Source organism: Mastigoproctus giganteus, chromosome 8, assembly GCF_048544385.1.
Source record: "Mastigoproctus giganteus isolate SK-2022 chromosome 8, ASM4854438v1, whole genome shotgun sequence".
Classification (NCBI taxonomy): domain Eukaryota; kingdom Metazoa; phylum Arthropoda; class Arachnida; order Uropygi; family Thelyphonidae; genus Mastigoproctus; species Mastigoproctus giganteus.
Genome location: NC_143582.1, coordinates 37,804,954 through 38,029,571, shown reverse-complemented (window position 1 = coordinate 38,029,571; position 224,618 = coordinate 37,804,954). Strand labels below are relative to the sequence as shown.

At 39.6% G+C, this 224,618-nt stretch overlaps 1 protein-coding gene across 1 annotated transcript; it reads left to right on the top strand.

Annotated features, from left to right (window-relative positions):
- The first annotated feature begins 17,555 nt into the window (after positions 1 to 17,555).
- Positions 17,556 to 170,930, top strand: LOC150081457 (rhodopsin, GQ-coupled). The gene is made up of 4 exons (XM_090380207.1): positions 17,556 to 18,077; positions 133,705 to 134,118; positions 167,587 to 167,806; positions 170,770 to 170,930. The coding sequence occupies exons 1-4, from the start codon at positions 17,556 to 17,558 to the stop codon at positions 170,928 to 170,930; spliced, it is 1,317 nt and encodes a 438-aa protein (XP_090236333.1).
- Positions 170,931 to 224,618: the final 53,688 nt, after the last annotated feature.

Sequence of the window (224,618 nt, the reverse complement as noted above, 5' to 3'; positions counted from 1 at the left end):
TCTTCAGTACGAGCCTTAGAACTCGCTCCAGAGCCCTCTACATAGTGATAGTTTAATTTTAACAACCCTGTATGGTCTGGAATTTCGAGGGGTGCGGTTGGTGTGGCAGATGTTAGCTTCTGTCAAAATACCAGTAAACCTCTGTTCGCTATACCCTTGACCTTTTTGTTTTTATTACTATTTTTTAAGCTTTCTTGTGCCTATCGTTTACTTGTGCCCTTCATCGTCCTCGACATTAGTATTAACCTCTTCTAATGAAACTAAGGCCCCACCTCTTTACCATGTATTTGTGTACAATAATGTCCTTGCTACTAAATCTAGCGCTGTAACTTGATACATCTAGAAATAATTATAATTATAGGCATAACCAGGAACTTATGCCATATTTTAATGCCTCTAGTCCTATATGGCCGTCACGGAATATTAAAAAAATAATAATAAATAAAACAAAAAGTAAAGTAGGAAAATTATATATACTGCGCAGTGAAAGGATATTACTGTACATTGGAATAAAATCACCTCTAATGTTGGCAAATGGATTGCACAGTGCTTGGCTGGGTGAATACGAATATCATTCATATTATGATCATCTCGGTATTTATATATTGCTTTCCCCATAAAACATGAGAGAGCAATATAGAAAAATAGAATATTAACAACGGATATTTTCAAAAGTTGATGTGAAACCAATTTTGTACACGCTAGTTTCAAACCCAAGGGGCGCATAACACTTAAAGGCTGCTTATATGGCCACTGGCCGTACAATGTGAGAGAGTGGGCCGCGTATTAGACACCCCTGTTCTAGGTCCTCTGATACATCTGCAAGGATATTTGCTGGCGAGACTTATTTCTCTATTATTTTCGACCACATAAACATGTCGATGTTCCTTGGCGTCATCAGAAAGATAATGCGCCGTGTCACCTAGCTCCACGTGTGTAGGAATGGTTTGCTGAGCACTCTGAAGACCCACCTCCTCCACTAGCAGCTCTCATTTTCCCGAACTCCAACTTCATCGAACATATGTGAGGTCGGACGGGCTGTTGGATCTGCTACACTCTTGGGACTCTATGCAAATAGCATGGGCGAACCATATCTCCAGGTGGGTTATACAGGGTCAGTGGAAGCGCGACTCCATGTTTGGTAGATAATTTTATTCCACTATCTTGAGTGTGTGTGTGTGTGTGTGTGTGTGTGTATGTGTGTAAACGCTGAGAAATCCGGCACATTTTATGCCCTCGTGGGTAGCATATTTGTTAGGATCACCGTCCTCCCCACATCTGGTGGAATAGAGCTGTCGATGAAGTGAGGAATTTTTACGGGTCTTTTTCACAACGTGGCTGAATTATTCGGTCTCAGGCATGGTCTTTTTCTCCCTGAAACGCGGGTTTTTCGTCCAGCAAACAGAAAATCGATCTCAGAACACACGCAATTTGCAGATAATATACACGGAGCAATATGGCTTTAGTTGCCGATGCTTCTAAAACCCTGCTACAGCAGCAACAACAACAAATCTGGCACATTATATTAATAAAAAATAATAATAATAAATAAATAAAAATAAATAAATAAACATTTTTCTGCCCGGAAATAATAAGAAAGTAATTTGGAAATATTAAGAACATAATTCGGTACGCTTATCAACGGTTGCATAAGATGCTTCCAGGGATGCTTTGTCCTTTGATCTGTTTCTGCAACCAACACCATTTAAACTACATACATAATGCGATGAATCTAATTCTCACTGTAGAGCGAGCTTGCCTTTACAACGAATTGCCCCGATATTGCATTAGTTTCAAACAAATAGCCTACAAACATCTGTTTGTAGGCCCTAGGTACTCTCCATTCCAAGGTCTCATTACATTATATCAAACATATTAAACTGCCCTTGCGTTAAATATAATGATTTTGCTTTTAAAGAAATTCGTAAGCTTTTCTGTAAATTTGGTTTTGAAATTATTTCCGCAAAATTTATTTCAGTACTAATTTACCCTCAGCGCGAACTTTGATTGTTAATAATTTTGCTAACAGAAAAAATCGAAGAAAGAATTTATCTTAGAAATCTGTGCTTAAAAATAGTTTGTAGAATTTTATTGTTGGAATAAAGCTTTTAAGTATTTTTGAATTATTTATTTTTCGGAGGCTCTAGACAGTGGAAAAGACGGCCCCTGCTATTATGATAGCTTGTTTGTAGGACTAACCGTTCTTCATCAGATAGCCGGTGGTTTCTAGTGATAACAGGCAGGCAAAACAGATGTAAAGAAGTTCTTTTCTGTGAACTGTCGTGCGGTATACGAAATCAGTTTTCAGATTTTTAATATCGAAGGACAGTGTATAATTCCATATTTTCCTGTAGCGTTCTAAGTACTGTAATTGTTTTCTTTTTTTACGAAACCCCAAACACGAAAGGTAGAAGAACCTATAGTATATTTGCGTGGGTTAACGGTTGAGAAAACAGAAGATATTCGTTGACATTGGACTTGAATTTCTGTATCTTTTCAGGAAACTTTCGGAAATATATGTGAAGGAAGGTTTTTCCAGAGAACAGAAGTAGAAGAGATAAGAAATTTATTATAGTTACACACAGAGCGTACAAATAAAGAAGAAATATATGAGCTTTCGGCTATGTGTGTAACTATAATAAATTTCTTAATGAATCCAGAGCGCGTAGGCCTGTTTCGTTAAGTAGAAGAGATAGATGAGAACGAGGAAAAGTTGGTTCTGTGAGTTTGGAGTTGGACAGTGAATGGATGCTGGCTGGTTTGAAAGAGACTGGGGGAATTACAGATGCCAGTTCAGAAGAGGAGTACCTGCGCAAGTATTTATCGAAGAGGCTTTCAGCAGAAACTGAACCTCTGAGTTAGAGATTGTCGACTTTGTAAGAGATGAGTCATTAATTAACTCTCTTCTCTTGAATGGGTCCAAGAAACTGGGGAGAGGTTTTAGGGTACACTGCAGATGTGGGAACAATATTCCATGATCTGGAAAATTTCGTATTAGTACATAATCAGTAGTTGTTTAGAGGGAAAGTAAAGCCGAGAGCGAAAAAGAAAGTCCAATTTTTTTTTTTTTTTTTAATGTTGAGGAAGCCACCAAGAAAAAATATTTAGCGTCGAATATCGGATGTAAACTGACTAGGAGAGATGCTGTCCGCTATATCCCGAACGCTATTGCACACTAACATCAATCTTGGAAGCTCCTCGTCCCAGAAAAAATATCGCTAACTCTGTCAGAATTACTCACCAAAAGAGTAGATTTTTCCTAACATAAATGATATTGTCCTTAAGGACGAAATTAACTTTCGTCCTTAAGGACGAAAGTTAACAAACTTGCCTGCCTGAATGTATGTTTCCAGCAAATACCATAAAGTATTTCAGTGAACTTTGACTTGACCCTTACAAACTAACGGAAAATAAGGTATACAAGAAAAAAAAAAAAAAAAAAGTCCAAGAGACTGTATCACAGGCTTGTTTGAGTCATGTCTAAACCCTTGAGAGAATGCCTAGCAATAAAGAACCAACTTCACAGTTGGTTCTTTATTACAGTACTGAACTTAGTAACCAATTTTAAATTTACGAAATTTCTAGAAAACTCCTTTTCATTGGATAGAGTCTCAGCTATCCAATTTTCTTTACATTTTAACTTCATTACACTTATGTATATATCAAATAATAATTGTAAATCAGTACGTACTGTAAATCGTATATGTTATTGTAACTATACAAACAATCTATGTAACTCCTTTTTGCATCTAGTTTGCATACTGTACAAGGGTTGATTGTAAAAAGCAATAAACTGAATAACTACTAATTTGTGATGAGCTTACGTCGACAGAGAGTTAAGGTGATTCCTGATAGAGATGTGATACGCAGAAATCTGCATTTAAGAAATTGGTGGTAGATCGAGAAGTTATGGTTGTTGGCTCAAAAGCTCGGGAATACACATGCTTTGAGAAGAAGTGGGAAAATGCCATAAGGACCTTCAACTTTCTTGGCATCAAGATTGTTTAGAATTCTAATAACCTTCCGGATTTCTAAAAAGGGTAGGTGTGCCCGAAAAGTGGCCACAGAGTGAATATCTGTGATTATACTCAGTATTTGATTATACGTTCAGTAATAAAGAAATGCTTAACCTTAAATTGTGGAATGAAACAAACTGTCGAATAAACTACGAGTATTACCAACACCGGAGGAAAGCATATTCGGTATCTTTTAACTCTTGAATTGTGAGCCCCTCTGGCTGACCGAGCAATGGCTATGCTACTGTTTTTACCGCTCCTCTGCTGCTCTACACATTTTAAAGGCATTTCAGGTTTTGTTTGGATTGGCTTACAAGCCTTACTTAATTGCCTTACAAGCAGGCACCCATTCTGTGGTCTGTTCCCCTTCCTCTCTGTTTCGTCGACAGAGAAAGCTTACTTTCTCTGTCGACGTTACTCTTCTTTTGAAAAGTTGCTTAGTCCATATTTCTAATTAAATTCGTAATTTGAACGCTATACCGAAATATTTTGCTATCTATATCCTATCTCACTTCCTCTATGCATCACTAATCAAAAATCCGTGGGCAGAATATTTTTTCATTAGATGGTTAAATGCCAAGCTTGGACATCCTATTGTGTCATCTCAACATCAACTGTACCAACAAATTGAAATATTTCGTAGTAAATTACCGAAGTAGGTGAAATGGCATCGTTTTTGCTACATCTCATATTGTGAACGCCTTCACAACGAGTTGCCTGTTATTGCTCTACCTCGAATAAGAACTCTTCCCCAGTAGACAAGACTAATGTTACTTAACCTCGGCGGATACCACTATCTAGACTGTACCGTTTCTAAGCTTGTTGGCCCCTCCTCGGTGGGCGAGCAGATACCCCAGTGATACAATGAGGGACAACCCAGCTTTGCACTAACTTGTTCATCTATTAAATTTCCGCAGTCTAAGGCTTTCAGTCCTCCTTAGTACTCTTTTTAGTATTTTACTATCGCACACTGTCTGGCATCTCTCATATTGTGAAAGTTCAACTTCATAACTGGGTTGTCACTCATTGTATCACTGAGGTACCTGCATCGATGAGAAACTTAACTCTTTGAAATGGTGTCGTCTGGGGAAGCTTGATGGTATCCTTCGTTACCGAGAATAAGTAACAACAGGTTTCCCTACTGGGAAAGCTTTATCTATTCGAAGGATTTATGAATGAACTACTTGAACGAATGTGGGTTTCAGGAGTAACTGCGTCTTTCCTTTTTCGACAGCATTTCTTCTTCCTCTCCTGCTATCATTTTTCTCCACCCTTTCGCTTTTCTATATCTAATAATAACAGAGATATGGATAGGTGTTTATTATCCCATATTTACAAACGGCGTCGTCTAGGTGGTGGTATTCGCAAAGAAAGAGTAACATTAGTTTTCTCTACTGGGAAAGCGTTGTATATTCGAGGTAGTGCAATAACAGGCATCTCGTGAAGGCGTTCACAATATGAGATGTAACATAAACGATGCATTTTACCTACTGCGATGATTTACTACGAACTAAAATGATGCTGTGTCCTATAAAGTTTATAATCTTGGTAATTAATTGATAAGGAGATAACTATATTTACTTTTTACTTCTCGTAATTACAGAAAAAAAGAAAAAATAATAATTTAAGAAAAAAAATCGAAGGTGCCTAAATTGCAATGCACTGCCTACTTAAGTAACTTTTTTTTTTTTTTTTGGTCTTTTCTGTCTATATACCGTATATGTACTATCTGAAGCTAATAATACTAAATTCCCATCCGAATTATATGGAAAAACGAAATAATAATTGCTGAACTTCTATTTGTCCGATTTTAAGAAATTTGGAATGACTCGACAAATATTTTTAAAAGGCCAAAATATTTCATGAAAATCCATCCCCTGTGAGCGAATTGTTACTTGCGGGAGGGCTGGCGGACGGACAGACATGAAGAAAACAATGGGGGCACACACACACATGGTGTCTAAAAAATACACGGCATAACTTCAGGAATGTGTTCCTCATATGTAGACAATAAAAATATTTTATATCAACGTAGTTTCCGGAAATCCTTGGTTTGCGAGTTTTGAAGGTCCTTCTGTGACACTTAACTGTTCACATCACCTTATAGTAATTGTTCAAATGTCCACCTTCTGCCTGAATACAGGCCTCACATCGATGTCTCATGGACTCGCGAAGATGATGCCAAATTCCTGGCATGTTTCGTATTGTCTCACAACCTGCCACAATTCGATTGCGGAGAGTTTCCACATCAGTTACTGGAGTCGAAGACACCAATGACTTTAAATGGCCCCACAAGAAGAAATCTAGTGGGTTTAAATCAGATGATCGTGGAGGCCAGGCAGTTGGTCCACCTCTACCTATCCACCGACCAGGAAACCTTCGCTTCGGCCCGAAACCTCAGCCCATACATGCTGATTGTGAAAGTTTTGGATTCCGTCTGTGCTTCATCTGTGAATATCACTAAGGCAGGAAAGTGAGGAGTTGTACCACACTGCTGCAAGAACCACTGGCAGAACATTACTGCCGCAGGTTAATCTGCTGGTGACAAGGCCTGTACCCGTTGCATATGGTAAGGATACAGTTAGTGTTCTCGCAACACTCTCCAAATAGTCGAACGTTGAACAGCCAGTTGCATTGCTATTCTGCGTGTGCTGATTCCAGGAGTGGCATGCACAACATCCAAAATCTCCTCCTCTACTTCAGGAGTCGTACATCTTGGTCGTCCTCTGTCGGCAGCACGAGGTGTATAGGTCCCATGTTCACAAAGGTGGCGATGGATACCTTCAAACGTTTTCCTGTCTGGACATCTTCGTTCTGGGAACAAACGTGGCGTTTCGTGGTACAAACGACGAGCCTCCAGGGCATTGCCGTCCGCCAAACCGTACATAAAGTGCATATCCGCTTGCTCCTGATTTGAGTACCTGGTCGGAATGGAAACCACCAGATTCTGTTAGTACCTTGTGATGAAGGAAATCACCTGCGGGAGAACTCGGGAACCAAGCATTTCCGGAACTATGTTGATATAACATATTTTTATTGTCTTCATATGAGGAACTCATTCCTGAAGTTATGCCGTGTGTTTTTGAGACACCCTGTATGTACACTGTGCTGCTGCTTTATTAGGTATACCTACCTAGTAGCGTGTTGAGTCTCCTTTAGCCTTAAAAACAGCCCGAATTCGACTAGGCATGGATTGAACAAGATGCTGAAAATGTTGTGCAGGAATGGAGTACCAGGCAGACATGAGTGTGTCACGCAGTTCCTTGAGATTCGACGGAGGTGTAGGCCTGCAGCGAACAGCCCTTTCCAGCTCATCCCAAAGATGTTGCATAGGATTGAGATCCTGGGGGCTGAGCGGGCCACTGCAGCAAAGAAAAGTCATTGTAATGTTCCTGGAACCATTCCATAGTGATTCGGGATTTGTGCACCGGCGTATTATCCCGCGGAAGTAACCATATGACTGAGGATAAACTGTCAACATGAACGGATGCACTTGGTCAGCAACGATGTTTAGGTACGATGTGGCATTCAGACGTGAATCTGTGGGTATCAATGGACCCAAAGTGTGCCAAGAAAACATTCCCCACACCATAACACTGCCCCCACCACCTTGCACAGTAGTCGTCAGACATGACGGGTTCATGGATTTATGTTGTTTTCGTCAAATTCTGAGCCTTCCATAAACATGATGTACCATGAACTTCGACTCGTCAGACCAAGCAACCGTTTTTCAATCCTCGATAGTCCAGTGCTGGTGTTGCTGTGCCCACAAGAGGCGTGCTCTCTTGTTCTTCATTGATAACAAAAGTACGCGATGTGGCTGTCGGCTGTTGTAGCCCATTCGCGACAAAGTGCGACTAGTGGTGCGTTGCGATATTTTGTTCTGCGCACCAAGGTATTCTGACGTGATGTGCGACATTGTGGCCCGTCTGTTTGCTTGCACAATTCTAGCCATCCTCCTCTGACCTCTCTCATCAACAAGCGATTTTATTCCACAGGAGTGCCATTGAGAGGATGTTTTCTGTTCGTTGCACCATTCTCGATACACCCTTGAAACTGTGGTGCGTGAAAAGTTCAGGAGAACTGCCGTTTCAGAGATGCTTTGTCCAGCATGTCTTGCACCTACTACCATGCCACGTTCGAAGTCCGTTAGATCACTCTTGTTATGTTGTTGTTATTTGATTTTTAGGAGCATTAGCAACTAAGGCCATATTGCTCCAAGGATATGCGGTGGTCATTCCCTGACCTTTCCGCATCCTCCGTATTTGGTGGTCACGGGCTCGAACCCCGGTCTAATCAAGAAGCGTGTGCTATGCACTGCTGCTCCTGCCCACCTGGCTACGGAGGCGCCGTTAGATCACTCCTTTTCCCCATTCTTGCAACGGTTTGTACGCTTAACTGATACTAGAAAGGTTGTTCTGCTGCATTTATATCCACAACTATGGTCATGTGACTTGCAACGTTTTGGGACAAACCATTTGTGTGCACAGCAGGGATGTACCTAATAAAGTGGCAGTACAGTGTATATATATGTGTATGTGTGTCCATTGTGTATATATATATATATTATATTATTACATTATATATGTATAGAACGCGCCTAAAAACAGTTTAATATAAACATAAGCTTTTTACATAGATAAATTTCCTCTACCATGGAATATTTTATTTATTTTTTATCATATTTAATGCTTATCCAGTGGCCAATTCCGCCCATCCTGATAGTTGGCCTTGCCTTTTTGGGATGACAGATCAAATGTTTCACGCTGCCGCAGTTGATATAGAACCTCTGTTAAAACTTCTCGACTCTATATCTTCAAACAGGCCTATGGGGCTGGGAAATTCCATATTGCAATAATTAAAGACAAACACCACTTTGTCTTTAATTATTGCAGTATGGAATTTCCCAGCCCCATAGGCCTGTTTGAAGATATAGTGAATAATTATGGCCATTTGATGCTTCGACACATCCGCGAGTATTCATTATATTTTATTTCTGTATATTTTATTTTTATAGTAAGTTTTAATTCCTTGGCTGGTGTTTGTCTTTAATTATTGCAGTTCTCGACTCGATCCAAAAGATCGCAGTCAGGTTAATACCTTTCTCTTACAAACTGACTCCACTCCTTATCACACAGTCGTTTAGTCTCTGCTACATGCATTTTTTGTAGATATTTCCGTGGACACCGTTCATCTGAATTAGCAAATATGGTTCCATTCCTGTTTTCCAAATCAATCCAAACACGTGCACCAACTAGTCAGTCATACACAATTGAACTCCAAGCTCACCGAACTAACATTTCTTTTCTTCATTTGGCCTTTCAGCTTCGGTTATTTGGAATAACTTTCATTCTTTCGATTGTAAATTCTGTTTCCTAGAACACACACACACACACACACACACACACACACACACACACACACACACACACACACACACACACACACACACCTCCGTGGGCAGAAGCAGCAGTGCGTAGCACGCTTCTTGATTAGACCGGGGTTCGAGCCCGTGACCACCGAATGCGGAAAGGTCAGGGAATTACCACCGCATATCCCCGGAGCAATATGGCCTTAGTTTTTAATGCTCCTAACAAACAAACACACACACAGAGTTCTAGAGTACTATAGTTTACATTAACCTTTTATGTTCGAACTTATCAAATAAGAAAAAGAATTTTTTTTTCTCTTATTTGGTTCTCATTCGGTTGTATATCAGTAACCTTAAATTGACTGAAAAAATATCTTCTTAAAAAATTATCTTCTAACACACTTTCTTAGCGTAAATACGAGTAGATCACAAATATCTCCTACAGCGTATCAAAAAACAATTTATTTTCTCTTCTCTACCAGCGTTATATTTCTTCCCAGCATCTATTAACTCTTTACAAATCACAAAACCGTCTTATTATCCAGGTATCAGACCTTTCTCTGAGGAAAAAAGGCCATCCTTCCAGCAGTCACTACTAACTCGTCCTCTACAATAGCAATCCCCTATTCCAAAAAAAAAAAAAAAAAAAACCTCTATCCATGCCCCACATTCAGGTTCTTCTCGCAAAATGTGCGCAGTATTGTCAAAAAATTAGCTCCTCTGCAATCCCTCCTCCTGCTCGATGAATATGATTTCATCTGTATCCAAGAAACTTGGCTTAACCATGGAAGACAACTTATCCACATGGCCACTCCCCACCGATATGGAAATATCTGCAACGGCAGAGACCTCAGACGTGGAGGTGGCGTCTCTATCATATGCAAAGTCATCCACCACCTTGTGCTTGCACAACTCAGCGGTTCCCCTTCATTTGAAGCCATTTCTGTAATTTTTTAAAGTCCAAGAAGTGATGATTCAGGTTGTAGCTGTATATTTACCTCCTGACCATAATCCCGACACAAGGGATGAGCTAACTACCTGGATTATAACCCACATCAAGCCTCACACGCTCGCCTTTGTTTTAGGAGACTTCAACATGTCCTCCCCAAGACATGAAGCTGCTATGAAGAACGTCGTACGCTCCTTCTCATCTCTTGGCCTTAGACTAACCCATACGCAACCTACAAGACGACATCAAAACCTCGACCTCTTATTCCATAACCTCGACCATCTCGCTCTCACAACCCCGATTTTTAGGTTTTCATCAGATCACATCCCAATTGCCTTTGATTGTGAAAGCCTATGCCCTCCCCGACAACTTTACCAATATGACCATAATGAATCTCAACTCAACATATTCTCATTAAAATATATGCAACCTAAAATCATCCTACAAAGACTAAGAGCTACAGACTGGAATAAAATTGCTGCTAGCCATCCTGATCAAACGCTTACCAATTTAGCTAACTTTTTAGAAGGCATCGTCCGTGAAGGGGCTTCCAAATCCGTCCGCCTGTCTTCCAGGACCAAGAACTGGTTTACCAGCGACGCGGAACTCCCTTCATCATGAAACAGCAACTATACAGGAAATGGCAAAGGAAACAGGATCTAGCTGACTACCAGCTCTATAAAAAACATCGGGCACGCTTACCGCATACGGAGGATAGCACAGAACGACTGGATTGCACATAGAATGAAACTTGGGAAAAGAATCTACACCAACAAGAACCAACAGTCCCCCATGACTACTGACGTCTTCCTCGCGTGGGCTAACTCGCTCGAAACTAAGCCCCTGCCTGCCCCAAACCCCTTTATTCGGGTTAATCCACCAGCTAACCAAAGATCACTGGATAAAATATCCATTACAAAGGAACGCCTTACCGAAGTCATCAACAGTGTTCCCAGCAAGTCCACCACTGGCCCGGATGGATTCCCTGTTTTTTATGATTAAACTATGCTGTGTATATATCATCGACCTCCTGCTTGACGCATACAACTCCATTCTCGAAGCAGGAGCTTACCCTACCATCTGGAACACATATTATGTTTCCCCCCGTCCCAAAATCGCATAACGATTACAGACCAATTGCCATAGGATGCACCTTCCTCAAAATCACGGAAAAAGCCATACTCCCTGCTCTCACCCATCACATATTCGACCAGAAACAACTATACCTCCATAGTGTACTACTTGGACGATTCACGATCACCAACCTCATGGACACACTGTTCAGAATTGAAGGTAACTTAAGCAACAAAGAGCAACTGGATATCGTTCCTCGACATTAAGGCTGCCTTCGACAATCTTTCCATCCATGCATTACGTGCCATACTGTGCAATTACTTCGAAATCTCTGGGCACATTCTAGTTCTCCTTAAGAAACTTCTACGGTCCAGGATCCTATGCATCAGAAATCAGAACCATAATCACCGCATTCTCTGCTCCAGAGGGCTCCCCAAAGGGGGCGTTCCCTCTGCCACTCTCTTCGCTGCATCTTTAGAATCCTTCGCAAATCATGCCAACTTTACCACGTACGCAGATGATATAAAGTTCTTCATCGTCACAAAATTCCCCCAGTCTATCACTGTGAGCTCCAACCGACAGCTACATGAACTGGAAAATTACCTTCATGCGATTGGACTCTCCATTAACAAAGAGAAAATATCACAACTCTCTATCACCAAGAAGAGAAATACCAACGATGTGAACATCATTACAGCAAACTCCCCAGTTAAAAAAAAGTCACCCAATATAAGGATTTGGGTGTCACCTAGGACAAATACCTCACCTTCTTGCCTCACTTTAATGCCACTCGACTGAAAACATATGCGTTTTTATGGGCAGTAAAACAGGAGATCTCCAACTTCCATAACCCGCACCTTATCATCAAATACATTCTTCGATACATAATCCCAATTCCTTTATATGACTCGACTGTGTGGTCCTCTGCACCCTCATCATACCAAGCCAGATTCCTATCCCTGGAATGCTGGATTTTGAAATGGCTGAATAGGGTTGCCGGTCTAACACCTACAATTTCAAAATCTATTCTGATCACCAATCTGAATATGCTTCCCTGGAGGTATCACATAATCTACAGGAACCTTCTTACCCTCTCTCAGCTTCTATCCGGAAAACTGAGCTCGCCTGGTATCTGGGATATCATCGATCGTCAGATAGGAAAAGATGCCAGACCAACGCATCCCTATACAGATCGAAGCTGCGTAGCATGTCCTCTCTGGACAACATGTTTCCACATAACTCCTTCCAAATATTGAATACGTTAGCCATAGACATTGAGAAGCTCTGCAAGGACAAAACCTACAGATAATCCACTCTTGCAGACATGTATGCCCTAGTCATGCGCTAGGTGGCTCTCGGAGATGCCGCTCTATCCACACTTTGTTGTATCTGTATGTACTTTTGTATGTTGTATCTTTATGTTTATGTACTTCACCAGAGGCTGTTTAAGGCCGTGTATTGTATCTGGGCTCTGTACACAATGCATTTGTCTGTCATTATTTATTTAATTTCTGTATGTAACTCGTGTCCTCTAGCTGCATAGCTGTAAAGGGACATTTCTTCGGAAATAAATTGATAACAATAATAATAATAACATTGTTCCTACATAGGCGTTAGATAGTAAACCTCTCTGACGCTTCCCTCACTTCATCCTAGAGAGTAGTCAGTCAAGGTTAATCAATGATTCATCTCTCAAAGATTCGCTCCCTATCAAATGGGGAAAGTTTCTCTTTCTTCATAACCAGTCGGAACTCGTGCGCAGCGATCTGTCATCCATTTACTTTCAGATTCGCGGATCTATCTTCATTTAATCTCTCTACTTCAATGTTCTGAAACAGTATTTCTCGAAAATTGTAGCATAGAGAAATTAAACTCCAGCAAGTTTCAGATCACGTATTTGTATCGTAGTGAAGACGAACTCGCATGCGGAATTAGATTTCTGCACCATTAAATGATAGGTGCACAGCATTTTGTCTCCGAGGCTCGAACATTTCTACTGATAATTATTAGGCTGGTATTACACATTCGTTACATTAAGACTCCAACCTATGGAAAAATCTGCCAGAACATCGTCCACAATTGATAAATGATAAGAGTCGTGCTTTACTTATAACTGGGTCAGCCCTAGAGTTTTGTTTGTACTACTACACGACCAGTAGGTCCGAGGAACTTACGATTAAATATTTTGACAATGTTGACTGTATTTAGCAGTCATGCCGGCTTGAACCACGGTCCATTCAAACGCGTGTGTCGCTGTTTGGCGTTTGATCATTCAGTTACGTCAGAGGGTTCGGATGGAAGAATTGTTGGGCTGTTGAGTCCTCGCCGAGACGGGGGTCCCTCTGGATTTGGGCCCAGTTTAATCAGTGGAATGGGTGCGTTGCACTCCTATACCTTCCCTACTCCCACACACAAGAATCGGCTCTAACTTGGAATGCTCCTTGACGTGAGATTTTGATGGAGAGTGAAACCTAATTCCTTCCTTGCCGAATTGGCATCCTTGCTGGTGAGATCTACACGACGTCACGAAATAAGCCTTCCATCATTAAACAACACAGTATCTCTACAGTTGTGAATTTCTGTGATCATCGGCACGACCAAAAGGAATAGTACTGGTTTAAAACTAAAATAGTAGGTCTCCTTAAGCTAATCTATGGGATAGGGATTGTTACTTGGGGTTGTGTTTGGGCCCGCTGCCTCTTGCCTTATATGGCTATCCAAAGAATAGATACAAAAAAAATAAAAATAAAAATCCTTCTACACAATTCCCATTTCCATGACCCTTCAAGTAGGGATTTCTGAACGTTTCCAATGATAAATGATTTGCTGCGGCGTCGACGTTTTAAGAACTGATCCGCGCAAAGAAGTGTTCTTTTAAGTGGTCTAAACAGACTCTTACAGAAACCTTCAGAGACCGTAACGGTGGTTGAATGTGGCGTGGGGAATGAGGATAACAATGCAAAACCGAGACGTATTTAATTAAAAATGATCTGAGTACTCTGGAGCACGCGTTTCCTAGCTCTAAAACTATTATCCGCGCATTAAGTGGCTGACAAATTATTTCTGAACAAACGTATTAGATGCCTATTTATTGTATTTTCTGTTTTGATTTCTTTCATATTACCTATCGTTTGTACGTGTTCTTAATATTTTCACCTTATTGCAATTTTTTCCGTGGGCCACGTAAGACTGGTCTAATCCCACTAGTAACAGCAGCTGTCTACCAGGGCTGAACTTTAAGTCAGCGAAATAAATGAAAATTTTTTATGTTTACATCAATTATTTTGCCTCGTAGGCAGAAATAGATTAACAGACATTAATTTGGTTTATACAGAATATTTTTGTATAAATAACTAGATTAAATTTAGTCGGGATAAATCAAAATCAGAAACTTCATTCAAAACATGAGTTCTTGTAAGCTGTATATTTATTTCTCGTCATTTGGATCCTCAAAGCTGATAAACAGCTTTTACTTTGAGCTATTGCTTTCTCAAGACACCAGCGGGATGAGGTGAGCAAGGGTGGGGAGGGGGATGAGCTGTAGAGACACACTCTGGTGCCAGACGGATGGCAACGTGGAGCATGTCGGTGACCTGTTGTTGAAGTAGCACCAGTGATTTATGCCTCATTAATGTAGATTAAAACGTTCTTGTAACCTCGAACCAGTTTTCCTTAACTAAACACACTTCCCCACAAAAAAAAACATGGCGCAAACGACAACAGTTTGTCAATAAGTAACCTTTTGACCTCTCATCCTACAAGGTCGGGTCAGGACTCTTCCTCGATATTCATTCTTGTAAAGCCAGCCATACCAGTAATGGGAATGATTATCAGTCCCCTCTATGAGAGAGAGAGAGAGAGAGAGAGAGCGCGAGAGAGAGAGAGAGAGAGAGAGAGAGAGAGAGAGAGAGAGAGAGAGAGAGAGACTTGACTTGTCTGACTGACTGCAAAATCTCAGGATCGAGTTTAAATATGTAATACCAGAGTGTGCGCACTTTAACTAGCAACATTCGGGCACCCAAACAACATAAGCAAATACAATTTCAATTAAAATTTGGAAAAGGTCATGCGCAGACATTTTCTGATGAGACTACCTTATTTGAAGAAGGTGAACGTTAAGGAGTTGGAAGATGTGGGTTAGTCTTTGAAAATAAATATGTATTAATAAATTAATCTGTTTTTAATATCATTAAATAGTATTTGTAATTTTATAATATATCATAACTATGCTCAACAGAATTATTGCTATTCGCAGGTTTGTCAAACTGTGCGTTTGCTACTCTTTATTACATATTAATATAGTTATACTATCTGTCCTATTCGCACGTTGATGTCCCTTTTCCCATCACAGTGATTAATATTCAAAAATTTAATTATCAATCTTTAATTCCAACATTTAAGATTTGTCATCCGTGTGTTTTTGATTATACGTATTATGAACGAAGTTCGATGGTGCGATTAGTGTGTTCATAAATAACTTGTATATGAGGATACCGCATGTTTTCTGATAAAGGTAAAAGAAAAATTGTGGTTTTCTAAAAAAAAACCCTCATCCCCCCCCGCCTCGGTAAGGCAGATTGAGATTCAACGTTAACCGGAACTTGGGATAGATAACATCGTCATATAGACCGACGCATTGACCTTTGCAGCCGGTTCTCCAAAAAAAATCAATCAACCAACCAACCCGGTAACTTGACCTCCGTCAGCTATGTTTACGGGATGCACTGGTTTTCGGACGCTTGTCAGTTCTGAAAAAAATTCGAGACCAAATTTCCAGGTTTCCTAAAAAATATATATATATATATATATATATATATACACATACACACACTGGAAAGTAAATATGTTCATCAGTGACCCGTTCCTTTTGAATTAGATGACTATAGTCATCTGATTAAAAAGTAATATGTCATTGATGTCAATCCTCACTAAACTGATAAATAAATAAATATTATCGGTAAAATAGTCTTGGAAAAGTGGGAATTTGCATTTTCAGAAATGAGAAACAGAATTTTTAGAACAATACGAGGATACTTTTATATGTGAATATCTTTATTTCCTTTTCCTGACTCCAATGGAAATATAGTGGTCCGATGAAAAAAATCGCCTTTACCGCAGATGCCGTATAAGGTAACCTCGAGTGTGTTGCAAAGAACTGCCACAAAGCGTTGGGTTACTTAAAGAAAGACAAAAGATTAATGAAGGAATTGGGTACAAATCCTTCATTAATCTCCACACAATTCCACATGCAGTAGAAAGTGCGAGTAAACACGTTTCTTATTTATTTTTAGTTATTTGTTTTAAAAAATATTTTATTTTCTTCGAAAGAAAATGTTTTTATTTTATTCTGATATATTCATTTTGTTTTAATAAAATTATTTACAAATTTTATGAGTATTTTACGCGTTAATATCGAAATAAATCAATGTTTGCCGTCAAAAAATTGACAATCCTATCGTCAGACAACTTTTCAGTAGAAAGTAAAACGTTTAATACTTATTAGGCCCCGGACTTGAGTTCCCAAATAAGTAAAGAAAAGATGAAAACTAATTGTGTCCATATTCCCGTGTGTTTACTCCGACATCCACCGCCCCTTAACTGTCTACTTTTATCGGCGATTCAGGCGGAAGCATGACCATCATTTGCTCTCAACTCACTCATTCTGCTCTCGCTCTCCACATTGGCGCGCCCCCTGACGGCATCAGAGAAGAGCAACACGTGGTAGGTACATAGTTACGAGTGGACTGTCGTTGCGGTCGGACAACCACGGTAGTCTGCGAGTGTCACTAGTTGCTTCGTTCCATTAGATGAAGGAGAAAGTGGAAAGATTTCATGCATGGTGGACTTCTTAGTTTAAAATAAGGTCTGGAAATTTATTTTTTTAAATAAGAACGAGGATAACAAATCTTGATTTCGCATTGTGAGTAGCGCAATGGGATAGTTGTATAGTGGATGATGGACAATTAGATATTGGTAAATGGATAATCTTTGAGCAGGATTGCGCCTTGAAGTGGCTTCTGGATGATCAGTTATTGGAGTAACTTAAGTAAAGTTAAACTGCTTATCAATATTCGAAGGAAGTGCACTTACATGCTCATTCAATGGTTTGTCCCGTCCATCTTGGCGGTACCGTTGTCTTTTTGGGATGACAGATCAAATGTTTCGCATTGCTGCAATGATATCCAACAAATCTTTTGAAGAATGGGATGGTGTATGGAATATTTCGTCGACCATTTACAACCTGACTGATGGCAAATTTCCGGGATCAGATATGCTATCGACATCTGTATCCAATATAACTTCTAGTGGAACAGAATCAGTTAGGCATCTGTCTAAAATAAACCAAGCGTTCATCACTTTCTCCTACGCTTTTGGTATTAGCGCGAACGTGTGTGCCCTCACACTGTTGGCACGTCGAGAGACACCTAGGAATCGTAAACAGACGTTGATGGTCAGGTGTCTTGCCTGTAATGATCTATTGGCCCTTGTGGGTTCCTTCTTACTCATGTACATGCAGCTCTATATGAAGTCTGTTTGGGTCACAAGTCGGTGGTTCTGTGCCCTAAGAGTTTTGCTTCGCGTCTTTGGCCTCTCTTCTGGTTGCGTTACTATAGTGATGGCAGTGGAGAGGTGGTTAGCACTGACCAGGCCATTCCTTTATCAGAAGGTAAGTTGATTTTTCGACACCTTATGTTGCGATTTTTGTGAAAACTCTCAATGTGGCTGAAAAAATACTTAAATGAGTTGCAACCAAAAGCACCTACGCCTATGGCGTACGTAATGAACGAAAGTAGTGAAACACTTGTGTCTAAATAGACGTTGTTGCTAAGCAACATATGTTGCTCAGGTCATAACAATGCATAATGAGATTTTAAAATAAAATGTGACTTAAATTTTACCTTTTAAATAGGATTTTCCTGTAAAGTTATTCCCCCTTGTGCTATAGGTTAGGCGTACCCTTTCTTTTATTTCACTTATTTGCTGTTATATACATTTGAATAGGATTTTTCTCCCGAGTTTTTTTTGTACAAAACTTCGAAAAACGAGAAGACTTTAAAAAAAAAAACAGCGAGAAAGAATGTGTGCTAGTTTATTGTGATGAACGAAAGTGACTTCATAAATCTGTTACGTTTCCATGTCAGGACTAACACATCGACTGTGACAAGTACGAATGTGAGGTTGTCTAATTTCATACGTCTTCTAGTAGTTCAATTACTTTTCGTATTCTTGGAATGTCTGAACACCAGAGACTTGCATTTTTTGACATCTGTGCTTTCTGAATTGCATGACTATTTTCACTCCTTCGTGTAAATACCTAAATTCTAATACATTTTAGGAATTTAAAAGAAAGTTCAGTTGAAAAACCACGTTTACTTCTTTTTGGTTGAAGAAACTGATTCGATAAGCGATACCTCCAGTTGCTCCGTCTGGGGAATTGAATTGCTGTTCTTTTTTTTTTTCTTTTTTTTTAAGTCTTCTCATTTTTCGAAGTTTTGTAACAATTTTAAACAATTTTAATGTTTAAGAAGCAATTACCGGTTGAGAAAAAAGTTGATTTTTGTCATTTAAAAAGTAAAAGTTATACATTATTAATGAGGCCAACGGAACATTGTGTGTAGTATGACTTGAATTATGCTCTAATAATCTATAATTAAGGCAATTGAATGATTCAAATTGATATCGTAGGGGTATAGCGAAATAGCATTTAATACGATAGCATTATTCCGCATGCATGAATTCTAAGAGAAGATGCTTTGATATACCATGATACCGAGTAATAGTAGCCGTTAATAATGTTCATTAGCTATGATTTCCATCTCAATGTAATTAGGAGACAACTACTTTGACGTCAGTGGTGTCCGGTCTATCAGCCTGTTCCTATTACATTCAAGTTCAAAATTTGTGGAAGCCTGGTTTTTGAATACTCTCAGATTTGGCTAAGGTTTTTGTGTGAATAGTTTTATGTTAAAAGGACTACATCATTTTGATCTTCATCTGCGGGCCGCAGAACGAAATGGGCTTCCCAGAAGCCACAAATTCTGTACATTAATAGAAATTTTATTTGTGATAAACAATCTATATAATATTGTCTTATTTGAGGAAATAATTCATTAAGTGAGATAAATATTATTCTTTAATAACGATCTTGATATAAGTTAAAAAAAAAAAAAAATACCTAACTCTTGTGACCGCCGAGCTTGTATAGCAGAAACTAAACGTTTAATATCTTTTGTGAAACTTGTGCTTATCAACTACGTGAATGAACTTGAATTCAGATTTTCATCCGTAAAATCGATTTCGCTACGCTGATTTATTTATCAATGACAAATCCCGTTCGCAAATATACATAACTTGGAACAAACTTTCACAAAACTTTTGCTGTCTTCTGGTGTAGATTAGGATATTTATCCTGAGAGGCATGACTTTAGCAAATCTCTTTTTGTGAATTTTGCTTTAAGTCAAAATTTCTCAAACTTTGAATATACCGCGACCTCCCCTAAAATGTGAAATGAATTTGTACGATCCCTAATTTCATTTTCATTTTGGTTATTTCAGATTGACAAAAAAAAAAAAAAGTGTACCACTTACTTTTAATTAATAATTAAAATTTAATCTATACATATGTAAAATGATAGAAGAAACCAGACATCCAAAGGCTATCCTGGAATGGATACCTCCTTGAAGAAGGAGAAGATGAAGATCTAGGAGGACATGGATGGATGGAGTACGGGAGTGCATGGCAGCCCGAAGGTTAACTGACCAAGACACCTTGAACCGCACTTTATGGCGGGAAAAAATTCCTACCAAAAAATAACTTGTAAGCTGAGGAAACCCATTGTAAATGGAAATACTCCTCTTGAAGAAGAAAAATGATAGAGCTTTACAACTTTTTAAAATAAAATTGTTACATTGGAAATAATAATAACACCTCGCATATAAAATAAAACCTGAGGCAAAATTTAAAAGTTTTACCACCCAAAGTTTGAGACCCTCTGCTAAAAAGCTCATCATTATAATGAATGTTGATTAGTTCGAGTTGCTGACTGGGTTTGGTGGAACAGCTTTCTCCATATAGATTGTTCATGTTTATTAGACGACGTATATTATATAATATTTTATTCTTTATGATAATCAAGATCTTGATATTATATAAAATTAAAATTAATATGATTTTTATGATGATAAAATATTTTATTTTTTATAATAATTAAGTGAAATATATTGAGGGTGGTTGCGGAGTCTACAAAAAAAGTTTCGGGCTGCGGTTTATTCATCACTAATGTAAAATCATTAAAACATGACTGCCTTTTAGTGGACTGATTTTATCACTTCTGGTGAAGTGCTTGTAAATGCATGCTTAAAAACAGATCGTCAATTACAACTGAAAGAAAAGTTTCTTCAACGTGAAATGCATTTTATAGTACACAATTTACTTAATGCTACTCGAAACAAAATTCTGCCACACACGGAGTTGTCTATCGGTAAAATAAAAAAAAAAAAAACAGAACAAACGATATGATGACGTTTCCAATCGGATCTACCCAAGGAAGTGATACAAGAAGCTAAATCAACACAACAACACGTTTGAATCATCTACTGGAACTATGTCTCCAGTAGGAATTGTTGCACCACATGGATTACCATGGAGGCACTGCAGCTAACTGAACACGCTAACCGGCAAAACTCCAAACTAATGACAAGGCACACCGAGCATGTGTAGATATGCGATAAAATTAGTAATGTGGAACGATGGATCACAGTTGGTGTTTTGCAGATAGATGATAAATACACTATGTACGGTAGATAGTAGTCGCGACAAATTGGGTGTTGCGACTAAACAATTACTGCTGTGAAATGGTTGACTTCAACGATGATGAAACTTGGCGTTCTTTATGGTATGGAGGCGTTTCCACCGTTAGAACTGGTTTAATCAATAGCACTTTTCCAAAGTAGGTTATCTTATTCTTAAACATCCTCCAGAATTGGAAGTTATCAGATGACACCATCTATATCTACGAAAGATTTTGTTTTTCCGTCACCTGTAAACCTACCACAGACAGAATTACTTTATTCCCACTAGGCCACTCTTGGATGGACTAGCAGAAGTGTCAGTTTTAAACCTTGGACCACAGATCCCTGAACTCGTACGAGCTTTATACTCCCAAGGATGGGTGTCATGCTAAAGCACAAGCAACGGGTGGCCGTCCGTGGCCTCGCGATTTCTGAGATTTCACTGCATGTAATAAATGTAAAACGAACATTCTTTCTAATTATCTCATTGTGGTCTCACCGAAGCGAAAGCCGCTAATTATATAATGTAAATGAGATATACATACATACATATATGCACCTACTTGTTTCCCTCTGGCCCTTTAAAAAAGTTGATTTTTTTTTTTAGTTTCGGAAAATGCTTGTTCGTTCCGGCCTTTTAAAAAAAGTTAAATCTTTTAAAAAGGCCAAGAATTTTTAAAAAATGTATATTACACGCGCGTATCCAAGTACACAGAATTTATGCCCACAACTTTCGTTTAGCAATTTTTCACATCTGTGTGTAAAAAAACTAAAGTTAAAACACATCAGAAATTATTAGTCAATCTGATAATGAGGATGTCAAGTAGCATAGTTTCAGCAAAATAGTCTTTCCAGTGGCACGTTAGAGAGAGATGAATTTAAGGTCCGGAAAATATTTCGCGCTCCAATTTTCTAGCAGTCCATCTCTTTTCATTAGTTGAACAAGAGTAGTTTCCGCTCGGAGTTATATAACACCTATGGGCCTAGTTCGTGTCTCGTAAATCTTCTCTTTATGATGGGATGTCAGTAGTAAGTGTAGTAATTCTTATCTGAAAAGATGTTAACTGAAATACGTGACAAGGTACGAGGAAGAAATATGTTAACGATTATTTCCATATGCTGAGCTTACAAGTTTAAGCATCGTTTAGAAGAATTCGCACTCTCATCAGAGACACGGTAGAGATCCAGTTCATGGACTTTACTTCGTATGAAATTCCACCAAGCTGGAATTTATATTTGCTGAATTCTTAAAACCTTCTAGCTAAGGAATTCTTATACTGATATCTTTCTTCTCTCCCTCCAACCCTGAAACGTTTTTTCCATATACAACGCTACTAAAGATTATAAAACGAAAACGTCTAGGTTGAAAAAATTTCTTCCAGAACAAATGATGGCTAAGCAACCACTGAGTTTTATTTAAAGAAGCACATAATTTCTCTTTACAAAAAAAAAAAAAAAAAAAAACCGTTTACAAAAAAGTTTGCTTCATATGCCACCACAAAGACAAATGACACCACAACAAATAACTCTAGTCTAGGGAAGGAGGAGGGAGTTGTCTGTGACCCCAGTGTACCAATGCCCTTCTTGCTTCTGTACCATGAAAATTGGCTAGGGAAGCAAGTGTCTTCTCTAGAGCTTTTGATTTCCCATAAATGATTATACAAATTACCTAGAAATGTAGAAGTTTCTTCCTAGAAGACGAGAGAGAGAGAGAGAGAGAGAGAGAAGCAGCAGCAGCAGTACTACTCACTGCACTGCCAGCAAGGACAATAGTTAAGTGATTGCACCACTTTTCAAGCATGTTGCTAAGGTTTGGATTTGAATCCTGGCACTTCACCAAGTAGGGTACTTCTCATCGGAAGTTTAGAAATCTGCACCCAGATCTACTGTATTTAAACGGCATAAGAGGATCAAGGATGTAAGAACCAACACAGAATATAACCCCGTTCTTCAATATTTATAACTGATATGCCTATTGGATTCCGAAGTTGATGGAATGTACCCAATAATTTTGAGGGAGGCCGCCAGAGAGTGTATTGAGCCACTGAGGTTAATTATGAGGGCATTTTTGGACCCGGGAAAGATTCCCTTGGATTGGAAAAGTGCCAACGTATCACCAATAAAGCCGGTTCTAAGAGTGAATTCGGTACCTACAGACCGATTAGTCTGACTTCAGTGGTATGGAAAATCATAGAAGTAATAATTAAGAGTGAAATCCAGGGATTGCACTATTAATTATTGCCTCTAAGATTTAGATAGAAATGGAATTCCGAAGAAGAACATCATGGTTTTGATAAGGGAAAGTCACGTTGAACTAAGCTGCTAAGCTATTTTGACAGTTATTTATGAGCTGGATATAGGAAACAATTTCGACATAGTTTATTTGGATTTTAGCAAAGCATTTGATTCGTGTTCCAGCTTATACGCGGTATCCTCGTGAGAGGTTACTATATAAACTCGAACAGGTTGGGATCGCTAGTCAGATTCTAAGATGGATTGCTGGGTGATTGCAGGGCGGAAGGTTGTGATTAATGGATATTCTTATATTCTTCAGATTGGTGTAACGTCAGGAGCGGGGTCCCTCAAGGACTGGTTCTTAGACCACTGTTGTTTCTCATTTTCATAAATGATATCGACGAAGGGATAGCCAGGCGTTATGTCAAAATTTGCAGATGATGTAAAGATTGGCAGAGTTGTTAATGATTAGTACCACGCAGAGCTCCTTCAGGATGACTTAATGAACAGGCTTCAAGATAGTCAGAAAAGTGGCAGCCAAGTTTTAATGAAGCGAAATGAAGGGTCTTGAGCAACAGCAATCCCAAAATAAATTATACACTTGGTGGGGTTGAATTGAAAACAGTAGAGGAAGAAAGGGATCTGGGAGTTACGATATGGGTAGACATGAAGTTTTTTGAGCAGGGTAAACAGGCGCCCAGGAAAGCTCATGGTGTCCTATCAGTCATTTATCTAACATTATCCTGTACGGATAGCAAGGTCATAATCTCACTGTATAAGGCAATTTTAAGACTGCATACTGTGCCCAAGTATGGAAACTTCATCTGAAAAAAAGACTGAGTTTTTTGAAAGGGTCCAAAGACGGGCAACCCGCGTGGTAAAGTCGGCAAAAAGGCGATTATATGAGAAAGGTTGCCAAAGGTTGCCCACATATTTGGGGGCTGTAAAGGTTGGCAACCAGGTACCTCAAAGATGACCTGATTAAGGTTTATAAGGCTCTGAGAGGGATTAGTAAAATGAATTATTTACAATATTCAGTCCATCATTTGAATTTACTCGCAGAAATATTACTAAGAATAACCAAAGTAATGGCTTTCCAAGGAAAAAGCCCATAAGGAGCAAAACCTGCATAAAAGACCAAATCCTAGAACAATAATTGGTTTTAAATATCTTTGATGCCACTTAAAGTATATGTAAAGAAAAGGAACAGGACTCCAAGATAAATTAAAACAGAACACTAGAGATCATAAATCAAGTTTTTAGACCTTAACTTATACATGAACATACAAGAATAATAATTTTCAGAACACTAGCCAGACCTTTATTTATATATGGAAGTGTGGTTTGGACCATGCGCGAGAAGAATAACGGCTGAAGAAATGTAATATAAAAAATAAATTTTTTGTTTATACTCCAGACGACCACACGACCATTTAGGAAAAGAACTGTTGGCTATCCTATACTTGGAAAAAAAAAAGATATAATAGACGAACTAAAAGAAAAACCAATAATTGAACATATAAAGCTAGAGGAAAAGATGGAGAGGTACAATGAATGGATAATCCAAAACAGATACTGCATTAGAAAGCAACTGGGCAGAGATCTGTCAGAAGACCTCCTCCGCGAGAAAGGCATGAAACTGTAACAGGCCCCGAGGGTTAATGCTTATAAGTAAGATTTAAATTAATGAAACGCATCTTTGCTCCTCTTATAAAACTATCATCAGTGTTAACAGTATGGCATAATGTGATTCCAGCTGGATCTATTATAATCAGATTTTCAAAAAAGTTAGTTGTGGCAGTGGTCACATCACCATATTTCGTATATATTGTTTAATGACGTGGATATAAAGAAAAACCTGAAAATAAAAATAATTGTTATATTAAAATTGAAAATATTTGTGGGTAGAGAAGATCCCCCAATAACCTTGTTTCATAATCGGAAAATCGAATGAACCGTTAATGTGGATCACTTTTTGAGAGTACTATATTATTATTCATCTTGTTTTTATATCCGCGTCACTAAACATGTACTGTATAGGAAATTATATTGTACAAAAATTTGCTGCTTGTATGCAGTCCCCACAATCGTGGCAATAGTGCTGCTACAATCTACTGTTATAATTTTTAAACATTAAGCTTTTGTAACGTTCGCATTTTATTTTTCCTTTGCTGATTAGTTCGCTTTGAAACTAGTTATGAGGGGAAAAATGTTTGAAAAGGCTTCCCTTTCAAAGCTGTATAAAATTTCTATCTATGTTGGAATTTTTGCTATAAGGTGATCGAATGTAAATGAACTACAATCGCTGTTTTTCTACACTATGTGGAAAAAGAATGAGTTCGAATCTTGCCGAAAGAAAAGAAATTTAGCTTTTTGCTCATCTATGGTCGAGGTAGTTTGTCTCGGATAAGGATTGCTTAATTTTTTTCCCGAGAATATAGGTGTTTCGTCCAGCAAACAGGAAAACCGATCATAGAATACACTCAGTTTACAGGAAAAACCACTGATGCCTCATGGAATTAGTTGCCTTGGCGTTTGCTGGAAAACAGGCCGATCCAAGTGGAATTAGACTAATGTACATCTTATATCTTTTCGTCCGGTTATATTGAACAGCCCAATTTTTAAATAAAGTTAATAAATTACCCTCATGCAATTTACATATCTTTTAACATACTTAAATGGCTTTAAATACTTAAAATCATGATTATTTAGTTTACTTTTAGTAAATTAATAAGAGGAGTTTACCTCAATATAGTACGTGGAACACTTCCGTATGATACCCTCCAGAAATTAAAACGGAAAAAACGAAAAAATCGACAACTTACCGGTACATTAAAGTAAAATATAAATAATTAAAGTAAAATATAAATAATTAAATAATCAATTTAACACAATTCAAAATCAATTCAAAACAATTAAAATTCAAATTAACGCAATTAAAAGAATCTAACGAAAATATTCAAAACGATTTTCCTTCCTGAAGCTGACAATGCTTTTCGACCGACTGTCGTGATCACAGGAATGAAAATTACCGAATCAGGCTAAACCTGCAACTTAAATAGTGATTATGTGACTTCGCGCATGCGCGTAAAGGTCCACGCATCGGAGATCAAATATGGCCGCCGAACATTAACAGAATTCTCGTGTAATTTAATTTCAACGGTTTCTGCAATTAATAGTCGCGTATAATTACGTTGAACGTTAAGTATTTTGGCCTCGTTAAATAAAAAAGTATGTTTTTCGTTAATGGCATGAAAGGCTAATTCTGACGCTGCTGAACGAGAAGCACGAACTGAGGCTTCGTGTTGATTTACACGGATATTAAGAGAAAACCGTGTCGAACCCTGATAAGACGAGTCGCAATCACCGCAAGAAATGTTGTATACTAGATCATTAATTTGTGTTGCGAACGCCGAAAGAACCGAGCGATTGTTCAGTATAGTGTGTAACTTCCGTATAGGCCTAGCTATAATTTTAAATTCGGTATCTTTAAAGAATCTGTTAAGCTGTTTGTGCCACTGTTCAACATATGGGACAGAAATAAAGTATTTTTTGATATTACTATTGTTGATTGGTGCAGTATTTTGTATCCTATCCCTAGCTTGTACCCTAATTCGATTTATTGTGTTAATGGGATAACCCCTGTTCAAGAATCTGCTAGTTAATATTTGTATTTCTGAGTCTAAAGCAGAATCCGTCGTTGAATATTTATAGGCATTTAGAAATTGATTAAAGATAATCGATCTTTTGTAGGTGAACGGGTGGTAGCTATTATAATGTAGAAGCATACCGGTGTTTGTGGGTTTTCGATAGATGCTAAATTGTATTTTGTTCGAGTCCCGGGTAAGCGTGAAATTTAGAAAGTTTAATGACTTAGTATCCGTATCTTCCCTTTCCAATGTAAATTTGAGTCTAGAATGAATATTATTAAACGAATGTAAAATATCTTGGATAGTACTATTATCGGTAATAACTAGAACATCGTCTAAATACCTCCCATAGTATGTGATACGGGGACGAAAAGGTGTCAAATGTATCTGCTCAATCGTTGAGAGATAGATCTCTGACATTAAGCCACTCAGGCTCAAACCCATTGGTAATCCAAAAATTTGTTTGTACACCTTGTCTCGAAAGGTGATGTAGTTAGCCTCAACTAATAGTTTAATTAAGTGAAAAATCTCCTTTATAGGCAGCTTCGTATAATTAATCGGTGTCGAGTTTTTATTTAACATATCCCAAATAATATCTAATGTGTATTCAACGTTTACATTCGTATATAATGATGTAACATCTAATGAGAATAAATTGTCATTGTCGCCGAGTCTACAGTCTTTAAGATTATTAAATAATGTATCGTAATTCTTAATCCCAAATTGTATAACCTGTCTAAAAGGTTTTATAATGTTATATACATGTGTGGCTAAGGCTGAAAATGCCGAGTTCCTGTAGGAAACAATAGGTCGAATCGGAAATCCAGGCTTGTGTAATTTTACCTGACCAAAAAGTGTAGGGATATTGTATGTTCTGGACTTCAATTCCTTCAACTGAACCATAGTAATGTAGTCGTTTTTACGATATGTGGTTAACGTTTTATTGTATTGATTTACCAAATTGGTAAATCAATTACGATACATTATTTAATAATCTTAAAGACTGTAGACTCGGCGACAATGACAATTTATTCTCATTAGATGTTACATCATTATATACGAATGTAAACGTTGAATACACATTAGATATTATTTGGGATATGTTAAATAAAAACTCGACACCGATTAATTATACGAAGCTGCCTATAAAGGAGATTTTTCACTTAATTAAACTATTAGTTGAGGCTAACTACATCACCTTTCGAGACAAGGTGTACAAACAAATTTTTGGATTACCAATGGGTTTGAGCCTGAGTGGCTTAATGTCAGAGATCTATCTCTCAACGATTGAGCAGATACATTTGACACCTTTTCGTCCCCGTATCACATACTATGGGAGGTATTTAGACGATGTTCTAGTTATTACCGATAATAGTACTATCCAAGATATTTTACATTCGTTTAATAATATTCATTCTAGACTCAAATTTACATTGGAAAGGGAAGATACGGATACTAAGTCATTAAACTTTCTAAATTTCACGCTTACCCGGGACTCGAACAAAATACAATTTAGCATCTATCGAAAACCCACAAACACCGGTATGCTTCTACATTATAATAGCTACCACCCGTTCACCTACAAAAGATCGATTATCTTTAATCAATTTCTAAATGCCTATAAATATTCAACGACGGATTCTGCTTTAGACTCAGAAATACAAAATATTAACTAGCAGATTCTTGAACAGGGGTTATTCCATTACCACAATAAATCGAATTAGGGTACAAGCTAGGGATAGGATACAAAATACTGCACCAATCAACAATAGTAATATCAAAAAATACTTTATTTCTGTCCCATATGTTGAACAGTGGCACAAACAGCTTAACAGATTCTTTAAAGATACCGAATTTAAAATTATAGCTAGGCCTATACGGAAGTTACACACTATACTGAACAATCGCTCGGTTCTTTCGGCGTTCGCAACACAAATTAATGATCTAGTATACAACATTTCTTGCGGTGATTGCGACTCGTCTTATCAGGGTTCGACGCGGTTTTTCTCTTAATATCCGTGTAAATCAACACGAAGCCTCAGTTCGTGCTTCTCGTTCAGCAGCGTCAGAATTAGCCTTTCATGCCATTAACGAAAAACATACTTTTTTATTTAACGAGGCCAAAATACTTAACGTTCAACGTAATTATACGCGACTATTAATTGCAGAAACCGTTGAAATTAAATTACACGAGAATTCTGTTAATGTTCGGCGGCCATATTTGATCTCCGATGCGTGGACCTTTACGCGCATGCGCGAAGTCACATAATCACTATTTAAGTTGCAGGTTTAGCCTGATTCGGTAATTTTCATTCCTGTGATCACGACAGTCGGTCGAAAAGCATTGTCAGCTTCAGGAAGGAAAATCGTTTTGAATATTTTCGTTAGATTCATTTAATTGCGTTAATTTGAATTTTAATTGTTTTGAATTGATTTTGAATTGTGTTAAATTGATTATTTAATTATTTATATTTTACTTTAATTATTTATATTTTACTTTAATGTACCGGTAAGTTGTCGATTTTTTCGTTTTTTCCGTTTTAATTTCTGGAGGGTATCATACGGAAGTGTTCCACGTACTATATTGAGGTAAACTCCTCTTATTAATTTACTAATATTATTATCAACGTAGAACATATTGAGTATTACAGCTCTGATTCATACTATCCAATTAGTTTACTTTTAAACAGAACTGTTTATATTCGCTCGTTATTATTTAGATTTAAACTACTTTTAAAATTATTTTTATTTTTTCTCAATTATACCTCGTGCATAATACACAAGGTATAATAGAGAAAAAGTAATATGATATTTATATATTTCATCTTGACTACTATGCTACTCAGTGGATGGAATGTATGATTACATTAATAAATATGAGTTAATAAAAAATCGACGGCCTCCGTAGACGAGTTTTTTTTTTAATAAAAAATCGTAAACTTTAACGAAAACTCGTCAATAACTTATAAAAAATCACAGTAAAATGGTTTTTAAAATAGGTTAATGTTCTTAAGTTATATTGTAGAAGTGCATAGGCTAAAGTTATACAGTATCAACTTTAAAGTTTTCAAAAGTGAATAGATATAATGTGAATTACAATCTGTTATGAGTATACAGTACTTGTATCCCTGAGGTTCAGAATCCGATTTATCATGGAAGTCACGTGTGAAGTCATTTAGAATTGTTATTTTTAGTTGTGGACTCGCGAAGTCAATTATTTTGACAATACAGCGTATCCAGAGATCAGCTGGAGAGCGTATATACTTCAACGGCAGCAGCTTCTGCGAACTAGGGATGGGGATATCGTAATGAGGTCATGCAACAGATGCCTCCCTTTTCCTTGCTTTCTCTGAAAAGCAAAGATAAGAGAGAATTAACATCAGAATTGTTTACGCTTTCTCTTCCAAAAATCATTGCCCTAATCATAAATAGATCGTAAAATAAGTTAGAACTCGATAGTTTCTCAGAACTTTGCCTCCACTTTTTTTGAAATTTAAAGATTGTATGGAGGTGTCTGTCATCTTTTCAGTCGCTACTTCTGTAAGGTCTTTAATAGGCGGACATTCCAGTCGGCTGGGTTTTTATCAAAATGGATCCCCGTGTATTTCAAGGAGCCTTAAAGATGACATTTAGCGATTACTTTATCCACTGGTGATCCAAAGCTCAGTTTCGCTCTTCTCTGAAGTGGAATATGGGACATCAACAATAAGTCTCCCATCTGTGTTTCTCTCCAGAAGTTAAAAATAACTTTTTAATAAGGAAAGATTGCGTAGTAGACTTGCTTTCATTACAACCTTTTTCATTTCCATAAAACCAGAACTACAGAGAAAAAGAGTTAGCGATAGAATAATTGTCAATAGTCAGGAGTTTCTACATGTTTCCAACCTGAGAACAGGCCGATTTTTTAGCTGGAGGGGGGAAAGTCGTTAATGGCAAGAGGCATATTTGTATAAAAGTTTTAGATATTTATTGATAAATATAAGTGCCAAGGGCGGTTATAATAATTGTTCGCCTACATCCTATGGAAAAGAGCTGGGTTCGAATCACGTCAATGAAGCGAGGAACTGACGAGATTTTTTTTCACACAGTGGCCGAGTTAATCGGTCTCAGAAGGATAGCATGCTTTTTTTTTTTATTAATTTTTCTCTCGAAAACTCTTAAGGTTTCGTCCAAAAAAAAAAAAAAAAAAAAAAAAACCCAAACAGGAAAACCAACATCGAATGCACAGCCAAAATACCATGCAGGTAACACATGAGCTTCGGCCTGACGAATCCCCTAACATGGAAATGCTCGTTATGCTAATACATATCGCTTTCAGTCTCTCCTTCTTTCACTCTGGCCTTCGCAGTAGAGTTGATATAATCGTTGTCCTCCTCAAACCCAGTGGAAAAGGCTCGAGTTCGAATCCCATCAATAACGTGAGGAACTTTTATGGTAATTTTTCAAAACAAAGCTGAGTTGTCAGTCTCAGGTGAGAATAGCATGGTTTTTCCACCCGGTAACTTGGATATTTCGTCCAACAAATAGGCATATTACCACAAGAACACCCACGGTTTACAGACGTGTGGCACCATGTGGTCAAAGTTGCTGATACACCTAAAACACAACCACTTTCAAATGGTGCTATGTGCATTGTTGACAATATGTTAAACGTTACTTTACGTTTTGTTTATTGTTTGAAGAGCGTAGCATTCTTACGCTTGTGCTCAGATAACTGTCATCAAAATTATGAAAAGTTGTTCATCAAAAGCTATATTCACAGATGTAAATATAACTTTTGATGAACCGTTCATTGAGTATCTTGTTGTCCACAACAATGAACGTTTCTTTTTTTTTTTTTTATGTCTCTTCCATTGTTATTGTTTGCGGATACTAGTAGCTAGTTATTACTTAAGTGGGAGTTGATTTTATGATAACTGAAAAGGGGCTGGAAGAGAAAGTACCACGGTTAAGAGTAAACAAAGCACCAGGAGCTAATGGAATCTACCCAGTTATATTAAAGGAAGCTTCAGCGAAAGAAGTCGTCAAACTTTTTGGCTATAATAATAAGAGAATCTTTGGATTCAGGTGAATTCCCTGAAACGCGTAATTCGCAAATATTTCAAAAGGTGGAATAAGTAACTAGAGACCTGTGATGTTTTAGTTTTTCCCCTCTCCCCTTCATTATTTTCCTTCTGTGTTAGAAATATTGTAGAATTCATAATGATGATATAACACAAAATCAATTAGACGGATGGAATTAGAAGGGAATTACAGTATGGAGATCATATATGAGCAATCTGATTAAATAATCTTTATTATCATCACGGCAAGTTGCCAAGGTTTAATTAGTTATTATAAGATTGTTAGAAAGAAACTACAGTAGATGCAAAAAATAATTTTGTCATTGTTCACTAAGGCCAGAGATTCCTAACTTTTTTTTTTTTTTTTGATTGTCATTTCTCTACTTAATTTTTCCTGCCACATCATTTCCCTTATTCCAGTTTCTAAAATTATAAAAGAAATACCGGGTGGTTATGAAATAAGTTTCCCTATTCAGGAGACCCTAGTTTCAAAACGGTTAGAGTTAGCTGTGAAAATCGGTGGGTTTCTAATTTAGGGTATGGGAAAGCGATTTGTAGAAGGAAAAAAAAAATTGTTCAAATTTCCGCCACCAGGAGAAAAACAGCGCTTCCCTTATGTAAAAGTTGTCATTTACTTCAAGACACGCTGCTTACGCAAATGACATCCTATTAGATAAAAGCAGAGAGTCCAACTCTACCGTCAATGACCATTATGGCTCTAACAAAAAAAGGAAGGTGCTCTTTTAGTAAAACTTTTTTACTAGAATAATAGTAACTCTAATGCAGCACTACGTGAATATCGGAAACTTAAAGGTTTGCATAAAGGGCCTTTGAAGTCTGTGGGGCTTCGAAAACTAATAAAGAAATTTGAAGCGACCGACCGGGAAGTTCGGTGTAATTCCAGGCAGGGGACCAGACTACCACGTATCGGAACGGAGGTAGTGGATGAAGTAGCGGTTGCAATGGTCAGAATGCAAAACACTACCAGTCAGTAGTGCCTGCCAGAGGTATGTCAAGAGCCTTGAAACTTCCTTGGTCTACTGTACGTAAAGTGCTTCGAATAATTTTATGCTGGTTCCCGTACAAGATTCACGTAGTGCAAGAACTAAAGTCTTGTGATCAGCAACAACGAATAGACTTTGCCCTACGATTTCTGGCTCATATGGAACTTGACGATACATGATGATCGAATGATCCTTGCGGTCTGATGAAGCACATTTCACTCTTCATGGGGCTGTAAATGCGCAAAACTGCCGCATATTCTCGCCCATCTGCTGTGCATGAAAGACCACTACAAAATCCATACGTTACAGTATGGTGTGGATTCATAGCAGTTTATAATCGGAACATTTTTCTTTGAAGAGTTTACACCTCATGCCCCCCCCCCCCCCATAAGGTGTACGGTAACTAGTGCACGGTACTGTGCTCTTCTAAGAACACAGTACCGTGCTCTTATCACATTATTCCCGCTCTGCAAAAAAGGCAATACTTGGAGACTGTAGTGTTCATACAAGATGGTATCCCCCCCCACATGTTGGTCGACAAGTGAAGGAACTGCCCCGTTCAACATTCGGAAATGATCGCATCATTTCTAGAGACTTTATGCAGTTCTGGCCAGCCCGATCACAGATCTCAATCCCTGTGATTTCTGGCTATGGGGAAACCTGAAAGACAGAGTTTACCGTGGCGGCATACAGACGCTTGTCGATTTGAAAGTAAGCATTAAACAGCATGTAGCCAACATTCCCAATGAGATGCTACGCGAAACTGTTTCGCACGCAGTCCTCTGTTTTCAGAACGTTATCTCAAGTGAAGGAAAGCACATAGAACATCTGTAGATTTCTAAGTTCTGATATTAAAATCTAATCGTAAGTTAAGTATTCCATCTCATGTATAGTGCCAATTTGAACAAATTTTTTTTTCTTCTACAAATGGTTTCCCCGTACCTTAAATGACATACTCGCCGATTTTCACAGCGCTAACTCTAACCGTTTTGACACTAGAGTCTCCTGAAGAGGGAAACTTGTTTTATAACTACCAGGTATATGGCCAGAGAATTAAATTTTGAAAAGACTTGGTTGTCTAAGAACGCTCTTTGCATTACAAGCACTTAAATGAAAAGGTGAAGCAAAAAAGAAAAACGAAAAAATTCTGAAGAAAAAAAAATTGTATTTTGGATGGCTTTCTCACCGCTTGCTTCTGGTGGCGTGCCTCCCTGTTTAAGAACTAAGGCTTTAGCATTGTTTTTGTTACATTTCCTGTATAAATGAATTTATAAACTTAATCATGTAATTAATGGCAAGCTACTACTGTGGGTAATGGGATGCTCTCTGTGGCAGCGTAGTTGACACGATACATCGTCGTCTCATTGGTGTCAGGCGAATGTTACGTGTTTCCCCCTCTCTCTCTTCCTCCCCCCCCCCGGAAATTTGGATTTTCGTCCAGCAAACTGATCGAAGAACACACGGAATTACGGACAATATACTGACTCCTCTTAGCCTTAGCTGCTTTGGCTCTTAGCACACTCTTTATCGTTGTCGCCACTCATTTCGAGAGGTTTGGATCTATTCCCGTCGTGGAATTTCTAAAGTATTTTTCTGTTGAGTGTAATTAGCGATCTCTGGAAGAATAAGTAGAGTTCCCATGAGTTATTCCCGATTTATCAGCCCACGGACACATTTCTGCATACGTAATAATGGGGGGAAGTGGGAGGGGAACGAGAGCTTTTGTGGAAATATACTGTAAGGCTACTTGGAAGATAAGCATAATACAGGAGGAAGAAAGTGACAAGGTACGGTGCCATTAATTTTGAACTGTGGGCAATGGGATGCTTAAGTGGTTATAAATGATCACTGCTGTTCAGATTAATGTCATGAGTGAGTACTCGATACCAAAGCTTGTAGGTTTTCAGCCAAGTCCTTTACTCTTACCGATATTTATTAATGACACTGATTTAGGTATGTCAAGTTTAATGTCTAAGTTTGTTGATCATACAAAGGTGAGCAGGATGGTAATGACATAATCAGGGTGCACTACTGCAAGATCTTGATAGTTTTTTGGATGGACTGAAAAGTGGCTGCTCAGGTATTTGCATTTAGATACCAGTAATCGTAGGTTAAAGTACGACTTGGTGTCAACAGACCCAATTTAGTTTATAATGACTTGGGATTAATTATAGTCTGATATGAAGTTCTCCGAGCATTGCAGAAAGGCTACTATGACAGCTCGTTGGAACTTTGTTCAGTAGAGACGGAGTTGATTATTCAGTTGTATGAAGCAACGGTTAGATAACATCTTGAATGTTGCATACAGGCTTGGTAAGCTCATTTAGGGTGAATGCAAAGGAAGTATTATTACTAAGAAAGACTTAGGTTTCGTAATATTTGGTAACCAGATACCTGTGCGATGACCTGATTGAGGTATTTTATGCTTTTAAAACGTTGAGCAGACTAAATCTGTGAGCACTTTTGCTCTTTCTCAAATGACATACACGAGGGGACATTTAAATTGAGAAAGGATAATTTCAGAACGCATGCGCAAAAAATTTTGCCTTAGGCATAGAGTAATTTACTTGAATAAACTTTCATTTAGGTTTCTGGTGGCGAGAAGTTAACTAAATTTAAATAGGAATTGGACAGATACTTAGAAGAAATAGGTACACATAAGCGAAGATGACATAAGTTACATTTTCTGTGGCTGATGCTATATATATATAATTTATTTATTCATTCAGTTGATTGCAAGTTACAATCGCCCCTTGTACGGCGTGCAAGCCAGAGGGGTATATTTACAATGCAGATTGTAAAGCCAATGCTAAAAATTTTAGTAGAACAGCATGGATTTTTTTCAAATTCTGCTGGAAGACCCCGTTTTATTAATTAATAATGATTATTATTAATAGTTTATTTTTTGAATAATAAAGAACTAAGACTTCGTTAATGTTTGGAAAGGGCTATGTAGAAAGAAATGAGCTCTTTCTTACTTCTACTAGCTTCTTAGTGGGAGAAGTAACAGCCTTCTACTTAGACTTCGTTGAAGGAAGTAAATTTTAAAAGTAGAACATGAGTGCAAAGAAGTGACTAATTGCGCATAAGCTCAGTAACATTTAAACCTGTTCACTTAGTTGAAAATTTTACAATTCACTCTGAATATAGGTTTCAGCAAGAATTATGATTAATTCAGTAATTAATCACAATTAACAATTACAAGAAAATATTTATTGATTTTTTTTCCTACTTCTACATACATAATTTTGCAGTATGCGGAATATGTAGGTAGAAGTTAGGGGGAAAAATCAGTTTTGATTGCCATCAGAGGTGTAATTACAAATCTTCCCCCTCCCTCCACCCTTTAGCAACTATACCAAGTCATGCCGCCGTGTTTCCTCGCTGTGGCCGATCTGACTCTGTAATAGTTTCTCTATGATTACTGTCCTACATTTTGAAGTTTCGTCATAACATTACAAATTTGATAGTATAAACCCGAGCTATGATGCTCAATACGTTCTACGTTAATTTAAATATTTGTAGAAGAATAAGAGAAATTTACCTCAATATGATACGTAGATCTCTTCCATATGCTACTCTCCAGAAATTAAAACGAATATAACATTAACGCAACGTGATTATAGTAAAAAATAAATTGAAAATAATTAAAAAATCAATTGAACACAATAAAAAAAACAATTAAAAATTAAAAAAAGTTTTTAACGCAAATTTGAAAAAACAATTTTTTTTCCTGAAGCTGACAGAGCTTTTTGACCGTATGTCGTGATCACAGGAATGGAAATTACTGAGTATGTATGAGCATGAATCTTAAATAGAGATTATTTGTCCTTGCTCATGCGCGTAAAAGACCACGAATTGGAGATTAGATGTGGACGGCGAAGGTTAATAGAATTCTCATGTAATTTTATTTCGACGGTGTCTGCAATTAACAGTCTCGTATTTTGGCCTCGTTGAATAAAAATATATGTTTTTCATTAACGGCATGAAAGACTGCTTCTGAACGAGAAGCACGAACTGAGGATGCTTTCTGTTTATCTCTAAAATTCAGCGGAAACCGCGTCGATCCTTGGTAAGAGGAGTTGCAGTCGCCACAAGAAATGTATACCAGGTCATTTATTTGTGTCCCGAAAGAAGAAATGACTGAGCGATTGTTCTGTATAGCGTGTAATTTCCGTATTGGTCTGGCCACAATCTTAAATTCGGTATCTTTAATGCATATGTTAAACTGTTTGTGCCACTGTTCAACGTATGGGACAGAAATAAAGTATTTTTTGATGTTACTATTGTTGGTTGGTGTAGTTTTTTGTATCGTATCCCTAGCTTGTACCCTAATTCGGTTTATTGTAGCAGGAGGGTAACCCCTGTTTAAGGGGTTACCCTCCTGCTACAATAATCTGCTGGTTAATATCTGTATTTCTGAGTGTAAAGCAGATTCCGTCGTTGAATATTTATAGGCATTGAGAAATTGATTAAAGATAATAGACGTTTTGTAGGTGAACCGGTGATAGCTGTTATAACGCAGAACCATATCGGTATTTGTTGGTTTTCGATAGATGTTAAATTGGATTTTATTCGCTTCCCGGTTAAGCGCGAATTTTAGAAAATTTAATGACTTGAGCATCTGTATTTTCCCTTTCGAGTGTAAAATTGAGGCTAGGATAAATATTATTAAACGAGTGTAAAATTGAGGCTAGGATAAATATTATTGAACGAGTGTAAAATGTCTTGAATAGTGCTACCATTAGTAATAACAAGAACCTCGTCTAAGTATCTCCCATAGTATATGATACAGGGTAAAAAAGGCGTCAAATGAATACGCTCAATCGTTGAGAGATAGACCTCCGATATTAAGCTGCTTAGACTCAATCCCATTGGCAAACCAAAAATTTGTTTGTATACTTTGTCTGGAAAGGTGATATAGTTGGCTTCAACTAAGTTTAATTAAGTGAAACATTTATTTAATAGGAAGCTTCGTATGAATAATCGTTTTTCATGCGTTAAACTTCTTTTAATTTTTTAATTGTGTTCAGTTGATTTTTTAATTATTTTAAGTTTATTATTTTTTTACTGTAATCATTTTGCGTTAATGTTATATTCGTTTTAATTTTTGGAGAGTAGCATACGGAAGTATTCTACGTATCTCATATTGAGGTAAATTTCCCTTATTCTTCTACAAATAATATTACAAAATATCTGAAGCAAAAAATTTCACATTTTCTTCGGTTGGCTGGATTGTTAAACCAGTATAAGATACAAATTGAACATTATCTCACTTGGAAATAATGTTTTCAAAAGAAAGGTAACAAAGCAACAGACTGAATATCATTCTTTCGAAGCAGAAACAGTTTGCTAACTCGTTTACTTCAGATCCACGTTGGAAAAGTCTGTAGCACGAGAACGGAAATGTTTTATTCTTTGCTCTCTGGTTTAAGTTTTACGCACAAGTGGTTATTAACACTGTCACAACCAGTTATGTAACAGAAAATTTTCGGATTTTCTATTTAATAAAAGTAAAACCCAATTAACATTAAAAAAATATAATTAAAAGAAAGCAGGTCCTCTTGTATCACCTTTTTGGCTTGGAAGCGATTAGTCAAGAGCATCCACAACATCTAAAGTTTATTTACTGACTCATTGCACTGCTCCGAGTCGGAGGCCAATGCACTATGCGGGTATAAATTCTCGCACATCATACAAGCCGAAAGAGAACAGTATTTTTAACATGGCGATTATTCCGTGCCCCTACCTCTTCCCCTTCCTCATGGGGAATCTTGATGCTAGCCAGTAATGACAGAATTTCCCTGTTATAACGGGAGAAAAAATTCCACGGACATGATGAATATTGCATGCTCGCGACCACCCAGTCGCTATTGGAATGCAAGAACATCCTCTGGGAGTCTCTGTATTTAGATAAAATATTTAAACCAAAATCTTGTTTTATTCGAGATAAAAATAAGACACGGCAGAGTTTTATGATCGTAAATATGTTTCAATTCAAAAGAATACCAACAAATTGGTTTTCTGCAGACCTCTTTTTACTTTGTCAAGCTTTTATACACAAACAACCATCTTCTCCCTAACTCCCCCATCACCAGAAACATCATTTCCAGTGCCATCGGAAATGTCAGCTTAATTTCCTGTCTCTCTCTCTGACACACAGCTAATAGAAAGGCCTTGTTATGTTTTCGATTTATGTTTTGGCATCCTAACAACTGACGCCTGACACTTCCTGATGTCTAAAAATTGCAAGTTTATCAAGTAGAACACGCTATATTCTTTATCGAATGTCAAGGTTAAGAGCGAAGATGATTTTGGCAAACAATGTTCAGCAAGTTCCACAGTCATGTTATTTTTTTTATTTTTTTTCCATGCCTGTTCACCTCTTCCCCCTGTTTTTTTGAATTATAACATTCTTCAGAAATTTCAGTTCAGTTTATTTCAGCTTATTTCTGTTTATCTGTATATCAATAATTATAAATGATAAAACCCCATTTCCCCTGTGAATTGCCATTTTTATGCATGAATGTGTTCGTCATATTTTTCAGTCCTCATGTAAAGCTAGACTGGCAGTGGACCGATTTTCATGACATTTTATAGTTGGGTCTTTTAGGTTTGTTGAACCATCTCAAAATATTAAACCTAGACAAATTCCGACGCAGACTTTCTTAAATTTCTAATTTTTCTATATATATACACGGAAATATGTTTCAGGTGTTTGGACATACTCGTTAAGGAAAAGCCAAATCGGCGTCAGATTTTCAGTGTTCTAATAGTGGTTGGGAAGGTTTTAGATTAATTTCGGTTTCCCTGAATCCTCTTCCTCCCCACAAAAATCAATTTATTGTTTCGGATGTTCGGAACATTACTCTAGAATAAATAAATCTTTATTGTGAAGTACAGAATTACAACACAATATCCCATCACGGCGACGAGCGCCAGGAGTTTTCATGTGGCAGCTTGAAAAAACAGAATAACATAAAAAAAAAAAAAGGCATGCAAGTACAAAATCAGGTTACAAAATATAGCATATAAATACAAAAAACAGAAAGCAGCCTAACAGTGAATCAGCAGGTCTCCAGTGACGACAGATTTGACTGTGGATGGGAACGGGAGAATCGTGATTCTCTTTCAGTAGATCAGGGATCAAGGGCTTCGAAGGCTTTGATAAAATTGTGTCTGTGCTTCTTGTTACTTGTTATGCTGTCAAAGTCGACGTCCACACAGTTCAGGGCGGCAAGCATCTGCTTGGGAAGGAATCTATCGGTGAGTTCACACCTATTGTGGTGAGCCTCAAGTGCGTGTGACGATCTTAGGCTTGGCTGTGGGATCTTCCAAGAGAAGGAGTTCCAAATATTAGGAGATGATACCTGACCTGTGAGGAGTGCGGCCATGATCAGGGACTTCACTCTCGAGATTTCCAGTGCTTGTGCCATCTTGGCAGTTGTGGTGGCGGGAGGCAGACGAAGCTTGGTATTGGCCCATTTCAATAGCCAGTATTCAGCAGTGTACACTCGCTTAATGTTTGTGGGCGCGGCTGAGGCCCATATTTCTGCAACATAGAGAATGGCGGGGTAGATTGTAGAGGGCGCCTCCGTAGCCAGGTGGGCAGGAGCAGGCAGTGCGTAGCACACGCTTCTTGATTAGACCTGGATTCGAGCCCGTGCCCACCAAATACGGAGGATGCGGAAAGGTCAGGGATTGACCGCTGCATATCCCCGGAGCAATATGGCCTTAGTTGCTAATGCTCCTAAAAACCAAATAACAAACAAACAATAACAAACAGAGTGTAGAGATGATGAATAAAAAAAAAAAAAAAAAAAAAATTATGTTTATACTCTGACGACCAAACGGTAAGAGGAATTATCTTTTAACAATAAGGGGATGCCGAACGTGTAACAGCTGCTGCTTAGAAATCCACCTAGGACGAGAAAATTTGTTATTGATTTCGTCGATCTGATTGACAAAGGACATCTTTTGGTCAAATAGAACGCTAAGGTCTGTGTGCGAGAGCACGTTTGGTACTGGTAACCCTCCTAGTGGTGGCACGGATTTAAGGGAAAATATAACCTGAGCAGACTTCTGTGGGTTGATTTGAAGGTTGAAGCTTGCAAGGTACAATTCAAAATCCTTAAATTGCGAGTTGATTCTGTTGCTGAGCTGAGCAGGGTTGTCGCCAGAGTTAACTTGCGTCAGCAGTTTTAGGTCATCAGCATAGCATAAGAGGCCATTCATGAAGGCAGTGATGGGCACGATAATAGCCGTGAACAAAACACAAGATAGGACACCCCCCCTGCAGTACTCGGGCAGTTATGTCACAGGATAGGGGATGTTGTTCCCGATGGAGAATAAGTGTTCTGTGATAGAGCAGAGATTCAAGAAAGCATAGCATATCACCTCGAATGTGAAAATTTTCTCTAATAATGAAAAGTCATCGAAAATTTCCGTGTGTTTCGTTGAACCTTGAGAATGCTTTAGTTCTTCTCTATAGAAATATTACTATAAATTTGGAACAACACTCCGGCCCTTTCCAAAATCTCATATCGTTAGGTTAACCAATTTCCCCTGTTCCTCCCCTTAAAGAACTACTACACGAAATTATACTTAGTTATTGTTATTATTTTGGTTTTTAGGAGCATTATCAACTAAGGCCATATTGCTCCTGGGATATGCGGTGGTCATTTCTTGACCTTTCCGCATCCTCCGTATTTGTTGGGCACGGGCTCGAACCCCGGTCTAATCAAGAAGCGAGTGCTGCTCCTGCCCATCTGGCTACGGAGGCGCCTTATACTTAGTACAGTTTTGTTAAACACTTGGAGAGGGTGCTCTGTGGCGACTGGAATCGGTCGTAATTCACTTCCGCTCCGGTGAAACTAGTGATTTTTTTTAATTTATTTGTGATCTGACTTCATTTCATCTTATAGTTTTATACCTCTTAGATCAATCACTTAGCTGGATTTATTTCTTAACTCAAATTACTTATTTCAGAAGATATACTTGTTTAAATTAGCAGTGTCGCTACCGGTGATTTTGGTTCCGAAACTCGGCATAGTAGGTAATCATTTATTTATGTAATTATAAATAATACATTTAACTGATTACAAATAGTACTGTAAATAACATTACAGTCTCACATAGGCTAGCTTAATTTTGTATTTAGTTAAGTATTTAAACATTTACAGATTAATATTTAAGTGTTTCCGGTAATCTTGGCCCGAAATATGTATCGCGAGTAGGAACTCTCTTGTAGACCTTAGTGCAGTAAACTGTATAATTCATACTTACAAATACAGTATAAAGGTAATTAAACAATGCTCCTCTGGATTTAGATACATTACTTCACAATTGGATAGACGTTAGACACTTTGCAATTTTAAATTTTATTTAAAAGATATTGAGGATTCACCTAGAAAAGTTAGTCATAACATGGAAAACAACATCGTGACTGATGGCGGAATTGTCAGCTGCGGTTTTCTCTGAGTTCGGCCTTTTTGCATGCAGTTGTTGCATGTGTCGATCTTCACATACTGTTAGCGTGACTGAGTCTTTGAGGATGCGAGTTGATGCCATGGAGCAAATTTAGTCTGTGGGCCCACAGAGATTCAAATGTCTGATGCTGTGTCCGACAACATCTTCCGAATCCTTCCAGAAATGGATCAGCCGATACAAAATGTTTTGATTCTGCATGAGGTAGTGTTAACTGAGGACCCAATTTCCCTACTGGGGGAAACAGGAAGAAAGGCAATTAGCATAGAACTAGAGTATGTCTGCCGGAGTTTGCAAAAATTAATGATGTAACAAACAATTTATCAGCTCGTAATGGTACTAATCAGTGCATGGTATTACATGTGAGGAATAATAATTTAAAAATTAAATGAGCTGATGAATTCATTGTGAAATATAAGGTCATGTTTTAAAAGTGTCACGAGAAAAGACAAAGTTCTTGTGGCTGCAGTTCTGCTGAGATATGACAGGAGGGATTTTATAATGAAAGGGATTTTATAATGGATTAATTAAATAAATACAAGTAAAATTTCTATTTATATTACGGGACGATTATATAAGGTAAGTGCAGTTCATAAGATACATAGAGTAAATTAATATCACCGTATTTAGTAGTCACGCGAGCTTGAACCACCGACTCTCAAATGCGTATACTTGTGTATTCTCGCGCTTCACCACTCGACTAATGCGGCCTATTAGGTCTGAACGACTCTGCAAGTTTATCGGAGGAAACTTATCTCAGCATGGCTGGCCTTAGTAATACTTATAATTTATTTTGTAAAGTCTATTCGCTTAAACAGTGGAGGTGCAAAGGTTTTTGGCAGTTCCATTAAGGATGCATTTAAGGGTTTAGGAAACTTCTAGTTTGGGGAGGGTTATGGAAGTTAGCACAGGATCGACTCAATTCAGTGGCATGGGACAAAATTATACTTGCACTCTCGCTGAGAGTGTTTTTGCGCAACCATTAATTACCATAAACACTGAAAGGGAAACTACAATAGAAGCAAAATCCACCAACACTAAGAGAGACCAAATGGAAAGACACTTTTAGGTAACTATAAAGGTGCATCAGGGTTATTAAAAACAGTAAATCAGGGTTGTAAAAAGCTATAAGGGAGTATCAGGGTTGTTAATATGAATAAAGTACAAAACTTAATTTGGCTATGCAATAATACCAGGAGTATTGTAAACAAATGAAATGAATTTGAGCTTTTGATCACAGTCGATTAGCTGATGTAGTAGGGTTTACAGAGATATGGTGTGACTTCGAGATACGAGATGAATAATTGCATTTGGGTGAATATTTTGTACTCAGGAGAGAAAGCAAGGGACAGAGAGGTAAGAGAATGATACTACTGATAATGAAAGTGCCTAAAGGTGACAAGGCCGTTCCCCGAATCAGATCAAGGTAACGCTGATGTTGATTGATTGCGGTGTGGAATGACTTGCAGTAAAGGGAAGATAGTTGGAGTGTGTTACATGTCAATTGACTCTGTGGAATGTGACAAAAACCTCTTCAAGCAGATTGAATGGGCTAATTATGATTGTCATTTTGGGCCACTTTAACCTACCTTCTATAGACTGGAGTACATTCATGTTTTTTTTTTTTTTTTTTTTAACAGATTGGTTGATTGTTATTTATCTAAGCAATCTCGTACCATTGGGTGGGGACAGGTGTTATGGGATTGCTGGTACCCATAGGACTTGCACTACTACCTATGGATGCGGGATTTAGTTCACTAAGGAGAATACATGAACCGTTTGGCCTGCCTCTACGCGATGAGTACTGGGAAGCAGCCTTTATGGTAACAAAGTTTACCAGATACAACTGAACAACACACATGCATGCATGCATCACAATCCTCATTTCTGGCCATTTCACACGACGGAGTTGAACAAACTTTCAGGAGCTGCTCTACATAAAGCACAATTCGGTATGTCTAGCACATGTCCATGTCCTAATGCTGTTCACTGGTGAGTGATTTAACCATATGAGACATGTTTTGGCTTCAGTAATAAAGTGTATTTTGAAAAGTGCAATACAAACATATTTTATACATCTTTTATTTCTTAAATTTATTCCGGTACGATTTTTATTTTTTAATGATTCTACGCTACAATTATATTTTGTTATGGTGGCAGCTTTAACGAAAATATTTTGTACAATTAATGCGATATAAAAATACATTGTATTAATTGTAAGGAGTATTTTTATTTATTTTTTCCTTCTGAAGAAATAGTGACTTCCACTGCTCGATGAATTATAAATACAGAGTATGTCTAATTGCTCAATTAAAAATCTATAGTAAATCCAAAAGGCTCTGAAAAGATTTTCCCACTTGAAAGTTGCGTAGCGTCACCACTGCCTTATTTTAAAACCAATACTGTAGATTGTTTTGAAAGAAGTTTGTGACGCTTCGCCGATGTGCTATTTTAAGTGATTCTGCTCTTTATTTTTTTATATTTGTGTTTAGAGATTATTTAGATTACTCACCGAAAAACAACTTTGCTCGATGAACGTAACAAATGTTTAATGCATGATTATTTATTATTCATTTCATAAGTTTTGTTCGTTTGCAGGATTAACTATTTTCAGTGTAGCCGAATCTAGTTGTTTTTTTGTAGGATGCATTAGATAAATTTCGTAGCGCCATCCAAGTTCTTATTTTTATTTATGCTTGCTTTTATTATGATTGTTAGTGTTGTATATTGAATTTGTCTAGTTGACAAAAGTAGGTAGTCGTTTCTTACCCTGTAGAATTTTTGTTTCTGAACGGAACATTATATCACAGTTTACGTCAGGCACAGCTTTACTGGAACAGTCACGTCATTCGATCATCGTGTATTGATCACAGATTAGATATCCATTAACTGCGCATTACACGTTTGTCGAATTGCTGATGGAAAGGGATTCAGTGTAGTGCAATATATCCAAACGAAAGTGTTAATTCTTAAATTTTGGCCGTATCGAGTGGTACACGTTCAACAGACAAACTCAAATCTCTTCTCAGGCCCCAATCATTTTGCATACTTTAACATAATGCGGTTTTAGTGAATTAAAAAGTAGTTTTTGATGTTACATCAGGAAAGGCAGGATTACCAAAATAAGAATAAATTTAAAAAATTTTTTCTAGCTAATATTGTATTTTCAGAGATTAAATCAATTTTAAATTGGTTTAATCTGTCAAAATTTTCTGAGTTACACTTTGAATATCCCTCCCAACAGGTATATCAAATAGATCCCCATTGTATTCATAGAGCTACACCAGTTTCACATATGGAGGATATACTCCATGCCCTTAAAGAATATCTTGTAATTTCCAGGTTGAGTTCTTTTCTATAAAAATATTTGTTTCTCTTTTGAAGATCGTAACAAAGACCAAAGCATGCATAGGAAAACTCGTCATCATATCTTGTAATAATAGGCCAGTGCTTTCAAAACTTTGACACCGATACCCTACGTACGTGCCAAAAATAATTCACTTCTCATCCAGAATTTTGTAATTATTCAGCGCCCACTTTTTTTTATTCGTTATCTTCAAGTTGATGGCAAATGCATAGGTACGCTACTTTCTTTGTTTCGGACCAAACCATATAAGCAAGAGTAAGAGAATGTGTACGGTACTAAGCACAATCTTATATCAAGGCTACATTACATTAGTACATTACATTACATTGTTGGCTACATTACATTAGTTTTTAGCTTTCAAAAAAAAAAAATTGTTCAGAGCTCTGGCCGCCGAGCATGAAGTATGTGAAGAAATAAATGTAAATTTTTACTTGTGGTAATCAATTACATCAGTATATGCTGTGAAAGGAAATCAGAGTGAAAACAATTTTCTGCTATACCCTTGGAATACGATCCTATACCCACTTTGGAAAGCTCTGTCCTAGGTCATCTACAGTATTTGGATACGTATTTAAAAAAAAAAACAAAACGCAAACAAAAATATATTTTTGGAGTATATAATTGTAAATTAAAATCACTTTCTGTTACTACTATAATAATTTTGAATTTAAAATTTTTAAGCTATGGTGTGTGTGCACCCCTTGTGATTAAGAAAAACCGAGTTAGTTAAATGTACACAGTGCATTATATTTCCAGCGAGTTAGCAGATAGTAAATAATTCATGATTTATAACAAAATAAGTCAGCCCATCGACATGAAAATTTGTTACAAAGATTCCTAAAATATTCTAAGTAAGCGGAGTTGAAATTTATATTAAAATTTTGAAGTGGATCAGCGCTCCTGTACCAAATTTTCAGTAATATTTCTGTATGGAAAATTGGGGAGAAAGTGCTATGAAATAAGAGTTCAACTAATCAGAACCACCCCGGCGATTAATAGCTTTTATTGTCGATTAATACGAAAACATTATTTATTTATGCCGATTTTTGTAGTGGGCGGGACAAGGGCCCTGAAGTCGTAACTGGGGCTGAAATTTCCCAAGTATCAACAGAAGAGCATATTGAAAATTTTGCCGCAATCCAACTTTTCGTGCCAGAGTAAAACGCGAAATATACTTTCATTTATATGAATATATTTCTGTGGTCGGGGAGTGGGGAGAATGGGAGGCTATGATTGATCTTAAAAGCTTTCCATGGACCAACGAAACATACGTTGATGCTATCGTTTGAACTTTTCTTATTAAGTAGTCTAATCATCTGATAACATACTTCCATTACAAATTAAGCAGTGTACGCAGCGTGTTACATTTCCCACGCGTTCCATTTTTTTTTCCCATTAAAATAATTGATTTTTTTCTTTTTCTGTGATTAACTGAAGTGAAAAGTAAATATAGCTATCTTCTTATCAATTAAATACTGAGATTATAACTTTATATAACACTTAATAAAACTCTAGTTTTATTCTCGAAACTTAGTCGTTCCATTTAATTACAATTGTATAATATTTATTATTTTTCTCCCATATACTTTTTAAGTCGATTTAGATCTTAGAGAATTACCAATAAGTTCTTTCCGGTGAACTATCTAGCGGCTAGTTTTCGAACACTGTTTCAGAGCTGTGCCCTTGTAATGCGCAGGAATATTGTATATTGCCACTATGCCCATCATAACATCAAAAGATATCGCTCACGCTACATGATGGAAGAGGTGTTGTTGCCGGAGCTTTGATCTGAAGATTTAATGGGTTTGTGACGACTCCAAGCCTCTAATAAGTAAAGTGGTGTTGGGCCGGATGATATGAGTCATCTATTTCAATGTTTGCTAACCTGTGCTCTGCTCCGTGGGACTTGACAGTAAAACACCTTTTTTTTGCTTTAAGCAACAGTCCAATTAGTAGTGATGGGAAATTACACATTACATGGTTATTACATATGTTAATTCTGCACGAGTAGCATATTTAAAAAAATAGTTATTAATATATTTACGCATGTATAGTTTAATATTTTTAGTCAACCGTGGTTGCTGCCTCAAATATAAAAGTATTCTATATCTGAAAAAAAGGACGGGAAACACTGATCTATTTGACTTACTCGTTGCTTAGTTGAAACTTCGCCTGTATGATAAAATACCTGCTGGAGTTCTGCACCATTAACACTCAGTCATTATTTGCATAGTTATTATTGGAATATTCGTAGAATGGACATATATCTATATATATAGGAAAAAATCACGGAAGATAGCATTACCCATCTCTACTTAATGCTTTTCTCTCACCCCCTCATTCTTTGAATGAGTTACAAGTATTTTTGTTTTTGTTACTAGAATATTTGTTTGCTTGCTGTGAAAAGTAACAAGGTGGAATAAAGACTATTCTTGGCGCTATAAACTTATTGCCATCATTGGAATTCTGCTCGATTTATCAGTATCCTCATTTCGATCGGCGCAGATGCGGAACACATCACCTAGTTGCCATTAGACAGTAGTGCTTCAGTGGATAAGTTAACACTGTCATCATGTTTAATGGAGAACGTCGGCAAACATCTGTGGAAAGCATTTCAGAAATACCATCCCAGGCTTTTATTATGGAGGGGATGCTTCGAGAACGATCGATTTAGCAAACAACTTGAAACAAACCCATTTCCTTATCACATATCGTGTATTTAAGAATGGCTCCGGTCATGGATTGGCATTTCTTCGCTTCGTGTTATGAGGATATTCACACTCTCCGCAAGGGGTTATTTTTAGCATATAGTATGCCCGTGAAGAGAAACAAATTTTTTTACATTGGATCATATGTTAGCTCAGAAACTATGCTTGTTTTCCATGGAATATTTATGTATGTATGTACAAGAAATGGAAGGGGAAGTTATGGTTAATAAACGGTCTTGTGTTGCTAGTAAAACTATTATTTGACATACTGTATTGAAATTATGCTTATATTGAACAAGCAACATTATCCAAATTACAAAACAGAATGAAAAATCAGCTCGATTGACATGAACTTCATATGTTTTATGTGGTGCGGTCTATGCCAATGCCAAAGATATTTTAAATGATAATGTATGTATGTAAACGTGTACAGGTAGTCTCCGATTTACGTCAGGGGTGTATTCCTATTAACGGTGACGTATATCGACACGACGTAAATCGGACATGATTTATATGTTATAAAGAGGAGATTAGTTCCCGTGGTCAAATTTTTGGATTCTCCAACTTAATTTAAGCTCACTTAAAATACTCGTTAAAAACAAAAATTAAACAAATCAATATCACACACATACGAGCGAGCGGGCGTATTTTTTAATTTAGAATTTTGAAATTAAGATAACGTAAATCGGAGATGGGCACTTTTCAGATTTAAAGAAAAATACAATTTGTACATTCCAGCCGTTTGAAAAAGGTCGAGGATCAAATCCGATCGATGAAGTGAGGCGATTCATCGCTTAAGGCTTCCTCCAGAGAAGCTCCCTTCCTCTTACCTCGAATTTCTTCGTCTCACATACAGAATACCAGTCTTAAAATATACACACAAATACAGAATATACAGAAAAATGCTGATTCTAGTAGTCTGACTTGCTTTAGCGCACACTGATAATTCCATTCTAAAGTCTTTATTCGGTTTAATTAATTCCTTTATAAAGCGGGTAGAAATGGAAGTCGGAGATTTTATTATATACACTTGGGTGTTTCTAGAGGAATTTCGAAATTCCAGAAAGTTTCTTTCAGTGACATCATGGCACTCACACTCCATAGTGACAGGTTTAAAGAGTTGCAGGTCAGTAGACTCCGTCTAATCTCTTGTGACTGTTTCCACGACAACTAGCATTGTTTATATCGCTAAGACAGAAATTAAGCATTTAACGAGAGTACATCACTTCCTTACAGCTTATTGGATTTCATCTCCTCCTCTTCCCAGCGCATTAAGAGTCACTGGCACCAATAAAAGCCTAAAAACAATATCATATAATGAATTAAATACAGAAAAAAAATCCAAACTCTGAAACAAATAACACTTGCCGTACCAGATTATCATTATAACTAAATTATAATGATAATTAATGGTAAAAAGTGCATAATTGTAAAATAAAGCCGAAGAAGATTGATAAGGCCTGTTGTACATTTACTTCTTACCATCACGTGCAACGTATCTTTAATACAATTTTACACAAAGAAAATGGTTGCACTAACATTAATTTGTTAGCCTTAATTTGCTAGCTCAGCTCAGAATTGATTAAATTATAGCGTATACGTGTTTAAATTGACCTTGGTTCGAATCCACAAAGCACGGTCTCTTTGGTCGTATAATAAGAATTGAGGAATCCATTTATCTGAATGGAGAAATCAAATTCTTTAATATACAATTGCTTTCGAAAAGGAAGAAGAGCTAGTTACCATCTGGCCTTACGCAGAATTAATGCAAGCTCTGGAGGTAATCAACAAAGTTTTGTAACATCAAGGATGTTTAGACACTGCTGTACATGGTCAGGATAGAAGCAATCCTAGACTTGCTGAACCCTAGGCCAGGGGTGACAAACCTATGGCACGCGTGCCCAAAGTGGCATGCGTACAAATTTTTTGGGCACGGAATTCAGAGCGTCCCAAAAAAAAAATTCAAATTTCAAAATAACATCACTCCAGGAATCCACTTTGAGTCGTGATCAGCGCACGCCCATTCTCTCTGCCAGGCATGTAGTGACGTCACCACCATTGAGTAAATATTCATGCAGTGATTTGTTTGAAGTCGGAGTAGTGAAACGTACTGCCGTAGCCTAGTGGTCAGGCGCGCGGGTGCATAAGTACACGTGCCTTGAGTGACCGGGGTTCAAGCCCATGACTGCTGAATTCGGTGTTCTTTCTTGTATTCTATCTATCTTGTTAACTCCTCTGACTGTTTGGTCGTCCCGGAGTATAAACAGAAAATTTATTTATTTATTACTGAAAAAAATGTGTGATTATTCAAGAAATGCTTTGAATAATGCGTGCGAGGATAGTTTTTTTTAAAAGCTTTAGGCAATTTTGGCACGCACCTTTAAAAAGATTCGCCACCTGCCCTGGGCAAAACACTTAGGATTGCGTTCTATTTAATATTATCAAGTTGACAGTACATTAAATAATGCGTATTATTGCGGATTTCTCGTTACCGATTATATTCATACTAATGAACTCCTTCTGTAATGTATTTTGTTATATTTTCAATAATTTCCATTGTCCTTAACATGACTGCAAAGTTGGAGTGAAGGGAAGTAAGCCGTTGTTTCCCTAAGTAACATATTCAAAGCATTTTTTCTTTTTGAAAGTTTTTTTTTTTTTTTTTTTTTTTTAAATCTTTCTTAACTAAATCAATGTTTTCGAAAAAGCACCCTTTCGTTCTTCTATGCTGACTTTTGTTGTAAAAAAAAAAACCTTTATTTTTTTTAAATTTACCTTCTCTGTAAATGCGATGCCAACTTTTAATGTGCTCCGTGTGTATGTCGATCGTATTTTTGTTAGATGGAAATCGGCAAGACGCAATGCATCAAACTTTGTAGATCATCTAATGAAAAGCAAACGAAGCATGTAACCAGAAGCCGTATTCAAGGTTACCTACCATAAAAGAAATCTTGATGCATCTGCGACACGGATAATGAGACAGCTGTCAACTGGATGTCTTCTATTAACGTAACAGAAGCAAACAAAGCACTCTACAGGCACCCAATTGATTATGAATTTGCAATAAAACAGTTTTTGACAAGTTCATAATCAAACGCGCAGACATTAAAAACAACCAGCTAGCGACAAACAAAAGCGCACTCTTCAGCCATCTACAATGGCGCCATCTAGATTTTTATGCAAAATGTAATTAGTGCAATTGATGACAGGCTGTTTTAGCATTTATCAGTCAATAAATTGATGTAGTGGTCTCTGGAGGGAATATCATTTTCATCACAATGGGAATTATATAGCCATTTAAGAAAAAGGCTGAATTCTTTACCTGGATTATTAAAACTGCATAGAATAAGGAAGACAAGTGAAACGTTTAATAAAACCTTACGTTTAATCGTTTAGTTCGTGATAATGCCAACATGAAAAGAAGACCAATAGTGATTTACGAGGAATATCTCTAAATCTATACAGCTATTGCACCTCCGAAAACTGTCCTTTCCGAAATAGTGATTACAAAAAACTGTAGGGGTCGTAGTAAGTTTGAGAAGTTCCACTTTCTGACCCTTTAAGTGTGAAAATTTTTGTACTTTTCAAATGGAGCTGTGTTAAATAATCTCATTTGAGACGCATGATTTTTCTGTCTGAGAGCTGAAAACATCCTTGCGAGTGTTCGCACTCAAATAGACAATACGCCCTTAGAGCGTATACAGTTTGCTTATGGATTTGTGCATAGCATAAACCCTTGGTGCTGCCGATTGTGGGCTATGGTGTTATTATATGGACGCCATAGCACAAATTCCGAATCTTTCAAGCTAGAAATAAGTATTTTTTAAAAGAATGTCTTAAACCAGTTAAGTTTGTTGTGAGTGATTCCTAGAGCAGAGCAGGCTATACTAGATGGCATTACAATTCATAACTTTACAACAAACAATGAAACACTAACGTTCAGAGATTCTCTGACTAAATAGCTTAAAAGTAACGGATGATCATAAATCTCAATATTTGTAGTTATCTATTTGACAAGTTTCTGAATATCTCTGAATCATTGGGGTTCGAATCTGGACCGCGTAGTGGCCACTTTTTTGTGGAAGAAACATTGGTTTCTTCCATCAAAATGTTCTCTTAATGATGCAAACCACTCCAGAGAATAAATGGGGACGCCCCATCCTTTTGAAAGAACTCCCGACCCAATCCTGTAATTAAGTCCGAAATGACATTTTCCAGCAAATCTGCATAGCTCTGTCCATTCACGGATAAGACAAACCATTACATAATGTTATCTTTTCATTATGTAATGGTTTGCCAGTTATTGCGTCTGACTCTTCTTAAGACCATACAACACAGTTATGCGTATTAAGAGCACCATGAAGACAAAAGTAGCCTTCGTCGAGCCATCAAATGCAATCTACCGTAATCATTGTTGCTCATATTAAGTTGAGTGATACACAGGTGTTCAAAATTCAGCTCGACTCGGTTTAAAGACAACAACTCGAACTGTTTTGAAATAAGGGCCCAATTTCAGGATCTTGGTTATTCTTTTGCATATGGATGTCATGGGTAATTTTAATCATCTGAACACCACCCTTGCACTGCGTTCTCCTTAGGGTGATGGTAAGAATAATTCATTTAGAGTTTAACTAATACTGGCAATGGTTTCTACACTGCTCGACAAAATTAACAGAACGTGGTGTAACTCGTGCAGCTTGCAGGACAAAATTTGGTATGGTAGTGTACCATAGAATAACGATGAAATGAGGAGACAGCGAAAAATTTCGGCCAGGTATAAGGCACATTTATGGGGGTTGTATAAGAATTACGAAAAAGGTCACATTATAGAAGTCGATACAAGATGTTCGAAAATGTGGTCACGCTACGTATGATCCCCTCCAATGGATAAACAGGCCTGGCAGCAGTGAACCATGCTCGATATAAGGGAGTCTATAAGATTCTGCAAAAACAAATCCCATTCTTCCACCAGCGCAGAACTTAGTGCACCAAGTGACCGAGGAGTTCGCTGTCGCCGTGCAGTGCGACGCCCAAGGGCGTCCCACACATGATCGATCGGATTTAAGTCTGCTGATCGTGCTGACCACGGCAGTCGTTGAATATCTTCAGTTTCAAGATAATCCTCCAGCACTTGAGCTTTATGTGTAGTGGCCTTATCGTGCACGAAAAGAAAATCTGGGCCAACCGCACCCCTAAAAAGTCGCACATAAGGTTCGAGAATCTGCTCACGGTACTACTTCCCCGCAGTTACAGTAATCCTATCAAAAACATGGTGAGGTGCAGCCATTAATTATCAATCCACCCCACACGAGAACACCACCTCCACTATATGTGCCCCTTTCTCTGATGTTGGAGCGATAGTACCGCATTCCTCGTTGTTGTTATTTGGTTTTTAGGAGCATTAGCAACTAAGGCCATATTGCTCCCGGGATATGCGGTGGTCATTCCCTGACCTTTCCGTATTTGGTGGTTACGGGCTCGAACCCCGGTCTAATCAAGAAGCGTGTGCACGCACTGCTGCTCCTGCCCACTTGGCTACGGAGGCGCCCGCATTCCTCGTCTCGATGAAATAGCGTCTAGAATCCGTAGGCTAAAACGGGACTCATCAGAGAACAGAACTGTACCCCATTTGTCAGACTTCTAAGTCATACGTTCGTGGCACCAGTTTCGACGAGATCTACGGTGGTTTGGGGTTGATGGGATGTGGACATGTGTATACACGGGTGTTAAAAGACAGTGCAACACCTAGGAATTTCATATTTCTAACCCTTTTTCGCGATGGTATGTTACATTAATGACTAGCATCACAAATAGAAATATAAACAAAAGATATTTATTAATAGTTAAGGCAAAGCTAAGTAATATTTGACAGGATCTCTCAAAATATTCCAAAATGAGCGTTTGCAACCTTTATACAACAGTTTTTTTAAACACGACAATTATGACTGAAATGTTATTAGAAGCCCTCGATTTTCTTCAGTTTATCATTTTAAATGGAAAACAAAATGAAAAGTTCACCAGGTGCAAACTAATATTTAGTTGAATCGTCTCTGGTCCTGATGACAGCAGCACACCGTCAAGGCAGTGACAAGATCAATTTCTGAAGATAATCAACTGATAGTTCGTGGTTCCAAACACGAATTATGAAGTTCACGAAGGGTCTTTAGTTTCTTTCTGGCAACTGCAGATTCCACACGATGCCAACAGTTCTCTATATGATTCAGGTCCGAGCTGTTTCCTGTCCATCTAAGAGTTGTAATGGACCGTTCTTCCAACCATTTTTTTCACCTGTAACAAATGTAAACACATTACTGTCGAACCTCTAATGCAGAAATGAAGCTAAATTAACTACAGAAGTGCCTACTTACACTTTTCGCCCGATGACAAGGAGCAGAGTCGTCCTGAAAGATGCAGTTACTTGGCAGGTTGAAATGGTCTGATGATTGGCAGAAATTTTCCTTCCAGTATAGCCAAGTATCCATTGGCATTTATAGAACCTTTTATAAACTGCAGGTGACCTACTCCGCGATACGAAATGCACCCCCATATCATTTGGCTGGTAGGGAATGTCAAAGTAGACACCATACAGTCTGGATGGTATTCTTCACCACATCTACGGCGAATCGTTTGTCTCCCATCAGAGCCATGCAGGTTGAATTTCTTCTTATCCGAGAAAATAACTGACTTCCACTGCTCGGGGTCAATTTGACATGCTTCTTACACCAAATTAATCGGGTCTTTTTCATTCTTTGTGTGAGGATGGGCTACAAATCCATTTTTGAAGAGGCGTCTTCTGACTGTTACTGCACTTGCTGCCACTCCTGTATGTTCTTCCCATTCTCTTTTCAGCTCAGACGAAGAAGCTGTACGGTTTGTAAGGCATAAACGCTTCAAAACGGGTCCTGTTTTGACGTAGAGATTCGTTTGCGCCCGGTTCCTTTTTCCCTATCAGCAGAACCAGTATTCTTGAGTTTGGAAAGAAATCTACTCAACTGTCGGCTGATTACAAGACACTCTATAAGCAATATGACGGGAAGAACATCTTTCCTCACGTAAAGCAACAATAGCACTCTTTCTTCGTGGCGTCAACTGCACGTAATTCGCCATCCTGACAAGCAAGGAATGACTGAATTGCAGAGCGTGCTTATATAGCTGAAAGTAACAGCTGATGTAATATTACATCATCACCTATTCGTGTCAATCTTATCTAATGCAATCTGTAAGAAATACTGCCATATACTTACGTTATTCGGACGACAATTACAATTTTAAGGAATGATGCACTTTCTTTGAACACCAGTTCAAAGAAACTCCTCCTCGTATCTCTGTGAAGAATAGTACCACTATGGAAGGGCCGGAACTGTGTCTAGTGTAGGTGTGTATTATGTTTGTGTTCTGGCCTCTTGGCTACCCAAAAGCATCAGTCACCTGGATAGATGATTCTGGGTACTCGTCCACACCACAGGAAGGTGGGCCAGTCCTAAAAAAACACGTACCGTCTCAAAAGAGGCTCTGACCCACTTGGTGTTGGGCGTCTCCGTAGCCAGGTGGGAAGGAGCAGCAGTGCGTAGTACACGCTTCTTGATTAGACCGGAGTTCGAGCCCATCACCACCAAATACGGAGGATGCGGAAAGGTCAGGGAATGACCACCGCATATCCCGGAGCAATATGGCCTTAGTTGCTAATGCTCCTAAAAACCAAATAACAAACAAACAAACTTGGTGTTGCCAGCAGGTGGGCCAGAATCCTCTGGGGGCCCCATTCTAGAGGGAAGAGAGAAAAAAGGGGAAAATAAATAAAAAATAATTAATTAATTAATTTTAAAAAATAATAAATAAATAATAATAATTAAGTAATTTAAAAAATAATAATAATAAAGCTAGTGGTGCAGGTAAAAATAAAATAAAATAAACAATAAGAAGAAGTATGGAAAATTTAGCAAAAAATAAATAAAATAAATAAATATTAAAAAACTTTTTTAAAAAATGTATCCTTTATTTTCACCATTGAATTCTAAGAATCACTTATCTTGTTTTGGTTGGCATTGGCATAGAAGGCCTTCCACCGGGTAAAAATGCCAGATGCAAAGGCCTGCATGCAGGGCAGAAAGAATTGTCTGGAGTCTGGATTAGTTGATTCACCTGGTTTAGGGAGAAGTTGGGAATTCCTCTCCGAAGTTGATCTCTGAGATCCTCGTATAAGTCGCAATCAAAAAGATGGTACCAGCTTTCTTTGGCTCCACAAAAGCTTAGGTCAGTAGCTAGAAGCCCCAGTTGGTATAACTTTTCATTCAGGGAGCCGTGGCCAGTCGCCAAGAAGGACGTCTCAAGGCTGAGAGAGAGAACCAGGATCTTGTGGTTTTGGTCATTGCAAACGTTACCTGGGGAGGAATCTCTTCATTACTGTGCCTTGTGGCGACGTATTCCACCTGGTTTGCCAAATGTTGACAAGTTCGTTGTAACATCGTGTTTTTTCACGTTTAACATCTGCAGTGAGATTAAGCTCAATATCCAGAATACAGGTTGGTATTTTATTTTTGATTCTGAAACAGAACCCGCGAAAAACTGTAAACATATCAAGCGAGAGAGTTCCCGCAATTACCTGAATACCTGCCTTGGAGACAGTCCTGCAGATTCGGTGGGTGGCCAGGATCAATCCTCTTTGAATGGAATTGAGTTTGTTTCTCATTTTTATAATAACTGCACGGTGGAACCACACACCGGAAGCATAAGTTACAATGGGTAGGAATATTGCTTTGTAGTATAGCGATAACGTTCTCTTGGACAAATCACAATCACTTCGGGAGTCTGAGAATGGAGGTAGAAAAACCTTTTTCTGGGGTTAATGGGATTTTTGTAGTTTGTTGTAGTAAAGTACAAAAACTATTGGCTTCCTTGCGTAGAGTCCACTTGAATCGAGCCTTCTTAACACAGTCCTCTTCGAAATGTTTTCACCTCTGGCTGCAACAACCTCAAGAGAGTTGATGACAGGACATCGCAGGATCCCGTCTTGCTATTAAGAGAGAGACAGCAGGCTGTTCTGGTTGACGTAGCTCTCGGGCGACCTTGGCCAACTCTTCTTGTAATGGTTCCTGTCTCCTGTAACTGCTTCTATAATGACTAGACGACACTGCGTGATACATTAAGCCAACGTAGCACCTCCGTCTGCGACTGCCCGGCTTTAAGTCGTCCAACCGCCCGCTATCTCAAAGAATATTCTAAATGACGATGACTTGCCATCCTGAGTACTGGAGATGTGGCTATTCCACTGAGCAAGCAAAAAAAAAAAAAAAAAAAAATCGGGAATGAAGTGATATGGTCGCAACCCGTGTTTTTATAGTTATGCATAATTTGCATAATGTGTGGCTCTGTAAGGTGGAAGATCGATTTCTATTGGATACTCGGAATTTGCATGCCAGGATGCCTATTATATCAGATATTCACCTTCGGCGACACTCTTCACAATAAAATATTCATAAAAAAACATTTTGTTCCGTTAATTTTGTCAAGCAGTATACTTAAGGAACGCCATTTCATTTTTTATAAGCAAAGCATTCGGTCTGTTCCAATTTCAGTATCAGTACTTTCAAGAATGAAATTTAGCAGCGAGCTTTGAGGGCAGTTGTAGCTTTATTACTCTTTTGGTTATACTGTAATAGCGAATTGTTCCAAAAAGTATCATCACTTTGCTAACTTATTTAGTGCTACTATTACAGTATTGCCATTTTAGTAGCACCAAAACATCAGCGACATTCTGGCGGAGTGAATTAGGTATTAAAAGTTTTTAATTAAAATCCATCGACGAAATTCATTTTTGATTCATTCTGGAGAGTGTAGACTGACTTTGGCGAAGCTGTTCCTGCCATTCTATGATTTTCAATGTCTTGGGAGAATTCAAGTGACGTAAAAGCTTCCTTTTTGGAGGTAAATTGAGGTAAATGATCACAGATTGCTGTTACTTAAAGCATAGTCTATGAGATAGCCTGTGTATTCTAATTCTGGGCCTATAAACATATACAGCAATGCAAATAAGCCTCTTCTGATATAGAAAAGTAAATTTAAAAAAATGATCAATAGGATTTTGCTATGTGATTTGTGATTATTTTTAAAATAAAGTTTAAAATAATCTATTTTCTAAAACCCTTCACGTAATGCTCTGGAGGGTTTCTGTAACCATCATTGTATTATTTATTAATTTTTTGATACGTTAAATAAATAAAGATAATTTATTTATTTATACGCGAACCTATTCAGTTGATTTAGTATCACTTGAAAGAATATTGGCACATTACGAATGACAGGATATTATTTTTATTTCATAAAATAAATCAATGTTGAGTCAATGCTCGGTGTCACTTTGTTTGCTTGAATGCTCTCGTGAAAGGCGCAAAGAATAACGTCGCTGTCCGCTGGATACTGTGTAGAAAGGACTTGAATTCGATTCTCGATGAAGACTGGATTCTAAATAAAAATACTTGCGGTTAGAACAGAAGGAACGCACGTGTTTGTTTTTTTTTTTTTTTTTTATCTTGTGGTCGAGTTAGTCTGTCTTGGGCGAGGGGGTTCCTGGAAAGTCGAGTTTTTCATCAAAAAAACGGGTAAACAGACTGTAGAATATACCCCAGTTACTGATATGATATACTAACGCCTCATGTGCTTTGGTAGCCTCGGCAAAAATATCTGATAAGCGACCTCTTCGCTTGATGAAACATCAAGCGAAGACGCCGCTGCACGGCTATTTTTGCATTTGATAATTAGTCGGAGGTAGTCAAGTTACTTATTGTGTAGTAATGAAGTGGCGTTGTTAAGTTCTACGTATGCTGTAGAATTTTACGATTTTTACGATATAATAAAGCGTTCTACGTATGCTTTACGATTCTCCATAACTGAGGACTGATTGTGAAGGTTGGTTGGATTTTTTTTTTTTTTTTTTTTTGCGCATTGGCAGCTTAGGCCGATTGTAAAGGAAGCTTGATTTCACCATAGTGGATGACTGATTTTGAACTTAATCGACAGGTAGTTACATGATAGAGGTTTAGCGCTAAAATTAGTTGGCTAAGATGAGCTTAGATTCGTCTACTAAGAATCAAATTATCTAACATACTTCTGAAATTAAGCCGGCCCTCTCAGGTAAGTGACAACTACGCAGTTTTATAACATGGTCCATGTGTGTTACATTCATTATTGCAGTTGCTACAGCGTTTAATTTTTGGAGTTCTTCAATTTAATTATTCCTAAAATAATTCTTAACAATTTCTTTAGATGCAGTAATACTTTTTATTACTGCCCCCCCCCCCCCAAAAAAAAAACCCAGCTAATAAAAGTAACTAAAGTTAAACAAACAACAACTTTCTCTAATGCAATCAACTTAAAGTATATCATACATCGGCTTCCTATTTACCTGTTCATTATTGCAATCGGCGGTATTTCTTTGTACATCAGAGCTAGAAGTAATTAGTAGATAAAAAAAAAAAAAATTAATTCAGTGAGATACGTACTGTGTGAAATGTAAAGAAATGAGTATTTGATCCGCATTATCTGTAATGCCCAAATATGTGTAAGATATAGGCGAGTAAAATTTTTCTGCATGATGTCCTACGGGCATCTTGCAGAAAAAATTTCGGGCAGCTTACAAAGTTCTCTTCGTACTTCCGACCCTAACAATAGACAAGGCTGACAACCGGCAATAGTTAGACCTTTTACTAGTAAGGATCCAGTATCATATAAAAAAACGAATATCGTTGACAATCTCTTTGAAAGTACTGGGTGGTTCCTTATTCAGGAGACCCTATTGTCAAAACGGTTAGAGTTAGCGCTGTGAAAATCGGTGGGTATGTTATTTAAGGTATGGGGAAGCGATTTGTAGAAGGAAAAAAAAAAGTTCCAAATTTCTGCCACTTGGGAAAAAACGGCGCTGCACATATGTAAAAGTTGTCATTTACTTCACGACACGCTGCTTACGCAAATGATACCTGTTATATAAAAGCAGAAAGGCCAACGCCACCGTCAATAACCATTATGGCTCTTACAAAAAAGGAATGTGCTCTTTTAGTAAAACTGTTCTACCAGAATAATAGTAAGGCTAATACAGCACTACTGAATATCGGAACGGAAGAAGTGGCGGTTGCAATGGTCAGAATGCGAAACACTACCAGTGAGTAATGCCAGAGGTGTGTGAACCTTCCTTGGTCTACTGTATGTAAAGTGCTTCGAATAATTTTATGTTAGTTCCCGCAAGATTCACGTAGTGCAAGAACTAAAGTCTTGTGATCAGTAACAACGAATAGACTTTGCCCTACGATTTCTGGCTCATATGGAACTTGACGATACATGGGGATCGAATGATCATGTGGTCTGATGAGGCACATTTCACTCTTCATGGGGCTCTAAATGCACAAAACTGCCGAATATTCTCGTCCATCTGCTGCGCATGAAAGACTACTACAAAGTCCATACTTTTCACAGCACCCCGTGCCCCCCCTCCCCCGTAAGGTGTACGGTAACTAGTGCACGGTACTGCGTTCTTCTGAGAGATTACATTATTCCTGCTCTGCAAGAAAGGCAATACTTAGAGACTGTAGTGTTCATACAAGATGGTATCCTCCCCCACACGTTGGTCGACAAGTGAAGGAACTCTCCCGTTCAACATTCGGAAATGATCGCATAATTTCTAGAGACTTTCCGCAGCCCGATCAGCAAATCTCAATCCCTGTGATTTCTGGCTATGGGGATACCTGAAAGACAGAGTTTGCCGTGGCGGCATACAGACGCTTCTCGATTTGAAAGCAAGCATTAAACAGCATGTAGCCAACATTCCCAATGAGATGCTACGCGAAACTGTGTCGCACGTAGTCTGTTTTTAGAATGTCATCTCAAGTGAAGGAAAGCGCATAGAACAACATCTGTAGATTTCTAAGTTCTGATATTAAAATCTAATCCTCAAGTTAAGTATTTCATCTCATGTTTACAGTGCCAATTTCTCCCCTGGTGGCGGAAATTTGAGATCATTTTTTTCTTCTGCAAATCGTTTCCCCATACCCTAAATGACATACCCACCGATTTTCACAGTGCTATCTCTAACCGTTTTGACACTTGGGTCTCCTGAATAGGGAAACCTATTTTATAACCACTCGGTATGTGGCAAAATATTTTTTCTGCGACCCCCCCCCCCCACAATCAACAATTGATAACAAATTAGGGGACCTGAAGAGTTTTCAAAATTCTAAAATAAAGTTGAATTGCAAGGCGACAGACAAAATAGCTACACTAAATAAACAACTAGATCAGCCGAAAGCTCAAACCGCCAAGACAAATCGGCTTACAAACCAGCCTTATTACAAGCAGAAAACAATAGACAGAAGACAGAGGTTATAAGCAACAAAACTGATGAATTTGGAGCACAAGAGCTCCCAATTAATAATGAGAAGATATTGGGAGACATCTGGCCTGATCTACAGAACATGGGTACACCTGAGTCATCCCGTTGCGAGATTTGCTGAATTCGGGACGGATTCAAGCAAAAGAAGTGTGGTTTTTTTTAAAACAGACTTTCATTTTTGGCTAGTGAAAAAAAGGTTTAGATTAGTTTAGTTTATGCCACTAATTCGGGACGGATTCAAGCCAAAGAATCCATGTCTGCAAGTGGTACTCATGTTCTGGAGCATAACCCAACTATGTCAACAATGTAGTTAAATGTACTGTTCTACAGAAATAACCTCTGTATTGTTCCTAAAGAAAGACTAAATACTATACTGCCCAAACAACGGTAAATGAAGCTGAAGAAACAAACTATGGAGATTATATTGAACTATAATCTCCATTTGTTAAAAACTACAGGCTGAAACTGTTGATTTGAATTGAATCCTCAATATGTAAAAACACCGCCTAGTCAAAGATTGTAGCCGAGTGTCTATTAAGAGAATAAGCAGACAATAATAATAAATATGAATAGAAAGACAGCTGATTACATGCCTTCATTCTGCTAACACCTTTAGATTTAATAATTTATTTAACCCTATTTTATGTTACACTTTTTGGGAGATAACAGCAAAAAAGGGTGGGAGAACACAGAAGCCACTGGCTTTTTAGGGGGTATTCCCTTAGAAAACGATATGAACAACAGTAAAAATATACAGTTCTGAAATTATACAGGTAATGTTCAACAGATACGACAAATAAATTGTAATTTTTTGTACCTTTCCTTACAAAAGACTTCGTAAACTATAGCTACTTATAATTGCATTGTGAACATTTTTACAATTAAATGATGAGAGAAAAGAAAAAATGAGATGTCTGCAAAGAAATTTAAAAACTATTTGCCAACTGCTTCCTTTAACATTTGTACATTATTTCTACGTTGGTAATGATTTCCTCTGTTTTCAAAATCCAGGAGTTGAGGTAATTTGAATCAGACATCCCGGGCAATGTGTTCAATTAGTAGTTTCTTGAATCGGTTTAGTGAAATGGCATTTTTGATTTTCACAGGAAGATTGTTCCAGGTTTTAGCACCTCTGTATTTTATATTTTTCTGATCTATGGCTTTTTTGAAAAACGGAACCTTATACAATCGACTTTAAATCACTGAACAATAGTACGAGGTACGATACATGAATATAAACTGTGCGTTTGTTTTATGCCTTTGTGTTATTTGCAGCGCGCCTTAATAGGATTTTAATTAAGCTTCTTTCCCATAGTAGTTAGTTTACGTTGTTGAATTGTAATTACACGTACTTACAAAGGCATAGTTACGTTATTTACTACCTTTTTGGGGGGGGGGGGTATACTTGGCCAGTTGGTTTTTAATTAACGTTTCGCTAGGAGATATATAATTGAACTTTCCTAGAAATTGGGAGTATCTAACAGCATTGCTGAAACAAAACTGGCAAATTGCTCGGAGTAGGCACATTGTAGAGAATGGCGTAGGATGGGTTGTTTAAAATAAGTACCTAGGCTGGACATGCGCTAGGAATCCATACCACTTCTGTAATTTTTGCGCAGCTGATAAAGATGTTATCATAACAACTCAGATTAATTCGTCCACTGCATGGAGAAAAAAAAAACCAAAAAAAAAAAAAAAAAAAACGGTAACCGTTCATCCCATGTCTTTTCCACATGATGTGGAAAGTGGCAGTGTAGTGGCTTATTTTAGAGTTTTGTTAACATTTATTGACAATAACGACTGTTTTTATTCTGTGACTTTTCATGTGGTCTTTTATTCGTTATTAGTTTATTAATAAATTATAAATAATGTATAAATTATATAATTTATTACCTTTTATTAATTTTCAAAAGAAAAGTTATGAATTAATAAATATAAAATTAATTTCAAAAAATAAATTTGTTTTCTTTCACAATACTAATTCTGTGATTTGTTTTTATTTCGTTCACTTTGGTTGGAGTACGAATATTTTATATAGCTAGAGTTCCCCGCTCTAGAAGCTCCCCCCCCCCCCCGATTATTCAGAATGTCTTTTTGACGTTGAGATTATTTGTCCTACGTGGCATTTAAGTAGATATAGTATTGCGTCACTTTCCACTGGTTTGGAGAGAGTCCGGGTTCGGTTCCCATCAACAACCGGAACAATTTCTAAACGCTTCTCCTGTCGGAGCTAGGTCAGCCGATCTTTGATGGAGGAGTATCATTACCCCATGAGGTATTCTCGCTTCTTTTTTTTTTTTTTTTTTAATTTAATCGCAAATCGGTTTGAGAACGCACATGCTTTATGAACAGTTCTGGAACGTTATGAACGCCTGGAAAGCCAATAGTGGTTTTAGCACGAACTCTAAATTGCTATCAAGCTAAGTAACACAGCTGATCAGACCATAAATAACTTTTCTGTTTATACTCTGGCACAGCCCCGTAGGGCCAAAGGAGTTCGCATCGCAAGATAGAGAATACAAGAACGTCACGCTGGTTTTAACTACGGGTACCTCAAACGCGTGTACAAATGTACCCTCACGTTCGAATACGGCGCCATTTATACAGTACAACGGCTGTTGGTAAATATCAGGAGAGAGAGAGAGAGAGAGAGCACATTAAGATTATTTATATAGAATTAGATTTATTATCAAATCAAATATATATAATATATATATTTTTATATATGGTGTTCAATTTTTATATTATATTCTGAGCATAGGCTTATTGATGTAGTTATTAAATAACTTTGTTGCTTCTTAAACAAGCGACAGTTATGCAAGATGATATACCTTGGGTTGCCTTATTTTCAAATGTCGAAATCAGAACACAGCGGAACTGTGGGATACTTGCCGGCAGGAAATGACCTTACAGGCAAGGTCAATGCACTGTAAAAAATTAAACCAACCAACCTACAGTCAAGGTCAATGCACTATAAAAAATTAAACCAACCAACCTACAGGCAAGGTGTTTTGATGTCATTGAGAAATAATCGGACTACCATTTCAATCAAAGATAAAACAATAACACTAATTTCGCTTTTCGATATATGCCATATGTAAGTTTACCGAAAAATAATTTGTCCGGTTTAAATATTTAAATCAATTTCATGCCCATGTTTGTTTTTAGTCTATTATTATATTTACATTATGTTATTGATGATATTTAAGTGAATTGTTTAAACTGTTAATAAAATCAAAATTTAAATTAACTTCTCGGTAAATTTCATCTTTTCTCGCAAAACTGATATATGGCCCGCCGCATATCATACATATTAAAAATGTTCGAGTAAAAACAAAGGAATCGTTGCAAAAAAAAAAAACAAAAAAAAATACTGACGCGTTTTCTATTTAATTCTTATTGCTTATTTTACTGTATGTATATTTGTCCTTTTAATTTGATTTTTAAGCAGTTCTTTTCCTATCATGCGAGTCGAGATATTTCCTGAACTGTGTGTATACAAGTTTAAATCAAAATTGTTTCACTGTTAATTCCCCTTTCAACATATTCAGAGTCAGGCTTTCCTTTCGCTTCACCATGCGTTCATCTAACTAATGATCCCCTCAGTCGTAGCGTTAGTGTGTGTAATTGAGAGTATGAATTATGCAACTTAATCAAATTAAGTATCAGTGAATAAAGTTGAAAGCTGGATTTTCGCTGTCTCGTCAAATGCGGACATTTGGTACCGATAGATCTGCACTACGATACAACTTGCTGATTTTTATTTAATAATTAACGAATACTACGTGATTTCGCCCAGAAGTATTAACTTTCTTGCACAATATAATCCCCAGACTTTAAGTGTTGCGATCGTCGATAATATCTGGAGAATGGTATGTTTTGATTTGAATATCTTTTCTGACTACAGGTGAGCTTTGGGAATGCCCCAACCTAATGAATGGCGTGTCACTGTTCAGTATTGCATGTATGCCGTGCTTGATTTTTTTTTTGTGGCAGGGGCGGGTATTTCCATAGGATAACCTCATTATCACTGTCTTGAGACTAAACTGAGAAACTGCTTTAATTAAGGTTCATAGACAGTTAAGGTATCTTTAAATACTAAAATAAATAAATAAAAACTAAATAAATGGCGTACATTACGCTGAACTCTCATTTAACCATCGTCAGCATTCTATGTGATAGTACTGTGGTTTTCAGGCCGGCGGCGATGCGGGTATATAGTGTCTTGATAGCCCTGGTGTCCCACTCCCGAGCGCATTTATTACTTGCCGGGTAGTGGGCTTCCCTTTTGGACTCCGTGGTGGGTGGAGAGCCCGGGCGCCAAAGAACAACAAAAAACCTCATGAATTCTGATAAAACTATTTCTTCTGGGGCCCCCAACCCGGTCCCTATCTGAAAACTTGACTGTTGATCCAGAAAATATCAGTTCTGCAAAAAAAGCCAGAAAAAAAGAGGTTATGTCAGGCCCGACGCCTCGGTTCCTGATAATTCACTCAACTGGTGAGAAGCCCATAGGAAAAATGTCACGCTTCTTTATCCGGAAGGGTTGGCAGGTTCTAAGTCTGTCAAACGGCTTCGCTCGGACGATATACTTGTAGAAACCAGAAGTGGTAGACATTCATCATAGCTCCTCCGAGCTACATCTGTGGGGGAAATGCCCATCACTGTTATCTCCAACAAGATATTGAACTCAACCCATGGTGTCATCGCCCAATGAGATCTTATGAATGTGACTGAAGAGGAAATCTGTTCTGAATTAAAACCCCAAGGAGAGAGCTGCGAAACGTATATTTATACTTAGGAATGGGAAAGTTGTTCCCACCAGAAATACCATTTTAACATTTAACTCGCCAACGTCTCCCAATGAGATCAAAGCTGGCTATATTAACTGTCCAGTGCGTCCGTATGTGCCAAATCCTTTACGGTGCTTCAAGCGCCAGAAATACGGAAACTCGCAAATGGCTTGTTATGGATTCCTTGCATGCAAGAGGTAACTTTTTTAAAAGTTACCAGAATCTCAATCTTCGTTGATATTTTTATCTTTTCTTGGCGAAGTATAACCGCAGTCGTTTTTGCGCCAGTAAAATGAAAAACGGACGAACTTCTGCATCCTCCTATGATTTGAGCATCACATCTTAATTGCACCTTTCCCCGTTGTAGGAATTATCTTGAAATAGTTAAAATGCGCTTTGATTTCCATTTACTACCTGCAAAGCTAATTTTAGATGGTCTCACTCTACATATGTTGATTCCACCAGGAGTCATTTTAGATGGACCAATAAAGTGTTTAAGTAAAAACGTACCAGTGTATAATTTTCTGACTCTTACTTCAGTAAAGTGTTACGGGGAAGCGAAAACTTTACTTATTTCTCTTTCTTCGAAGTGTTCATTTCTACTGTATCCAAAATAAAGAGAATTCTCTATGTATGGGAAACTGAACTTCAAAAATATCCTTCTAGCATTTCTATTTCTCCGAAAATTTGTTAATAATACCCTTTGCAGCAGTAACTGAACTCTCATCATGTAACAGAGGCGGGTCCATAATTATCCATCTTCTTCCTACGCATAGAGATATCTGGGGACAAGACAGATATCTGATAGAGGTCTGAATCTCATTATGGTATTGTACGGCGTTATTAATAGCAAAAGCTGCTCTTGCGAAGTCTGTTTCTGTACATATCCTGAAAAGGTAAACCCAATATGACTGCCACTAAATTCTGATCAAACATGTTGGCCACTTCCCTTGTGTAAATCAGCCATAGCAGGCACTCAAGTCTGAACGCTATTTAATCATCTACAATGCTTAGTTTATCCAAAATTTCGGGTCCTTTCTTACTTCCTAGTACTAACATTTATTTATGACTTCTACCAAACAACTTCTCATCAGGAGGACAACAACCCTTCTAGTAGTTCCAGGATTCTCCCACAATTTATAACGATTCTTGTATTCAGAACGAAAACTCCACCCTTTCTAAATGATTAAGTGGGCGACATTTGACAGTCCTGCTGACTTGTGCACTGCGGAGCTCATGGTTTATATATCTTCATTATATTTACTTAGTACGCCCCCTCACTCTGAACATAATAAATTGTGTTTCGATTAATGTCTCTGTTATCATTCTGTGAAATGAATTTTTACTCACAATGCCTATTACGGTGAAATAAGGTAGAAGCTAATCACTGCGTGAGAAATTGAAAGTTCTTGAACTGTGTGAACTAAAACTTACGACACTGCTAGACAAAGCAGTCGAAAAGTACGTTGAGAAACTCATAGTGACCCCATAAAAAAGATGTTTCTAAATGACGGTATAACTAATTCAAGTACTGTATTTCATAACAAAATTATTTTTGTAAATTTATAAAAACAAAAAATAATTTTGCGGTCGCAATACAGAGTTCCCCAGAAAAGTACCTTGTTTTGATATTGTTCCCATGAAGAGAAATTTAAGGTCTCAGTGTCAGGGCTCGTTGTGTTTGAAAGTCCTAGATGCCTTTACGGACGTGAATAACGGTCGATTCATTGTGCAGATATATTTTTTATTTATTGTACTTGCTGGTTCCAGCCAAATTCTTGCAACCCTGCCATATATTTAAAATATCATACATACAGTATTACAGACACAGATTTACAATATCGTACAGAGAATGAAGTATATTTATTCAAAAATAGGCAACAATTTCCAAAGTCCATCTGGCCGATTCAAAATTGCCACTGAGGTTAGGGTCCTACCCATATTCGGTGGTACTGTTCTCGATGCAAGTGGAAGAATAAACTCACTACTGTGAGCTCCAGAATATCAATCCTAAGGTTTCTCAGTCACTCTCAACTCAGGGAAGACAAATCAACGGTGATTAAGCCAAGTTCGGTCTTAATCGACAGATTAAGACTGAACGCTGCAGCGAAAACTAGTTCTGATTGATAGTACGTCAGTTCAGAAGATCACTTCAGAAGAGAGAACTGAGTGCAGAAATAGTCACCACATCCAGTTCACTTCCACCAACGGAGAATGAAATTTCTGTTTCCTGTCTGCTGCTGCAATTCTCAGATCCCTACTTCTTACGAGGAGGTGCTTTCATTTTCATGAACCCCCAATTCCATTTCACCTCATGAGACATCCTAAGGTAAGGTGTTCACCACACTGTCTGTCCTAGTTTAACTGGGCTGAGAACTTGCATAAAATCATTTCAATAACCAAGAAACATGTTCGTATACATAATGGCTATGCTACATTATCTTCTTAATATGCTCTTTAGCTTTAAGATTAAAAGGGCAGGACCTGCTATGGACAGAATTAGATGAAGGACACCTGTTTCAACTATTTGCACGTAACGGGTTTTCATTCTTTAATTTACATTCAAGGTAGGAGTGATCTTTGCCTGCACGGTGCGAGCAAGTGATTTCTTCGGAATCACATCATTCCGCAATGTGTCCAAATCCCAAACACCAATAACACCTGGTTACTAAATAACATCTTGTAAATTTATATGAACTTCAACTTATAAAAATGCGGTCAGATCGTTCCATCAATCAAACTTCTGATCTTAACTGATATTTATAAAATCCAATTACGTGCTCATCCATAGCTATATACTTTTGAAAAGTGAATCAAGGAGTGGGATAAAACTCATCTTTATTGAGCCCATTGTACCGGATAAAGAGCTCCTCCATTAATTTTTCTACATCTGTTCTGGACCAACATTAAAAATGATTATGCGTGAATTTAATCGTAGGTCTTTTTGTTGTAAGCCCAGATTCGTGTAGAGCACGATTTGCTTGATTGACTCAATGTCTCGCGTACTATTTTTCCTTATCCTTAGCATTTCGAATATGTCTAACCTTAATATCCGTTAAGGCTGATTTCATTGCAGATAGGAAAACCTTTTTAACTTTTCGGCTGGAAGAAAAAGGGGAATCTTACCTAGCTTTAATTACAGTTGTAGGGGAGGAGGCTCCTGAGTCATTTAGGTACCACATCATCCTTCACCACCTAATTAAAAATTCGTTTTGGCCTGATAGTCTTACATACCTCTTCCCTCCCTGGAGTTTTGGAATATCGACAACCGCCATTCGGAATGTATACTCGTTGCAAGGAATTCTACTCAAGTTCAGCAACTGACCGTGCATATATATCGTTAAAACGAACTTTGTTCTGAGTCCTTAAGAGAAATCAGAATTTATTTCCGTTTGTACGGAGCAATCAGTAACTCGAGTTTTTCCAATCTTCTTCAATCTCAGCCTCATTAGTTCATCTGACATCCTAAAGGGATGTCAGATGAACTAATGAGGCTCGTGGCAGAGAAGAAATATGAATGGGGTGCATATAACTTATCAGGTGACACAGAAGCCTATGGCAGATATAAGCTAGTCTGTAATCAAGTTACAAAGGAGGTTAGGTAAGCAAAGGCTGATTACGAGAAATCCTTTACAAAGGATGCAACGAAAAACAAAGACTCCTTTACTTATGTAAACTCTAGAAGGAAGGGATGAATCAGATTGGTCCACTTCATGTTGGTGGTTCGACCGTTGATGATCCTGCTCAGATAGCTGACAAACGGAATGAGTATTTTGCTTCTACGAGTCACACATGAGAAATTCTGTAAGGAAGGGGAGGACAGAAGTTTACTAAACTCCAACAGAGAGCTACACGATTTTGTAATAACGGAGGGGAAGGTGGAGAAGAAATTTTTGAAGTTAAACGTAAAAAAGGCACCTGGGGTGGATGGAATCAATCTAGTTATATTGAAGGAGGCAGCGAGGGAAGTAAGCAAACCTTTAGCTATATTATGAGAACATCCCTAGATTTAGGGGAGGTCCGCATGGACTGCAGATGTGCAAATGTATCCCCAATTCACAAAGTGAGTTCAAAGGATAACACAAATAATTATAGACCTGTTAGTTTAACTTCTGTTCCTGGGAAAATAATGCAGTCACTGGTTAAAGAAGTGATGCAGGATCACCTAGACACGACTGCAGTAATAGATCAGACACAGCATGGGGTTTGTTAAGGAGAAGTCTTGTCTGACCAATTTGATTGGATACTACGATGTGGTCACAAAGCAACTGGATGCAAAAAGTATTTTTGATATCATATACTTGGATTTCAAGGCGCCTCGGTAGTCAGGTGGGAAGGAGCAGCAGTGCGACACACGCTTCTTGGTTAGACCGTGGTTCGAGCCCATCACCACCAAATACCGAGGATGCGGAAAGGTCAGGGAATGACCACCGCATATTCTCGGAGCAATATGGCCTTAGTTGCTAATGCTCCTAAAAACCAAATAACAAACAAACAAACTTAGATTTCAGGAAAGTTTTTGATACTGTTGCACATGGGAAACTGCTGTACAAAATGGAGCGGTATGGCATTAAGGGCAAGTTGCTGTAATGGATAAAGGGATGGTGAGTAGGAGACGGCAGAGAGTAGTAATAAATGGACACAGCTCTACATGGAATAATGTTATTAGTGGATAACTCATGGTTCGATGCTAGACCCATTGTTGTTTTGTGTATTTATCAATGATAGCGGTGAAGGTATATCAGGCATAATGTCCAAGTTTTCAGATGATACAAAGGTTGGCAGGGTTGTTAATGACAGTAAAGACAGTATGCTACTGCAACAGGATCTAGAAAATTTAGGCAGATGGGCTGAAAAGTGGCAACTGAAGTTTAACATTGATAATTGCAGAGTACTGCATATAGGTAGCAGTAACCCAAGAGAAACGTTGTAACTGTGTGGTACTACACCCAGGGAGGTGGGAAATGAAAAAGACCTGGGAGTAATTGTGCAATCAGATATGAAGTTCTCTGTGCAGTGCAGATGGGCTGCCAGAGCAGGTCATGCAGTTTTGTCAATGATATATAGGAATTTTGCTAGCAGAGACAAGGAGGTGATTATCCTTTTGTATAAGGCAAAAAAAAAAAAATGGTCAGGCTACACCTTGAGTACTGCGTACAGGTCTGGAGGCCTCATTTTGGGAAGGATCTAGAGTTGCTATAACGAGTTCAGAGAAGGGCAACAAGATTGGTGAGAGGAACAAAGGGGTGCTCTTACCAAGAGAGGCTTAAGTCCGCAAGTTGCAGCATCTGGAGACTAGGCACCTGCAAGGAGATCTGATTGAGGTGTATAAGGCCTTGAATGGTTTGAGCAGGCTCAAATCTGATGCGATACTTCCGCTTGCTCAGATTAAGAACCTGAGGGAGCATAGATTCAAATTGAGGAAAGACAGTTGTAGAATAGATGTGTGGAAATTTGCCTTTAGCCAGCTTGTTTTTGATTGCTGGAACAGACTTCCATCTGTTGTTGTGGAAGTTGATAGCATAAATAAATTTAAGGCTGAAGTAAACAAACATTTGGAGTGACCGGATGGTGAAATGGTTTTTTTTTTTTTTTTTTTGGCTGATGCTGTATAAGCTTGCTCTCTTGCATCGTATGCCTCAACTAATGCTAATCTCTTTCCGGATCCAATCTGTACTCCAACGCTCTAACACCTCTCAAGCTCACATGTTTGACTTTAAAAGTTGCCATTCCTCCAATCCTCCGTCGGATATCAGCCCTTCTTTTGTCCAAAATCGTTTTCCTGAATTCCTGAAGGAGTCGCACAGCCAAGATCCGGTATTCGAACGTACAAGTGGATGTCATACTGTCAAGTTCAGGTAGTGCATCCTCAAAGTAAAACCCCATCTGAGTTTCCAAGTGCTCAATCATCTCCTGAAACAAATATTCTTGCAAATCCTGCAATGTAACAATATGTACTGGAATTCATGGATATTGTATTTTCCCTGTCCCACTCATAGCAGAGCATTAAGTTGTCACAGTGACACCTCCTCTGATTATCAAGAACTTTACTATATTCACCTCCTAAAAAATTAGTGAATCTCTCATACATATAATTTACCGGAATATTTCTTAAAATTTCCCAGGAGCATGCTTGCTAGTCACAGACCAGCTATCCACTTCCATCAGTAATAACACCTTATTGTTGTTTCTGGCATGTGACTTTTCATAAGGTTCATTGTTCAGAGTCTGCATTCAGTGTTCTGTAGTATTCGATTTAATTATCAGTACACATTTAATAGCTACAACCTGATCTTTAAAACGGCTCGCACCAGGGGTACCTATCAGTTTATTTCACACCTACTATAAGACTAATTAAGGATATTAATACTAAATTAACCATATCGCAACACTGTCACTCTAATTGGAAAATATTATCAGTTTCTTCCTCGGTACGTAAATCCTAAATGGAACTAATCCCATCTTCTTTGTGCAACTTGATTTGTTCAAACCCAATATGGCCACCGTAATGCTTTTTAGTGGAATATATTGCAGGTTTATTCACTTTTCAATAAATATGGTTATCTCCAATCTGAACACACCCTCTTGTAGATCGTCTACAGATTTACTTAATCAACTTCACTTATCCGTCTTATTAACATATCAAAGGATGCGTTGTGACTTCAGATTTCATCTGGCCTTCAGCTGTAGATAAAGACATTGATTTCAGCCCTGCCTGTGTAATATAGCTGAATGACATTTAAATAATAATACAATAAAATTCTTCATTCACAAAAAAAGTGCATGACACGATTCCCATTACAAACAACCAGAAGAATCAACGATCTTACTGTGGCTATGAAATAAAATTAAAAAGACATCCTATTACAACTGAAAATAATAGTTAACATATAACAGTATTGAATTTGGATCTCTCGCTAAGGAGTCAGGATTAATTTTGTCGATTATAAACATGTCGCAAACACTTGAAGAGGCATTTGCGCTTACTGACTTTGTAAGTCGAGTCCTTGGACAACAAATCAAAGTCAATATCAGATTTATTCAGTGAATAGATGATACTGTTATGAAGTGCCGCTTGCAAGATGAGAGCTTCTGCAGGTTTGAACAGAGCATTGGATGACTTCTGAGGGCTCTTCCAGCCCACGATCTCCCGGATGTTGAAAAAGTCGAGAGCTTCGGATCAGAGATGAAGTCCCATTGTGATTTTCCGCTCATATGCTCAAGTACTGGACAGGAGGGTAGAGGAGGTTTATGCAGAGCTGTGATTTGGAGGTGATATAAGGCAGGTGAGCCCAATTGTTGGCCCACTTAGGACCCAGAATTCTAGATCCAAAAGACTTCATGCTAGACTTGGGAGCGGCAGACCAGATTTCAACGGAATATGCCAGGATGGAGTTGAAATAATAGAGATGAACTTTCTGACGGTCGCTTTATTGTGAGTTCTACAGAGGTAAAGTTTCATGCTCCAGAATGCTTGCAGCACTTTTGAGCGTAGTTGATGGATCTGTTCTGTATAGGTCAGATTTTCGTCCATTACCACACCTAAGAATTTGACTGAATGAGCGGAGGCAAGAATGTCCCCTGAAAGAGAGGGCCGTAGAGAGGATGCCGTGTTGAGGTTTGCTTGTGCTTTAGGAGAGAAAGTGACATTTTGATTTTTCAGGATTCAGTTGGAGCCCAAAGAAGTTGGCGTATTTACAGAAAGAGGACAGATGCTTATTTAGGAGAGCAGAGTGCGATAGGACATCTGCAGCGATTGAGGAGGTGTTTTTTTTTTTTTTTTTTTTTTTTTTTGTTAGTTGTTGGCGGGATTCGGACCCGCGACCTTTGGGTTGCCAGGCGCAGGCACTTTACCCACCCGGCTAGCCCGGTCGGCTGAGGAGGTGGTAGCGGGGCTCGGGAAATAACAGACAATATCGTCGGCATATTCTAGAATAAATATATGTATTTATTTACAAAATACTATTATTCAATCACTAAGATGAGATGGTGCCAATTAATTTCTGAACTTCCCCTCTGGCCATGCGTTCAACTGAAATGGTGCTTGTAGCCACAATTTGAATGGAAGGAAGAAAGAAATAATGGCCGATTCATAGAACTATCATTGAGCTTAGAAATGCTGAAAATTTTCTATCTCTACAAAGTTTTCTACCAAATCAAGAAATAATTATACCGTCAGCTGCCCCTTGGGCTTTAAGTACCTTACAGTTTTACTATATTATCCTCGTGTCGGTCACACAAGAGAGCTAATAGTTTCACCCTTGAATTTTTCTGTGCCTCCCTTACATAGGCAGCTATTTACAAACTGAGAAGAATTACTTCGATATAGGCATGCAGAACGCTTCGTTTCTAACACTAGACTTGGGTTAAATCAATTTTCTACACTCGGAGAGAAAACATCAGTAATCAAACATACCCGGAATCTATAGTTCAAGAGCTCCAAACCCGACACCAAAATACATCAGACCACCAACAAATATCAACGAGCGATAGAAAACATCGTGTCATTGATGTTCTAAAAATTTATAAATTTTTAGAACAATACAAATATGTTCTAAATTTTTTTTTTTTTACTTTCCTTAAGTGGACGAGACTTTTCGACTTTGGTCGTGATCACAGGATAGTAAAACAAAATGAACGCGGAATTTATAGGTAAGAGATCAGCTGTTATCCTCTGTTAACAACTGATCAGTTGTTATCCTGGGGCCATGCCCAGGATAGATCTAACAACTGGTTTAGAGCTCTTGTACCATAGATTCCGGGTACGTTTGATCACTGATGTTTTCTCTCCGAGTGTAGAGAATTAATTTAGTTATTTTAAATTCATTTAACCCAAGGAGCGAGAATGTTAGAATCGAAGCGTTCTGCATGCCTATATCGAGGTGATTTCTCTCATTAATTTGTAAATTGATTAATAACGTAGAACATACGGGGTCTTGGTGCTCTTCCATTTACTAATTATAGGCAGCTGTTATAAGCAATATAGGAAACACAACCTTAATTATCAACTTTACAAATGTACGAATGTCGGCGGGGCCTATTTTGAACACCTACAATCGAGACACCCTGTGTTTAATATATTAATGCTTAATTATATAAATATAACTACAGTTATATATATATATATATATATTTGATATTCTCCTGGATCTGGTGCATGAAAGTTTTTAAAACTTTTTTATAGAGGATATTTAAGGATCTTTAACAAATTATGATGATTTTATTTTGTTGCTGTTACTTTATGTATGCAGTGCGTTGTTTTTCAGACGCTTTTTAAGTTTTTTTTTTGAATTAATTTTTCTGTGATTAATAGAAGCGAAAAGTAACTAATTATCTTGTTAACAAGCAATTAATAGTTCGTGAACTAATAATATGTGAAAGTAATTGTTTTCGCTTCAATGCACATACCTCCCAACGTTTTGTAATACTTTGTAATCAACAGCGTATAAAATGCAACACATTTCGTGCTCTGTGATTTAATAAATTAAACAATCGTAATATACTTTCCACGTTTTCGTTTTGCACTTCACTTATTTCTTCCGGAATTTTAATAATAATTGAAATATAACACATTTAACATTTCTGATGTGATTAATAATAATGAGCACATAGTAAAATTGATGATTTATGTATTTAGTCAAATTATAACAAAAATGAACAAAAAGCACAGACTTTTATGCGCAAACTAAGAACATTTCGTTTCGGGGCATCGTTCGATTTCCCCCCCTTAAATTAATAATTCCCCTCCCCCCTATTTCTGTAAGGAATAGAAGTAAAGAGGTGATATAGTTATTGCTTTATCAATTAATTACTAAGGTTATAATTTTATAGAACACTTAATAATAAATTTTTATAGAATACTATAGTTTTACCTTTTATAAACCTAGCCGTTCAGTTTAATTAGAAGGGTACAATATTTATTTCTCTACTCCCTTATACTATTTTAGGTTTCTCTTCTCTCCCTATATCTGTGTCTCTCTAAAAACGACACAACGTTTACGAGTCTCACATAACAGTACGTATACGCGAAGCGTGCACGGACTGTACAAAGTTAATGATTTCGTTTTTCTATAGAAAAAGAAATAACTACTACATATCTCGTATATGTCCAGTTTTAATGAAATATGGAATGGCTCGACAAATCTTCCTAAAAGAACTAAATATAAAATTTCATAAAAATCTGTCCATTGGGGGTCGATTTGTTACATCCGTACGGACAGCCATGGTGAAGACAATAGGCCCTTAGCATATATATATATATATATATATATATGTGTGTGTGTGTGTGTGTGTGTGTGTGTGTGTGTGAACGCGCCTAGAAACTGCATCAGTACTGATGAAAGTACAATTTAAAAATAAACAGAAGGGAGACATTGCAATTAGCAGAAGTCTCTTGTTCATTTTCCTGCGGTTCATCTTGATTGTCAGACTTGCTGCTTGAGACTTGACTTTTCTCCTTTAGGCAAATAGTACTTCCTCTTGCGTCTTGCAGTGTCAGAAATGGATTATGGAGAAGGTTTTTGCCAAGATTTGGGTTCTAAATTTTTTTTTAAATACGTAACTTATTCAGACCTCTTTCTAGGACCAAGTATTTACATGTTGAATTTTGACCTATGCTCCTATAAATAGTCATGTGTAATTGTGGCCTTCTCTTCCTGCTGTGTACAGTGGTGTTAGCATCCAGAGCATTCCGCCTCTGTGTAAAAAGCTGGCTTACGTTATTCTGCTTAACAATGAAGTGTCTCCATCGGATGTGACGAGCATGCAAAAAAAAAATAAAATAATAATAATAAAAATAAATAAATAAAACATGGACCTTTTTCATACGGTCTTTGGGTGCAGTAGTACACGCATTTCAATTGACCAAAATTCATGCTTACATGACTGCTTAAATACGATGAATGATTGCATTCCTTGTCATAATGATTAGTTGCAAACTCCTCTGACTTAGTAGTCGTACGGAAGTAGAAACAGAACATTTTTAAATGCATATCAAAAAAGTTGAACATTTTGACTCAGTCAGTTAATCGTCTTTTTTTTTTTTTTTTTTTTTTTTGATAGTTGTTGGCACATCGGCTTCTGTGGTCCTCCCAAGGTTTTTGCATTTTTGTACTCTGATCCAAGCCCGAGGCGGGATTCGAACCCGCGACCTTTGGGTTGCCAGGCAGGCACTTTACCCACCCGGCTAGCCCGTTCGGCAGTTAATCGTCTTAGTAACCATATTGTTAACTCTACTAAGAACGTAACATCAAATAATTGTATTTGATCATTGAAAGTCATAGATGAACTGAAAAATAAATAAATAATAAATAAAGTTAATGTTAGTAGTGCGTTAGCAAATAGTAATAATTCATGATTTATGACAAAAAAAAAAAAAAAAAACACCAAAAAGCAACGACTTTTTGCTAGTTTTTTTATTTCTTTTATTTTGGATTTTCGTTTGTGCACATCTGCCGTATTGCCCATTCAGTCTTCCAATCAGCGCACGGCGACGAACGATATTCAGTGCTGCTTTATCTACAGTGTACCATGGATAACCTGTTGTATATACAGGGTATTTCAAAAGTGATGGTCAATAATTTAAAGGTGAACGGACTACAATATGCAAAAAAAAAAAAAAAAGCCTACTAAACATGGGTCCTTAAGTGAATCGTTTTCGAGATATTGCACATTTCTAGTTGGGATCCACCACTGACTTGTTTGTTTAGGTTAAGTTATGCTCATTCTCTACCTTTCCTCCTCTCTCAATGCTCTGAGACGTAGCAGGCATACTAGTACTTGTCAAAGGACAGTCAACATGGAAAGAGGTTACAGTAACAAAGAGTATGCGGACATACACTTCATGTATAGTAAAGTCAACGGCAGTGCACTCGAGACTGCACGTTTGTACCAAGAAGCATTTTTCAGCCGAACAGGCGCACACTCATCAGGGTACATCAACGCCTTAGAGAACATGGGCGCTTCGCACATGGAGTATGAGCAGGTAGGCCCAGAAGCATAATACCTGATGTTGAGGAAAGGGTATTAGAAAGAATATATTATTATTATTATTATTATGTCTAAGGTGGCATCTAGACTTCCGTCTATCTCCACTATTAGAAAGAATAGAATAAAATCCAGGAATTTCGACAAGGGGGGGGGTTGCTCTGCAAGAGCGTGTACTGGGTCATGCAGTCTGTGGCGAAATTTACATCGCCAATTACTGTACCCCTACCATATCCAGCATGTACAAGGTCTCAGCAATACAGACTACCCTCCCATAGTGAACTTCTGCTAGTGGATGCAACAACAGTGTGTCCTGAACTCCCAATTTTTAAACAACATTTTGTTCAATGACGAAGCTGGGTTTACTCGTGATGGTATTTTTAATTGTCATAACTGTCACGTTTGGTCCGACGAAAATCCTAATGCAATTTACGAGTCACGACATCAGCAACGTTTCTCGTTGAATGTCTGGGCAGGACAGTAGGAGACCGTCTAATTGGACCATACTTTTTGCCAAACAGGCTAACAGGAGAGCTGTACCTTCAGTCCCTGCAGAATGTTCTTCCCGTCTTCCTTGATGATGATAACGTTCCACTTCAGCAACGCCAGAACATGTGGTTTATGCATGATGGTGCACCGGCACATTTTTCTCGAGTTGTGACTCGGTATATAACTAGAAGGTATACCTATCAACGGTGGATAGGTAGAGGTGAGCCTGTAATGTGGCCTCCCAGATCACCACACTTAAATCTTATGGATTTTTGTATTGGGGATCATATAAAAAGCTTGGTGTATACTTCTGACATTAACACAGTTGAGGAATTGCAGCGTCGGGTTGAAAGAGTCTTTCAGCAAATCAGAAATGACCCAGGAATGCCTGAGAAGATTCGCAACGCAATGCAGAGAAGACTATAAAGCTGCGTGCGGATGCAAAGACAGCATTTTGAACACCTTTTGTAACATTTTACATCTGTAAAATCCTGTAGTGTTGAAACCAAAAATTAAAAATGTATTATTTTATGTTTAATAAAATCACCCTTAGCAAAGGATTCACAGCTTTTTGATAAACTAGTGCTCCCATAGTCTATGGCGGATCTCAACAGAAAATGTGCATTATCTAGAAAACGGTTCATTTGCAGCCCCATGTTCACTGGAACTTTTTTGCTTATTTTAGTTTGTACTTTTCACCTTTAAATTAGTGACCATCATTTTCGAAACACCCTGTATAAAAAAGAAAAAATTATCAGAATTGTGTTGGTCCGATTTTAACGAAATTTGAGAAGGCTCGACAAATCGTTCTAAAAGAATGAAATATAAACTTTAATGAAAATCCATCCATTGGAGTCGAGTTATTACATATGGACGGACAAGGAAATTATAATTGCCGGATTTCTATTGGTCGTTTTAAAGAAATTTCGGATGGATCGACGAACTTTTTTAAAAGACCCAAATATAAAATTTCGTGAAAATCCATTCAATAGGACATAGTGAAGAAAATAGGCGCATTAGGCATATATGCTAACGCGCCTGAAAAAAACAAATTTTTGCAGCATTTCTTTCTTCATGAACAAGAGAAGAGCCGAGTTTTACTTATTTATTTAACCCTTTATGGACTCACTAAAAATGTATCTTTTCTTTCCGTGTTCTGAGGAAAGAAAGGGAATTATAGCTGTATCAGCTTCTGTTTATTAATTATCTCTTTCACAAGGAGAATCCAGAAAAAAAAAAGAAAAACCTGTATCAATGTGTTTCATGCTAAAGGCCTATTTGCTTGAAGCATGCCAGCATCTTTTGTGACGAGTCTGCAGTGGCCTTAAAAAGAGTGATAATTTTAACTTTTGCAACTTAGTCTTTCTTTACATTTTTATAAATATATCTCTCTCTACATTAAAAAAGTTTTTCCTCCTAGTGATATTTATTCGAGCCAATGGGAGAAGAAGGCGAAGCAATTACGTCACTAAAAATGCAATTAATTATTGAAAACTGCCTCCATAACGTTCACCAACCTCGTGCTCGTGATTCACTGACTAACATTTGATGTTCCATTGTAACTTTCATTGTATATTAATAAATATTGTATATTTGTAAATATTTCAAGTATTTGTATAGTTTGTAAATATTTTAATACTGCTCTTTCGAATGCAACAGTATTCCTCATGCATTATGGAACCCGAAGCAAGAGGCCTTTTCCTTAGTGTCCTATGTGAACGCAGACAAATAATTACATAGTGATATTTATTCGACCTTGAGAATGCCGAGCACTACAAATGCACAAGTAAATAATTATATAGGTCATTTCCTGATTAGATATCGATTACAGTGATATAGTGTTTTTTTGTCTGGCGGCACCGGGGTTTCCCCCAACTCCGCGCATTTACTCTGTGTAGAATGTAATGCTTTGCATAAGGCCAGAGCGTGTTAGTGTGTGTTTTGTGAAGTATTAGTGTGAGTTGTGTTGTTTCTCTGGACACTTAGCCTCGGGGACCTCTGGAGAGCCACTAACACCCCCAGTTTCCATCACCACCCCAGGGAGGTGGACCAGGACACATTAGGAGAGAAGAAAGCTCTGGCAGGGCAAACCCTGGGGTAACCTAGGCATCTAAGGAGAGCCAAAAAAAAAAAAAAAATTTTTTTTAATTATAATGGAGATAGGAGGAGGTTGAGAAAAAAGGGGTAGAGAACAGTGGGGGCAGTAGTTGAGGCACTCGCCTAATTTAAAAGGGGAGACAGTAAGGGAACTCCTGGTACAGGACGCCCATCCAGGTCCAGTGGGGCCCCTCCGTAGCCAGGTGGGCAAGAGCAGCAGTGCGTAGCACACGCTTCTTGATTAGACCTGGGTTCAAGCCCGTGACCACCAAATACGGAGGATGCGGAAAGGTCAGGGAATGACCACCGCATATCCACGGAGCAATATGGCCTTAGTTGCTAATGCTCCTAAAAACCAAATAACAACAACCACAGGTCCAGTGGATGGTGGGGTGAGCCACCAGGCAAAATAGGGTAGGGGCCACACAGATTGGGTGAAGGAGATTCAACCACCCCAGGTGGTAGGAATAAAAGAACATAGGGGAAGAGATTCCTATGGTGGAGTGTGCCGGGGTATAAACAAGGACATTTTTTTTTTAATGGCTAGTGTCAGCATTCCACACCATGCTACAGCACGGTGTCAGCATGGATAACCATGAGGCCCCTGAGGGCCTGCATAGCCATCAGTCTGTCTGGTGAAGAGGCTAAGATAGAACATACAATTAATAATAAACTTTTATTCACTCAACATTCAATTTTACTTTTTATAGATTTTTTCTTATACTTTCTATTTTCTTTTATATATTAGATTAGATATCGATCAGTAGTATAGTGTGTTCGTGTCTATCGGCACCAGGGTTCCCCCCCCCATCTCCGCGTTGCTTTCATTATAGGTGTAACAGTTCACTATAAAGGCCAGAGATTTAAGTGTATGGATTGTGTAAGTGTAGTGTTATGTATCGTTGTTCTTCTGGCCATTTAGCCGCTAGACCCCTGCTGGGGCCCAACGTTGTCCACACTATGCCTCGTGGAGGCAGGAGGTAGGTGGCCAGTTACCCAGTAATTTTAAAATTTCACTCTGGCAGGTCCTGCCACCTAATTTTCTGAGATTTTAGTGGCTAGGACCTTGAAAAAATGTCGATTAGTGCGTTTCGACAGCTGTGACGAAACGTCTTTTACGTAGAAAAGATTTGACTTACTCCGTCATACCTCTACATATTACCTAGAAAAGCGTGCGCGGGGGTTGGCGAGCAAAGCGCCGTAGTATTATATTAAATAAAGATGTATTATTAGGTGTTTTATTTTGTAATATACTGACGTCTTTTTAGGCGCGTTAGCATATGCATAAACGCAACCTATCTTCACCATCTCCGTCCGCATGTAAAAAGTAGACTCCTAGTGGATTAATTTTCATGAAATTTTATTTAGCTCTCATATAAAGAATTATAGAATCATTCCAAATGTCATTAAAATCAGACCAATAGGAGTCCTGAAATTATAATTTCTTTGCTCATCCTTCTGCATGATTCAACTGCTTCTCTTGTTTGTGAAGTAAGAATTCTGTAAAAATAACTGGACTGCCATGTAGTTGGATTCTCTTGATGACATTTTATATTTGAGTCTTTTAGAAAAAATTGGTAGAGCCTTCCCCAATTTCCTTAAAATCAAACCAATAGAAATTCGGCATTATTAGTTTCCTTCTTTTTTCCCCCCCTCCATACACTGGTTATCCGTTTACTGTATAAATAAATAAATTTTCTGTTTATACTCCAGGACGACTAAACGGTCAGAGGAGTTCACAAGATAGACAGAATACAAGGAACAGCACCGTATTTAGCAGTGAGGGGCTTGAACCCCGGTCACTCAAGGCACGTGTACTTATGCAACCCTTCAGTTGACCACTCGGCTACGGCGGTTGAAGCTCTGGATATTGTTTGTTGCCCTGCGCTGATTGGAGGAATGAATAGGTAGCACTGCAGATACTGAAAAGCGAAATGTTTTGGATTTGCACGTGAAAGTTGTTTGCCTTTCGCTCGATTTTAGCCGGGTTAGCGCCTAAAATTTAGCGAAAAGCAAACAACTTTCACGTGAAAATCGAAAACATAATGCGCGTATTCTCTTCACTGTCCGTCCAAATGCATGTATGAACTCTACTCCCAGTGAACAGATTTTCATAAAATTTATATTTGGGCCTTTTAGAAAGATCTGTGGATCCATCCTATCATTAAAATTGGACCAATAGAAATCCAACAATTATTATTTATTTGTCCTTCCAAAGTATGTACTAACTCGACTTTCAGCGGATGAATTTTCGTGAAAAAATTTTAAACTTGTCTCTTTTAATATCAAATGTCATTTAAAATTGGACCAATAGAAATCTGGAACTTATTCCCCCCCCCCCCGTCCGCATGTAATAACTCTAATCTTGGTGAATGTATTTTCATGTAAATTTGTATTTGGCTCATTTGGAACGATTTATTGAGTCTTCCTAAATTTCATTAAAATCAGACTAATAGAAATTTGACGATTTTTGTTTATTTTTCTTCTTCATACATATCACAGAGATTATCCATATACTGTATATTGTAGGTGAAGCACTGGATATTATGTTTTTTGCCAATCGCTGATATTCGAGGGATGAATGAATAGTGTGGCCTGGCCGGCGCAAAGAAACGACATCTTCACGATTCGTACATAAAAGTCGTTGCTTTTTTCTTGATTTATTTTTATATATGATGAATTATTAGGCGAATAGCATATACGCATAATATGCCTATTGTAGTAATAGCAAATGATGCAAGAAAGCAAGTTTATATAGCATCCGCCAGAAAAAAAAAAAAAAAACCACACACTTCACCCATTCTTACCCTCCAAGAATTTGCCTAATTCTTCCTTGAATTTATTCAAACTATCCACTTCCACAACAACAGATGGAAGCCTATTCCAACAATCAACCACTCGCTGGCTGATGGAAAACTTCGGAAATATATCTTGCAACCATTTTTCCTCAACTTAAATTTATGCCCCCTCATGTGTGTAGTCTCAGCAAGAAGAAGAATACCATTCATATTTAGCTTACTCAGTCCATTCAAGGCTTTAAACACCTCAAGCAGATCACCCCGCAGGTGCCTAGTCTCCAGAAGCCGCAATTTGCAGCACTGAAGCCTATCTAGGTAAGAGCAGCCTTTTGTTCTCTTCACGCGTTCCAGCAGATCTACATCCTTCCTAAAGCGAGGCCTCCAGACCTGTATACAATACTCTTGATGCAGCTTAATCATGGCCTTGTAGAAAGGGATAATCACCTCCTTGTCCCTACTGGCAAAATTCGTTTATAGCATTGACAAAACACCATGAGCTGTCCTGGCAGCATGTCTGCACTGTCCAGAGAATTTCATATCTGACTACACAGTTATCCACAGGTCTTTTTCATTTTCTACTACCCTGAGTGTAGTTCCACACAATTGATAAGTTACTCTGAGATCACTGCTAACCATATGTAGTACCTTGCATTTGTCAGTATTAAACTTCAACTGCTATTTTTCAGCCCATCGACCTAATTTTTCTACATCTTGTTGCGGTAGCACACCGTTATTACTGTCGTTAACCACCCTGCCAAACTTTGTATCACCTGCAAACTTAGACATTAAGCCCTAATATACCTTCATCAGTATCAATAATAAATATTGAAAACAATGGGCCCAACACTGAATCATTGGGAACTCCATAACATTAGTCCACGAAGTGCAGTGCCCAGTGATAACCACTCTCTGTATTGTTCCACTTAACCATCCCTTTATCCATAGCAGTAACTTGCCCTTAATGCTACATTGCTCCAGTTTATACAGCAGTCTTATGTGCAACAGTATCAAAAGCCTTCCTGAAATCCAAGTATACGACGTCAAAATTTATTTTTTGCATCCAGTTCCTTGGTCACTGCATCATAGTCGCCTATCAGATTGGTTAGACAAGACCGCCCTTTAACAAAATATATTTATAAGAATATTTACCCTTTATATACAGTTTACATCATATGAACAAATTTTTATTTTTTTATAAAGTTAACTTGACTTTTTTTTTTTTTTTTAGCCGTATGTAAAAATTGGCAACTTGTAGTACACACCGGTGGTTGTCTTTCCTGTACATCCCTATTCAATGTTACGAGGGATTGCAGAACACCATACACACGCACAGACTTTCTAGGAAAAAACACGCTCATCAATTAATACACGAATGGTGTGTGGCCATTATGCTGTGAACAATGGGAGAGCTTGTAACGGTAATGAAAGGAAAGGGACAGCATGACTTAGTACAGTAAGTGGTGAAAGAAGCAGGTAGCTCTCATCCTAACTTTTAATCCTCATATAAACAAAAACACGTCATCGAGCTTAGCTCTCATTGGTCAGTTGCTAAACAATACAGTGTACTGCAGCAACTGACCAATGAGAGCTTTGTTCGATGACGTACTGTATTTTGTTTATGTCAGGATTAAAGTTATAGCTGCCTATTTTGATTGTTAGGCGGGGGATAGATCCAGGATGCATGTTGTTTACAGTATTTACGATTGCCATCTTGGATAAGTTTCAATATTATAATAAAAGTACTCGTAACGGTCATAACTGAGGCAGGAAGGATGTGGGAGGAGAAAGTGGAGGCAGTCGGTCTCGAAATATTTTACAAGCTGGTTTTAATTATTGTGCTTATTTCCCTCAGTTGAATATTATTAACACCCAGTTAAAAAAAAAAAGTATACTTCTGTAATGTATTAGCATTCAGTACCTAATGAGTCATAGTATACATGATCGTAACACCAAATATTACTAATAGTAATCGTAATATATAATGATTGATTCAGTTTTTCATTTAATGAAATGAATTCGTTATTTACCATATTTTCGGACTATAATACACATAGTCCGGAACTAGAGTTTTTATCGCCCGAAGGTATACTAGGCTTTCTAAAAAAATTAAGCTCTTTTATTGTCCATGAATGAATATTGGACAAAGCCTACAAATCGAGACCTACTAACAAATATGAAATCAGGAAACAATCAGGATATGAATGCTGAATATTGCCTTCAAACACGGAAATCTACTGCTGCTCCTTATATGGCCGTTTCTGATCTTATTAGATCCTCATCAGTGAAAGGATAGACAAGACGGAAAGACCAAAGGAACTGAAATTCCTACACGTCTTTATGAATAAATTTCCAACTCTTGGTGAACTGTAAATCACAAACTAGATAGAAACGTAGAGAATGGGGAAACCAAATGAATCATTTGGTTTATGTGGTTCTCCCTTTGTTTAGTTGTATTATAAATAATGGCTTCCTGTTATGCTTTCTAGATGTGCATAAAAAGACGTTTTGTTTTTTATAATTAATTTTGAGCAGAAGTATCCTCTCATAAACATATTGTATAAATAGGTATCGTATTAGGGTGCGTTAGAGTAGGCTGTTGTTTGGTTGCTGGCAACTTAGAAGAAGAAATCGGACTGGGAATCATTAAAACCCTACTCACTGTTTCGATATGGTCAGCTATCGAAAGAGACAAGACTTAGTGCTCGTGAAATCAAGTCAAAGTTAACAAGACTTGAGCGATCTCGGTCAGCTTTTGCAGAAATGTAAGTACCGTGCAATGCATTAAAATCGCCCCCCCCCACCTCAAAGAAAAATCTTTGTATAACAACTTCGGAAGCGCTTTGGTTTGCACATTATATTCTGACAGTTGCGTATACATCTGCAGGAGATTCATTATTACTATCACCGTCCGAACTATGAGGTTTGGGACAAGCAGAGCTTCGTTTTCGTGGATCTCACTCACTTTATGACTTAAATCGCATAGCTTGTCTGCCCTTTGCCTTTCTGTATCTCCATTAGACTTTTGCGTGGAACATCTGCTGTAAAGCGACAGGTCCAAAATTTTTTTTCCTCCCCGATTGCTAGCATACATAGATATAGAAGCGGATCTTTATCATAATCATTATTACTGTTATGATAATGTCTCTGGCGGCTCTCCATACATCTAGCGCAGTGCTTCTCAAATCTTACTGTGGCTGCATTCAGTTTTTGCCACGGCTACATTAATTTAAATAACATTTTTCATAAAAATAGCTGGTGACCGCACTTGAATTTCTGATCGCATTGGCATTGTAAATATAGCTATCTCTTTTTATTCCATTCCCTTATATTTACCGTATTCTGTGCCTTTGATATGCTTGTATATCTTTTGCTAGACTCCAGAAAATTCTGTTATGGATGAACTTGCTTACCTTCAGATAGGAAACCTTCCAATAGCAGTTTTATTTCTTTTATAGAGACTGACGGGTTACCAGAAAATGTCGAAAACCGGAATCATATCATCAGTCATTATAAATTTTACCATTGCGTATATCTAAATCTTTGTAGTTTTTACAGTGTATATTGTTCGTATATTTCTATCCAACATTAAATTTGAATAAAACAATTAAAAAATAAATATGTGCAGTAGGGATAGTAGAGATTATTACGAGGCCGTTGTTTAAAAGCTTAATTGCTTGGGGGTGAATTTGATCGGATGATTTAGTTTATCTTCCTAAAATGCATGCAGGTATTTAATGAGGGTACAGTCCACGAGTCTTCTCACTATTTAAAGAGGGGAGAGGGATAACTGCTTCCCCAAAGAGACAACGTTGGGGGGGGGATTGACAGACCACGTAAACTTTGGAACTGCTGTCCTAGATGTACAAATTATCTTCAGTGGGGTGTGCTTACTCGGAACACTACATAGAGGTAGAGATTGTTGCTGGTTCTGATATAAGGCTTCTTACTGAAATACCATATAGAAGCGTTCTGCTTAAAAAGTTTAGCTAACTTTTAAAAGATGATGGGAAGGGATAGAGGGATATGCTGACGTTTTTAAGAATGTTTGTGGTATTATGGAAATTTGGTGGTTTCATCAAAAATATTAAGAATAATTCAAAATATTCTCTATAATTAATTTGTTGAATATAGAGAATAATTAAAAATATTGTCTATAATTGATTTGGTGAAAATTAACAGAAATGCTTATGTAGCAAAATAGATTTCTGACTGGATGAGGAGGGAAAAAAAAAAAAAAAATGGAAATAACTCTTAAATGTTATGTCAGAATTGTGTTCTCTTTTATTATTATTATTATTATTAATCTTTCTTACTGCGTTTTGGTTGCTGGGTAAGCCCTCTGGCTTTAAATTTCCAACTTAATTAACAGATTATTTTTTTTAAATTAATTAATCCATTGTTAGAATACGTGTAACAAGCGGATCAATGTTCCTGAATAATTTTATTGGAACACATGCGCCTTTCAAGGTAAAAACAAATCCACTTAGCCTTAGCTGAGTAGTCAGTGAAAGCCTACAGAAGTACACGCGCGCGTGTACTTGAGTAGTCAGGGAAAGACTACAGAAGTACACGCGCGCGTGTGAGCACGGTTCAAGCCCGCGTGGATACTAAATACGGTAATATTATTGTATCTCTTTCTATCTTGTGACCTCTGACGTTATGTGGTTTTCCCGGAGTCTAAACGTAAATTTTAATTTAAATTTAAAGAAATGTAGCGCAAGTGTCACATTATACCCCGTTTAATCACGCCCTGAGCTACTTCCAGAAATGTGCAAAAAAAGCAGTGATAAGCACTTATTACATGAAATGTTTTGAATATTTTAAACATTAATAGTTTTAATATTTATGGACTTATCACTCATTATCACAATTTTTTTCCAGTTATTATCGGTCTCTGACCGTTCAGTATCTCTGACTGACATCCACCCACCTCGTTAATCTTTGTCATCATCGTCTCAGTTTATATGATGATGCACTTCTGGTGACGTCATATATACACACACACACACACCTAAATGACAGCTATTTAGCCAAACAATCGAGTCGTTTCCGAAAAGAAGTAATTTGTCCATACACACAGGTGTTAATACACATCTCTAGAGAAAGTAGCTACCAGACCTTAACGGAGTGGAGGTCATTCACCTTCCATTATTATTTCCGGAATTAACTACGCCAATAAAACGAAATGTTAAAAAAACAAAAAAAAAAAAAAGAAAGGCGTGAACGAAACTTGATACTAGTTCCCGAAATACTTCTCCTCTGATTCGTAACGAATAGGAAAGTCGATATTTGTTATCCATATACTTAAGCGGGTTTGCATCTGACACCATTTTTTGGCACGCAGATCGGGTCTAGCAATGAAGCACCACAATTCACAGCAGCGATTTCCATATTCAACTCAGAATGCAACATTTCACTTACAACATATGGGTTGTACTGATGCACGATGTCGCATACCACGCTCAAGTGATTAATGTAATGTCAACAGAAAAAGTACCCAAGGAATCTCGCTGATGACAAGTGAAATTAGGGACCCACAAATCACATTTAGGAAGTACGAGGAATGTATGGTATCGGGTTGCAGTCGCAAAGTAGGGAACAAATTCAGTATTAGACATTTCGATATTCATCAGCATTTTTACAATGGGCTTTTCTGGTATTGAATGAATAATAGGTCTCAATTCAAAATTCACAAATCGATGATTTGATCTTGCACAACGACAGAACTTTAATAACATTGTTATGAAACAAATATGACATCATAATTTGTTGAAAAGTTCGATAATGAGGCTTGCATGTGTAGCATAAAAATTATTGAGTCGTTTTTATGAGATGATTGTTTGTTTCTTTCTAAATAAAACAAGTCCATTTTTGGAAGTATTTTAAATGAATAATTTCTAGAAACATTCACAAATGTGAAAAGCGTCTATTGTTTTCATGTCCTTCCACATTTAACAACTCGACCGCCAGTGAATAGATTATCATATTTTACATTTGGGTCTTCTAGAGGGATTTAAGGAACTACACCCGTTATCATTAAAACCGGGCCAATAAAAATACGGAATTCCCACCCCTCCTTAAAATTTTATTTATCTATCTATATAAATAAAATGATAAGGGGAGAGGAGAAGGAATAAAGAACAGTAAAAAAAAAAAATAATAATAAATTAATTAAAAAAAAAAAAAAAATATATATATATATATATATATATATATATATATTTTTTTTTTTTTTTACCCAGATGACCCAGTATATATATATATATATATATATATATATATATATATATATATATATATACACACATACAGTATATATATATATATATATATATATACTGGGTCATCGAAAAAGGTGTTTGTGATTTTCCCTTTTAATTATCTTCGGAAATATTTGATAGATTGCTGCGATCGTAGCAGCAAACAGTGTGGTAACTCACTAAGTTTTATTTGACACCTCAACAATGACCTTGGCTGCGCCGTGAGTGTGAGCAGAATGACTTCTGCGCGCACCGCTTCAGTCAGTGTCAATAAGATGGCCACTGCCAGTTTCCTTAAACTGATTAAACCAATGTATTATAGTCTTCTCTGTAAGTACGTCGGTTTTGACGTTGCACTGTTATGACAGATTTAAATTCAGTGTACCACAACACACATTGCGCTTTCTGTTGCACGGTGGCCATCTTACTGACATGACTAAGGCGGTGCGCGTAGAAGTCATTCTGTGCACACTCACGGCGCAGCCAAGGTCATTGTTGAGGTGTCAAATAAAACTTAGTGAGTTACCGCACTGTTTGCTGCTACGATCACTGCAGTCGATCAAATATTTCCGAAGATAATTGAAAGGGAAATCACGGACACCTTTTCCAATGACCCCCCGTATATAAATGGTATGTTTCGGGATTACTGAATAAGGAAAAATGGTATTGGCAAATGTTCTGTTGGATCTTAGGAAAATTTTAGATTGAATTAGGATTCTACTCCCCATCCCCCCCCACTAGTTCTTCCTTACAAAAAAAAGTTGCTATAAATCTGGAACAGCAGTACCGATGCTTTTCAGAGTTTATTTGTACAAAATTTTATTTTAATAGGTTAAAGGCCCTATGCACTAAACCTTAATGAGAACATCTATACAAATCGAGCCTCAAGACCAGAACATGTGAAGTTTTGGTAAACATTTGAGTATAGTATAGTATAGAAGTTTTTATTTGATTACATTATGTAATAAATTTTCGAAAAAGTTTTTTTTTGATATCTGCATTTCTTCATGTTTATTGGTTATGCTGATTTTGAATATGATTATAAGTTTTGTATAACTTCATTGGTTTGCTCAGAAATTGTTCATCTTTGACCATTGTCGATCCAGTGCAGGATTGAAAGCCTCCTCAACAAGTTTCCCACAACTACAGTCCTGTGCTTTCTGTTGCCATTGTACACCAGCGAATTTCATCGACCCATCTCATCTTTGGCCTTTTTCTTGGGCATTTAGAGTCAATTATTATCCATTCCGAAATTCCTTTGGTCTATCTATTGTCAGTTCTTCTTGATATGTGACCTGCCCATTTCCATTTTAAGCGCTTTGTTCTTTCAGTGATGTCACAGACCTTGGTTTGTTGGCGAATCCATGCACATATTTTTCATCTCTTTTGGTTATGTTCAAAATTCGGCGCTCCATACTTCTCTGTGTGACCCTCAGTCTCTGTAAAGCTTTGGCATTCAATGTCCATGTTTCACAACCATACGTTAGCACAGGGAGGATACATTGATTAAAAACGTTTGAGATAGAGTGGAAAGTTTGTCTTGAAGACTATAAGCTTTCCAAATGCTTTCCAGCCCAATTTTATGCGCCGTTCAATTTTCATCTGTTGAGATTTTTCTCCCAACCTAAATATACCTCTTAACTTCTTCCACTTCTTGTCCATCGGCCAAGATTTTCTTTGGTTTGGTAAATTTGTTCAATATAACCTGTGTTTTCATTTGGGAAATATTGACATAAGATCTGTCTATACCTTGGTTGATTAGGGCGTTGATTATTGCTTGTTTTGTGACTAAGTGGAATGCTTTTTCATAGTCGATGGAGGCTATACATAATGTAAGGTTGTATTCATTGTCGCTCTATAACCTCTCTGCAGGATGTTTGCACTGTTTGGATGTGATCTATTGTATTGAAGCCAATTTTGAAATCTGCTTGTTCTTTGGGTCATACCGCATCAAGTATTGTGCCCTATTCTTCTTGGAAGTATCTTTGTGCGAAAACCTTGTAGACCCCTGGCAATAGGCTTACTGGCCGGTAGTTTTTTAAATCTGCCTTGTCACCTTTTTTGTGCAGTAGGATGGCTTCTGCATTTTTTCATGCTACAGGTACTTTTTTTAAGTAGAAGTCATTTTAAAAATAGTTTTGGGTAGAGCTTTACACACCGGTTGACCTCCAGCTTTCAACATTTCAACAGTGACTTTATCGGGTCCTGCTGCTTTGTTATCTTTCATTGATTTTATAGCATCTTCTACTTCTTCCACCAAAATTTCTGGTACAGCTTCTGCATCTGGTATTGGATTCCGTTGTTATCTTTTATCCTTAAAACTATTTAAATAAATTTTTTCCACTCATTTTAGTATTTGTTGTTGCACCAACCCCACGTTTTAAAGCAAACATTTGGCTCTTGTGTGTAACCATTTTTGGTTTTGTTTTCTTTAGTCCTTGATTTTTTCCCCCCTAGTGTTCTTCTGACGAGATAAACGCTGAACGCATTTCTTCTTTTATGCCCTTTCTTATGGTCTTGTGCATTTCTACATGTTCTACCTTGTTCCTATGTTACCACTTTGTTTCATTTCTCTTCCCTTTTTTCGTCAGGGCAATTGCTTCTTTTGATATTCTGATTTTTCTTGTTTAACAGTAGGTGGAAGGGTATTAGGCAGTATGTACAGAGTCTCAAAGACTTTGTCGTTATCGGTTGAAATATATGTGCCAGTAAGATTTTGCAGTACAGTACACGAAAACGATTGGACAATTCCTAGTTCAAAGTTTTGATGATTTTTCAATAGTTGGTTAGTGTCGATCTTTTTCACTTTAGTTGACTTTACCAATTTCTCTCGTTCTTTCTTGCAATCCGTTTTGATTTTTGTTCTTAGTAACCGATGGTCGCTTCCAATATTAAAATGGTTAAAGACTTAGCAGTCAGTGCTCAGAAATTAAAGGAATGTAAATATGCATACCACTACGAGGGGCGTTTGAAAAGTATGATGGGTTTTTTGAGGAGACTGGAGCAATGTTGCTTTTCAGCAGAGCTACTTTTAGAGACAATGCACTTTTGCCACCAATGCTGCAATGCGTTGATTATAGCTGCGAAGAAAGATTTCTCTTGGACCTCCAGGAATGAATTTACTACAGAAATGATGTCATTGTCAATGGGAAAATAGATGCCTAATTATTTTCATATTAAAAAATAGGTAAAAGTCCCATAGTGCTAGATCTGATGAATATAGGGATGGTCCAAGATTTCAAAGTCGCACTCATGCAGTGCAGCCATGGTAATGAGAGACTTGTGAACAGGCGCATTGTCCTGGCGGAACAAGACTCCTCTGAATTTTTTGGCGTTTGCATTTGATGTTTTCGCGCACACTCCTCACAAGGTTTGCATAATATTGCCCCTGTGACTGTCTGACGTTTCTGAAGCTAGTCCACTAGCAATACGCCATCAGCATCAAAAAAAAAAAAAAAAAAAAAAAAAAAACACGTTTCACCTTCACCTTGTCTCTGCAGAACGAATTGACTTGGCTTTCTTTTAAGAAGAGGTGTGTTTCCGCTGTTCCTTTGTCTCTGGCTGAAAGTGATGGACCCACGTCTCACTCATAGTCACAGACCTTGCAAGAAAATTTGCTGGATCTATTTGAAAACAATGCAAATGTTCACTTGACAACTTTGGTGCGTTTATCTGCTGTTAACAACTTTGGGGTCCATCGTGTTGACACCTTTTTTTTTTTCCATAGCGAGAACCTCTGCTATTATATGGTACACATATCAGATCAGATGGCCAAGACGCTGACAATATACCGAACTGTCACTTTTGATTACTCATCACCAGATCATACACACTGTCAACAACTTCTGAAGTATGGACGTTATTGGTCTTTCATAGTGTGCGTCATCCCTCCTGGCTCTTCCTTCGTCGTTTAAATTCTGCTGCCTACTCCATAACCATTGAATAGGAAGGGGCTTCCGTCCCCAATGTTGTAACCACATCCACATGACTTGCCTTCGTCATTAGTATATTTTTTTCCCAAATATTGGATCACTGTACGATGACTGATTTTGTCCATCTTTCCTGATTCACACAGTTTTGTTGACTTCAAGGCTTGAAATTAAAAAAAAAGAAAAAAAAAAAAAAGACATTATTGAAACTGCATGAAACTTGAGGAGTTAATATTCGAAGTGCTATACATTAGTACAGAAATTTTTAACCCTGTGCTATTACCCTTTCATACCCAGGCCACGAAATTTTCAAACGCCCCTCCTAAATCAGATTTATTGATACTGCTTAACTTTGGTACAGAATTGAGTATTAATCTTCCCTACGAGTAAATAATAAGCTAAAAATGACAAATTAAAAAGAAAACCCTCCTCGGGTTAATAAAAAAAAAATTCCTTAAAAATGTACATTTGGCCTTTGTCTTTTGTGGACATTACGATCATACCGAACCGAGAGCCCACATAGTCACCCATCATAGCTTAATTTCCCCCCCCCCCACACTTCCTTGGTCTCTCTTCGCCGTTGATTCTTATCAAAAGCAGCTCGAGCCCGACTAAAACTTTCCCAGCTTCAAAACTTTATGCATGCCACTGTACAATGTATGTAGTATGAAGGAATTGGATGCAAAGAAAAATGACAGTGCGGTACGCCACCGACCGGAATATTGAAGATTCAGTAGAGCCTATACATGCAAATGGAATGGGCGAGCACATGATTCTTGTAACGGGTGATTTCAGTTAGCTTCTTATTGATTGGAACCAGTCGGAAGGGAGCACGTTTTTTTTTTTTAATAAACTAGACAATTATTATTTGCATATGCGTGTTGGAGAAAATATTAGGGCTAAGAATATTCCAGAGTTATTCATTACCAGCGAACTAGATGATATCATAGGGATCAATGTACTATTAGTTGGAAGTGAACACACAGCTCTTAGTTGGAAGTGAACACACAGCTCTTAGTTGGAAGACGGAGAAAGAGGTTGCAGTTGTTAAAGGTGTAGAGGTTTAATTTCAAGAAAGGGTTACTACTGTCAGTTAAAGATGCTACGTATCCTCTATCAACTGGGCAGTTAGCGGAAGGTTAGTTAATCTGTCAGAATTGTGGAATATCTTTAAAACAATAGTCACAGAAGTCCTGAATGCATAATATACCATCAAGAAAATATGGCAAGAGGAAGATACCGAAATGAATGAATACAGAGCTGGCCAGTCTAATAGAACAGAAAAAGACGTGGTGGAACAGTTACATAGCGATGAAAGTTATTGAAGCTTATGACAGCTACAAGTTGATCTGTAACAGTACCACAGAAAAAGTGAGATTGACAAAGGCTGAGTATAAGAAATCGTTGTCTAAGAAAGGAAAGAATGGAGAAAAGAGTTCATGTCTATGAAAAAAGGAAGAAAACGAATCAGATCGGACACTTGCGTAATAGGTTTGGAAATGTTTTAGATAACCCAACTGATGAATTGAACAGATAACTGGTATTGATCTTCACCTGACGAAAGACCCTTCGTAGTGAGGAGAGATTAAGCAGTGTGAAATTAGCGATATTGAATATACAGATGGCTTGCAAATTAGGCTTTTTATGCCCTGCATAAATTGGTGCTACCAACGATGTTATGCTTCACTTGCTTCGTATATATATATAATATCCATAAACAGAGCAGAACGAGTCTGGAGAACTTTTTCCTTCGTTTGGTAGCTGTATTTATTACACAAGTTACGAATACTACGGGCTATATTATATATATCACATTTTCGGTACACTTTTGTAATTTATATGAATGCTGCCAAAATATTGACACTAGAGAAACCATTAAAACAGTTGAATTCGGCGCACAAAATACATAGAAGAAACATTTTTTGTTACATGGTGTAATGGAACTCGAAAAGGTAACAGAATGCGCACGTTACCTAAAATCTTTGTCTTCGCAGTTAATACGACTTTCGGATTAACTGTTATTTAATAGTGGTGTGCACCTTTTTTTTCGAAGATGCATTTCGTGCTGCACTTAATAGCAATAATAAACAATAAAGCTGTTTCGTAAGTCACATTCTACGTTTGTAGAGATTAGCTGAACTGCTTTGCCTTTTGTGGTTCTTTGTTCTTATCAAGTATTTTATCAGCTGGAGAAACAGTAAGGTGTAGGCTACACTTAACTGTGTCCACGAACATAATATACGACACAAAAGTAGTATGCGGGCACCTTATTCGTTCTAGCAAGTGGGACAACGTGGTCGCCTCGTGCTCTAGTCATTTGCTTGTGGTGGCTAAACTGATACTGTCGTTTAGTTGAGTCAGGTCCCAGTCGCGTATCAGAAATAGCCTATTTTAAGTATTCGGTAAGTGAATTCCAGCAATTCCTTGATAACGGTGGGTCGACGGGAAAAGAACTCGTCCTTCTGTTGGTAAGGAGATTCTGTCTCCTAATTCTCCCCTTCCTCTCTCTCATCAGAACCTACTTCACCTTTTTCAAGTATCTGGTGATGCATGTAGTAGCATAGCTTTCTTTTCTTTTTTTCTCAGATTTTAATTGAATGCCATAACGCAAAGAATTTGATGGACACATTTACTGGTACTCGCGTAAATCCGCCATTTCAAAAATTACGACAGTTTATTTTATTACGATTATACTAAAACGTTAAAGTGCAAGTTTTTATTTAGATAAGTTTCATAAGAAATTCATTTACCATTCCTATAAAGTACAGATGTCTACAAATATTCAGCATATTAGAGAAATGTATAACCTTCTTTATAAATAATGAGTAAAACGTTTTTTTCCCCCTCTCATTGTAAATTCTTTCTGTTTTGTGCTTTTAACGGACATTTAACCAATTTTAATTTTCCCTTCCTGCAGCCACATTAAGAAGCGAATATTACTTTTATTCATTAACTAAAAATAAATTTACTCAAATTTGATTTGAAGAGAAGACGATAAAACTGTGCATTAATTAAAATTAAATTTGAGAACACGAGATGCTAATTTAAGATAGAGTGAGATAGTCCATATTTGGAGTATGTAACAGTACGAACTTTTAGATTCAGTGATTGAAACTCTAATCAACCAAACAAACAAAAATTATAGGTTGATCCTTCTGTTGTTCACCACATAATTCTGTTCAGTTATAAAATGGAATGAAATAAATGCAATAAATTGAGGGTTCTCAAATGAATCCTGGAAGACATTTAAAGTAATCGTAATCATTAAGATTATTAATACTAACTTTATTATATTTATTATATTCTGTAATTTTACTGGATGATGGAACGAGTATAGTTTTGACTTAATTCGCAATTTCTTCTCGTTCCTGACTGGACAGATATATCCCGCTTCAGTCCCATGAACGCTGCGTTGTGTAGGGAGCCTTGTTTCCTTCCTCCATACTGTCCTCTCATTTTCCTACTGAACATGAGTTTAGTATCACTCGCAACAAACGGCCCTGTTTTTAGAGCGTGCCAGTTTTGCATGAAGTTCCTACAATCGATCATATTTCCGGCGCCAGTCATGCATGAGGTCAGGCAGCCCACCATAGTTGAACTTTCAACACCTCCTTTGTCTAAAACAACTCTCTCATAGACTCTAGTTGATAATGATTCCCACAAAAACATGCCGGAAGTACATTTGTTAATAAGACGGAAAGATTATTAAGTAGCATATTCGGTCAGTACTCTGTTTAGTGAAGGACTGATCCGTCGGAGTCACAACAACCATTTCATTCACCAGGTACCATCCCCATGGGTGCCATAATATTTATATGAGAGGAGGAATTAGTGGCCATTATTTAACTTTATGGATCTTGCGGTCTGCTTCTGGTGAATTAGCGTTCTTGAGTGATCGTGTTACCAACTCAAGTTACAAAATGCATGCATGAGCTCACATTTGTCAGATGGTTACATCGCTCTTTGCTTAGACTGGAAAGTGGAACACATTTGCAAAATGTGAATAATTTACTATATTGTAGTGTTACTGATCACTGTAATCCGACTCCTCATTTTATTTAAATATTTCTATTAACTGCATGTTGCGAGTTTTTACAAAAGTGGTGCTAATAATATCCTAATGTTTTGCTACGAGGGTTGTTTAATTAAACACGACCGACGGGGGGCGATGGGAAACCGACGCGTGCAGGCTTTAACAAGGTGTCGATATGATAGTTCATAATAATACTTGATTCGTTTCGTTTGATCTTTACTGTTGTGTGTGCATAAACTTGCGACAAGAAGCACGAGAAATTCATAAGAGAATACTGAATGTGATATGAAGGTTGCTTCTTGAAAACCGCTATCATAGAGTGTTATAGCTGTATGTTCAGACAACGCAATCGTCATGCACCAGTAAATGTTATGCAAACAGGTAAAGTGTAAAGTGTGTTTGGGGTCAAACGGCACCAGGGGTTTCCCCCATCTCCGCGTAGTTTACATTGTCGTGTGATACAGTATGCTGTAAAGGCTAGAGATTTAAAAGTGTATGGATATTGTACATGATTAGTGTTGTGTACCGTTGTTCTTCTGGCCTCTGCTGAGGCCAGACGTTGCCCACGTTGCCCACACAGAAGGGAAAGTGTGGGTGGCAAGGAGGGAAGGAGACAGAGGGACCATCACCTCCCCCCCGGCCAGGGAAAGGGAAGAAAAGTGGACCAGGCAACGGCGCCAGGTCAGATCGCCAATAAGGCTAGTGTGCAGAGAGGCTCTGCAGTTTCTTCAGTCGGTGGAATGTCATTTTTGGGACATTGTCCCATCCGAGGTTTACAAAGTCCAGTTTATTTTGTAGCCATTCATTGGTTAAGATCCCATCCGAGGTTATTTAGTCCAGTCAGCTTGGATGTGCATTTGCGATTTCATTTTGTTCCTTCTGTTATGAAGTCGGATCCCTGCGGGTTTGATTTGTTCTGGTGGTCCTTAGTGGTGTCGAATTGTTTTTCAGATTATGGGCAGCTTTGATGGGTACTTGCATTCTCTTCATTGCAGTGGTTGCGGCTGGGGGAAGGTCCGTCTTCTGCTGAAGAGGCCCTGAGCGAATTTTGTTAGCGCTTTGTAGCTGTCTTCTTCTTCAAGGATGAGGCGTTCCTGGTTTTGCAGTGTGAATCGAATTTCAGTGATGAGCCGGCAGCGTAGATCTTGATACAGGTGACAGTGATACATGAGGTGTTCCCATGTTTCTGTTTGGCCACAGTGGCAGAGAGCAGTGTCACTGAGTCGGAAGCCTGACAACTTGTGTCTGAATGCACCGTGTCCGGTGAGTAGGTATGTGACCAGGAGTCCTGGAGACAGCCAGTGGGGATATTTTGGATATACCGTCTGAATTGTCGGCACAAATTTCCGGGTGATTTCACCTTTGATTGAATTTTCCCAGCGGGTTTGCCAGGTCTGTTGGAGATGCAGTGTGAGTTGCTTCTTTTCCATTTTAGCGTCATTGGCTAAGTCAATCGTGTAGTTCAGGCAGGTGGACGTTTTTCCTCTGCTGAGGTGGTGTAGGATTCCGCGACGAACAATCTCCAGGTCCAGGGGGAGGACACCCATAAGGACCTGCAGCGCGTGAGTACTCACCGTCCTGCAGGCTCTTGAGATCGTTAGCAGGGTATATCTTTGTATCATCTCGAGTTTTCTCCTGTTGACCGCGGTGGTCGCTTTGTGGTACCAGACTCCGGAGGAATATGAAATGGCTGGCAGGAATACTGTCGTATAGAAGAGGGCGAGGGTCCTTTTCCTCAAGCCCCAGTCCTTACGGGTGACTCTTGCAAAGAGTGCAGAATAGTTTCTGATTTTATTCCTGATGTATGTCAGATGTGGTGTGAAGGATAGATTCCTATCGAGCATGACTCCCAAATGTTTTAATTCCGTTGCGAGTTTGACGGTTTTCCCCTGGACTTTGATTTGGGGAGGCCTCCTAATATCTAGGTTCCCCCTGAGTAGGACTGAACATGTCTTGGTTGGAGAAATTGTGAGTTTGTTGTTGTCAGCCCAGTCTTGCAGGATAGTGACTGCTCTATTTGCGGAGTTCTCTAATTGTGCTCTGGAGTCCTCAGCAAGCATCAGAATAAGATCGTCTGCATAAGCCTGGGATGTGACGTTTCCAAGGTTGAGATTTAGGAAGCCGTCTAGGACGACATTCCAAAGAAGAGGGCCCAGAACGGAACCCTGTGGGCATCCTCTGTGTATCAACCGTGATACGGAACAATACGGAGTAGTGACTGTGACTGATCTGTCTGAGAGGTATGTACTGATGCATTTGTATAGATTTGCTGGCAGGTTAGCCTCCCGGAGCCTGCCGAGGACACTTGGCCACCAGAGAGTGTCAAACGCCCCAGCAAAATCTATTTTGCGATGACGAGGAAGTACTTTCGGTTGGTTGTGGTTGCGGCGTTAACAATATTTTCCAATGCATCTACGGTGGAGTGTCCTTTTCTGAACCCGAACTGATTTCGGGATTGAAGGCCTACGTTTGAGTAGTGAGTTTCTATCCGATTTCGTAGAAGGTGTTCCATCAGTTTGCTCAGTACAGACAGTAAGGCTATGGGTCTGTAGGACCCTGGGAGATCCTGCTGCTTTGTTCGATTTTTGAGGATGAGCCGAAGCGTTGCCGTTTTCCAGGTGTGTGGGAAATAGCCTTCTTTTAGGCACTGGTTAAATAAATTTAGTATTTTTTCTGGGATAGTCTCAACTGCCTTTTTTACGATTTCTGGCTCTAATAAGTCTGCACCTGGTGATTTCCTGTTTCTTAGTTTGGCGGCTGCAATGTCCAGTTCGATCCTAGTAAAGGGCTCCTCCTCTTCGATTGTTGTGTAGGTACTATTTCTTAGCCACAGCGATGTTTGTTCTGGGGTGGTTGGATCCGGGTGTTTCTGGAACATGGCATCTAGGATATTATTGATGGATTCCTGCCACGTTTTGGTGTACTCCCCTTGTGGCTTCTTGGTTGTGGGGATGACTTCGCCTCTGGGGAGTTTATTTGTGGTCACTCTGTAGACCACTCCCCAGAGGTTGTCGTTTCCAACTGTGGATACTAGGTGCTACTAGGAGCGTTGTTTTCATTCACGGATCTTTGCTGTATATTGATTCCTGGCCGTTCAGTACTGTTGTCTTAGTGCTTCCACCTCTACTGTAGGCCAGCTACGCCTGGCACGTTGAAAATTTTTTCGGCAGGTGTTTACCACACGTCTGAGTTGTAATTCTGGGGACCACCAGGGAACAGCTCCCGGAGTAGGTTTTTTCCGCTTTATGGAATTGTTTGCTGCATCTGTGATAAGCTTGACAATTTTAGCTTGGTGTCTATCTGGGTCTAGTCCTTCTGTGTCAAGTGCTTGAGCAGCTGTACGTAATGACTCCTGGAAGAGAGGCCAGTCTGCCTTCTCAACAGCATATCTGTGTTGCATTTGTCTATGTACCATTTGTCTATTTAGTTTCCGGTTTAGTTGAAAGGTAATTGTTCGGTGATCAGATGAGGTCCAGTCTTCTCTGACAGTCCAGAATGCAATGTGGTCCGCTAGAGATCTGGTAGCCAAAGTAACATCAATCGTGGCCTCCCACATCGTGTTTGAAAATGTTGGTAGGTTGTTTGGTTTGTTAAGGATCATATAGCAACTGTTTGCCAGATACTCCTCCAGGTGTTGTCCATTTCCCGCGCCACGTTGCTCCTGGGTTTCACTAAACCACGCCGGCGAACGGCAGTTTGCATCAGCGCCCACTACGATTTTAGCGTTCTGGAATTCCTCCAGAACATTTTGCAGGTAAGTTATAGCTGGGAGGATATCTTCTCCTGGCCGACAGTAAAGCGATACTGCATAAAATTCGCCTTCCTCAGGCAGACCTAATTTGCTATTGGAGATATACAAGAGACGAGCAGTAAGTTTACTGTGAAAAGATCAAGCTCGCTTTCGGTATGATGCAAAGGTGGGCTACGGTACATACACAGTTGTGTCCCACCTCCTCGTGGTGCAGACGGAAGCTGGGCAGGCTTTCCGAGTGATCGCCTTCCTGGTGACAAAGTGGCCATAAACAACTAAACAACACTTACACTGCACGAACACAACATTACACACACTTCTGGCCGTTTACAGAGTTCTGTATGATCACAGTATGGCACGGTGGAGTTGAATACCAAGTTTCTGAGAGCCTTTTAAAAGTATTGAGGATGTCTTGTCGGGTGATATTCTTAAGTGATTATTTTTTTACCATTCTTGGAGGGTGTCAGTGGCCCAGTTTGCAATAGCCTCAAGTTGTGCACGATTCTCCTCCTCCAGCATCAGGACCAGGTCATCTGCGAAGGCTTGAGCATCTGCTCCGTTTAGATCCTGGTTGAGGAAGCTGTCCAACACCTGGTTCCAGTGACCAACGACAAGTTCCAGTGAATAACTGGAAAGTTAAAATCCCCCATTATAAGACATTCTGATTTACTGTCCCACTCTATTTCTCTGAACAATTGCGCATTATACTCATCAGATTCATTAGGCCTAAAACACACCTACACTTCATTTTTCCTTTCCCAGTGCTTATGTCACACCAAACAGACTCAACACTGCATTGTCCACCAACATCAATTGGATGCATTTCCTTAGATTTTATGTGTTTCTTAACTGACAGCATAACCCCTCCTCCCTTCCTGTACACATTGTATTCCCAAAATTCCAATTCTGCACTGCTTATATCTTCTCTGATACCATCTCTGATATCCCAAAAAAATCTGCCTTCAAGCTCATCAAATTTATTATCTACACTCCCAGCATTGGTGTACATGCAACTATACATACATGCACCTGTTCCTACACTTACTTACCCTAACACAGCCCAATTATTTACTTGTTCCATTATGACTCCGATCAGGCCTGGATATCTCCATTACCTTGCTTAGTTGAGTTATTTCTGGGTTTTGTCTGATGTCTGGGTGTTATCAGATTCGATGGGTCCGTATCCGGGAATGCTTGCTGCATGTTTCTGCGATAGACTTCATCTTGCAATTGTGTTGGGGAGAGGTCATTTCCTGTTAAAGATTACACCGCTTGGTCCTTTGTTCTTGGGAGTTTCTGCTTGTAGGCCCAGGGACGGCACTTTCGGGTTTGCTATAATTTTGTTGGCCTCCCCTCTGTGTTTCTGTCTTGATGGTGACGCCGACGTTGCTGGTCTTCCTTATCGATTTTATTCTGTTGTGTTTGAATTCATGGGTAAGGTTAGTAATTACAGTCTTCTTTACTTCTTCACTTGTGTGAAGAGTCTCAATGTTTGTTGGCTTCAGTATGACCAGGTTGGGTCTTGGGAGTAGGGTCCTTTCTTTCTTTTTGCCCGGGGGCAGCGAGGGTTAATGGTCGCTCCTTTGTCTTTGTGGTCCTCAGCGCTTGGACATATGTGGGTGCGCACTGTGGCATTTGGTTTGCTCCACATTCCCTATATGCCTGGAGCTTTCCATTGGCTCTCTCACTGTCGAGGTAAGTTTCCGTCAAGAGTGTCCAGCTTGTTTTACAAAGGTTCACGATTTGTGCCCTTAGCCTTGTGGTTACCGTATTAGATTGCTCCTTAAATAAGGTTTCCAAGGCAGTTTTAAGGAACAGAGACTTCTCGTGAACTGTACCCCCTGGTAGGGTGGGATCCAGGGGGAGCTCCGGTGGCTTGTCCTTGCTGGAGTCCTTTTGGTTTGTTTGGTTTTCTATATCTTTTGATTCAGTTCGGGAGCGCATCTCCCGCTCCAGATTAGGTGTTGGCTTTCTATACTTGCGTTTTCTTGTTAGGGAGGGCCCCCCGAACGGGTTTCTGACGTATCTTGTTGTTGCTCTATGACGATGGGGTCGTCATTTTGGTTCTGCTGCGCGGCATCTGTGGGTTTTTTTTTTTTTTTTTTTTTTTTTTCAATTTCCCATCCATCTTTACGAATTTCGGATTATCAAACGTTTATTGATAATCGTGGTTTATGAGGTCCCGCGTGAAAGGGCTGGTGGAGGTGAGCAAGAGGCCACCTTCGTCAAGTCTCTTGGGAATTTGGAGCTTAATAGACCTTCAGCGAAGATTTTGGGCTATCCCCTCTGTCACGTGGGGTGGGGGAACAGCCAGATGTGGAAATGCCCCTAGAAGAACGAGGTTAATTTCTTGTGGGGTATCTTATATCGGCGAAGATTTTGGTAGTATTATTTTGTTGAAAAGATTATCGGAACGAAGTAGCTTCTCTCCATGGTCAGTTTATGGCAGAGGAGGGGCGGACAAAAATCATTGTTTCCGGTCGGAATTTCATTCGGTTTGATAGAAATTAGTTGGGACACGATCACTCTCCAAAGTTACATTCACTGAACCCTTTCCCAAACATGAACCAGATAGGTACGTGGCGTCCGCGTTATATCAGTGCCTCTCTATTTGCTTGTTGTGTGCCACATGGTGACCAGTGCAATCTCACAACAAAGGAAATAGCTACTAACGTAAATATCTGGCGATAAACCCAGTAAAGCACCAAAAGTATTTCACTAGAGGTATCCACTGACGTTACTTTTCAATTAAAGACACTTTTCTGGAGTCTTAAACTACATATTAAAAAGCAAAACTCACGGAGCGATGAATAACACGGCCGAAAGTAAGGCGGCCATCGGATTTGGAGATAAGTGTAAAGTGTGTTATTGTCATACGGCACCAGGGGTTTCCCCCATCTCCGCGTTGCTTTCATTGTGGGTGAACCAGTTCCTGGAAAATGCCAGAGATTTAAAAGTGTGAGGGACTTGTTCATGTGTAGTGTCGTGTACCGTTCATCTGGTTATTTAGCCGCTAGACCCCTGCTGAGGCTCAACGTTTCCCCACTTACGCCCCGTGGAGGCAGACCAGGAACCCAGTAGACTCAGTTTTACTCTGGCAGGTCCTGCCGCTTACTTTCCTGAGATTTCGGCGGCTAGGACCAAAAAAAAAAAAAAAAAAAAAATCCATTAGGTTAGGTTAGTGACGATGCACACACACACACATATATAAACATGTACAATTGCATACACATACGCGTTGGCGTGGGGATATGATTGCTAAGGTTGTTATGCCGAATTATATGCCCAAAGGATTTTTGGCACGTTAATTTTTGTTGTGTGGGGCTTTCGTTAGCGTAAAGATAGAGGTGGGGGAGATAGAAGACGGGGGGTCAGAGACAGAAATATGGGACCAATAGGGTCGGTAGCCCCAGTTTTCAGTGAGGCATGCCCCACCAGAGTAGAAGATGTAGGGTGGCGAGGAGGGAAGGGAACGAAGGTCGTCCCCTCCCCAAGGATGTGGGAATAAAAGGTGAAGGGGTCTAGGGTGCCCTCTTCAGGTCGCCGTCAGTCTGTTGGCAGTTATGCTGCTTTTTGTCTCTTCTCTGTTTTCAGTGTCACTCATGGAGTAATCCCCGTCCTAACGTCTCTCCCAGTTGTCAGCGTTCCATTTGGTCGAGTCTGGTGTCCCGCGAATTTCGATTTTCTGTTTCATCTGGTAGCGTTTCTTGTCACTCTCTGTGTTGATTGCTATAGATTGCAATTAGCATTTTCTTCCTGGCGAATAGATCCTGCGCGAAGAGGGAGAGCGCCCTGTATTCTTTTTCTGAGTCCAGAAAGTGGGACTCCAATCCCTTCGGAAGGTATAAGGTATAAGATATGTTAGTGTCTAAGGGCTCCTGTGATTTCTCCCATCTTCACGGGTGTACATTGTATCGGGGCCAGAGATTTGAAGTGTGTGGGGGCCATGTGCTGTATATTGTGTTGTGCCCTTTGTACCTCCAGTCTATTAGCCGCCGAGCCCCTAGTGGGACCCGACGTTACCACACCATGCCACGGGGAGGCTGACCGGGTATACCACTGTAGCTAGAGTACTCTGGCGGGTCCTGCCACCTACTTTCCTGGGATTTCAGTGGCTAGGACCAGATTTGAGAATGAGATGATCGCTGTTTCTTGAGCAACGGTTGTAATTTTAACAGGACACGGCAGGGTACTTATACCCGGACCTGGCAGGAAACAATTATTAACATCATGGATACCATGTTTCAAGACCATCTTGCCCCCTCTACCCCAGAGCAGATAACCCTCTGTGTAGACAATGAAACCTACTACACGACTGCAACAGAAGAACCTTTCACCAAACTTGAACTGGAAACAGCTGCCATGAGGATTAGAAACAAGAAGTCTCCTGGTTCTGATCTTTTGGAGCCAGAGATTGTCAAGAAAGCCGTCGAAACCATTCCAGAGGTGCTTCTTAATCTATACAACCACTGCCTCAAAGAAGGCCTGTTCCCCCAGGCCTGGAAAACTGCAAACTTGTGCCTCATTCCCAAAAGTCCCAACAAACAACTGGACCTTCCGGGGTCATACAGACCCATAGCACTGTTATCAGTCCTGAGCAAGCTCTTTGAGCACTTATTAAGAAACAGAATAGGGATCCACTACACTGCAGCCGGCTTGCAGTCACCCCAACAATATGGATTTAGGAAGGGATGCTCAACCTTGGATGTCCTGGAAAATATTACAAATGCTGCAACTACCTCAGATCAGAAATACTTTCTGGTCATAGCAATAGACTTTGCTGGGGCGTTTGACACTTTATGGTGGCCAAGCGTCCTGGCCCGACTCCGGAAAGCCAACCTACCATCAAATCTGTATCAAGTCATCAAATCCTACCTGTCGAATAGGTTCGTGACAGTCAGAGCACCATATTGTTCAGTAACAAGAGAAGTATTCAGAGGATGCCCACAGGGCTCAATCCTGGGCCCACTCCTATGGAACTTGGTTCTAGATGGCTTTTTGAACCTGGAACTCGGCGACGTCGTTCCCCTAGCCTATGCGGATGATGTGGTTCTGATGCTGCCTGGGGGATCTAGGGCGCAACTGGAGAACACCGCCAACAGAGCAATAGAAACTCTAGAGGACTGGGCTAACAACAATAACTTGAAGATCTCATCCTCGAAGACAAGATCTATATTATTAAAAGGAGCCCTAGACACCAGACGACCCCCTCAAATCAAGATACAAGGTAACACAATCAAGCTTACCACCGAATTAAAGCACCTTGGAGTCGTACTAGACAAAAACCTGAGCTTTACACCACATATAGTGCACTTACGGAAGAAAATTAGAGGATACTCCGCACTTTTTGCGCGAATCACACGCAAGGAATGGGGTTTGAGGCGGAAAACCCTCAGCCTCTACTATAAAGCTATTTTCCTGCCAGCGATTACATATGCTTCTGGAATATGGTATCGCAAGGCTACCACTGCAGTGAACCGGAAAAAATTGGAGACTACACAGCGACACATACTCTTAACCATCTCGAGAGCATGTAACACTGTAAGTACCCACGCACTCCAGGCTCTAACGGGATCCCTCCCTCTGGACCTGGAGATTGTTAAGCATGGGCTACTCTATCAACTGACCAAAGGCAGAACGGCAACATGCCTCGACTACACCATAGATCTGTCAAATGATCCCAAAGTAGAAAGGAGCCGTCTCTCCGCTTACCTCCAACAAACTTGGCAGGCCCGCTGGGAGACCTCCAGCAAAGGTGCAATAACTAGAAAATTTCTACCCAACATACGGCTGGTATACCCGAATTATCCACCGTGGCTCTCACCAGGACTCTACACCACCTACCTGCTGACGGGACACGGGGCCATTAGAGACAAACTACAAGGATTTGGACTGAGTGATACACCGTTCTGCCTCTGTGGTGAACGTGAAACGTGGGAGCACCTAATGTACAGTTGCCCACTATATGAGGACCTCTAAAAAGTGTAAAGTGTAAAGTGTATTCGTGTCTAGCGGCACCGGAGGTTTCCCCCAACTCCGCGTTGCTTTCATTGTAGGTGTAACAGTTCACTGTAAAGGCCAGAGATTTAAAAGTGTATGGATTTTGTAAGTGTAGTGTTGTGTTTCGTTGTTCTTCTGGCCATTTAGCCGCTAGACCCCTGCTGGAGCCCAACGTTGTCCACACTTAGCCTCGTGGAGGCAGACCAGGTACCCAGTAATTGATATTTTACTCTGGCAGGCCCTGCCACCTAGTTTCCTGAGATTTCAGTGGCTAGGGCCTAAAAAAAAAAAAAAAATTAAATTAAAAAAAAAAAAAAAAAAAAAATAAATAAATAAATAAAATAAAATAAAATAATCGCTGAAAAAGGTTTAAGCCGAAAGAGTTTTGCGTGCGCGGTTTGAATTTGGACATATTTTAATTTTTAACATTGTGTGGGACGTTCGCTGGTGTATAGACAGAGTAGGGGAGGGAGACTAAAGACTGGGGGGAAAAGCCAGAAGTATGGGGACAATAGAGTAGGTGTCCCCAAAAGCAGTGGGGCAGGCCCATGCCCCACCAGAGGTAGAGAAGCGGGGAGTGGCAGGGGGGAAACAGGAAACCGTCTCCCCCCTGCCTGGAGATTGGGAATTAAAGGTGAATAGGACTAGGGAGTCCTATTCAGACCGCCATATGGCGTAATGCAAGTAGTTCCTGCATTTATGTCCAGTCCGGGCTTTTTGTCACTTGGTTTGTTTGCATGTAATCATCTTCGTCGGTTAGTTCCTATGGCTTTGTCTGACCAGGTTCCTTGTCACTTTGCTATTTTCTTGATCTTTGTAGGGTCCTGTTGGGTCCTTTGATCCGTTTATGGCCTCACTTTGGTCGGGGTTGTCTTCTTCCACGCTCATTTTGATTTCCTCTTACTCTTTGCAGTCTTGTGGGGTGGTCGATTTTCTTTGAGTATGTAATTTACTTTCATTCATTGTGGATGGCAATTTCCGTTCTTCTTCGGTCGAAGACTTCTCGTGCAAATTGGCTGAAAGCCGCGTAGTCGTCTTCTGTGTCCAAGAGATGGTGTTCTTTATTTTTTGGTATGTACTGTATTTTAGTTATTAGCAGGCTTCTGTGTTGCTCATAGCACTCACAGTCGTGCATTATATGATGCCATGTTTCAGGCTCACCACAGGTGCAAGTTAGCTCCTCCGTTATACCCAGCATGTTCAATTTTGCCTTGAAAATGAGGACCTCTATTGCAGGTTCATTACTAGAACACAGCTTAACCTCCGTAATCAAGAAGACCTCGCCATAACTGAAGTTGACACATACAAGGCATTCGCGCAGCTGGCCCAGGACCTCTTCACAAGGAGAAGGACGCTCCCACAGCCTCAACCACTGCAGTAAACAACCATGCCGTGCAGGCCAGCAGAATGTCTACACAACCACGGAAACCTTCCCAGATACTACCATGCAAGGGCTCAGAGAAATGATTGCAGCACATTGCTGCCACCTAGCCATATGGCGATCTGGGCTGGCAACCTTGACCAGCCTGCTTTCACTCCTATTCCTTGGCAGGGGGGGGAGATGGCTCGCTGTCTTCTCCTCCTCCTGCCATCCCCCTTTCCCTCTGGTGGGGCATGGGCATGCCCCACTGACTGCAGGGGCCATCTACCCTATCGGCCCCTTACTTCTCTTTCTTCCCCCCAGCCTTCAGTCTCCCTACCCTTCTCTTTGACTATTCACCGCGAAAGTCCCACGCATCCAAATTTAAATTAGCACCAAAATTATTGCCCGCCCCATTAGGCCTCTAGAACTTGTCATTTTAGCGTACAATCCCATGGTAATTTCGGGGAACAAACCCCACATACTAACTTAATAGCGAATTTGCAATTATACCACCGCGATTATCTATCTTTTTTTTTTTTTTTTTTTTTTTCTATAGGACCCAGCCGCTGAAATCCCAGGAAATTAGGCGGCGGGACCTGCCAGAGTATAATAAATTTCAAGGTACACCTGGCCAGCCTCCTCGTTGGCATAGTACGGACAACGTCGGGTCTCATCAGGGGCTCGACGGCCAATAGGCCAGAAGAACAATGGGCACAACATACTACACAACACATGATCCACACACTTTTAAATCTCTGGTCTTGACAGAGTACTGTCCCTCGATACAGCGAACACTCGCGGAGATGGGAGAAATTCCTGGTGCCGTTTGACCCTCAACATACTTTGTACTTTGTACTTTGTAATTTTAACAGAGCGTAGGGTTGTTCGCTGATAACTTGTTCCAGGGCCAAATAGGTCGGGCAGTAATTTTGATGTTTTTAGATTTAGACCTGTGGGGCATGTGTGTGTGTGTGTATATACAGGGTGTTTCAGTTAAACGTTTCAGAACTTCTAAGAGGGGTAGGGTACATCCTGACAACTCGAAATCATATAGCAATGTGGGGTCGGAAATGCTTTCCTGAAGCGGTGTTGTACACAGAAGCACCATAAAGAAAAGAGACCGTAAGTGAGAAATCGTTTTAATAATACATGAAAAGAAGCAAAAGGTACATGGATTAAAGTAAGTGTTCGAAGTTTCTTCCACGGGCTACAATGCACGCCTCACATCTCCGACGCATGGACATCCGAACATTCTGGAATACTCCAGGCGAATTTCGAATTTCTTCGGCAGCTACTGCGATTCCTGCTGAAGTGTTGTTTTCCGATGAGGCATCCTTCACAAGGGAAGGAATTTTCAACACGCATAACGACCATATCTGGGCGGTCGAGAACCCGCATGCAATACGACGTCGTGCAGCACAGATTCGATTTTCGGTCAATGTATGGGCCGGTATTATGGGAGATCACCTCATCGGACCTTACCTGTTACCGTGTCGTCTAACCGGACCTATCTACTTGATCTTTCTGCAGCAAGTATTGCCACAACTTTTGAGAGATGAACAGATTTCTGCATCGACGCAACAGACAATGTGGTTCCAACACGATGGAGCCCCTGCCCATTATAGCGGAGATGTTCGTAACTACCTGGATGTCACATTTGGTCAACAGTGGATCGGACGTGGTGGTCCCGTGCGTTGGCCTGCTCGGTCACCCGACCTATCATGTCTTGATTTTTATTTCTGGGGTCATATGAAATCGCTAGTTTATGACACCCCTGTTGACAATGCTGAGGAGCTGGTTGCAAGAATCGCAGTAGCTGCCGAAGAAATTCGAAATTCGCCTGGAGTATTCCAGAATGTTCGGATGTCCATGCGTCGGAGATGTGAGGCGTACATTGTAGCCCGTGGAAGAAACTTCGAACACTTACTTTAATCCATGTACCTTTTGCTTCTTTTCATTAAAACGATTTCTCACTTACCGTCTCTTTTCTTTATGGTGCTTCTGTGTACAACACCGCTTCAGGAAAGCATTTCCGACCCCACATTGCTATATGATTTCGAGTTGTCAGGATGTACCCTACCCCTCTTAGAAGTTCTGAAACGTTTAACTGAAACACCCTGTATAAATATATATATATATGCGCACACACACACACATACATATATATATATATATATATATATATATATATATATAAACTAAATAAAAAAAAAAAAAAAAAAAAACGTTGTGCAAGAGACAAGTAAGGGAGGAAGGCAGAAGACTGGAGGGTAGGAAACAAGAAAGGGCCCAATAGGAAAGATGGCCCCTGATGACAGTGTGGCATGCCCAGTGCCTCACCAGAGAGAGGAGTGGGGTGGCGGGTGGACGAAAACCACCACCCCACAAAAAAAAAAAAAAAAAATCATTCTGTAAGAGAAAAATAGGGGGGGGGGAGAGAAAAAGAACGGATGGCAGGAAACAGAAGAAAGAAGCCGAGAGAAAAAAAAAATGAGAGAGAGATATACCCCGCAAGTTCAGGGTAGGTACAGCTGGCACGGCCAGTCAGTTGGAGCCGACAACTTGCTGGAAATCCAGCAGTGTGAGTGCTGCTATGGTGGATGGGTCATGTTCAGTAAGGTCTAGTTCAGGTGCCATCATTGGGACTCCATTTGGTGAGTCTGTGTTGCATCCAGACTAAAGGCTGGTCCAGTAGTCCATCAGAACGAACAGTGGGGGTGGTCAAAACCGGGAGTCCAAGATTGATGGTCAAGTCCAGGGATCGATGCTAGGCCTCTTCTTGATGAGATGTGTCACATCTGGTCGAGAGAAGTTTGTCCAGAAATCAATGATGAGGAATTTGTCAAGGTATGTGCGGACCCTGTCTTTTATTGCACTGCTGGTCAAGTCTTGTGCAAGTTGGTCCAAGGCGTTAGCATCCATGGCTCAATGATGCGTAGCAACAATTGGCAGTCATGGTTGTTATGACCTATTGATTCGGATACTAAGGTGGTGGTAGCGCTTTCTGCCTGGTAAATAAGTCCATTGCAAATTGAGTCAGAGCTCGGTAAGTTTCTTCATTCTGTAGGGTGAGGTGTTCTTGATTTTGGTAGTTGAAGCGTAGTTTTGTTATTAGGATCCTCCTGAAGTCCTCGTAGATTTCACAGTTGTGGGCAAGGTGCTCCCACGTCTGATCCTCTCCACAATGGCAGAGGGGTGAGTGAAATTCTGAAGTCATGTAGTTTTTTCTGGAAGGAGCCATGTCCAGTGAGGAGGTAGGTAGCATAGAGTCCTGGTGAAAACCAGACAGGTGTGAGGGGGTAGGAGGCCCTGATATCAGGGAGGAATCTTTTGGTGACAGCACCTTTAGTTGATGTCTGCCATCTTTCTTGCCAGGTGTCTGTTAGATGTTCATTAAGTCTCTTCTTTTCAGCGTTTCTATTATTTGCTGGGTAAGTGGTGAAACCTGCACAAGTAACTGCTCTTCCTTTGGCTATTTGGTAGAGCAACCCATGACGAACAATCTCCAGGTTCAGTGGAAGAGATCCAGTGAGGACCTGGAGCGCATGGGTGGTGAGAGTGCGACAGGCACGCGAGGACAGAAGGAGAAGGAGAAGAGAGCGCTGGATAGTTCCTAGGCGCGATCTGTTTACTACGGTATTGGCCTTCTTGTACCAGACTCCAGAAGCATAGGTGATAACCGGGATGAAAACTGCCTTATAGAAGAGTGACAGCGTTCTCTTCTTTAAGCCCCAGTCCTTCCGGGAAACTCTTGAGACTTGGGCAGCATACTTCCTGATCTTAATCCTGAGTTGGTCTAGATGAGGAGTGAAGGAAAGGTTTTTGTCTAAGATCAAACCTAGATATTTAAGCTCTGTTTTTAGTTTTACTGTAACACCATTGACCTTGATTTGGGGTGGTCTTCTGAAATCAAGGGTGCCTTTTAGTAGGATCGAATTGGTTTTCTCTGGGGAGATCTTAGGTTGTTATGCTCTGCCCAAGCTTGAAGGGTGAAGATGGCCTGGTTGGCAGTTGCTTCTAGTTGGGTTCTGTTATTGGCAGAAAAGAGCATGACCAGGTCATCTGCATAGGCCTGGGTTTGTACATTGTTGAGTTTGGTGTTCAGGAAATCATCCAGCACAGATCCCTGAGGGCATCTCCTGAAGACTGGTCTGGAGACACTGCAGTGGGGAGCAGACACGACAACTCGCCGGTCCTGGAGATAGGTCTTGATGCATCTATATAAGTTTTCTGGGACATGCACTCTTCGGAGCCTGCCCAGGACGCTGGGCCACCAGAGGGAATCGAAGGCACCAGCAAAGTCAAAGGAGATTAGTAGAAAGTATTTGGAGTTGCATTTGGTAGCAGCATCAATGATTGTTTCCGGTGCATCAATCGTTGAGCGTCCTTTCCGGAAACCGTACTGCTTAGGTGAGGAGAGACCAGCGTCATTGTAGTGGGCTTCTATTCTATGGGAGATCATCCGTTCGAGAAGTTTGCTGAAGACTGGCAGCAGTGCAATGGGCCGGTAAGATTGTGGCAGATCATGTGGTTTGGTTGCATTCTTCAATATAAGTCTAAGGATTGCAGTCCTCCATTGTGTGGGGAAGAATCCTTGGTGGAGACAGTGGTTTAACAGGTTGAGTATTGTAGTGGGAATAAGTTCAATGGCCTTCTGGACGATTTCTGGATCGAGCATGTCTCTGCCCGGAGCCTTCTTGTTTCTGATTCTAGATGCAGCTAAGTTGAGCTCGGTTGTGGTGAAGGGTTCTTCAATTGCAGTTGTGTGATATGTTTCATTTTCCGTGCAGAGCTGTAGCTGTTCCGTTGTGTGTAGGTCAGCAGGCTGCTGGAATGTAGCGTCTAGAATATTATTGATAGTATCTTGCCACGATCTGGTATACAGTCCGTTCGGTAATTTTGTGGTTGATACGACCTCGCCTCTGGGGAGCTTGTTAGTGGTCACTTTGTACACAATCCCCCAGGGATCGGCGTTCCCTTCAGTGCTTACCAGGGCTTCCCATGAGCGCCTTTTGCGCTGTTTTATTGTTGTGGTATACTGGTTCCTGGTCACTCGATATTGCTGCAGTAAAGCCCCTGTTTCTTCTGGAGGCCATGTTCTTCTTGCACGTTGATAGCGTTTTCGTCGGTAAATGACTTCGCGTCTAAGAGTCTGGAGTTCAGGTGACCACCAGGGGACAGCACCAGGTGTGAATCTCTTCTTTTTGATAGCCTTGTTTGCAGCATTACTGACGAGCTGTGTAACTGCGCATTGATGCTGGTCTGGGCTGAGGCCGCTAGGATTGAAGCGGCTGGCTGCACTGGTCAATTCCTCCTTAAAAAGGTTCCAGTCAGCCTTATTCAGGGCATATCTTCTTTGTCGAGTTCGGTTGGTTGGTTGAGTGACTAGTGAACGGTGTAGTTGGAAGGTTAGTACCCTGTGGTCAGAGATGGTCCAGTCCTCACGGACTGTCCAGGAAGCAAGGTGCTGAGAAATGGAGCTTGAGGCTAAGGTGATATCTATTGTAGCTTCCCACAGGGTACTGGAGAAAGTTGGCAGGCAGTTAGGTTTGTGTAGAATGACCAGGTTGCTGTTAAACAAATAGTCCTCAAGACGTTGGCCTTTCTATCCTCTGTGATTTTGAGTTCGGCTGTGCCAGGCTGGGGGACCTGCAGTTAACATCAGCCCCTATAATGAGTTTTGCATTTGGCATTTGTAGCTGGATGGTCTGTAGATATCGGGTGGCAGGAAGAATATCTTCCCCCGGTCGACAGTATATCGAAACTAAGTAGAATTGCCCCAGTGGTGAAATTACATGGGTGCACACAGTCCAGCTAGTACACAGATCAGTGATTTTGGTGACAGTCAGTTCGGGATTGCGAACGACGATCGCGGCCCAGGGTGTGTCATCATCAACCTGGACCACTTTAAATCTCAAGGGGTTGCCTTTTACCTCCTTGTTATGAGTGTATGGCTCCTGAAGCAGCAGCACATCTAAGTTCTCTTCATCTGCCTTTTTGACCAGTTGTGCCGCAACAGCCTTGGCCCTCTGAGCGTTATGTTGTGCTATTTTCACGGTGTGGGTATTTAGGTTTGGTCTGTTACTCCCCATATTCTATTCTTGATTGTTGAGCACTTCTGGCTTTGAGATAAACTGGGCAACTGCTGTCACGGAGCGAATGGTTGGCTGGCACCTTTAGGGCCTTGCAATTGGCACATGTGGAGGTTGAGACTTTTTGGGACATGTAGCGTATTCATGCCCCATTTCGGCACAGTGGCCACAGGTGGGCAGATTTTGCCTGCACGTGTGCGTGGTGTGGCCGAAACGGCAGCACCTGAAACATTTGGGGACGGCTACATGCTCCCTAAAGCGGTGGCTGCCCCAGTTGATGTAAATTCTTGTTTGTTGGGAGAGGATCTTCCAGGCCTTGGGTGATAGCTCAAAGACCCAGTTAATGGTGTGCCCAGCTCTGGGTTTTGTTTGGAATTTAGGGATTATGTGAGAAGTTGGTTCTTCATCTGGGAGTTCCTGTTTCAAGTTTCCCTTCGGAAGGTATCTGATTCTTGTTATAAGAATCCCTCTGAGGTCCTCATATTGTGGACATTCATAAGCTGTGTAGATCCAGCTTTCGCTCTCTCCGCATGTACAGATGGAATCGTTGTGAGGCCCAGCCCGAAAAGCTTTTCATTGTAGGGGCCATGTCCTGTTAACAGCGTTGTCATGTGGTACCCTGGGAAATACCACACCGGTTGTTTTGGATATATCTTGCGGATGTCCGGTAGGAATTTTTTTGTCACTTCTCCCTTGGTGGTCTCAGACACCTTCTCTCCCAAAGGTTTAGGAGGTGAGTCTGTAACCTGACTTTTTCATTCTTTAGGCTCTTCGCCGAATCAGTCGTGTAGCCCTAGTGGGTGGCAGCCACTCCCCTGGACAGCAGGAACAGCAACCCTGCCTGGATAACCTCCAGATCCATGGGGAGCACTCCCGCAAGCACCCGTAGTGCTGGGGTGCTTACTGTGCTGCAAGCTCGCTTTGTTGTGAGTAATATGGTCCTTTGGATCGTTTGAAGTGTTCTTCTGTTCACAACCAGTGCCGCTTTGGGAAACCATACCGCTGCTGCATAGGTGTGATTGCTGGTAGGAAAGTTGTTTTGTAGTATATTGACAGGGTTCTCTTTTTGAGACCCCAGTCCTTTGTGATCCTGGCTACCATCCCAAATCCCCTGATTTTTCTCCGGATGTATTTCAGGTGCTTGCGGAAAGACAAGTTATTATCCAGGATTACGCCCTAAGTACTTTAGCTCGCTCGCGAATTTTATGGTGACATTTTAAATTTTTATTTTCGGGGGCCGCCGCAATCGTAGTTTCCCTTTGAGGAGGATTGATGAGGTTTTTTCTGGTGAAATTCTTAATTGGTTTTTAGAATCCCATTGTTGTAGCCGCTGTAGTGACCGGTTTGCCAACGCCTCCAGTTGGGTCCTGGAGTCCGCCTCCACTGTCAAGGTAAGGGCATCTGCGAACGCATGCGCTCTTCCTGGAAATGGTCCCAGGTCCATTTCCAGGAACTCATCGAGGAACATGTTCCACAAGAGTGGTCCCAGAACCGACCCCTGCGGACATCCTCTGTGCACCTCTCGTAAGTTTCTGGTACTGCACGTTTATCTCCACTCTTCTTTGGGTTAGATAACTTTCGATGACTTTATACAAGTTTATCGGCACTCAGGCCTCACTCAGCCTCCCCAGGACGCTTGGCCACCAGGTGGTTTGCCAGGTTTCTAGTTGCCAGGGTGATATCTATAGTGGCCTCCCAGAGGGTGTTGCAGTAGGTTGGTAACTGGTGTGGCTGGTTCAATACTTTGAACCCAGTATGAAATCCTCGAGCTGTTGCCCATTTGCAGTTCCCCTTCGGTCAGCAGTGGCGCTATGCCATAGCGGGGAGCGACAGTTGACGTCCGCTCCTATAATTGTTTTTTCGTTTCGTAGGGTGTTCTGGAGGTGATGTAAGTAGCTAATAGTGGTCTCCAATTCCTGTCCCGGCTTGCTGTAGAGGGCCACAACATAAAGGGAGCCCAGTGCTGTGATAATCTGGGCACAAGCAACCCAGGCCGTACAGAGTTGGGTTATTTTGGTTGCAGTTATGTTTACATTTCTGATTAGAACTGCTGCCCATGGGGTGTCCTCTTCAGTATGGATTATCTTATATCGGAGTGGGTACCTCGCTACCCGCCCTACATGGACGTATGGCTCTTGCAGAATAATTACGTCTGTATTTTCCTCATCAGCCTTGACCCTGATTTGGTCTGCCACTGTTTTGGCTCGCTGTGCATTTATTTGTATTATTTTGATCATTGTTTTATTATATTCTTTACTTCTTGTCCCCATAGTTGATTCTATTTTGGTAGTTGCTCTTGCCTTTGAGATAGGTCGGGCAATTGGGGGTCCCTGATTGAGTGGGCATGTTCCAGCTTCATGGACTTGCAGTTTGCGCAGGCAGCTTCTTTGTCTTTGTGCGGACAATCCTTTAATCCATGTCCCTTCTCGGTGCAATGTCCGCACGTTGGGATCGTTTGGGAGCATACGTGGGAGGAGTGGCCGAACTTGCAGCATCTAAAACATTTGGGAACTGCCACTCGTTCCCGAAAGCGACAGCTGCCCATTCTATGTATACTCTTGTCCTATCTTTTAAGACTTGCCATGCCTCTGGGCTGAGTTCAACGCTCCAACTGTTATTGATTCCGCCTCTTGCCTTTATGTGGAATTTTGGAGTTATTACATCATGCGGTTCCTTATCTGGTATTTCCTTTTGTATGCTTTTGTAGTATAGTTCTTCCATGAGCTGTGCGGCCGTAACTTCCGGGTTTACATCAAAGGTTAATATTGATGGTCCTTTCCTTTTGGGTGGCTGGGCCCTAAGACCAAGGGAGTCTTATTTTAGGGTTTTCTATCATGCTCTGTGCTTCTTGTCTGGTTTCTGTTTCTATCACCAGCCCTACGTCTCTCATTTTTCGCATTCCTTTAATTCTTGTGTGCCTGAGGTCCTCCCGCACGTTGTTGATTATCTTTGTTTTAAGCTCCTCGCTTGTGTAGATTTTACCTGCATCCTTAGGTTTAAGGAACACTAGGTTTGGTGTGGGTAATAGGGCCCTCTTCCTCTGGTGCCCCTCTGCGGTCGATTGAGCTTCATTTGTTAATGGGGTCCTCAGCGCTTCCGAGTATGTCGGGGCGTGCTGTGGCATTTGTTTGGGCCCGCATTCTATATAGGTTGTAGCCTTGTAGTATCTTTTTGGCTTTCTATGTATGTGTCATGGAGGATTGTCTCCATTTTGTAAAATATGGTCACTATTTGGGACCTCAGACCCGTAGATATCCTATTTGGGTTTTCTTTAAAAATATTCTCTATGGCCGTTTTCAGTCTGAGGGATTGTTCATAGACTGAGCCCTCCACTAGTGCATGGTGCAGGTGTGGCTCCTGCTGTCTTTTATTGTTTGCATCTCTTTGTGATGCTGTTGGTTCAGGTTGTTCCCTTGTTTCGGCCTGCGAGCGGGGTCTCCCTTTCGAATTTAGGGTCCCCTTCCTTTCGGTTTTTCCTCTTGCTTAAGGTGGCCCCGGAATGGGCCTCCTCCATCTCGTCTGGTTGATCTATTATGGTCAGTTCGTCGCTTTGTTTCTGCATCCGGGAGTCCTTAATTTTTTTGTCTCCCTTCCATTGTTACGTATTCCGAATAATCGGGAGAGTTCGGATAATCGGGAATGCTTCAGTATATTCTGGTAGCTCTTTTAAAAAGATGGCAGTTGTTACCCACCACAAGTTCGTAGGTTTATCTGTTGCTGCATAAACAGTTTTCAAAGATATGGTGTATCCCCCACTTTGAAGGGGGGGTGGGTACAACAGCCGAAGGCAAAAATACCTCTAGAAGAGTGTATAACTACTTCTCTAGGGGATTTCTAGGGGACGGCGAGCACAATGGTGGCATTCAAAATACAGTAGTGTGGTCGAGAAGATAGTTCGCACCTTACCATGGAAAGTTTATGGCAGGGAGGGGATACACGATATCCCATAGCTTTCTTCATAAAATCACTCAGTTGGTTGAACAGTTGGGACCCAGTCACTGTCCAAAGTTACAGTCGCTATAGCACATCCCTAGTCAAGTTGAGACTTGGCCGCCCCTCCAAATCACTGAATGAAGTACTGGTCTATGCCCGAAGCAGTAATGGTTGATGGTATTTAAAATGGATTTCTCAAATATTTTTTGAAACGAACATCCAATTGCAATAGGCCTGTAGTCTTTGGCGGATTTAGGATTGTTATTTTTGGGAACAGGTGTAATACGTATTCCATATCTTCGGAAAGTGGTTTTCACTAAACTTTTGTGGAAAATGTGAAGGCGCAGATCTATGATGTATATACTGCTGATCTTAATCATGAAGAGTGGGAATTTATCAGGCCCAATTGTGGCTTTATTCTTGAGGCTATTCACAGCGGCTTTAATGTCATCTCTAGCGATATTGATTTGAGACAGTTCAGGATAGGCCTCTGTCTTCAGTTTGCTGATTGCTTCACGGATTTTCTGTGTTGGCTTCACTGTCAACTTGATTTTCAGCCAGAGGAGTTCCAGAGGTGGCTTGTGTCCATTCTGAGAAGATGTGCTCGGGCATTATTATATCCGTACGCCTTTTCTTATTAGATATTCTGCTTCCTTTCTTTAAATGTGATAGCACCATGTCATAGTGAGCTTGACGTTTCAATCGAATGAACCGTGCTCTAGCTTCTTTATATCGAATATAATCAGGTGGGTATTCAGTTTTTTTCCATTTTCTGAAGAGTTTTTGCTTGTTCTTGAAAGCATATTTTACTTGTGGACTAAACCACGAATTCGCCCGATCGGAAATTTTAATGCGTTTTGATGCCCCCTCAAGAGCAATAAAGTGAAGGGTATCCGAAAGTGCTTCTAAGGTATCGTCTACGTGGAGTTGGAAGAGATTTTGCCAGTTGAAATTCACAAGCCGTTTCAAAATTACGTCTGGTTTTATATACTTGGTTGAGAAGATAACATCCGCGTTGTTTTCCCCACCTCCCCGTTCTCTTTTTGACTACAAGCTGGACTTCTCAGGTTAGCTTGGATTGAGAGAGGGATGTGATCAGAAGTGAAGCGAGTCGTACTATCAGTTAATGTGATTTCTACAGTATTGTAGTATACCAAGTCAAGGCGCTGTGTGCCTCTTGTGAGTGGCGTTTCCAGTTGTTTCATCGACAGGGTTTCCATAGTACCATCCAATATGCTCTGCGTCTTTGTGCTTAGGAAGAGGCATGTTCAAATCTCCCATCACGATAGATTCTACATTTGGGTTCAAGTTTGCGACGAGCCAAGTAAGGAGTTCATTTCTGGCTTCGCTGTCATGATTGGTGGAAGGTATAGAGTACAAATTTGTACATTCTTTGTACCTTCTCTGAAGGTTGCTGAGACGGCTTCAAAATTTTCCGAGTGTGACTCTTGGTTTTCAATTACAGAGAAATTATTCTTATAGACTATCATTGCTCTTCCTCCTCTTTTGCTTTCTCTTCCTCTTGTAACGCATTTAAAACCAAAATTGTCAGCCAGAGCATCTAGCTTTCTATTATTTTGAAGCCAGGTTTCTGTCAGGCAGATGAATTCGTATTCCGAGCTTAATAGGAGATTCTGCAAGGTGTGAAGTTTATTGGCTATGCTGCGCACATTTTGAAGGAAAAGAGAGACCTGCATATTTTCTTTCGAGTTGGATAAGGAATTCCTAAATTGCTACTGCGCTACCCTGGTTGAGTGCCTCAAAGCACGTTCCCTGAAGCGCTTAACCAGGGTGCCATTGGGCCAAATGTTTTTGTCTAGTAATCGTGCTTCGCAATTGATAGGGCATGAGATAGTGAAGGAGGAATATGCTTGGATGCCTTGTTCGTACTTCTACGTCGATACCCATTTCTTCTACACACATTTCTTTGATGACGCTCCGTGTGATACTGGGTTCAATCCGCGAGACAAATAGCTTTCCTCTTGTTTGAACTGAGGTGATGCAAGACAAGGGTGATAATCAGATGGCTGGGATGTTGGAGGATGATCAGTAGGATCACCATTTGTCCGTATGGCATGTTGTTGCTCATGGGCATTTAGGTGAGGGGGGTCCTTTTTACTGGTATTTTGAGGGGCCGATTTTATCGACAGAGAAACAACCTGAGGAAAAGTAGGTTTCTGATTCATGTTTGCCTCTGTTTATCAGTAAAATCTGCTTATCATAAATATTGAATATTAATTAAATTTAATTAATGTTTAAGCAATTGCAATCATTAATACAAGGAAATGCATTTTCAAGGGTCTTTTATGGCTGTTGTTCACTAAAATGGAATGAGCAGTTATTCTTATTACCACAGCGACACATTTTAGACTGTTTTCAGGAAAATACCACTTCTCTAACTTCTGCATTACACTCAACTTTTTCCATTACCTGAAGGTGATCCTTTGCATCCTAGTGGGTGTAATTTGTTTAATATCCAAGGGAAGGTAACATGTTCTACCATTGTATTTTCCGTGCAAGCCAAAGTTTTAAAGAATCACGTGAGTAGTCCAATTACTCACTGTCAGTTGATTCCGGCACTCGAGGACGCCGCTGTCGAATATAACTACAGCCTCCCGTCGACATGTTTACTATCAACCTGCTCGTCGTGAACCCTCTTCTACCAGTTCGCTAAAGACTATTTTTAACTGTTTCTGAACAGTCGAAGGCTGGGCGCGGCTCGACCATCTCCCATGATAAAATTATCCTTAAAAAAAAGGGGGGGGGGGAAGAAGTTCAGACCATGGTAATGTGTAGATGTCTACAAATTGTTGATGGTAACGATATCTGAGGACTCCGAACAAGGCTAATCGCATACGAATATCATTTTACCTTATCTGTAGGCAGTAATACTGTAGATGATTAAAATGTCTAAATGGCAGGACAGTGGTAATCTCTATAGTCCACGACAATATTAATTTGTAGATGTGAATTCCGCCGACCTTATGTGGTCGTTCTGGAGTTTAATCGGAAAATTTATTATTTATTTATGACATGCCTGTGGATAAACCATTAATGATAATGATGTGGTAGACAGTAGATTACTGTAATCCTTATGTTAACGCCCACAGATTATAGCAATGGTAACACAGTTCAACCTTGATATAACGCGGGTGTCAGGCAACTAATTCCCGCGTTATAAGCGAAGCACGTTATAGCCGAAAATTTTTTTACTATCTCCCCCAGTTTTTAACATTACAGTATTATCATTAGTAAATACACTGAACGGACAGAATTCATGGATACCTGGTTCCAGGGCAACGCGACGCTGTCGCCCCTCTCGACAGTGGACGAACCCACCGCTTGGCAGGTATATAGTTACACTGCATCACTGAAATCGCGTAGACGGTAATTCGATGTCAGTATGGATAAACGTCGTGAGTTAACAGACTTTGAAAGAGGGATGATAGTGAGTGCCAGACGCATGGAGGTGTACAGGAATTGCACTATCCCTGTTCGACAGTACCAAGAGTGTATTGGAAATACACCATTTCCGGAATAACATCTCGTCGTGGACAGCGCTATGGACGGAGAAAGGTGGTGGATGAATGTGGCTCGACGTCTGTCTCGCATTGTTTCAGCCAATCGGAGAGCGACAGTGGCACAAATCACCGCCGACTTCAACGAGGGAGGTGTCAGAAACGTCTCCACCAAGACCATCAGGTGATCATTAGACGCAACAGGTTATGGGAGTCGCCGCCCCACCGAAGTCCCATTGCTAACACCACGACACAGGACTCTACGCCTCAACTGGGCGAAAGAACATCGGCACTGGACCTTGGATGATTGGAGACCGGTCTCCTGGTCTATTTCAGGCGGAGAGGGTGCGTATCTGGTGGAAACCGCACGAAGCTATGCATCCGTCATGTCAACAAGGAACTGTTCAGGCCGGTGGACGGTCGGTAATGGTCTGGGGCGTGTTCAACTGCCGCCTCCGTAGCCAGGTGGGAAGGAGCAGCAGTGCGTAGCACACGCTTCTTGATTAGACCGGGGTTCGAGCCTGTCACCACCAAATACGGAGGATGCGGAAAGGTCAGGAAATGACCACCGCATATCCCGAAGCAATATGGCCTTAGTTGCTAATGCTCCTAAAAACCAAATAACAAATAACAGCGTGTTCAACTGGCACATGATGGGACCTCTGGTACGTCTAGACGCATCTCTGAACGGTCCAGGTTACGTGTCCATCCTCGCAGACCACCTGCATCCCTTCATGGCCACCTTGCACCCACAGGGTAATAGACTCTTCCAGCAGGACGATGCGCCTCCCCACAGAGCCGTGGTGACTAGAACATGGTTCGAAGAGCATTCTGCAGATTTTACCACCATGAAATGGCCTCCCCGTTCACCGGACATTAATCCTGTGGAGCATCTGTGGGATGCTGTGAAAAGTTTCGTTCGAGCTTTGGATCCTCCACCCAGGAATACGACAGAATTATGATTATGGACAGCGGTGCAGCAAGCATGGATGGATGGAAATACCTGTGGAACGCTTACGTGAACTAGTGGACTCAATGCCTCGCTGTGTGCTGTCCTTATCCGTGCGAAAGTTGGTTGTTGTTGTTGTTTTGGTTTTAAGGAACATTAACAACTAAGGCCATATTGCTCCGGGATATGCGGTGATCATTCCCTGACCTTTCCGCATCCTCCGTATTTGGTGGTGACGGGCTCAAACCCCGGTCTAATCAAGAAGCGTGTGCAACGCACTGCTGCTCCTTTCCACCTGGCTACGGACGCGCCACGAAATTTGGTCTTACCCGTTACTAGGTGTATAGTGTGTTTAGGGTCTAACAGCACCAGGGCCCATCTCCGCGTAGTATACATTGTGGTGTGATACAGAACACTGTAGAGGCCAGAGGTTTAAAAGTGTATGGATATTGTGGTGTGTAATGTTTTGTACCCTTGTTCATCTGGTCTTTTAGCCGTTGGGTCCCAAATGGGATCCATCATTGCCCACACTATACCTGGTGGAGGCAGACCAGGTACATTAGTATTTTAGAGATTTTCTATTTATTCTGGCAGGTCCTGTCATCTAATTTCCTGAGATTTCAGTGGCTAGGACCTATTAAAAAAGGGGGGGGGGGAAGAAAGGCTAGAAATTGGGTCAGGCCGAAAGAAATATAAGTGATTGATTTCTGTTCACTCAGTGTAAAGTGTTTGTTTGGTGCATTTGTTAGGCACATCGGCATCTGTGGCCATAGTGCGCCAAGTGTAAAGTGTACTTATTTAATACACTTTACTTAGTAAATAAATACTTTATTTACTAATGTTTTACGAAACTAAAAGACATTAAAAAAAAGTATTAAAGGTTGTATCGTTTCCTTTACATTCTATGAATACACAGTGCTGTTATGGCTTACATTTTAAGTATCCTTGCTGAAATAGTCATATAATTTAGTTTTCCGAAAGAGATGACAACGTTTTTTTCAGTACGTAATTCTTAATAGACGTCAGATGTAATAAAAGATGATGCTCACTGTCACTCTGACGTTCTAACAACGCCATCACCTCATTAATGTTTTCACATTATCTTCTGGTTTCTGTTTGTCAATTGCCTTCCCACCCTTCACAGAGGCTGCGATTTCTTTCTCACTCAGGGAGTACGCAACTGGAGTTTCCGCATCCACCGCAATACAAGTAGCGAGGTAATTTGCTCCAAGACTGCCACCAAGCACATTACAAGCAGCCTTTGCTTCTTGTTCTGAAAATGCTGAGGGGAAGGGAGAAACTGGGTGTCTAGAGTAATGTGTCTGACGAGTCTTGATTACAAAAATTACTCTGTAACTGAATACTGAACATCGAAGCGAATACAGTAGTTAATTTCCTCTCTTGGAAATACGGTAGTGGGATGTAAAGTGCATATAGTATTCACTTTTTCCGGTTTCCATTATGAAATTATAGACTTTGAACGCACTTTTTCCATCCCCCCCTTTAATTCGTTTTTGGTGGACGTGATCATACCCACTATATATCCGAAAACGTGGTATGAAGAGGCGCGGTGTATGGAGGTTGCACTGTATTAGCAGATTGCATTTGTTGCTGGTGATAGTATTCTGTTCATCAGGTATCTGGAATCTTATGCATGCGTTTCACCTGGTGGTAATTGTGCAGTCATATCTGACTACACATTTACTCCAGGTCTTTCTCATTCTGAAACATGCCGATGGGTTTTTTATTTTTTATTATTTTTTTTATGAAAACCTCAAACACGAGAGGTATTAGAACCTATAGTACTTAGTACCGTGCTTGTGTTGGAGGTTGAGAAGACGAAAGAAGATATTTGTTGACATTGGACTTGAACTTCTGTAGACTGTAATTTTCAGGAAATACGTATGAAGGAAGGTTGTTCCAGAAAACGGCAGTTGAATGAATAAACGAGGGAGATGAAAAGTTGGTTCTGTGGGTTTGAAGTTGGACAGTAAATGGATGTTGGCGGCACGTATTCGGACCGTTTTGAAAGAGAGAATGTGAATTACAGAAGCCAATTCAGAAGAACAGTGCCCATAGAAGTATCTGTAGACAAGGCATGCAGCAGAAACAGTACATCTATGAGACAGCGAGTGGAGAGACTCTGTTAGAGATGGATCATTAATTAATCTAACTGCCCTCTTCTGAATGGAATCAAGAAGCCTGAGAGAGGTTTTGGGGGCACCACCCCAGATGTGGGAACAATATTCCATGGCAGGGCGGATTTGCGATTTATACAGAGTGAGCAGCTGTTTGGAAGAAAAGTAACGCCGAGAGCGAAAGAGAAAACCAAGTTTTTTAGATGCAGAGGAAGCAATATTTGTGATGTGCTTCTGCCAAGAGAGATTAGAAGTCAGGGTAATCCCCAAAAGAGATATATCATTTTGCCTAAAAATCGGAGTGTCACCAAAGATAAGCATAGGAGCAGAAGAATCCTTTTTGCGAGATATAAGACAAGACTGAGTTTTGGAAGGATTGAAATCAACTAAGTTGGCTTTGCTCCACTGGAGAATTACCTGGAGATCGGCATTTAAGGATTGGTAGCGGATATTCGAGAAGTTGAAGTTGATTGAGCAGGGCAAGGTTTCTCAAAATGGAAAGTGGAATACAATGTGCTATCATCGGCAAAACTATGGATAGGATTTCCGGTCAATGGAAGAAGGTCATTAATATACAAGAGGAAAATACCGGTTTTTCCGAAAAGTACCTTGCTCGCTGTGGTGTTGGGATAGCATATGTCATTCAATAACAGTACGCATATTGTCAAATGTATTCCGCAAAAAAAAAAACAAAAAAAACGGGCCCTTTGTTAACTGAGCACTGTTTGGTTGCCATAATAACGATGTAACGTCTCTTGCTGCTACTGGGTAGTTGTTCCCAAATACGAAAGGAAACCTGTTTAAACAGCATTAACTTTTGATTAATATAAATTTCGATTATTAATATGCGTAAAATAACTAACTTTAAGCAGATGTTTTATTATTATTATAATACATGAAATCTTGATTTGAAAAGGACTTTCATAATGATTTACACTGCATGTTTCAGCTTCTTACACATCTCCAAAACGTCTTATTTGCTAGCAGATCTGCTTTAGATACAATAAAAATGTTTAGATCACTATGATGAGCTCGTAGACCCTGCAGAAATGACGGCAGTTGTGATATCATATCAAATTATACTACAGTATATCATTGTGATATACGAGTAATTTGATAATTATATTACAGTGACATTAAGAATAAATTATTTCTATCTTAATCTCTTCTTCAAAAAATTCAACCGCGCAAATCATGTATGTACAGTATTTTTGTTCCATGAAAAATAATCTAACTTTTTAATGCTTAAAGCAGAGCAGTCGTTAAGTGTGGGTGAACTCGGTAATCGCCCGGGAGACACGTGTCAATGTCGCCAACTCGTAATCTACGTCGCTAAAGATACTTTTTTCCTAGGGACTGCACTGACTATGACGATAAAGTATTATTTGCATCTATGTGGTTCGCAGTGGATTCAACTACTATTTCTGCATTCCGATAAACATCTTTTCTGTTGAAAAAGAAATACTTGGTATTGATGATGAGGAAAATCTTAGTAATGCTATCGTGATCAGCGTCGATGATTTCATTAAGAATTCTAGTTTCATCGATAAGTAGCAGCCTAGACTTTGTTATAATCCTTATTGCATCAGTGTGGATCGTTAGCTGGGGGACATCAGTCTCGTCTTGGGAACATTCATTTCTTTCGCAAACATGGCTGCTGCACTAGATAATCAACTTTCAGTTTTCATCAAGGGTGTCGTAGTCTCTTATGTAGCCGTATTAACTGCAGGTCTTTTCAAGGTCAGGTTATTTCTTTGGCTCTCGAGTCTGACATTATGGTCAGCCTTGATAGCCGTCTCGTACCCTTGGTACATTAAATAAACTCAATACGTGTACATCTCGTACCTTTAGTGTACTAAGGATACGAGTGTACCCGTTATTGAGTTTATTTCAGTGTGACGCATCAACTTAGAACAGTGCTTCTCAAACTCTGAGCATATAAGTTGCAGGTGTTGAAAGGGGAAAAATCATCTTTTTTCTTCCCTATGTTTTCACATTAAAATTATTTCCAGCCTTTACAGAATCAGTTCAAAAATTGTAAAAATTCGCTTTTCAGGCGCTTTAGCATATATGCATAATACACCTATTGTCTTCACTATGTCCATCCGTCCGCATGTGTTGCCTAGAGGATGGACTTTCATGAAATTTTATATTTGGAGCCTTTTGAAAATATTTGTTGAACCGTCTCAAATGTCATTGAACCAATAGAAATTCGACAATTATTGTTTCTTTTTCCGTCCATGCGTGTATAATAACTCGATTCCCAGTGGATGGATTTTCACGAAATTTTGTTTCGATTTGTTAGAACGATTTTTTGAGGGTTTCCAAATTTAATTAAAACCAAACCACTAGAAATTCGATTATTTGTTTATTTTATTTTATTATTTTTTTCTTACATACATATAGGCTATCCACATGTCACATATTTTAGCTGAATCAGTGGTATTATGTGTTTCGCTGTGCACTGTATGGAGGAATGACTGTTAGATGCACAGAAACGAAATGTTTTCAGTTCGCGCATGATAGTCGTTTTTTTTCTCGACGTAGCCGAGTGGTCAGGAGCGTGAGTGCAGTAGCACGCGCTCTTTGAGTGGACCGGGGTTCAAGCCCTTGACTGATAAATACGATTAACGTTTGTATTAATTAATTTATTGTAAACTCCACTGACCTGGTGGTCGTGCCGGAGTATAAACAAGAATTTTTATTTTATTTTATTATTACTATAAGTGAATTATTATTATTTACTAACGCGCCTGAAATATAGCACCCTACGTACATTAACTAATTTGTTTCATATTTATACACTGTAGAGTGAATGAAATAATATATTTTTTACAATAGCGATATGGATCGAGACCATATCGCATTTGTGTAAAAATAATGGTGGTTGGTTACAATTTCAAAGCGAGACTACCGTGGAAAACGTTGAATAAACACAGACTTTGGAAGGCTTAGGGGAAGGGGATGATGAGAATATCGCGAGCTTATTATTTCCCACTTCTTCTACTAATCACCATAATTACTTCGGCACCAACACAAGCAAAACACCATTCTACAAAGAGGACCCTACAAAAGTGCTAAAAAAAGAAAAACTTGACATTGTGCACGTGCCTTCTGGAGATAGTGGGGGGGGGGGGGAACCTTGAGATAGATAACGCCAAGGCGTCGGTATGCTCTCGAGACGTTTTCCATCAGTTAGTTTTCCAGAAAGAGCTGGCGGCCAAATAGACAGCCAAAAGCAACGAGCTACACTGCATAGCGACTGGTGGCAGGTGTATCTTAATTTACCCTAACACAAGACCTCATCCCGCCCCCGTATGATTACCTAGTTCGTCAATCTCCGCCACCTGTCACTGTAGTATCTTATTACCTTGTTAGAGAGTGAGAGAGATTTTATCTCGTAAACTTCAGGTCTGGACACTAAAAGCTAACAGATCATGTTTTAAAGTTTTTTTTTTTTTTTTTTTTTGTGTGTAGGGGGGGATATCTTCAGATTACTGGCAACTTTATTATCTCTATTCCAACTTGTGAAAAGTGGTCTATTTTGAATTGAATAGTTGTACCCTGGAAAAACAGGAGAGGAAGGAATTTTCCACTTGTAACCGACATAATTCGTGCTTTCAAGCACATGTCCTGGTGTCCCATATTCGCCATCCCCCCCCCTCCATTAGTACATAGTTAATTTCTGGCTATGCACATCTGGAAAATTAAATATTGAATCGGGCGCATGATTTTCTGCTCATATCACTGTTATTTTTGATTATATGCATAGTTTTTGGCGTATAAGATGTGCTAACGTACGACACGAACCGAGGAAACACCACTGTATGTCATTTTGTTTTCGGATTATTTATTTTATTCAACGTAGAGCTACAGAATTGTTCCACGAATGCCTTAGAGGCCAGAAAGGCGATTATTATTAAAACTTAAGTTTTTACAGTAGTTACTTAATTAATCCCACTTATTTATTTTGACACCGTCCTTTCTTTTAGACATCTATACAGTATATCCTTTCTTTTAGACATCTATACAGTATATCCTTTTAGACACACACATATGCGTAAGCGCCTCTTATTTGTCCGTCCGCATGTAACAACTCGACTCCCAGTAGACAGATTTTCATTAAATTTTATACAGTATTTAGTTCTTTTAGAAAGATTTATCGAGCCATAGCAATTTCATTACAATCGAACAGATCCTGGACAATTATTATTATTTTCCTCTCCCATACAATTTGTACGTAAAAAAGAAATTAATAGACTAAATATAATTTTAATGCAGTGTTGTTAGTTGAGTCTGTGCATGTTTCGAGTGTATTGTTATGTAAGACTTCTGAACGTGGTGTGCCTTGTGAAGAGAATACACATATGTAGCGAGAAAAGAGACTTTAAAAAAAGAATATACTGTATATGAAAAGAATAATAAATATTATGCAGCTGTAATTAAACTGAACGGTTTTTAGAGAACGTAAAACTGTAGTTTTATTAAGTGTTCTATAAAATTATAATCTTTATAATTAATTGATAAGATAATTAGTTAAGTACTTTTCACATCTATTAATCACAAAAAGAGAAAATAATTCTATTGATTTAAGAAAAAAAAAATCGAAAGTTGAACGCGCCTTAAATGTAACGCATTGCGTACATTACCTAACTTTTTTGTTGTGGATTTGAAGGAATTTTATATTTGACCTCTTTTAAAAAAATGTGTAAAGCCACTCTCGATTTCATTCAAATCAGACCAACTTCTGTTTTTTTTTTTTTTTTTTTTTTGTTTTTTTTTTCTCGTAAAGTTTCGAGTTATAAATTGGAAGTATGTTTTTGACGGTTGCTCGACAAGAAGATTGACACCGAATTTTCAGTATATGTTCCGTTTCCATTGGAAAGTTTTAGGATTAATTACGATTCAAAAGCCTCCCAGTCCGCACACAGAAGCCTCTGTTAGTTTCGAATATTACTCGAGAAGAAAAAGGAGGATTGACACCAAATTTTCAGCATGTTTTAAGACCAATTACAGTTCCATATTCCTTTCGGGCATTACTCTTGAAGGAAATGGCGAATGGGTGCTAAATTTTCATTTTGTGCTTTGATGGCTCCTGTTGAAGGTTTTAGGTTTAATGTCTAATTCCATAGTCTTCCCCCACACACACACAGATATGTTCGATAAATCAGGAACAGCACCTCTAATCCCTTCCAAAATTTCAGCATGTGTCTCAAACGTTCCTCTAGACTCTTGTACTAAATATCATATTAGTAAGTAAACCCATGTTCCCTTACCCCCTTAAAAAAAAAGAGCTACTACACAAAACTCACCTCAACTTCTCTCTACTAGTATCAGATTTAGGCTGTCTAAAGCGTGGCACATATTTTTAGAGGCCCTAAAAATAAGATCAGGCCCCCTGGAGCAAATACGCCTCGGTAATGCCGGACTTACACATCACGTGGTAAGATTTGGTGAGCACTTCGTGAATTGAGGCACGTTATTTAATAATCGAATTGTGCCTGAAACGTAACGCATTGTCTACATTAACTGATTTGCTATTATTAAATTACAGTTGCTCAGAGCGAAACGCATACAAAAATAGATTGTGACAAGTTTAATAATAGGAAATTATACATATGTACTGTATTAGATTAGATACATACAAATAAAAGCTTTCGATTGTTTAGTCAACCTTCCAGGAAGGTTGATAATAAAAGCTTTCGATTGTTTAGTCAACCTTCCAGGAAGGTTGATAATAAAAGCTTTCGATTGTTTAGTCAACCTTCCAGGAAGGTTGATAATAAAAGCTTTCGATTGTTTAGTCAACCTTCGAGGAAGGTTGATAATAAAAGCTTTCGGTTGTTTAGTCAACCTTCGAGGAAGGTTGATAATAAAAGCTTTCGATTGTTTAGTCAACCTTCCAGGAAGGTTGACTTAACAACCTAAAGCTTTTATTTGTATGTATCTAATCTAATATATGTATATATTCCTATTATTAAACTTGTCACAATCTATTTTTGTATCCGTTTCGCTCTGAGCAACTGTAATTTAATAATAATGATGAATCCAGAGCGCACAGGCCTCTTTAATCATAACTGATTTGTGCTTTTAGGCAAGTTCGCACATGCGTAAAACTTTTGTCTTCGTATCCGTCCGCATGCAGACAAACAAGAAACCATTACTTCAGAGGCTTTACACCTTTTTTTTTTTTTTTACAAATTCCATGTTTTTATGTTAAATCTATTACCCTGATAGGATTGCATTCTTTTTTAAAAAAAAAAAAAAAAAAAAAACGTACTCTTTGATTACTCTTATATTTATATTAACTAGAAATGTACAATAGGATGAATATCATTGTTGTTTTTATATACACCGTTGCCAAAAGTATTGAGACACTAACAGATACGTAGTTTTATGTAAATCGCAAATTATGCAAATATTGTTGAGGATCTATAAATGAAGTTGCAGAAGGTAGAAGTATCATTTACAGTCGACATGCCACGTGGAAACGAACCTACTTAATCTGAATATCGAGCTCTATCGGATGCCATAGGGGAGAATATAGTACCATAGTTTGCAAGTTTGCTGTATACTACAGAGACCTCTGTCTTGAACATCGTATATAAGTGGAAGGGACTACTAAATATGAACATCGATCTGGGAGATCGCATATTTTGACAACAAATCTCCGAACGGTTGTATTATTCCAAAAAACCTTTCTACAGAGTTGTCAAAGAATCATCCAAGAGGTCTGAGATTGTATAGGAATAAGTTGTCAGTGAACATAAGCAGGTTGCGACCTTTCATAAGTTAATCTTCAGCGATGGGTGCAGTGGTATGCTCGGAGGAACGACCTTTGGAACTGCGAATCTCAACAGATATTTTTATTAGTTTTTTTTTTTTTTTTTCCCTGCTGAAACACGGAGTATGCTGATCTGATGGTTTGGGTCTGCTTTCCGTTAGTGTTGGAGCTAATGCTTGTGGATATTCCTTGCAGAAGGAGCGATATTGTGACAATCTCGAAACTGATGCACATTTATGGCGCAGGGCCTCATGGTTACAACATGAGGTTGAGGTGTTACAGCTTGGTTTGGAGAAAATAATGAGACACTGCTGGGCCGGTCCGCTCAGAGTCCGATGGAATCGCTATGGGACGAATTGGAAAGACGTGTGCGGGCTTGTCCGTAGAGGCCAACATCAGTTGCCCAATTCTCCTTTTCTACAGGAAGAATAGAGAAATATTTCCGTTGACACATGTCATAAGTTGGTGAAAATTGTCCTACGAAGACTGCTAGCTATATTACAGGCCAAATAGGATCTCATACCATATTACAATCTGATCTCGAGACCATTTTTATCTTCTCTTGGTCTCAATACTTTTGATAACATAGTACATACCACAGTGTGTTTTAAATTAAAAAAAAAATGGATAATAGCAGTGAACTGCCTTACTGTCTGTAATAATTTTAATTTCACTTTATTATTCTTCCTTTCTTTATAGCACATTACTCACAAGCTCATCAAACGCGCCATCTTCACTCTGTGGTTTGTAGTCCTGATCATTGTTTGCCTTCCGTTCCTTGGATTTGGCGTATATTACAATAGCGACAGTCCAAATCCACTTCATTATTGCCATCGTTACCGCTTTGCCACTACGGCCAGAGATATCGCATACGCATACCTTGTATTCACCTTTGGAATGGTGCTATGTCTTGTTATCGTCTGCTGCAATCTAGCTGTGGTTCGAGCCCTTTGTAGAATGGGCAACAACTCTGTAGCCAGACTCGGCAGAACAACTATGTCCAGAGACAGCCGAGAACTGTCATTTAATCACACTACGCCAGAGGAGGTATCATTTGCTAAACTGATGGTGGTGCTTTGTGTTTTCTTTGTGGCGTGCTGGGTACCTCAAATGGTAAGTGAGTACTCCTACTAAAGAATTTATTAGAGAAATTTTAATAATAAGGATGTCCACAACGTCACGAAACAGGTTTCGAAATTAATAAAAAAAGAAAAGAAATACTAATGCAATATTCTTTTACTCAATGAAATTATCGGATTTATGTATGTAAAATTTTATTTTTTCGCACTTCACCTATGCATACAATCGAACTGTTATTTGGAAAGTCTGGAAAAACAGCTACTTTACATATATTTACAAATTCGTTCCTAGGTGAAATAGAGTGGTATACGATTTCATGGAATTGGCTATCAGACTGCAATGTTCCGCGTAAAAAGCCATTCTTGAAACAGTCATTCGATGAAATAAGTCAAACATAGAGGGAAATTTGCCAAATGTCATGAGCCGGTTTGGATCAAAAATGGTCGGCCGTTTGGAAATAAGTGGTGCTGACCATACAATGAAGAGCTCTTTGTTAAGTAATGACAAGCTAGACACGTGCAGTTGAACTTGATCGTGTTTGAGGATTGAGAAGGAAATTTGGTTTTAAGATTTAGTTAATACTAAGTAGACGGAGATTTAATTAACAATAAGACTGTAACACAGCAACACTCATTTATAATTTAACTTTGGTGCAAACTGTTTGGTTAATTTTCTCCCCCTTTTGTTCTGTAAACAGTGTAGGCGTTCCACAAAAAGATTCGGAGCGATAGATGGCCGCTGGCAGAACGATGGAGTAAATTGCAAGCTGAGGTAGCCAGAGGAGACAGTGTTTAACGGAAAGATGAAGATCGACCAAGAATATAAATATCCCAGATGACCTCTATTTAATCCTGACAGCGAGAAACCATAAAGAGATAGGCACTCTCGAGAGCTGTCATGGCAAGTTGTATATAGCATATTGAAATGACAAGTCTGTACGGGACGACACATGGTTTGTGTTTTCCTTGTCCTCTCCCCCAGGAGAGTTCGTATGACTTTGGTCAGACAACGTCGTCTCTTGAACCTGGTTCTTTTCTTTACAGATGAGTAGAGATAAGTAATCGAGAGGTTCTCGTCGATCAAGATGGACACTTATTGGGGCACAGGCAACAATTTCAGCTGTCCAGGACTTAGCAAAAAGAGCACAGTGCAGCCAAGTATTTATAGTTTTATATTTATAGTTACGTTAAAGGGGGAAATCAAGACGAATATAATTCAAGGGCTGAACGTTGGAATGCAATTCTCCTTGATTTTATATATACACTCAGTGACCACTCTGAATTATGACCACCTACCTAATACCGTGTTGGACCACTTTCGCACGAATAACAGCTGCTATTCACCTAGGCATTGACTCTACTAGATGTCTGAAGACGTCCGTAGTGTTCTGCAGCCATGTTGCTTGCAAGCCTTTCCTTGAACCACTCGTGCATAGTGCGGGCCCGATGGTACTGCCCATTATCGTCTTGGAGGATCCCGTTTCTATCCAAGAAAAAAATGCAACATGGTAGGCTGCATATGGTCTACTAAGAGCTGTAGGCGCCTGCGTAGCCAGGTGGGAAGGAGCAGCAGTGCATAGTACACGCTTCTTGATTAGACCGGGGTTCGAGCCCGTTACCACCAAATACGGAGGATGCGAAAGGTCAGGAAATGACCACCGCACATCCCGGAGCAATATGGCCTTAGTTGCTAATGCTCCTAAAAAAAAAAAAACCAAAAAAAAAAAAAAAAAAAAACTAAGAGCTGCCGGTAGACTTCATCAGTGAAAAGTTGGTCCATACGCACAAGGGGTCCTAGTTCTTATCAGCAAAACATGCTTCGTATCAAGCAACCATTGCCACCTGCCTGGATAGTGGACACGATGCATCTATGGATTCTTTTTGCTTGCGCCGCACTAAGGTGAACGTCAGCATGTTGCACCAGGTATATGGACTCATCCGACCAGCGTACTCGTGTGTAGGCCTCCAGTGTCCAACTAGCGTGTTGTTGGCACCACAGCATTCGCTGTCGACGACGATTAGCGGTGAGGACAGGGTATTTATTGGGTTATCTGCTGTGGAATCCCCATACAGAAGAGTGTGCGGCGCATCGTCATTTGGGATATTGTTCTTGCATTCCCCGGCGCCTCCGTAGCCAGGTGGGAAGGAGCAGCAGTGCTTAGCACACGCTTCTTGATTAGACTGGGGTTCGAGCCCGTCACCACCAAATACGGAGGATGCGGAAAGGTCAGGGAATGACCGCCGTATATCCCGGAGCAATATGGCCTTAGTTGCTAATGCTCCTAAAAACGAAATAACAAACAAACAATCTTGCATTCCCCATATTGGATTGCCATGTCAACTGTTGCACAGTGACCTGCCGTTCAACCTGTACAAAGTGCTGTACCCTTCGCTTACCACAAACATCACCTTGTTTAATCCTTTATAGTTCTGTCGGCGGAACGTGGTTTGACCCGTTCGACACCTTAACTACAGTGGGCCGTGAGCAACCGACCAGACATGTCGTTTCCGATATGGAATCACCCGAGCTCCCACAATCATTCCCTTTTGAAACTCTGTGATATCTTTACTGCGTTCTACAACTGCTACATTATCACTTTGACTTGCATGACCAGATGCAAATTACCACTGCTCTGTCGTACGAAGCTGTTTGGCTTTTTATTCTGCGAGGTATGTGACATAGTCCATTACGGAAGGGATGGTCATATTCAATGATCACTGAGTGTATATAAAATATATCACTCACAGGGGCGTATGCGAGGAAAGGATGGCATTAACCTTGATTTGAGATTATTGTACAATAAAATTAATTAATATATGAAAAGTTTTATTATAAAACTAATTTCATACTTTTTAGCATTCTTTTCTTATAGCAAATCAAATTTGTCAAAATATTGTTTGGTTTTTATGCATGTTCTACTAAGTTTTATTTCCTCTGTCGTGGCATGCCGAAATTTGCCTGACATGAGTAAGTAATAGTCTTATCTGTCTAAAAAAAATTGGTAGTGCGAACGTAGCATTAGAACTATACTGTTTTCCAGAATTTAAGTAAAAATTTCAACAATTTATTGAAAAACACATGGTGGTCGGTCAGTAAACACATGTTTACGGACATGATCTCGCCTGATAGCTAAAATTTCTGTCTGTATTTTTCCCTTGTTACCACATTTCAACCCGCAGAGAAGAAGAATAACATGTTTACAGATGGGAGTTTTCCTTGTGGCTAACATTTTTCAGTCTGTATTTTGCCCTTTTTACTACATTCCGACTCGTGAAGAAGAAAAAACAGTTCTCGGTAGGAAACGCTTATCGATTTCCGTAATGACAGAAGACCTTGTTACTTTGTAAGATAGTCATTACAGTAAAAACCACTTACTACATTCGTCTCGGTTGTTTCGCTTTATTTTATACTGCGGTTTGTAAATCTATACCCATAAATGGAATTATATCTTCAAGGTTAATAACTGTTCACAAATATATCAATATTGTATGTCTGTCTCTCTAAAGAGGTTGGCCCTCAAAGTTGTCAGCCAATTTCCACAACCATTTACAAAGTCGTCACTCACGGAAAAATGCACTTTTGTTCTTCAGACCATTTTTTTTTTGTCCATAGTCCAGATTATGGAGAAATCGTCTGTCACTGTTTCTAAGCACACCGCCAGCGGGTGAGTTCTTTCTATTTTTTTTTTCTTTTATTTTTTTTCCCTTTCAGTATTATATGATGCCCACTGAGCTCATATTTCCACTGCCCATCTCAAATTATGTAGCCCTTCCCAAAGGGAGGGGTATGTACAGGAGGTCACAAAAACATGCGCACATTTTATGAAATAAACAAAATTAATTACGAGTATCTTATTATATGAACAGAAGAAATAGGTACATGGTGAACTAGTACGGATGCTCAAATTTTCTACCATTTCCTTCTGGGCAGTGGTCACAGCGGCCAACTGGATGAGATATGTTCTCCAGTGTAACAGCTGCGATAGCTTCACACACTTGTTTAATTCCGCCCTTTAGTTGTTGAATTTCTATCGTACATTGTATCCTTCAGGTAGCCCCTAAAATAGAAGTCGATGGGGTCAAATCAGGTAAACGTGGGAGATACTTGATATCTTCTCGTCTACCTATCGGCAGGTTTGTGAAATGATTATCAAGATAGGCCCAGGCAGACATCACGATGATAATGCGCTGATGCCCCGTCCTGTTGGCAGTAAGCACTTATCCCTCATAAAGCCTGCGCACAATGGATGCATTAAGTATGTGGAGGTATGTATCACCAGTAATTGTCCAATAATTCCTCGGTTGAGACACCACACCGCATCAAACTGTGACTCCTACTAAATCAGTGCCTTCTCTACATGAATGTTTGGATTATCAGGGGACAAGTATACACAATCACGATGGTTAACTGTACCATTAATCTACAACGTAGTCTCATCCGACCGATCTTGTCACGGAAAATCTTGCATCGTTATCCACATTCGCTTTAAACCATTCACAGACCCCAACTCGACGATCGGGATCATTCGCATCGTGTGGCAATCTTAGTACGTAACATTTCCACTAAGAGCCCCTAACTTATAGTTACGCATTCATCGAGGTTTGTAGTTAGAATTCGCGTAAAAATTATCCATTTTACAGTTGAGTAAGTTAAATACATCACGAAATACTTATAGAAGGAAAAGTTAAAACAATATGTAAGACCATTTTTGCCACTATCTTAGTAAAGGAGCAATCTTTTTTCTTTTATTTTGTTCCCTTCGCCCGGAAACAACTAAAGCAAAAGATCTTACTAGTTAGAGCCGCGATTTTTATTTCACTTTCGAACTTCTAATCACTGTGGTCGTGCCGGATATAAACAGAATATTATTATTATGATATCCTACCTTGTTGAACGTGTTAACCACTAAATAAAATAATTTCGATTTAAATGACATTGATTAAGCGCCTACTACATCACGCTGAACGTCATGTCATGTTGTTTATTACGCTGTACAGACTCTAATTATGAACTCAATTTATGAGCACTGTCTTGAAATTCCAGGTTGTGGATCGCTAATGGTGGAAAGGATCCCAGAGTAAGCCGGATTTCTCCATAATTGATCTCGTTTAAAGAATGTTAACTGCAGCTTTGTGGGAGAAAAGTCACATAAACAAGTCACAGTCGTAACAGATTTTATGGTTAGCCGCGAATTTAAATAGCTATGTAAGCTAACAGCTTTAACTATATGTATCATTGTAAGTGACCAGTGGAACGTAGTTAAAATTTAGTTACAAATCATACGAAGTTACGTTCCTTACGTAAGGCCATCAGAATGAATTTCCATGGAGGGAAAGTGGGAGAAAACCTCTGCTCCATAGAAGGATATTATACTATAGCTGCATCTGGTGCTGCTGAAAAGAAAACCTGTTTTTCGCTATTGCATGAAGGAAGTCCCATGAAAATGACACTAGTAATGAAGAAAATGCTCTGTTCGGCCAGACGATGAATCAAGGTTTCATCCTCAGCTTCCCATTTCCCATGTGACACTTTCAGCAGTGGAAGAAATTGCCAAGCCTCGTAAAAGGATAAAAACAGCAGAACGGAAGACATCAAAGATAGGTGGGGAAAAAGGAATTTGACGGCTGTAAATCCAAATACTGTACTACAGATTAATTTCTTTGCAATGTGGTTCAGTGTGCACACATTCCAGTTTTTGATCTAGTAGAGAAAAGACGAAATACTCCTCGAGCAATCCTCGTCACTCAGTGATTGCCTACCAAACATCAGAACAAGAACGTGATAGCAAGAAAAGCCTCGTGTCGATTCTTGAACAGTTGGAAACATTTAAGAAACTCCAAAAACACGCACACCTTTTGTTGGATCTTTTGCGCACAAGTTTTTAAAAAAAAAGAAAAAAGGTTTCTTTTGCATATACAGTGTTTCGATTAAAAGGCACCGGGATGTACATGATTTATTTTTAGATTTAGATTGTTTGTCATGTTTGTTTGAATTTTGTGAATTTGTACAAAGTATTATCGTTTAAATTTTACGATTTCTAAATTCAAAATTTAGCTTTATTTAACATTCTCGACAGTTCTTTAATAAATTGTTTTATACTGCAGTTAAATAATAAAAATGGAGCGGGTGGAGCAATGAAAACTTTCATTTCGTTGAACTGTATAAAAGCTGCAAGACGCCATGTTCTGACCACAACTTATGGATCACAAGAGCGCATTCCGTTCCTTCGAATGGTCGCGGTGTTCATAAACCTATCCTCATAATGTAACATGAACGCTGTGTTCGTTACGACAGAATGCTCGTGTGCGTACATAGCTTACACGCGGTGGTTCGTGTAGAATGACCCTTACAGAGAAACCAGTTAGCACTAACAGGCAACGTGCAATGGATCACATTTTCAAAACTTAGAATGCACCCAATAGCATCAATAAAATCAATGTCAAGCCATTGCCTATGCCTGTAGTTTACTTTTCTTGACTGCCACATAAGGGTGTACTGTGTACGCTTACCGCTTTCTTTACAGTTTATTGTGCAGTGTAATAAAATGTCACAATGTAAACACGAGATGCGAAAGGTGACTAAAAAAGTAGTAACTGTACACCGCAGTACACTTATGCGGCGCGGCGAATATATGACTAAGCACGAATTTTCAAGATCAACTTATACACCGGAATATAGCACATAACTGAAAACAAAATGACATGCTAAGATCTTTACAAATTATTCAAACAGCACAAAATAAATAAATATTGGCATATTAAAAGGTATTGTTTATTTATTTTTCTCTTCTACCTTGATTGTTCAGGAAGCCATAGTTCTGGAATGGCGAATCAATGGCACGCCTCTCGCAAGAGACACGTATAGGAAAATATACAGGTACTCCGCTAAAATAGTTTATATTTTAAAAACGTATTTTTTTTTTTTTTATTTAGGAGCAACCTTGTTTTATGGTCTGCCACCCATATCTAGCGCTGAAAACTGTAAGTGTAATTGTGCACAAAAATTATGCAGCAACAAAGTTCTCGTTATAAACTTTCAAATATGGTTATTTGTTTTATGATAAACAAAAAGCTATATACTAATTAAGGTTATTATTATATTAAAACCATTCTTATACCACGTGAAAATTAATTCTATAGTTTATTAGGCTGTTCGCCCACACCCAGCCTCTGGGAGCATCGGCAAAAGGAGTCTGTCAGCAGCTCTGTCTGATGATGGATTTGGGTGAGATACCCGAAACGTCAAGTTAATATATAGTAATGTAGGCGAACAGCCTAAAAACTATAGCATTCATTTTCACCTGGTATAAGAGTGGTTTTAATATAATAATAACCTTAATGGAAAACAACCACGTAGCTTCCTTCCCTAACTATATTATAAACTAATTGTAATTAGTTTTTTTTCTGTGGCACATAAAAATTGTTATTTTGGCACGCAGAGCGGAAAAGATTCGCCGTCGCTACCATATTTTATTCATTATTAGCTTTTCGCTTTCCTATAACTGATTCGGCAAGTTACGAGGATTATACGATAAATATTTATATGAGGATTATACCAGTATGCGTAATTATTCTCCGTGATTATCTGCTGATGAAAAATGGGATATTATAATGTTCGATCGTAGCTGAATGGTCACGCGCTTCGAGTGGCCGTGGTTCAAGTCCGCGTGACTATTAAATACGTATTTCATAGTCACGTCTTGTATTCTCTAGCTTGTGAGCTCGTCCAACCCTGTGTAGTTGCGCCGGAGTATAAATTGAAAATATGTTTATAATACATACACTAACAAAATGTATTCGGCATTCTTCCGCCAATATGAAGATAATACATGAAACTAGTGAAAACAACTAGTTTCATGTATTACTTCTTAATCAATAGTTATTTACATTTCGCTTCTGTTAAGCGCAGAAAAGCAAAAAGTTCAATTAATTTAAGAAATAAAAATCTAATGCGCCTGAAATACAGGGTGTCCGAGCTAGAGTTATCCAAAAATAACGGCTTATAATGCGAGAACCACTCATTATATTTTCTCAAACGATAGCACAGTCGATAGGAAATCTCTCCAAGATTTGTTTCGTCACATTTTGGATACGGAAAATCCTCACCAAGTGATCGAAAATGAGAGGGACACACCAAAAGTCAATGTCTGGCTAGGAGTTCACAAAGTTGGCTTCATCGGGCCATTTTTTTTCATAGATATGACTATGAAAAAAAAAAAAAAAAAAAGCATGGGGCTTTATTGAAGACTGGGTGTACCAGAGAAAAGTTCGGGATTTGGACGATTTGAAACAGCGTATCGTTGAAGCAGTTGCTGTAATAACGCCTCAGATGGTGGAAAACACTTGGCAAGAGCTCGAGTATCGTTTTGACATATGTCGAGCTACAAAAGGTGCCCATATTGAACTTTACTAACCTTCATAAAAACTTGGTGAGTTACTCTGTATAATAAAAAAAAATAATAATTATTTTAATTAATTAATTTTAGATGCACCTTATAGATGCTCAGATACATGTGTGTATTTTTGGACACCTCTAGCCCAGACACCCTGTATAATGCACTGCGTACATAACTGCTATGTCAATCGCTTTGTTTTCCAGTAATACGTAAAAAGTGCATTGCGACAATGTGCCCCTTGCTTTTATTGTTGCACTTCATTCTTGACACAGGCGCCTCCGTAGCCAGGTGGGAAGGAGCAGCAGTGCGTAGCACACGCTTCTTGATTAGACCGGGGTTCGAGCCCGTCACCACCGAATACGGAGGATGCGGAAAGGTCAGAGAATGACCACCGCATATCCCGGAGCAATATGGCCTTAGTTGCTAATGCTCCTAAAAACCAAAAACAACAACAACATTCTTGACACAAGATGACATAGTATCTTGACAGAAAAATACAACTGTATTAGATATAATTTGCATCTAGATACAATCTGCGTTAAATTGATTCGATTGAATCAATTTAATGCAGATTCAATCGAAACAATGAAATTTTCCATTCAGTGTAAACGGGAGGATAGGAAGGCACATGGTGTCCTGTCTATGATTCATAGGGCCTTTGCTAGTGGGGAAAAAGACGTCATTGGCCCTCTTTACAAGACGATGGTTAGACCGCATCTAAAAAAAAAAAAAAAAAAAGACAACCTCTGTAGAAAAGATTCCGAGATGGCCGACTAGATTGATGAGTGAAAAACGATGCTGTTGTTGTTTGGTTTTCAGGAGCATTAGCAACGAAGGCCATATTGTTCCGGGGATTTGCGGTGGTCAATCCCTGACCTTTCCGCATCCTCCGTATTTGATGGTCGCGGGCTCGAACCCCGGTCTAATCAAGAAGCGTGTGCTACGCACTGCTGCTCCTGCCCACCTGGCTACGGAGGCGCCAAAAAAAAAAATAAATAAATAAATAAATAAAAAAAAAATGATGCACTCATGAAGAATGACTTAAAGTATGGACTGCAAGGTTCATAACTAAACACAAAGGTAAGGTCTAATTGAGGCGTATAAGCACTGAAGGGATTGAGTTAAACGAATAAGGAACGTCTGCTCAACCACGTAGGTAAGACACGAATGAGAGGACAAAAATAAAGTCGCAGGGAATTCGGAAGTCTGGATCTCATGAAATTCACTCAAAGGCAGCCCGTTGTCGAAAATTCGAACAAATTGCCTCCCAAATTGAGGCAGTGAATCTGGCTAAGTTTAAAGAATTGGATGATTACCTGTGGGAATGGGAATAGTATGAATATTTTGTTTTATTTTTATTATTTTATTTATATTTTGGCTTATGCAGGAAAAGTTCGTTTCATTGCATTTTGGCCTTACTAATATAATATTTTTATCAAAAAAAAAAGGTGAATGCCGCACGCACGCAACTAAAAATACTAAGTACAAATGCTTTATGAACCTTTCGCTTATGAACTTCTCACGTAATCCACCCACTTACCTTACTAATTAACTCTAACAGAGTTATAAACATTCACTCGAAGTGTATTACGTCATTGTTTGTAGATCTCTCACAGTAAGGTATCCTCTGACCTTTACACGAGTTAGTGATTGCGACGCACAGTGACTTTTATTAGTTGCCAGATATTGTGGAAGACGTGGAAAAGGGCTGTCTAGAATTTCCCAAGAATTGGGTCAACACACTCCGCTGTCCTTGACATCTCTGTGGCGCGAGCTGACTTACGACAGATGACATCAAGCGAATTCCGGGAAGATGTTCACTTGATGTCTTCCGGCATTTGGAAATGGCAAGTGGGTACGGAGTTTCCAGAAAAAGTAGCATTTCTTTGGGAATGATACCAGACTGTTAAATTTTCAGTAATGAAAAGGATGAAGATTATATATTTCAAGATATATAATAATATTATTATTATTTCTCCCTGATGGGGGACATTCCCACCCTGTGACGAGTATTGGTACCAAGTGCACAGGGTGGTTGTTATGTCCGGCTATTAGTATTAGCAGTGTCAAATGACTCAAGAAAACAAGCTTATACAGCATTAACCAAAAAAAAAAAAAAAAAAATCCGACACTTCCCATTTCACCTATTCATTCCCTCCAATAGTTTGAATAGTTTGTCTAGTTCTTCGTTGAATTTATTTAAGCTATCAACTTCCACAACAACAGATGGAAGTTTGTTCCAGCAATCAACCACCCACTAAAGACAAACTTCCACACATCTATTCTGCAACCTTATGATTACTATTGGTCAAGAAACTCTGATTGTCGTACGTGTATTCAGGGTTGCGACTTTCTGGGGTCCCTTGTAGGTATTCTCTGGCAGGCCTATTGTTGCTAGGCTCTTGTGTATGATCTTTGGCACCATGGTTGACACGGAGATCGGGATGGCTGTTACTTGTTCCATATGCCATCCTGTCTGGTTAAGTCTGTGTACTTCCTGATCTTTTCCTTGTAACTTTTCTGGAGGGCACCGCTGTGTCGATCAGTTAGACAGTGTGGACTAAAAAGGAAAAGAAAGAATAATAATAACGTTATTATTTTATTTAAATGTAAGGTTTTATCCCTACAAACAAGAAGGGCATAACAAGTTACGATGCATCCATCTCTGTGAGATTCACTTATGCTTTCGTGATAGAATTGAATAGAATAGGATAGGAGGTTTGAATTAATATAACGTGTTTAAATATATATTCAGGTAAATAGTAGTTATGGTTCATGAAAATGTGTAAAAGCTTTACAGATTAATCTGTGACTATAACATGTATACTTATTTACAATTATAAATTCAGGTTAGGATGTGTATATGGCATTTTTACTAACACCTCTTCTGAAAACGCAATGAATGTGTTATCATGCCTTTTTAATACTCGTAGTTTGTCAGGAGTATTCTAAATTTTTATGAAAAGCTGGCCATCACAAGTAGGTAGAACCTCTGCTATATATCAATGAACTTATAGGTATTCTCGAGTACGTGATTCCTGTAACTGTTGTCATTGCAAAATTTGTAGGATCTACAAATTTTGTTCTCTTTATTCCTTACAAAGAGACCAATTCTGTTAGATCCCTCCCTACAATAGAGACCAATTGCGTTAGATCCCTACTATAGAGAATAGAGACAAATTATGCTAAATGGGAACATGTTCTTGAGACACATACACTGATTTGTTGACAGACAGCCCGCATTGAAAATCCCACACCATTGCTTTCCCAGTTCGCCAAGTTTAAACAACTAATGACATTTGAAATCGAAAGGGCCCTTCCTTTCTTGAAAAATTTTACCACCTTACAGAGCCTGCCCGGCAACCCAAAGGTCACGGGTTCGAATCCCGCCTCGGGCTTGGATCAAAGTACTGCAAAAACCTTGGGAGGTGCATTATGGCCACAGAAGCCGATGCGCCAACAACTACCAAAAAAAAAAAAAAAAAAAAACCCCACCTTACAGAGCCGCAAATTATTCATGCTTATAGAAAAACGGGTTGCGACCACATCACTTCATTCCCGTTTTTTGGCTTGCTCAGTGGGATAGCCACATCTCCAGTACTTAGGATAGCAAGTTATTGTCGTTTAGATGATGATGATTCTTTGAGATGGTGCGACGTTGGACGACTTGAGGCGGGCAGGCGAATGTGGCGCGTTGGCTTATTGTGTCACGCAGTATCGTCTCGGCACCATGGAAGCACTTTCAGGAGACAGGAACCATTACAAGAAGAGATGGCCAAGGTCGCCCAAAGGTTACGTCAACCAAAACAGACTACTGTCTGGCTCTAAGAGCAAGACGGAATCCTACGATGTTCTGTCATAAACTGTCTTTTGAGGTTGCCGCGGCCACAGGTGAAAACGTTTTCCAACTGTACTGTGTTAAGAAGGCTTAATTCAAGTGGACTCTACGCAAGGAAGCCAATCGTTTGTATCCCATTAACCCCAAACCACCACAGATCTCGTCGAAACTGGTGTCACAAACATGTGACTTAGAGCTCTCAAAATTGGGGTACAGTTCTGTTCACTGATGAGTCCCGTTTCAGCCTACAAACTGATTCTAGACATTATTTCATCTGGAGACAACGAGGAATGTGGTACCAATCTTCATCAGAGAAAGGGAAACTTTCGGTGGAGGCGGTATTCTCGTGTAGGGCTGAATAATGATCAACGGCTGCACCTCTCCATGTTTTGATAGGGGTACCGTCGTAACTGCGCAGAGGTACCGAGAACAGATCGTCGAACCCTACACTGGAACCGTGCCATAATAACGGACAAGATGATCCCGCACAATAAACAAGAAGGAAATGGCTACCTACTTGATCGACTTAGCGGTGCTCAACACAAGCAACCTTCAGAAAACATAAGAGGAAAGGATCAGGACGTACTCAAACTCGACAAACATGACAAGAAGTCAAAGGTAAGTGTCATATGGAACAAGTAATGACCATTCCGATCGTCGTGACAACTACCGACATGGCGCCAAATAGCCTCCATAAGAACCTAGCAGCAATAGGCCTCCCAGAGAACATTTACATGGAACTCCAGAAAGCGCGATCCTGAACACCTGTAGGATAGTAAGAGTATAATAATAATCGGACACAACCAACCACCCCATGCACTTGGTACCAGTACCCGTCAAGGGGCGGGAAAACTTTTTATAAAGGAGAAAAGGTTTGACAAGAAGGAAAATGCTACCTATCTGATCGATATTATAGCCTAGTCGTCAGGCGCGCGGGTGCATAAGTACACGTGCCTTGAGTGACCGGGGTTCAAGCCCGTGACTACTGAATACGGTGCTGTTTCTTGTATTCTGTCTATCTTGTGAACTCCTCTGACGTGCCTTGAGTGACCGGGGTTCAAGCCCGTGACTACTGAATACGGTGCTGTTTCTTGTATTCTGTCTATCTTGTGAACTCCTCTGACGTGCCTTGAGTGACCGGGGTTCAAGCCCGTGACTACTGAATACGGTGCTGTTTCTTGTATTCTGTCTATCTTGTGAACTCCTCTGACCGTTTGGTCGTCCCGGAGCATAAACTGAAAATTTTTTATTTTATATATCCATGCCAAACACTGGCAACCTCAAGAAAACGCACGACTAAAATATCAGAAAGTACACAGACCTAAGACAGGAGATGAAAGAGATGTGGCATATGCAAGTAACCGTCCAAATGATCGTGTTAACCACAGGTAGGATGCTAAAGACCCTACACAAGAGCCTAGCAACAATAGATCTCCCAGGGAACACCTACAAGGAACTACAGAACTACAGTTCTACAGAACTACGGAACTACAGAAAGTCGCCATTCTGAACGTCTGTAGGATGGTCAGAGTTCCTCGACGAACAGTAACACCGAGCGTAACAACCACCCTGTGCACTTTGTACCAGTACCCGTCACGGGGTAGACCCCCCCATCAGGGAGAAATAATAATAATTTACCGGGCCCAATTTTTAGAAAAGAATTTTTTTTAACAAAACAAAGCTTTATTTGGCGTTCTTAGTAAATATATTGTAGCGCTCAAGTCCCAATGGGTTGGATTGCAAATATCACCTACTAAAAGAATAAAATATAAAACAAAATGACAAATCTTCAAAACAGTTTTGCGAAAGCAGTTGCTATGGCATGATTGGCATGTTATTGTTATTGAGTTTTTCGAATTCAGTAATTTAAAGCTAGTTTGCATTTACTTTGTGATCCTACCAAAGGCAAGGTCATTTCCAGTGACAGGTCGAGTTGGACTGTAAAAGAAGCGATGCGCTACTCAGAAACTGTGTAAATAAGATGAGGTGAGATAATTATGTGAGGAGTGACACAAGATAAACTGATCTCTTCGTCTCTGCAGTGATGCTGCTTCATCCATAGTTTGATCATAGCATGTAATTAGAAACACTCGAGGATTGAAACAAGTGACAGTGTTCGTATATAACTGCAGTCAGGCGCTCCAAGCAGGGCTTGGTAAATATAACAGTGAAAGGGCCACGGGACTTGTAACCATGGTTACAGAATCCTTTTCTGTACATCTTATTTTTCCTACTTGTGTTATGCATTGCACAATATCCTTATTCTTTAGTACGTTAGTCAAATTTCAAATAGAAAATACTTATTGTGAGCCGACTACATTTTTGAAAAGGGGGTGGAGAGAGAGAGAGAGAGAAATTATAAATTTTAGGAAATGATAATTCTCTTCCAAGAAGAAACAATCTTTTATTAAAATACGTTAATAAGCTTCATTTTTAAATTTTGCAGCAGTACCTTTAAACGTGCCCAGTTGGCTAAATATAGTAACAACAATCGTTGTTGCCCATGCTAATCACTGGTTACAATTGCGCTGTTCTTCTACACCGCGTAGAAAAAAGCCTCGGTACGAATGCCATCAAGACGGGAAACATTTCATACATTCTCACACAGTAGCCGAGTTAGTTGGTCTCTTGCGAGTGTTGCATGTTTTCATCCCATAAAATGAGCATACTGTCCACAGAATACGGGAGGTAATAAACATTTAAAGACAGGATATACTGATCCTTCATGACCTTAGTTGCCTCGGCGCTAAATCAAAATAGCCCAAACCAACTTTTAAAATTAATGCAATTCAGAAAGTATATGAAAGTAACTTGCTTGGCGATAAAAAAAACAAAGGAATAACTTTAATAAATTTTCTGTTTTATACTCCGGGACGACCACACGGTCAGAGGAGTTCACACCAAAACGGAGGCTATACCTGTGATTTGCAACTCAATATGAGTTTGTGCCGACCAAGGTTTTGGTCAGGACAATTGAATTGTCACGAGTATTTTGTAAATATGTATATGACATTCTTTGATCCAAAATGGATCTTTTGACTTGATTTTAATGTCTTTTGGGCTGAGTTAAACCACTAGTACAAGTGTTTTTTTTTTTTTTTTTTTTTTTTTGAAGGCACCCGCCGGCATTGCACTACTTCTGGTGGGTGCGGGATTACTGCATAATTGTACATGCAGTGAAATAGTAGACCCGGGCCCGGATCTCGTGCCTAGGGACGAGCAGCAGCTGCCTAGTTGTTGGCCGGATCTCGTGCCTAGGGACGAGCAGCAGCTGCCTAGTTGTTGGGCAGGTGAACGAAGTGGAGATGGGAGCCTAGGAGCTACCCCGAAACAAGGACGGGCGCGCACACACATACAAGATATAGAAAATACAAGAAACAGCACCGTATTTAGTAGTCACGGGCACAAACCCCGGTCACCAGTGAAATTATAGTTTATCGGAGTGATCAGATCACAAGAAGGAAGCCAAAATCGCGAATTGACTTAAGGTCTGGATGTCGTCGATTCATGTTGAATATCACATACATCTTTGCTAACTACGCATACATAACATCATACTCGCATCTGGATTTTACAGAGTTCTGTATTCATCACAGAGGACCATGACGGAATTAAACTAATGTTTAGGTGTCGCCCTACATAAGACACAACACATGTCCACATATATGTTGTTACCGGATTGGATAGTACCACTGCACATACCCCTGTACGTTACAGTGTGGGCAACGTTGGACCTCAGCAAGGGTCCAGCAGCTAAACGGCCAGATGAACAACGATAGACAACACAACACTACACATATACAAAATCCACACACTTTTAAATCTCTGCCCTTCCCAGCGAACTGGTACACCAACAATGAAAGAAACGCGGAGATGGGGGAAAACCCCTGGTGCCGCTAGACATCAATACACTTTACAGTACTGTACTTTGCAGTAACTCTCGATAAAATGTCGTTATTAGTAAACTCTACGCTAGATGGTACTGAAAATCAAGGTATCGGACATTTGTAATTTTGAAATATGAAGTAACATGTTTTCATGTTTCTCGACATGAAGCAGCTAACAGTAAAAAAAATTTTAGGATGACTTTGTACGTTTATTTTATCTAATTTCACGCGCTGAAGTGCATAGCTTTGCGATGGCTGTTGCAGAGCTGGTTTAAAGGGATTTATAAGATTTGATCTAAGACTCGGAGAATTTCATTTCTGTACTGTTTTCCCTCGATAAACTGTTCCATGCTTGGAACAGTTCATTTGCAGTTTAATACCGGTATTAATAAAGGCTAATTTGGCTTTTTTAATATCCTTTCAGCTTAAAACAATTTCATGTAATTTGATCTACAACCATCCTCTCTTAATTTGCACCCCATGTAAAAGAAACTTCAATAAAATTGAACGCTTTTTGATGAAAACATGTTTTCCAGCAATTTTATTTCATTGAGCTTGTCGGCAAGAGAAATAGGTTTTATGTTTTCTGTTCTTTTATTCCATTTATTCCTACAATGAAAAGTTTGTTTACGGTGTCGGATCATCACTTTTCTTCATAAGTTCAGCCAGCGTCATGATTCTTCCTGGCTAGGATCGTAAAAGTTCGTAGTTGGAGAGCTACATTAACACAGTACAAACCTCGAGATGTTAGGTTATGTATTTAGTCACCTCAAGATCCAGTTTACTGCTCTGTGGCTAGTAACTGTTGGTCGTGTGATGTTATGGCAGAAGGACCAAAGAATAGGCGTTTGTAACGTAGTGACGATATATATAAAATAACTTATCTGTTGTTGGGTTTTAGGCGAATCAACAACTGAGACCATATTGCTCCTTATATATTATGCCTGTATACTGCACGTGTTCTGTGGTCGATTTTCCCATTTGATGGGTGGAAAACCCTTTTTTTTTTTTTTCATTCTCTACCACTGTCAGTGTAGTATCACAGAGTTGATACGTTACTCTGGGGTTACTGCTTCCCATATGTAGTACTTTACATTTATCAATGTTAAACTTCATTTGCCACCTCTGCTCAATTTTTCTAGATCCTGTTGCTGCAGCGTACTGTAATTAGTGTCCTTAACAACCCTGCCAACCTTCGTATCATCTGCAAACTTGGACATTAAGCCTGATATACCGTCATCAACATCATTTATAAATACAGAAAACAACAATGGACCAAACACTGAACCCTGAGGGACTCCACTAATAACATTAGTCCACGAAGAGCAGTGTCCATCGATTACCACCCTCCGTCTTCTCCCACTCAACCATCCCTTTATCCATTGTAGCAACTTACCCTTAATGCCATACCTCTCCAATTTGTACAGCAGTATTCCATGTGCAACAGTATCAAAAGCCTTTCTAAGATCCAAACATATGATATAAAAAATTATTATTATTATTTTATGGTTGCCCGTAATTAAATACATTCACCCGTATTTGGTCTGTAAATTGCGTATGTTCTATGGTTGATTTGCCTGTTTTGCTGGACGAAAAAACCCCAGTTACTGGGGAGAAAAACCTTGCTATCTACGCCTGAGACCAACTAACTCAGCCACGGAGTGAAAAAAGCCCATTAAAGTTCCTCGCGTCATCGACGGGATTCGAACCCAGGCCTTTTCCACCCGGTGTGGGGAGGACGGTGACGATACCACTGTGCTACCCGCGCAGACACATATGATATAAAAATTATTCCCTGCATCCAGTTCCTTTGTGTGTGCCGACCGGGCTAGCCGGGTGGGTAAAGTGCCTGCCTGGCAACCCAAAGGTCGCGGGTTCGAATCCCGCCTCAGGCTTGGATCAAAGTACTGCAAAAACCTTGGGAGGTGCATTATGGCCACAGAAGCCGATGCGCCAACTACAAAAAAAAAAAAAAAAAAAGTTCCTTTGTGACCACATCATAGTATCCAATCAAATTGGTCAGGCAAGACTTCCCTTTAACAAAACCATATTGTGTCCGAACTATAACTGAAGTCTTGTCTAGATGATCCTGCGGTGCTTCTTTAGGCGCCTCCATAGCTAGGTGGACAGGAGCATCAGTGCGTAGCACACGCTTCTTGATGAGACCGGGGTACGAGCCCGTGACCACCAAATACGGAGGATGCAGAAAGGTCAGGGAATGACGACCGCATATCCCCGGAGCAATATGGCCTTAGTTGCTAATGCTCCTAAAAAAAAAAAAAAAAAATATATATATATAAATAACAATAGTGCTTCTTTAACCAGTGCCTCTATTAATTTCCCTGGTACAGAAGTTGAACTAACAGGTCTATAATTACTTGTGTTGCCCTTTGATCCTCCTTTATGAATTGGGGTCACATTTGCACATTCCCAGTCTATGGGTACCTCTCCTGAGTCCAAGGAAGCGCTCATAATTATGACTAAGGGTTTGCTTACTTCCTTTGCTGCCTCCTTTAATATAACTGAATAGATCCCATCCACCCCAGGTGCCTTTCTTATGCCTATCTTCAACAATTTCTCCTCCACTTTACTCTCAGTTATTACAAAATTATCTACCTCACTGACAGAGTTTAATTCACCTCTGGCATTCCCCTCCCTGAATAACTCCTCAGGTGTGAATGTAGATGCAAAATACTCATTTAGTTTGTTAGCCACCTGAGCAGGATCTTCAATATCCAGTGGACCAATCTGATTCATCCCTTTCCTTCTAGAGTTTACATAAGTAAAGAACTCTTTGCTGTTTTTCTTTGCATCCTTTGCCAAAGATTTCTCATAATCTGCCTTTGCCTGCCTAATCTCCTTTGTGACTTGGTTACAGACCAGCTTATATCTATCATAGGCTTCCATGTAGCCATTAATTTATATGTGTACCATGCATTTTTCTTCTCTGCCACATGTCATTAGTTCATCTGACATCCATTTAGGCCTAAACCTTGAAGAATATTTCTTAGTTGGTATGTAAAGCCTAGTAGCTTCTAAGATTAATTCTTTGAATGCCTCCCATTTTGAATTTGCTGTTGGTAACATCATCAGTTGGTCCCACTGCATATAATTTAAATACTGTCTCAGACCACCGTAGTCGCCTTTACGAAAGCAAAAACCCTTCCCTTTACCCCTGATGGTGGTTACCTCTTTGAGTAAATCCCACTTCAACACACTGTGATCACTGCCACCTAGTGGTTCCTTTATCTGCAGATTCTTGATGCATGAAGAATCACTACTGATAATCAGATCAAGAGTATTACTCCCTCTAGTTGCCTCCCGAACATGCTGATGTAGAAAACAATCATCCAATAAATCCACAAAAGCCTTGCTGGTGTGCGAGTGACCAACCCACAAATTCCAATCAATATCTGGGAAATTAAAATCCCCCATTACAAGACTCTGTGATTTAGTGGCCCACTCTATTTCCCTGTACAGTTTTTTATTATACTCATCAGAATCATTAGACCTATAACACACTCCTACTCTTAATTTTGATCTCCCAGTGCTTACACACTGGGAGATCAAAATTAAGATCAAAATCACTGGGAGATCAAAATCGTGTCACACAAACTGACTCGACACTGCAATGTCCAGCGATGTCGACTGGCTGTACTTCCTTCGATTTTATGTGTTTCTTAACTAAAAGCATAACCCCTCCTCCCTTCCTATCCTTTCTGTAAACATTGTACTCCCCAAATTCCAGTTCTGCATTCCTTATATCTGTGTGACCCCACGCCTCTGATATCCCAACAATATCTGCCTTTGATGTTTTGTCCAACACCTCAAATTTATTTACCAAACTCCTAGCATTGGTATATACCCAAGTATGCATGCACCTGTTCCTGTTCTTAGCTACCCTAACACAACCTGTGTGTTTACTTGTACCGCAATGACTCCCAGCAGTCTGAAATACCCTGTATCTTGTTTTCCAGGCTGCTGCTGCTCATTCCAGTAGAAGCAATGCAAGAATCACTTTCATCTCTGCTAGCTTGAGGAGATCCACCTAACGCTGCTTCGATAGCATCAGCAAATATTCTTGCACCCTTTCTATTTAAGTGTATTCCCATCCCTGCAGAAGCAGTCTCTCCTGTTAACAAGTACAGAGCAGGCTGAAAAAAAACAAGTACAGAGAAGGGCAACAAGATTAGTGAATGGTTCGAAGGGTTGCTCTTACGAAGAAAGGCTTAAGTTTTGCAAATTACAGTGTCTGGAGACTAGGCACCTGCGAGGTTATCTGATTATGGTGTATAAAGCCTTGAATGGTTTGAGCATGCTCAATGCTGATGAGATTCTTTCTATTGCTCAGATTACAAACCTGAGGGGGGGCATAGATTCAAATTGAGGAAAGACAGATGTAGAATAGATGTGCGGAAATTTGCCTTTAGCCAGCGGGTAGTTGGTTGGTGGAACAAACTTCCATCCCTTGTTGTGGAAGTTGATAGCCTAAATAAATTTAAGGCTGAACTGGACAGGTATTTGGAACGAACGGAGGGGTGAAGTGGAAGTTTTTTTTTTTTTTTTTTTTTTGCTGATGTTGCATAAGCTTGCTTTCTTCCATCATATGCCTCTACTAATGCTAACCCGAGTTTCCGGGAGAAAAAACTCTGCTACCCTTACATGATACCGACTGACTCAGCCACATTGTGAATATGGTCCATTAAAATTCCTTGCGTCATTGATGGGATTCAAACTCTGGTCATTTCCACCTGGTATTGGGAGGAAGGTGATTATATCAACTGTGATGCTCGCAAGGGCAGCTTATCTGTGCCTACTTGTTTGCAATTCTAATCATTTCGCTGTGGCGGGAACATTTTGTCTATTTCTATACAGTAACCATGATTTATTTTTTTGTTTGTTGGGATAAGATTATTTCTCGTGAGACCTCTTGCTTGTTTTTTTTTTTTTTTTTTACCAGTTATTACATTCTTACTGCCATTTGCGTTATTTAATATCTATTAAAACCTTAACATTTGTGAAATAATAAGAGAAGAGAAATAATAATACAAATATTGATACCAACATAGAACATATTGAGCATTACAGCTCTGGTTCATACTATTAAAACCTTAAAGAAACTTCTAGGTCTCAGTGGAGGGAGAGAAGGATTAACCTCATCTTGACAGGTGCTGTAACAGCTCACCTGAATTCTTTGTTCAGTGACCAAAGTTGTTTTTTTTTTTTTTTTTTTTCTGTCTGCTTCAATGGTGCGAATGAATGTAATGGTCAGTGTGTCTTAATATATGAGAATAAAATATTAAAGCTATTGAATTCATTGTACACGAAGTGGGTGGTCACATATAACTTTTCTGGCCATGATCTGTTTGAGAGTGTATTTTTGTCAGTATTCTCCACGGAACAATTACTAGGAGCATACAGGGACTGGTTTCATTACTGAAAGGAAGAGATATTACCTGAGAGGGTTGCGAATAGGATTTAAGAGCTGTACATGTACCCTTGCAGCGTGATGTTATTGATTTGCTTTCCTCCTCGTAGTTTTTAAAAGCAAAGAACACAATATTTGTCTTTTGTGCACTTTCTTTTGCCAAAACTGTTAACTTTCCTGTGATGGAAATCGTTAGTTGTTTGTTGCTTTGAGGCGGATGACTAACTATTTCTTTAGGATAAAAAAAAAAAAAAAAAAAAAAAAATGGTTGTACAAAGTTGTTTTGAAACACTGCCCACTAGCTTGTTATTTCACTATAAAATATTGCTACTGGAAAATATCCGTGTCATTTTTGGCGCCACTTGCCCCAAAAGCGATACAAATATCTTCATGTTTCTTTCATAAGATCAATCACATTTATTGCAGTCAGAGGAGCAGTCTTCAGAGAAGTGACGTCACTACTGTAATGTGATCTGTCGCACATCTAAGTTCAAATGGAAGGAAATGAAAACAAGCGCAGAAGGTGTAGCAGTTGCAAGCCCACAAAATTCGAATGGGGCGGCAAGAGTGATACATGGCCATTTAGACCAGGTGCCACAGATTTAGACGATAAAATAGAAAAATAAAGGTTTAACGCAGGATATAGAAAATATATGTCGAAATTATAAAATAGAATGCTACTTTGGTCACTTAGAAATTAAGAAAAAGTATAACTTTCTCGCCTTCTCTTGTGTTTTTGTGGCCGACAGAATTTAATGTCTAGAAAATGCAGTAATGAAAATGCTCACAGCAGAATGCACTTCGCCTTTATCACGAGTTGCCTGGCTATTGTACTGCTCATAAACAAATTCTATCTTTAAAATGTTAACTTGCTATTTAATTAAAGTTAAGATAATGCTATGACAACCAATCCTGGAAATTACTGGTTCCTCATCGATAGATGGTCACAAAATAGTAATTGTTCAATGTGGGCTGTCATGTACTACGCGTAAGTGAACAATCTGCATATGCACTTCATTTAATTCCTCGTTTCATTTTTCCTCAGTTCTGTCCAATACGAAAACACAAGAGAAGAGAAAAAGTTCTACATTCGCTATTTTATAATTTTGCAGAGAGCTCTGAAACTTTCTGAATGTATATTCCTTTTGAATGTATATTCAAAAGTATGTTGAATATTCTTTAAGAATGTATATTGAATGTACACTGGTGTTCAAAGAAAGTGCATCACCTAGGAATTTCACATTTCTAACCCTTTTTCGTGATGGTATGTTACATTAATGACTACCATCACAAATAGAAACAGAAACAAAAGATATTTATTAATAGTTAAGGCAAAGCGTAGTAATAGTAATCGTGGCATGTGATGCAAGAAAGCAAGCGTATGAGCTTATGTAGCATCAGCCAAAAAAAAAAAAAAAAAAAAATCACACCATTCCCTCCAAATGCCTGTCCAGTTCCTCCTTAACCTATCAACTTCCACAACGACAGATGGAAGTTTGTTCCAGCAATTAACCGCCGGCTGGCTAAAGGCACATTTCCGCACATCTATTCTACAGTTGTCTTTCCTCAATTTGAATTTATATCCCCTTAGGTTCGTAATCTGAACAGTTGGAAGAATCTCATCACAATTCAGCGTGCTCAACCCATTCAAGGCCTTATACAACTCAATCAGATCACCTCGCAGGTGCCTAGTCTCCAGCCGCTGCAATTTGCAGAACTTAAGCCTCTCTTGGTAAGAGGATCCTTTCATTCCCCTCACTAATTTCGTTGCCCTTCTCTGTACATGCTCAAGCAAATCTACATCCTTCCTAAAATGAGGCCTCCAGACCTATACGCAGTACTCAATGCGTGGCCTGACCATTGTCTTATACAGAGGGATAATCACCTCCTTTTCTCTGCTAGCAAAATTCCTGTATATCATTGACAAAACCCCATGACCTGCTCTGGCAGCCTGTCTGCATTGCTCAGAAAACTTCATATCTGACTGCACAATTACTCCCAGGTTTTTTTTCATTTTCTACCACCTTAAGTGTAGTACCATACAGTTGGTACGTTCCTCTGGGGTTACTTCTACCTTTATGCAGTACTTTGCATTTGTCAACGTTAAAACTTCAATTGCCACTTCTCAGCCCATCTTCCCAAATTTTCTATATCCTGTTGCAGTAGCACACTGCCATTACTGTTATTAACAACCCTGCCAACCTTTGTATCATCTGAAAACTTCGACACTAAGCCTGATATACCTTCATCAATATCATTGATAAATATACAAAACAGCTGTGGACCCAATACCGAACCCTGTGGGACTCCACTAATAACATTAGTCCACGAAGAGCAGCGCCCATTGATTACCACCCTCTGTCTTCTCCCACTCAACCATCCTTTTATCCATTGTAGCAACTTACCCTTAATACCATTCTGCTCCAATTTGTACAGTAGTCTTCCATGCGCGACAGTGTCAAAAATCTTTCCTGAAATCCAAGTATATGATATCAAAATTATTTTTTGAATCCAGTTCCTTTGTAACCACATCATAATATCCAATCAACTTTATCAGACAAGACTTTCACTTAACAAACCCATGCTGTGTCTGAATTATTTCTGCAGTCTTGTCTAGGTGATCCTGCAATGCATCTTTAACCAGTGACTCCATTATTTTACCCGGAACAGAAGTGAAACTAACTGGTCTATAATTACTCGTGTCACCCTTCGATCTCCCTTTATGAATTGGGGATGCATTCGCACATCTCCAGTCTGTGGGGACCTCCCCTGAGTCCAAGGTTGCTCTCATAATTATGGCTAAGGGTTTTCTTACTTCCTTTTCCGCCTCCTTTAACATAACTGGATAGATCCCATCTACTCCAAGTGCCTTTCTTATGTATAACTTCAACAATTTCTCCCCCACTTTGCTCTCAGTAATTACAAAATCATTAAGCACTCTCTACAATTTGATAACCTTCTGGTATTTTAAATCCTTAATAACTCCATGTGTGAATGTAGATGCAAAATACTCATTCAGTTTTTTTTTGCTATCTGAGCAGGATCATCAACAGTCGAACCATCGATATCAAGTGGCCAATCTGATTCATCCCCTTCCTTTTAGAGTTTATATAAGTAAAGAAATACTTGCTGTTTTTCTTAGCATCCTCCTTTGCCAAAGATTTCTCGTAATCTGCCTTCGCCTGCCTAACCTCCTTTGTGACTTGATTACAGACTAGCTTATATCTGTCATAGGCTTCCATGTCACCCATTCATTTATATGTATCCGATGCATTTTTCTTCTCTGCCACATGTCTCATTAGTTCATCTGACATCCATTTAGGCCTAAACCTTGAACAATATTTCTTAATAGGTACGAAACGTTTAGTAGCTTCCACGATTCATTCCTTGAATGCTTCCCACATAGAATTTGCTGTTGGTCCCACTGTACAGAATTTAAAAACTGTCTGAGACCACTGTAGTCACCTTTACGGAAGTAGAAACCCTTTCCTTTACCCCGGATGGTAATTATATCTTTAAGTAAATCTCATATCAGTACACTGTGATCACTGCCACCCAGTGGTTCCTTTATCTGCAAATTCTTAATACACGAATGATCGCTGCTGATAACCAGATCAAGAGTATTACCCTCTCTGGTTGCCTCTCGAACATGCTGCTGTAGAAAACAATTATCCAATAAATCCGCAAAAGTCTTAGTAGTGTGCGAGTGACCAGCCCACAAGTTCCAGTCAATATCTGGGAAGTTAAAATCCCCCATTAATAGACATTCTGATTTACTGGCCCACTCTATTTCTCTGTACAATTGTTCGTTGTACTCATTCGAGTCATTAGGCCTATAACACCTCCTACTCTTACTTTTGCTTTCCAGTGCTTATGTCACACCAAACTGACTCAACAGTGCACTGTCCATCTATATCAACTGGATGCACCTCTTTAGATTTTGTTTTTCTTAATTAACTGCAGAACCCCTCCTTCCTTTCTATCCTTTCTGTACACATTGTACTCCCCAAATTCCTATTCTGCATTCCTGATATCTGTGTGACACCACATCTCTGATATCCCAACAATATCCGCCTTTGATGTCTCGACCAACAGTTCAAATTCATCAAATTTATTTACTATACTTCTAGCATTGGTATACATGTACCTATTCTTATTCTTAGTTACCCTAACAAATCCCATATACCCACCTGTTTCACCATGACTGTCATTAGTCCCTGAAACCCCCAGCACCCCTCGCTCCAGGCCGCTGCTAATTCTAATATTTGACAGGTGCTTTCAAAATGTTCCAAAATGAGCATTTGCAACCTTTATACAACAGTTTTCTTAAACACGACAATTATGGCTGAAATGTTGTCAGAAGCTCTCAATTTGCTTCAGTTTATCATTTTAAATGGAAAACAAAATGAAAAGTTCACCTGGTGCAAACTAATATTTAGTTGAACCGCCTCTGGCCCTGATGACAGCAGCACACCGTCGAGGCATTGACAAAATCAATTTCTGAAGATAATCAGCCGATAGTTAATGGTTCTAAACACGAATTATGGCTTCCTGAAGTTCACGAAGGGTCTTTGGTTTCTTTCTGGCAACTGCAGATTCCACACGATGCCAACAGTTCTCTATAGGATTCAGGTCCGGGCTGTTTCCTGGCCATCTAAGAGTTGTAATGGACCGTTCTTCCAACCATTTTTTCACCTGTAACAAATGTAAACACATTACTGTCGAACCTCTAATGCAGAAATGAAGCTAAAGTAACTACAAAAGTGCCTACTTACACTTTTTGCCCGGTGACAAGGAGCAGAGTCGTCCTGAAAGATGCAGTTACTTGGCAGGTTGAAATGGTCTCTAATGGTTGGCAGCAATTTGCCTTCCAATATAGCCAGGTATCCATGGCATTTACAGAACCTTGTATAAACCGAAATGTACGCCCATATCATTTGGCTGGTAGGGAATTTCACTGTACACACCATACAGTCTGGATGGTATTCTTCACGACGTCTACGGCTAATCGTTTGTCTCCCATCAGAGCATGCAGGTTGAACTTCTTCTCATCCGAGAAAATAACTGACTTCCACTGCTCGGGGGATCCATTTGAAATGCTCCTTACACCAATTTAATCGGGCCTTTTTCATTCTTTGTGTGAGGAGGGGCTTCTTCTTAGGACGACGGGCTACAAGTCCATTTTTGAAGAGGCGTCTTCTGACTGTTACTGCACTTGCTACCACTCTTGTATGTTCTTCCCATACTCATTTCAGCTCAGACGAAGAAGCTTTGCGGTTTTTAAGGCATAAGCACTTCAAAACCCGGTCCTGTTTTGGCGTAGAGACTCGTTTGCGTCCGGTTCCTTTTTTCCTATCAGCAGAACCAGTATTCTTGAATTTGGAAAGAAATCTAGTCACTGTCGACTGATTACAAGACATTCTATAAGCAATATGACGGGAAGAATGTCCTTCCTCACGTAAAGCAACAATACCACTCTTTCTTTGTGGCGTCAACTGCACGTGACTCGTCATCCTGACTGCAACTCTTGCAGAGCGTGCTTATATAGCTGAAAGTTACAGCTGATGCAATATTACGTCATCACTACGCGTATCAATCTTATCTGATGCAGTCTGTAAGGAATATTGCCATATACTTACGTTATTCGGACGACAATTACAAATTTAAAGAGCAATGCGCTTTCTTTGAACACCAGTGTATATTCCTTCTTATTCTCTCTCTCTCGACACTACATATTGTCTGGCCAAACTCACAGTTGCTTAATAAAAAAAAGTACAATAACTGATCACAGTCATATCTGCTAAATATTTTAAAAGATTAATATTAAGATCACCAAGTAAGATATTTGAATTCAGAATCTCATCTTGAATTGGTCAAAAATTTATTTTGTTACTCTGTTGTGCAAATGGTTCAGAGTGAGGCTTGTGAAAAGCACAGATTATAATAGGATCCTGTCCCTGTTTGGCAGTTAATTTTACACTGAAATTTTCAAAGTAGAGAGACAGTAATTCCATTTGGATCATCAACTTTTAGGGTATTTATAATACTGTATATGCACTCAGTAATCACTGAATTATGATCACCTGCCTCATACGTGTTGGGCCATTCTCACGGATAGCAGTTGCTATTCGCCTAGGCATGGACTCCACTAGTTTGAAGACGCCGTGGAGATCTGCAGCCATGCTGCCTGCACTGCGTTGAGTGTCCATTCGCCTCACTTCTCATTCTAAAACATCCCACGGATGTTCAATTGGATTGAGGTCAGGTGAATTATAAACAGAAATTTGGAGGTCAAACAAGGTGGGTGATATCTTCACTGTGTTCCTTGAACCACTTGTGCACAGTGCGGACCCCATGACATAGCGCATTATCGTCTTGGAAGATCCCGTTTCTGTCCAGCAAAAAGTGCAACATGCACAAGGTTTTCTAAGCGTTGCCGGTAAAACACACACGCGCGCGCCAGTTAAAACATTGGTCTATGTTTATACAAAAACAACCATTTGAAACTGTATAGTACTGTCACTTATATGGGTAACATGTCGAACTTTTTTTTTTTATTATAAACCAAGCACAAAGGGTATTAGAACTTTTGGAACTTTAGTTAGCCCAAATACGAAAGGTATGCTGTTACTCTTACAATTTGCATCATTGTATATTATGGCTGTACACTTGTGTTTATGGGCCGATTTGCAGGTTGTTCGGGCTGAAAAACACCGAATAATTCACAAGAGGAAGCGTTGCTATCTCCGCCTGAGATCAGCTACAGCATCAAATGAAGTGGACTTTAGAAATTCCGCCAGTCGTAGACGGAATTCGAACCCAGGCCTCTCCAAACGAATGACAAGTGTGGTGAAACCAGTATACTGCCATAGAGGACATGAAAAGTATTAGAACCTGTAACACTGTACCGTGTATGAGTTGAAGGCTAAAGAGACAGAAAATACATATTGACATCGAATTTACATTTCTTTTGATTGAAAATTTTCAAGAAATATAACTGAAGGAAAGTTGGTCCAAAGAATAGAAGGAGATGGATGAGGGAAAGTCCTATGAGTTTAGAGTTGGATAGGGAATGAATGTTGACTAGCTGAACCACGTGTTCGAACTGGTTTGGAAGAGATCGGTGGAATTACAGCTGTCAATTTAGAACCCATCTAACGTGCATTGGGTTATAAATTTCCCCCCAAAGATTTTTAAGTATATTTCGGATATGAGTAGAACTTCCCTAGCCTATGAGTCTAAGTTCAGATTTACCATACTAACAAAGTATTATTTGTGTCTAGGCTTTGGCCACACGACTTAACATTGTACGCACGAGTTTCCGTCACGTGGTCATTGTTCTAGGAATGGACATGTGGGACATGTGTTTGCTGAATGCCAGTTCAAGGTTAGCTGGTTAGTTATTTGGTTTTTAGGAGCATTAGCAACAAAGGCCATATTGCTCCAGGGATATGCGGTGGTCATTCCCTGACCTTTCCGCATCCACCGTATTTGGTGGTCACGGGCTCGAACCCCGGTATAATCAAGAAGCGTGTGCTACGCATTTCTGCTCCTTCCCACCTGGCTACGGAGGCGCCGAAGTACACGGTCCTTTAGGCACTTCAGATCACAACTTGGTGATTGTCTCTTCTCCAATGGAACCTTTATCTCATGGCTATTCCCAACCTCGTGTTGTTTGGCATTACAAGAATGCAAAATGGGATGACCTGCGAGACTTATTTTCTTCTTTTCCTTGGTCGGATTACTGTTTCAAAACTTCTGATGTCAACGTTTGCTCAAATCGTGTCAGTGAAATTATGCTTGCAGGAATGGAATCCTTTATCCCACACTCCACTTTAAAATCTCGTCCTTTATCTAAACCTTGGTTTTCCAATAAATGTGCTAAGGTTGTTCAAGAGAAGAACGTTGCATATCGTAAATGGCTTGTTTCTAATTCTTCAGTTTCATTTTCTGCCTACACCAAAGCTCGCAACAATTGTAAAGCAGTTATTAATCAGTCCAAACTAGAGTTTGAACAGGCTAAGAGTAGAAAACTTGCTTCTTGCCCTAATGGTAGCCGAGCATTCTGGTCTCTTGCCAAAGCTATTGGCCGCAACTTTTGCCCATCTCTGCTTCCACCTCTGTCCAAACCAAATGGTTGTGTTTTCACTTCAGCCAAGGATAAAGCTGATAAAGCTCCCATTTTTCTTCCAACTCACGTATTAATGATCTTGGTAAAACACCTCCCACCAATCCCAACACAGCTCCATTCAATGCCTCCTGTGGTCTTCCGTCAAAAGGATGTCAGGACTTTGACGAATCTTAATGCTAGGAAAGCTCCAGGTCCCGATGGTATTTCTCCACTTGTTCTCAAAACCTGTGCTCCTGAACTTACTCCTATTCTTTGCCGCCTTTTTTCACTTTCTTATTCCAAAGGTGTTTTTCCTTCTGCTTGGAAATTTGTTCATATCCAGCCAGTTCCTAAAAAGGGCGACAAATCCATCCTATCCAATTATCGTCCCATTGCAATTACTTCTACTCTTTCTAAAGTAATGGAGAATCAATTAACCGCCAAATCTTAAACTACCTAGAAACCTTCCGTCTGATCAACGATCGCCAGTATGGATTCCGTCAGTGTCGGTCCACTGGTGATATTCTGGCTTATGTTACCTATTTATGGACTAATTCAATGGAAAGGTTCGGTGAAACACAAGTAGTTGCCCTTGACATCTCAAAAGCTTTCGATCGTGTTTGGCATAAAGGTCTTCTAAACAAGCTACCATCTTATGGTTTGCCAACTGTTATTAGTAATTGGTTATCCAGTTTTCTCTCTGATCGCTCACTGAGGGTGATGGAAGATGGCTCTCTGTCTTCTAATTTCTCCACTAATGCCGGTGTCTCCCAATGTTAAGTTCTTTCCTCCACTCTTTTCCTCTTGTATATTAATGACCTTCTTCCATTGACTGGAAATCCTATCCACAGTTTTGCCGATGATAGCACATTGCATTCCACTTTCCTGTTTGAGAAACGTTGCCCTGCTCAATCAGCTTCAACTTCTCGAAAATGTGCTACCGATTCCTTAAATGCCGATCTTCAGGTAATTCTCCAGTGGGGCAAAGACAACTTAGTTGATTTCAACCCTTCTAAAACTCAGTCTTGTCTTATATCTCGCAAAAAGGATTCTTCTGCTCCTATGCTTATCTTTAGTGGCACTCCGATTTCTAGGCAAAATGATATATCTCTTTTGGGGATTACCCTGACTTCTAATCTCTCTTGGCAGAAGCACATCACAAATATTGCTTCCTCTGCATCTAAAAAACTTGGTTTTCTCTTTCGCTCTCGGCGTTATTTTCCTTCCAAACAGCTGCTCACTCTGTATAAATCGCAAATCCGCTCTACCATGGAATATTGTTCCCACATCTGGAGTGGTGCCCCCAGAATCCCTCTCAGGCTTCTTGATTCCATTCAGAAGAGGGCAGCTAGGTTAATTAATGATTCATCTCTAACAGAGTCTCTCCACTCGCCTTCTCATAGACCTACTGTTTCTGCTGCATGCCTCTTCTACAGATACTTCCATGGGCACTGTTCTTCTGAAATGGCTTCTATAATTCCCGCTCTCTCTCATTCAAAACAGTTCGCACACGTGCCGCCACCAGCCAACATCCATCTACTGTCCAACTTCAAACTCACAGAACGAACTTTTTTTCATCTTCCTCGTTTATTCATTCAACTGCCGTTTTCTGTAACAACTTTCCTTCATACGTATTTCCTGAAAATTACAGTCTACAGAAGTTCAAGTCCAATGTCAACAAATATCTTCTTTGGTCTTCTCATCCTCCAACCCAAGCACGGTACTAAGTACTATAGGTTCTAATACCTCTTGTGTTTGAGGTTTACATAGAAAAAAAAATAATAATAAATAATACTATGGAATAACTGTGTTTATTATGTTTTATTGTTTCGATTTGACAGTTGCCTTATTTTGTTATTTTAGTACATACGATGTATGCATGCCTGGATAGACATGATTTATCGGTGTTTTTATTATATTTGGCAATCTATTTTAGATTTGCATGTTAACTATTATTATTTGTTTTAGAAGAAGTGACAGGTTTCTTGTTTATATTAATTGATTAGAGCATGTTGTGTTGCGTTACGTCCCTTTAGTTGTTTGGCTGGGAAATAGTGTAACTTACTTAATAAGTCTCATACTATCGAGAGGTTATCGTATCATATTTTTCTGTGTAATCCTCTTTGTCTTGATGGGATATGTTTGTTTATTTTACGTTGTTAAAAAACAGATCAATCAAGTCTGAAGATAAAATTGAATAATAAGAAGATTCGTTTTACCAAGAAGACCTGGACGATATTTAGAGTTGTAGAAGTCTGTTTATGATGTTAGAGTTCTCGGTAGCCACAATCGTTTAAAATGTGGATGAGTTGCTAGTGTAAATGTGTTATTTTAATTAATTTATTTATATATTTTATGTTTTTATATTTATTTATTTATTTATTTTATGAAGATGTAAGGTACTCAGTTAAGAGTTAGGCAGCTTTGAACGAACGTTCAGGGCGCCGCCTTTATTTTTAATAAAAATTTAAAAAATGTAATGTCAGTTCAGAACAATGCCTATGGAAATATCTATAGAATAGGCATGCAGTAGAAACACTACTATGTGACAGAGTTTATAAGAGATGGATCATTAATTTTAGTTTGGCTCTCCTCCTTTGGATAGAGTCTAGGTGTTTGAGAGATGTTTCAGGGATGAACACCGAAAATGTGGAAATAGTATTCTACATTAGGGCGGGTTTAAGATTTATACAGAGTCGATAGCTATTTAGAAGAAAAGTAACACACTCGGGAGGAGAGAATAACACCCCCCCCCCCCAATTAAGAGTAAGCCGTATTGGTGATGCTTTGAGAAAGAGAGAGAGATTATACGTCGGGGTAATCCACAATAAAAACATGCGGTCTTGTAATCTGAGTGTTATTGAAGATGAGCATGGGAGCAGCGGATTATTATTTATTTTTTTTTTTTTGCGAGAAATAGGACAGGCCTGAGTTTTAGAAGGATTGAAGTTAACTGTTTTCTTTCACCAAAGTTCAGCATTAAGTTATTTTTTCAAGACAAGGTTTCTCAAACTGGAAGGTGGAATGTGATGTACTATCATGTGCAAAACTATTAATAGGATTTTTACGGTGAGCCCAAGGAGATCATTATACAACAGGAAAAGAGTGGGATGAAGAACCGAACTCGGGTCTGACGTAGCCGAGTGGTCAAAAGCGCGAGTGGAGTAGCACACGCTCTTCGAGTGAACCGGGGTTCAAGCCCGTGACTGCTAAATACGATTAACATTTGTATTGACTGATTTATTGTAAACTCCACTGACCTGGTGGTTGGGCCGGATTATAAACAAGAACATTATCTTTAACTTTCAGCAGCACTAGCATGAGTTGAAGTTAGACAAGGCCAGCTATCATCATCCGCAGTGGGCGGCTGGAGAAAAAACTGGCTACCCAATTATAAAAAAAAAATCCATAAGATGGGTTTTTTTTAGAAAACCTTTATGACAAACACGATGAAAAGCCTTAAAAATATTAAGGCTTAAGCTTCGCCGTACTTTTCCGTCAGTTTAATTTCCCCAAAAGATGATTAACGTAAGCCATACTATTACCAGTGGATCGAAACTGACGGGAGGAATTCATTTTGATAATAATTGATTAGACAGAACTTTTCGAGATAGTGTATGAATTGGCGGTTGATGAATTTCTCTGTTCACTCTGGAAAGTCTAATGGAATGGCGGAGGGATTTGCCACTCTTTTTAGGAGTGACTGGAAGGTGATGCCGATGCACTTCTTCCCCCCTTTTATTGTAGTTTTTTGTGTTATCATATCTGGTGCACTGCAAATTTTTGCATATCTTTTACATTTCATGGTATTTATTTACTCTTATGTTTTTTTTTTCTTTCCAGATTACTATTATAATGGCCCAGAAAGATCCTTATAGGAAGTTACATCCTTTCTACCGTATTGCTGATATATGTATGGCGCTCAACTTTACCCTTGACCCTATTGTATACGTACTGTCCAGAAGGCATCACAGGAAAAGTCTTTGTAAACTACTGAAACCATTGTGCCATTTCTGCCATCCGAATCCAGGCAGAGATGGGTCCATGAGATCTAGTTCTCAAGGTAAGCTGTCTTCATACTTACAGCAGTTATGAACTTATTATAAGACCAACGCAGCTTTATGTAATTTACTTAAAATAATCTCCATAATATGGCTCCCAATGTGACGTTTCCAATGTACCATGTTGCAGTTAAATATAAATAAATGGTCCCAAGTTAAGGTAGAGAATCGTTCGATGATCTTCTTTTCATAACTAATTGCTTGTTCAGTTTCTGGTGTGAATTTTGATTGGGTCTTGCCGACCGGGCTAGCCGGGTGGGTAAAGTGCCTGCCTGGCAACCCAAAGGTCGCGGGTTCGATTCCGCCTCGGGCTTGAATCACAGTACTGCATAAACCTTGGGAGGTGCATTATGGCCACAGAAGCCTATGCGCCAACAACTACCAAAAAAAAAAAAAAAAAATTGGGTCTTCTTAAAACATGTTATATTTAAGTAAGGGTGCGTGTGATTGTACTCTGCTGCCACTTTATTAGGTCCATATTGGTTTGGGTTGTATGCACAGTCAATACAAAACTATATAAATCGGGTCACGTGGCGAGTGACGTGTGCTGGAAAGCGCTTTAAGTTCGCGTCACCCAACGAGTGCTCAAATCAGTTTACCGCAATTGGGAAATGGACAGAATCTCCTGGACTTCCATAGATGTATCTTGTCAACGCATGTTTAGCAAGTGCTACAACAGATAAGTACGGCTGCACCTTTCCAGTGTTGAAAGTTAGTGTCAGTCGAGTCAGTGCGTACGAGATTATAAGTTACAGGACGCAGAATTTGAACTCGTAGTAACGGATCAGTTTTTGGAAAAATTTTCCATGTTTCTGATTAATTAAAATATTAAATTGTTTTTTAAATAGCTTTAGTTACGTTCGTTAGCTTATTTTTAAACTTAGCGAGGGATTTTGTAAGTTACGACTAACAGAGGCCTCGGTGGCAGAATGGTCAGGAGCAGGAGTGCAGTAGCACACGCTCTTTGAGCAGACCGGGGTTCAAGCCCCTGACTGCTAAATACGGTCAATCTACCTACCCACACCGGACCATGCTTGGCAGATTATGGTCCAATCCCCTCTACATGACCACCGCATATATCCCCGGAGCAATATGGCCTTAGTTGCTAATGCTCCTAAAAGCCAAATAACAAACAAACAAACAAACCTAAACATGAATCGTTGAGGAAGTTTCCATCCTGCAGTGGGTTGATAATGGCTGCAGTTTACTTTTTGTTTTGCGTATCTCTATTGCATCGGTGTTTTGGTGAGAATATCGTAGCACATAACGAGTAGTGCAGAGGAATGGTGGGGTTTTAATTGTGATAAAGAAGTACACTAGTTCGAAAGTCCTAATCATTTGTTGGGCATATGTCTTTTTGTATATAGCTAAGGAACTTTTACTAAAATTTTAACAAATACTTTTTAACAAGAATATAACTAATTTAACATTGCAATCTTTACGGTATAGCGTAATGTATATCTTGAACTACATAGTGTAAGGTATAACGTAAAACTAGATAGCGTAATGCATATTACTGCATTTAGGAATCTATTGGCGTAGTGTAGTATTTTCAATTAATTAGCTAAATTTATTAATCTTATTAATTTTCATTATTAATCAATTAAATTGTATTTAAACGGAAATCATTCCCCAGACTAGATCAGTAAAGCAACGAGCATAAAGTAGCGGGAGTACAGTGGCTCGGTAGAGAACCACCAAAGGGTACGATTCTCCAATACATCACAGGAAAAAAAAAGGGGGAGGGGACTTGTGAAATGTTTGCAGAACTTTCTGGAACAGGACATGATCTAGCCAAGGAGGAAGTCTTTGTATGTGCTAGGTGCAGAGAGTGTGAAGAAATTAGGCGCTAACTCTGTGTTCTGATAGGCGTTTATGAGAGATTGAAGAGTAGGGTAGATACCCTCGAAGGAATTAAAATTGGGACCCATCGCTCCCAGCTGCCCAACGCAACGCCAGATCTCACTCTTGCGCATCAGGCAACACAGCGGCAATTTTCAAAGCAGAATGTACTGATCCCACAGGAGCTAGTTATTTTCGGTGACTGTATTGTCAGAGAAACGGGAAATATATTGCGCAAGAGCAGAGAAAGTAGTCGTGAAATTTTGTGACTGGGGTTTTCATAAACCCGAGTCACAAAAAGTATTAGAATCAATAGTGCTTAATGCCGTGCGTAGCTTTTAAGGCTGAGAAGACAAATACTTGTCGTCGACATGACATAAGACTTGAATTTTTGTCGATTGTAATTTTCGGGAAATATACGTGAAAGAAGGTTTTCCAGAGAACCGTAGTAGAAGGAATAAATGAGGAAGAAGAAAAGTTGGACAGTGAATCCCAAATAGCAAGTCCTAGAATGTCTGTGAAAAGCCTGGTGGTTATTTTTTTTCTTTTTAATTGCTTTATTACTTTGTAAATTACTTTTAATCTAAAAAAATAATTTAAGTATTAATTAAGAAGAAAATTACAACGATTTTAATGATACCAATTTAGTTGTATAGATTACCTTATATATAATCTATACAAGTAAATATGTATCATAAAAGTTCTAATTTTTTTCTTAACGACACTTATCAGATTAACGACAGTTACATAACAAACTATTAAAATATCTTTTGCAGAATTGCCTTTCCCGATTTTACCCCTAGCTGTGGTCCACGCTTACGCCTAAGAGCACTAAATTGTGGGCCGGAATAAAACCGGATAGACGTTGTCACCGTCTTCGAGACGTGAACAAAAGGACTGTAGTTACTAGTTAAGAGGAAAGTTGCTATCTGAAAGCTAAACGTGTAGGTGAAAAATAATGACAGTAAAAAGGAACCTAATTTTTCCTTAAGTTTCCTGTATTATCATCATCATATGACAGGGAAAAAAAATCGAATATTCAATTACCGATGAGATATCAGTATTGTAGGAATAAAAATAGATATTTTTCTTATAATCTTGCTGAATATTTATTTCCTTTTAGATCCCGCCAGGACAACTGGAGGATCCAGTCGGAGTAGTACGGAGAAATGGTCCTTAAAGTGTCAGTATCTTGCTCGGATTCCAGAAAAGGCTGTGGCAGAATCAGGTGGAATAAAGAAGAAGATCGAGAACAAACCAAGTGGCCATCAGGAAACTGTGTAAGTGCAGAATAGTGAAATTTCTATAAATTAGCCGTGGATTGAACTAGAATTCAGGCCCAACAGAAATCTCGGCGTTGTATATGTAAAGTCATAAATGTGACCATTAAACATTTACAGTGTATAGTCTGATTCCCCAGCGCTACTTCGTTTTGGAGAAGAGGTTCTTCCTTCGGCACATTTGATTTCCGCCCGTGAAGAAATCGCACCGTTAAAGGAAAACAATTAGCCACGTACAAATGTCATACTTTGATTTTGCAGTGTGTTTATGATATGCAGAGACAGTTGGTAATTTACCTCAGAACCATCATACAGGGGAATCCAGACTGTTCTGTGTGTCATACGTTATCTCGAGAAAATGATGAAAGACGTAACAGTCAGAGGATTCCTAACGAACACATCCATATATACGACTTAAATAAATATCAGTTGGCTTACTGTTAAGCAAACAAATCCCTATTTTTTAATCTTCTCTATTTTTCCTACAATAGACTATTTGAAAAAGAGGTATATATAAAAAGATGTATATTCGTATACGCAAGAATATATTTCGTTTGGAAAAAAACGAAAACCCAAATAGAACAGAAAAATAAACAATCGCAAAACTTGAAACTAAAGAGAAGGCAAATTTACCGAATTCGTCCAAAAGATTTAAAGCTACAAGCCTTTTAATACTCAGCCAAATACTTGGCCGAACTTACTATTTCTTCCCCGCATCTAAATATTTTCAGTGAAAATTTCTCTTGTACTCGATTCAGAACCTGTCGCCAAAGCATGTGACCTTAAAGGTCCCTGTATAAAGTTGTATATTGTACGCTCTCGATGTAACTATATGTAATACGCTAATATATATATATTTGCCGTTAACCCTGCACAGTACCTGGGAAAGCTGCGAGATCAAACGAACGTTGTAGAGAATCCCTTTTTGCTTCGCAACGCGGATGAAAATAAACTGTTTATAATAATGCCGACCAAGCAGCGAGTTGATCTTTCTGATAAATATTGTCAGAAATTTCCTTCGAGACCCGAACCTCCTCCCTATACAGGTATTATTTCGTGTTAAAATCTTGACGCTTACTTATTCGCCGAGGTAGATCGTGAACAAAAACCATTTACCTCCATCGTGTAGCTTAACGACGCACGCAAGCACAGTTCATCGTGGATTATAATGGGAAAGGTCATTAATAAAGAAAAGATGACATCTCGGTGTTCCGGTACCGCTACGAATCCGATGGGGGAGACATCGAACAGAACGGAGGGATTGGATCTCACCGAAATCACTAAAAATGCGCTTTATACTTTTTTTTTAACACCACACACCCAATTCTCAGCTCGGTTTTAGAAATATGAATCTGAATTACCAGTGAATCGGATATTTAACGAAAATGTAGGACTTCTAAATTTCTCTGTTTTCTTTCTACTTCGAATTGCACAAAAAAGTTTTTAAACAAATAGAGCACACCTAATAACATTTGTAATTAGATATTTATATTTATTAAGACAACGTATTTTTATTTATCCCTTTCATTTAGTGTTTTCTACGCGAATACAATTGTCTCTTTTTATGAAAAACCTGACCGAAGTTGTTAATACCTTCGATGACTTGATGGAAGTACTCCCTCTCCTCCGATTCTTGGAAGGGGAATACGTGCTTGGAATGATCGCGAAATTTGCAAATAAGATTATGGACTACACTAGATTTTTCTCCGTCGTTTTCTTTTCAGGAAAACAAAAAAAAAAAAAAAAAAAAAAAATGAAAAGCTGCATTAAAATTGGAATTAAAAAAAAAAAAAAAAAATCCGTGGATTTTTTCTTAGTTTCGTTAACGAATACGGCAGCGATAAACGCCTGAGAATAGTTTGTTAATTTTTCAGTTAGACATTAAAAAAAGAAGCAAAATTTATATTCTGTAGGTTTTCGTTTTCGATGCAATGCATACTATACGACCCAGTGATGATATCCCTCTCTCAATTTAGAAAGCAAAAAAATTAATAAAAGAACAAGTTTATTAAACATTAAGGTTTATTTTTAAAGAAAAAAAATAATTACACATTTTCAACTTCTAACTTGCGTTGCCGATATCTAGAAATAAGAGCCAAAACACAGCCCTCCCCTGCCAGTTAAATTAATAAAAGCCGCCTTCCTTGTCAATCACAGTTACAAAACATCAGTGAGAAAAAAAGTGTACAGACACGTTTAACGTCAAAACTGTATGACGAAGTAGACTTCACCGTAAAGCGTTTTATACAGTAGGGAAAAAAAAAGAAGCTAAATCTAATAACAGATTCAACAACGCTGCACTCTATTCGGTCATCAAGCACAACATCAAGATATTTAAAGTTACGGACGTAGGGTATTTATTTGCTATCAATCTTAATACTAAGACGGCGGTCCAGATTAACCTGATGGTTAAATGACATCATCATCTTGGTTTTCGCCTGAGATCTAGTAAAGTTGTTTTGTTTAGTTCAAGCAATTAGGTCCAGAAGGACTGTAGACGTCCTGGTTTCAAGCTGAGCTCTTGAATATCTAGAAACATTAAGAACCAAGTCATCTGCATAGGCAATTGGAGCAGTATTTAAAACAATTTTCCAAAACAAGAGGTGCCACGACAGATCCTTGAGGGCATCCACTCGAGAAAACCCTACTAATTGGCTGATTTTTGGATGATAATTGGATAAACCTGTGTCTGAAGTAATTCCGGGTGACCTGATAAAGCTGCATGGAACACTTAACAGCACGCAGAGCTTCGAATACACTTTCCCACCACAGGGAATCGAACGCACCTTCAAACTCAATGAAGAAAACTAAATGGTAATTCGAGTCCAAGTTCTTAACATGTTTCTTTAGTTTTAATAAGGGGTCCTCACAACATTTTCCCTTGATAAATCTGAATTAGTGAGTTTAAAATGATTACTGATCATGAAATAAATCTGTAATTTTATGATAAAGCATTCTCTCAAATAGCTTGCCTAAGTTTGGAAGAAGGGAAATATAAAGTAAATTCTGGATGTGCAGGTGGCTTTCCCAGCTCTTTGAGCTTTACCAGGGCCGTTTTCCACAAACGCGGGAAGCCACCATTTAGCAGACATTTGTTGAACAAATTTAACAGAACGTTAGGGAACAGTTCACCAAACTTCATTACAACATTTTCGATCAAATCCGGTCCAGAACACTTAGATAAGCTTCGTTTTTTCAGTGCTGCTTGCAACTCAGATAATATAAAGAGGTCTGTTTCCAGGCTGGTAGAATATTCTGAATTAATTTTGAAAACAGATGATTGAAAGTGGTTATCAGAGGAACAGTCATCGGCAGAAAACAAGCCATCAAGAATACCATTAACAGTGTCAGTCCATGTCAAACTTTACAAGTTCTCACATATTACAGAGGCGCCTCCGTAGCCAGGTGCGAAGGAGCAGCAGTGCGTAACACACGCTTCTTGATTAGACCGGGGTTCGAGCCCGTCGCCACCAAATACGGAGGATGCGGAAAGGTCAGGGAATGACCACCGCATATTCCGGAGCAATATGGCCTTAGTTGCTAATGTTCCTAAAAAAAACCAAATAACAATAATATTACAGAGTTGTAGACCTCATTTATAACCAATTTGTCTCTAGATATTTTATATGGAAGACCCCACGGGTCAGAATTTCCAGTTGTGCAAACAAAAGCTTGCTGCTTAGAACCTTTTGCTTATTGAATTCTTTATTATACTCCTGTTTCAGTGCACAATAATTCCTCTTTAGTGTGGTAATAATCTCCGACCAGGAGCGATGTCGTTGAAACTGCCTTCTGGCACGACGTACTGTTTTCTCAGGTGAGAGTTCCACCAGGGTACAGAAAATGCTAGAATTTTCTTCTTTCTAGCTGATTCAGCGGTAGCACAGAGAAGGGCTGCCTGTACATAAAAAGCTTACTCGTTTGGATTCAGTTGATTCAGTGAGGCAAGGATGTCTTCCTTGAAGGCTAATAAACGTGATAAAGGGTTAGAGGTGGTAAAGGAGATCACCTTTTGTCACTACACGAGTGATCTTCATGGACCGTCCAATTATGTATATATTTAACTATTCGTGATGTCGATATTCGATTCACCCAAAACAGAGAAGAAAGTACTGAGCTGGTGTGGTTTGTTTAAGATACATAAGTTATAAGAGTGATAAAATCCTCCAAGATCCGTCCACGCGGGTTCGTTGTATTTCTGTTCCAAAGAGGTGATCTGGCTTTGGCATCCGTTGTTACAATAGGAGGACAATAGTGCAGAGGATAATTTGTCGAGGGCTACATCCAGATAATTCAGAGCTGCTTGGATATCGTCAGGTTGGATTTCTCGAAAACCTGCTTTGAATTTTCAAAACTGTCAGTTATCTCAGGATGTACGGAGGCACGAACGATTTCTGGGTCTTGGTTAGCCTTAATCAGGGCTGTAGTGGAGGGTATACGCCATATACCTTCTGGATTTTTTTTTTAGGTGAATCGCTTATACTTTCTGGTTTTTGAAAGACTTGAAAAAAAATTATTAAAAAAAGAGGGAGAAAATGATAGATCCTCCAAAAACATAAGCGAGGTAGCTAGCCCCAGCGCAGTGTATATAATTAAATTAAGGAAATTAAATTAAAATAAAAAAAGGCAACAATGAATACCTTGAATTCGCGTATATTATCTCAAGTCGACGTCGTATTTGTAATAAAATTTTAAAAATATATGTGGTAGAAGAGGGTGAATGAATTAAGAATACAGTAAAAATGTAGTTTTGTATGTCAAAAGGAATAGTATTAATTTTGCAAGCCAAAAAAGAAGATAGGGAGAGGTAAGGAGATAATAAATTTTGAATAAGAAATTTGGTGAAGACGTAAATTTGGAAGTCAAAAATATATAAAAGTTTCTATACCAGGCAATGGTATAGAAATGGGAAATAAAACAAGGTAAGGGAAGGGAAAAGAGGCAAAAAACAGCAGAGAAGAAGGAAAGCAACAAAATTGTCTGAATCGCCCTCGTATTATATTAATACCTCAACAGACGGAAGAACGAAGAGCAGAAAGTGAAAAGATATAAATCATAGAAAAGAGTTTAAAGGATACATAGCAAGCTAGGTGTGTAAATACCAAATCTCTTAGAGAGGGCCTTCACTAAGAGAGCGTTAGTAGGAGAAACTAATATGTGTTAGCCTGCGATATGTTTTGGAATATCGAAAAATATACGGCCAAATATAAAAAATATTCAAGAAGTGGAAATAACGAAAATAAATAAATACCTGGAATTCCGTAAATTAATTAATATGTCATCAAGGTATGCAAAGCAAAGCTATACAGTAACATAGGACGAAAATACGATATAAACAGAAGCAAAAAGCTATGACAACTATGGAGTTGCTCAGAGAAGGAAACGGTATATGAAGTATAATGAGCTATGTAAAAGAGGGAATCTCTATAGCTATTTTTAGTATAATATGTAAATGAGTTAAGTGTTCGAATAAAAATGAGCCAGTTAAGACCACAATAAGTTTTAAAGGGTTTCTAAACGTGACTGCGAGGAGATAAGAAAGGTTGTCATGGCAAAAACGTAGTTTTGATCGTAGTGAAGATTGGAGAATATTTAAAATAGACCTAGAGCAAGAAGAATACATAATTATACAGTATTTTAATTGTAAATGGTTATTAAATGATGCAAAATAAAAATGAAAAAACTTAAGGAGCAAAGAAGCATTAGCGTCGTTCAAAAAGAAATCATATAATGTGATTACTCCCAAAGTAGTGGAACTACCACAATTCTGTACAAATACCAAGTTAGAACTAACCAAAATGAAACATATTAAATCCAAATTTATGCTTGATAAATGACGACATATTTTTGATGCTATAATTAATAAAGTTAATAGGAATGTTGTTATTGATCAGTTTGATACAGAGGCTGTTTCAAGCATTAGTAAATACTGCTCGATTACTGCTTAAGTTGGCAAAGCAAATAATCTGTGTACAGATAATATTTTTATGTACTTTAATGGAAATGTTAGTATTCCAGTTGGTTAGGTAAATAATATTAAAGTTTAATTTGCTTCTTTCGTCAATTAATTCTAGACTATAATGAACAGGAGGACTATTTAATGTGATGCTTAAATCGAGAAAATTAGCATATTGAAGCTGCAAGCACTTTACCCATGAGCCTGTAAGACCCTAGAAAGTTGTTGACAGGTTCGGATAGTAGGGGATAAAGGGGAGGTGGGGGTCATCGCTGCGTGTGGCCCTAGGGTTAGCATTGCGATCACGGGCTTGTAGTTTACACTTATCTAAGGCACTGGTAGGGTAGCCGCATTTTTCCAGATCTGCTGTTACCTTAATGATCTCATTGCGCCTCTCATCCACAGAACTCGAGTGGGTCCAGGCGTGGGTTACTAGAGTTCGCGCAGTGCCGAAAAGATGGCTGCGAGCATGTGCTGACCGGTAGTTGGTGAATTGGCCAGCACACATCAGCTTGCGATAGACTGGCGTCTTTAAATGCGTGTCCTCGCGCCAAACAAGAGAATCCAAGAAAGGAAAAGTATTGCCCTCCAGTTCAATGGTCAATTGAAGGAAGGGCGACAGAGTTGAGGTAATGCAAAAGTCCGTCTTCTTCCCACGGGGAATGATTGCAAACATATCGTCCACGTAGCAACACCAAAAGGCTATAGGATTCAGCAGACCCACAAACGTGCGACTCTCCACGTTCCACTCTCCAGTTCCTTCACTGCGATGTTTGCCGTGACTGAGCTAACAGGTGCACCCATTAGCTGTACCATGAATTTGCTGGTAAAGGGATTCACTGTATATGACGGCACCACCAGTCAGGCACAATCTGAGGGCAGTGCAAATGTCGTCGGCAGTTAAAGAAGTTCTGCTGCTCAGGTTTTGGTCATTTTCCAGGAGTTCTTTGGCACATGTGATGACCAGTTGGGCTGGGACTGAAGTGAAGAGAGACACTACATCGAACGAGGCTATAACCTGATCATCTGAGATGGATAGATCAGAGACCTCAATCATACTTAAATTCCTTTCAGAAAACCACAATCCCTTTCGAATAGACCTTTTAACATGATGAGCATTGGCTCCTTTCTTCCTAAACACCCATTCAAAACCATCCTTAATCTCTTTCGTGCGGCCAATCTCATCAAACATCCACACCGAAAGCTCAGAAGCAATTAAATTGACACTTATACACCATTCAATCACAGCCTTACAACCGTCCTTTTCCAAATCATACAACAATTTCGCAGTCACTCACTCCATTGGGACTAAACAAGGAACAATAAATAAAAAAGGAAAATAATAAGTGACAGCAGCAGAGAACAATATCCAAAAAGGGCACCATTGCAAAAGCAAAAAACAACACCACCTCCACCACAAATCAATACCAAACACCACAAGCAAAAGGCAGTACAAAAATACTAACAGCACCAGGACAATGACGAAAAAACCACAACGACACACGTGCAAATGATAACTTCACACTTCCCTCCAGACCAAACTGAATTCACACCCAATCAAACAATCAGAAACAAAAATTATGCATTCACAATAATCCGCCCAATTACAGAACTCGACTATACAATCACTGTACGACCACGCCCAATTGCGTGGAGACAATCGGTACCCAAATAATAGATTTAAGCTATTTTCAAAAATAACTCCATTTTTTGCTTGAATCCCTCCCGAAGTCGTGTAAAAACCTAATCTTTTACATACATGAATACAAACAAAACTCACCTGATCAATCCTCGCAGGCCAGCCAGTACACCTCACAAATTCCATTAATGAAATCTGCAGTTAGGTCACTGCTGCCAGAATGCCAACGTCGCCACATAAACTCTGCGAGGTAGGAGTCGAACTAACCAGACTGTTCTTGCTGGGAGTTGCCGTTTAATAGCACTCTATATTTACTCTTGTTTACCAAGAGTATACTCTATGTATACTCTTAGTTTTGTTATTTTATTTATTTATTTTTTTTTAGGAGCATTAGCAACTAAGGCCATATTGCTCTGGGATATGCGGTGGTCATTCCCTGACCTTTCCGCATCCTCCGTATTTGGTGGTTACGGGCTCGAACCCCGGTCTAATCAAGAAGCGTGTGCTACGCACTGCTGCCCCTTCCCACCTGGTACTCTTGGTGAAAACACCAAGAGTATAGAGTGCTATTATAGAGCACCAGTTTTCATGATCGCTGAAGTGAAGAGAGCGGTTATCAGCTGTAAGCTGAAAACCTTCATGACCTAGACAATCATAAGACTTCCAACAATCCGATACTATGGTAGTAACTGGTAAAATGGAAGCCGTAATAATGTCTAGGAGGACTTCTTTTCTCCGATTTTCAACAACCCTGAAAAAACACCCTGCTGTCCCTCGGTCAAACACCCAATGCCCATTCACTGTTCTAGCTCTGTTCTACTTCCTCTTGCCAAACTTGCTCTCGTCAATTTCAACAATCACACCACCAATCATACTACTCTCTTCCACAGGCGCCTCCGTAGCCAGGTGGGAAGAAGCAGCAGTGCGTAGCACACGCTTCTTGATTAGACCGGGGTTCGAGCCCGTCACCACCAAATACGGAGGATGCGGAAAGGTCAGGGAATGACCACCGCATATCCCGGAGCATTATGGCCTTAGTTGCTAATGCTCCTAAAAACCAGACAACAACTCTTATTAAAACGAAAATTATAGTTCCTCAGAGCGGTTTAATATACTTAGAACATACATACAAAGAACGGTTTAATATACAAAAAGCTTTCGGCTGAGTAGACAGCCTTCTTCAGTTAAACAGAAAAATATATTAAATGACAGTTAGAATGGAGATGTGCACTGCCAAGCTGGTGCGTGAGGCGCGTGGCTAATTGTTTGAGGTTGAAGTTTGTGGTTGTGACGTATGGTGGTGACGCGGCCAGCGTTTGTCTATGGACAGAATTATTGCTTCTGTGATGGGGTTAACTTGACAACCACTGTTCCTGTTCAAAGAGGTATCCGAGAATTTTATGTTTAACGATTCCAACCAGGTGCGCCGTAGGTAATGGTAGGACCTGTCTACAACCACGACATCGCGGTGTGGGTCAATGCCGTGGTGGGTTGTCCAGACATGCTCGGCAATAGCTGAGTGTTCCACATCTGCCAAACGGATCGCCCTTTTATGTTCTGAGAGACGTTTCTCGAGCCGACGTCCAGTCTCTCCAAAGTAGCAGCTAGTGCAGTCACGGAAAGAGATGCGATAGACCAAACCGCTCTGTAGAAGGGTCGGGACAGGTGTTTGCACGTTGGAAATGAGAGAACGTAGTTTCTTGCCTGGGAGTTGGATGCACTTTATTCCATGTGATTTTAGGATTCTACCGATCTGTTGCGACAGGTTGGGGTAGTATGGGATAAATGCCCTCGTGGATGACTCACCACTGTTGATGTTACTGTTGGTCGCTACGTTGTCGCGTGCCTGTAGGTCACACCTGTCAAGGGTGTCGATGGGATAGCCACACCTCGCAAGGTCCACTTTGACCCTGGTGATCTCTGTGCGTCTTTCACCTGCAGAGCTAGAGTGTGTCCAGGCGCTAGTTAGCAAGGTTCGGGCAGTGGTGAGGAGGTGACCCCGTGCGTGTGCTGACCGGAAGTTGGTAAATTGGACAGCACACATAGGTTTACGATAAACTGTCGTCTTCAAGCATGTGTCTTCGCGCCGGACGAGGGTATCTAGGTATGGTATGGTGTTGTTCGACTCCAGCTCAATCGTGAATTTTATGAAGGGCGATAGTGAGTTGAGGTGGGTTAGGATTTGCTGACCTGAGTCTCTAGGGATAACTACGAACACATCGTCTACATAGCGACACCAAAAGGCGATGTGATCTGGTGCGTGTGTAAACGCACGTCCCTCTAACTCCTCCATCACGATGTTTGTCGTGACCGAACTGACAGGGGAACCCATGGCTGTGCCATGCACCTGCTGGTAAATTGAGTCCCTAAACATAATTGCACCACCTGTTAAGCACAGTCTGAGGGCGGTGGAAATGTCATCAAGTGTCAGTCTGGTTCTGTCGCTAAGGGTTTCATCATTGTCCAAGAGTTGTTTTGCACAAGAGATGGCAAGTTCCACTGGGATGGAGGTAAAGAGTGATATTACATCGAACGATGCCATGACTTGATCTTGTGAGATGGATATAGTGCGGATCCTTTCTATGAACTCAATACTGTTGGAGACGGTGTAGGTGGTCTTAACAACTAGAGGAGAAAGAAGCCTCGAGACAAACTTAGACAACTCGTAAGTCGGTGATCCACAGCAGGATACAATTGGTCTTATGGTGTCTTCTTTGTGTACCTTCGGCAGGCCGTAAAACCGTGGGATCTGACACCCGGAGGCACGGAGGTGATTACGGGTTGACTGTGTTATCTTCCCCTGTTTGAGCCAACTATTGATGAGGATATTCACCTCTGACTCTCATCGTTCCAATGCTCTGATGGGGGTAACGGTTAAGGGTTTTTTTTTTTTTTTTTTTTTTTTATTAACACACAACTGTATATACATTCTCTAATATACATTAATCAATTTATATACAATATTTATATACAGATTTTATATACATACTCTTATATATACTGTAGTCTTTCTGTACATTTGATTGTGTGTGTCCTGATAAGAAGGGTGGCTCCTAGACATAAGCCCATCTCCACCTTTTACTCCTGTAAAATCTCAGAACGTCTGCAAAACAGGCCTGAAAAAGAGTGTTATTTCAGGCCATTTCGCCACCAGGGATTAACCAACACCTGGATCAACCATTCTCGGAGTGTGCTGGAATGCACAAATCCCGCACCTACCGGAAGTAGTGCTATACTGGTAGGTGCCAACAATCCTGGCCCCAAGGCTGCCCAAACTTGGAGGCCAGCGAAAAAAAAAAAAAAAAAAAAAAATTCCAACTAAGAACAATGTATACTTGTTGAGACAAAAGCAACATTATACAAATATTTACATGTAAATAGCAAATACATACACATAGAATGACATTAACGTAACAATAACACTTAGAAACATTAACCTGTTTCTACACCCAAAAGAGAAAGTGCAATACTATTGACATAAAGCTTCCAGGTCTGAGGCTCCCAAGCCCAGATGCAATCAAGCAAAACTCCCAACATACCCTGCCAGTTCATTTTCTGATAGGTTCCTTATAATTGATCTCTTAGAGAACACTGCAGCAGCAAAAACCTGCAATGCCTGAAAATTAGACACTCCGTTCACAAACTCCTGCACGTTGTTTTCAGCTAGATCGGGAATCAGTTCGAAAAGACGACGCCTCTCAACATTATAAAATGGGCAATGAAACAGTGTATGCAGCCAAGTTTCCGCCTCACCACAAGAACACCACGGATCTGGCTCCAGACCCCATGAACATAATTTGTCTCGAAAGGACCCATGTCCTGTCAGCACATAGTTGGTGAACATTGAAGGACAAAACCATGACGGAACTGTTTTAGAAGTAGCAAAGTCCGCAGCAGGAATAATATTCCTAGTTATTACTCCCACCTCCGACGAAATCCACCGATTCCTCCAAATCTCTATTAGTTCATTCCAGATTCTAAGTTTCTCCTCCTTAACATTGGCATCCAGGTTGATGGAAATGTCCAAATAATTAACAGGGATTTTCTTTCTCATAGCATATAACATTCCACGATATGCAATGTAGAGATCAAGAGGAATAGATCCAGCAATTACCTGTAGCGCAGCCGTAGATACCGTCCTCGGGGCATGCAATAGGGCCAACAACATAGATCTTTGTAATGACATGAGTTTGTTTTTTTTATTTTTACTTTAATCACTGATCCCGACCACACACCAGCCGCATAAGCAACAATTGGCAGGAAGATGGTTTTGTAATACAGTGACATCGTTCGTTTGTTAAGTCCCCATTCTTTTTTGGAGATTCTAATCACCGAAGGCGTGAATTTCTTGATTTTATCATTGAGGTGTTGTGATACGTGCAAATGGAATCCCAACCTATCATCCAGAATAACTCCTAGGTATTTAGTGCTAGACACAAAAGGAATTTGTCTTCCATTTAACAATACTCTGGGCGGACGGTTATAATCAAAATGATTTTTAAACACCATGAAGTTAGTTTTCTTAGATGAAATTTTTAATTTGTTTAAGGAGGCCCACTGAGAGGTATGAGGTATATTGAGGGTCTAGCGGCTCCTGGGATTTCTCCCATCTCCGCGAATGTTCTATGTATCGGTGACAGTACCCTGTCAAAGCCAGAGATTTAGAAGTGTGTGGGTCATGAGTAGTGTTATATGTTGTGCCCATTGTTTATCCGGCTTATTGGCCGCCAGGCCCCTAATGGGACCCGACGTTGCCCATACCTCGCCACGTGGAGGCTAGCCGGGTGTTACCATTGAGTCAATTGTACTCTGGCAGGTCCTGCCACTTACTTTCCTGGGATTTTAGTGGCTAGGACCTAAAATAAAATTGGAACGACCGCGGTTGATTTTAATTCACTTACATTAAAGCGCTAATATGGGGTTTGACGCTGAAGGCCTGTTTCTGAAGTGCCTAAAAGGTTGGGCGAAATTTTTTTGGTGTATTTTAAATTTGGACGTGGAGGGCTATACACTGTGCAAGAGAAAGAGCTGGGAGGGGAGAGTGAAGGCTGGGGGGTGAAATAGGAAGAAGAGGGTCGATAGGGTAGGTGACCCCCAATTATTCAGTGAGGCATGCCCATGCCCCATCAGAGGGAAGGAATGGTGTAGCAGGGAAGAGAGGAGACAGCAAGCCGTCACCTCCCTCCCCTGCCGGGTGTGGGAGTAAAAGAATTGCACTGCACAAGAGAGTGCAGAGCCTTGAGCCAATATGGCTCCGTTGAGGCAGAAACTTGGAGTTTCTATATCTTCGTCGGTCTTCTGTCATTGGTAGCGTTTGGTATCCAGATTTGTCCTACAGCTATGAACACTGGTCAGGTCCGTTGTTAGTCTGTTAGCAATGGCTGTGGTTCTCTTCATCATGGGAAGATCCGCATCTCCATGGGGTTATTCTTGCGATCGCTGGTTTTAGATGATTAGTAGTGAGCAGGTTCCTGAGGGAGGTTCTCCTTGAGTCCTCTCCACGCGTGTTCTGTGTCTCTTTTTATTTATTTATTTATTTTATTTTATTATTTTTTATTTTTATCTTCTGTAGATGGCTATCAGTGTTTTACGCCTACCAAATAGTTTTTGGGCATATTCCTTTAGCTCCCTGTATTCTCTAGTGAGTCCAATAGATGTGATTCCAAGTTCTTGGGGAGGTAGTGTATTGCAGTGATCAGTCTGCACCTGAGATCCTCATAATGGGTGCAATCATACATAATGTGCTCCCAGCACTCAAGCTCCCCGCAGGCACAGCTCGGATCCACCTCAATCCCCAGCGCTGCCAGCTTGGCTTTAAAGGCCCCGTGACCAGTCAATAAATAGGTGGTGTATAACCCAGGTTGAAACCAAGTTGGGGGACTGTGGTACATCCTGTCGATGTTCGGAATGAATTTCCTGGTGATATTTCCCTTATTTGAGTTGGCCCAGCGCTCCTGCCAAACTTGCATCAGGTGTTTTTGCAGTCTTGTCTTTTCATTTTTTTGTGGTGCATTAACGTCCACAGTATAGCCATGGTGTGTACAATGTATTCCTTTCTCTATGTGGTAGTTCATTCCCCTGCGCGTGATCTCTAAGTCAAGAGGGAGAGCTCCGGCCAAGACCTGCAGTGCGTGGGTACTGGTTGTCCTACAAGCACGTGTAACTGTCAGTAGGATGGTTCTTTGCGTTGCATCAAGGATGCGTCGGTTTGCTACAGTTGCTGTTTTGGGAAACCATATTGCTGAGGCGTAAGTGATGATGGGTAGGAAGGTTGTTTTATAAAACAATGACAGGGTGCGTTTAACCCCCAGTCCTGCCTGGCGATCCTAGCCACCAATCCAGAGTATCTTTTAATTTTGGCTCTGATATACGTTAGATGGTGTTTAAAGGTAAGATTACCATCCAGTATAACCCCTAAATATTTTAACTGGGTCACTAATTTTATTGTGGTAGGTCCCACCTTTATTTGTGGCGGTCTACGTATATCAAGCTTGCCTTTTAGCAGGATGGAGGACGTCTTTGTTGTTGATATCGTCAGGCAGTGGGTTCTGGTCCAGTTTTGCAATATCAGCATTGCCTGATTGGCCTTTTCCTCTAGCTGGGCCCTGCTATCTGCAGCAATCGTGAGGACCAAATCATCAGCAAAGGCCTGGGAGCGCACATCACCGAGGTGCAAAGCCAAGAACTCGTCCAGAACCATATTCCACAGGAGCGGCCCCAGAACAGAACCCTGGGGACAGCCCCTGCGGACATCACGATTCACTCTACAATAAGGTGCTTCCACGATGATGCGTCTCTCGGAGAGATATGACCTAATTATCGAGTATAAGTTGATCGGCACTTGTGCCTGCCTTAGTCTTGCCAGTACGCTCGGCCACCAAATGGTGTCGAACGCCCCAGCGAAGTCAACGGAGATGACTAGAAGATATTTATTATTGCAGTTTGCTGCTGATTCCGATAGGCTACGCAAGGCTTCCACAGTAGACGAACCCTGCTTGAATCCGTATTGCGATGTCTCTGTGAGTTTCGCTGCCTGGTAATGCTGATTTATCCTTGTGCAGAGTAGTCTTTCTAGCAGTTTGCTTGCAACCGGCAGTAGGGCTATTGGCCGATAGGAGTTTGGCAGGTGGGGTGGTTTGTTCGAATTTTTGGCGATTAATTTTACCTTTGCTGTCTTCCATTTTTTGGGGAAGATGCCCTTAGCCAAGCAGCTGTTATATAGGTGTAAGAGGAGGTCTGGAACGATCTCCACGGTCTTCTTAATAATTTCGGGTTCTAAGTAGTCCAGGCCTGGACATTTATTGTTTCTTATCTGGGTTGCCATTTGTTGTAGTTCATCCCGTGTGAAGGGTGGCTCCTGGGTGTCTGTTGAGTAAGCTTCATTATCTTGACAGATGCTAATTTGCTCTGGCAGTGTTGGCTCTATTGGTTCCGGGAAGATGGCATCCAGTATATTGCTTATAGATTGTTGCCACGTGGTGGTATAATCACCTTGTGGTGTCTGGGTGGTTGAAATGACTTCCCCCTGGGAAGTTTGTTCGTCACTATCTTGTATACCACTCCCCAGGGTTCGGTGTTCCCTGTTGTGCTAACAAAAGTCTCCCAGGCCTTGCGTTTGCTCTTAACGATCGCATTTGTGTAGCTGTTTCGGGCTTCTCTATATCTTTGCCTTAAAACTTCAACCTCATGGGCCGGCCATGTGCGCCTTGCCCGTTGGAATTGTTTTCTTCTTTTAATTGTTTCCAGTCTGAGCTGTTGAATTTCCAGGGTCCACCAGGGGACAGCCCCCCGGATCGGGCTTCTTCTTTTTATTGCTGCATTGCTGGCTTCTGTTATTATCTTGGTTACTTTAGTTTGGGTTTTATTGGGTTCCTCGAGCTGATTTGGCTCAGTTAGATGTTGGGCCGTTGCTGGTATTAGGATTTCCTTAAAACGTTCCCAATTTGCTTTGCGAATGGCATAGCGGCTTTGTATTTGCTTGGATATTGGGGCTCTGTCAAGTGACCTTGCTATCTGATAGGTAATCACTCTGTGATCGGACGTTGTCCACGAATCCCGAACAAGCCACTCCTTTATATAGCCTGCGACGTTCCTAGTGGACAGCGTGACGTCGATTGTGGCCTCCCACAGTGTGTTACAGAACGTGGGCAGTTGGTGCGGCCTATTTAGTACCACGATCGGGGAGTTGGAAAGGTATTCGTCTAGTATTTGCCCGTTCCGAGTTCCGCTTCTGTCCGGAGTCAGGCTGTGCCAGGTGGGGGATCGGCAATTGACATCTCCCCCTATGATTATTTTCTGGTCCGGGAGCATGTCTACCAAAGCTTGAAGGTATTGTGTAGCTGGGGTAATGTCCTCCCCGGTCTACAGTACAGTGCTACTATGTAGAACTGGCCTAGCGGCGTCAATACGTGGGCACAAGCTGCCCATGACGAGCATAGTTGTTTAACTTTCGTGACTGTGTAGTCTGGGTTGCGTACCACTACCGCCGCCCAAGGGGTATCTTCCTCTTCGTGTACTATCTTATATGTGATTGGGTATCCACACACCCGTTTAGAGTGGTTGTACGGCTCCTGGAGTATGAGAATGTCTGCATTGATTTCGTCAGCTTTTATCCTTAGCTGTTCTGCCACTGCTCTGGCTCTTTGCTCATTTTGTTGGATGATCTCTATTTTGGATGTATTATATTTCTTATTGTTTGTCTCCATAGTCGGTTCTCTTTTGGTATTGACCCTTTGCTTTGATATAGACCGGGCAGTTTGGATCTCTGATCGAATGTGTGTATTCCATTTTGGCTGCTTTACAATTGGCACATGTTGGATCCTGTTCCCTGTTGGGGCAAGTTTTGTACTCATGGCCCTTGACAGAGCAATGGCCGCAAGTAGGCGTTGTCTGAGTACAGGTGTGGGTTGTGTGTCCGAACTTGCAGCACCGAAAGCATTTCGGCGCTGCTGCATGCTCCCGGAACCGGTGGGATCCCCATTCTATATATATTCTGTTGCAGTTTTTCAGCTGTTGCCATGCAGATGGGTCTAGTTCGACTACCCAGTTCCTATTGGTTCCCGATCTGGTACCGGTTGAATACCTTGGTGTTACCGTGCATTTTTTTTTGTTCTTCCTGGGCTAAATTCCTTAGATTTCTGGTGACAATTTCAGTTGCTAGTTGTTCAGGCGTTACGTCTTTGTCTACATTAAATATTATAATTGAAGGCCCACGCTTTTTTGGCGGCTCCGCCGTTAGCCCTAACTTGACAAGTTTTGGGTTTTCCATTATTGCCTGTATATCTTCCTTATTTTCGGTTTCTATTATTAGTCCTGTGCTTCTTGTTTTTCTTATTGTTTTAATTCTAGTAGTCCTCAAGTCATCTTTCATCTCTTTCATAAATTTAACCTTTAGTTCTTCGCTGGATTGGACATTTTCAGTGTTTTCCAGGGTTGTCGGTCTGAGAACCACCAAGTTTGGTGTTTTCAAGAGTGGTGGCCTTTTTTCTTGTTGCCCTTCTTCGTTTGATTGTAACTGGTTTGAGCCATTCCTCAGCGCCTGGGCATATGTGGGGGCACGCTGTTGCATTTGATTTGCCCCGCATTGTTCGTAGATTTGTATCTTCACGTTTGCCTTTTCATTTTCTAGGAAGGTCTCTATCAGCATGGCTTCCATCTTACTGAAAATGTTTGCAATCTGCGATCTAATACCTGTTGTAATTCTGTTTGATGGTTCTTTGAAAATATTCTCTAATGCCGTCTTCAAGGCTAGAGATTTTTCATACACTGTGCCTTCAGGCAAGGTAGAATCCAGGGGAACTTCTGGTGGTTTCTCTTCTCCGGTGTCCTTTGTAGATGGCATACTCTCTGGTTGGTCCCTTGCTTCAGTTTGGGAACGTGTTCCCCGCTCTATTTTTGTACCAGTAGACTTTTTATTTTTTCCCTCCATTCTCTTTAGATTTCGGATAAACGGCGTTTACGGTTAATCGGGAGTGTATTATTTTTGGTCAGCTTGTGGCTGTTAAGAGCAGCAAAACGCTACCCGCTACAAGTCCGTAGCCCTTTTGGTTCTCGTACAGTTCACTGTTTAGGTCACTGGGGGGGGGGGGAGTAGATGGATGTGAAAAGATGCTCCTATAAAAACAGGAGTACTGAAACGGCACAGTTTGGTGGAGTTGTGGTGACGCCGATCACAAAAACTATAGTTACTGTATTTCGGTGCGGGAGCACGGAAGAAAAGTTGTAGCTCGCCCATGCAATGACTATTGGTAGGGAGGGAGGGAGGTAGGGGGATAACTGGAAGACACATTTACTTATTTACTTCACTATGTTGTTTACAAGGTCATAGAGTGAAGGAGCACAATCCCACGCTATAGTAGCACACAAGGGAGCACTAATCCCCAGTCTATAAGTGTGATTCAGGCGTGGTGACCGTATGTTGTCACGTGGTCACTCTCTCCAATTCTAAGACAATGGCGCTTTTAACGGCAGACCCATTGTCGTTATCGTTGGATAAATAACGCAAACAGAATCTCACCTCTATCCAAAGAAAGTTAAAACAAAACTCACCAAGGTGTTCCAGTTCCTTAATGGCTTTGATCCAACACAAATCCAGAGTTTGGCGCTAACTTTAAACTAGTAAACCAGGTCACAATTTACGGAGTTGTCACACACACGTGCACGCTTGGAAGCGGCCAGTCCTCCAGAACATCTCGTATTCTCTGCTCCAGCATCAATCTAGACCCACCAGGAACTCCAACAACCAGGTCATCCGCGTACGCCACCTGCAGGCATCTTGAGGCACTAGGTCTATTCAGCCACTGATCCAAAACTGTGTTCCAAAATATAGGACCCAAAACAGATCCCTGCGGGCACCCTCGACTGATATATTTTCCAAACATCAGATGTTTTGCACAGACCCTCACCTGCCTATCACAGAAGTAAGAACGAATTACTCCATATATGTATCTGTCACATCGAGACATTCTTAAGGATGTTAACACACTCTCCCACCACACAGAATCAAAAGCACCCTCAAAGTCCACAAACACAACCAAGACATACTTCTCAGGAGAGGATTTTATGTAATTCATTAATGTCAAAATAGCTTCCTCAGTTGAGTGACCCCGTTTAAAACCAAATTGACAATCCGAGGTAACATGACCTTCATTCAGCATATCAACAATTCGAGGAGCCAGCAACCTTTCAAACAACTTGCCAAGATTAGCCAAAAGAGAAATAGGTCTGTATGATCGAGGATCCCCCTTAGGCTTACCAGGCTTATGCAGGATCTTAAGCAGAGCAATCTTCCAAGATCTCGGAAACTTTCTCTCGATCAAACATTTGTTATACATTTTTAACAATATATGCGGACAAAGGTCAAAAAATTTTATCAAAACTTTGTTTTCTATCAAGTCAAGACCTGGGCATTTCTTAACATTCAATTTAGCAATGGCTACTCCAAGTTTCAGGAGGGAAAAAAGACATATTTCCGACGAACCAACATACTCAGCATTATCCAGCCGGATTGTAGATTTATCTTCTGTGTCCAACTCTGACCTGACCTCGGGAAAAAGTTCCCTGACGATGTGCTCAACGGTATCATACCAGTTCTCAGTTTCCTCCCCATTGGCCACAACAGTGTTATAAATTTCTCCATGTAGAAGTTTATCACGAGATATTCTATAAATCAGTCCCCAAGGATCTGAATTACCCACCTCTTTGACCAGACTGCCAACTCTCAATCTTAGCACAGACGATTTCCCTATGGTACTCTCTACGCAATGATTTATAATTTTCACTGAGCAATTGTACATCCTCCACTGACAAATGTCTACTTCGCTGCAGCACTCTCCTGGCTCTGTTTACCTGAGATCTTCGCTCAGTCAAAACCGGAGACCACCAAGGAACCGGGGCCACTCTAAATTGTTTTCTAATTGTAGTCTGTAGCGTCGCCTGATAAAGATGATATTCAACATGAGCTACCAATTCCTCAGCGTTAAAATCGTTCAAAGATATTGCATTGTCATCATTGTAAATAGATTTCAAGTAATTTCCAAATTTTTCCCAGTTTATCTTGTCCATAGAAAATCTTTTTAAATTTCCAATACTAAAATTCCTTCGTACCGGCTCAGGGGCAACATAAAACGAAATAGCGTTATGATCGCTGTTTACCATGTCCGGATTTACATCCCAACTCAGAATCCTCCCACCATACCCCGAGGAAACAAGAGTTACATCAATGTTTGACTCTCCATTGCATGTAGAAAATGTATAAGGTTTACCAGGTAGATTCTGAACACTGAGATTATGTAGCAAAATCATATCCTCCAAGAGAGAGAACCCCGAGAATCTACCACCCCGCTGTGCCAAAAACCAGATTTAGCATTCAAATCAGCCGCCAAAATCAATCCACGCTCCGCAAACCTCGAGCAAATTTTATCTATATGATGTAATGAAACTTGAAAATCTTCCGCAGGAGAGCAGTATGCAGAAACCAGGCAAAAGGAAAATTCCATCAATGACACTGAAACACAAACAACGTTCGCGGAACACTCCCCAGTAACGGCGGTCAACACAATATCCTGATTGAATACCACTATCGCAGACTTGGGAGGGGCATTCGAAGCAGCAACCACTCTACATGAAGTTGGATATCCAATGACTTTAAAGACAAGTCCTCCCACTTGAACAGAATAATATGGCTCCTGAATGCACACCAAATCAAAGCACTTTTCAATAGCAGCCACTCGGATTTCGTCAGCCACAGCTCTAGACCTTTGTGCGTTAATCTGTAAAATTTTTAGACACTTTTGATTTGCAAAATTATCTGTGGTAAATTCCAGATTATTTTTGCTATTCATTGTAAGTTCTCCTGTCCGTCATTTCCACAGCTCTAATGTACTCCGGACATTCGCTGTCTCGTACCGAGTGATCACAACCTCGACCTCTCCTCTTGCAGTTAATACATTGAGGGGAACCATCCTTGTTAGGACATTCAGCATAAACATGACCACTGTTAGCACAATGACCACAGGACACCGAATTGTGAGAACATGTCTGAGAAGAGTGACCATACCCAAGACAGCGAAAGCACTTATTAACTACTGTAAATTTTCGGAAGCGATGTGATCCAAATCCCAGAAAAATCCTGTCAATTATTAAATAAACATTTGTATAGACGTGGAGTAAATCCGATAATCCAATTTGTTACCTTAGAGCGTGAACCCGAATTAAACCTAAAGGAAACTCCCTGGTTTACATCTTCTTGAGTAATGTTATAATCCTGGACGTTTTTATAAAATAAATCCTCCAAGATGTCTTCTTTAGTAAGCCCTTTGGGGACTCCATAAATCAGAATGGTTGGGTTCGAAAATTTAGGCTTCTCAACAGACAATCCTGCCTGCTTTAAAGATAGAGTGTCAGATATTTTACTGGCATCATCCTGGCAAGTTGTCTCAATTAAAACTGCTTTGTTTCGTAAAAGTCGAATGTTTTTGATCTTCATATTTTTATGTTCCTTGTTGATCGCCTCCGTCACAATAGATTTCACGTCCAGGCTCGAGGCAATCTCAGAGCCCTCAGAAGGACGAAAGATGACAATATTATTTGGATCGGATTGACCTCCAGGGACCCTCCGAACAGGCCTGCCAGAGCTCTCCCGACCCTCCGGGGATTCCAATACATCTGGTTCATTGACTTTAGAAGAGCCTCCCTTGACAATGTCTGCAAACGATTTAGAACCAGGAGCCAAACTCCTAGACCATGACTGTTTTTTCATCAAGCTGTCGAAGTGTCCAGCACGAATCTCAAGCACCGCTGAACGAACTTTCAGGCGTTCATTATCTATGAGTAGTGCTGTGGCTACAGCCTCCAAGTCCGTCCACAGCCATAGATGTGATTTGAATCTGTTTTTGTAATTTTGCTGGAATCAGATGACATAAACTCTGTAAGGGCCTTTCTCATCTTAGATACAGCCGAGTATACCACGGGTGCCTCCAACGATCCTCCCACATTTAATCCTTCAGTAAATGAGGAACCCAAAACTGAGTCGCCTCCCTGGTTTACACATGCATTCTGATTATTATCTCTGCTTACCCCCTTTGAAGGAGCCTCAACTGCAACAACCGCAACTTCCCCAGAAGTGGAAGGCTCTACAGGAAGAACTAGGGGGCTAGCTACTCTGTTCTTAGTTGAACCGAGCTCAGGTGTTACTGTTTTTTTTTTTTGCTTCTATCCTTGTCCCCATAAGACCCAAGCTTAGGGGTCAAAGGAATCTTACGACTTTTCAATGTTTTGAACACTTCTGGAGATTTAACCACACGGGACTCAGAGTCAGAAGATGTACCCCCTTCAGAATCTTCTCTTACTTCTGTTACCTTTTCAGCTGTTTTATTTGAGTTGTCCTTATCATTTTTATCTGCTACAACAGGTTTTTTATTTTTATGCTTGTGACCCTTAGTACTGCCCTTAAGTGTTTTATCAGTACTTTTTCCCTTGTGTTTTTTGAGGGGTTCCGGCTTATCCCCAGACTCGCCAGAAGACACTCCCTCCACTTCAGAATCCTGTGTTAGTTCCTTGTTAGGTTCTGTATCCATTTTTGTGTGTATGTGTCTTAAATGAGACAAAGACCAAGCTACTTAAAATCTAAGTGTCCTCTTCCTCCTGAAATAAAATATCTTATTTTATATGATCCTCTTCTTCTTGGCCGTCCTGTTAACAAATTCACTTGCCTCTCTCCTAAAATAAAAACTAATCCAATTTTGTATATTTCCTCTAGTATTTGCTGGATGAAAATCAGCATGGAAGTTTTGGATTTTACAAAACTCAGGTTTTATAACTCAGCTCCTAATCACTAGATGGAGCTGAAAAATATCAAAAAAAAAAAAAAAAAAAAAAAAAGTAATTGGCCAAAGATTTGACCCCCCAAAGATGAGTTCCTCGATCCCAATAGATAAGGAGATATTCAATTTTAAAGTTTTGCCAATTTCAGCCCAAAACAAGCCCGCAGTAAATCCTATGTTAACCTATGGGAAAATATTCCTCCATAGGAAAACATTAAAAATTCAAATATTTTTGTCAAAATTCCACTTAATATTGTGTAAATGCCACAAGTAGATGTCACTATTCCTGTTATGGGGTATCCCTGGACACATAAAAAAGAATTAAAGCCAGGCAGCCATCTTTTCCCATATAAAGTCTATGGGACAATGCTATTCCTATGGGAAAATTCACTATAGGATTTTCACAATGTTATTTCTATGAGGTAATGTTTCTCTATGTGTGATGACAAAATAAATTATTGAAAATTTTAAAACAGTTATTTCTGGGTAAATGCACAACCCCAACTGCCAAAACTTAACCTCTAGACTCACCACTAGTTATATTTTCTCAAACACATATTTTCTAATGTTGGGGGTTGCTAAGGACACACTTTTAAATCCAAAACGCAGGAGCACATTTTAACGGCACTATTACACATTAACCACCACCAGGGAATATACGGTTAAGGGTCTTTAAGTTCAAGTTCAAAGTATTTTATTATTTTTTTTGGCAGGCTCCAGGGTTTCCCCTAAGGGTCTGTGTGTGTGTGTGTGTGTGTGTGTGTGTGTGTGTGTGTGTGTGTGTGTGTGTGTGTGTGTGTGTGTGTGTGTGTGTGTGTGTGTACTGTGTCGGGGTGGTACCTAGGCATATGCCCATCTCCACCTAAAACATTTTAATAACAGAGAAACTGTAAAGTGGGCCTGAATTATAGCTAAGAAATAGAATATTCAAAAGGAGAAAATTTTGAGATGGATATAATTTTGAATAGTGATCTAAAATTAATAACTAATTTTAGTATAGGAAAGGCTAAAGTTGTATTATAGAAGTGTTTGTGTGTCTAGTGTGTTGTTAATGTCAGGTCACTTTGCCATCAAGAAGCAGCTGTCATCTACAGCTGCTAACTGATGCCCGTCCCCGGCACGTGGAGCCGGACCTGCTCTACTATTGTAATCTTTAGTGCCAAAGCACAATCCCGCACCCAACAGAAAAAGTGCAATACTGTTGGGTGCCAGCGTTCCTGGTCTTAGGCCGCCCAAACCCAAGAACCAGGAAAAAAAAAAAAAAACCACCGTAGTGCTACATGTTGAGGAACCCCAGATCAGACGTATAGCTTCCTGATCTGGAGCTCCCAACCCAGATGCATTATGCATAGTTCAAATATGCAGCCAACTCGACCTCTGACAAATTTCTTAAGATTGTCCTACTGGTAAACACTGCGGATGCGAACCTCTGCAAGGCCTGAAAACTGGAAGCGTCGCTTAAGAGAATCTGCACATTATCCTCAGTGATGTTTGTAAGTTCTTTAAAAAGTTGATTCCGCACAGTTCCGTATAAAGGACAGAGAAATAAAATGTGTGACCAAGATTCCACATCGCCGCAGGAGCACCACGGGTCAGGCTCCAGTCCTCGAGAATGTAGCTTTTCACGAAAGGACCCATGTCCTGTCAATATATAATTGGTATACATCGAAGGATGAAACCATGACGAAACTGTTTTTGTCAGTACAAAGTCTGCTGATGGGATTAACTTCCTTGTTACCTGTCCAACCTGTATACATCGAAGGATGAAACCATGACGAAACTGTTTTTGTCAGTACAAAGGCTGCTGATGGGATTAACTTCCTTGTTACCTGTCCAACCTCAGAAGAGCTCCACCGATTCCTCCAAACTTCCACTAGTGAATTCCAGGTTTTAAGTTTTTCTTCTTTGATGTTATTAGTAAGGTCAATGGAAATGTCCAAATATTCAGTTGGAATTCCCTTCCTCAGTGCATACAGCATTCCCCGATACATAATATACAAATCCAAAGGAATAGTTCCTGCGATGACCTGTAATGCCTCTGTTGACACAGTTCGCGGAGCGTGTAAAAGAGCCAATAACATTGATCTCTGCAGCGACATGAGTTTTCTTCTGATTCGGACCTTGACTACCACACCCATCCACGCTCCAGCTGCATAAGCCACAATTGGCAGAAAAACTGTTCTGTAATATAACATCATAGTTCTTTTATTAAGTCCCCATTCTTTCCTAAAAATCCGCATCACTGCAGAAGTGAATTTCTTGATTTTTTCATTTAGGTGCGATACATGCAAATGAAAACCCATTCTGTCGTCCAAAATCACTCCTAAATATTTTGTACTAGCCACTAGAGGAATTTTTTTCCCTTTAATAGTACTCTGGGCGGACGGTTGTAATCAAAGTGGTTTGTGAACACCATAAAGTTAGTCTTCTTGGGTGAAATTTTCAGTTTGTTCAAGGTGGCCCATGCGGACAAGTCATCCAAGATGTTCTGTATTTTTTGCTCCAATATTATTCTGGACCCTCCAGAAACTCCCACAACCAGGTCATCCGCGTATGCGACCTGCAAACCGCTCAAAGCTTGAAATCCATTCAGCCACTGGTCCAGAACAGCGTTCCAAAATATTGGTCCCAGTACCGACCCCTGTGGGCATCCTCGATTGATACATTTGCAAAACGTCAAATGCCTCGCACAAACCTTCACCATTCGTTCGCTAAAATATGAGCGTACCACTCCATATATATACTTGTCACATCCAGACGTTCTCAAGGATCTCAACACACTCTCCCACCACACGGAATCAAAAGCACCTTCAAAGTCGACAAACACTGCCAAAACATACTTATCAGGAGAGGACTTTATGTAATTTATCAAAGTCAAAATAGCCTCTTCAGTTGAGTGGCCCTTCTTAAACCCAAACTGATTATCTGATATAGCGTGATTTACTGTTAACACATTAATAATCCTTGGGAGTAACAGCCGTTCAAGTAACTTACCCAAATTTGCCAAAAGAGAAATTGGCCTATATGCTCTAGGGTCCCTCTTGGGTTTGCCAGGCTTATGAAGGATCTTGAGAAGAGCAATCTTCCAAGATCTTGGGAACTTCATCTCCGAAAAACACTTGTTATACATATTTAGCAAAATCTGAGGACACATGTCATAAAATCTTAATAAGACTTTGTTTTCTATCAAGTCCAGTCCCGGGCACTTTTTGACATTTAGTTTAGTGATAGCTACTCCCAGCTCCAATAAGGAAAAAAGGCTGATCTCAGACGAACCCTCGTACTTAATATTCTCCGAACGCATTCTTGATTGCTCAACCGTATCCTGCCCTGGAACATCAGGAAAATGCTCTCCAACTATTTTTCCAACAGCATCATGCCAGTTGTCTGTTTCCTTACCGTTAACCACTACCGTGTTATAGATTTCTCCATGTAAGAGCTTATCTCTTGAGATCCTATAAATCAGTCCCCAGGGGTGCGAATTGCCCACCTCTTTAACTAGATTCTGCCAACAATCAATCTTGGCACCAGCAATTTGCTTGTGATATTCTCTTCGTAGTTGTTACTGAGCAGCAGTATGTCTTGCGCCGACAGATGTTTATTCCGCTGAAGCGTTCTCCTGGCCTTCATTACCCTAGATCTCATCTCAGTCAGCGCTGGAGACCACCAAGGAACCGGGACCACTCGAAATTGTTTTCTTTTAGCACTTAGTATCATAGCCTGATATAGATGATACTCAACGTGGGCCACCAATTCATCGGCATTAAAATCATTCAAAGATGTTACACTATTGTCGTTGTAAACTGATTTCAAGTAGCTGCTAAATTTTTCCCAGTTCACCGTGTTCATTGAAAATCTCTTCAGGTTACCTAACCCAAAGTTCCTTCGCGCTGATTCAGGAGCAATGTAAAAAGAAATTGCATTATGATCGCTGTTCACCAAATCAGGATTCACATCCCACTCTAAGATCCTCTCATCGTATCCTGATGAGACAATTGTCACATCTATGTTGGACTCACCGTTACTAGTTGAGAATGTGAATGGCTTCCCAGGCAAATTCTGAACACATAAATTGTGCGATAAAATCAAGTCCTCCAAAAGAGACCCTCGAGAGTCGACAACACCACTATACCAAAAATTTGACTTGGCGTTGAAATCAGCCGCCAGAATCAATCCTCGCTCCGCAAACCTGGAACAGATTTTTATCAATGTGATGCAAGGAAACCTGGAAATCATCCGCAGGAGAGCAATAAGCAGACACCAAATAAAAGGAATGCTCCATCAATGACGCGGCGACGCATACCACATCTCTGGTACACTCCCCAGTAACAGCAGTCATCACAATATCCTGATTGAAAACGACTATTGCCGACCTAAGAGGGGCATCCGTTACAGAAACCACTCGACATGATGTTGGATATCCCATTACCTTATATACAAGTCCACCCACCTGTGCAGTATAATATGGCTCCAGGATGCAAATCAAGTCTATGTTATTATCAAAAGCTGCCATTCTAATTTCATCTGCGACAGCACGGGACCGCTGTCCATTAATCTGCAAAACCTTTAAACATTTATGATATTAAAATTATCTGTGGTAAGAAACATGATTTCCTTTACTCATTATATGTTCTCCTGTCTGACATTTCTACAGCTCTGATGTATTCTGGACATTTGCTGTCCCGCACCGAATGGTCACTACCTCGACCTCTCCTTTTGCAATTAATGCACTGCGGGGGACTTTCTTTGTTAGGACACTCGGCATAAACGTGACCGCCATTGGCACAGTGGCCACAAGACACAGTATTATGCGAGCACGTCTGTGAAGAATGGCCGTAGCCTAGACAACGAAAACACTTATTAACCACTGTAAATTTGCGAAAACGGTGGGATCCAAAGCCTAAAAATATTCTGTCGTTTTTAAACAGACACTTATACAAACTTGGGCTAAAGCCAATGATCCAGTTAGTAACCTTAGTGCCTGAGCCCGAGTTGAACCTGAAGGAAACCCCCTGGTTCACATCCTCTTGAGTAAAATTATAGTCCTGAAAGTTTTTGTAAAACAGATCCTCCAAGATTTCTTCTTTGGTAAATTCTTTTGGGACTCCATATATCAAGACAGTTGGATTAGAAAATTTTGGTTTCTCTACAGACAATCCTGCCTGCTTGAAAGATAGTGTCTCAGTTATTTTACTTGCGTCTCCCTGGCATGTAGTCTCAAGCAAAACTGCCTTATTCCTCAAAAGGCGTATGTTTTTGATCTTCATGTTCCTATGTTCTTTTTGGATAACCTCAGTCACCGACGATTTAACACTCAAACTCGAGTCAATGTCAGAACCCTCTAAAGGACGGAAAATAACAATGTTATTAGGGTCAGACGAGGATCCAGGAGCTCCACGTACAGTACCACGGGCACTCTCACGAGTCCCGGCTGACTTCAAAAAAACTGAAGCATCCTCTTCTATCGGTCCAACTCCGACAGCCTTAGCAAATGTTTTATGTCCTGGACGCAATTTACCAGATTCAGTCTGCGTCTTCAGTAAATTTCCAAAAAGCTCTGCTCGAGTCTCCAGCTCGGCTGAGCGTACCCTCAACCGTTCATTTTCCACCAGTAAGGTAGTATTCACTGCCTCCAAGTCAGCCCAGAAGCTCAAAATACGTCCAGAAGCAGCAGTTGTAACCCCACTAGCCTCTGAGAACAAATAATTGGTGAGGGCTTTTTTAACCCTAGATACTACAGAACACATTTCAAATACCTCCGGAACTCGTCCAAATACTGGATCATCTTCAAGTGGGGAACTCAGTATCGACTCCCACCTCGGAGTCTCTCCGTCTCCCCCATGTCCACCCGATACAGATGAACTGGAGGGACCTTGCACTTGTATTCCTTCAGGCTCTTCTAACGTGGTTGATTCCACCACTAATCTAGGGGGACATACTACGTTTACTTTATCTTTATCTGTGTTAGAGGCTATATCCTCATCCCCCGTGACACAACCCGAGGGGTCAAGGGAACCTTTCGACTTTTTAGTGTTTTAAATACTTCAGGGGATTTTACCACCTGACTCCGAGTCGGAAGAGGTACCTTCCTCAGAATCATGTTTACTTTGATCTTTTTCAGTAAGAACAGATTTTTTCTGTTTGTTTTTACCTTTTCCACCCTTAGAATTTCCCTTAAGTGATATAACTTTTTTGCCCTTGTTTTTCTTACGGGGTTCAGGTTTATCCCCAGACTCACTAGAGCACACCTCCTCAACCTCTGAATCACACAATGTCTCTCTGTTAGGTTCTGTATCCATTATGTGTATTTGTTTCAAAGAAAACAGTACCAAAACAATTTTTTAAAACTAAAAATCTCCTCTTCCCCCTGTAAAAAAAACAATTCTTTATTTATTTCTTGATAAGATCCTCTTCTGCTTGATTCACCTGCTAATGTTTACTTACCTCTCCCCTATAAGGAAGAAACTAATTCAAAAAATATATTTTTTTCAATGTTAATCTATGGTCACAAATCTGCATGAAAGTTTTGATTTTGCAAAAAAACACTTTCTGTAACTCAGCTCCTAATCACCAGATGGAGCTGGAAAAATTCCCAGAAAATAAGTAATTTTCTTAAGAACACTCCCACCAAAGATGAGCACCTCAAGTCCAATAGGTGAAAAGATACAAGCGTTTAAAGATTTCTGAATTTCAGCCCAAAACCAGCCCACAAAAAATCCTATGTTAACCTATGGGAAAATTTTTTTTCCATAGGAAAACATTAAATAATCAGTTATTTTCTAATATTTTCAGTTTATATTAGATATATAATCCATATAGGTGTCACTAGGCCTGTTATAAAGTCTCCTGGATACCCTAAAACAAGTTGTATCTAGGTAGCCATTTTGTCCCATGTAAAGTCTATGGGGCAATGGTAAACCTATGAGAGAATTCACTATGGATTTAGCACAATGCTAAGTCTATGGGACTATATATCAGCATATGAAGCACAATCTGAAAACCTGTAAAAAAATATAATCAACTGTATCTCGCTCAAAACACGACCCCGAACTCCAAAACTTTACACCTACACTCACCACACTTAATATTTTCACAAGCACCTATTTTCTCAACTCAGAGATTGTTCAAAATACACAAAATAAACCAAAATTCGGGAGCTCACTTTAACGTGACTTATGCACTAGAAAGCTATCCACTACAGTAGTCCCCCTAAGGGTCTGTATGTGTGTGTGTGTGTGTGTGTGTGTGTGTGTGTGTGTGTATACTGTGTCGGGGTGGTTCCCAGGCATATGCCCATCTCCACCTAATTCTTTAAATAAAACAGATAACTGTAAAGTGGGCCTGAAACATAGCTAAGAAATTGAATATTCAAAACAAGAGCATTTTTAGATATAAATTACACTAATTATATCTAAAGAAAAATAGTCAAATTTTGTATAGGAAAGGTTAAACTTGTATTAAAGAAATGTTTATGAACTTAGTATGTTGTTTATGTCAGGTCACTCTGCCATCAGGAAACAGCTGATATCTTCAGCTGTAGGCTGATGCCCGACCCTGGGCACGTGGAGCCGGACCTGTCTCTACTATTGTATACTGAAGTGCAAGGCACTAACCTGCACCCAACAGAGGAAGTGCAATACTGTTGGGTGCCAACATCCCTGGTCTCAGGCCGCCCAAACCCGAGAACCAAGGAGGAAAAAAAAAAAAAAAAAAAAAAACCACCGTAGTGGTACATGTTCAGGAGCCACAGACCGGACAAATAGCTTCCCAGACTGAAGCACCCGAACCCAGATGCAATCATGCATGATTCACATATGCTGCCAACTCTAGATCTGAAAAGTTCCTTATGATTGTTCTTCTGGCAAACACAGCGGCAGCAAATCTCTGCAGAGCCCGGAAGCTAAATGCATCTTGTAAAAGGATCTCCACGTTATCCTCAGTAAAGGGAGAAACCTCGTCGAAAAGTCGACGACGCTCTGATCCATAAAAAGGACAAACAAACAACACGTGCGTCCAAGTTTCTGCATCACCACAAGAACACCACGGATCAGGCTCCAATCCTTTTGAAAATAGTTTGTCACGAAAAGATCCGTGTCCGGTCAATATATAACTTGTAAACATCGTAGGACAAAACCAAGAAGACACTGTCTTTGACATAGCAAAATCCGCCGCTGGAATAATTCTTCTTGTTGTCTCGCCAAATGCAGAAGAGCTCCATCGAATCCTCCACATGGCAATGAGGGAGTTCCAAATTCTGACTTTTTCCTCTTTAATGTTGGCAGTCAGGTCAATAGAGATGCCCAGGCACTGAGCCGAAATTCCTTTTCTTAGTGCATATAACATACCACGGTACAATACATATAAATCAACTGGAAGAGCACCTGCGATCACCTGCAGTGCAACCGTCGAGACAGTCCGAGGAGCATACAGCAATGCTAGCAACATAGATCTCTGCAGCGACATAAGTTGATTTTTAATTTTGACCTTGATCACAGCATTCATCCAAACTCCCGCAGCATATGCGACAATCGGCAAGAAAATGGTCTTGTAGTATAATAGCATCGTGCGTTTATTAAGACCCCACTCTTTCCTGGAAATACGCATCACGAAAGAAGTAAATTTCTTTAGTTTATCCCTCAAATGTGACACGTGCAGATGAAAACCCAGCCGGTCATCCAAAATCAAACCCAAATGCTTAATACTAGACACAAAAGGAACCTGCCTTCCATTCAACAGTACTCTGGGCGGGCGCTTGTAATCAAAGTGCTTTTTAAATACCATCATCCTGGTTTTCTTAGATGAGATCTTTAATTTGTTCAACACAGCCCACTCTGAGAGATTGTTCAAAATTTCCTGAATTTTCAGCTCCAATATGGCTCTAGAATCCCCAGCAACTCCCAGAACCAAGTCATCCGCATAAGCCACCTGCAAACACTGAGGAACCTGCAATCTGTTTAGCCATTGATCAAGAACCGAGTTCCAGAATATCGGCCCAAGGACAGAACCCTGTGGACATCCCCTGTTAACATACTTATCAAACATAAGGTGTTTTGCACAAACTCTCACAAGCCGATCACTGAAGTAAGAACGGATAACTCCATAAATATATCTATCACAACCAGAATCCCTCAGAGACACCAGCACACTCTCCCACCAAACAGAGTCAAAAACACCTTCAAAATCAACAAAAACAGCCAGTACATACTTCTCAGGAGAAGAATTTATGTAGTTAATTAATACTAGAATTGCTTCCTCTGTTGAATGACCCTTTTTGAAGCCAAACTGAGAATCCGACACCATGTGACCCTTCGTTAAGCCTCCAACGATTCGAGGGACCAACAGTCTTTCAAATAATTTCCCAAGATTTGCCAACAAAGAGATGGGTCTATATGCCCGAGGATCAGCCTTAGGTTTCCCAGGCTTGTGAAGGATCTTGAGCAGTGCTATCTTCCAGGATCTCGGGAAGGTCATCTCGAGAAAGCATTTATTGTACATTTGTAATAATATTTGTGGACAATTATCAAAGAACTTAATTATCATTTTATTTTCAATCAAATCCAAACCCGGGCATTTTTTAACACTTAACTTAGCAATAGCAGCTTCAAGCTCTGACAAGGAAAAAAGACTTGCCTCCGCTGGGCCCTCGTACATGACATTATCCATACGTATTCTGGATTGTTCCTGCGTATCCAATTCAGTCTGATCCTCGGGGAAAAGATTCTTAATTATTTGTTCCACAGTATCATACCAATTATCAGTCTCCTCTCCCTCAGACACAACAGTATTATAAATGTCTCCGTGCATAAGCTTGTTTCGGGAGATCTTGTAGATCAGTCCCCAAGGATCCGAATTGCCTACCTCCCGAACCATACTCTGCCAGCAATCAATTTTTGCTCGAGCAATTTCCTTGTGGTACTCACGACGCAGTGATTTATAGTTATCCTGAAATTGCTGTACATCCCGGTCCGACAAATGCCTATTACGCTGCAACTCTTTCCTAGCTTTAAACACCTGAGATCGTCTTGTCGACAACTCCCGAGACCACCAAGGAACTGGAGTCACTTTAAGTTGCTTCCGTGTAGTACTCTGTATCATTGCTTGATATAAGTGATACTCTACATGGGCCACAAATTCCTGTGCATTAAAATTATTCAAAGTAGGTGTGTTACGGTCACTGTATATTGATTTGAGATAATTGCCAAACTTATCCCACTTCATTTTTTCCATTGAGAATCTTCTCAAATTCCCAATACTAGACTTCTCCTGCACAGGTTCTGGCGCAATATAGAAGGAAATAGCATTATGATCACTGTTCACCAAACCTGGGCTCACATCCCAGTGAAGAATGCGTCCCTCATAAGCCGATGAAACAATGGTCACATCAATGTTCGACTCGCCGTTACAGGTAGAAAAGGTAAACGGTTTACCTGGTAAATTCTGGACACTCAGATTATACAACAAAATGAAATCCTCCAAAAGAGACCCACGAACATCAAGAACCCCACTATACCAAAAATGAGATTTAGCGTTAAGGTCAGCCGCCAAAACCAATCCTCGCCCAGCATACCTCGAGCAGATTCTATCTATGTGATGCAATAAGATCTGGAAATTTTCCGCAGGAGAACAGTATGCCGAAAAACCAAACAAAAGGAGAAGTTCATCAGTGACACAGAGACACACGTAACACAGGCAGAAGACAAACCAGAAATAGCAGTTAATACAATATCCTGGTTTATTACAACAATAGCCGACTTAGGAGGGACTTCAGAAACTGCAATTATTCTGCATGATGTTGGATAACCTGCTATTATGTGATCATGTCCTCCCACCCGTGCCGTATAATAAGGTTCCTGGATACACACAAGATCATAATTGCCCTCAAAGGCGGCAACCCTAATTTCATCAGCAACAGCACGAGACCTCTGTCCATTGATTTGTAAAATTTTTAGACACTTGTAATTATTAGAATAACCTGTATTGGCAATCATAAGGTTTGTATTATTCATTGTATGTTCTCCTGTCTGTCATCTCAACAACTCTGATATATTCTGGACATTTATTATCTCGAACTGAATGATCATGGTCTCGACCTCTTCTCTTACAGTTGATACACTTAGGGGAACTGTCCTTGTTGGGATATTCATTGAAAATATGTCCACTATTTGCACAGTGGCCACATGATACCGTTTTGTGTGAACAATTCTGCGAAGAGTGGCCATAGCCAAGACAACGAAAACACTTGCTAACCACAGTGAACTTCCTAAATCGGTGCGATCCAAAGCCCAAAAAGATTCTGTTGTTCTTAAACAACCATTTATAAAGACGTGGGCTGAATCCAATGATCCAGTTAACGACATTAGTTCCAGAGCCCGAACTAAACCGAAATGAAACTTCTTGATTAACCTCCCCCTGAGTGACATTGTAGTCCTGAAAGTTTTTGTAGTACAAATCCTCCAAAATGTCCTGTTTGGTAAAATCCTTAGGAACTCCGTAAATTAAAACAGTTGGATTAGTAAATTTTGGTTTCTCAACCGACAATCCTGCTTGTTTAAAAGTTAAATTCTCAGTTATCTTACATGCATCTTCTTGGCAAGTTGTCTCCAAAAGTACTGCTTTATTACGCAAAAGACGAATACTTTTAATTTTCATGTTTTTATATTCTTTTTTAATCTCCTCAGTTACTGTCGATTTTACGGTCTGACTCGAATCAATCTCAGAACCCTCGGCCGGACGAAAAATAACTATATTATTAGGATCAGACCGAGATTCAGAAACTCCACGAGCAAATCCGCGAGTACTCTCACGATCCCCTGCTGATTTCAACAAAACCTGTTCATCTACCACAGACAAGCCACCTTCAACAGCCTTTGCAAACGTTTTAGATCTAGGATATAATCTCCCAGCCACAGTTTGCGTCTTCACCAAATTGTTAAGAAGTTCAACTCGAGTCTCAAGCTCAGCAGAGTGAACCTTCAGCCGTTCATTATCTACAAGTAAAGTTGTGGTCACTGCCTCCAAGTCCGCCCAAAAACCCAAAATACGACTAGAAGCAGCACTCGTGACCCCACAGGATTCAGAAAACAAAAAATCCGTGAGAGCCTTCTTAACTTTAGATACCGCAGAACAAAATCCCAAGACCTCCGAAACCTGTCCTGAAGTAGGATCATCATCAGAAGGTGGACTCAATATAGATTCCCATCTCTGAGTCTCTCTCACACCCTGATTCTTTTCAGAAGTAGGCGACTTCAAAGAAGCAACCTCTGCATCTCCCTCAAGCTCCACAGAAGCGGATGATTCCACAATAAGCTTCGAGGGGCGATCAACATTGTCTTTGTCTGTATCACTATTTTTATCCCTGTCTCCATGAACCACAACCCGAGGAGTCAAGGGAACCTTACGACCTTTTAATGTTTTAAACACCTCAGGAGATTTAATCAAAGATGACTCCGAGTCAGAAGAAGTACCTCCCTCAGAATCATTTTTACATTGATCCTTTTCAGTAGGAACAGATTTTTTGCGTTTGTTCTTACTCTTGTCACCCTTAGAATTTCCCTTTATTGATTTGACTGCGCTTTTACCCTTATGTCTCTTGGGGGGCTTCGAGTTTATCCCCAGCCTCACCAGAAAAAACTCCCTCTGCATCTGAGTCCCGTACAGTCTCACTAATAAATTCTGTGTCCATAATGTGTTTAAATTTAAAGAAAACAGAACCAAATTTTCCTTAAGTTCTAGTAATGTCCTCTTCTTCCTGTAATAAAAAATCTTTATTTATAAAATCCTCTTCTTCTTGACTGTCCTGAAAAAACACCTACCTACCAGCCTCTGTAATAAACTGTTAATTCAATAAAATATGTATGTGAGACTATTTTCTATGTATACAGCTGGATGAAAAATCAGCATGAAAGTTTTGATTTTCACAAATCCTGAATTCTATATCTCGGCTCCTAATCACCAGATGGAGCTGGAAAATATCTAGAAAAATAAGTAATTTTCTGAGGAATACAACCTCTAAAGATGAACTCCTCAATCCTAATAGATAAGGAGATATTAATTGTTTAAGTTTTGTCAATCTTAGCCCAAAACAAGCCCACAGTCAATCCTATGTTAACCTATGGGGATTTTCCATCCAAAGGAAAACCTATGAAATTTGAATGTTTTCCACAATATGGTGGTTGATAAATGGTTACAGTTACATATAGATGTCACTCTCAATGTTACATGGTATCCCAGGACACACAAAATGGAATTAAACCCTGGTAGCCATTTTGTCCCATTCAAAGTCTATGGGGTAATGCTATTCCTATGGGAAAATTCACAACTGGTTTTGTGTAATGTTAACTCTATGGGATAATGTATCTCTATGTAATCACAATCTGTGAAACTGAAAAAGTTTAAATCACGTATAACTTGTGAAATTCTCAATCCTGACCAGCAAAATTTAACACCTAAACTCACCACCACTTATACTATCACTGGCACATATTTTCTTACATCAGGTATTGCTATATCCGCACTTATAAGTCCAAAACTTAGGAGCACATATTCACATGACCTCAACACTATAAAGCCTCCAACGTCAAAACCCCCCCTAAGGGTCTCAAGATTTATATACATCCATTTATATATACATGATACAAGATTTATATACAATTTATATACATTCTCACATATATATCCATTCGCGACATGTATACAGATAAAGTGTATTTGTAAGTTATTAGCGGCTTCCAGGGTTTCCCCTATATCCGCCTGGGGGTCTGTAGACGGAAGTGTCTCGCAAGAGCAGTAAGGCTTTCGCCACGTAATCAGCGCGGTTCATTACAACCGTACGACGGCCTTTGTCCGCCGGTAGTGCCTTGAGGGCAGAAATCTGCATACAGCTGAGGTTTGAAGAGACGGGGCGAGCATGGTGTAGAACTGCTGTAGTCTTTAAGCGGATTGCGTTGGCCATATCTTCTGGGAGGCGTGTTAAACATGTTTCCACGCCTAAGGCGATGTCAGTGATCGGTGGGTACTTTGGAAGAACGGCAAATGCCATGCCAAGAGTCAATAGGTCTATTTGTTCTGCAGATAACTGCTTGTTGCTCAGGTTCAATACGAAATCTGTGCAACCTGTGGAAGGGGCATTATGCTGGCGACGAAATTGACGGGATTCATTAATTAAAGTATTGAACTTACGTTTGTGCCGGGCACAATAACGATCTGATTCTCTGACGGCCCGGTAGCATAAAGTATTGATTACATTGGTGTAAATAGGATCGGGAATCAGAGCCTTAAGGTCGACTAGTAGGGCTGCTTTGCTCGCTGAAGCACGCTGTATGTCCCGGTGGAGGCAGCCAATCCATATGCACAGAGTCTTGAAGCCGAAGTTCCGACAGGCACGTTGCATACACTCATTAGAAAACGGTGGTTTGTACCGGAATGCTTTCGGGATAATCTTGTTTGCTTTGCATCTGTGAGCAAACCTCAGGTGTTGTCTGCCACGGGCTATAAAGATGAAACTAACAGTCATCTCATGCATAACAAATTCACACAGTGTCTTTGAAACCCAAAATAGGTAAGAAGAAGCACTTCAACCATACTCAGAAAACCACGATCCCTTTCGAATATACCTTTTAGCATGATGAGCATTGGTCTCTCTTCCTACACACACCCATTCAAAATCATCCTTAATCTCCTTTTGTAGGGCCAATCTCATCAAACATCCACACCAAAAGCACTTGTACGCAGAAGCAATCAAATTGACACTCGTACACCATTCAACCACAGCCTTACAACCGTCCTTTTCCAAGCCATACAATAATTTCGCAGTCACTCGCCCCATTGGGACTAAACAAGAAACAAAAAAGAAAATAATAAGTGATGGCAGCAGAGACCAATATCCAAAAAGGACACCGTAGCGAAAGCAAAAAACTGCACCACAAAACAATATCAAACACCACAAGCAAAATGCAGCACAATAAATACTAACAGCACCAGAACAATGGCGACGAAAAAACGACAACGACATACGTGCAGCAAATGATAACTTCGCACTTCCCTCCAAACCAAACTGAATTCACGTCCAATCAAACAATCAGAAACAAATATTACGCAATCACAATAATCACCCAATGATAGAATTCGACTGTACAATCACTCCGTTCTATGACCACGCCCACTGCGCGGAGACAAGGGGCACCGATATAATAGATTTCAGCCCTTTTTTCTTGTAAGAGATATTCCACTCGATTTCTACGTTGTTCGTTTCTTTCCTTAATTTTTGTATGATAAATTGATTTCGTACTTTATAATTTTCACTCAATTTTCCCGCTCATTTCCACCTTGCTGTACTATATTTTTAATAACCATTGTAAAATCCCAGTTACTCTCTCCAGAACTGCTGGGTTAAGCTTCCAATGGCTTTTTTTATACTGATGTTCGTAAACAACTGAACCCTTTTACATTACCGCCAAGTGACCGGAAACTTGTTGATCTCTACAAATTTCACACGCAGTATCACTGTTATTTTAACTTTAAATTGTCGTGTCGCATAAATGTGATCTATTCTACTTCCTACGTTATTAGATATTCTGGTGGCCACTTGTTTCCCTGTAATTTTTCCCTCCAAACATCCACCAAATCCCATGTAGAACAAACCTTAATTAACTCGTGAACCCTTCTTTACCATGATGCGGGTTTCCTCCCAGAATTTTGTCCATGATGGGTGTCAGCAACACAGTTGCAGTCACCAGCCATTACAGGCCACTGCACTCCCCTAAAATATTTACCCATCCTCGAAACACGAGTTTTTCTTCCTAAAGTGGAATTTGGACTATAGACACTGGTTAATCTAATTGTACATCCCCCATAACTCCAATCAGCCACAATCCCTACCCGTGAGTTATATCATTCCTAAAATTGCAGGAACCATTACTATTCCCACCCCTGCCGAACGATTAGTCCCAAAACTCCAAAATCCTAACAACTGGTATCTCTTTTGAAACTGCTAGATGTCTCCTAAACTTGCGAAATGGGTTTCTTGTAGAACCCAAATTTAACACCCATGTTCATCAGAATTTTCGATATCATCATTTGTTTATTAACTGCTCTCAGACTCTGTACATTTAACTTCTTAAATGTTATTCCTGACATTGAGTAGAACTTCTGCTAAGGTACTCCTATGTTCTGCATTTAATTTTAACTTGTTACTGATGAATAACACGGTGAGTTCTCCCACTGTCTTATTTCCGATATTAGAAATAACGAAATATTCCCAGGCGAACTGTATATTTATTACTTCTCCCTCCCAGTTTCCATTCCAAAGTAAAACCGTTTCTCCCAGAGCTTTTACAATTTCCGCCAAGTCTATATTAATATACTCTTGTGTTGCCTACTACATTTAATCATCCTATTCCTTCGTATTCTCTTGTTTGTATACCATCTGAATCCGTGTCTGACTCCGAAAGTGTCCGGCAATTTTTTTTTTTTTTTACTGCCTGACAAAATTGATATCCCTTCCCCCTTTACATCTCCTCCTTCTGTTTTGTTCCAGTCTCTTCTTGAATTTATTGTTTCCCCTTTTACTCTTTTAATTTTACCACGTATTTCTTTCTTCTCCTCCCGCTTATTTGTATTTTTTATTATATTTTCCGCCTCCATGCCCTCGGTCAGTTCCACGTTTTCCGACTGTGTTAACGACATATTGTACGCTATTGTAAATGTTGGGATAACTTCTTTTACCTGTGTCTGACCCCTATGAACTACTATATTTCTCGCATTGTCAGCATTAGGCATAGGTTTTTCTTTTGGCGGTTCACTCGCTTTCTGCTGTCCACCCTCTCCAGCAACTCTTTTGGCAGACGTGCTCTCCGGGCATTGAATAAATGTATGCATGGAAGCTCCACATTTTTTACAATTATTAGGCAGTTGGTCGTAATATGACTGAAAACCATCACAGCTAAAACAACGTGATTTTTGGCATTCTGCTCCCCAAATGGTCTTTACCTCCACACTTCAAACTTTCTGAACTCCTGGATAATTGACCAATAACCTGTGACCCATCAAAGCAATGGTGTTTTCACGTCCATATGAATTTGCACTGTACCCGTTTCTACACCTGACCATTAAACGTATTCTTTCCTGTGAATCTTAAGAAACTTGTTAAAAAAAAAAAAAAAAAAAAAACTCTCGACAGGACTATTGGACATCTCTACCTGAAACCTATCAATAGTAACCACTTTGCGTATGTAACCAATTTACACTGGTTGTATCATTACATTTCGAATAGAAAACCCATTCAAAATATTTTCTCTTGGCCTCTGTTTTCAAGACCAGCTGATACTTCAGCTTCGGTAATGGAGTTAATCCTTTTATCTCATGAACTGAAACAACTTGAATCAATCCCTGCATTACCTCCCTAAGTGAGGAAACCACTGTAGTATGAAACTCCAACTGTCCTTTCTCGAAAAAAGGACTGTGCCTTAATTAGTCTCCGTTTGTTTAAGAAAATTGAATAAATGTAAATCCCGTGTCACCAGCAAAACGGATAAGAAAAGACGAATGATTATTCATATTTAAACTTGGCAGAAATAAATATCAATAAAGTACTACAGGGAAAAAAAAAAAAAAAAAACCTCGGTCATTTACTAGCCCTCTAAAGGAGGTTCCCACAAGGGGATTTCCAGCTGAGGTTCCCACCTCAGCTGGAAAGACCGCAGCTAACCTCTAAAAAGCGATTGGACATTTTTCTAAACCTTCAGAGCGAATAGTACAGAGCTGAACAAAACAATTTACAATAATCTTAACAACAGTTTCGAGGCTTGTTGGCCTCTCTTTGGTGGGCGTGCAGGTACCGTGGTGTTACAATAAGTGACAATCCAGTTGTGAAGTATAACTCGACAATATGAGGGATGCTAGACGGTGTGCGACAGTATAAACTAAAAAAGGGTTAGGGCTGAAAGACCCAGACTACGGGAAACTTATTAATCGTAGAAGTTAGTGCATAGCATCATTTCAGTTTGAAATAGGTGAAATGGCATCGTTTTTGTTACATCTCATATTGTGAATGCCTTCAAAACGAGTTGCCCTGATATTGCACTACCTCGAATAAGCAACACTTCCCCAGTGCAGAAGACTAATGTTACTTATTCTCGGCGGTCTTCTCTATTGGCGAAGCATTGATTATTTGAGGTAGTGCAATATCAGGGAAACTCGTTGTGAAGGCATTCACAATATGAGATGTAACAAACACGATGCCATTTCACCTACTTCGGTGATTTACTACGGACTAAAATGATGTTGTGCACTAACTTGTTCGATATTTGATACACTGAATGAATAAATTTGGTAATTTGTGGACTTAGTTTGAAGACCAGCGACTCTCAATAATTAATTCCAAAGACCGAACTGTATTTTCTTACGGCAATCGAAAATCTGTTGGCTCCATACAGAATTCATAAATACCAAATTGCCCAGCCGGGATTATCTGAGGCGTTAAGTTAAACTTAACAGTAACTTAAATATAATCGTATTTGGAGAGAACAAGTAATTATACTTATCAGATCAGTCATGTCAATTTTATTGTGAGAACCAAACTGATATTATGAGAGGAGAAAGAATTAATGTACAGTGGTCCTTGGACTGAGAGCTAACAAGGAGGCGTAATATATACAAGCTACCCAAAGTTATAATTCGTATTTTAATAATTCCTCGTAGCAGTTGCCGAGTTGTTAAAGAATATTCAGCCGGGTGAAAAGAACTCTTCACTGTAAACATACATAAGGCACATTGCCGTACACAACTTCCATCAAGGCTACAAGTCAGGGGGTTACATGAAAATATGAACACAGTATTAATAAAAATTAGACAACTATATCATTAAAGATTAGTGCCCAAAAATTAACGAATTTATACAGGTTCATTTACATGGGACGTTGATTATATATATATATATATATATACTTTCACTTTTTATATGCATATTAAAATAAATATAAAGGTATGAGTTACATGGAAAGCCAAAAAAGAATAATAGACGAAACATAAAAGAAATATTTTAAAGAAAGTGACCTGCAAAATAAATAAATTAAATTGACATATAAAATAACGGTATCTGGCATCAGATAATGGTGGATAAATTTAGCCATAGTTCAAAAAGGGGAAATAGAATTAAATCCGATGTCAGTGAAAATAAAAGTTGATACATGATCAGGTTAGGAAAGAAATACAATCATTATTTCCATAAAGTATATTTGTACTTCCGAAAGTACCGAAACTAATGCATTTATTATAAAATAAGTTAGGATATAAAAATATAAACAAACGGGAGCTTTCGGGGAGATGTGCCTTTCTTCAGCTGGTCTTTATATCTACAAATACGTTACATATGGAATATCAATATAAGACTGGGCGTGATCATGTGTTAGAGTAAGTCGCGTACACGAGGTGGATGAACGTCAACGATAAATGAGTCACCGGGCAGAATCAGATGCTTGGTGCTCAGAATGTAATGTACGTACGCGAGACGTATACCAGTCGTTCATTGTATTGTAAAACAGCTGCCTCCATAATTGGATGCATGCATACACCCCTGTTACAGTTGAAGACACTACTACGTTTGGATATGTGTATCGCTTCAGGCCACGAGCATTGGCGGTAGTTACGTGAGTGATCAACGATCTGGATGTCCGAGATCGAGGTCGTGTTGTTCAGACATGTCTTGTGGATGATGGCTCGTCTGATGTTAAGGGTTGCGGCCATCTGTGTAGTCAATGCAGGGAAAGCCGAAATTTCTAAATAGCACACTTAAACAGCCATACAGAATCTCACCGCAAAAATCCATCCAAGATGTGTCACAGTATTTGAAGTCTAGACTTAGTCGCCATATAAAATGACAGGATAGACGCAGGTCTTAACGTATGAAACGCGGACGTGTGAAAGTTGTTGCTTTGGGAACCACCAGAGTCGGAGAACTTGATTGAAAGTCGAATGTTGGCAGCGATGTATCTATAATTAATCTATTGAACATGCTTAAAAATGAATATTAAAACACGAAGCTGAAAGGGGGGGCACACGAATTCAGATATTTTTCTGGTGCAACTTTGCAAATGTTCTTGACCAAGTATGAACGGTAGTGCCATTGTTAGAAACATATTTCAATGCAACATTTATCCTTTTTAAAGAAATCATAATCAGTTGATGTCTAACAGATAATCCGAACAGGAATTCACAGAGAGAAAAATGTTATATAAGGTAATGTTTAAAAGCATATTGTACTGGTAAACAATCCCATTATCTCTTGCCCTGATGCTGTTGGAAAAATCAAGGTTTAGAATTTTTTAATATAAAACTAGGGGACTCTTCCCCCTTCTCGCTTCACTCGCCAACCCCCAGCCAATATCAAATATACAGAAAAGTCTTAACCTGCTCAGCATCATTACTGAAGCCGCTTCGGAAAGAGTTTCCTTCACATGTTCGACCGATTTGCTTAGACCGGTCGCCCGAGCGGCTTCTTGAAAATTCTCGTACACTACTCCGTTCACAGTTGTCACGTCTTCGAAACACCTTAGACGTTTTTCGCTTCGCGTAACAATAATTTCAAATGAAACCACTCGACATCTCGCAATGAGACGCTATTCAACCGAGCGACCACCTTACACATTTTTACGTCAACGCCATTTATTTCCCGTTTTGTCCCACGTAAAATGTAGAGGTATGACGGAGTAAGTCAAATCTTCTACACATCTCGCAGTGAGATGCTATTCAATTGAGCGATCACTTTACACATTTTTATGTCAATGCCATTTATTTATCGTTTTGTCCCACGTAAAATGTTGAGGTATAGCGGAGTACGTTAAATCTTCTACACCCCTCTCGTAATTATACTAATATACTAACATTATAACGCACTGATCGAAATCGAATCAGAAAATATATATAAAACACAAAACTGAAGTACTCTATAATTTTTAATTAATAATACATTAGTGGGCCGATAATCCGGCATCTGATTTTTGTCAGATGTGTTTGGTCCCGTTAGGTGAGGACATGTAAAGTATCGGCGTCGTTGTTTTACTCCGGTCGCACGGGTTTTATGGTTGGGTTACCCTTTTGTTTCTAGGCGTTCCCCTAAAATCTGCTGGAAGGAAAGTAAGTTGTTACCAGGTACGTGTGATTCAAGCTTCTGACATCACAGCAGTTTTCCCACAATCACTTCCAAGTTGCACAATAATTGCCCCGGACCTTTAAGATTCACTATAAAAAATTTTCCATTTCATTTCCCGACCTTTATTAAACCTTTAAAAGTCTGAATATTAAGTTATAAGGGTACATTTTATTATAAGACTGTCTTACAGTTGGTGGTTCTGTTTTCCGGAGCATCTTTAACTGATCTTCGGGTTCAATTTCTTAGAAGCATCGTACAAAGTCTTCCCTTTCTCTTGTTGGCATTTATGCGCTAGAGAACTTTATTTTAAAGTTGTGGACAAGTATCATGAAGGATTTCATTTCTTTCACTTTTATTACCTGCAAAAAAAAAAAAAAAATCAAAAATCAGTTTAAATCTATCGTAATAAGCTTTAAATATTTCATTGGCTAATAAATACAGTTAATTACTATGATAAGAAGTTTGCGGGGAAATCTATCTCATCTTTTTTTCTTATAGAGAGAGAGAGAGAGAGAGAGAGAGAGAGAGAGAGAGAGAGAGAGAGAGATTTAAGCGATGGGTCATTAATTGACCTGACTGCCCTCTTTTGGAGTCCTAAAGCTTGAGAGTGGGTTAGAAGGCACCCCCCCCCAGATGTGGGAGAGCAATATTCCATGGTAGAGCAGATTTTAGATTTGCACAGAGTAAGATTGCATTGACCGTTAACAGTTATGCATGTATGTATGTATGTGAGCGTGTGTGTGTGTGCGCATTCCTAACGCACGGTGGCACCCAGACAATTAGTCTATCTCCACCAAATTCATTATGGTCATTGTGTACACGTGCCAATGTCTGGTACCCGTCCCTGGCAAATGGAGCCGAGTAAATCAACTAAAACTATCAGTACCTTATGTACTATCTCACACTTACCAGTAGTGGTGCAAGACTGTTGGGTGCTAATAATCCCGCTTCCAGGCTGCCCAACCCGGAAGCCAGCAAAAAAAGGGGAAAAAAAACCGTTAACAGTTAGCTTCCTCTTCGTGATCACTCTTACGATGGCGTAAAAAAAAAAAAAAAAAAAAAAAGAAAAAGAAAAGAAAAAAAAAAGTAAACTGCAGCCGTTATCAACCCACTGCTGAATGGAAGCCTCCTCAACAATTCATGCTGACGGAAATGGACCATAATCTGCCACGCTGGTCCAGCAGATCGACCGTATTTAGTAGTCAGGGGCTTGTCTGGGGTTCCCGCTCCTGACCACTCGGCTACGGAGGCCTCCGATGGCATATTTTTATCCATTAATTTATTCCATCGTTATCTGAGAGAGAAAATGTTTCTTACTGTATATTTCGCAATAAAGAACACTGTAATCTATCGATCATATTCAAAAAGAACTACTGAATCTCGAGGATTTAATTTCTAGAAGAATTTTAAATAGCAATCGGTGTGGCCTTTACCGTAATTTGTTTGCTTTGCGTGCTCAGCCATCGTATTCTCTGGTTAATTTATATTTCGATCTTCACCCGGAGACTATTTACATCTCTAACCTTCGATTACAAAGACAAACAATTTTTGGCTGCTCGTTTCTGTGTGGCCGTGTATTTTTTGACATTGGACTGTTAGATCCATATACCGTACATTACAGATGTATTGAGGACAGCGTTCTTATAATTAAATGACATTCTTCGCAAATTGCTATTAGCGAAGAATGATTTTGAGACAAGACCTCGCCCATATTGGGTCAGGCTCTCGACCATTCACAAATAGTCGCAGAAGAACGCATACACGGACACCTTTCGTTGAATGAATATTTGAATATTTTTTCGCCGTGTATATTGCAGATTACATTGTTTTATTTTACACTACATTCATTTTTTGTAAACTTCATCTCCTACAAAAAGTTGCCTTCATAATAATTGCATCCCGTTGAGTAGCAAACGAACATTTCAAACACAACTTATCAATAGTTGCATAATAAGGTATGGAATAACGAATACAAGTAGTTATATTATAGACAGAACTATAAACTTTTCGTTTATAACTAAAGAAGGCGATGGCCAATTGTTGGAGGGGGAACATAACTGTTATTTCATCAAAATGCACTACTTACGTAAATAAACCGTTCATTCTATCGTGAATTAGAATAGTAGTCCTGGAATCACTGGTTTAAGGGTTGTTTCTTGCGAGTCATAAACTTAGCTTACCACTCTCTACTTGCTACGATCCAAGGTTGAGAATTCTTTCTGCGAGTCCTTAGGTCGGTTCGAGGGTATTCGGTACCTTAGGCGACCATTTAGATGTGCGCTCCTAGTAAGCTTTGATAAACTCGTATAGGAACCAAATGCTGTTTGTTTTGTTTTAATAAAACACTCCTCCCGAATAAAGTTTTTACATAACTTGGATAATTTTATGTGTTTAAGAATTTTTCGCGCTTCGAAGATGTTGGTAACCTAGACAATTGACTAGGTCAGTGGACGGCGCCGTCTTCATTGGGGTCTTATATGAAATTTATTTTCATTTCTTTCCATCTCTCCCTCTCTGTAAATTTACGAATGAGGTGGTGTTGCTGCCCCTGTAAATCTTTCTTCACTGCAACCCTTTTAGAGTTCTTTCATCACCATGATTTTTCTCTGTTGCTGCTAAGCGTTACCGTGGAAAGCGAAGAATTTTTGAAATTAGTAATACGTTTCTTTCAAATGGATTATAAAGGGGGCATTTACTAACGATATTCCTAAGATTGTATGAGAATCTAAAACCACATATTGTATCAAGAAAGAAACACAGCCATACATATGATATACCATCCATACTTGTTGTTTTAGGGGTGTTACTTCAACATTCAATGGAACAAAGACTACAGTAAGTCTTATACCTACTTTTTGCCCTGGTGCTGTGGGAAAAATCAAACTTGAGTTCAAAATTCAAAAGTTTGATTCTCCCCCCCCCCCCCAGGCCTCCGTACTGCTGGACATATTAAATGGGTGGTGTTATTTTATTACAGTTTAATTCATTATTAACTCGTGCGTGTGTGTTTCGTTGCTTTTGTTTCTCGTACGTACCATAATATAAACTAGTGATAATGATTATGTGAAGGCTGTACCCAACAAATGTGTTCATATAAATGTACCTGGAAATTGCTCGCTGCTTTACAAATATTACTTTTCCTTGTAATTAATAAAATAATCAAAAAGTCGGAAGCAGAGCGTCCATATATGAGTATTTTTCCTATACTTCAACGTTATAATTGCGCAGCAGTTCAACTTAATCACCTATGAGACTTCATCACAGTGGAGATGAGGATAAAGGCAATGAAAATAAGGGTATATTTATAGTAATAAAATTACACGCAGGAACTGCTCAGATAGTCTGAAAACAAAGAAGTTTTGTTTCTTAAAAATTAGGCCCGTCCGTTTAATGACCTCAGCAATTCGTGCATGTCGGCATTTCACCGATGCTGTCAGCGGACAACACATTAAAAAAAAACAAGCCGCTTGTAAATACTTAGCAAAGAACAATGACCCCTAATCGGAAGTTTCCAAAATGGTACTGTCAGGGTTGACAGCGTTCAACTTCATATCTAAACGTACGTATTTGTGATGGTGCTGTTTTCTGTACAGAAACTTGAATAAAGTACTTGTGTGTGAAACGTTAGTCGAGTGTTTTCTTTCAATTGCGAATGGTCATTAACATTATAGCGAACTCCATTGTACTAAAAGAATCGATCTCAACCACACTGCGGTATGCTATTTCTAGTGTTATCTGGAATTGTAGTAAATATAACTTATTCCAATTTCAAAATGCTTATTTCTCTTTGTAATTTTCTAAAAGAGATCTATGGGTTTTTAAATAACATAATTTGGAGAGGTCTGGGTTTAGAGCTCTCGGGGACAGGAGGAATTCTTAAAGGTCTGTTCAGCCGAGGCTGTCCAGAGACGATTTGAGGCGGAGGTAGTAGGATTTTCTGTCGTGAGTCAGCTCGCACAATATGGAAATCGGCTCGTGAATATATAGTCAGTGGATACTTTGTATACGTGTAGTACAGTGTCCAAAATACAAGAGGCACAATATATTTACTTTGGAAAATTCAATAAAAATTTAAGGGGAAAAAAATCAAATGTCATTAGAGAAGTGTTTTGAATTTTTATACATTTATAAGATGCTGGATTCTTGTTTAAAAAGCGACTCGTAGAAACTTTCCTTGTAACTAATAAAATAATTAAAAATATTTGCGGTGAAAGCAATAAATAGTCTAATGCGATGGGCTACCTACGAAATGACTTTTTTGTAAAAAAAAAAATCGCACATTTGTACTGTAGTAGTTTTAATGCCTGTAATTGCCTCCGTCTCTTTTAGTGCGCCTTTTATTACTTTTATGTTCGTGTTCTTTACAGTCTCGGTCAAACTTTCAGGTCTTTGATAAAAAGAGGTGCATGATTTTCCAACGAATTGTTTTAAGTGAGAACAAAAAGTTTTGGTTTATGGGAGCCAAACTTTTAATGAAACGGAAATGGAGATAAAACAAAACCCTTGATATCGGCGAAATCGATATCTTCAGCTTTATCTAAAATTCCATACATATTAGTCTGAATCAAATTACATAGAAGTCCACACGTGTAGTTCCATGTCCGTTAACAAAGTTTAATTAAGTCGATAAAATTTAAGCAATAAATCCCATAAAAATCAAGTATTATAAAAACTGCCAAAATCTTTGAAATTCGATTCTAGGAATTTTGAGCATATATTCAGAGGTTTAACTATACTACTGCAGTTATGTTATGGCCCCGAGACCAAAAAAGGGCCGAGAGAGAGATTATTATTATTTATTTAGTTTTAATTTCAGTCGGGTCTTTGTCTACGAGGTCGGAGAAGCGTTTACGTCACCCAGCTACCAATCCTTGTTTTTAAATGCACTCCAAGTGCAATTGTAAGAAACGCATCATTCTACTCTGCTAGTGAGTTTCAGGGCAAGTATATCACTCAGAAAGAAACATCTGTGCGTATAATGAACTAACTTTAACAGGCTAAGCCATAATTCCTGATTATAAATTTTTATATAATTTTAATTGTGGACTGAACAGATTTGTGAAATTGCTAGAAATTAACTATCTTTTTGTTAAAACGCTTTTAGTACTTAAGCCTCGGCTGAGTAAAAACGTAAGCTGGGTAAAAATTTGACAACGTACAAGTTTGTGCAATAGCAGCATGTTAGTACGCAGCAAACTCTTAATTAGCTAAAAACGGCATCGTTTTGGCTATACCTCATGTTGTGAATAATTTCACAACGAGTGCAACTTATTCGAGGTAGTGCAATATCATGGCAACTCGTGAAGTTATTCACAATATGAGATATAACTAAAACGATGCCGTGTTTAGCTAATTTAGAGTTTACTGCGTACTAACACGCTGCTATTGCACAAACTCGTACGGTATCCTTTTATTTACAAAGCCTAACAATAACAAAAGAATTTTTAAATATTTTGTTTTAACTTTTATGTAGTTATTTTTATTTTTCAGTTAAGCATCGCTGCCCTTATTTCATTTATTGTACATTCATTCGGTGAGTATGCTAGAGAAATGTTTGAAATACTTCTGTTAATTTAAATATGTTGCAATCAATCATTACAGGACTTAGATTAAATTCTTTTTATACGAACTTCATGTGAAAAGAGTTTAATCAAAGTGTAATTTTAAATTGCTGTATTCCATTTTTAGTCACTGCAGGTTTCGGATTTCGTGCAAGAAAAGGGAAAACATCGTGCAGTTCAGACAATTTCTAGCTCTCACAACTTTATTTGCTGACAGATAGATTGAGATTTTCGAGGTCACAGAAGAAACGAAGATAAAGAAACTGAATCGAAGAACAAATCAGAAGAGACAAATCCCAGAGAGAACAAAGCAAACGGAGAATGCATGCATGGCCCGTTAGTTTCATATATGTCAATATTAAACTATTTATGATGGAGAATGCACGCATTCTCAGTCATAATAGTTTAATATTGACATATATGAAAATCAAAAGTATATTTTTAACTTTGGATTCGATATTTGCATATGCGCTACAATGACGAGTTAATCAATGGCCCGTTATCAAACGAACGAAGTCACACCTACACAACACGGAAATAGGTGAAAATTGCCTCGTTTCAATAAATAGTGGAAGCAAAAACCTTGACCAGATTGTCAGGAATTTTCTAATCGATTTTTGGCAACGATGACTTTCCTTTGGGCGGATGATTCCAGAGAGACGAAAAGTAGATGAGCAACAGAGTACTCTTCAAATGTTAACAGCTTTCGGTCGCGTAGCAATCACCTGCTGACAAATATACGAGACACTCTGCCTCGAGGGAAACTTTCCATGTTTATTTTCTTCGATCAAACATTTTCTTCTCGCCATTTAAGTGAAAACATGCAGTGTGTAGGTAATGCTTTGAGGAAAAAGTTTAGACGAGAGAGAAGCAAAGAAAACAACAACAAAAAAGCTTGTACTGCTGCCTTAAATAATCTGCATCTAGTATGCTACTATAAATATCCATTCCTTGTCGTAATTCTAATAGAAGCATATTTACTGGTCTTAATATACATACTTTCTCCTTTTTCAATAATGAAAAGAGACTATTCTAATTAAAAAAAAATTATATTAACCCCGAATACCCACCTGACAAGTTTCAAAAATGCACAGGATATAAGTTTCAAGTTTCAGTTTGTGGTGAAACTCTCACGATTTGAATAATTACTGCGATATATTTGTATAATTAACTTTCCAGACTTCAAGGTAAGTTTAAAACAGCTTGAAACTTTCTGTTATGATTTTCTTATAAAATTCGTTGGAAAATGGCCAGTTCTATTCGTTCTGCTAGATCCATTTGCCCAAATATAAAAAAAAAAAAAAAAAAATCACTGGAACTAAACAGTTTCAATCGTTATAATGCGATTTTTACGATAATCGGAAGAAAGGCTGTATGTAGGGATGCAGGAAAGGTGAATTAATAGTTTAATATTGACATATATGAAAATCAAAAGTAATTTTTTAACTTTTAGATTCAATATTTGCATATGCACTTCAATGACGAGTCTGTTTAATGACACGAAGCCAATTTGCTTGTGTGTAACTTAATTCTTCTCCGGGTCTGTCGGCAAACCGCTTTTCCGAATGTAGTATAAAAATAAAAAAATTACCTCTTTCACCAACGCAACTTGTAAAGGAATTGTCTCGCTCTACGGCTTATGCGAAAACTGACAAAACAGATTTAGAAGATAAAAGAAAAAAAGCGAAAATAATAATAATAAACGAGTTTAATGTACGCAGTGCGTTATTTCAGGCGCGTTAGCAAATACTTGATAATTCATGATTTATAACAAAAGAAGAAAAAAAAAGAAAAAAATTTTTATGCGCATCTGCCGAATTGTTCATTCATTCTTCCAACCAGCGCGAATAGCGACAAACAATATACGGTATATGTATGGCTTATGTGATATGTATGAAAATATAATAATTTCCGGATTTCTATGGGTCTGATTTTAATAAAATTTCGGAAGGTTCAGTAAATCGTCCTGAATTAGCCAAATATAAAATTTCATAAAAATCCATCCAATAGGAGTTGAGTTATTATATGCGGATAAAAAATAAAATAAGTAATAATTGCCGGATTTCTAATTGTTCGATTTGAATGAAATTTGGAACTGGCCAACAAATAAAAGGCCCAAGTATAAAATTTTATGAAAATCCATCTACCGGAAGTCGAATTCTTACATGCCGACGGACAGGGTGAAGACATTAAAACGATGCGATGGTTTTTCATCTCACACTTAGCGTAGGCCGAACAATATTTATGCAAACCGCTAATAATAGCAGATGGGTTTTATACAGTGTGGTATACATTTTAAAACAAGGGCATATGAGGACTAATTTTCATAAGTTGTTAGTTAAGAATCTGAAAACGCAAGTACAGTAGGAATTTTTTTTTATGAATGTTCCATTAATCGATGGTACATTTTTCTTCAGATTTTTCAGCAAGGGACATATGAAGCTAGGGAAAAAATATTCTACGAGATATCTGGAAAGAAAATTTACAGCTAAAAATATATATTTACTAAGTAGAAATAAAACAAAATCTGAATTTTAATTGAATACCCCCCCCCCCCCCAGTATACTGCCTTCCGTGGGTTCCTCCGCTCCGTTCGGGTCCCTTAGGCTCTTCCTCTGTGGGTGTTCGATGATCGCCCTGTAAACTGTCTCTCTCTCTCTCTCTCTCCCTGCTTCTCATCTTTTTACTTTTCTTCGAACCCGATCACACCCTTCTTTAGGTTCACTCTTCGCACTCACCATTCATTCATTCATTCCATTCAAAGTACCATAAGCGTGATCCACCCCCTAAACCGACGTTTATAAGTGGATCATGACTCAATACCTTTTCACCACCAAATACGGAGAATGCGGAAAGGTCAGGGAATGACCACCGCATATCCCAGAGCAATATGGCCTTAGTTGCTAATGCTCCTAAAAACCAAACAACTATACCTTTTATCATACACTGTGATAAAACATTAAAGTTATAAAACTTTTGTGAAATTAACAAAACTCAATAACAAAAACTAAGAGAGCACTTCATCACTTAGCTCCAGTCAAGGGAAATAGGTCCTTGGATTAACAACGTATTATCCCAATGGACTGGGTTACCATCCCTGCCACTGGGAGGCGGGTGTCCGCTATCTAGCCATAAACGTGCTCTCCTCTTAAACATTGCAACGACAAAATTATTAAAGAGAATTTGCTCTTATCCACGAATGTGGCTTCCAGATTATGTTGTTCCAAATTCCCGATAGAGACCTAATTGCATCCGTAAGTCAACACAACATCATATGAACAGAGACTCCTCTTTGCCGCAAGTACACAATCAATCAGGAGCTAAACCTAGCTCATATAACCTTTTAGCAAGGCCATGCCCTGTTATCAGGAAGGCAGCACTCAACCCGAATTGAAACCAAGGTTTATTTCTGGCACTTAGTATTACTCTCGGTAAAAATATATGGGTTAATCGCCCTTTATCTGATTCGTTCCATCTCTGCTGCCAAAGCAATATTATTTGTGCTGTAATCCTTTTTTTCTCTTCCTTAATATCATTCCTAGAGTACTACCTTCCCTCTTCAGTACATGAGGTGCTATCCAGAATTGTTATTCTCATATTTTTTTCGTGTACAATACGTCAAGGCCGACAGTACTATCTGTAAGTCAACTGGTAATTTCCCAGCAATGATCTGGAGTGCATCAGTAGAGACTGTACGGCAGGCCCTGGTGATGGACAGGAGAGCGAACCTCTGAGCTTGAAAAATATGCTGTTTTATGTGTTAATGGGTTATCCTATGAATCCAAGCCCCAGAGGCGTAAGTCATGACTGGGACGAATAAACAATCATATGAAAAGCACAATGCTCGTCCTTTAATTTGCCCCAGTCAGTTCTCAACACTCCTGATCCTGGGCTACAAAACCCTTATCTTGCCTTTCAAGTACTTGGAACACACCCCCAGATACCACACAACAGCTCCACACTGACACATATTGACACATCCTTGGCCTTCACCAGAGGACTTCTGTTCATACTAAGATGCCCCTTTAGGATCATCTGTGTGGTCTTAGTCTTGGAGATCCTTACCATATACTGCTCAAATCACTCTAACAGATCTCCCAAGACCTGGGATGCTCTTTCTTCTAATTGAGATCTTGCATCTCCATATTTCAACAGCAACAGGTCATCAGCATAAGCAATGATATCGATACCAACATAATTTTGATTTATGAATTCGTCCAGCACCAAGCATGGGGACCGACAACCGAGCCCTGAGGGTATCCTCTTTGAACATTCCTTCTTATTTCAGTAAATTCTGCACAATTATCTTTCTATCAGAAAAATATTGTCAGAATACTGAATGATTAGAGCATCCTGTCTGACTTATCCTCGCCAGGATGCCCTCCCACCAAAGCACGTCAAAGGCCCCATGATAATCTACAAATATGCCTAGAACATACTTCCCTCTGTACTCTTGTACATACCTTACTATCCGATAAATGGCGTCCTCAGTCGACGTACCTTGTCTGTAACCATACTGGTTACTTGAGGACATACAATTCATGTTGTACATAATCATTAAACAACTAA

What these genes read in the sequence shown, in the direction of transcription:
- LOC150081457 (XM_090380207.1), top strand. Translation starts at nt 17,556, where the DNA reads ATGACAGATCAAATGTTTCGCATTGCTGCAATGATATCCAACAAATCT. An exon ending in GGCCATTCCTTTATCAGAAG is followed by an intron (nt 18,078 to 133,704) that starts GTAAGTTGATTT and finishes CTTTCTTTATAG; the next exon opens with CACATTACTCACAAGCTCAT. An exon ending in CATGAGATCTAGTTCTCAAG is followed by an intron (nt 167,807 to 170,769) that starts GTAAGCTGTCTT and finishes ATTTCCTTTTAG; the next exon opens with ATCCCGCCAGGACAACTGGA.